General features: G+C 53.4%; 2 protein-coding genes and 2 long non-coding RNA genes across 4 annotated transcripts; 3 read left to right on the forward strand and 1 right to left on the reverse strand.

Moving 5' to 3' along the window:
• Window positions 1-5,818: 5,818 nt before the first annotated feature.
• Window positions 5,819-17,058, forward strand: LOC109245715 (14-3-3 protein beta/alpha-2-like; the record flags this gene model as incomplete). Its single annotated transcript, XM_053906810.1, is given in 4 exon segments — window positions 5,819-6,200; window positions 6,203-6,567; window positions 10,602-10,669; window positions 16,623-17,058. Coding segments are annotated over 4 exon segments (1,251 nt in total), but the record flags the coding sequence as incomplete, so codon positions are not given.
• Window positions 17,059-28,433: 11,375 nt separating this feature from the next.
• Window positions 28,434-208,819, reverse strand: ANKRD11 (ankyrin repeat domain containing 11). Its single transcript, XM_053906811.1, is given in 20 exon segments — window positions 28,434-28,754; window positions 28,965-29,016; window positions 30,317-30,393; window positions 32,091-32,234; window positions 32,319-32,353; window positions 32,356-32,416; window positions 33,783-33,967; window positions 33,970-34,039; window positions 34,041-34,103; window positions 34,105-35,028; window positions 35,030-35,352; window positions 35,355-40,289; window positions 40,575-40,722; window positions 42,906-43,048; window positions 44,215-44,418; window positions 44,519-44,689; window positions 54,332-54,470; window positions 60,365-60,509; window positions 138,223-138,304; window positions 208,688-208,819. Coding segments are annotated over 18 exon segments (7,947 nt in total). The 5' UTR covers window positions 60,452-60,509; window positions 138,223-138,304; window positions 208,688-208,819; the 3' UTR covers window positions 28,434-28,568.
• Window positions 208,820-209,139: 320 nt separating this feature from the next.
• LOC109245529 (uncharacterized) lies at window positions 209,140-216,903 on the forward strand. The gene is made up of 3 exons (XR_002070936.2): window positions 209,140-209,814; window positions 215,637-215,705; window positions 215,976-216,903. It is a non-coding gene; the product is annotated as an uncharacterized LOC109245529 (long non-coding RNA).
• A 29-nt stretch (window positions 216,904-216,932) lies between these two features.
• Window positions 216,933-218,738, forward strand: LOC128778203 (uncharacterized). The gene is made up of 2 exons (XR_008423609.1): window positions 216,933-217,373; window positions 218,240-218,738. It is a non-coding gene; the product is annotated as an uncharacterized LOC128778203 (long non-coding RNA).
• Window positions 218,739-219,638: the final 900 nt, after the last annotated feature.

Here is a 219,638-nt window from a genome sequence, read left to right on the forward strand (position 1 = left end):
GCGTGACCGGAGGGGGTGATATCGCGCAGAGGCGTGGTAGGGGCGTGGTCAGGGCGTGGTCGGCGGGGCGTCTTCACGCAGGGGCGTGGGGGGGTGGTCTGGCGGGCAGGTGTCCTCGTGCGAGGGCGCGGCCGGGGCGGGGCTGGCCGTCCGGGCCACTCAGGTGCAAGCCACAGGTGAGGGGCGGGGTTGCGGTGATCCTGGGTGCTGCGGGTCAGGCAAGGCCCCGCTGGGAGTTGGAGGGTCCTGGCGGGTTTGTGCAGCAAGAGCCTGAGTCCGGGCGCGCGCGGGCATTTAGGAGTTTCGCTGGCATCGTGCGTGGGCGCGCCTGGGAACCCCGCCCCGTCGCCCTGGCGGAGTCTTCCTCCCCACAACCGAGGTAAGTCGCGTTTGCCTTCAGCGTTTTTGCTCTGGAGAGAAGTACAGTAGGTCCTACAGATTACACCTGAGTTTCCGAACTAGTTTCTCTGACTCTGAGCTGGGACTCTGGACCTGACTTGTGTGTTGTAATGGCAAGTTTTTGCACATCAGAATGTCCTGGCTTAAAAACGTTCTTCCTGTGGGGGCATCTGGGTGGTTGGGACAGGTCATGATCCCAGGGTCATGGGGTCAAGCCTGTCTTCCGGCTCCACACTGGGCATGGAGCCTGCTTGGGGTTCTCTCCTTTTGCCCCTCCCCCTGCTTGCACTCCTCTTTCTCGGTAAAAAAAAAAAAAAAAAAAAAAAAAAAAAAAAAGTTCCTACTGAGCTGAAGTTCACGTAATATAAAGCTATGTGTTGGGGGGGGGGGGTACCATTCTTTGTTGAGTTTAAAAAAATTTTTTTGATGTTTATTTCTTTTTGAGAGAGAGAGCACACACAGGGGAGGGGGCAGAGAGGGAGGGAGACACAGAATCTGAAGCAGGCTCCAGGCTCTGAGCTGTCAGTACAGGGCCCGATGTGGGGCTCGAACCCACAGACCCCAAGCTTCACGACCTGAGCGGAAGTTTGACACTTAACAGACAGAGCCATGCAGGCGCCCCTCTGTTGAGCTCTAAAATATTTCCCTAGTGGACCCATTGCATCCCCATCAAGCAGTGGCCCTCCCTGGCGCTGTGCGCCCCGCCCTGCACCAGACGGCTCCGCCCACGTGAGGGGGGGCTCCTCTCCTGTGCTCCAGGCGGCCCCGCCCCTACCCCCCCTACGCTTGGTGTCCCCTCCCCTACGCGGGGCCCTGCCCCCGCGCCTGGTGGCCTCGCCCCGACCTTGTGCGCCCCGCCCTGCACTGTGTGGCCTCGGCCCCGCGCCGGTGTCCGCGCCCCCAGCGCTGTGCTCCCCTCCCGGCCATGTGAGGCCCGGTCCCTGAACCTGGCGGCCCCACCCCTGCGCTGCGCTGTGAGGTCCCGCCCACGCGTCCGGAGGCCCCACCCCCGCGCTGTGCGCCCCGCCCTGCACTCTGGGGCCCCGCCCCGCGCTGTGCGGTCGGGCCCCTGTACCCGACGCTCCGCCCTGCGCTTTGGGGCCGTCGGGGTTCCCTGCTTCTGCTCGGAGTCACGGATTCAGGACTCGCCTGCTCGCGGCCTGTGTGTCAGGACTTTCGTCCTCTGTGTGGCCGGCAACATTCACCTAGCTGTGGCGCCGATTGTTTGTGGTGCATCTGCGGGTGGCCCTTCAGGCTGTTTCCCCTTTCTGCCCGTCATGATCCGCGCTGTGAACCTTTGTGTACACGTCGTCGAGTCCCTGATTTCAGTTCTTTCGGGGACTGACCCAGGAGCGGGATTGCTGGATCGTGTGCTGAGGCCGTGTGTCACTTTGAGGAGCCACCAAACCTTTCTTGCACAGCAGCTGCCCGGTTCACGTTCGCACCACTAACATGGGAGCTCCGGAGTGCCCACATTCTTGTCAACACTGTCCTTGTCTGTCTGGGTTTAAAGACCCATGACAGAGCACTCCCCTCCCCCTGCTAGTGGATGTGACGCAGCTCACTGCGGTTTCGACTTGCGGTTCCCTGGCGGCTGGTGATGTGGGACATCCTTTCCTAGGCTTATCGGCCACATACGTGTCTTTGGAGAAATGATTGTTCGGACTGTTTGCATGTTTTTTGTTTAGGTTGCTTGCCTTTTTGTTCAGTTTTAAGTATTCCTTACATATTCTGGATACTGGGCCTTATCAGATACATAGTTTGCAAATATTTCCTCTCATCCTGCAGGTTGTCTGTTCCCTTTCTCATATTGTCCTTTGATGCAAAAATATTTTAATGTTGGCGAGGTTCAATTTACTTTTTCCTTTATGGTCATCCTTTTGGTGTCATGTAAGAAACTTACTAAATTCAAGATTATGAATATTTGCACCTGTGGTTTTTTTTCCTAAGCATTTTACAATTTCAGTGCTTTGATTTAGGGCTTTCATCCGGTTTGAGTTACTTTTTGCATGTGGTGTTAGATAAGAGTGCATCTAAATTGCTCTGCATGTGGACAGATTGCCCAGCACCGTTTGTGGAAAGACTTGTTCTTTCCCCCACTGAACTGCGTCCGGTGTGGCCAGCTGTGTGGTCAACGTCTGGACTTTTCCGTTTTAGTCTCTTGGTCTGTTTGTCCACATGCCTTACCACACCGTCTTGATAACTGTAGCTTTGTAGTATGTGAAGTGTGAGCCCTCCAACTCTGTTCCTCTTTTTCAGTACATTTTTTAAGATTTTATTTTGAAGTAACCTCTGCACCCAATGTGGGGCTTGAACCCACAATCCCAAGGTCAAGAGTCGCACACTCCACCGACTGAGCCGGCCAACGGGCACCCCCGAGATTGTTTTGACTATTTGGAATCACTGGCAGTTTCATATGAATTTTAGGATCACTTTTTCTAGTTCTGCCGAAAAGACCGTTGGGATATTGGTAGGGATCGCATGGAATCTGTATGACGCTTTGGAGATACTTGGAAATAGTACCATCTTAGCAGTATAAAGTCCCCCAATCCTTGAACACATGTCTTTCCTTCTGTTGAGATCATCTTTAATTTCTTTCAGAAATATGGGCGCCTGGGTGGCTCAGTCGGTTAAGCAGCCGACTTCGGCTCAGGTCATGATCTCATGGTCCATGAGTTCGAGCCCCCCGTCGGGCTCTGTGCTGACAGCTCAGAGCCTGGAGCCTGTTTCCGATTCTGTGTCTCCCTCTCTCTCTGACCCTCCCCCGTTCATGCTCTGTCTCTCTCTGTCTCAAAAATAAATAAACGTTAAAAAAAAAGTTAAAAAAAAAAAGAAATGTTTTGTGGTTTTGGGTATACAAGTCTAATACTTCCTTGATTGAATTTATTCCTGAAGTATTTTATTCTTTTAAGATTTTTTTAAAGTTTATTTAAGCAATCTGGACACCCAGCCCGGGGCTTGAACTCATGACCCCAAGCTCAAGACCCGCATGCTCCATCGACTGGGCCAGCCAGGCACCCCTAGTTTATTCTGTTTAATACTATTGTATGCGAAATTGCAAGTTTCCTTTTCAGATTGTTCATTGCTAATGTGTAAAAATACAAGTGATTTTTAGGATACTGATCTTGTATGTTTGCAACTTTGCTGAATTCGTTTATAACTGCTGATGTTATGTTTGTGGATTTTTAAAAGGGTTTTTACATATAAGATGCCATCTGCAATTAGAGATACTTTTATTTCTTTTTCTGCCTAATGGCTCTAGCTAGGACTTCTAGTGTAGTATTGAATAGAAGTGGAAATGGGCATCCTTGTGCCTGATCTTAGAGGGAGAGCTTTCTGTCTTTCACCACTGATTCTGACACTAGGTTTGGGTTTTCCAAAGTTCCCTTTGTCATTTTGAGATCTATTCTTTCCATTCCTAGTTTAGGTGTTTTTATCATGAAATGAGATGATGTTGAAATTTTCTCTTCCTTCTATTAGTGTGGTGTATTACATTGATTAATTTTTGTATGTTGAATCATCTTTGTATTCCTGGGATAAATCGTACGTCATCATGTGTCTAATAATTTTAATATGCTGCTGGATTATATTTGCTAGTGTTTTCTTGAGGATATTTGCATCTGTATTCGTAAGATACTGGTTTATACTTTTCTTCTTGTGGTATTTTTGGCTTTATTATCAGGGTTATGTTGGAATTATAGAATGAGTTAAGGGGTGTTCCCTACTATTGTCTGGGAGAGTTTGGGATGGATTGGTGTTAATCTTTAATATTTGGTAGAATTTACCCACCAAGCCATCTGGTCCAGGGCTTTCCTTTCTCAGGATGGTGTTGATTATCGACTCAATCTTAGTATAGGGTATGTCTAGATTTTCTATTTATTCTTGGTTTCAGTAACCTCTGCATTTCTAGGAATTTGTCCATGTCACAGGATTTCTATTTTGCTCGCATTTAATTGTTCAGTATTCTCTCATCCTCTTTTATTTCCGTAAAATCCAGTTGTTTTCTTGTTCACTTCTGATTTTAGTAAATTGCGTCTTGTTTTTTCTTAGCCCGTATAAAGAATTGTCCATTTTGGGGGCGCCTGGGTGGCTCAGTCAGTTAAGTGTCCCACCCTTGATTTCAGCTGGGGTCATGATCTCACAGTTTATGAGTTCGGGCCCTGCGTCGGGCTCTACACTGACAGCATGGAGCCTGCTTGGGACGGTCTCCTCTCTGCCCCTCCTCCGTATGCACACGTGTGCGCTCTCTCTCTCTCAAAATAAATAAACTTAAGAAAAAAAAAAGAAATGCCCATTTGGTTGATCTTTCCAAAGAACCAGCTTTTGTTGATTCTGTTTCCACTGTCGTTTCATTTGTCTCTTCTGTTAACCTTAAAAATAAAACTGCCAATTATTTTACCAGCAAGAATGTCTTTATTCTGGAATGGCAGAGAATGGTACTCCGAGACCAGCAAGCCAGATCAAAGCCTTATAGCAGAAGGCAGGAGAGAGGGTGGGGCTGTTGTAAACTAAAAGTCCATTGGAGTAAACTGGAAGCTGGAGGTATAGAGGCTTCGCATTGGCTGAGCTGTGGCCGTCTCCCATTGGCTGGGCTGTGGCCGTCTCCCATTGACTGGGCTGTGGCCGTCTCCCATTGGCTGGGCTGTGGCCGTCTCCCATTGGCTGGGCTCTAGCCGTCTCCCATTGGCTGGGCTGTGGCCGTCTCCCATTGGCTGGGCTGTGGCCGTCTCCCATTGGCTGGGCTGTGGCCGTCTCCCATTGGCTGGGCTGTGGCCGTCTCCCATTGGCTGGGCTCTAGCCGTCTCCCATTGGCTCTGGGGCAGGAGGAAGCCTTCCTTTCCCCTGCTGGGGTAGTAAAGTGGTAGCCGCAAGCGGGATGCTTGCCTTCTGTTGGGTCTGCATTTGAAAGCAGTGCTGGGTGTGAGGCGCCCCCTGCCGGCCGACTCCACTGTAGACAAAGTTTCCTTTTATTCCCACACTCACATCTATTGGCTTCGGGTTTAGTTTGCTCTTTTCTTGTTCCTTAAAGTGTAAAGTTAGGTTATCGATTTGTCTTTTGTGCAGCAGGCACTTATAGCTACAGAGCCCCCCCACACTGCATTTGCTGTATCCTGTAACCTCTTTCTACAGTCTTCAAGTATTTTAAAAATTTCTCTTGTGATTTATTTATTTTTATTTTTTTTTTTTTTTGTCTCCTTGGTTATTTAAGAGTGTGCTCCTTAACACCCACGTGTTTGGAATTTTCCACTTTGCTTCCTGTTCCTGATTTCTAGCTGCATTCCATTGTGGTCAGAGAAGGTTGGTATTATTTCAGTCTTTTTAAACTTAGGGGGTCTTGGAGGAAGAGTGAGCCTGGGAAGGTGGCGGGGGATCCGAGGGGAAGGCGAGCGTTTGACGTCATCGTGCGTGTGGTGCCCCTACTGCAGGGGCTGGTGATTGGAGGAAACCCCTTGGCTGCGGAGCGGCTGTACCCGGTGAGCAGCGAGATCCAGGGACAGAGTCTCAGCCTCGCCGCTGCCGCCCAGAGACTGCTGAGCCCCCGTCGGTCCGTCCGCCGCCACCCACTCCGGACACAGAACATCCAGTCAGGGATAAAAATGAGCTGGTGCAGAAGGCCAAGCTGGCCGAGCAGGCTGAGCGATATGGTGACACGGCAGCCTGCCTGAAGTCTGTAACTGAGCAAGGAGCTGAATTATCCAATGAGGAGAGGAATCCTCTCTCAGTTGCTTATAAAAATGTTGTAGGAGCCCGTAGGTCATCTTGGAGGGTCGTCTCAAGTATTGAGCAAAAGACGGAAGGTGCTGAGAAAAAACACAGATGGCTCGAGAATACAGAGAGAAAATTGAGACCGAGCCAAGAGATATCTGCAATGATGTACTGTCTCTTTTGGAAAAGTTTTTGATCCCCAGTGCTTCACAAGCAGAGAGCAAAGTCTTCTATTTGAAAATGAAAGGAGACCACTGCCGTTACTTGGCTGAGGTTGCTGCTGGTGATGACAAGAAAGGGATGATGGATCAGTCACAACAAGCATGCGAAGAAGCTTTTGAGATCAGCAAAGAGGAAATGCAGCCGACACAGCCTATCAGATTGGGTCTGGCCCTTAACTTCTCTGTGTTCTATTCTGAGATTCTGAACTCCCCGGAGAAAGCCTGCTCTCTTGCAAACACAGTTTTTAAAAAAAAAAAAAAAATTTTTAACGTTTATTTATTTTTGAGACAGAGAGAGACAGAGCATGAACAGGGGAGGGGCAGAGAGAGAGGAAGACACAGAATCCGAAGCGGGCTCCAGGCTCTGAGCCGTGAGCCCAGAGCCTGACGCGGGGCTCGAACTCACCGACCGTGAGATCATGACCTGAGCCGAAGTCGGACGCTTAACCGACAAAGCCACCCAGGCGCCCCGCAGAGACAGTTTTTGATGAAGCCATTGCTGAACTCGATACATTAAGTGAAGAGTCCTACAAAGACAGCACGCTAATAATGCAATTACTGAGAGCCAGCCTGACATCGTGGACATCGGACACCCAAGGAGACGAAGCCGAAGCAGGAGAAGGAGGGGAAAATTAATCGGCCTTCCAGCTTTTGTCTGCCTCATTCTAAAATTTACCCAGTAGATCATTTGTCATCCATGGTGTCCCACAAATAGTTTTTTCTTTACGATTTATGACAGGTTTACGTTACTTCTGTTTGAATTTCTGTATTTCCCATGTGGTTTTTATGTTTAATATTAGGGGAGTAGCGCCAGTTAACATTTAGGGAGTTCTCTGTTTTCATCTTGAGGTGGCCAATATGGGGATGTGGAATTTTTATACTAGTATAAGCCTTTGGCATAGTACTTTGGGTACATCGTGGCTTCACAAGGGCCAGTGTTAAAACTGCATCCATGTCTAAGCAAAGAAAACTGCCGACATATTGGTTTGTCCTGGTGGGGAACAAAAGGGGTAATTGGTTGCAGACACAGGTGTAGTTTTTGTGGGTACTTTAAGGTTTGGAGCCCTTACGGGGCTGTAGTGGAAATGGGCGTCCCGTAGATGTTACATGTCGGACCATGTGCATCTGGCGTACTCATTCTCAAATGTGCACACCTTTGACTACGGTTACAGAAGCGAGCCTTCAGTTGTGACCCAGTTTACTCTGGATGAGTCAGAAACGGTTCACATTCCCTTATTTGTAAAGTTACCTGCTGTTTGCTTTCGTTATTTTTGCTACACTCATCGTATTTGTATTTAAATGTTTTAGGCAACCTAAGAACGAATGTGCAAGTTAAGATGCAGTAAAACGAATTGCTTGATATCCATTCCTTTATGTGTATCAAGCACAGCAGCAAAACAAAAATCCCACGTATTTAACTTTTCTTAGGTTTTTTTTTGTTTGTTTGTTTTTGTTTTTGCTTTTGTGATTTTTTTTTTGATACTTGCCTAACATGCATGTGCTGTAAAAATAGTCAACGGGGAAATAACTTGAGATGATGGCTAGCTTTGTTTAATGTCTTATGAAATTTTCACGAACAATCCAAGCATAATTGTTAAGAACACGTGTATTAAGTTCACATAAGTGGAATAAAAGTTTTATGAATGGACTTTTCAACTACTTTCTCTACAGCTTTTCATGTAAATTAGTCTTTTGGTTCTGAAACTTCTCTAAAGGAGATTGTAGATTTTTGGAAATTTATTCCTTATTCCCTGTTGGCAGCTAATGGGCTTTTACCAAGTTTAAGTACAAAGTTTATGATAACAACAAAATACTACTACTATAACTACCACTGTTCCCAACCACCATGTCCCATATTTCTCCTTGTGGTTTTGTTTTTTTTCCCCAGACGGGAGATTGATCGGGAAAAAAGTACCGTGTTCCATTTAAAATTTTGGTATATGGCATTTTCTAACTTAGGAAGCCACAATGTTCTTGTTCTTGGCCCGTCATGACATTGGGTAGCATTAACTGAGTTTTGTGCTTCCAAATCACTTTTGTTTTTAAGGATTTCTTGATCTTGTGATAGCCTGCCTTCAACTTTGATCTTCATTCTTTCTATTTGTCAGGTGTACGGGATTACCTTTTTTAGCCTTCTGTCTTGTCCCCAACCATTCCTACTTTGGTGGCCGGGTACTTGGACAAAAGGCCGCATGATTTTTCTGGCTCCACTCAATGTCTAAGGACACCTGGCTTCCTTTGCTTGCCTCCCACAAACTATTTCCCTCATCCTATTTACCGCAGCAAATCTCTCCTTAGTTGATGAGATTGTGTTTATCTCCTCGTAAACCCTATCTTTCCTGAACGGTCTGTCATTGTCTGCCTTTAAAATCCTTCCTCTTCCTCTCTTTAAATAACGGTGGGGCTAGTTATACCCAAAGCTGACCCTACGGACTATTTCCTTAGTACCTTGCAGAAAACACCAAACAAAAATACCATTTTAAAAGAGGTGTATTTTTTTTTTCTTTTAGAATGTGAGCTCCTCGAGAGCAGGGACAATGTTTTCTGTACGTTCTATTGTGCCTAGTACACTGTAAATGCTCAATAAATATTGATGATGGGAAAATATTTTAAAAAATAATAGACTTAGGGGGGCTTGTCGTGTGGCCTGACAAGTGATCTGTCCTTGAGAATGTTCCACGTGCACTTGAGAAGAGAGTTTATTCTGCTGTTGTTGGGTGAGACGTTCTACAGATGTCTGCTTAGCCTCTGGGTTCGAGTCTTCTATCCCTAATTTCTGTCTGGCTGCTCAACCTGTTAGGGGACTGGGGACCTAAAACTTCCAGTTATTGTTGTAGAACTGTCTGTTTCTCTGTTTATATGTTTACGGTTGTTATATCTCCTTGACGGACTTTCCTTTTTAAGATTAACTGTAATATCTTTCTTTGACTCGTGTGACAACTTTTTAAAAATTTTTTTTAATGTTTATTTATTTTTGAGAGAGAGAGAGAGACAGAGTGTGAGCCAAGAAGGGGCAGAGAGAGAGAGGGAGACCCGGAGCCCGAAAGCAGGCTCCAGGCTCCGAGCTGTCGGCACAGAGCCCGACGCGGGGCTGGAACCCACGGACCGTGAGATCGTGACCTGAGCCCAAGTCTGGTGCTGAACCGACGGAGCTCCCCAGGCGCCCCTCTTGTGACAACTTTTAAGTTACATTCCACTTTGTCTGATGTTCGTATAAGCGCCCTAGGTTCTTACGGATTTACTTCTGCCTCTTGTTTTCGGTCTTAGGTGTGTTTGGCTAGTTCTCAGCTCCTCCATCGCTGCCTGTCTTTGTATTTTGTTGATTTGAAAACTATACCATTTTAATTCCCTTCTTTCTTTTTCTATGTGTGTTTTCGTTATCCGTTAGTGGTGACCTTAGGGATTACAGTGAACGTGACAACCTGGTCTGAACTCAGAACACACCAGTATGAATAATACCAATTAGTTTCGAAAGTCTACAAACACTTGTCCTATACATCTCTTTGCCTCCTTTGTGTTGTCGTCGTCGCAACTCACATCTGTAGCTTGTGTGCCTGTTAACATCGACTTGTAATGACTTGGTGCATTTGCCTATTAAATGCTATAGGAAACGAGTTAAAACCACACAGAACGTGGTAATGCTGGTTTTTATACTTAGCTGCGCGAGTCCCTTCACCCCGTGCCCGGTGCCGAATCGCACCCCTCCCAAAATCACGTGCCGAAGCCCTAACTGCCAGTGTATTGGGGAGCGTCTGGGATTTGGAAGTGAAACCTGTGGGAAGTGATTCGGTCTGTGGGTAGAGCCCTCGGGATGCGACTGCTGGCCCTGCAAGAAGACACAGGGGAGAGGTGCTTTGCCCCGCACCGTGTGAAGACAGGCGAGGAAGAGGGCCCTCTCCAGACCCGCCGGCCTCTGGAGCTCAGACCTCCCAGCCTCCGGAACCGAGAGAGATACGTGTGGTTTGAGCCCCTGAGAGCGTGGTATTTTGTTACGGCGTCCGGGCCGACTGAGGCGGCGGTGCCCCTCGTTTTCACTCACGACTTGGAGTTCCCGTGCAGCGTCTTTCCGTTTCACCCTGAACGACCCCTGATAGCGCTTCTGTGGAGCAGGTCTGGTGATGAACTATTGCAGCTCTGATTTTGCCGCAAATGTCTTCGTTCTTTCTTCGCCCTCGAAGGGCCCTCTTGCCAGATGCGGGATTCTCGGTCGACGGTCCTCTTCCGACTTGAAAAATGTCCTCCCACCGCTCCCCGGCCTCCGTGGTGTCCGAACAGGAGTCGGCCGTCGCTCTTCCCGAGGGTCTCTTGTACGTGACGCCTCGCTTCTCTCCCACTGCTCTCCGGTGTGTCTTTGGCCATCTGACTCCCGCGTTTGTCGGGCCGGCTTGGAGTTTATCTGGCTGGGAGTTGACCGAGCTTCTTGGACTTGTACGTTCCTCTTTTTACTCAAATTTGGGAGTTTGGGGCCCTTTCTTTAATATTTTTCTGCTCCTTTCTCCCTTCAGGAATTTCTATACCGCATGTCTTGCTGTGTTTTGTGGTCCCAAGAGTCCCTCAGGCTCTGTTCATTTTTCCTCATCCTTTTTTCCTTCTGCCTCTCAGTCTGAATAATTTCTTCTGTCTCCAAGTTTGTGGATTCTTTTTCTGGTCTGCTCAAATCCACTGACCCCCTTCTAGTGAATTTTTCATCTCAGTTATTGTACTTTGTAGTTTCAGAATTTGTTTGGTTCCTTTCTATAATATTTATTAATGTTGCCATTTAACCACACATCGTTTTCCTGATTTAGTTTAGTCCTTTATCCGTGGTTTCCTCCGGTTGACTGTCTGGTGCCGTGTCGGCCCGTCCACAGCCGGTGTTGTGGTAGGACCGGTCCTCGTGGTCCGCACCACGATTGCAAGATGTCTTTCGGCAATAGCCGTCAGGAAACTTTGAAAAAACTAAAAGTTTATCACTTGCAGGACTTGGAAAGGACACAGAACAGCCGGGGGCCCGCACAGCAGGGTTGTGGACAGAGCACATGCTCGGGCCTGCGGTTCCGCTTTTCTTGGGGTTGACGGCAGGGTTTTGTGGGCTCGCTGTTGGCGAATTTCAAACATAAAAGCTAGAATTAAAGTGCAGGAAGAGAAAAACATAAGTGGCTCAAATGGTCAGTTTTCACAATCAACCAAGATCTTTATTTATTTACTTATTTACTTACTTTAAAGTCAGACAGATCTTGATTTTTTTTTTAATGTTTTATTTATTTTTGGGAGAGAGACAAGAGTGCGAGCGGGGGAGGAGCAGAGAGAGGGAGACACAGAATCCGAAGCAGGATCCAGGGTCCGAGCCGTCACGGAGCCTGACGCGAGGATCGGACTTGCGAGCCGCGAGATGGGATCATGACCTGAGCTGAAGTCGGACGTTTCACCGACTGAGCCCCCCGGGTGCCCCCCAGATCAGCCAAGATCTTGACCACAAGGGGACCTCCGTCAGGGGAAGCCGCCTGGTTTCTTACCTAGGGGCGGGGCTGGTAACGTGTTCCAGGTAGCTGGCTTCGCAGTGGACCCCTCGGGATCAAAGCCTCAGCCTGGTACTTGGATTACAAAAAAAACAAAGGAAAAAACCAACCGTCACGGCCTACACTACACTTTTTAAACGCATTGAATACTGGGGCGCCCGGGGGGCTCAGTCGTGAAGCATCCGACCTGGGCTCAGGTCGAGGTTTGTGGGTTGGAGCCCCGCCTCGGGCTCTGTGCCGAGGGCTCGGAGCCCGGAGCTGCTTCGGTTCCGTGTCTCCCTCTCTGTCTGCCCCTCCTCCGCTTGTGCCCTGTCTCTCTCTCCTGTCTCGAAAATAAATAACCGTAAAAAAAATTAAATAAAAACATAGTTAATACAGTTTGCCTGATACCTATGATGCTGCCGACGTGTGTGCTTCCTCGGGGATAGTTTCTGCCAAAAGACGTTCCCCTTATGAATGCGACGAAGTTTCCGGTTTCTTTCCGTTTTATAATTTTTCCTCGAGGAGCGGCTCTTTGGGAACCATGCTGTGGTCACTCTGTGGGTCATTTTTGCGCGGTTTTTAGAGGTTGCCGTATCTCGAGGGCTGGATTCGTTCATTCGTGACTTTGCCGGGTGGTCCCTGCCAAGCGTGTGCTCCTCGTGGCGGGGGAGCCGCTGAGAGTCCTCTTCGCTGTGCAGTCAGCCAGCGACCTGACGATTCCCTTAAACGTGTGGCTCCCAAAACGGGCGGGGGGGGGGGGGGGGGGAGGGGGACCACCACCACCAGAAAACGGATACTATTTCTTTACATCTCCAGAAAGCCACTTCAGCCCACGGAGTGTTAAATCGTGACCACCGTCCCTTTCTCTGGCCCTTTAGTCACAAAAACAGCCGTTAGCAACCAGCACCCCTGTCTTTGGGGATCAGGGCCTCCCTGCACACGCCCGTCTAGCGCCCCCTCCGGGAGCGCGGGCCCCCACGGCAGGGGTGCGAGGTGGCGGGTGCTCGCGTGCAGAGGCTGAGCTGTACCGAAATTGCCTGGACCCTTCATCGAGCCTTGCTGCGGATTGATCATCCGGCCCCCAGAGTTCCCCAAGGGCTCCTCCAGATGGTTTCGCCGGCTCAGCAAGGGGGGGGGGGGGGGGGAGGGCTCCCAGAGCTTCCAGTGTCTTCTCAGGTCTTCCCTACACCCTGTGAGCCAAATTCAGGGGCTTATTTCTTTGAGCGTTCCCGGTTGTTATACATTAGGTTCGATCCCAGAGTTCCGAGAGGCTGATCCTGTTTCTGGCAGCTTCACCATTGCCGCGATGGAGCCGTGGGGTTTTGGAACTTCGACGTCACCATTTGTTTGCGCTGCGATTTCCTTTGAGAAACCCGTTTGCCAAGTGGGCGCAGCACGTTATGTCCGCGCCACGAGTTCGCCGGGACGGCGTTTCTTCCCCGCGCTCGCCAGCACGCACTTTGGCCGGGGCGCGAGCACACTCGTCGTCTCAGCCGTTCGGTTAACGGCGAAGCGGCGGGGCGCCCGGGCTCTCAGTGGAGACTCCAGCCCGGCTCAGGTCACGACCTCCCGGCTCATGAGTTGGAGCCCTTCTTTGGGCTCTGCGCGGACAGCTGCAGAACCCGCCTCGGACCCTGTGTCCCCACACCGTCCGCCCCTCCCCAGTTTGCGCGCACGCTCTCCCTGGAAGAAATAAACGAGCCGACAAACGGGAAGCGGTGGCTCGCGTTCGCTCTCGTCCCCTTGCGCGGCGGTGTGTGTGCCGGGAAGTGGGCTGGGGGCTTGTAGCTTGATCTCCTGTCCGGTAGCAGTTGTCAAAAGGTTGCATCGATTTTTCAGTAGAAATGCAGACCGTTACGCTTCTTGCCTCATAAGCTGGTGACCTTTTATTTTGCTTGCCTTATTCTCAGGGCTGGATTGACCTGTGCGATGCCGAACACAAGGGGCGAGAAAGAGAATCCTTGTCTTAGCCCTGATCTTAAGACAAAACGTTCCGTCTCTCACCATTAAATATGATGTCAGCTGTAGCTTTGCCATAGAGGCTCTTTTTTGGGGCGTGTAAATTCCTTTTTCACTCAAGTTTTCTGGGAGTTTTATGGGTGTTGGGGGGGCGCCCCGCTGGCTCAGTCAGAGAGTGTGGGACTCTTGATCTCGGGGTTGTGGGTGTGGACATTACTTAAATACACGTAAAAAACACGCAGACGGTGGATTTTGTAAAAAGCTTTTTCTGAATCTACGTGGATTGTCGTTTTTTTTAAACTTGGTTAATAGGGTTATCACTTTGTTTTTTACGCTGTTAACGTGGTGAACGACACGGGTTAACTTAGGATGTCAAACCAACCTTGTACTCCTGGAATAAAGCCTACTTTGTAATGATACGTTATCCTTTTAGTGGATTGTTAAATTTGGTTTATGAAAATTTTGTTTAGAATTTTTGTCTTCCTGTTCATCGGGGATACCGGTCTATGGTTGTCTTTGCCTCTTCCTGGGGTATTTGGATACGTAGCATATCCAAATAGGATAACACTGGCCTCGTGGAGTGGGTTGGAAAATATTCTTTCCTTTTCAATTTTTTTGGAAGATTTTCTATAGAGTTTGTATTATATCTTTCTTAAGCGTTTGGTGGAATTCGACAGTGAAACCATCAGGAAGCAGAAGGTTTTTTTAATGGAAATATTTAAAACTACACATCCAGTGTCTAACAGACGGAGAACTATTCAGATTGTATATCGTTTTCATTTAAGTGTAGTTAACACGCAGTGAGGGGCGCCTGGGGGGCTCAGTCGGTTGAGCGGCCGACTTCGGCTCAGGTCACGATCTCACGGTCCGTGAGTTCGGTCCCCGTGTCAGGCTCTGTGCTGAAAGGTGGGAGCCTGGAGCCTCCTTCAGATTCTGTGTCTCCCTCTCTCTCTGCCCCTCCCCTGCTCGTGCTCTCCGTCTCAACAATAAATAAAAACACCAAAAAAAAAGAAAACCACCACGCAGTATTGTTGGCATCAGGTGTGCAATCTAGTGATTCACCAGTTCCTGCCTTGCTCGCTCGCACCCATCATGATACTTGCCCCTCCAGCCTGCATCTGACGCCTCCCCCTGCAACTCCCATCTGGCAGCTACCAGTGTGTTCTCTGTAAGAGTGTGTTTCTTGTCTTTTGTCGTTTGTTCATTTGTTTCTTTTTAAAATTAAAAAATTTTTTTTTAATTTATTTTTGGGAGAAACTTTGTGCACGAGTGGGGGAGGGAGGGAGGGAGGGAGGGAGAGAGAGAGAGAGAGAGAGAGAGAGAGAGAGAGAGAGAGAGAGACCCAAGCAGGCTCCATGCTGTGAACACAGAGCTGGATGCAGGGCTCGAACCCACAAACCGCGAGATCACGACCTGAGCTGAAGTCGGAGGCTCAACTGACTGAGCCACCCAGGGGCCCCAGGATATTCTGAGTTTTTAAACTTTATTCCTTTGAATTTGAAAAATGGATCTGTAAACCCCACATCACGCCTCCCGTGTTAGTGTGGTTTATCTTTTCCGTCTTTTTACTTTCAACCTGCTTGTGTTCTACTTAAAGTGGATTTATTTATTTATTTTTTTAATGTTTGTTTATTTTTGAGAGAGAGAGACAGAGACAGAGACAGAGACATAGAGAGACAGAGACAGAGCATGAGTAGGGGAAGGGCAGAGAGAGGGAGACACAGAATCGGAAGCAGGCTCCAGGCTCCGAGCTGCCAGCACAGAGCCCGACGTGGGATTCGAACCTACAAGCCGTGAGATCATGACCTGAGCCGAAGTCGGACACCTTACCGACTGAGCCCCCCAGGCGCCCCATAAAGTGGATTCTTGTAGGCAGCATAGAGTTGAGTCTTGATTTTCCATCCCGTTTAACAGTTTCTGCTCTGGTTGGGATGTTGGGAACTTTCACACTTGATGCGATTGTGTCCGTCCCCACGCTGTCCGTCCCGTCTCTTTGTTCGTTTTCCCTCTGTTTCTGCTTTGGGCTCGTTTTTATGAATTCACTTTATTTCTCTTGTTGTCATGTTAGCTACACTTCCGTTGCTCTGTGCTCTGCTTTGGGGGTTTTAACATACGGCTAAAAGCAGGTAATGTTAGGATGTTTAAAAAGCCTGCCCTCTAGTGACAGGGTGTCACTTCACATGCACGCACCTTACAGGGGCGCACGGTCGTTTCTGCCGTGCTGCTGTCCCTGTTCTTGTAGGTCTCGTGTCGTGTGTGCTGTCGTGCCCATGATGCATGTTTCCTTTCTAAACGGGCAGTTCTGTTTTAAGCAAAGGTGTGAGATCGGTGTTCTGTGGTTAACCGTGCAGTTCACGTTCTGGAAATCGTTTTTCTACGAAGATGCAGAATTCCGTCTCACACCGTTTCCTTCTGTCTGCAGGACCTCTTGTAATGGATCTCGTGGCCTGCGTTTCCTTGAGATTATTTTTGCTTCCTGTGACATAAATCTTTTCATTTTACGTATGTTTTTCTTCTTTTGTAGGCTGTGTTAAAATACACATACCCTAAAATTCACCATCCTAAACCCTTTTAAGGGGACAGTGTAGTGGTACTGAGTACAGTCAGAATGTTGTCCCCACCACCCGTCCCCGGAGCCCTTTCGCCTCGTAACACGGGACTCCGTACCCGCTCAACAGTGAAGCCCGTTGTCTTTGGCGAAAGGCGGATTCGAGCCCTTGGCCCATTTTTGCATCGAGTTGCGTTTTTGTTGTTGAGTTCTAGGGGTTCCCTATATACCCCGGGTGGTCCTTCACAGAGGCACGATTTGCAGGGGTTTTCTCCCGTCCCGCGGATTGCCTTTTTACCCCGCTGGCAGTGTCCTTTGCGGCACGACATTTACAAATGCTCCTGAAGGTCAGTGCCGCGCGGGGCCGTCGGGAGCCGTGGCTGCCCTGAGACAAAGTGTCAGTTTCTTATTCGACTTCTGCTGCTTGGCGGTGGTGACCTGGTGGCCGCGGCTCATAGCGCAGCTGTCGCGAGGGACGCGGGACATCAGCCCGAGAACTCCACTTCCCGGCCACGGCGTGTGTCTCGCCGAAGTTACCGAGTTGTGGCTAAGCGTGGGAAGTCTAGCTAAAGAAAGTGGTGGTCTGGGGAGACTCGAGGCGTCTCCGGGAGAAGAGGTCTCGGGCGGCCCCGAGGAACCGGTGGAGGTCGGCGCAGGACGGTCTCCCAGCTCCGAGCTGCTGGACGCCGCAGGCACCCCGCCCCGGCGGAAGGACGCGTACGCGCCGCTGAACGCGCCGTGTTAAGGTCAAACCGCACACTCGGCGGGTCAGGGCGGACCCCGGTTTTCACGCCGCTTGGGGGGGGGGGGGGTCACCCTCGGCCAGTGGAAACCAGCTCAGGCCGCGCAAGTTGTGGTGGAAGGGAATCCGTCGTCGGGGTTTGGCGCCCTGGCTCCTGCCGCGTCGTGCTCGGGATTCGCAGGGGTGGGTTTTGACAAAGTTTTACAGGGTTCAGGCCCCTCCCTTCGGGTGCGAAACATGCACGCGTCTCCGTTAGGGGTCGTTGCGACATCAGTTGACGTCTGCTTGTCGGATGGAGCTGAGATTAGAGGGGAAGGGCTTCTCCGCGGTGGCACTGGTTTCTCGTCCCCTTCGCAAGGGCTGGAGCCGCTAGGCTTCTGCGCGGTGCGGCCCACGGACGGCGCCGGGAAGGGCTCTCCTGCAGCGGCCGCCGGTGTCCCTTCCCCCGTCGCTTCGGTGACGCCATTCGGGCCGCAGGGGACAGCCGCCTTTGCTCCGGGTGCTGTCCTTGGATGCGCACGTGTGTCTCTGTCTCTGATCACCCGGACAAGACGCTACGTGCGTCCGACGGGGCGAAGGAGAGAGCAGGTGTGTGCGAGTTCGGCCTCAAGAGACTCGCACCAAGACTCGACCGTTCGCCTTGAACCCGAGCCTCAAGTCAGCCCGAGAAGGGCGCTGAAACAAAAACGGGGTGGTAGCTGCGACGAGAATTAAGGAGAAAGCTCTCCGAACGAGTTGCTACAGAGGCTTGACCTGTTCTGTTTCGGCATCAGAGAATCTTACTGTATGTAACGTGCGTTAAGAAAAGTACGGACAGGATGTGACGGTCCCAAACCCTCACGTGAGGATCCAGTTTTCAGGTCACGTGGTTTGGGGCAAGGTTAAGGGCTAAAGCGCCAAAGCCATCTCTGTACGAACCGTTTCTTGTTCGGGAAGCAGGGCGGAGGATGGCCCTCCTCGCTCCCCAGTCCGTGCGCGGGATTTCATCCCAGCAGCGGCTCTTCTCTGACCAGAGGGAGGCGGGGCCCAGACAGGCTAATTGAGAGACAGTGTGGAACGTCTCAAACGGAACGTAGATCGCGACGCGGGCAGTGACTTCTGGGCGGCGAGCCCCTGTGAGTGCTGTGTTTGTGCCATTCGTTGTCTGGATTTGTACTTCTTTGCCGTCAGATGCTCCGCTTTCCCTCAACAAACATTTCTAATGTCACTTTTGTGCTTTTTCTGATAGAGGATGTTTAAAACTATTGGGCTGCCATAATCTGTGAAATTTCAGTGTTTTTAAATTATTTTCTATAATGTCAATGGGAAAATTCAGCAATAAACCCAATTTATTTATATGCAAAAAAAAAAAAATGTTCACAAGTCCGGTTTGTCCGTCTTCCCTTCTGTTGCCTGTGCCTTTGGCGTCCCGTCCAGAAATCATAACCAAATCCACTGTCGCGAGACTTTTGCCCTCCGTGTTCCTCCAAGTTTTACGGTTTCGGGCCTTACGTGTAGGTCTTTGATCCGCTTGGACTGAGTTTTTGCCTGATGGTGTGAGGGGAGGGTCCAGGTGCGTGCTCTGGGCTGGGGACGCCCAGTTTTCCCAGCACCGCGTGCCGGGAAGACCGACCTCTTCCCCCTTGCACGGTCTGGGCACCCTGGCCGGAAGTCGTTTGGCCACCTGCGTCAGGGTTTGTTCCCGGACTTCCTGTCCCACTGGCCCGCGCGTCTGTCTGTGTGGCCACCGCACACTGCCGTGATCCCCGTACCTTTGGGGTGGTTTTGAAGGCAGGCGGTGTGGGTGCGCCCGCTGTGTTCTTGGCTGTTTGGGTTTCCTGGAGGTTCCGTACGAGTTTTAGGATGGTTTTCCTATTTATGCGAAGAAACTTGTCCTGAGGACATTGATGGAGACGGTACCGAATCTGCAGATCACTTTGGGCAGTGCTGACACTGAACAGCGTTGACCTCGCAGTCCGTGAACGTGGGACGTGTTTCCGTTTACTTGGGTTTAATTTCATTTCTTTCCGCACTGTTTTGTAGTTTTCACTTGTGTGTCTTTCACCTTCTTGATTAAATTCATCCCTCAGCATTTTATTCTTTGTGAAGCTATTGGAGATGAGATTGTTTTTGTAATCTCATTTTCAGACGTTTGTTTCTTTTTCTTTAGTTTTCGGTAGTTCGATTAGGATTTGTTTGGGTTTATTGTCTTTACGATTTGCTTAGCTTCTTGAATCATAGGCTTTTTTCTCTTTGCCTAACTTGGAACATTTTTCAGCCCTTTACTTCCTGAAGTGTTTTTCACCACCCTCCTCTTTCTCTTTTCCTTCTTGGGACTCCAGTGACCTGAATGTCAGACCTTTTGTTGGTGTCCCCCAAACACTGAAGATCTGTTCATGAAAAAAATACATAACGAGTGTTTTTTCACTTTGTAATTCAGATTGAATAAGGCTGCACGGACCTGTCTTCAGGGTTGCTGACTCTTCCCTTTCTGCTCTTGTCCGTGTGGTGAGGGTTTTTTCCTCACTTGATTTTTCGGTTCTAAAATTTCAACTTGGGTTTTCTTTGTCTCTTGTATTTCTTTTATGCAAAGTTCTGTTTTAACGGTCGAGTATTTGCATAAGAACTCCTTTAACGTGTGTGTCAGGTGTTTCCAACATCTATGCCATTTCGGCATCGGCACGTGTGGTTGTGTTTTCCTGCGTGAACTGAAATGTTTGTGCTTTTCATACGCTGAAGAAGTTGTTCTTGTAGCCTGGGCTTAGGGGATCCTGGGTTTTGTTTCCAAACTGTGAGGATGGCGCCTTTTCTTTTGTCAGGCCGCCCACCTGGACGGAGTCAGGCCGAGCTCCGGCCTGCCTCCTGTGGGCCGTGCTTCCAAAGTCCTCGGAGCTGGCAGCCTGTGACCTGGGCGGGCCTGTCCTGTCCCCGCAGTGTGTGGTCTGCTCCTTAGGAACAGCTCCACGGGGCCTGGGCGGGGCCGCGCCCTGGAGCCCAAACACCGCCCCACGCCTCGCCTCACGGGCGACTTTTCTGAGCTTCTCTCTTGGTTCTTTATTTCCGTGCGTCTCTCTCCCCTCCCCCCTCTGAGCCTCTGGGCCAAACGGGCCTCCGGCTACCCCGCTGTGCCACGAACTTGGCTGGACCTGGGCCGTTTGGGGCGAACTCAGGCCGATGCGGGGGACAGTGGAGAAGACGGCCCCGGGAGTTGGCCCCACCCTCTCCGTGTCACAGCTGCTCCGGGCAGAGGACGTTTTCCTTCCCGAGAACATTGCCCCGGTGCCACCCCCAGCTCCGGACCCGCTGCCACCAGTGCTGCTGCAGAATTGCCGGCCCGGAGACGATGAGCCAACGGAGGGAACGAGAATCCGGGGAGCATCGGGGGCTCCCCTTCCCTTCCTAGTTCCCATCCCCGGAACAAAAGGTTTCTCCTTTCCCGTCCCCTCTCTCTGTCGGCTTTCTGGCAAAGGCGAGCTCCGGGCTGGCTCGGCAGGACTCCAGAATCTGGTGTTTTCCGGGCCCCCTCGGGGGGCTCACGACCTTTACCCGCGGCACCTGCTTCCGCCGACTCCAGCGCGTCTGTCGTCCCTCCGTGGGTCCGGCAGAGGCGGAGGAGGGCGTGTTCCGCCTCACTTCGTGGGTGAACCGCACCGCGGGCTGCAGTTGGGCCCCCCCTCCGCTCTGCGCCCCTCGCCGCCTTTGGGCAGCTCCCGAAGCCTCTCCCCACCCCGGGCCCCTCCTGGTTGCCTCGGCCTCAGTGGCTCTACTGAGAAAAGCACTCTGCCTCCGGGGGCGCCCCTCCCCCACTTTCGTTAACTGTGTGGTGTGGGAGCTCAATTTTTTTTCTATTGATTTATCTCAAAGTATTTTTAAATTTCCCTTGTAATTTCTTCTTTGTTTAGGAGCCTGGTGCTTAGTTTCCACATAGTTTTTGAATTTTCCAGATTCCCTGATACTGATTTCTGATTTCATTCTATTGTGGTTGGAGAACATACTTTGTGTTATCTCAGCCATTTAAAATTTTCTGAGGCCTTTTCACGGCCGACATAAGGTCTCTCCCGGAAAAGCCTCCGTCTGCACCTGAGAACAGGTCCTTTGCGGTGACGGCCGGGCCGGTGGACGCCCGGCCGGTTTGCGGCGTTGTGCACAGTCTCCGGGTGGGGCTCCGGGTGCTTGTCGACCCCTCCGGAAGGGCCGGGCCCTGGCGTGTGGCGTCTCCGGCCCGACGGGCTCTGCGGAGCCTCGTGGAGGTAGCACGTAGTCGAGCCATAATTAGGAAGATAAGGCCTGTCACCCTGTCCCTTTTGCCGGGAGAGTCTCATCCATCTGCACTTAAATTACTGGCAAACCTTCCGACATTCTTGCTGTTTTCGGTCACAAATCTGTTTTGTTCCTCAGTTCCTCTGCTGCTACCTTCTTTTTCTAGGCATTTTCTGGTACCCCCATTTACTGTTCATTTTACTGTAATTTTGAGCTATTAAAAAAAAAGGTTGAGGGGCGTCTGGCCGGTTCATCAGTTATGATGAAAACCAGTGGGCTTTTTTATTTCTTCCTGCGGATTCAAGTTACTCTTCGGTGTTTCCTGATCGAGCCTGAAGGATGCTTTTCAGTATTTCTGAAGGGCAGATGGTCTGGCGGTAAATTCTGGCTTTGTTCATCCGGAAATGTCCTAATTTCTCCGTTTCCTGGAAGGGGTCGCTCGCCGCCATCGTCGTCTTTGAGCAGTTTGGGCCGTGTTCCCTCCTGCGTCTCAAAGGGCATCTCTTGCCACTTTCGAGATTTTCTTCTTTTCTGTAGCTTTCGACAGTTAGATGATGACGCGTCCACGTGTGGATCTCTTGGGTTTACTCTGCTTGGAGTTCGTTGAGCTTCTTGGATACAGGTTACTGTTTTTTGTCAGATTTGAGGAATCTGGGCCATCGTTTCTTCGGATATGCCTTCTGCCCGTTTCTGCTCTTCTGGGAGCTCCCAGTGCACACGGACGCACCCGAGAGCACCCAGCAGGTCTCTGAGACTCTGTTCAGTTTTTGTTTTTTCACTCTTTTTCTTGCAGTTATGCCAGCTAAACCAGCCTGGGGCACCTGGCCGGCTCAGGTGGTAGGGCATGTAACTCTTGATCTTGGGGTCGTGAGTTCGAGCCCCACTTTGGATGCAGATAGACATATAAATATATAAACAAGACCAACTTACTTCACCTGTCTTCAAGTTTGTGGATCCTTCTCCCGACTCAAATTCAGTTGTGGCGCTTTTCAGCAATTTTCATCTTAAAAAAAATGCTTTATCTGTGTTCTCTATTTTGTGAGTGGCATTCTCTGACTCCTGTCATATTAATTCTTTAGACATGACTTCTCTTCGTTATTTGAACGTGATTTCTCAAAGCTGGATCTTGAGTCTTTGCCAAGGGCACCGGGGTTCCGCAGGAAAGCGGGCGCAACAGCAGGCGGCCGGGTGGAGGGACGGACTCGGGGGAGTGGGGTGCGTGGCTGCGGAGCCTGCCGAGTCCGGGATCTCAGGTGAGGCCGCAGGCTGGACACCGGGGAAGAGCGGGTGCCGCGTTCTGGTCTGAACGCAGTCTGCTGGAGAGTTCCCTCCTCCCTGGGGGACGCTTGCCGCCAAGGCCTCTGGCTGATTGCTCGAGCCTCGTCCGCTTTACGGACGGCCATCTGCTTCACTCAGATTCTGGCCGTTTCCACCCACCTTCTTTCTCGCAGAAGCGTTTGCAATCGATAACATTTGACTGCATTCTGGCATCGTGGCCTATCCGGTGGACGCGGACAATTACCCATCTTTCTCCCTCTGTCTCTCTTTCCTTCCGTGACCCCCCGGACGCATACGTTGGAACACTTGATCGCCTCCAACAGGTCTCCGAGACGCTGTCCATTTTCCTTCATTCTTTTTTTCCCCCCGTTCCTCAATTTGATAATCGCAACTGACTTACCTTCAGGTCCTTTTCTGTTCACTCAGATTCCATTCCTGCACTTTCAACTGCAGAGTTCCCAGTTTCTTGCCTTTAAAAAAATTGTTTTAACACTTATTATTATTTTTTTTTTTAATTTTTTTTTTCAACGTTTTTTTATTTATTTTTGGGACAGAGAGAGACAGAGCATGAACGGGGGAGGGGCAGAGAGAGAGGGAGACACAGAATCGGAAACAGGCTCCAGGCTCCGAGCCATCAGCCCAGAGCCCGACGCGGGGCTCGAACTCACGGACCGCGAGATCGTGACCTGGCTGAAGTCGGACGCTTAACCGACTGCGCCACCCAGGCGCCCCATTAACACTTATTTTTAAAGAGAGAGAGAGAGAGAGACAGAGCATGAGTGGGGGAGGGGCACAGAGAGACACACACACACACACACACACACACACAGAATCCGAAGCAGATTCCAGGCTCCGAGCTGTCAGCACAGAGCCCGACGCGGGGCTCGAACTCACAAACCGTGAGATCATGACCTGAGCCGAAGTCGGACGCTCAACCGACTGAGCCACCCAGGCGCCCCGAAAGTAGATATTTTAAATAACATAACATGGTGACTCTGGAAATCGGTTCCCCAGATTTATTTTACTTTGTCTGTTGGCTGCAGCTTCTGCTTCCTGCTCGGTGACTTTCCTGGACTGGTGCTGTGGAGTCTAAGTTCTGGGTCGCGTGAGGGCAGTGCTGTCTCTGTGCTGTGAGCTTGCTGCTAAGCTAGTGATGGGACAGAAAGTTCCTTAAAAGCCTTGATCCAGCAAGTCTCCCCCACGCTTCCCCAAAGGTTCTTCTGTCGGGTTGGGGCTCACTTCCGGTGAGGTTAGGGCTCACTTCCCGTCGGCCTCCGCTTCCTGCCTCCACAGGCTTCAAGTTTAGCCAAAAGTGAGAAAATTGGACGTTCTAAGTTCTTTCCTGAGCCTGTGCCCAGACCCGCACGTGCACGTGGCCTTCTAGACCCTTAGGAAGATGGCCCAGCGTCGGTCAGCGTACCGTGGACATCTCATTCCCCAGACCTTGCTTTTCGAGTTTGTGGCCGGGCTCGTTTGCTGTCCCCGGTGTCATCATCTCAGGCGGCTGTCGTTGATGGCTTTTGCCAGAACCTGTGGGAAAAGGGCCTTTTCCCACTGGGTGAATTTTGAGTCTGGTCACACAGCGAGCTCCAGGAATGGGGCTTTTCCGGGGAGCTGCCGGACAAGTCCAGTGGTGACAGTGTCCTGGAGACGGGAGGACACCTGAGGAGACCCACACTCAGCCCGAGCCCTCTGATCCTGCCGGGTTGCCGGTTTTCAAGACTAACGTGGAGCTGGACCGAGAATGGAAGCAAGGGGATGGAAATGACACACGGCTTGCTGCAGAGATTTAGCTGTTTTTCCGGAATAATCACTCCTTGGATTGTAACAAGCCCCGGATAATCTCCAGGGTTCTGACCCTGTTGATTGTTGATTTGGAGCCTCCCCCGGCCCCGCTCCCGTGTTCTTACTGTTGTTCCAGGGGTTTTTGAGGGTCTGTCTTTGCTGTTCTAGAAGCCCTGCCTTGTTTTCCATCGGATGAGTGAATTCGCCCTCTTTCATCTTTTTCATTTGTCTGAGATTCTGACCTGTGATCGATCGGGACTCCTTTGCATTTGTCATGTGCCCTTTCTCATTCTGGGGGGATTTCGACTGGAAGGTAAAGGCTCAGATCGCCATTTTAACTTGGTATCTGGCACCCCGTTTTCTAAAGTATGTTCTGGAGTATCATCCTGGCTTCCTGGGGGAAATGCAGACATGTCTTTCTTTAAGAATTTGCTTAATGGTGAAACGGAACAAAAGACGCACGGAACGCATTCACTGCGCGGTGAGCGGTCACAGAGCCTCCCCGTTCAGTGCCGAGGTCAGGAAACGGCGTCTCGCGGCGGCCCCGCAACCGTCGCGTCCCGGGGGCTCTGCGCGGTGGCCCACGCCGGCCGCTCACACGGCAGCTCCGCCTTCCTGTCCTGGTGAAGTTCAGACGAGCAGAGCCATGCCGTTCCAAGGGCTCCGCGGCTGGATTTCGTCCGCCTGCGCTGCTGTACGTAAGCGGCCCTCGGGGGTGGCCTCGCCCCGTGCCCTGAACGTTTGGCGATGCGCAGACGCGGCGGTGGTCGGCACTCCGAGGGGGCGCTGCCGGCCTTAGTAGGCGGAGGGCCGCGCGTGCTAGCTGAGCGCCCCACAACGCGGAGGAAAACGGTCACGAGACTCCTAGGGCCACAGGTCAGCAGTACCAGAGGCCGAGAAGCACTGCCTTATGTGTGGGCAATCCACTCTTTTTTTTTTTTTTTTTTTAAATCTTTATTTATTTTTGAAAGACAGCGTGTGAGCAGGGGAGGAGCAGAGAGAGGGAGACACAGAATCCCAAGCAGCTCCAGGCTCGGAGCTGGCAGCACAAGAGCCCGACGCGGGGCTCGAACCCATGAGTGTGAGACCATGACCGGAGCGGAAGCTGGACGCTCACCTGGCAACCCCGCCCCCCCCCCCCCCCCCCCCCCCCCCCCGTACGTTTGGTCTTCAGTGATGCTGTTCCTGCCCATATGCGTCGGTTTCTCTTGGTTGTGTGACCAGAAGTGGGTTGTTGGGTCTGGAAGAGGCAGTAGCCGGCCGGCTGAGGCCGGTGCCTGTGTCGCGAAGCCCCCGCCATAAGGAAGACAGCGTTCGGGGCGGCGTTCGTCCCTCTTCCGTCTGTCCCGGAAGGAAAAGGAGCCGGCTGCTGGGGGCCCCGTGCCCGCGTGGGCCGGGGAGCCCTCTCTTCCTGTCGAGCTCAGCCTCAGGCGTCCAGTCAGCATGCGAGCCCCGAGCCCGTGGAGATCCTGTGACACCTCCGGCCATCTCAGGATGGGCCTGGACACTGCAGCGTCACCCCGGTCAGGTGGGGCAGCCCCCCCACCGGGTTCCTGTGCTTCCAGAATGTCCTCCTCAGCTGCCTCCTGGGGGGGAGGAGGGAGGCTGCTCATGGCTTTTCATGAAAACCCCTCACCTGCTTTCCGGGTCGGGTCGCAGGCTCTGCTGTCGCCATCTTGTGCGGGTCCGAGAAACGCGGTGTCCTCCACGCAGCCCCTCTCAGCCAGGGACAACCCTGGCCCTCGCTCCCGGGACAGAAGGGCCGTGTGCCCCGAGCAGGCGTGCTGGCCCCCGCTGGCCCGCAGCACTGGGCCCCCATCCAGTGCTGCCACCTGAGTCAGGTTCTGAGAGGCTCTGAGGGGCAGAGGAGCGACCGGCCTCTACGGAGGCTCAGAGCTCCAGGGTGGTGGGCGCTGTGACCGGTGGGGAAGTCACCCATCCGTGTCCGAGCCCGGGCCAAGCGCTGCCTTCTTCCGCCAGAGCCGGACCCTCTTGAGGGGCCCCCGATACCCACACCTGCAGCCACAGTCCTCGGGGACAGTCGGCAGGGGGCCCCGGGTGCAGTGCTGGACTCGTGGGGGTTCTGCCAACACCGCACGGACGACTCCTGCCCGACACAGGTGGACGCTGGGAGCAAACCACGGCCAGCCTCCGTCCTTAGAATTTACTTACGAACGTTCTCCTGGGCACTGAGGGTCTCCCCTGTGCTCACCCCCCCCCCCCCCCCCCCCCCCCCGCGCTCGCAGCCCGGAAAGGCGCACAGGGGTCGGGTGCCTCTGCGGCAGGATGGGGACGGGGCGGCGCCCGGGGAGACACTGGGCCAGCATCGCGCCGGACCCGCCGGAGCCCGCAGGGCCACCGCGAAGACCCCCCCACCGCACGGCTCGGAGGCCGGGGGCCGAGCCGTCCAACCCCCCCCTACGCGTGGCCCGTGCACGCTCCCTCGCCCCCCACGCACGCGCACGGCCGGCAGGTCGGGGCCTGAAGCTGCCGACCCCGAGACTCTTGCGCGGGGAGCGCCGGGCTGCGGGACGCGCGGCTGCGGCCCCGGCTCTGAGACCGGAAAACTGATTCGTGTCCGGGACGGCGGTGCGGCTCTGCCCTCCCCGATCCCCAGGCCAGCACACGACGGGGGGGACCGGGAGTCCCGTGGAGGGAGAGGGCGACCTCCCCCAGCCCCCCTCCGCCCACGCGTGGACTGGGCGAGGGCCGGCCCCACCCCCCAGCCCCCCCCAGCCCCGGCACCCGCAGGCCTGCGGAGCTGGGCGCCTTGCTCCCCGCCAGGCGTTCCTCCGTGGCCTCGGGTACAGGAGGCGGAGGGGAGGCCACGTGATGTGCCCCAGGGCGTGCGCGAGGAGGTGCACCCCGCACCTCCACACCCACGTGTCCACAGCACCCTGCGTGCGGGGGGGGGGGGGGGGGGGGGGGGCGGGGGGGGGAGGGCCGGGCGTCCGGTGCGGCGAGGGCAGCCTCAGGAAGGAGCCACTATTGGGAGTCCCTTGTGCAGAAGGTGGCCCTAGGCCCAGCCGGGTCCCAATCCCCGAGCATCTCCTCCCAGAGGGGCGTGGGGCGGGGCGCACACCTCCCACTCGCTGTCCTCCGAGCTGGTTCTGGCAGCACGGGGGTCCCAGTGGTCGGGACGCTTGCACAGCTGCAGCGTCGCCGGGGAACCTGCCAGCCCCGGGGGGTAAGGGGGGTGGCCCTCATCTGTCCCCAAGCCCAGGTCTGGCTGCCCCGGGGACAGGACATGAATGGCTCAGGGATCCCTGTCCCCGCTGTGAGCTGTGCAGCTTGGTGGGGGGTGGGGCTTGGGGGACCCCAGTAAAGACCGGAAAAGGGAAAAATTAGTTTCAAAAAAAAAAAAAAAAAAAAAAGGTAGTAAATGGGAAGCAACGTAGTTGAAGACACTCGTGGTGTTCCAGTGGGGCGGCCCCCCGTCGGTCCCGCATGTCGGCCCCTCCTGGAGAGGGCCTGTCGTGTACAAAGAGCATTTAATTAATTTATTGCATTTAATTAATTTATTTATTTCTTTACACATAACTGAAGTGATGTTACAGTACATAAGTTATTTACAACTGTGCAGTAATGTGTTGCAAAATAAATTATCTAGAAGGCAGCAAAAGTACATTGTGAATGTGTATAAAACTGTACAGCGTTTACGGGTACACTTTTTATATGATTATTGGCTCTGTAGTGTTTCAAGTTATGTTCTCAGAAAGAGAAACAAAATGCCCAAGATTAAAGGAAAAAATATACAAACCACGTGGATTTGACTCCATTAAAAACACAACCCGAGAGTCCCGGCTCTGTGTCCCTCCGCAGCGGGCGGGCAGCCCTGCGCGCGGCCACAGTATCCCCGCCCGTCCGAAGCCCGTCCCCCGCCCTCCGACCCGGAGGTCACTGTCCGTGAGGGGTGGCCGCCTTAATTTTCTTTCTTTTAGTTGATCAGAATGGAACAGGAAATCGTAAAAAATACATCCGTTCTGCAGCTCCTGAAATGCCCGTGCAGCCGCCCGGAAAGCAGACCCCGAGGCCGCCGTCTCCTCGTGCTCCCGCGGCAGCTCCCGGGGGGAGGGGCCAAGTGCGGGGTCTCTCCCTGGACGTCCCCGCCCGAGGGACAAGGTCTCCCCGCGCTGCCTGGACTCGGCAGCGGCGCCGGGCGGACGCGTGCGGCCCTCGCCTGTGTCCCGTGTGGGCCGTCCCGCGGGGCGTCAGGCCGGCAGAAGCACGAAGTCGTCGTTGACGTCGACCATGGGCACGTAGAAGGAGGGCACCTCGTGCACACACAGCGCCTTGTGCCCGGCGGGGTCCAGCTCCTGGGCCTTCAGCTGCCACTCCATCCGCTGCACGGCGTTCAGGGCCGCGGCCTCGTGCTGCTGCCGCATCAGGAGACACGTCTGCGGGAAACGCGACAGGTGAGGGGCGCCGAGGCGAGACCTCGGTCCCGCGCCTTCGCCCCACGCCCTGCCCCGGGAGTCGTGAGGCCCAGCGCCCCGCCCCCCACCCCGGGCGTTGCAGCGGAATCTCGACAGTGTCACTCTGCCCTCGTTTACGGCTGGTGACCCGTCACCTAGGCCGGGAGCGTTTGGTATTTGTGGGCACCGAACCCCGGCAGCAGGTCCTCGCGGGCAGTGCCGTAGCGGCTCCGTATCGGGGGCGCTGGGGGGCAAAGGTGAGGGCGGACACGGGGACTCGGACAGGATCGCCGTGGGGGGGGGGGGGGGGGGGGGGGGGGGGACGGACGCAGCACACACGGACAGAGAAGTGGGCGTGAGCAGTCTGACGTCACAGCGCGTCTCGCTTGCTCAGATGCGCGCAAGCGCATGTACCGCGGGGAATCGCCGTCTCTAATTCGCCTTAAAGTAACTGCGAGTGTGTGGAGGGGCGCGGGGAGGGGGGACAGGAGCTCTAAATGCTCCGTCTTTGGTCTTCGGGAAAGACACCACCCCCACGCTGCACCGGGGCCACGTCTCCGAGCCCGGGTGGACTCGACCTGCTGGGCTCATTGTTCTATCCACCTGGCCTCTCACTGGTTTCATGAGTTCTCTGTACATCCGGGGCGTGGGGCTCGTGTGGCGTTTCTATCGCCCAACACTGATCTTAATGTCGTCACCACTCCCGTCTGCTCTAGGAAAGCCTCCCCCGTGCAGCCTGCGCGCCCGGCTGGCGGGACTTGGTGCGGCAGCAGCATCCTGGGGCTTCCCCGGGACCTGCCCGAGACCGTGGACGCCAAGCGGGCTCCTCTCTGCTCTGGGCTCTGGCTACCCCACGCCAGCACCTTCCCAGGTGCGGGCGCTGCCGTGGCACCGCGGTCACGGGTCAGTGAGGGAGGGGACGCAGGTTAAGGCCGGCCTCCGGGAAACGCGGCCCTCCTTTCCAAGAGCGGGCTCCCCGGGGCCGGGAGGATGGAGAGCTCCGGACCCCTTCCCCCAGCCCCCTAGAGCTCTAGGGAGGCCGGCGGGTGTGCCCCCCCTCCCCAGGCCCCGCCTCCTGGAGCTGCCCAGGGGTGGTGCCCCACTGTGCCGCCGAGTCTGTTGGCTCTCGGGGGCGACCCTGTGGACGGCCCTAGCGCCTGCACGTGGGGATTTGCTTCTTACTTGCTAATCTTTCTCTAGCTCCCACCCATGCTCTCTGGCTGCTGCACTGGTCAGCACGTCCAGAGCAGTGGTGATGGGTGTGTGCTGTGACCTTTGAGGAGGGCTCAAGGTGGGGTCCCACAGAGGTCTGACCGCCAGCTGGTGACAGGAGCTGCTCCCCGCACACCTGGACAGGAGGGAAGACACTCTAAGGAGGCAACATGGGGGGCGGGGAGACCTCAGCTCCCTGAAGGCATCAGCCGGGCTCACGGGGTCTGACACTGCCACTTGCAAACGGGGGATCCGGCAGCAGCTGCCCCCTCCCCCGCCCCCCGCTGCCGCCCGGGCGGGGGAGGGCACAGGGTCCTCACCTTCATGCGTACTTGTCGTCCACGTCCTGGAGCCACGAGATGAACTGGCGTGCATTGAACCGGTCGCGCACGGACTTGTTCTCGTCGCCCTGAGGGGAGAGGCGCGGACGCTGGATGGGGAAGAGTCAAGAGGAGCCCACGGTCCGTGTCACCCCCCTGCCGCCCCTCTGCGAGGAGCTTGGCTGGCGTGTCTCCAGGAGGCCACTGAGTGTGGGGAGGGGGGGGGTGCGGGGATGTGTGCTTGGGCACAAACAAACGGGCGCCCTCAGTCCCCCGGACCCCTACCGCGTTCCCTGGGAGTCACGGGGACGCGCACGGTGAGGCTGGCAGGGCTATGCCTTCGTCTCTTCGGTCTGTAATTCTCTCTGAAGAGACCCGAGGTGCCTTGGCCGGGGGGCGGGGCGCCAACCCCACGTCCCTGTCCTCACGCACGGTAGCCCCGCGCCCACAGACGGGCTCACGAACAGTAAAGCCTCAGGACGGAGGGTGGTGGTCTCACCGCCCCCGCGGCCTGGGGGTCCCGGGAGGCCGTCACACGTCACGGCGTCTGTGGTGCGGCCTCGGGAAGCGAGCGCAGGCCCCACCGCAGAACGCTCGGCAGGGCGGAGGCCTTCACTGTCCTCAGGCTCAGAAGCAGCCCAGGAAGCCCTCCAGCCCCTTGGGTTCTTTTTCAGAGGTCGCAGAGCCCCCGCGGTGATCGCTGAGGCCCTCAGCCCTTTGGCTTGTAGACTCTCTTTCTGCTCTAGACCAATCTTGTTTTTATACGTACTATGTTCAGTTGGGAAAGTTAAAAAACATTTTTTTACTTTTATGTAGGCTCCATGCCCAATGCAGGGGCTCAAACTCTTGACCCCAGGCACCCCTAGTGGGGAAAGTTTTTTAAGATCAATTCTTCTTTTTTTATTTTTAAAAATTTTATTTTTTAAATTTACAATCAATTCTAAAGACTGCATGTAAGTGAATGCAAAGCACTTGATGTGCAAACAAAGAGTCTTAAAAACCACGGAACCACTGCTGTCCTCCACGCGGCCAGCCTGAGAACGCTGCCCAGAGCCCCAGGGGCCCGTGCAGCGCGTGAGCCTGGGGTGCAGCAGGCACGCACGCTGGCCAGGGGACAGGAGAGGCCCGAGGAGACCGCAGTGTTTTTGCACAGGCCCAAAATGACACGTTTCAGGGTTGTTTTTAAAAAGTCTCGGAGGGCGCTGGGAAGAGAACAAATTGGGGAGCAAACCCGTGTCGGTTCTGACCCCAGGCCTGGGTGCACGGGGGGTGGGCAGCGGGGGTGAAGAGGGACCCCACAGGTCCAATGCCGGGAGCGGCCAGCAGGTGAGGCCAGGCAGGAAGTCTGTTCCAGCAGGACCCCAGGGCCCGCAGGACCCTCCCCTCGCCGTGGGCCCTGCTCTGCCCCCATCTGCCGCAGGACAGCTTCCCGGTGGGGCCACCACAGAGCAAGTCGCCTGGATACTACTCGTCTCTTATTTAAATTTTCCTCTAAAACAAGTATAACTCTCAGTGAGCGGAGAGACTAGCGTCCACGAGGACCCTGGAGCGGGGCATCTCTCGACACGGCCAGGGTGCTTGCTGCTTGCTGCGTGTCCCGCCGTGTGGTCGCCGCCACCCTCCCCGGCCCTGGTGCGGACTGGGGAACTGAACCAGGCCGGGCTACCTGCGGGAATTCGGCCCTTTCCCGCTCGCTGCCCACAGTGCAGCCGAATCCCAGGAGGCCCAGCTCCTCTCGGGAAGCTGGAGACGGGAGAGCGAGTGCCGGGCCCGGACGGTCACCCACCTGACTCTCCAGAGGCATGTTGTAGACCTCGGAGTCCAGCAGCATGGTGCAGGCGCTGAACGGCACCGCCTGGTTCGCGATGGTTCTCGCTGCCCGGCAGTGAACCCGCAGGATCTCCTGCTCGCAGGAGACTATGAGCTTTTCCTGAGGAGAGCAGCCAGATGAGCAGGACTCACCCGGACAGACGCCCGGCGCCCGCCACCCCCTCGTGCCGCTGGCCCCTCTTACCCGCTCGATGCTGTGCTGCAGCCGCAGCTTCCCCTCACGGCCTCCTGCTGCTTGAACAGCTCCTTCAGGGGCTCCGCCAGGGAGGGAGGGGGCGCGATCTGCAATCACGGGGGTGGGGGCGGGGTGGTTGGTGAGTGCTGTGAACTTGCACCAGGAACACCAACCCACTTGAAGGACTGAGCCCTGAGACGCACCCTCTTGGCTGGCGAGAAGTCCAGGAATGCCCTGACCTCTGCCCGCCCGCCCCTAATGGCCTGGGTGCTTTATGGTGTGGGGACCACGGGAAGGGAAACAGCTTTTTTTTCTAGAACGAAAGGCGGGAATCCCAGTGGAAAATAAGAAGTTACACAAACCACAGCGACCCCTACTGTTTTCTCTATTTTCCGAACTTTCCAGGAACGTCATGGTGCTCTGTTTTGAAAACCAAATTTAAACAAAAGGGGCAACCAACACGTCACTGAACAGAAATCTCAGGCCAGATTTTCCGAACTAGTGACCCAGAGAGACCCAGCACCTGATGCTTCCAGGCCAGACGTCCTGCTGGGCTCAAAGCTGTCTGTCCCCCCATCGCCCTGCCCCATCCAAAGTGCCGGAAGACTGGGCTGTCCAGGGAGGGTGGTGGCCCGGGCAGCCGTTGCCCCCAAGGGCCTCGCCTTTTGAACCTGACGCTCAGAGCCACCTATCGCTATTCAGAAGACACCCGGTGAAGAAAGGGACAGCTCAGATGCCACCTTCCAGAACACACAGATCCAGTGTGACTCTGGGGGGGGGGGGGGCTGCTCTGAGGTGGGCCCTGTGGGCTGCAGGCCTGTTCTGGGCCTGATGGTAACGCAACGGAAGTCCTGGCTCCCCTCCAAGCGGGTGGGAGGGTCCGAGATGAAGCAAGTCACCTGCGCCTGGGCTGAACAGGTGCTGAGGGGCCCAGGGCGGTGGCTGTGCTGCAGGGGGGCTGTTCCTGGGCAGGGGTGGTGGCAGGAGCCCACCCCGAGGAAGAGGGTACAACGGGAGAAGTGGGGATGCAGACGGCTGGAAGGTGGGGTGTGTAGATGGCGGGGTCTGCACAGACACGGGGTCCCTGGGCTCCCAATGCCCACAGTGGGGTGGGGAAGCCGCCAGGGTGCCTGCTGCTCAGGGCTGCACGGTGACGACAGTGAGGCCTGGCCTCCGGTTGGCAACCTGGGGCCACTGGGAACACCGAGTGTTACCGGGGGGTGTTAAAAGGGCCGAGCGGAGACCCTCACTGGCAGAGGCAGGCACCGAGCGGCCCCCAGGGCAGCCCCAGCTGGAGGTCTGCAGGGCGTAGCTACAGCAGACAGACCAGCTGGGTGACCGTCGACCCAGCGGACCGAGCGCACGGGCACACGTGTGGTTGGCCAGTCAAGGCCCCGCATGAGGAGCGCACGCGGACGCGGGACGGACGACAGAGCCCCGCCAGCGGGTCTCCCGCCCGCCTCCGGTACTCACCACGGGGATGTGCAGCTTGCTGAGCGGCTTGCCGTCCAGGAGGTAGGAGCCCGTGTAGGTGACGTACTCGGCGTAGCACTGGGGCGCCTGCGGCGTGATGTAGCAGAGAATCTTGCGCTTCTCCTCGATCTTCTTCCTGATCTGCAGGTACTCGAAGTAGGGGTTGGACCTGTCGCTGTGGTACGCTCGATGTCATCCAGCTTGATGGCGTCCACGATGGCGGCCAGCGTCTGCTGGATCACCTCCCGCGTCTGCTGCGGTGGACGTGTTCATCTGCTGCTGCAGCTGCTGGCTGGAGCGCTGGAAGCGGCGCTTGCGCGGGGTGCTGGGCCTGGGGGTCGTCCTCCTCGCAGCAGCGGCCCTTGGCGCGGGGGGGCGGGGCGGGGGCGGGCTCCTTGTCGGCGGGCGGCGAGCTCTGCTTGCTCTGGTTGGCCAGCATCTGAGCCCGGTTCCTCGTCATGCGCTGGGGGATCTCCTCCACCTTGGGCGCCTTCGGGGCTTCGACCGCGGGTTTGGGTTCTGGTTCCGAAGCTTCGGGCTGGATGCCGCCCACAGGTCCCTCGGGGCCGGCCCCGTCGAGCGGGCCGGCCCCGTCCTCCACGTGTGCCTGTGCCGGCCATCCGCGGCGGCGGCGGGCAACGACAGCGGCGTCGGGGGTGCCGTGGGACGCGGCCGGGGGGTCCCGGCCCTCGGCCTCCTCGTCTCCGCTCCCTGCTGGATGCCGCTCCGGGGCTGGCGGTGCGGGCCCCAGGCTGGAGTCCGAGTCCTCGGGGGGGACCGTCCCCTCTGACGTGACCCCTGCCTCTACCGCGGTCTCCAACATCACATCCGGCTCGGGCTCCTCGGGGGGCTCCGGCTCGGGCTCGGCGGGGAGCCGGGGAGCCGCCTGGTCGGGAGGCAGTGCGGGCTGTTCCTCGGCAGCCGCTGCAGGGACATCCCCGCCATTCGGGACTACGGGGGGCCCCGCGGGGGTGTTTTCCGGAGGGCCAAGGGGAGTCTCTTCTACTGGTTCCGTTTCGACATCAGAAACGTCTTTAGCCTGAAGAGGAAGCTCCGGCAGAGAGAAGGGCCCCAGGTCTAAGTCGTCCTCGGAGTTGGGGAAGCCATCAGGCCAGGGCACCGCTTCCACCTGGCCGAGGGCCGACAGGTCGTGCCCATTTTCCAGGAAGTTATTCTCCATGGGCGCCAGAGCCTCCACCTGAGTCACGGTGGCCAAACACGCAGGCTCGGGGGCCGCGTCGGGGGGGCGCGTCAGGGAGCGGTTTGCAGTTGGTGAAAAAGGGCTCCAGCCTGGACGGAGGGGCAAAGGGGGCCGGTTCTTCTGGGGCGGGCACAGCGGCCGGGACCGTGTCCACCACGTCGCCTTTGGCGCCCTCGAGTCCAGGCTCGGTGGCCGACAGAGGGTAGGAGTCAGGGGAGCCTGGGTAAGGGGGCTCTGGGGCGCCGAAGGGCCCCGGGGCAGCGGGGTGGAGGGCCTCGGTGGGGCAGAAGTGCTGCGGGGACTCCGGGAGGCGCTGTGGGGACTTAAGCAGGAGGTCCGGCCCCACAGGCCAGCTGACAGGGTTCTCGGGGCGCCCCCAATCAGGCTGCAGGACAGGGCCTGCTCCGAGGCAGCTGGGTGCGCCCACTCGACGGGGTCCTCCGTGATGACCGTGCTGAAGGGGCCCTCGTCCAGCGGCTCCAGGTAGCTGGGCTCCGGGGGGATGATGGCGGCAGTGGCCTGCTGGTCCTCCGTGGCATCCAGGGGGATGCCCAAGTCAGGCGGAAGGGCCCCCTCCATGGACGGGGCCAACAGCTCATCTCTGTGCGAAGGGGGGGACTTCGCTTGTAAACCAGAGAAAGCACCCTCTGGGGAGGGGGTGACATTGACCACGGCCGCAGGCGGGCAGTGCAGAGCGTCCGCTTTGGGGGAGGGGATGCCATAGTCTGGGGAGTAGTACCCCGGGGACAAGCAGGCGAACTTCTCGGCAGGACCCGGGGGCACGGGGGCCTTGTCCTCCAGGCGCTGCCCTGGCGAGCCGTAACTGGACGCGGTGGGGACGCTCTGCTGTCTGAACAGCTTGTCCCCAGTGCTGAATTCTTCCTCGGGGGTCCTCCGGATATCGACAGACACCGAACGGTACAGGCTCGTGCACAGCGGCCTCGTAGGCGTCTGGCTCGTGGTTTCCGAAATCCCACTCGCTGCCACAGAGAACCTGTCGAAGAAAGAGGGGGAGCAGGCGCTGGCGGACGTGCTGGAGACGGGCTGGGGGTCAGCGCAGTCGAAAATGAGGTCGGAGTAGTCGTCCGCGCTGCAGGACGGGGTCCTGGGCGTGTGCATGGCCTCCTCGTAGCTGGGGCACGACACCACGGACGCGGGCGTGGGGACCCCGGTGGGCCGGCCCTGGTCCGGCCTCGGGGAGGCGGGCAGCGCCTCTTTGGCGTGCGGCCCCGCCAGCCAGTCCCTGGCGTCCCCGGCCGGCCCCGGGGGGGGCTTGCCGTCGGCGGCCGGCGGGGCCAGAGCGGGCTCCTTGGGCCTCTTGTCCTTCGGGGCGGGGTCCGGCACCAGCGGCCTCCGTGCGGGCCCGTCCAGGCCCTTCTTGCGCACGTCCTCAGCGGGCTTCGCCCTGTCCTTGAGCTTCGGGTCTCCGGACCGGTGCCTCATCTTCTCCATCTGCTTCATCCTCTCCTTGTGCCGCTTGTGCCGCTCCTCGACCTCCAGGTCCTTCTGGGACAGCATGCGCTCGAAGCTGGTCATCATCAGGTCGCCGTCGCCCAGAAGCTTCTCTCTGGGCCGGGCATCTCTCTTGCCCTGGTCTCTGGCTGCCGGCGGCTTATCGTTGCCGTTGCCGACCTTCACCGAGTCACCCTTTTCCTTCTCGGGGTTTTCCTTGAATTTCTCCTTCGGTTTGGTCTCGCTGAGCTTCAGGCTCTCGTCCCGGGACTTGTCTCTGAGTGCGTTTGGAGGGTTGTCCTTGTCTCTGGCCGCGGGCTTCTGCTCGTCCTTGTGGTGCCGCGGGGGCCCGTCGCCGTGCCTGTCCCTGTGCTTCTCCCGCTCGTCCCGCCACCTCTCGCGGTGCCTCTCCCGCCGCCTCTTGTCCTTGAGGGCACCGGCGGCACCACAGCCATAAGGCTTCAGCTCCTTCTCCGCTTTCTTGGAAGGCTCTCTCTCGGAATCGTTTTTATCTTTCTTTTCAGCGGCGAACAACTCAATGGTTTTATCTAGCTCGTCCTCTACGTCCGCTTTGGCGCCGTAAGGGATCCCGTAAGCGTCGGCGTCCGAGAAGTCCTTGTCGTACTGGCCGGGGTCCTTCCTGCTGCCTGTGTCCTTGTAATCGTCGCTCTTGTCTCTCTTCTCACACTTGTCTTTCCGGACTCTCTCCCGATCGTGGCTTTTCTTGGACGAGGACGAAGAGTGTCTGTGCCTTTCTCTCTCCTTGACCTTCTCCTCCGGGGGCTCCGTGAAGGACACCTCTAGGAGGGCGCTCAGGCCGGGCTCCTGCCCGCGGTCGGTGAAGCTGTCCGAGGACACCTCGCTGGCCTTGTCGTTGGAGTCCTCCCGGTACGCGTGCAGGGCTTCCTCCTCCAGCCTCTCCAGCAGGCTCTTCTCCGCCTCGGTGCTCCTCGACACCTTCCTGTCCCGGCAGTGCTCCCGGTCCGGCCTCTCGCGGTGCCTGCTCCTGGCCTTGTCCTCTGCGGAGGGCTTCCGCTCCAGCTTCTCGGGAGGCTTCTGCTTGTTCTTCTTTTCCTGGGTGGGGTCGGCCGAGGTGCGGTCCTTCCTGTCCTTGTACTTGTCCGCACCCTCTTTGTCCTTCTTGTCCTTGTGCTTCTCCAGGACCTTCTCTTTCTTGTCTTTCGCCCCTTCCGCGGCTCCCTTCTCCTTTTTCTTTTCTCGGAGCTCTCGATCTTTCTGCTTCTCTGAGTGCTGCCGGTCGGCAGAGTGCTTCCGGTGCCGGTCGGTGTCCTGGGGGCCGTCCGCCCGCGGCGCGTCCCCGGCGTCCCCGAGTCGGAGCCCGCTGGCCGCGAACTCGTCCTTCTCGTCCTCGCTTTCGTCTGTGAATATGTCGGCGATGTACCAGCTCTTCTCTTTACCCTTCTTCTCGTCTTTTTTTTCAGGGAAGTCCTCGGAGAGAAGTCCAGGGAAATTCTTCTCCCTCTTTTCTTTCACCTGGTCAAGAGACGCCTTTCTCTCCTTGTCCTTATGCTTCTCCTTGGGATCCTTCTTCTCTTTAAAGCATTTATCAAACTCCTTGTCCTTCTGACATTTCTCAAGGACAGACTTTTCGCTTTTCTCTCTGTCACCGGACTTATCTTTGTATTTCTCTAATTTCCCCCTTTCCTTCTTCTCCTTGTCTCTTGCCGCATGGAGCCTCTCCCAGGGCTCGGGGCCCTTCCCAAAGTCACAGTCGGGCCTGTCCTTGAAGCTGGCCTCGCCAGCCAGCTCCTTCGGCTCCTCCCGGTGGGCCTCCTCGGGCTTGGGCCTGCCATCCTTCCGCTCCTTGGCGGCCTCGAGGGGGTCCTTCCTGTCCCGCCCGCCCTCGGCGGACTCCCTCCGCTTTTTGTCCTTGTCGGGAAGGCAGCCGGGGATGCCCTTATGCTTGTCTGCCTGCTCCTTCCTCCTCTCAGAGCTCTTGTCCAGACAGTCTCTGTCCTTCTTCCGGAAGAAGGCGTCCCTGTCGCTGCGCCTGTCCCCGTAGTCCCGCTTCTCACGGCCCTTGCTCTCCCGCTTCTTTTCCTTGCTGTCCTCCTTCACGGTCTCCAGGATCAGTCTGGCCACGGGGTCACTTTTAACATCCCTGTAGTCTGTCACTGGAGAATCCCAACTGTCGTCCCCTTTGAAATCAAAGGACGAATCGGACAAGTCCGAGAACCACCGGTCCTGCTGGTCGTCGGAAAGGCTGAATTTGGTGTCTTCGTTCTCCAGAAACTGACTCTTGTTACAATACTCATCGAAAGCGGAAGAGTCTTCCCTGTAGACCTTTTCTTTTTTCAGTTTTTCTTTTTCTTCTTTGAAAGCCTTCTCCTTCTCCTTTGGAATCCTGTCCTCCTTACAGTCGTTCTTCTTCTCTAGCTTGGCGGGCCTGTCTTTGGACTTTTTCTTTCTTTCCTCTTTGTGGAGCCTCAGTCGTTCCTCTTTGGGAGACTTCTCCTTCCCTAGTTTCTCTCTTTCTGCTTTACTCCCACGGTCCTTCTCTTCTCGGAAAGACCTGCTCACCTCTTTGATTCTCTTCAGGGCCTTCTCGTCTTTGGAAACCTTGACCACCTCCTCCTTGAAGAGCCACTCCCTGTCTTCCGGCTTCAGCTTGCCGAGCCGCTCTTCCTTCCTGAAGTGGTCCCGGTCGTGCTTCAAGGCCTTCAGCTTGCCCTCGCTGGGAACGTCGCCGTCCAGAAGTATGGCCTTCTCCGGCCGCTGCTTGGAGTCCTCATACTCGTAGGCGAAACTTTTCAGCTTGAGTTCCTGACCGACGGAGCACAGCCCTTTCTCCTTGTTTTTGTGTTTGTGTTTTGTTTTGTGTTTCTTGACGACCTTGCCCTCCTTGTCCAGCTTGGGAACGGCGCCGTCCACGCTGGCGTGGAAAGAGTTCTTCTTCTCCGACAGCGTGCTCTGCAGGCCGCCCCGCTTCCTGTGCTCCTGCTTCTTCCTCACGGGCTTCAGCGACTCCACGCTGGAGCCCTCGGAGGAGCAGTCAGACTCGCTCGTCAGTCTCGTCCTTGTGGAGTCTGATAAAGAGCTGACCTCCGACCAGGCGGGAGAAGAGATGCTCTTCCAATTGTCTGTCCGCCAGTGCCTGGCGTGCTGGTCCGCGTGGCCGGGGTTATGCTTCTGGGCGGCAGAGCTCCCGTGAGACGAGGTGGAGGAGGCGGACAGAGAGCTGAACAGGGACGGGTCCTTCAGCACCAGCGGGGACTCCTTGAGGCAGCCAGAGCTCCCCACCGAGTCCCCGTCGTCCTCCCCGCTCTCCGAGGACTCGCTCTCCGACTCGGAGGAGCAGAACTTGTCATTCCTCTTCCCAAACCGCACTTCCTTGCCTTTTGTCTCCTTCTTTCGCTTCTTTTTCACTTTATTTTTCTCTTTCTGCTGCTTGGAATTGGAAGGTTCCCGCGTTTTGTTACCGGGCAGTATCGTGTGTGCCGAGAGCCTCAGCTTCTCTCCTGTCCCCACAGTGACACCAACGTCCTCCTCGTCTGACGTGTCTGACAGGATGCGATGAGCCGCTTTCTTTGGTGCAATCGTGTTATTTTTAGTGTAACTTTTCACTTCCATTTTGGGTATAGAAATAAAACTATTTGATTTAGTTTCTTTTCTGTAATCCTTTTTCAGTAAGTGTTTGTCGTCCACTGGAGGGACTCTGTCCTGCTCGTCGTCCTCGTCAAACTCGTACTCATCCTTGACGGGGGTCACAGTTTTCTGGGGCTCTGGATTCTTAGCCTTGTGCTTCAGGCCTTTTTCAAATTCAGAGTCTGTGTTATTGCCGTCAACTGAACTAGAAGGTGCGAACGATGGGGCGTCTTCCTCCTCTGAGCTCTCTGCTGGGAACAGGGGGGAAGAGGTCAGAGGCAGAGTCACAGCGACCCTACTGAACATGCACGGGGACGGCGCTCTGCAGACGAGGCAGAGGGGGGAAGGGGAGGAGAGACAGCTCTTCGCCTGATTTAGATAAATCGGAGGCCGGCCACGGGCAGGAGGAAATGAGAGAGAGATTTGCGTGAGGGCAGGGCCGGAGGACGAGGGAACCCTGGGGGTGGGGTCCCGGCCGTCCAGAAGCTCCCCCACCCCAGCCGGCACACGCGGTGCGGCTCCCGGCCACTGACCGGTCGAGCTCTCCTCGCTGGACGTGTAGGTCCCCTTGCCCAACAGGAGATTCACCATGGTCGGGGAGTTGGCCACCTTCAGCGGCGTCTCGCCTTTTCTGTTGCTTTGCTGAGGGTTCCCGCCATACCGCAACAACAGCTTCACCACCTACGAAACAGCAACCGGCAGGTCAGGGGCTTTCTGAGAAGCACGCGACGCGCCCCCGTGCCGGTACAACTGCAGCCGCTTCCTAGAGTCCTGTGCTCGACCAGACAACAGCCCCCCCCACCGCCACCGCACGGCCCCCGGGGGGGTCTCCGGGCCCCCCACCCCAGCCGAGCACGCCGCCACACGGAGGAGGTCTGCGCTCCCATGCAGAGTCCTCCCCATCGGTGGTGGGCCGACCACGGCCCCATGATCTCCCGCCAGCGATGAGCCGCCATCCGGCAGGGCCCGCGGGGTGTGGAAAGAAGGGCTCTGGAGGTCTGGTGGGGAGCGGGGACTGACAGAACAGAGGAAACAAAGAGCGAGCTTCTTCCAAGTAGGTTTATTTTGTGTTCTCGTTTCTTTTAGAAAAGAAGATTGCCTCTTCCGTGCTTTGACACAGTAAGGCGGGGGGGGGGGGGGGGGGTCCTGTGAATGACAGACACAGTCCAGGTGACCCCGCAGCAGCTCTGCTCAACTGTCTACAGCCGGCAAGTGTGCTTCGCACACCCGGGGCGGCCGACTCACTGCCCTCAAGTGCAGGTTCAGTGCTGTCTCGGCCCCAGTTTGGACACTGGAGTGTTAAAACAATCTTTAACCAGGAACACCCCGTCGCTCACACGCCTTTCCCGCTTAGGACGCCGCGGCCTCCCCCGACCAGGACCCCCGCTTCCCGGGCACGGGTTTCCCACGGCTGCTCTAGCGAATCACCAGCCCCTCCGTCTCGCCAAGTCTGCAACGGGTCTCGCTGACCCTACAGATGTGTGGTGTTGGCTCCTTCCTTTCCGTGTGCGTGGGGTCCCTTGCAGTGGTGGGACTGGCCCCGTGTCCCTGCCGTCTGCCTGCTGAGGGCTGTCCCAACTGCTGGAAGCCACCATGTCCCTCGGCCCCTTCTGCCAAGGCTGGCAACGCGGGCGAGTCGCCCTCACGGTCTCCTCCCTCCTGGGGAAGGGTTTCTGCTACACGGACCCCAGAGGGCACTGGGCCCGTGGGGATAATCCAGAGTCACCACTGCATGATCTTTTGCTTACTCCCATCCGTGAAGTCCCCTTACCACGTGAGGTCACATATTCACAGTCCCAGGAGCTGGACGGGGGGATCTCTCCGGGGGCCGCTACCCTGCACCCCTCCCCGTATTTCCACAGTCTGTTCCGTAAGGTAGTTTTACAAGGATAATCACAGAAGTACAGAGATTCAGAGGACGACCCCGTCCCTCCCCAGTCTGTCGGCTGCCAACATAGCGCCAGACTCACGTCATCGATCCCTCCCCGTCCCCCACCGTGGGTACTCTAGCGGGTCCCAGGCATTTCATAAACTTTTCTAGCATTTCTCTAAAAGGACCCTTAAAAAACCAAAATAACCAAGATGCCTTTATCTAACCCAAGGAGCTAACCAAGAGCCCTGACATCAAGTACACAATCTGTGTCTGGACTCGTCCGGTCACCGTGGGCATCTTCTCATTCACAGCCCTCCCCCGACCGTGTGACTCATCATCCTTCAACCGCTCGCCACTCGCCGGGTGCTGCTAGTTCCCTGGCACCTGCCCAAGGCGACGGGGCAGAGCAGCTACAGGAGAGCGTCAGAGGTGCGTTCCGGTCTACAGGCGCTGTCCTCGCCAGGCCCCACTGTGCTTCCCGGGCCTCTTCACGAAGGTCTGGTAACGACCACAGCAAGAGCCTCGCCACCTCTGCGCGTCTCCTGCATCAGACCCAGAGGCAGCCGTTTCCCTAAGGGGGCTGGTCCTCTCGGGGAGGCCGTGCGCTTGGCTACTCGCTGCTCCCAGACTGGTTACGAGAGTCCTCCCGTGTACTGGCTACACCTCTCTGTGCTTCATCAACAGTAAATGCCATAAGGACAAGGACAGCGCCGGCAGCAGCCCATGAATACCCCCCTCCCCCGCTCCCCTCCCCCGCGTGATCATCCAGCTGCTAAAACCTAGACATGCCCGCATGACCTGAGCAGGGCCCCGTCACATGGAGCAAGAGGTCACCCAGGTGCTGACCCAGGATGAGCAGGTGGGCTGGTCAGAGAGGACGGCTCGGGCGGGGGGGGCAAACGTGCAGGACGGTAGGGACAGGGAGCGACAGGATGACATCCAAGGCGGCCAGCAGGCCCAGCGGGGGACGTGGGTGCGGGGAGGCACCCACCTTGTAGTGCCCGTTGTTCGCAGCATCGTGCAGGGGGGTGTCGTCGTCTAGGCCCTTGGTGTTCACCTCTGCCCCCGCGGCCAGCAGCTGCTTGGCGACGTCGTAGTAGCCCCGGTTACACGCCTCGTGCAGCGCTGTCCAGCCTGGAAACAGACACTTAGGACCTATGTTATTTAATCCTCAAGAACGCCACTCCTGTCCCGAGGCAGCGCCCTGCACGGAAGGGCTACGGTCCCGGGAAGCCCTGAGTGTCCTTTGCTGGGGCGCCCCGTCTGCCCCACGACGTGCAGCTCGCTAACCCCCCAGGTTCACCCTCTGCGGGCACAACCTGGGGTAGGGGACTCGTCGGGGGTGGGAGCCTCAATCCAGCGTATCTGGCAACACACGTGGAGGGTACAGGGAGAGCGGCCGAGGGGGCTGCGGGCAGCGTGGCAGGGGCTGTGACCACAGCTGCAGGTTTCGAAACGTGCCCTCTGGGCAGCACGTGGCTGAGGCCACGCGGGGAGGCCTCCTCTGGCGGCCGTCTCCACTAGAGCCTCGACAGGCCACCCGCAAATGTCAGTGTGCAAACGGGGCCACCCTGTGGACACAAATTCCAGGGCTTTGGCAAATCTCGCCTTAGGAAAATCGTATTTTCAGAGAAGGTGCTACATTAGGTTTGGGTCAGAAACCCCATCAACTAGGGCAGTGGACGCAGTCTAGACAGGTTCGTCACGGAGACCGCTTTGCTGGTCTCACGTTCCACGCGCTCTCGGAACAAACGGCTGTGGAACGTGCCGATGCTGAGGCACAGAGCAAGCGTCCTGTTCACACCCGGCAATACTCCACCGTGACCGCACGGCCCTCAAAGCAGATAAAGCTTGGCTGTCTCGGGCCGGGGGAGGAACACCTGCTTCCGGCTTAAATGAAAGGGCCCTCTCGGAGACATTTCTTCCCTGGGGGGTGCGGTCCCCAGGCTGCCGGGCACCGAGGCAGGGCCGCCTCTCCCTGAACGTGCCAGGGGCGTGACTCCTCTTCCACGGAACTGGGGTCTACACAACACAGCAGAGTGGCATCTAAAAATTCCCCCAATTCTCTTAAAGATGATAAAAAATAAGAAAACGATCTTATTTTGAAATACTTTCCGAAACATCAGTACCTCTTCCTCAGCAGCAACAGCACATCACCCTGGTCTAAGCGCGAGGTCTGCCCGCTACCCCCAACTCCTGTGCGCAACCGCCCCCCCCTCCGCCCGCCCCCGGCTCCACCCCTGGACCCCAGGCGGGGCGCCTTCGGGGCACGCGGGGTGAGGGCGCCCGCGAGCGCTCACCTGCAAAGTCCTTGACGTTGACGTCCGCGCCCTCGCCGATGAGCTCCTTGATGCGCCGGGCGTCCCCGCGGATGGCCGCGCGGTGCAGGCGGGTCTCTCCGCGCTCGTTCCGCTTGTTCACTTTGTCTTTGGTTTTCGAGGCGGAGTTCGGCGTCCCCTTCTGACACACTGTCGACTGGGAGGGGTGCTTTGGTGTCGTGTCTACTGCAGGCCAAGGAGAGGACAGGCAGGGCGTCACCGGGCGTGTCCCGGCGACAGAAGCCGCCGGGCCCTGGGCCGCTTCCTCGAGGCACCGGGGGCTCACCTGGGCTGTTGGCGGACTCCTCGGCGGTCATCTGCATGAGGAGAGCCACCTGCTGGCGCTCGGAGAGGGGGTAGCCGGCTCGGATCCCAGACAGCCCCATGCCAAACAGCAGCCCGGCCTTCCGGGTGACGGGCTCCTTCTTAATCCTCTTGCGCTCAGGACCCTGCTTCTCTGTGAGGCAGTGGAGGAGACAGGGGGACATTTCATGCCACGCGGTCCTCAGGACCCGCGGCCTTGCCTGGCGTCGCGGAGCCCCCCGCCTCCCAGCTCACAGGGAAAGGGCGAGAACAGGGGTGGCAGCACCGAGCCGCCCGGTCGTCACCTCCGGCGGTAACAGAGACAACTCCAACACCTCGTCATCAGCCAATGAGGCCTGCCCCGCCTCGGGCCCCACCGCCGCACGCCAGGCGGTGGGACGGCCCCTCACTGGGGCCCTGGCTCACGCGGGACAGGTCTCCGTCCATTAAGTGCACGTGTCCACACTCCGGCTCCTCCTTCCCCGTCCCGCCTCCAAACAGTGCAGATATAAATGGCAAACACAGTTCAGAAATACATAAACAGGTCAAGGCCGACTTGTCAGTACTGTACCTTTCTTCTTGCTTCTAGGGACCTCCATTTCATGCCATGGCCCTTCGAGGAGCGAACCAGCCTTGCAGTACCACGACATGGACTGAGCTGGAGGCATCTAAAGGCATCAACACAGAGCACTAACCAGACACGATGGAACAGCTCAGCCGTTCCGTCTCCGCCTCCTCGGAGCGCACACCTCCTCCACTGGTCTGACCCCTTACGGAGCTCCCTGCCGACCCTGAGCACAGACACACCGCGTGGCTTCTCCGGGAAGAGGCGGGAGGAAGGGACAGAAGACACCCCCCAGGCTCCGTGAACCAGGAGCCGAAGCTCACTGTCCTCCTTCGCCCCCGTGCCCCTCCTGCCGGGGATTTAGGGATCCACCAGGCGCCCGGAGCCCTCCCCACGCTGCCCCCGTGCGTGCTGGGTGGGGCCCGGGTGTGGGGGCCGGGCTGGCTAGGGGGTGTTCTAGGTCACAGGGTGCAAACTGCAGCCAGGGAAGGAGGGTCACCATGGGAGACTTGGGGTCCTGAAACTCTCCTCGGGGGAGGGGGGCCCCCTGCTCTCCACTCCACGCGTCAGAGAGGACCTCCTCCGGGCCCTCGGCCGGCTCGCTGGCTCTGGTTTGCCCTGGGGAGGTGGGTGCTGTCTGGGAGACACGGACCGGACAGGCTCCCGTGCGCCCCGCCTGCCCGACTCCAGGACAACATCCCCAGCCCACAGATGCGTCGTTTTCCATTTTCTCAAGAAGAGTTTTCCGTGAGCTACTTCCTTAGAAAGTACTGCGATCGGCCCTTTCAGAAACCACACTGTGACTCACTGCGACACAGGCTGCCCAGGCACCCCGGCCACGATGGTTCTCTAACCAACCCGTGAGGCCCGGGCTCGAGAAAGGAAGAAAGCTCCAGAAGGCTCCTCATCTGTGACCAAGGACCCCAGCTTATCCACCCTGTCCCCTGTTCTGCCTACAAGCCGGCAGGTGCAGGGGTGAGGCTGGCAGCCTCCCCGGAGCCTCTACACAGGGCGAGGAGCCACACATAGCAGCAGCCCTGCCCGGTGGCCCCACAAGGTCCCGAGAAGTTAAGCCACACTTTCGCAGTCACTCGGGGCCATCCCACCCAACCCGAGCTTTCTGGAACACACTCCCCGAATCAGGGCATCGGGTTTAAAAGTTCTCACACGGCCGAGTGCTCCACTAACCCCCCCCCCCCCCCTTCTCTATGGTGACCGCTCTGCCCTGCGCACAAACGATGACAGAAACAAGGCCCACGCCCCCAGGACACACGAGCCGACCTCCTGCTCAATGACACGGACACAGATGCCCCACCAGCTTGGTGTCTCCAACACGGGGCCCTGGTGTCAGGACAGCAGCAGGAAGGCACGTGCACACCGCCCTGCTCCGCAATCAGGACCCGATTTCCATCCAGTCTCCTAGGAACCACCGCTTGGTCTCCACCCACGGAGCCTCCAGCCTCTGAGGGCCCCTGCGCCTCCCTGGAGGCGGCGGAGAGAGGAAGTCAGCCGGAGGAGGGAGACAGCAGAGCTCAGAGAAACACGTGCCACACGAGGATTCCTGCTCATGGGGACATCTGCAAATTACACTAAGTAACTTCAGAGGACAAGGCCGGTGGCCCAGCTCTGCTCTCTGGGGCAGGCCTAGGGAGGTGCAAGGCTGGGTGTGGGCAGCGCGTCCTCAGAACAGACCCCACAGGACCCTGAGGTGCCAGAGGGACCGGCACAAGGGCACTGCAGTCACTGTCTTCAAGTGACAACACAGGCAGCAGACTCCCTAGCGGTCGGGGGTGGGGGTGGGGGTGGGGGTGGGGGGGTGACGGGGGTCCCAAGAGACACCCTTCCTGGGAGTGGCAGCCGAACACCTCCACAGCCTTGCGCCCAAAGGGCTTTCTGCGGCAACAGAGCGTCCCCCGCCGCGGAGCAGGACGTGACGGCACCACACCAGGCCCGCGGTCTCAGGAAGAGACTCAGTGCGTGTAGCGAGGCCCTAGGCCCCGCCGCACCGGGCCTCCCTCCCCTCTGTGGCCAAGAGCCCGGCTGAGGCTGGACGATGCTCAGGGAAGCGGAAGGTACTGACTCCCTCCTGGTGGGAGGGGCCTCGCACAGCCCACCTCCCCACACGGGTCTCGGGGGCGTTAATGGGAGGACGTCTTCCGAGTCTCACCACAGGAAAAAGCCCCCAAATAGAATCCCATCTTCTAAGACACCCTTCTCTCCACCAGCCCCCACACCTCCCGGTACCCAGAGGGCCTGAGTCCAGCCAGGCGGCGTGTGGCCTCGGGTGCGGGGGACCCAGGGCAGCTCGGACTTCTGGCCAGAGGAGCCAAGTGACACGCGGTCAGCGTCACCTGCCCCTCTTCCCAGCCGCTGCTGTGCCTGTGATGGGGTGTCCACAACAGGGCGGTGGGGGTGGGGGGGAGGCTGCCCAGCCTACCTTTGCACCCCCAGCCCCAGCTGGGGGGGGTGCGCCCACTCGCCAGAAGAGGAGCTATGACCCAGAGCAACCTCTCAGGACAACCCGAGAGCCTCTCTGGCATCCTGCTGGTTTTTGTTTCTAATATCCAACCAGAAGCAAAGGAGGACTCCACGAACTCCCAGCGGCCCGTGCCAGGCTGCAGAGCAGAGCGAACCTGGCAGGTCGAGGTGGCCCTCCAGGCCTACCTGTGGAGCCTCCCTGCAGTGACCTGCAGGCAGGGACCGGCCACTGGCCTGCAGCCTGGACACGCCTCTGGGGGCTCCGAGGGCTCTGCAGAGGCCCAGGAAGGAGGCCCGCCACCATCGTCCTCACGGTGGCGGAGCTGGAGCGGCTCTCAAGGCTGGGGCCTTCCCCCCGCCCTCCCGGCCCCGTCCGGTCAGCCCAGCTGTGGTCCTGGTGGGAGATGATGGTTTCACCCGAGCCCGGACAGTTCCCCCGCGTCGCTGTCAGGAAAACAGCTGATGTGACGCCACCTGGGATTTGTATGGTGCCAGCTTGCTGCGGTCTGTGCCGTCGGTGCCCCACCGCGTCACCCCTTCCCGGGCGCAGCCACCCAGACGGGAGACGCAGGTCCCCACTCTCCGCAGCCCATCCCACCAACCCGGGCCTTCTGGAACACGCTCCCTCCACACACCACCGCAGCTGGTGGGCTAGAGTGCGGCCTTCCCGGGGGAGCGGGGGCTAAAGACACCATGGTTCTCAGACTCCACTTCCTGCCACTGCGTTTCCCTCCCCAGCAGAACGTGGATGTCACCGCAGTTAATCTGGCAGCAAGGAGGCAGGTGTGCCAGCGAGACGGCTTTCCTCACGGAGCCGGGCAGGAGTGCCACCTGCCTCTGCCATCCGGCCGGCACATGCTGACGCGCACGCCCACCTGTGTCCTGCCCACGGCACAGTGCGCCCCGAGGCCCAAGGACCCCGTCTCACAAAGGCCCAAGTCTGCTTTCTCGTCCACATCCTGAACCTCTCGCGTTTCCTCCTCCTCTTTCCATACCTCAGTGCAGGCAATCTCCTTGCTTACGACTATCCAAGCCACCAATTCTTTCTTCTGTAGCATCTAATGAGCTACATGATCTGCCCATTGGATTTTTAATTCCACTGGCAATTTTCATTTCCCTGTATTCCGTTTTGTATTTTTAAAAACCTACGTGGTGTTTTCTGGCAGCGCCTTGTTCCTTGCTCACGTGTTCAATTTCTCCTCTGTTGCACCGTACTGACCCGTGCTTTGTATCCAGTCATCCCCACGCAAGGTCCCCGGGGCTGGTTCTGTCTCAGGATGGCAGTGTCTTCCGCGTGGTACGTGGTTCTGACCCGGCACTAGTGTTTGGCTGAACGCTGGGGCCGGGACACTGCACGGAAGCCCATGTCTCTGGAGAGGGCTGGCTTTTGCTCTGGCCTGGGACTGGATGGGGCTCGTTTCCGGGGACAGCTCTGCAAGCCCCTTGCCCCGTCTGGACGCCAGCCGGAGGAGACGGAGGGCTTTGGCTCAGGGATGGTGCCTTCCAGCCTGAGGTGTCCCTGATGTGGCTTTCAGGGGCCTGTCCGCTGTGGCCCCGAGGGGCCTGAGGCCGGCAGCTGACTCCCATTGTCCTCAGCCCCCAGGGCCCTGGAGCGCTCACAACCAGTCCTTCGTTCGGTCATCACTCACCACCTCTGACTTCTGGGCTGTTCCAGAAGAGGGCTTTTCAGGGGACAAAGTCCAGCACACTGGTCCAAAGGGAAACCTCCAACTCCTACACCCCACCATGAAACCATACGACGTCAACACTTCTTGGACCCCACTCCACAGGAGGGCATCCGGTGGGGCGCTCGTGGGATCGCAGAGCTCCCGGAGATACCAGGAGGAGCTCAGGCAACGCCGACGGCAGGCAGGGTGCTGGCGTACCGGGGGCACCCGGCACCCATACCAACACGGGGCCCGATCCCAAAGTTAAGAGGCTTTTGGAAGAACCACTTCTGCCAGGGCAGCGTGCACGCTGGAGACGACCCACATCAGGCAGGGAGCCGCAAGGGGGCTTGTCTCTGTCCAGCCTCACACTCAGGTTCTCCAAGTGCTGCAAGACCAGGACTCGAGGGTCCCCCCCGCCCCCCTCCCCCCCAGTCTGCGTGGGGCACTTGAGTTGTGTCTGGCTTTTCCCTCCATTTTCCTGGTTTGTATCCACTTCTTCCTCTCCTTTAAAGACAGTTACCACCACCGATCACTTAAGACAGAGGGGATCTTCAGCGAGCCCCTGACTTCTCTGGTCTTGGTATTCTCTGTCCCAAAAGAGAAGGGCTGGGGTCCATCTCCGATGTCTGCCTTCTGCGGTGCAGGTGGGGCTCTCCCAGGTCATGGGCTGGGTGGCCTCTAGTCAAGGGGGACCACAGTCCTCATTCCAAGGACGCTGGGAAATTCAGTGAGGGCTGTCACAGCCGTGAGGCGGCGGCCAGGGTATGAGAAAGCGATGCCGGCATAAACACCCCACCACACGACTTGACAAACACTGACCCCTTTTCATGGCACCAAAGCATGGTGAGGACTTTTAAAAATAAAGCGAAATAAACCCTAATCCAAACCCGCACCAACGTACGAACCGTGCCATCAACCCTGCCAGCCCCGGGCCGGTCTGCACAAGCCTCTGGCCACCCGTCAGCCCCTGCCCCAGACCCTGGGAGCACCACCGGGCAGAGTAGCCACACTGCAGCCCAGGCTCCCCCTAGTAGGGCTCTGGAAGCTGCAGCCAGCTCCCCTGGACTGCACTCCACGCTTTATCAGTCATGGTCCTAGGACTCCTCCCTGTGAGTCACAGAACCCAGGGTGGTCGTGAGGGTCTGGCCCTGCAGACTCCCACCTATTCTGCAAAAGGGGAACATCAGGAATTTTAAGTATAAAGAGCCTTCCTTGGCCAGTCCACACTCCCCCCCGTACAGGAAGAAACTGTCCAAGTTTAGGGAGGAAAAACAATGCAGAAAAGGTGTCCCTGTGGGTGGCACATGTCCTCTCCAGCCAGAGGCTCCCCCGCAGCTCCCCCCACCACCACAGGCAGCGCCTGGAGAGCCAGGGAGTGCGCAGAGAAGCCCTTCACGGTCACGTACATGCCGCCTCCAGCGCGCAGCAGTGGAGCCAGAGTCCTTCCCCAGACAGGGACAGTCCCAGAGGAGAAGTCACAACAGCCACCCCTTCCGATCTTACGGAACCAGGGTGACCGTGATTTCAGTAAATACGGGAGTGTCCCCAGACCCCTAACACGGAGCGCACGAGTAGGTTACATGTCAGCACTGCTGAATAAACCTCCAGATACTGGACACAAGAGTGTTTTTCTCAAAATAAAACAAACCTTAATTTCTCATTGCTACAAAGAAACGTTCAGGTACTGAGAACAGGCAGTTCCCGATGCTTCTGATGGGGCGGTGCTCTGAAGGGCGGGGCGGGTGGTGGTGGGGCCCGTGTGGCCTCTGGGGACGGGCAGGGCCCACCTGGGTGGCTTCGGGAAGGAAGTGGCTTCGAGAAGGAAGTAGCGGGGCTTACGTCCACACTAAAGGACGGAAAACTGCAACACAGCAGTGGGCTCATGCAGAAGCCTGAAGAGGGTGGGTGGGCACGGAAACGAGCCTAAACATTTGCTTACAGATTTAAGCTGAGGAGAAATTTAATCATACACAAAGTAGACAGATTAGTATACTTTGAAGCAAGCGCACACATCGTAGAATTTCATCACCAACACCGCCAAGTGGAGACTGGGCAGCGGGCCTCAGGCGACCTGCCCGGGAGAGGCCCCCCTGTGAGGCCTCCGCCTCCTGTTCGGCGGGGAGGGGGCGGGCTGCCTTCCCCAGCAGCCACGGGAGGAGCCGTCTCCGAGCTTCTTTTTTCCTAGAAGACGTCAGGCTGCTTTGGGCAAGCATCCGCGGCCCGTCCCTCCTGCGCCCAGACAGACCTGGCTCCGGAAGGACGAGCTGTCCGGGGTGCCTTGTGGGCAGCTAAAGTGACCGACCACCTGCGGCGGTCTGGCTTGGATGCAGAGTGTGTCCAGCTTTCACCACAGACGAGCCGTATTGCTCTTGGCAGGCCGCCCCCAGGCCTGACTGAGCACTGCGGAGGCCCCTCACGGGGGTCGAGGAACCAGGACAATGCTCTCCGGTGGCTCGGTGGTCCCTAGGAGGGGGCTCATCAGCCTCTTCTTCCCACCTGGGGGGCACAGCTGAGGAAGCTATTTGTCCCTCAGGGCCCCGAGTTCTGGAGCCTTCCGCGGCTCTCCCCTCCCGGTGAGTGCAGGGCCGCATCTTCCCAGCAGAGGGCGCCGGAGGGACACAGCAGGAGCAGGGGGCTGGGCAGGGTGGGGGGGGATACAGGGAACCTCGAGCAGACCCCGCCTGGCCCCGAGGGGACTGGAGTCCCCCAGTCTCGGTCACTCGGCACCCACAGTTCACTCCTTCAGTCTTTCCCCGCGTGGCTTCTGCCTCCTGACTCGGTGGGGGAGGCACAGCCCAGCGGCCGGGAGCCACGTGGCCAGAGGTGTGCAGCTCTCAGAGTCTGCACCCGGCTCAGGCACTCCGCGCAGCAGAGGTGCAGACGGGACCGAGGCCTCCAGGGCCAGCCGGGGGCCCCACAGCCCGCTTCCCAGTCCTGTGTGTGACGCACACAGATTCGAGTTCGAAATTTCAGGCTCCCGATTCAAGTCCTGCACGACACGCGCAGAAGAATCCTCTCACTGGACAATCTAGCTGTGGTATCTTAACAAAGCAGATGTAGACGATGTAAAACCAGCCCCCAAAACGATAATAACAGGAGGGCAAATACCGTATTTCATATGTATTTAGATTTTTGTAACATAGTCCTTGGCCGGGAAATTCTATTTTTTAAATGTTCTTCGCTTTTTTTCTACCCGACGGTGACTCCTTCCCTGCCTTCACCTGGACCCACAACTCACACAGAAACAACGGGCGCACTCCCTGCGCGCCCCGAGAGTCTCCCGGACGCCCCAGAGGACCCAGGTGGGTTCAGGCGAACCCACCCGGCAGCCTCTTGCTGAAACACTAGCCGGCAACGGACGAATCCAGAAGGCCGGCCGGAAGCACACGAGCCCAAGAAGCCAGCGTAAGATGAAGCGGCAACTGCCAAGAAGTCCTCCCCAGCAGAGCAGAGCCGACAGCCCGAGAGCGGCTGCCTACCCAGGCGCACGCGCAGCTCAGACAGCAGGTTCTCTCAGGGAGCAGCTCTTAACAGCGGTTCCCTAACTCACAGCAAGGCTGCTGGGGCATTTACAGGAACATCCCAGAAGCCAGACACCAGCCTCACACCCCCACCATCCACACAGCTAACGACCAAATAGCAACCCCAGGCCCCCCACGACTAAGACTGGTGTCGGCACCAAAAACAGGAGGGAGGACATCCAGGCTGCACTAACTGCCCTCATTTCCTCTGGGCCTAAAGCCTGACCCACAGAAACGTCTGTGAGCCCAGGGCACCCACATGCATCCGCGGGCCTCTCCCTGTCCCCACTGTGCCAGCTCAGCCACAGGAGCCGTGGGCCACGTCGGACCCTCGTGAAGGACCCCTGGGGGGCTCACAACCTTCCTCAATATCCTAGCCGGCAAAACCAAGCCCACTCCTCTGGCTTTTACATGACTGGACATATGCTCAGGGAGCTCCTACACAGGGGGAAGCGGGGGAGGGACCTGTGACCTCGTGGATAAAAGCCATGGCACAAACACACATTTCCAGGCCGTTCCCTCTGCCGTTTCTCCCCATTTTCTAGCCTGCTTATCTTGTCTCAGGACCTGCCCACTTTCCCGCTACCTGACGTGGACCCCCACATGCAGGTAGCCCCATCCACACCCATTTCTGGCAGGGGCCTCTGTTCCTTGCCCTCTGGTTGAATTCACCGCAGGTTCGATGGCCCTCTGGGTGCTGTGTGGCCCTTTTCGCCCGTGCCCGCGAATGGTTCACATGTCTACAGAGCAGTCAGATGACCGGCAGGCTGGGCAGGCCCCTGAGCACGGAGGTCAAGAGGAAGAGGGAGCTTGGGCTGGCAGGAGAAAGCATGGGCCCCAAGAGCTGCTCAAGAAGGCACTGACTTTCAAGTGTGTGTGCCCAGTGTTATTAGCCCCCCACGCACACACACATACAGAGACAGAAGTGCACGCTGCGTGCAGACTCACGTTCACGTACACACACACGCACATTTGCACAGCCCTGCCCTGCACCCCAGGCCCCGCCACACCCGCGGGAAAACTGCACTGACTCTGGCTCCCTCTCAGTGTTCCCTCTGGCTTCTATTTCAAACAACTGGGTTTAATTTGTGCGCTTCTGTAGCCCTAAGGGAAAACACACTTATTCTCCAACACAGGACTTTCAGGGGACTGGACAGAGCTAGGGGGGCCCGGGGACCTCAGGGCAGAGGAGCCCCACGCTCACGGTCACAGCTGGGCACATACCAGGAGCCTGCCTGGGGGAGTGTTCCTGCCTGGCACTCCTGGGGGGGGTTCCCTGCGTGTGAGCCTTTCCTGTCCGCACCGAGTCAGCCCGAACATCAACAACAGAGAAGATGTCCTTGCAGCTCGCTCTGGACCCCACCCAGGCCTCTAGCACAACTCCTCAGAGAGTCCTGGTGCAAAGCCGAGGGGTGCAGAGAGGCTGGGGGGCCCCTGTCCCGGCGGCCCACCCCAGGCAGGGACCAGTGTCAGGAGACGCCTGAGGGAGGGAGGCCAGGACACTTTCTGTGGAGAAGAGTCAGGCGGGGGTGGTCAGCAGGGAGGGAGGGCAGCGCCTGTACCTGTGTCCGAGTCCTTCTGCTCTCCATTGGCCCCCACAGTGAAGGGCAGCTTCCGCTTGGTTGCTCGCTCCCTCACCTCCTTGCCTCCATCGCTGCGGTCCAGCTTCGGGGTCTTGGTCAGAGAAACTTTATCTTTATCCTAGAAAAGAAAGCGACGCTTTCAGAAGACGTCATTCCCAGATCAATTGTCAGAGTCCTCACATCTACTAAGAGTTCAGTTCACGTGCCCAGTAAAGCAAATCTCGTGTGTGGACAATCGGCAGCACCTCCCGCCCGCCGGGCCCACACAAGCACGGCTTCCTGCACCTTCCTCTGGCCCCAGGCAGCCCCGCTGGTCGTCCTGAAGCCGGACCATTCTCAGCAAGACACCAGAGAGACACAAGTTGCCTCCAGTGCGGCTTTCCCAGGGAGGGATTAAACAAGGAGGAAAAGAGCCGGCCGTGAACAGGCAGTGCTGGCAGGTAGAGAGTCCTGTCTTCCACTCTGAGCTCCTCTGCCCGCAGGGCCTCCCCCAGGTGCTGCGCTCCTCCTTTCCCGGAAGGGGCCTGCCCGGGACACCAGGGGGTGGCTCTCGGGGACAGATCCTGCGGGCCAAAGCCCTGCGGCGGTTGTGGGGGAGAAGGGGGGAGACGTGCTGCCATCACCTCCTTCCTATTCTAGTCTCGGGGTGGCTTTGCTGCGGGGTGAGGATCACGAAGCCCGCATCCCAGCGCCGTCCTGACCAGCGGACCGGGCCGACACGGGCGAGTCAGCGCCGAACCTGCCCCGGGGCCGCCATCCGCAGAGTGACAGCACCCACTCAGGATGAGCAGGTCCCGTGTGGAAGCGGAAGGTGCCTAGGGCCCCAGAGGGCAGGGGTGGGGCAGCCCGATCCCAAAGTGCAGGTGGCGGTGGGGTGGGTGGTGATGGACCCGGCACCGAGCGGAGGCAGGAGCCCCCCCCACCCCACCCCCCCGGCCCCCCGCCGGCTGCAGTAGCTGACGGCCCTGGACCCCCCAGAGCCCTGGCTGCCGACACCGTCCTGGGTGGGGACAGCTCGGTGGGGTCCTCCACAATTCTAACGAACACGCTGGCTCCGTGCGGTTGTGGCACGGCATCACCCCCGGCCTCCCGGCCCCGTCCACAGTACAGCAAGAGGCTCCGAGGGGCACGCAGAGGGCTGACGTGGGCGGGACATGCAGAGCTGGCTCCCTTCCTCGCCGGGAAGCTGGTTCCCTGCAATTTTCCCCGGGGAAGCTGTTAGCAAACGTGGTCCAGCCACAGCCACGCGCCCATGCCACCCCCACAGCAGCAGGGGTCCTTGGGGCTGCTCCCGGGAGGGGCCACCTGCCAGGACTGAGCACAGCCACGGTCCCTACGGCCCACACTCCTGACAGCCCTCCGGCTTCAGCAGCTGGCATCTACCAACCACGGCAGTCAACGGGAGACCCTCAAATGAGCAGGGACACTGCTGCTGGAACACACTGCCAGCTTCGAGGGCACGTGGAGTGCAGAGAGGGGCCCAGGGCAGGGAAGAGGAAGGGATCCTGGGAGACGGGGTTGCACAGACATGCCCCTCATGACCTGCACACTGCCACCCCTAGCCCTGACCGAAGAACACCCACCAGCAAAACCCCCGAACTGTGTAAACACTTTCCCACCAAGAACACTCCTGGTGAGTCTGACCTACGGGTATATAAAAGAGATAATATAAATAATAGCAATCACAAAGCATTCAGGAATGCAAGAAATTTCGAAAATCAGCGTAACGTGGGGCACCTGGGTGGCTCAGTCGGTCATCAGACTCTTGATTTCGGCTCAGGTCATGATCCCAGGGTCATGAGATTGAGCCTGTGTTAGGCTCCACGCTGACACCAAGGGACCTGCGTGGGATTATTCTCTGTCTCCCCCTCTTTCCCTCGGCCCCCGCCCTGCTCGCCACACATGCACACTCACTCATGCGCTCTCAAAATAAACAAACTTAAAAACAAATCAATGTAAATAAAGTTAAGAAAATCATATGACCACCCCAACAGTTGCAAAAAAGCCTGTGATAAAATTCAACACTGATCCCGACAAGAGCTCTCGGCACACAGGCGCAAGGTCCCCAACACCTGACGGCCGACAAGGGGGTGTCTCTTCTAGGAGGAAGGGGCAAGGATCACCACAGCTACTGCAGAACGTAACAACTGTTTCTAAATGAGCAAAAAATCTGAATGTGCGCTTTGCAAAGGAAACTATCCACGTACCTAACTCACATTTGGGAAGATGTTCTGCATTAGGATAATGCAAACTAAAACCAGGAGGAGATACCAATGCCCCGATCAGAGCAGCTAACAGGAGGGGCTGAGTCTGGCTTCAGGTCAGGTCAAGATCTCACGGTTCGGGGGTTCAAGCCTCATGTTGGGCTCTGTGCTGACAGCTGGGGGCCTTCCTGGGACTCTCTCTCCCCCTCTCCCTCTGCCCCTCCCCCGCTCATGCTTGCTCTAGCTCTCAGAATAAAGAAAAGTTAAACAATAAAATGAGAAGCTGGCTGCATCAAACGCTATCAAGAACCCGGCAGAGCTGTTGCTGGCGGGAAATCCAAACAACGTCAAGGCAAAGAGGCCCTGTGCTCACGAGCAGCACTCCTGCTCAAAACAATAGAAACGAAACCTCACAACCGCCCCTCAAAGGGCAAATGGATAAACCAAGTCCAGCCCAGCCACGAACGGAAAGTTCCAGTGTCAGAAAGGCACCAGCACACACAGCCTCGCGGAGCGGCTCCAGGGAGCAGACGGGACCCCTGTGCTCAGTCGCCGAATCCAGACACAATCTCCTCCGGAATCAGATTTGGCTCAATCCTGTCCCCGCCACTTTCCCTCAGCAAAAACAACGTATTAGTCTTAATATGTCATGAGTATATGCGTGAAAATCAAGCCATTCAAATTAATAGGTGAATTAGGAGCTGCTAGATGCAGAAAAGTAGCTGGTTTTTATGGACAAGCAACAGTTGGAAAATAACGTTAAAATATCACTTAGGTTACTATCAAAAGACATCAAATACACAGGACAATCTAACAAAAGATGTTTAAGTCCTTCACACAATTGGAACACATTTCTGAAGAAAATAAAGACTTCTAAAAATGGAGGAACACCCGTGTTGGTGGGTCAGAAAATGCAAAAACTGTTCATGTGGCAATTCTCTCCGGACCCATCTTTGCGTTCAAAGTGATCCTGTCAAAATACCAGCAGGCTTTCTTTGGAAATCAACCGGCTTATTCCAGAACGTATATGGAAATGCAAAGGGTCAAAATTAGCAAAGACGATTCTGGAGAACAACAAAGTCTGGCACACTGAACTGCAGACAACCAGACTAAAATTCTAGCAGTCGCTCGAGGGGGTCGTGGACCAAGGGCCAAAGGTTCAGAAGGAAGAGCAGAGGACAAAGGCGGGGGAGGGTCGCTTTCCAGTAAGTGACGGTGACCATGTGAACACCCACAGGGAAGGAAATGAACACTGGGCCCCCACCTTAGGTGGCAAACGCTGGCCCCACATGAATCACAGACTGAAGGGACAGGAGAGTACCCTCACAGAGAGGGACACGGATGAACCAGCAAGGTCCCCCCCACTCCCCCTCGGGTGACTAGAGGAGAGCCAAACCAGCTGTGTGACAGGGACAGGGGCCGGCCTCAACTTCCCCAGCGTCTGGGGCGCAGAACTGGGGCGATCACTTGACAAACTGCCAAACCGGTCTACCAGCGTGCACGCGCTCGCGCCATCACCTGCCGCGCCCCCGCGGGAGCGGCCCGAGTGCTCCTGGGTGGCAGAACGCGTCCGGAAGTGGCTGGACATTTGTCCATGGCAACCGCACAGCAAGCCAGGGAGGGGCTGCTACGGGGAAGGCCCTCTAAGTCGGACGTAATAGTGACCAGCTCGTCCCTCTTACAAGCCCCCCCGGGGGGAGACTCCCCCATGGTGACACACGTTGGGGACCTCCCAGGACGGTGATAGTGCTGCATATTCTGATCCGGATGGGGATTCAGCCCAGGTTTTGGAAGTGAACTAGAAGACATGACCTCTATTTCACCAGAAGCGCTGACAGTCCTTGGGTCCCAACTCCTCACCTCACTGGCCGTGCAGGGAGACCAAACACGTGCCACATAACCAGAGAGGGTCAGGGGCTCACCCCTGAGACGCGCAGCGGCTCTGACAAGACTCTCGGGGCACACGTGGCTTCAGAAGCTTGCTGAGCAGCTGGGCTGCGGCAGGGAGCTCACTCGAGTTTGCTGGGCTTCCCTCGCTAGCATGACGGGGATCGCCACAGGAGCTAAGAAAATGTTTACCTTGGCTGGCACAGGGGCAAAAAAAAGTACAAAGCTACCTTACTTCAGAAAATAACAAAGCCAAACTCACACATCTCCTGTGGCAAATGCGTAGGGGCTGCCCCTGCGGACCACAGCGGGCCCCTATGGCCCAGTGAGCGTTCTCCCGTAAAAGAAAGCGACTCGCACCGGCCTGGAGCAAGCCCTGTGTTAGAAGGCAGCCGGGAGGGCACAAGGCCCACAGAGCCGCCCCTTCAAGACAGGTGCCGAGCTCTGGACACCTTTTCTGGCGCCACCTTGGTTGGCGAGTCCTTCTGGGCAGGCCGTGCACACGGAGAACCGGGCCGGTGGACACAGCAGTCTGGAGCCCCTGCTGCCCACCCACGTGGAGGAGCCAGCCGGGGTGGGGCTGCGCGGGGCCTCTCCCTTGTCCTGTGACCATGCAATCCACACGCAGACCCGGGGACCATGACCACCAAGGACAACCTGGCCACTCGGGGTGAAAGTGTCCCAGAGTGGGAGTTACCAAGCTCCCCCGGGCACATCTGTCCCCACGGGCTCCAGCTCCTCGCGGGCACGCCCATCACGAGCTGCTCCCGGACCCTCCACAGGCCCCCCAGGCACGCACACCTCTCCTATGCAAGCCCGAGCCACGCGCAAGCCTCGGCCTGCCCACAGCTCCATGCCGTGGCTCCCACCCATTACTGCACTGGGTGCTGGGGGACAGGACAAGTGGGAGAGAATGTGCAGCCACAAATGCCCAGACGCCAGGGCCTCGGAGTCCCGGCCACCCTGACGAGCACCGAAGCCGACGTTCACGACCCGATCCACATTGCACCTGAACCAAATGGGCCGCACGGCTCTGCTTACTCTGTCCTCACGTGGAAGACATACCCCACCCAACCAGGCACCACCGGAGACGTCTTGGCAGGTGCACCGACGAGAGAATCTCCGTTCATACCCAAGTGCTGAGACAGACGGGGCAGGGAGGCAGCTCAGAAGACCAGCGCCGGGGACGAGAGTCACGCAGGCCACCGTGCAGATGGCCTGTCACGTGGGCATCGAGGGAGACAGGGACACGTCAAGACCGAAGGTGGCGATGAGGGCAGTGCCGCGCCATGGGCGAGGCAGCACGGCCCTTACCTCACCTGCAACAGCACAGCCACGGGTGTCCCTGCTGCAGACGTGCTCGCGGTCACAAACAGAGCACCCGGCAGGGCCTGCACCTGCTTCCTTCTGTCCGACTCCAAGTCCACACTCACAAGTGGCACCCCAGGCTGCGGGACAGGGGTACCTGGAGCCCAGAGTTGACAGCACTCTTCTAAGACAGGGGAATTTAGAGTTATACTGCCTTTTCCTATTCACATGCAGAATGAGCCAAATTGGAAGTCAAAGCACATACCCCACAGAGTTTCTGCTCAGGAAAAGGCAAAGACGGCTGAACGACAGACTTGGTTTCAACGAAGCCATGACAGGCATCTGTGTCCCCGAGAGCCAGAAACAGGCCAAAATGACATCACCTCCACTACGAGACACACGTCTCGGTTACGTGTACAGAAACATCAAATTTAAAGCTTAACTTCGGTCCCCGAGTCGTGAGCACATCCTTAAGATCAAGGTCCTCTTTGGCAAGAGCAGATGGTCTCTGTCTCACCACGGCCACAGAGGGAACGGGGACGGACGGACAGCCAGAGCAGGCAAGTGTCCAGCACTGGGGAGCCAGCAAGGAGGAGGGCAGCTCAGGCATTACCTTTTTCCCCGTTTGTTTCTCCACCATGTCGTTGCTGAGGGAAAAGTCTTCGTGCTGTGGTGTTCTAGAACACCCGCCCTTGGGCATCGTTCTTCTCCCCTCACCCGATCTTCATTTATACCGCCATCGCTTCGTCATCAACCGTCTGCTCCAAAAGAGAGAACACAGAGGGTCAATCAGGGTCAATGCAGACAAGGCCCAGCCAATCTCAAGTCCGTGCCCCAGAACGGACCGAATGTCACGTGCTGCTCTCATGGGCTGTGCTCCACGCGGGGACAGGTGCCCAGGAGGGGACCTCAGGACTGACTGCCCAGGGAGTGGAGGTATACTCCATGATGCAGAGCTTGGCCCTGTTCTTCTGGGGGCCCTTCACCTGCCCCCCGGGCAAGATCACATCCCAGGTGCACCCTCTAAGCCATGGCTTTGACCCCACTCACACTCTAGGAGAGCAGCCCCCTTCCCGCACAGCCCCAGACAGAAGGTTGGGACAAGAATCCTTTCACTTTCCAGAAAGCACCACACGGACCTCAATTCTCCAAATTCTCCCAAATAAAATGAGCAGAAAGCAGCCATGTGATGCCTCTGAGGGGGTTCTCACGGTTCCCCAGATGTCCAGAAGGCTTTGATGCCCAGATCTGTGCCCAACGAGCCAGACCCCGCCCAAGGGCCTGAGGCCCAGCCCCTGCACTTCCCAGGACACACACTGTGTTGTTTATCATACTTTTTATTTTCTGTATTTTGACGTTTTGACCTGTTCAAAAACACAACACAACACAACACAACCTTGCTATCTAGGGAGAGACTGTCCCCCCCGCCTTCCCCCGAGCTGGCCTTTTCTTAGAGACAGCAAACCTCTCCTACACAAACCTATGAGCCACCCCCTTATCAAGCACAAGCAGGCCAGCCCACCAGGCAACTGGAGACCAGTGCACAGCCCACAGCCTGATTCAGATTAGCCAGTCCTAAGCTGTCCACCGTGTCTGCCTGCTTTCCCTGCAGAAAGCCCAGCAAAGGCTCTGGCAAAGACCTTGTCCTGGCTCCTATCGAACGCCTCCTGGCCATCCTGTTCCCTGGTGGCCTTGTGTGGGCTCCCTCTGGGACCTGAGAGTACAATCAACTTCCTTTCAGTGTCTGCCCGTGGCTGTGTGACCTGACCGTACCAGGGCCCCTTCCATCCCTTCTGGACCTTCTGTCTGCTCCCTGCATACACGCTGTCTTCCTCTTTATACTTTTTACATTTTCATCATCAGAGTTAGAAAACATTTTGTTATTTTTTTAAGTTTATTTTGAGAGAGACAGAGACAGCGTGAGCAGGGGAGGGGTAGAGAGAGAGAGTCCCAAGCAGACTGTGGACTGCCAGTGCAGAGCCCCATGGAAGGCGGGGGGTGTTGAACCCACGACACTGTGAGGTCATGACCTGAGCCACCCAGGCGCTCTTTAATCTCCTCTTTTTTTCTCAGTGACACACCTCTGTGCTTTGCCATTTTGGATGAGTATTTTTTGTAATAGCTGGCCTGCAATCAATGGCCTTGACCATGTAACAAGTGTGGCTTCCGAAGTGCCATCTGTGACCAGCAGCTCCACTCCCTGGTTCCTCCTGCTCCCCGTGTGCTGAAAACTAACCTGCCATTCACCACGTCTTCTGGTTCCCCACTTAACTCATCAAATTTCACAAAGTATCCTCTTGGTACTTAACTGACCTAAGAAGACATCTAAATTGATTCGGGGCAGAGGGACAAGGCTGACCACCTTGACTCATTTCCCGACACTTACTCCCCCAGCAGGCAAAGCAGAGGCTGAAAGGGGGCTTCCATCCACACGCTCCAGCGGTTGGGGCCAAAAACGGCACTTTCCCTCTCCTCTGCTTGAAACTGTGAATTCGACATTCCTCTCCAATTTTCCACTACAAAACCAGAACATCTCGGCCTAGATGAGGAGTAACCTCTCAGAGCCGGACGCCGAGACTGCTGCTGGGACTCATCGGCAATGTTGCAGTAGAAATTTAAAGATTACACAGAATATGCATTTTTATAAGTTCCTGCCTGCCTGCTCTCATGATGGGAAACCGAGCACAGTCGTCCCAGGGTGTCCAACCCTCCTGCTCTTGGGTGTGAAACACGAGTCCATGGCGATCACGTGGGAAACACCCGGGCCAGCAAGTGGCCACAGCACAGACCCCACGATGTCTGAACCCTGGTCTCTCAGGCCACTTCATTCTTTAAACGAGTGACTTCACTCTGTGTCCCCGCACTGGCTTGGCTCAGCAGTCTCTATTCAAAGCAGAGTTTTGAGACCCCTGCCCGAAAGGCCTGCCTCCCCTCCTCCCACTCGCCCTCCCTGGGAAGGACAGCATGACAGCCACAGAGCAGCAGGGAGGGAACACCGTACAGTTCCACGACAGCTGCCCCACAACCCACAAAGCCTAATTATCTTTCCAAACAGCCCCAGAAGCCACAAGGCAAGAGGAAGGAGTGAAGTTTGTTGTAAGCAGGCGCATCCAGGCTCTCAGGTCCTTGTGCGTCCTGAGAGCCCTGGGGTGCTGTTCTAGCTGGGCCAGTTCTGAGGCAGATGCCCAGCATCGCCGGGAAAGAGCTCTTCCCGGGACTGGACAGAGATGGTATCTGAAGTACAGGCTGAGCCAATGTCACCTGAAGGCCTTCCACGGAGGCCCTCAAAGGCACACCCGCGGCGGCTCGAAAGTACCGTGCAAGCTATTAAGTACCACGCCAAGGCTGCCTGTCACGGTTCGCGCAGTCAGTACTAACACGAGAACACCGAGGCCCTGGGTGCACGTCACTGGGTCCAATTCCTCTGACCCAGGCTCCCCTGCCACAGGCAGCTGTCCTCGTTCCCAGGAGGCACTTGCCGGTATTTTCTGCAAACCTTTTAAATGAAACATCTAGTTATCTTATTAGCAAAAATGGCTTTCTTCTGGAGTAACAGAGAATGGCAACCAGGACGAACAGGCCAGGGCAAAACCACAGGCAACTCGAGGGAATGAAGCAGAGGCGGCTCTTTTATAGCAGAAGGCGGGAGGGAGGGTGGGGCTGTTGTAAACTAAAAGTCCACTGGAGTAAACTGGGAGCTGGAGGTATAGAGGCTTCGCATTGGCTGGGCTGTGGCCGTCTCCCATTGGCTGGGCTGTGACTTGTCTCCATTGGCTGACCTGTGACACTCTTCCATTGGCTGAACTGTGAGTTGTGACAGTCCCTCATTGGCTGGACTGTTACTGGGGGAGGAGGAAACCTCCCGACCTCCGGGTGGGTAGTAAAACAGTAAAGTGGAATCTGCCTGCAAGTTGGGTCTGTAAGTGACAACCGGTGCTGGGCGCGAGAGCTCCCCCAGATTGCCTCCCAACTCCATTGTAAATAAAATTTCCCTTTACTAATTTTCACATCTCATTTTGCGAGCATCCAGCTAATTCCATGCAATCTGTCGCAGAGTGACTGTGGGCCCAAACCCCATCACGGCGGCCCAAGGGACATTTCGTGCCAGCCCCTGGCCAAGTGCACAGTGTCCTGTGCCCAGCAGTGGGCCTTTGTCCTGAAGGCCGCTGTTCTCAGGGCACCACCCCACATCTGGGAACCCCCCCGCCCCGCACCTGGCGGGTTAGGAGTGTCATCCCCGATACTGTGTCTTCTTTTCCGTAAGACGTTGTGCACGACGACAGCCAAGACCACCTCGGCCACCTCACCGCCGTGGTTACAACCACCTCAATATTCAGAACTCGTCAGAAGCGTGAGGACCAGCATGATGGCCAGTTTCCTCAGGGCCTGGGAGCCCAGCACACTAGACTCATTTCTTTAAGGAGCGTCACGGGTTCACAAGGGTTGTCAGCTCCAGGGCTCAGATTTGCCACCGACACATTCCAGCTTATTTTCTGGGAGAGCTGGATGCACTGGGTCAACCGTCCTGTCTTGTGCCTCACGGGACCCGCCTGGAACCTGGAGAGCCAAGGGGACCCGAGTCCTCCCTGGTGTTTCAGTGACAAGCTAGCTGCGATCGTCTCAAACGCAGTCTTCTTCCATCTACCTGGTCATCCCAACCCTCCCGTAGGCTGTCTGGTCTCCGTGCCATCCCACAGCCCTGTGACCAGTCCGCCTCTCCCTTGGCTTCAGGAAATGGCCACGCCAGCAAAGGGAAGGATGCAGACACGGTGAGACCACAGCAAGTCTCATCAGCACCACGACCTCTCCTAAGCCAGGCAGTGCCACACGTCAGAAGCTCAGCTCGCCGCTTCTTCCATGGATCCTCTCTGAGGGTAGAGGCCGCCTCAATGCCACAGGCCTCCCTGCTCACTGCTGGGCATTCACTGCTCAACCCAAGAAGAGGCTGGGACCCCCCCCTCCCCACACAGCCATCACAGTGGGGGCAATCTTTGTGGCTGGGGGGGGGGGGCCCTCCCTTCTAACAAGTTACAAGGCTACCTGAACCTGGGCTCTGGGGCTTTCTAACCAAATAACCCAATGAATGGCCGTCAAGTCTCAGACCCCGGAGGCAATCTGGCCATCCCTACTCAGACACGCCGTAACTGCCAGTGTCAGAAGATGCCTGGTCCTCCTCAGAACCAGGCATCCCACAGCACTCTGGGACACACACGGACTGGACACTTGGCACCCGAGCAGCAGTACGTCGGGAAACGTGTGCAGAGCAGCGGGAATGTGGGGTGAAGGGAGCACGGCTCCCTGCACAGGATGAGCTGCAGATGCAGGCATTTCCCACACCCCCAACTGAAAAGCAGCTAGCTGCTCTGGCTTCGCAGGCTGTTGGGGGGCACGGAGACCACTCAGGAAAGCACTCAAGAGCTTCTGGAGCTGGGCGAGTCTTCTGAGAGACCCCGGCCCGCTCCCCGAAACAAAGGCACCGTGCCCACACCGCTGGCTCCAGGAATTTGCCAGTGATCTCGCGGCCATGTGTCAGAGCTCAAACAGAACATCCGCAGCCAGCTCCCTACCCAGGGGCACACGCAGGCTGGCAGAGGCCATTCGTCCCTGCACCTGTCCATGTCGCACTCGTGGCACACGGCCCACGGCGGCTCCACCTGCTGTCCCACCGGCAGGGTCTCTTTGCTGCTTGCCCCGGGACCCTGCACTGTGGGCTTGGAGACACAGTCCGTTCAAGAGAGGTGGCAGGGCAGACATGACAAGAGCCCCGTACACAAGGGCGGCGAGGGGGCGTACGCCTTCCCCAAGGTGCGCCCACCATTCAACACGCACACACGGGGCCGTCTCAGTGGACACCTCCATGCACTCTGCCGCCCCTTCTCAGAGCAGGATCTACCACAATCTGTCTACGTGGGCAGGAGCCACGACACACGTGACAGAGGCTCCCGCCGAGCCTGGGCCTGACACGGGGGACGTAGCAGGCACGGCGGCAATGCCTGCAGCTTAGCAAAAATCCAAGCATTCACCCCGATCTCCTCTTTCCGAGGGACAAGCTGACAGCTAGCAACTGAAGGAAACCGGAAGACATGTTTACCGGCTTTGTGTGGACTGGGGCCGGAACGTGAGGGGACAGGCCACAGCCCATGAAAGTGGGCACAGGGCCCGTGGGCCCCACGTCCGCCAGACGGGCCAGAGCGGCTCTTGTGGGGCAAGGGCAGCGGCGCAGACACAGGCGACACACGGCAGCAGCCAGGGCAGGCCCGCCGGCACCTACCTGAGCGACCTCGGGAAGGAGCGACGCGGCCAGGGCAGGTGCCCAAGGCGCGCGCGCTCACCCACGGGAGGGGGTTCGGAGAGCTCTGCTCGGAGACGCACCGCAGAGCGGCAGATGGCCTCCGGGCGATCCTGGCTTTAGGAGAAGACGGAAGTTCGAGGAGAGAGAATGGAAGACCCAAGAGGGATCCAAAGGCTGAGTTCTGGAGAACCAATACAAAAAGCCCACCGCCACACAAAGGCAAAGACAGTGCCAAGAAGTAGGAGAACGAACGGCCTAGGACAGGGCTCTTCAAACAGGAGGCGTGTGACCGAGGGCTGCCCGCACCGACTGGACTGGACTTCGCCGAGTCCCCAGACGCGCGCCCACGGGGACGGGGGCTGGGGGGCAGAGCCAAGGCCGCCGGCGAAGGAGCGGGACAGGGACAGGCTAGGTCAGAACTGTGCCTGGCAGCAATGGAGACACAGTCCAGAGACTCAAACGCCCAATTCGGCTGCACTGTCCCCAGGGTAGGAGCACAGTGAAGCCAGCTTCGAGCACACAGAAAAGCCAAGCTAACCGCCCCTCTACCTTTCTGAGAAGAGGGCAGGAGGTCACACGGGTCACAAACCACAGCCCTAGGCCAAAGCCAGCCCTCTCCCTGCTCAGGTAAAAACTGAGAGCTAACAACGGGTTTCAGGGGCGCCTGGGGGGCTCAGTCAGTTGAACGTCCACCTGACTCTTGATCTCGGCTCATGTCATGGTCTCGTGGTCATGAGATCGAGCCCTGTGTTGGGCTCTGTGCTGACAGGATGCATTCTCTCTCCCAAAATAAATAAACAACAATACCAACAACAACAACAACAGAATGGGTCTCATATATTTTTTTTAATTAAAAAAATTTTTTTAACGTTTATTTTTTTTGAGAGAGAAAGACGGAGACAGAGTGTGAGCAGGGAAGGGGCAGAGAGAGGGAGACACAGAATCTGAAGCAGGCTCCAGCTGAGCTGTCAGCACAGAGCCCAACGCGGGGCTCAAACCCACAAATCATGCGATCATGACCCGATGCGAAGTCAGACGCCCAGTTGACTGAGCCACCCAGAGGCCCCATAATTTTTTTTTTTTTTTAAGATTTTATTTTGAAGTAATCTCCTCACCCAATTTGGGGCTCGAACTCACAACCCCAAGATCAAGACTGACACGCTCCACTGACGGACTCAGGTGCCCCGAGTTTCATATTTTAAACCTTCGGAGACAAAGAAATTCAAATTTGTGACATATGAAAATCGCATGGAATTAGCACGTCCACGTCCATAAATCAAGTTTTATGGGACCACGGCCGCACCCAGGATGCGGTCCTGCCCCCCCCCCCCGTCCGGTGGCCATGCTGTCTGCAGCCCCTGAGGGAGCCTGCGAGGCCAACACTGCCTTTCCCTTGGAGCTGGCGGGGGTGGGGTGCTGCCGCGCCCCAGGAGGAGGCGAGGTCCTCACACAACCGCAGTGCAACAGCCACAACTGTCCTTGAGAACGAAACCACAATCGACAACCTTAGTGACAAGACGCCAGCGGGCCTGGGGTGCGGCCAGGCAGAGCCTCTGGGAGGGGCCGCCCATCCGAGGGCTTGCCTGCCATTTCATGGGACACAGGCTTCGCCAGAAAGACTCTCAGACAAACAAAAAAGATAATACTTCTTATTATCAAGAACTGGGTATCTGGCAGTTATCTTCTCAAAAATCAACCACCTGGAATTATCACTTCAAGGAGAATGAACAGTAGTTGATTTGAGTTTCCAAGCGAAACCTGAGCTTAGGAAAACTGGTATTCACGTCCATGAGCCCAATCCCAGTGTTTAAAGACATTTTAATGAGATTGGTGGTGACTAAAAGGTTACTTTTTAGGAGCGCTTGAGGGGGCCCCGTCGGTGAAGCGTCTGACTTAGGCTCAGGTCACGATCTCGCGCGGTTCATGGGTTCCAGCCCCGCGTCGGGCTCTGTGCTGACGGCTCGGAGCCTGGAGCCTGCTTCGGATTCTGCGTCTCCCTCTCCCTCTCTCTGCCCCTCCCCTGCTTGGCTCAGTCTTTCTCTCTCAAAAATAAACAAACATTTAAAAAAACCCAAGAAAAAAATTTTAAGGTTACTCGTTAAACAATGCGTAAGGAGACACGTCAACATTAGGGAGATCTGCACAGCTGAATGAATCAACATTTTCCAAACAATCAATATGGTATATTACAGAATCCCACGAGGGAAGACCCAGTAACAGAACGCAGCCATCATTCAGCAGTGCCAACAACAACCAGGAGGCTTTCCAGATCCTGTGACAAGGTCCCCAGATCGTCCCTTCTCATATGGCCTGTCTGTGAGAGGGTGGATTATTTTCATATTTAAAAAAAATAGCAGGTAGAGAAAACAAATGCCACTATTTTCACCAAATTTTTGTTGATTTTGTTTGTACAACGGTTACTTTTCAGGGAAAATTTGTATGTGCTACTTTATTATTTTTAAGTGAGTTAACAATTTTAAATTTTCCTCAGTGATGCTTTCTTTTGCTTTTTGTTTTTTTCTTAATGTTTATTTTTGAGAGAGAGACAGAGACACAGAACACAAGCAGGGGAGGGACAGAGAGAGAGGGGGAGAAGCAGAATCCGAAGCAGGCTCCAGGCTTCGAGCCGTCAGCACAGAGCCCGATGCGGGGCTGGCACCCACAAACGGCGAGATCGTGACCGAGCCGAAGTTGGAAGCTTTACCGACAGATCCCCGCCCCCCCCCCCAGGCGCCCCTCAGTTATACTTTTATTTATTTATTTTTTTAATTTTTTTTTTTTAACGTTTATTTATTTTTGAGACAGAGAGAGACAGAGCATGAACGGGGGAGGAGCAGAGAGAGAGGGAGACACAGAATCGGAAGCAGGCTCCAGACTCTGGGCCATCAGCCCAGAGCCCGACGCAGGGCTTGAACTCGCGGACCATGAGATCGTGACCTGAGCCGAAGTCGGACGCTCAACCGACTGAGCCACCCAGGCGCCCCTCAGTTATACTTTTAAACACAACACGTTAATACAATTTGAGAGCTATAACCCACATGACAAAGCTGTTCGGGTCCTCACTAATCCTAAGCGTTGTAAGGGAATCGGCCCAGCAAGTCTGAGAGCCTCTGCAGAATCTCAAGAGCAGAGGACGCTCTGCAGACAACAGACCTGCCCCAGGAGGGAAACCCAAACCACGAGGGACTGACATGTAGCCACAGAACAACTACTGAGCAGAAGCCCAAACTGTTCCTAAGAAAGTAAGTGGAAAAGGTCTCTAAAAAAAGAAAGACAGAACTCATGCAAAATGTCTTTAAAAACAGAAGGAAAGAACCTCAGATTACATAAATACATATTAATAAACAAAAATAAAGTCAAAGCCAAAAAGCTGGAGAGACAGTGTCAAAGTAGCATCGTGTGGACAAAAGTGTTGGCCAACAAGGCAGAGCTCTGTCCCCTCAGCAGACGCGGACTTATGACCACGGAGGCACCAGAAGGCAGGACAGGAGTGAAAGTCAGCTCTGTCCACCAGTGGCAAGGGACAGCAGGACATCTGCACAGAAAAATGTGACGATTCCCAACTTACACCATGCACAGAGATCACTTCTAGACAGGCGATAGGTCCAAGTGTCAAAGGCACAGCCAGGAAGCTGCCGGGCAGAGGCACAGAAGAATCCCATCACAGCTGCTTCCAGGAAAAGAAAGATCTTAAAACCAGAAGCATCAACCATGAAGGTAAGGTCTGAAAATTCTGACACTTTAAAAACTCCTACAAATCACTAACAAAAACGCAAACCATCCGGTACGAAAATGGACACGAGGGGCACCTGGGTGGTTCGGTCGATTAAGTGTCTGATTCCTGATTTCGTCTCAGGTCACGATCTCACGGTTCATGGGATCGAGCCCCACCTTGGGCTCTGCACTGACAGGGCGGAGCCTGCTTGGGATTCTCATTCTCTCTCTTTCTCTCTCTCTCCCTCCCTGCCCCGACTGCATGCTCTCTCTAAAAATAAATTAATTTGTAAAAAATGGACACGAGACTTAAGACACTTCACAAAAGAGGAAATCCAAAAGCCCAGGAAGTAGATGAGAAACTGATCAGCTGCTTCGGCAATCCAGAAATTCTGAACAATCAGAATACGGCATCGAGCGGCAGTGAAGACGTAAAGCAAAGGAAACGAACGGTTCCCTTCTGGTGGGCACGTGAACCACGTGACTGCAGTGAGCCCGGGCACACACGAAGCAAGTGGACACGTGCCACAGCCACGTGCATCAGAGGCCACGCTGGCGTGGAACACGACACAGCAGCGACAACGTACAAATGACCCGGACGAGTCTCACAGATGATGCTGGGAAACATCCCACTGTGTGTTCACCTAAGTGTCTCACAACAGCAGCCTGCAGGGCTCAGGGACACGACGCAGCCCACGTACGAAGACCACTCAGAACTGAGGACGTGGTCCCCCTGCACTGAGGGGCTCGGGGGAGTTTCCCCACGTGCGCTTTCTGTGGCGAGTGAACTGCCCGTTTTCACTTTGTGGACGTTGGGTGGCACGCTATACTTCGCAGTAAGCAGAAGTTTAAAAAGCTGGCTGTGTTTAAGACGCGGTGTGAGTGCCACCCAGGCCGGACTTTAGACAGAAGGCTGGTGCCCTGACCTCGTTGCAGGGCCACCTCCTTCCCGTGGCCCTGGCCCCCAGGGAGGGCAGTGGAGTCGCACGGAGGGCCGGGGGTGGCACCTCAAAGCTTCCCAGCTTGTGGAAGGCACAGAGCACAGAGCGGAGAGCAGGGCGGAAACGAACCCTTGACACACCGCAGGTGCACGCATCTCCAGGGTGGGAGGAGGAGACGGACTGAGAAAAGAGGAGGCAAAACACCGTCTTCCACAGAAGGGCTAAGACACAGACTGACCATGATGGAAGAGGAGACTGACGTGGGCACGACAACCACGGAGCAAATAACGGCAGCGGGGAGGAGGTCCGAGACATCCCCTGAGGCTGATCTGTGTGGACTGAAAGTGACGGAGGTGACCAAGGGAGAAGAGACACAAATGGAGAGAACGAGGAGGGGGAGGACCGGGCGCACTCGCACATCTCTGCTGGGGGCGCACACGAGGGTGCGCTCTCCGGGATGGGACTGGGCTCGCCCTGCAGCGACAAGCACACATCGCCCGACAAGCCAGACATCCCACAGGCAAGGCCAGCCAACGGTGGCCGGGGAGATTCATGGCAGGGAGGGCAGGTCCCGGAACACGGAGCCCACCTGCCAGGAGCCTATCTCTACCCGAGCGGGACAGAAGGGGGAAGGTCTATGACTCTGAGGTGACTTCCACAGTCCTGTCAGGTGGGGACAGCTGTGTTTGTGTTAATAATAGATGCAGAATATGCGAGGCTGGCTCAAACTGTGAAAATCCCCCAAATCAACAGACTAAAGCAGAAAACCATACAATCATTACTACTAATACAGAAAAAGTGTTTTGTTTTGTTTTTTAGCTTATCGTTATTTTGAAAGAGAGAGAGAGAGAGAGAGAGAGAGCGCACATGCGAGCGCAGGAGAGGGGCAGAGAGAGAGAATCCCAAGCAGGCTCCACACTGTCAGCACAGAGCTTGATGCAGGGCTCGAACTCAAGAACCGTGAGATCATGACCTGAGCAGAAATCAAAAGTCAGACACTTAACCAACTGAGCCCCCCAGGTGCCCCTACAGAAAAAGTATCTAACACAATTCAGTGCTCCTGAGAAAACCTCTCAGCACAGGAAGAGACAGGGAAAGACCTTCAATGTGAAAGCAAGCACCCACAACAGCTCCCAGCTACCATCATTCGTGTGAAAAATGGAATGCTTGCTCCCCGAAATCAGGAACAAGGCAAGGATGTCCCCGCCTGCCCACCCACCCACCGCTGCTTTTCGACATCATACTGGAAGTAAGAGCCAGTGCAGTAAGGCAAGAAAAAGAAATTAAAAACATACAAATTGGAAAAGAAGAAATAAAACGTTCTGCTTGACGATGACACGATTGTCTATCTAGAAAACTGCAAGGAATCTCCAAAAATCCCTAGAAATAATGAGTTCAGCAAAGTTGCAGAACACCAGATCAACACACAGATATCCTGTACTCAGCTGATGCTTGAACACAGATTTCTTCACAAGTAAATACAGTACATTGCTATACACACATCCTATCTTCTTTCTGACTTTCTTAATAACACTTTCTCCACCTTACTTCATTGTAGGAATAGATAATATGTGTAACGTGCAAAGCAGGTGTTCGTCCCCTGGTCATGTTGCTGGGAAGGCTTCAGGTGGACAGTCAGCTAAGTCGTCAAGCTCTGAGGGAGTCGGGAGCTGCACGCGGGTGTTGGTGTCCACGACACCCACACTGTTCGAGAGTGAGCTGTACTTCCCACAAAGCAGCAACGAGTATGCAGAAACACAACACCACCCAAAATTGCTCCAAATAAAAATGAGATACTTAGGTGTAAGTCTAAAAAAGAAAAACTAGAAAAACCTGTGAAATTGTTAAGGGAAAAAAAACACAGGAGAAAATCTCTGAGACCTAGGGCTAGGCAGAAAGTTCTTGCTTTTATTTTTTTAAGATTTTACTTTTTTAGGTAATCTCTACACCCAACATGGAGCTCAGACCTACAAGTTCGAGATCAAGCGTCCCACGCCCAGTCAGCCGAGCCAGCCGTGCACCCTGAGGCAAAATGTTTTTAGACAGGACCCCAAAAGCGCCCGTCCACAGAAGGAAAATGAAAAACTGTACAATATTAAAGCCTCGGTTCCCAGGTGAAAGATAAGCCGCCAATGTGTGAATCACCAACGAGCTTATTAATAAACCACAATACAAACAGCAGTAAGCAGCAAACAATCCAACTGGAAAACGGACAAAGGACAGAAGACGCATTTGGCCACAGAAGAGCCTGGAATGCCGCACGGTGGCTTTGCAGCCGTGCAGATGGAGGTCACCTACCAGGGTGTTTCCAGAACATTCTTCAGAAAACGACATGACACAGAAGCGTGAATATCAGGGGTCATCACACACACATACCATCTCATGAAGGACGTTGCTCTGTAAACACGTGCCTGGGGTGTGTGGAGGGCAGGGACACACGCTGTTTTTCTCACAACAGGAAGCTGTCAGGACATTTCAGAAACACTGGCCCAGCTGGTTAAGAACCCTGGGTCTGTGGTCAGATACGTCTAAATTTCTCAACCTATAAAATAAAGAAATAAAACCTCCTATTAAGAGCCTAGGACCACGTCTGACTGGCCCAGCGCTCACTCAATGCTCCTCAACGAGCCGCCTCTCAGGCTGGGGGCGGAGGAGGCCCAGGTGTGCTGCTAATGCTGTCCCCAGAGCTGGGGTGCGCACCTCCACCCCTCTCCGACGCCTCACTCCTCCCTTGTCACTGCCTCGCCGCCCCCGACAGTGAGGTCCCGGCTCTTCCGACCACAGGCTGGCAGAGAGCCACAACAGGTGCAGGGTGATGGCAAGACACCAGCCGGGCCAGGCGCTAAGCAGGCCATGGGGTCCTCAGAGAGGTGGCCAGGCGGGCTGGCTGGGACCTGGCCCAGGACCTGGCCCGGGAACTAGGAGTGTGGGCGCAGGCTCGGCCCACAGTCCACGGCAGGTGGATGTGACCCAGGCGCCCGTCTAGACGCACACCCCAAGCGACATGGTTGCAGAGGCCACCAAAGCCACATCCGACTGTCAACGCACACTGACGTGTACAAACCCTGCGAACAGCCCAGATGTCCCCCAATAGAGAACAGATGGACCATGGGAGTGCCAAGATGCTTAGCGCACCGTGGATGAGGTTCCTGGAGGCTGCAAGTCAGTATGGAAATTATGCGGGGAGGGGACAACCGTCCTCACTTGGGGGGGGGGGGGTCGCACAGGCACACACAGAGGACAGGCACCGTCTCCAGCACCGCTGTTGGCACGGGCAGCCTCTGAGCCTCTGCCGGCCCTGGGCTCCGACGACTTGGGCTCCCCCTCGAGGCCCTGCCCCCAAGTCCTTCCCCGCCCCCCGCCACACCACCTCCCAGAGGCAGAGCAGCAGTGACATGGCCTTGGCTCGCAGCCCGCCTGGAAGTCCCCTCGCACACGGGCCCGTCTGCAGGCCCAAGTCCCCTGTTGTGACACGTCTGATTTCTCATCTCACCAAAGGGCGTTCCCGAGTCTCCCTGGGCCTCCGCTCCAGGGAGGAGCTGCCGTGCTCCTGCACTGCTGTGAACACAGCCATGGGGGGGGGGGGGGGGGGCTTCCGGCTTCCACCTGCCCGATGACACTCTCAGGTAGATCTTTATCAGAATTGCTAAATCACGTGATGGCTCACAGCACAGGAAACCCAACGCGATAAACACACAGAACAGCACGCAGCACACGCCCCTCCGGGCCCCCTTGTGGAAGACGCCAGCCCCCGCCTCTGTAACGCTGGTGGGACCTGGAACACTCCCGAGACGAGGGGACCCTCGGAGAACGGGCAGGGAAGCCAGCCGCTGGAGCAGGTCCCTCCAGGAGGCACGCAGTCTCGGCCTCCAGCCACTCCGCAAGGCTCTCGGCACGGCCACGCCACCCCCAGGACTCTGCCTACACGGCCGGCAGGTTTCACGGAAACCTCGAGAGACAAAAAGGGACTCGGGAGAGAAAGGGACTCTTCCCGTGGGAACCGAGCGCGAACACAGTGGCCTCTGGGGGTGAAGATGCCGTCTGCTCGCGTGAGGCATCACCAGGAGGACACGCAACGAAGTATCACCCAGGGTTCGTCTGCCAATTCTTCTCTTACAGATTTTAAGTCATCTCTACAGCCAACGGGGGGCGCGGACTCGCGATCCCAAGATCAAGAGTCGGACGCTCCACTGACTGAGCCAGCCGGGAGCCCCCAGGATTCTCGGATTCTGCTGCACGAGACAGCCCGTCCCAGGCAACCCCAACAACAGAGGTAACGCGTGTCTCCTCCCTCAGCCTCAGCTGGGGGTGCAGACAGACACTGGCAGCTGTGAGCAGTGGGCATTCTGGGAACCCTGGGACTCCGAGCAGCGTCGGGTCTCACAGCCCCGTGCCCCCTGACGTGCCATCCCGTCCACGTCACCACCCCCCCATTTTCAAGCCCACACTCCTACACCAGACCGCGGCAGAGACGGGCAGGCAGTCGTCCACACGACCCTGCCAAGTGGTCTTCAGAAAGGCTGCCGCGAGCACGTCCTCACCAGGAGCACGCGGGGTGCCCGGTCCCCACCCTTGCCAATACCATTTAAAAAAACAAGAAGGGGGCGCCTGGGTGGCTCAGTTGGTCGAGTGTCTGACTTCGGCTCAAGTCATGATCTCGCGTTTTGTGAGTTCAAGCCCCGCGTCAGGCTCTGGGCCGACAGCTCGGAGCCTGGAACCTGCTTCGGATTCTGTGTCTCCCTCTCTCTCTGCCCCTCTCCTGCTCATGCTCTGTCTCTCTCTCTAAGATGAATAAACATTTTTTAAAAAAATATTTTTTTAATAAAAAAACAAAAAGATGGTGAACATCAGCCTACTGGGCTCGTGCTGGCACCCGTGGCTGCCTGCCCGTGAGCGTCCCTTCCCACGTGACCACCTGTGCCCTCAGTCGCTCATCCGCTCTGCATGTACTGACCGCACTGCCCGTGTGCAGGCCTGGGGACTGCAGCCAGCACGTGCTTCTCCATCACAGAGGGTCTCAGGAAGACAGCTGGCTCACAGCGCGCCTAGCAGGGTGGCTTAGTCAGGAGAGGGCGACCCGGGACACAAGGAACAGAACGCTGGCCACACAGGTGAACACGAATCCTTGGAGCTGACGGAATGGCCTTGCCGTCGTCCCCGTGACCTCGGCCCAGCGGCGTAAGCCTGGACGCGTGCCAGACCCTGCCCGGGGACTGGGCGTGCGGGGCGCACCTGCTGAGCGCGGAGTCCTGCCTTCCGAAGCTCACGCGGCACACGCTGAACACAGCCATCGGAGTGACCTCAAGGCACAACGGTGTCACCACAGGACGCCGAGGCCCGGCTGGCTGCCAGGGCACACCACGCGGGTGACGCCCTCACTGCACCCCTGCAATGACAAGCTTCTCCCCCGCAGCCCTTCGTGTCCATCTGTCCATGCCGAGCGCCACAGAAGCCACTCACCCTGTCCACGTGCTGTGGCCTTCCCTCAGTGCCACATGGTGACGTTCCCCAGGACGAAACCCGAACCGGGACGGCCATCTGCTGACGGAGGGCACTGACCGGGGCTGACTCACTTGCTACCAGACCGCAGCCTCAGTCTGAAAAGGACCCGCTGGGTCAGAAATTCTGTATCTGTGATGCTCCGGTTTTCCAAAGCAGGAGATCTGCTGCGGAAAAAAAGGCTACAAAAACCCCTATCGTCCCTGCTTTCCTACATCAGATAATTGGCCAGGTTAAACAGTAACTTCCCTCCTTTAACTGCAAGGACCGCCAAGTGGATGCTTGGAGCAAAACAAGCCTAATTAGTAACAACTGAACCTTCCAGAAATAAACCCATAAAGAAGCCACCTCCTTTCCCCTCGAAGTCGCTGACAGCCGGTCTCCCCAGACTCGGGAACATACAACAGGAAGGCACGCAGCGTCCACTGGCTTCCGGGGTCTCTGCTCTGACCTGGACCAGAAGGACGCTCTGCGGGAGCAGAGAACCGAACCGACTCCGTGTGAAGGCCTGTGCACGGTGGCCGACAGCAGGCACGGCCGCTCCTTGTTCCCGCGGCCGGAAGAGGACGCCCCCGAGCTCGCCTCTGCGGAGCCAGGAGATGCGGGCTCCCTCGGCCGAAACTTGGGCCCACATCCAGGGCGCAGAGTGGAGACAGGGCAGGGACCGTGGCGCGCGGTGTGCCCGGCTCCCCCCGCGTTCCTTCGGGAGCGCTGCCTGCGCGCGGCCGGGCCCCCGGGCCTTTGCTGGGGCTCTGGTGCCTTCGGCCCGGATGTGGGGAGTGCACCTCCAGGGGCGGCCTGACGGGCCAAAAATCTCGGTTGCTCCACGACACCTCCCCCGGCACTTAACAAAACCAAATAAAAAGCTATGGGTGAGAGGCACCAGGCTTGCTCAGTGGGTAGAATGTGCGGCTCTTAACCTCAGGGTCATGAGTTCAAGCTCCATGTCAGGCGTAGAGCCTACTTAAAGAATAAATAAAACTCGGGGCGCCTGGGTGGCTCAGTCGGTTGAGCGTCTGACTCTCAGCTTCAGCTCAGATCATGATCTCATATTTCGGGAGTTCGAGCCCCACATCGGGCTCTAAGCTGACAGCACGGAGCCTGCTTGGGTTTCTCTCTCCCTCTCTCTCTGCCCTTCCCCCTCCCCCGCTTGTGCTGTCTCTGTCTCTCTCAAAATAAGTAAATAAACTTAAAAAAAAATTAAAAATAAATAATAAAATAAATAAAAACATTGGGGCGGGGCGGGGCGGGGCGGGGCGGGTGGGGGGTAGCTTCTGGATGTGACAGCAAACTGCCCAGAGAAATAAAGTGGTTTTTTCCCTTATTAAATAAAGGGCATTAGCTGAGAGGCTATGTTTAAAGTACATTTACCCAAATGTCCTACTTTCTGTAGAAGGGAACAGACCGGCTACACGCCTGAGAGCCCGTCTGCAAACAAGACAAACAGCCATCACAAGGTGAACGGATAGGGAGGCGCGGGGACCACCCCACGGGAGACGACGCGGCGATAAGGGTGAACTGACGCGTGCCCCACCGGGGACGGTGTACATGGAGCGCGTGCGGAGGGAACGCACCCAGACAGAGGCGAGGGACACACGCAGGCCACGTACAGTGGAATCCTGTGTAGACGGAGGCCCAGAAGAGGCAACCCCAGGCCCCAGCAACGGAAACTCAACACCAAGGGGGCACTGGCTGCATCGGGGCCCGTGGCACTTACGGGGCAACGGGGCCGCACAGGGCACACGCTCACACTCATGCCTGTACCTACTCACGTCTGCATCACATCTACATTTAAAAGGAGAAAAAAGTGGGGTGCCTGGGTGGCGATTTCAGCTCAGGTCACGATCACACAGTTCCTGAGTTCAAGCCCTGCATCGGGCTCTGTGCTGACAGCATGGAGCCTGCTTGGGATTCTCGTGCGCGCGCGCGCGCGCGCTCTCTCTCTCTCTCCCTGTCTCTTTCCCTAACCCACGCCCTCCCCACAGCGTGCATGCCCTCCCCCTTCTCTCTCTTAAAATAAACTTTGAAAAAAAAGAGAGAGAGAGAAAAGAAAAAATGTACACTTAGCTCAAGAAAGCATCAGTAGTGTGGTGAGTTACAGTGTCCATCCCAAAAAATATATCCATGCAGAACTTATAAATGTGACCTTACTTAAAAAAGGGTCTGTGCACATGTAACTAAAGACTCGAGAGGAGACCGTGCTGTCTTGTGTGGTCAGACCCTAAACCCAACAACCAGTCCCTAGAAGAGAAGGGAGAGGGACATTAGGGAAGGGGGCCACGTGAAGAAGGGGTGCCAGGGAGGCCAGGGCGGGCTCTGCCTGGAAGTCTGTGGGCGACGCGGCCCTGCCAGCCCCTCCATTCAGGTGTCACAGGCGTATGTGCCTGTGAAGAGCCCCAGGGGACTAACGCAACATCTGTGCATGATAAACGGCCCGTCCCCCGTGTTCCCAGGCCCTGGTGGCCCGGCCCGGCCGACATGGGACGCGGCACATACTGCGGGCCAGCAGACACTGCACTTAGCTTCCTGTCCTACTCAGGGGGACCCTCAGACCACCGGGGCTGAGGCGCCACCCCAGCTTCTGGGACGGCCGCCACCCAGCGGAGGGGACTCGGCTTTGGATCCCTGGCTGCTTCCCTTCCCTGTGTCTACGACTCTGAACGGGATTCTTCCATGGCAAGGAGTGTTCACCACAGAAAGTGGGGTTTCTTTATTAAAAACTAACAAAGAGAGTCTGCTGAGCCCAAAGCATGCGGCTGGTGGCCACTTGCTGTGCGCCCACAGGGGAAGGAAGGCTGGGGGAGACCCAGTCACGGCTCACACGCGAGGACGCTCATGCTCCGTGTCCAGACAGTCCTCCCTCCAGAGGCGAGCAAGCCCGGGAGCTGGCCACACGTGGGAACGGGTCTACAAGGACCTAGATGGCCTCCTTGAGGCCGCCTCTTAGGGTGCAAAGTCTGAAAAAGTGACTATCTGACCGTGTGAGAAAAAGCCTGCCAGCCCCGTGCTGGACGAAGGCACCACGCAGGACCCAGTCAAGGGCAGGGGACAGCCGTAGTTACGAAGAGAATACCAGTTTCCACAAAATAACTCTCAGACCTACTGAAATAGAAAGGTACAGAGGAAAGGCCGGAAGAGAAACACAGGTTACAAAATCGGATGCCCACAGGGGTGGTGAAAACAGAACATGTAACATAAAAGAGAACTTCCCCATGAATCGAGAACCCAGAAACTATTGACACTGGCCATCTGAGTAGGAGGGCTACATTTTCCAGCGTTTTGCCTGTCCGTATTTTCTAATTTTCTACCATGCACACATACTGCTTCTAAAATCTGACCACAGAAAAAGACAGATTGAATTTAATAATAAATACCTTAATTAATAATATCTTATCCAAGTCAGATTTTTTTATCTTACCAATCGTTTTACCTTCGTGATCTGGACAAAGCCCTATGAGTTTTGTCACAGGACGTAAATGTCAAGGATGAAAGGCTGGAAACCCATATAGTGGGAAGGAGGGGAGCCTGGAGCCCACAGCTATGCAGACACGCCCTCCAGCGCCGCCTGCCCGGAGTTCCCGTAGTCCACAAGCGTAATAAAGGGGAAGTTTTGCTGTTAGGTAATAAAAACCATCTAATACAACAGCCTCGGACACTGGCAATCCCTCCTGGACGCAAACAAAGGAGTAGGACGTGGCCAAGCCGGCTTTAAGGCTTGCATCCACCGATTCAAAGCACAAAACAAAACAGAACAAAACAAAGCAAAACAAAAGCCGTGCCCTGGGTGAGGTGGCCAGCACAGCACACAGAGGTCAAGCCACAGCCCAAGTCCACAGTCCTACTCTGCACCCCATGTGAGCTGCATTTATAGAAGGCACAAGGTGAAGACAATTACTTTTCAAACGATCCCAGGAATTTGGAGCACCCCTAAATCTGTTCAAGAGGAGTTACTGTATGTCACGATTTCCTCATTAGAAATCTTTTCTATCCTCATCATTTTATAATAAAGTAACAATAGCTATGATTTTCACTGAAATGTTTCAAGTATACGTAAAAGTATGAGAAACGATGCAACAAACACTTATGTATTCACCATCTGTTCACTTTGCCATATTTGCTTTGGAATTTTTTTCTTCTTAGAGAGAGAGTGAGGGAGGGGGAGAGGGAGGGGAGAGGGGTGAGGGGTGAGGAGGGAGGGAGGGAGAGAGAGACAGGGAGAGGAAGGGGGGGTGAGAGGGAGAGAGACAGAGAGACAGAGAGACAGAGAGAGGGAGGGAGAGAGAATGAATCCCAAGCAGGCTCCACACTGTCAGTGCAGAGCCTGACTTGGGGCTCGATCCCACGAACTGTGAGATCACGACCTAAGCCAAAATCAAGAGTCAGACACTCAACCGACTGAGCCACCCAGGTGCCCCAGATTTTTTCTTTTTTTTTTTTTAATGTTTATGTTTTGAGAGAGGGAGAGAGAGAAAGAGCATCAGCGGGGGAGGGTCAGACAGAGGGAGACACAGAATCTGAAGCAGGCTCCAGGCTCCGAGCTGTCAGCACAGAGACCAACACAGAGCGTGAACTCACAAAGCGTGAGATCGTGACCTGAGCTGAAGTCGGACACTCAACGGACTGAGCCACCCAGGCGCCCCTGAAGATTTTGGGTTCTGATGCTAATCTGATTTTGGTGCTCATCATTTGCGTCTATGTCTTTATACTTACCTTACATGTAAACGTGTAAACACAGTATGTGATATTTTTACAGGAAACACTGCACAGACCCTCATGCCCCATCCCCTCCCGAGTATGCTTGTGCCATCTGTCTGCGCTCCTGTCGCACGCACACAACTACGCTCCTCGCTGGGGGCGTCAGGCCCCTCTGGGAAACACGGGTCTCTGCTGACTGGTGCTGGGGTGTCTCCCTGCTCCTCGTGCTACAAACACCCCACAGTGAGCACTGTCAGCGCGGCTCTTTCCGCAGCTAAGAGTCCCTTTAAAATTTACAGCCAGAAACGGAGTTACAAGAAACTGAGTGTAAATGCTTTTAAAAATCTGATCGAACTTCACACTACACAGCCATTCACAAACATGCCCTCTTCTGTGCTGTAAACTCATCACGAAATTTGGCTGGGAAAGGGGAAGGGTGCTGTGCACATAACAGACTCCTGAGGACCAAGGTCAGGTTCTACAAAAAGTCAACAATCAGTGCTCAAACAGTCAGGTGGGAGTCTGAGACTCGCCCTGGGCAAAGCAGCACACAGCCAAAGGACAGGAGTTGAAAGCCCCACGGCCCGGATAGTTCCGAAACCCAGAAATCACATGAGCAAAGTGCGATTCTTGAGTGTTCCTCAGGAAAGAGCTACAGCTTTTGCCCAATTCTTAGAGAGTCCAGGACCCAAAAAAGGTTTTGACGGTTGTTTCTTCTTTCTACACAACGCGGCACGTGTGAACGCCCAAACAAAGCACCGGAGGGACACTTTACTTTCCAAATCCAACTTCCAAATCAACTAAAAACTCACTAACAAACCCAGAGGAACGCAATTATAGTATAAATGACCAGACTTCTTTCTTATTTTTATTTTTTTAACATTTATTTATTTTTGAGAGAGAGAGAGAGAGAGAGACAGAGCACGAGCAGGGGAGGGGCAGAGAGGGAGACACAGAATCTGAAGCAGCTCCAGGCTCCGAGCTGTCAGCACAGAGCCCGACACCAGGCTCGAACTCAGAAGCATGAGATCACGACCTGAGCCGAAGTCGGCAGCTCAACCCACTGAGCCCCTCAGGCTCTTTAACCCAGAAAAAAACCAGATCATAACCGAAGTCATGACTCACACTGTTCATATGCAATACTGTAAAATTTTTAAAAACTGAGATTTCCACTGAGAAAAATTCCAAAGCCCAAGTTCACAGTCCTGTGTCAAGGGGAAGAAGGATGTGAAACCACCTGCGGATCTGAAGGTTGGCTGTGCTGTGGAATGCAGACAAGACCGGAAAACAAGGCTGTCCTGTCTCTCTCCACAGTGAACACGTCTCGGGACTCCTCTGTGTAAGTCAGCAGGTAGAGTGATCACCCACTCAAGCTAAAAGGGCACAGACAACATACAGCGGACAGGGCGGCCTACCAACTTCGCGGGCACGCCAGCAAGGCTCTTGTGTGCACAGACCCCACCAAGCGTCCCCACCTTCCGGAAAGACTGTGTGGGTGAGACCGAGGCACGTCACCTTAGCAACAGCTCCAAACATACGTGCACCCAACACCGGCTGCTTTCTGAAAGCTGTAAACAGAGGACAGTGGCATCAAAGTTCCAGATTAAGGCAAGGACCATCCACCCCCTGCCCTCTCTACCCTCCCCCAGCCTTACATCCCACTGAGAACACTGAGTGATTCTGCATGTGCAAAGGTGCTTTTAATCCCCAAGGATGTGGAACACTGCATAATTACGTACCCACCGGAGGCACCTTCGTGCACAGACACACAGTGGCCACGGGACGGCAGTCTGTGGCAAAGGACACAGCTTTGGGCCCGGAGCAGCTATAGCCCTGGCAGGGATTTCTGGGCCTGGCTGACCCAGGTCGCTGGAGGGCCTCCTCCCCACAGGCCGAAGGTTCCAAGGTTCTTGTGACAAAGCAGGAAGTCACAACAAAACAGGAGAAAGGTGCGGCAGGCCTCCAGCCTCGGGAAATCAGGGAGAGTTTCCTGGTAAAGTCCAAGGTATGGGCCTCTGAACCCATTTCCATCTTTGGAAAACACAGTCCGTTTCCTCTTAGGGGAAGAAAACTTCGTACTCCCCGGAGATCTGAAGACTGTGGAACTCAACCATTTGGTCTAGGGTAAACCGCGGCATAAACAGGTGTGCCCGGGACCAGGCCTGAAGACGGCCCGGCGGGAGTGACACGCCAAGAGCGAGGCGGGGCCGGACGCGGGAGAAACTGGCTTGGTTTCAAGCCAACTTGGTTCCGAACATAAATTTCCACCATCTCCGTCCGTCTTCCTCCAGCTTCTGACGTGCTGGGGAATGATCTGCTTTCTCCTTATTCCCTTCCTACCATATTCTTCAAGCAGCAGACAGAAAACGAGGCGAATAAATCCACACGCACGGACTGACATCTTTAAGAGAAAAAAACAAACCTGGTATTTCACGCCGCGAACCCTGCTGTGGGCCGTACAGATACGCTTCTCCGTACAGCCGCCGCTGAAGCTCAACTCTCAATATCCCACGGAAACGCAACTGCGCGATCAAACGGAGATGTGAGGGTGTCCTGAGAATAATCCCTCTTCTGTCCACTGAGGACTGAAGACAGGTCCACGCCTTTCTGCACAGGCACTGACCCCCACGCGGCAAGGGGGTGGAAGAAAGGAAGGAGGTGAAGGCAGGGAGGGCCTGCATCACGTGTCCCGAGAAAGGCGCCACGGGTGTGCTCTAGGACGCTGACCTCAGGACGCAGACACCGTGTGAGACTGCGCACTCATGTTCGTGGGCAGCTAAGTGCATTTTGCTGAAGCAACGTCCAAGTTCCTAAGCGGACAGAAACCAACACCCATGAACTCCAACACTGTTTTACAGGCCCGGCTATTAAAATGCATCTGTGGCAAATTCTTTCAAAGTAAAAACAACTCAGATTTGTCTTTCTAGGTGACCGTGCCCCTGTGTGTAGGCTGGGGGGAGGGGGGAGGGGGGGAGACCCTGGCAGTGGAGGGACACCCGTGAGAAAACGCCAAGAAGCCGGCCAGCTGCGGCCCGAGGAAGAGTACTGCAGGAGCCTATGTGGTCCCCTCCCAGAGAAAACGGACAGAGAAGCTCGTTCCCGAAGATTCGCCGTTCTGCCTCTTGGAGAGCTCCTCGACCTCTGGGAAAGGAGCCCCGTGCTGCGAAGCGTCTCCCCACTCCTCCTCGGCCTCTCTGCCGGCTTCCCTGTCCAACGTGCTTCGTGCTCCTCTGCTGGCTGCTGGCAACAGGAGGCTGCGTCCCGTGTTCCAAAGACCGGGGCGAGCTGGCGGCACGGAGGGAACGGAGGCCCTGGACGCTGCCGGCCGGGGAGAGCGCAGGCGCCACACCATCCACTGCTCGGCGGCTCGAGGCCGCCTGTCTCAGCCTCCTTGCCTGTCCGCCGGAAGGCTGGGGAGCACGGATGAGTGCTCCCCACTCTGGCAGCTGTACCGGGTGACGGTGCCCCCCTTCAATCCGTGTCTGGGATTTAACGATCCGTTTCAAATCACATCTGCACAGCACTTTACTTTCAAACGTTATTTTATTTAGAGCCCCTAAGTAGTTTCAGTTGAACACATGGCATTATTTCCACTTTACAAACAAGACAGGAGCTGAGGCGATCTGAGACACACTGCCACGGGGAGTGCCCGGCAGGCAGGACCCCCGGCTGGGGACCCTCCCTCGGGGCCACAGGCCGGCTGGGGGTGAACGAGCTCCCAGGGAAAGACGGACAGATCTCATCCCCTTGGGGACAAAAAAAAAATCATTCCGTCTTTCACAATTAGCCATGAATCAAGGAGTCTCACCTTCCACTGTGTACAAGCTGCCTCGGTCCTGAAGAAAACCCTGGGTGCTTCTCGGCAAACAGGCCTACGGAGGCTCAACGAGACCTAAGGACAAGCAGGGCCAGGCCGGCCTGCTCGCCTGGGGAAGCTGGCAGGCGCCGCCACACAGGAAGAGTTCCCAAGTGTCAGGGTTAAAAATGAGGACAGGAAAGATGACTTTGGGAGCAGCATCCCTCATCAGTAACAAATGAAAAGACAACGATGGACGAGGTACGAAGTTGAACAACTTCAGAATTTTTGTCTTCACCTTGAAGTAAACACCAAATTGCATTTTCTCTGGTTTTGCTATAAGACTTCTCGTGGAAAATACCACTGAAAAGAGACAGTGAGAACAAGTGAAAGTCAGAGGAAAAACCACACACACACACACACACACACACACACACACGCACACACGCACACACACGCGCACACACACGCACACACACACACACCCCATAATCCAAGCTAGAGTGACCAGGAACATGAAGCCTGGCCCGGGCAGCCTGCCAGGTGACCACACACACTGACAAGCTACTTGAAGCGAACACAGGTGTCAGCACCAGGGCATAGAACCCTGTCAAGGTGACCACGAAACGAAGGTGTATAATGGCCACATTTGTGGAGGAGGAAAAAATGAATAGGAAAAAAATCCAAAGACAAAAAAAAAAAAGAGAGAGAGAGAGAAACACAAGTGAAAACAAATAGAAAGCCCAGTACAGTATGACACATGTTCACGGAGTCTGAAAGTAAGAGGGCGAAGAAATCCAGTTAGGAGACAAAGTCCATCAGATGGGAACAGAAAGCTGAGAATCAGCGAAGGAAATCTAACACAAAAATCTGGAAAGATTCCAAGAGGAGAGAAGAGATGAACTACGCAAATACTGAGCAGGGCAGAGGCTGCTGCCTTAGCACGGGCACAGGCTTGGGGCCAACGCACAGCCCAGGAGGCTAAGTCACGGAAACACGGCCAGAGGCCCCTTTCACAAGGAGAGGGTTCCAAACCTGTGCTCACGTGAAAAGCCTCCCTGGAAAGAGCAGGAGCTGACAGGGAAAATGGAGCTGGCACTACCAGAGGACAGGAGACGACCCCCCACCAAAAGTCGGAGTACACAAGATTCGTACACAGCAGTGAGCACACACGACACGTTCCGCCAACTCCCATCAAGGACACAACAGACGGTCATGAGCACTGACCAGGTGCAGACCTACAGAGCTCGTCGAAACCCTCTGAAAGGATCACTTCTTGCCCCTCAGTGCAACTTACGACATGGGAAGGCAGGACCAGGAAACACCTTAACTCTGAGAATTAAGAAATGTGCTTCTAAGGACAAGGACCAAGGACAAACTCAGAGGAGTGGTTATTAAAAATCTTCAAAACAAGGAACGACATAACGCTACACAGTAAATTGGGAAATCCAGGTAAAGTAGCTCTCAGAGGAAAATATACTTATTTCCAGAAGGCATCCCCAAAGAGGTTTTAAAAATCAGAATAGGGGCGCCTGGCTGGCTCAGTTAGTTGAACGTCCAACTTTGGCTCAGGTCAAGATCTCGCAGTTCACGAGTTCAAGCCCCACGTCGGGCTCTGTGCTGACAGCTCGGAGCCTGGAGCCGGCTTCGGATTCTGTGTCTCCTCCTCTCTGCCCCTCTCCTGCTCACACTTGCTCTCTCTTTCTCTCTCAAAAAATAAATCAACGTTAAAAAAAATTCTTTTTATATCACAATGGGCAGGAGGGCACCTGGATGGCTCAGTTGGTTAAGCGTCCAACTTCGACTCGGGTCATGATCTCACGGTTTGGAAGTTCGAGCCCCACGTCGGGCTCTGAGCTGACAGCACACAGAGCCTGCCTGGGATTCTCTTTCTCCCTCTCTCTCTCTGCTTCACCCCCACCCCGCTTGTGCTCTCCCCCCCCCCTCTCAAAATAAATAAATATAAAAAAAAAAAAATCAGAATATACCCAGAGCACCTGGGTGGCTCAGTCGGTTGGTTAAGTGTCTGAATCTTGATCTCCGTGTCATGAGTTTGAGCCCCCCAGTGGGCTCTGCACTGGGCGTGGAGGCTACTTAAAAAAAAAAAAAAAAATCAGAATATATCCAAAAACCTAAAAGGAAAATATGATGAGGAACACAAAATAAAACACATAATAGAGACTGAACAAAGATGGATTTTTATTTTATTTTATTTTTTTTTAATTTTTTTTTCAACGTTTTTTTATTTTTATTTTTGGGACAGAGAGAGACAGAGCATGAACAGGGGAGGGGCAGAGAGAGAGGGAGACACAGAATCGGAAACAGGCTCCAGGCTCCGAGCCATCAGCCCAGAGCCTGACGCGGGGCTCGAACTCACGGACCGCGAGATCGTGACCTGGCTGAAGTCGGACGCTTAACCGACTGCGCCACCCAGGCACCCCTGATGGATTTTTATTTTAATGATCCATAAAATAGCCGAGCTGAAGTAGACAGGACAAGCTAAATGGTGGAATAGGACAGTAATAAGGCGAGTCAGAAAGGAAGGACTCTCTGGTCAGCGGGAGGGAAAGCAGAGGGTGCAAAGAAGTGGCTGGCCTACCGGAGGTGACCGTGGGCCACACTCGGGCCAGACCCTGGCTGGGGCAAAACGATGGACCCACAGAAAGCCTCTCCACACCGGAGTATCAGAGGGGATAGGAAAGTGACAGGATTTTATCAAACTAATAAATATACAGCATACATTCAGGCGAATGAGGATCCACAGACACGCAGACACCCGACGGGCAAGGCGGACTAAGATTTACTGCAGGAATCGGGTTCCAGGGCTCTGAGGGCAGGTGGGGCGCGGCTCGCTCAAGGTCTCTCGGCAGGCGGAACCCAGCCGCTCACACCCGCCGGGCCGACTGCGGTCTGTAAACACACGGGCAGATCCCCTCACGGGGACACCTACGCCAGAGTTTGAGGAGCAGCACGGCCGCCTACCCCAGGCGACCCAGCACACACACGTACACACTCGTGCACGGAAACGCCGCAGAGAGAGGTTTCTGGGCGGCGGAAATGTCATGTTTTAGGTTCTACCTCTGGCCGCGTTTCCTACTTTTCCAAAATGTGGAGTACCGCTTCAACAATAAGGGTTATTTTTAAAAAGAGAAAACGGGTGACCGTGAACACGCCCACCGTATCACTGCTATTAGGAGAAGAGTATTCAGTGATTCACCTGCAAGCATGAGGCCAGTCAGCTGCAGGTACCTCCTAAGAGGTCTGTTGCCAGACTGAGCAAGTGCCCTTGCATTTGCAGAGTTTTATCATAAATGGGTATGAGATTTTGTCAAATGCTTTTTTTTTTGTTTTTTTTGCGGGGTGGGGCAATCTTTAGAGATAATCTCATGGGTTTTCTCTTTTATTATGTCAATATGGTATATTACATTGATTTTTGAATGTTAAACCTAATCTGAATTCTGAGATAAATCCACTTGTCATGAAGTAGGACTACCCTTTTGTGTTGCTAAATTTGCTACAAAGTAAGGACTTTTACAGCCACATTTGTGTGGACGTGGGCCTACACCTTCTCGTCCCGTCCCCTCTCTCTGACTGTGCACACCCTCCCGTGCTGTGGAGGACCTGAGTATAACTGGCATCACTTTCCTTCTTTAATGGATGGTATAAATCAACAGTGAGGCCACGTGGGGCTAGAGGTTTCTACGTGTCAAGAACTACAATTAAATATTCAATTTCTTTAATAGATACAGGGCTACTCAGGTGATCTATTTCTTCTTGAGTGAGCTTAGGTAATTTGTGTCTTGTAAGGAATTCATTCATTTCATCTAAATTGTCAAATTTATTGACATGAAGTTAATAAAATTCCTTTATCCCTTTAATGGCTATAGGATCATAGTGATAGTCCCTCTCTCATACCTGCGCCTGAAAAATTTATGTCTTTTTTTCCCCTGATTTGTTTGGCTAAAGGTCGATCAGTTTTATTTATCTTTTCAAAGAACCAACTTTGGAGTTCATTAATTTTTCTCTATTGCTTTTTTAAAAACTATCATTTTGATAGATGAAATAAGCAGAAGACATTCCACTCCCATTCATGTGAAAAAGTGAGCACACGAAGACAGAAAGACTTCGTCAACCTAATAAAGGCAATCTACTGAAACTCAGGAGGTGAGGACTTCACAGTGAAAGATGAAGCCTTCCCTCTCAGACTGAACAAGGCAAGAAAGCCCACTCTCAACACTTCTGTCCAGCATGCAGGACCCGGACGGTGCAGTAAGACAAGAAAGAAACGGGTATACAGAATGGGAAAAGGAAATGTGTCTTTACTCACATTGGCATAAACATCTATGTAGAGCGTTCTACAAAATCTATTTTTTAAAAAACTACAAGTAACGTTTGGCAAAGTTCCAAGACATGTCCCTATTTTAAAATATGAATTGTATTTCAGGACACCTGGGTGGCTCAGTCGGTTAAGCGTCCGACTTTGGCTCGGGTCAGGATCTCGTGGTTTGTGAGTTCAAGCCCCGAACCTGGCTCTGTGCTGACAGCTCTCAGAGCCCGAAGCCTGCCTGGGATTCTGTGTCTCCCTGTCCCTCTGCCCCTCCCCTGCTCATGCTGTCTCTCAAAAATGAATAAATGTTTTTAAAAAAATTGAAATATCAATTGTATTTCTATGCATCACCAACACACAAGAGGACACCGAAATTGAAAAAACAATACATTCAGGTGCTGGCTCAGTCGGTTGGGCATCCGACGCTTGATTTTGGCTCAGGTCATGATCTCACAGTTGTGGGACTGAGCCTCATGTTGGGCTCTGCGCTGAGCCAGGGGCCTGCTTGGGATTCTCTCTCTCTCTGCCCCTCCCCTACTCACGCTTGTTCACGCGCGCGCTCTCTCTCAAAATAAATAAACTTCGAAGGAAAAAACACAATGCACTGAGTAAAGTGCCAAATTGCTGAATCACTATACTGTATACATAAAAGTAGTATAACACTGTAATTAAAAAAATGAAGTCACAACAGCACCCCCAAAATGAATTACTTAGGGATGAAATGTGTGCAAGGCCTCCCTAAATAAACATAAGATTCCCTGCTAACATGTCAGTTCTCTCCAAATTAATTTACAGATTCAACACCATCTCAAATTCCCATCTCCTTTTTGTAGTACCTGACGAGCAGATTCTGAAGTATACCATGCAAATGAAGGCCAACATGGGCAGCCGTACCCTACGGTTCCAGATTTCCTACGGGGCTACAGTAATCAAGACAGCGTGACATTGACACGCAGACCGATGCAATAGAACAGAGTCCAGAAACAGACTCTCGCATATACACACTTCTCAATAAAAGTAAAGCAACTGAGCGGGAAATGGGAAACCATAATCTCGTCAGCAGGTGGAGCTGGAATAACTTGAATACCCCCACGCAGAAGCCGCAGGGCGAGGAGGCTTCAACCTTGCCTTACACGAAAATGATCTCAAAACGGATTAGAAAACTGAATCCAAGAACCAGAACTACATAACTTCTAGAAAATGTAAGAGAAAACTTTTGTGACGTTAGGTTAGACAAAAAGTGGAAAGCAGCTAAGAAAAAACACCTGTTGGACTTCACTAAAAACTTGTGCTCTTCAAAGACACTGAATTAAATGAAAAGTCAAGCCACAAACTGGGAGAAAGTATTTGCACAAGAAAAATCTGGTGATGCACTTGTGTCTGAAATATATAAAGAACGCTAAGTAACATTTTATTAAATAGCCAAAAATAAATAAATATGCATGGATACTTCACCAAACAAGATATACAGATGATTCCCCCCCCCCCACCCCGCCCCACAAAACCAGAAAAATAACCTGCAACATTTGTCATTAGGGAAGGGAAAGAAGTCCACAACGGACACCACTAGAAGTCCACTTAGAACGGCCAGATTACAGACACTAACCACACGAGGGACAGTGAGGAAACACAGCCAATGGACTCTGATTCACCCTCGGTGGGATCAAGGTATTTCGTGTACAGTCACTTTGAAACAGTTTGGCAGGTTCCTAAAAAACTAAACGTTTCCCTGCCATGTGATCCAGAAATCCCAGTCCCAAGTATTTGCCAGAGAGAAAGTAAAGCGTAGAGCCACGTACAGTGCTTTGTATGTAATTATTCATAGCAGCTTTTTTGTAATAGCTAAAAATTGGAAACTGTGCAAATGTCTATCAACTACCGATTAGACAAACCTGTGACATATGCATCCAACGGCAGAGTGTGCTAAGTGAAAGAAACCATTCATATTAAATTGTAGAAAAAGAAAGCCTACAACGACAAGGTCCGGCAGTGGTGTCCTGGGTCCAGGGACCCAGGAAGGTGTTGGCTACAAACAGGCACTTCCCAGGGCGATGGAGAAGTTCTACGTCACGGCTGTGGCGGCGGGAACGGGACTCACTGGTGTTAAAACCTACCACGCTCTACACTTTGCGTATGAAACCGCCGCATATCGTAACACTTAAGTTATGTCTCCGTAAAGCTCCCAGAAAGAGGGGCTGGGGAGGTAAGGGCGACAAGGAGGGCCATCTCTTTAAGAGGACTTCTGCCATAACGGGAGCAAAGAAATGGGGTGGCAGGTGGTGGTAAAAGGGAGATTGGGGGTTTTTTGTAAAGAAGGGGGAAGGACAGCAAGTCTGCACGCTGATGAGGGGGCACCTCACACTCACCCCTCCAAAAGCAAGTCTGGGGGAGAGGAGTCGGGAAGGGAGGTACTTGTGCCCTGTGGGGCAGCGGCTGCGGCAGGAGCAGGCAAAGGGCAACTCCAGTGCGTGCCGGGCGCACGGACGGCCAATGGGCCATGCGCACGGCTTCTCTAGAAGGATTTGTCAGCGCGGTTCCCGTGGCCGTGTCAGCTGGGCCGGAGGCTGACCAGCGCAGAGCTGGGAAGGGGCCACCTGCTCGCGACCAAGTGAACCAGCTGATCCTCGTTTGCATGCAGACGCAGTCCCCGCTCACACAAGGTCACGCCCGACTTTCTAATGAAGCGTCTGATAGACTCTCTTTAATGTGTCTCTAAGTTGAACCGTGGACATCTGGGTTCTCTGTTTTTGCTATAAACAATATTCCATGGACATCCTTATTCTTGTTACGTGTCCATAGGTACACGTGCCCCTGAGCACCACATGGTATGGGATTCCATGACAGGAAATGTCCAGAAAAGGCAAAGCCATAGGGACAGAAAGTAGGTGGGTGGCCTGCTCAGGGTGGGGAGGGGGCGAGCAGTGCTGGCCACAGGCCACGGGCTTCCTTCCGAGGGGACGAAAGCACCGGGAAGCGGAGTGTGAGTGGGGTGTGGTGTTATCTGCGAACCCACGGAAGACCCTCCACGGGGCTACTGTGCAGTATGCAAGGGGGATTTCAACAAGGCTGACACCTGCTTCCAACAGCCTGGACCTGGTGCCCGAGGGACGGACTGTGGTTGGAAGGACCGGGCGTCACGATGGGGGGGGGGGGGGGGGGGGGGCGGCACGTGCCGCACCCAAGCCAGGGTCGAAGCCAGGTGTCCAGACCCAGCGAAGGTCTTTTCCACCTCTTGACGGCAGGCAGCACACCTCGGCGTGGCCCCGGAGAAACGTGCTCGTTCTGTGGTCAGTGGGCACGGGGACACCTCCTGGGCACAGAGGGGGCACGTCAAGGAAGCTTCTGCACTCTCAGGCCGCTTGGCAAACGCCACTCCAGGAGCAGCCGCACCTCCCTCCTGTGCAGCCCCCACGTCCTCGGGAGGCCCGTGGCCGCCTCTCGCCCAGTCGCGCCCAGGCTTCGGCAGAAAAGCGTCCTGGGGCCCTGGTCAACGGGGCTTCCACCTGCTCGTGAGAACGTCTGTCGCCGGCCTGCACGTGGCGCTGTCCTCACGGCCACGGCGCCTCCAGCACCACCTCTGCCACCGTCCCTTCCGCTCAGTGGCACGTTTCGGCAAAGGGGACCATTACACCAATACTGTTTTTAAAGTCACATATTTGAGGAAAGGGGTATACATTTTAAAGATCTAAATATTAACTGTACAGGGTCGATTTTGTTCATCCTAACGTGGATGTAAAATTATAACACAAGGCAAAGGCTGTCAGGAAAAGTCATCACAAATGAACACTGTCCAGGCAACTGGATGGACCCAGTCGCGTATTTATGTAATGTCCCATTTCCAAGAAGCAGACCCCCAGACACGACACTACAGCCCTCAGCACGGGGACACCAAACACGAGACCAGCCACTGAGGGGGAGGCAGGGACTACCCGCGCCTGGGGCAGCAGGCCGTGTGGGGCAGAGCTGGGGCGGGGAAGCCGCGCGCCGGCCCAGCGGCACCCCTGCCAGGGGCCCGGCCGTCCGCTCGGCCAGCAGCGTCACTTTAGCGCACGGGGCAGGGCAGGGGGCGTTGGAAGCACTGTGGCTCCTTCCGAGGCACAAGTCTTCACAAAGTGGTCCTACATGTGAGAAACGCTGCATTAGGAAAAAAACTGTCCTCGGGGCACCGGGGGGGCTCAGCCGGTTAAGCGTCTACCTTCGGCTCAGGTCGTGATCTCACGGTTTGGGAGCTGGAGCCCCGTGCCAGGCTCTCTGCCGTCACCGCAAAGCCTGCTTGAGATCGTCTGCCCACACCCCCGCTGCCCGCCCCTCCCCCTCCCTCCCTCTCTCAAAAATAAACTTAAAATATTTTAAAAAAGAAAGAAAGAAGAAAACGGTCCTTGTTGAAGCACAGTATCTCACCCTGCAACTCGAAAAGCCTCCTCTTCCTCCCCACTCTCGATCTGAGAAAGGATGCTCCGAGACCATCAATATTCTCCCCAAGTACAATCTCGGGGAGCAGTGCCGTGTGAAGCTGGCCAGTCACCTGCACCGGCGACCCCACGGCAGGCAAAACGTGGGGACCCTCACGAGGCCAGGAGATGTCAAGGTGTGCCGAGCGGTCCCCTGCTCCTCCCAGACGGGCCCCGGCGAGGCTGCGGCCACCAGACGCGGTTCCCTGTGGACGCTGTATCGTCAAAGTGTGCGGAGGATGCCGTGCTGCTCTGCAATGTCCTGTGCTGAAAAAGAGTCCCCCCCCCCCCAGCAAAAGAAAGAGTCCCCAGAGGCGGAGGGGGGCAGGGGCAGACCCTCCAAGCCCAAGGAGGGGCTCATGGTGACGTGCCAGACACGCGTGAGGATCTAAGGAACTATTGGAACAACAGGTAAGTTTTTACCCAAAAAAACATCGGAAAAGGTCGAGATGTTGCCAAGTCTTCCCACAAAGACAGTCGCGGGTCTCAGGAGGGGAAGGGGCAGGGGACCCTCGCCCCTGTGCCACCACCCCCCGGCCCCCAGATGTCCCTGTAAGGGCCGAAGACACGGGAGCCATCATCCCAGACGAACTTCTCATCAGCCAGGCTGTTTTGCTTAAAAGATCCAATCAGGGTTAACAAGAATTCTGTGAAAAATGTCAAATTATCACCCGTGGTGAGCTTCGCCTCAGTACAAGCTCTGTGTGCTGCTTCTGAAAGCTTTCTTTTCCAGCTACGACAATAAATTCAGAACCAGACCCACTAATCACAAGTGTTATACGTAACAAGATGTTTTAAAAACAGAAGTTTTATTCCACTGATACACAAAGTAAGAACCCAAGATGCTTCGCTGTTCCTTTACCTTGGAGAGGGCAGACATACAGTGAGGGGGGGCAGCAGGTTCCTGAACACCTGGTGCCTGGTGGGAGGGCACCTATTTACAGGCAGCAGCCCTCCTGCAGAGCTTCTGGGGGGTGGGTGGGAACCAGGAAGTAACCCCATGAAACGAGTAAAGAGAAAACATCTTCCCGCTGGGGAGATGGGGGCTCGGGACTGGAAGTGAACAGAACCCAGAGGAAAACCCAGGGCCTCTCCCTGGAATGCCTCCCCAAGCGCTGGGAACCGAAGAGCTGGAAGGCCTGGTGAGCAGGGCAGGTGCACAGAAGAAAGAGGAGAAACGCACCCGATGGCCTTGGCCCAGAGCCACGCTCACTCGGGAGGGCCGCCTCACGTCGCACCCGTGGGAGAAGAGAGCGGACAACTGCGACGGCATTCTGAAAACTTCACCACCAACCGCCACTTTTTCCGACAAAGGACAGTATTTCTATTCTCAAATTTATAATCCCTATCTTTTTGAAAATGCAACATTTATAGATTGCAAACAATGAACGGTCTGTTCTGGATTTTTAAAAGTTCTTTATTACTGATTCTCGACAGTCCAAAGGAGACCTCTTTTGTCAAGGGAGTAAAGGGGAAAGTTCCCTTTGTGACAGGTGTCTTTCTCTGTCATCACTGAATGAGGGACGCTGGACAGCAGCTGGCCGTGCCACGCGGCCGGATGCACACACCACTGGCTCCGACAGCAGCTCTTTCAGAAGGTTCTAGTCCAATTCTATGGACCCCCTGAAAGGATGGAGCTCCTCCCCCAGGAGACTCGGGGCTGGTGGGGTCGGCTCCTGGCCAACCCCAACTGTCATGGGGATCGGCAGGCTGCTCCCTCAGGACAACAGATTCCACTGCTGACAGTTCAACATCCACGTTTGACACCTTCTATTCTAGAAACATATTGCAAGATAACCCAAGGGCAGAGATGGGAGTGAGGACGAGGATGTGGGAATAACGACGGGGGCGGGTGGTGGGCCGAAGGTGACGGGAGTGGTGCTGCAACGAGCCTACGTGCACGCGCCTCCGGAGGGCAGGGGTGGGTGCCGGGATGGACAGTCTTTATGTCTACCCAGGACTCCTCTCCGACCAACAGCGCTGCTGGCGAAGGCAGCGCCATGCTATGAAGGAAGAGAGAGAAACCGCTGACCACGTGTCCTGACTGGCTGGCATCTCGGGGGGCACCGAGCAGCAGGCCAGGCAGGGTGAGGACAGACACGAGTCCCGTGAAGGGCCGGCAGGAACGTAAAGTGGTGCGGCTGCCACCGAAACATCACGGCGGATCCTCAACAAAGTGAGTATGAAACTATGCCAGTAGGTCCAGTAATCCCCCTTCTGGGAACACACCCCAAAGAAATGAAAGCAGGGTCTCAAAGAGATGTCTGCACCCGCACAGTCACATCAGCGTTCCTCACGACAGCCAAGACATGGAAGCAACCCAACCATCCATCCACAGATGAATGGATAAAGATGCTGTGTTTACACACAATGGAGTGTTATTCAGCCTGCAAAGGAAAGGATATCCTGACACCTGCTTTAACAAGGATGAAACTTACGGACATCATGCTCAGTGGCATAAGCCAGATAGAGACAAATACTGTGTGATTCCACTTATTTTTTTAGTATTTATTTCTGAGAGAGCGCACGTGTGTGCATGTGCTCACAAGCAGGGGAGGCAGAGAGAATTTCAAGCAGACTCTGCGCTGAGCGTGGAACCTGACATGGGGCTCGAACTCACCAAACCGTGAGATCATGACCTGAGCCAAAATCAAGAGTCAGACACTCAACCGACTGAGCCCCCCAGGCGCCCCTGTGTGATTCCACTTCTAAGAGGCCTCTAGAGGAATCAGATCCGTACAGACAAGACAGAGATGGGGTGACAACAGGCCATCCATGATTGAGGCCATCACAGCCCATCCCGATCGGGCCTCCTTCCCCCGACAGGATAACCCCCTCCTGGCCTGGCCTCCCCTCGGCCCGATCAGAGCAGGAGAAGCGCCCACACCAGGGCCCTGGGGCCCCAGGCTCCCAGCAAGACAAGAGGGGGCTGTGCCCGTCACACAGTAAACCAGGGGACCTTGCTGCTGGAGAGGAGCAATGGCCGGCCGCTGTGCTCAGCCCCTCCCGGACCGCCCTTCCCTAGAGTGCCCAAAGCAATGCTCGGGAGCAGAGTGGTTTCTGCCTGGGTGTGGGGGTCTAGGAGGGGAGCTTCTGGACCAGGGGCCGCAGGTGAGCAGGTCAGAGGGCAGAACATGGAGCATGCAAGCCAAGCAGAGTTCAAGGCGGGGGGTGGGGGGGGTGGGGGGGGTGGGGACAGACTTGGGAGAGGCACTGCCACCCTCCACTCCTGCAGGCCTGCTGCCAGGACACCTCTCCAGGCGGCCCCAGAAGCCCGCAATGGGGGCCGGAGCGCGGGCTGCTCCGTTCAGGGAACACCTTTCCTTTCTCTTGGCCTTTCTTGTAAACAACACTGGGATCAAAGTGATAAAGGATGAAGTCCTTCAAAACACAAACCAGGTGCCATCACCGCACTCACTTTCTGAAACCTGTCCTTAAAAACTGTTCTGCGAGCATGACCTTTTCCTGTAATGAAACCACTTCTCACTATCACGGGGCCTCCCGGGACTCCTCCACGCCACACGCTGCGGGTTCCACGTCCCCGCCCCAAGCACCACCAGCAGCGTCCACGTGTACAGCCTGAGGACCCAGAAAGACTGGCTCCCTCACTGGTTTTAACAATGGAGAAACTAGGGGCGCCTGGGTGGTGGCTCTGTCGGTTAAGAGTCTGACTTCAGCTCAGGTCACGATCTCAAGGTCCACGAGTTCGAGCCCCGTGTCGGGCTCTGTGCTGACAGCTCAAGAGCCTGGAGCCTGCTTCAGATCTGTGTCTCCCTGTCTCTGCTCCTCCCCTGCTTGTGCTCTGTCTCTCTCACTCTCAAAAAATTAGTAAATGTTTAAAAAAAAAAAAAAAAAAAAGACAGACAATGGAGAAACTGAGACCACAGATGCAACTTTTAACACAATGTTATGGTCAAAGGTGTGGCCATTTCCAAGGCCAGGGCTGCAGCGTGTGCCCTTACGGCCCTGACCTTCATGAGCAGTGCAGACAGGGAGCCGCTAGGCGAGCCCTGCCCCGTGCAGCCCACGGCAGGTGCACACCCCTAGCAGGACCGAGTGTCTACATGTGTGAGTGCGCACAGCTCAGCGACAGGGCCAAGAGCAACGCAGACGATGTCTTTGCTACTGGAACCCAATGTGCACAGCAGGTTACTCATCACAGATGGGAACGACCCCCGCACGGCCTTCCCCCTTCATGGTTACACGGGCCTTACTCACAGGTTCTGTTCAAAGTGGGTTCAAAAAAAAAAAGAATACACACAAAACCAAAACTTTTGAGCTAAGATTTTGCCATCTGGCCATCAGGAAATCTACATATATATTCTGCAAAGGAAGGAGCCAGGCGGTTCCAGAGGTTTCCTTGCTGGGAGGCCAGCCCCAGTGACTCTGAGCTGGCTCTGTAAACAATGCACACTCGTCCAGCACGCATCCTGGCATCCGGAAAGAAAACTCGTGTCTTGGAGATTACATATACTCCCAGGCCAGAGAGGGTGAAATGGAGAGTAGGCCACTGGCCGAGGGCCATGTCTTCCACCACCTTCACCAAGGCTTCGACGGCCCTGACCCAGGGCGCCTCCTGCAGCCAACCACAGAGAGGGTTCCACAGCCACCAGCGTGCCGTCCTGGGCCGGGATGGCCCTGGTGGCAGACAGCAGAAGGCCACGTGATAGTCACAGGACATCATTAACCTTGTGCCAGTAACCCTCACGTATCTCACTTCAAGACTCAGTTTCAGGGGTGTCTGGGTGTCTCAGTCAGTTGAGCATCTGACTCTTCATCTCGGCTCAGGTCATGATCTCAGGTTTCTGGGTTCAAACTTCACGTCGGGCTCTGCACTGACAGCATGGGACCTGCTTCGGAATCTCTCTCTCTGCCCCCCCTCTGCTTGTGCTCTCTCTCAAAATAAATAAAATTTTTAAAAAAAGAGTCAGTTTCAGCTTTAGTGTTTTGTTTTTTGGCTTAAGATTCTGGAACGTTACTCATTGCCATTTTAATGTCTGTTAGTAAAAGACACCTAGTTCAGTAAAGACCCAGATGCCATCAACTGCACCTTGTGACAGAGGGTTCAAATAGGAAACAGGAGACTGGTGGCTTCAGCCCTGCCCACTCGGCCCAAGTGAAGCCACAGGCGGAAGTGATGTCACTCTGCTGGACCGTCACCAGTCGGCCCACGAAGGAGAAGGGCATCGACACCATCAGGCCCAAGTCCTTTGCCCGGAGCCCGTTTCTGCTACATCTACGTTACCAGTTACTTACTGAGCAAAGCTGTCCTCTGCTTCAAAACATTCCAGAGACTTTAGCCAATCACTGCCAATGTCCTCATCTAAAGGATGGCTCCGGGAAACAATGTCAAAAGCAAGACCACAGACATACCCCCTTGTCCTCCACACACGACGGGTGTCCCCACAAACCAACGCCCGATGCAGACGGCTCAAGAATCCTGTTTTATTTTTAGGGAAGACCAAATCAGATCCCCACGGAAGCCACTTTCCATACACTCCAACTGCTGCAACCACACAGTGAGAGGGTGACTCCTGGGACCCAGCAGAGTCCCTGGGCTGTGCCTGGCAGCAGCCATGGGCCTCTCGTTCAGCTCCTGCCTCTCTGCGGAGGTCTGGCTGTCTCGGCTGTTCTGGCTAATCCTGTGCTCTGAGCCTTGGCTGCTGGCCACAGCAGTTATTAATGGCACTTGAGATTCTTCCACACCTGCCTCTCTGCCTTCTCCACACGGAACCTGCAGCTGGAATCTGACTCCCGGACTCACTGCACCTGCAGCTGGAATCTGACTCTCGGACACACGGCACCTGCAGCTGGAATCTGATTCCCTATGTGGCACCTTCACCTTCCTCCTCTAGAAGCAGCGTGAGATGCCCAAGTGACACAGAAGGGAAGAGACAGCGGCACTCACCAGACTCTATGTAAGAGCTACAAAACCCAAAAACAACAAATGTCACAGATACCAAAATTAGCATCACATATTTTAAGTTTGTTTGCTTATTTTGAGAGACACAGAGCAAGCCGGGGGCGGGGGGGCGGGTGGAGAGACAGAATCCCAAGCAGGCTCTGTGCTGGCAGCACAGGGCCTGATGTGGGGCTCGAACTCACCAACCGTGAAATCATGACCTAAGCCACAAACAAGAGTCAGACGCTCAACCGACTGAACCAGCCGGGCGCCCCAGCCTGCATATATTTAATCGTTTGGTAACATATTTGTAATGAATGGTATTTAAGTTATATGTGATAATATTAATTGCAGGATTGTATATCTTATATTCTAAAATATTTAAAGATTCAAGGCCCACAGACCTATTTTCGTTACGTGCAATAACCAGTACTGGTTATTCAAGATCAGCGTGCCCCTCTGAGTATGTTGCAAGCACAGCAAGAAAGTCAGGAGATGGGACGCTGGGGACAACACCGCTCGAGACGAAATCGACCACACAGGGCCTAGACTACGCCCACCACTGACATTTGACAACCTCCTCCTTGCAGGTAGCTCCGTGTTCGCAGGGGTGGGGTGAGGGGGCGACCAGGACAGAAGAGCAAAACGATCAGTGCCTACAAGAAAGACCTAAGGAGGGGGGTGCCTGGGTGGCTCAGCTGGTTGAGTGTCCAACTTCGGCTCAGGTCGTGATGTCACAGTTCGTGGGTTCGAGCCCCGCATCAGGCTCTGTGCTGACCGCTGGCTCAGAGCCTGGAGCCTGCTTCGGATTCTGTGTCTCCTTCTCTCTCTGCCCCTCCCCCACTCACGCTTTGTCTCGCTCTGTTTCTCAAAAATAAATAAATGTAAAAAAAAAAAAAAAAAAAAAAAGAAAAGAAAGAAAGAAAGACCTAAGGAGTAAAACGCCCAGGTCATCCTGGCTCGAAAGCTCTCAGCTGTAAAGGGAGCCACAATCCGAGGGGCCTCCCCAGAGCTGTGAGGGGCTCCAGTGGCGGCAGGCCCTGCCCGTCCTACACTAGCCTCCGCAATGTCCCTGGGGAGACCTCCTGTCCCAATCCTCAGCTGTCCCCTCGGGGCTTCACTCTTCTTCCACAGGGACTGGAACCCTGCTCCCGACACAGCTGGAGAGTCCTCTCAGCCACCCAACATCAGATCTCCCGACGGAAGCCCCGCGGCATCTCCACTCGCCCTCTTCCAGGAAGCCTGCACGGGTGGCAGGGAACAGGGGCACTCAGGGATGCAGGCCTCGCCACAGCTGCTGTATGAGGCGCTGGGAGGGAGCCACGGGAGCCACGTCCACCTGCACTTCTCTGGGCCATCAGCAGAGCCTCGGGGCAGTGAGCCGGCTGTGCAGGCCCAGCGACCACAGGCCCTCCTGCGACTCTGAAATCAGGGCTTTCTACGTCGTGTTCACGCTCCACAGGGGCACCGTGGAAACCCGGACACGTGAGGTGTCCTGTGGTCACAGTACAATGTGACTCCGTCCACACGGTGTCGGCCAGTCACACGGTGTCGGCCAGTAAGCACCACCACAGGAAGGCTCAGCCAGGCAGCACCAAGGGCAATGTCGCCCTGCACCTTAGAATCGAACCTGAAAGGGCCAGTTACGAAACGAAGTGCACAACAGCAAAGCCCAAACAACACGTAAACGTAACACAAATGAAAGCTGTTACTGGTATTTATGAAAAACACACGGTATTCCCAAACTAAAGAATCCTGGTCAGAAATCCTCAGATTTTCATGGCATTTTTTTCGTTCACTCTCTAACCCGAAGCATTCTCTAAATGTACCCTGTGACTGAATGGCACACACAAATTTGCTATCTATGCTTAAATGCCAGGCAAGGATTAGGATTTAGTCTGGCAAAGTTTTAAAATATCTAAAGGAAACAACTTAGATAGTTACAGTTCGCTACCTACAATTTAGGAAAATCAACCCAAATTTCCTTCTCATTCTGTCAAATTCAGGTGCGATCTCTGTACCAAGCCCAGCTCACGGCTCACACACGACGCACACAGGACACACCCCTCCCGCGTGCACCGTGTGGACCAGATAATGAGCCACAAGACCCCCGGCTCATCCCATCGTGCAGGAAGCCTCCTTCCCTGGTACCTCACGGGACACTCCTGAGTACAGCACTTCCAGCAGAGTTGTGCGTGTTTCTAACCTCCCCTCCTCCCCTCTGCCCTTCTGCCCTAACACGGCGCTGAACGTAAAGGAAGAACCTGGGAGTCCGCAGAGCCCCCACATGGACACGGGCCCCTCCAGGCTCCCCGCAGGGAAGGAGGCACCGTATCACACCGCCTCCCTGCCACACTCAAAATGCTGGGCATGAACACAGCCCCCAGGAAAATATAACCAAACACTGAGTACTTGTGAAATCCCTCAGCATGAACCAAAGTGAAAAACACCACGTTAATTTTCAAATTTTAGCACTGAAATGACATCCTAAGGCTTTTCCCAAACTTTGTGGAGGATGCCATGAAACCTCTTTCAATAAATAACAAGTCTGAAAGCCAAGATAATCAAGATTTAGTAAAAGTGACATGAACCTCCCCCCCTCACCATATACCCCCTTCCTCACTATATACACTGTCTGCAGTCCTAAGAAAGAGACTGTTAATTCTTTTTTAACAGCCCCAACCAGGAATGACAATTTTGTTGGCTGACTGAAGAGCTGAACTCTTAAAGTAGTTGAAAGATCAGGTACAAAGGGGAGCTCCAGAGTGGACCAGTGATTTTTGGAGAAAATATCTGTAAACTGAATTCCAGAAACCCCGGTTCCTACTTGACAATAACACATCCTCGTTAACCTTGTGACCTTCACAGACGTATGCTTAATTACGTAGAAGCATACCAAATAACTAAATATAAACGCAAAGTGTTTTTATAATACGTAAACACATAGATAATGTTACATATATTCTCCAGTATCACTTACTTAATAACATTTCCATCTTAATTCGGCAGGTTCGGGGGCGCCTGGGTGGCTTTGTCGGTTAAGCGTCCGACTTCGGCTCAGGTCATGATCTCACGGTCCGTGAGTTCGAGCCCCGCGTCGGGCTCTGTGCTGACCGCTCAGAACCTGCAGCCTGTTTCAGATTCTGTGTCTCCCTCTCTCTCTGCCCCTCCCCTGTTCATGCTCTGTCTCTCTCTGTCTCAAAAATAAATAAACGTTAAAAAAAAAAAAATTTAACTCGGCAGGTTCGTGAAAGACCTGTGTTGAGTCCCAATGTTGGAGCCATGAAGCTCAGTTACTTACAAGAAAAATGCAAAACACAGAATATGTAAATACGCTTTGATCCAGAAGAGTCAGAACATCCATGTGGCCCCAGGGTGGGCTGAGCCTCACGGGCAGGTGAGGGGTGGAGGGGGGCTATCTCGACCATGCTGGGGGACAATGTGCAGGGGACTCGAGCCCCTCATCGGCCCAGAGCCTGCTTGGGATTTTCTGTCTCTCTCTCTCTCCCTTCCTCTGAAAATAACTGAATAAATAGACTTTTCTTAGAAAGTGGCTACAAGGCTTTCTGAAGCTTGCTTTCAAAAGCAACCCCCACACCCCTGTCCCCTACACCTAGAAGCAGGCAGGTGGGATCGCTGGAGGAAGGACCGTGCCCACAGGGACACGCAAGGATGGTGCTCAGAAGGAGACGTGCTCAACAGAAGTCATCTTTCGTGACAAACTGGCCTCCCTGACCCACCCCTCCTCCCCGCATCTGTCACGCGGCTGCTGGAATCCGCTCCAGGCATGGCTGTCAGAGGCATTTGAGGAGACGGCACCCGCCAGGGCTGGCTGTGCAGAGCCCGCCGGCCCGGGGTCCAGGAGGGCGGCCCCAGGAGAGGGCCAGACAGCAACTCCTTCGCAGGCTCTGCTGCTGGGAACAGCTCTTGAAGAACCTGAGAACCACCCTCGACAATCTGGTCGCACAAATACCGCCTGAGGTCTGCCAGCAGCCGGCCGGTGGCCCAACCAGGGCACAGCCCTGATCCCTCACTGTGGCCGTCCCCTGCCTCTCTCTGTCCCTCCATCCGGAGACTGCCTCTCTGCGCCGTGTCGACAAGGAGGAGCAGGGACGGTGAGACCACACAGGCCTGTGTGTGCTCACATGCCCCGTGTCAGCAACTCACCCAGCTCGGAGTGCCCGAGCGTGTGGGCTTGATGTCGTCATGGCATGCAGCAATGCCCCATGGGTCCCTGGCTCTGACCCCTGCAGACTTCACCACCCACCCCCCAGCTTCCCTCAAGGCCAAACCTGAAGCTACTTCCGAAGCACCCCCCCCTCCCCGCCCCGGACTCCCTACAAATGCACAGCTGCCCACGGCAACCTGCAGTGGCCCGGGGTGCCCTTCAGCCCTGCTCCTCTGCCCTGGCCCCTCCCCAGCCTGGTAAGTCTGCCTGCCTCTCGGGCCTACGGCAGGCAGCGCTGCAGTGTGCCCGTGGCCCCGGGCCGGGGGCCACAGCCATCGTCCTCACCACGTCCAGTGAGCACTGCCTCTGTGTGTGCTGCTGCCTCTCCCAAAGGCGGGGGCCCTGCCCTGACGTGGGCAGGCACCCCCTTTTCAAGTCCCAAGGTAAGTGCTTGGGAAAGGGGGTCATACTTAGAAACGCCTCCTGGATACACACACCGAATTCTGGGTTAAAACCAGTTACGTCTGAGGAAAACAACATTACAACGGTAATTCAAAGCGACACATCCCTCTTAAACTATCTCTTTGTTTTACGAAATACCGAAGCCAGCACATCTGCCACGTTTTTATCTTCGCGACACTCGTCCGCCACTACTACGTGTCTTCAGGCTCCGACGATAAGCGCCTGGTGTATATGTCTGCTCTGTAAGAAACTGGCCGTGCAGCAAAACCGCTCTCTTCATCTGAGGAGGCTGCATTCACCTGGTTTCTGGTTTTGTTCACAAACGGTAAGTTTTTTCTTTTGTTGTTTTAAAGTTTTATTTATTTGTTCTTGAGAGAGAGGCAGAGAGAGGGAGAGGGAGAGAGAGAGAATCCCAAGCAGGCCCTGCACTGTCAGCACCTCGCACTCACACACCGTGAGATCACGATCTGAGCTGAAAGTAAGAGTCGGACTCTCAACCGACTGAGCAACCCAGGCGCCCCACTGACGGCAAGTTCTAAACCCAACCGGCTTCCAACCACTTTCTCCAAACGCATCTTTTTAAGGCTTTTCTGTGCAGCGTTTTCTCTCGCCGTCAAATTAACTTCTTGCTCTAAAAGAAAATACAGGACAACGAAAGACTGCAGAACAAGGGGTGGGGGCAGGATGTCGTCGAGATGCAGGCACGAGACTGGAGAGGAAGGGGGAGGCCACGAGGACCAGCTCGGACCTCATCACAACCCAGCTCGACCCTGGCACCGTGTCCTGGGCAAGGACGGCGCGCCACGTCAAAGCCACGGCACCCTGACCTCAACAACAGGTTCTTCCAGAAGACACGAAAAGTTCTCCAAAGGCTCGGATCTAACCAAAAAGCAGGGCCGCAACCTCACTGTTGGCTTACAGCCGAGAGAAACAAAAGCCCGTCACACAAAAACTTGTACGTGAACGTTCGTCCGGCACTGTTCAGAGCCACCAAGAGGAGCAAACGATGGCGATGTCCGTCAAGTGATGATGACAAAATGAGGCGCTTCCGCACGAGGATCCAGGATCCAGCCATGAAGAGGAATGATGTGCCCACACACGTTACGACACACACGAACCCTTGAGACGCGGTGCTCAGTGGAAGGCCCCACGTTGTGTGATGTGGTTCCATGAAACGTCCAGGACGGGCAGAGCCCCAGCCACAGAGAGCAGGCTAGTCATGGCGGCAGGCCACCGGGTTCCTGCTGAGGAGCCGCGCCGAACACAGGCAGACACACCTGTGACCACACCACACCCAAGGACGCGCAGAGTGGGACAGCAGGAGCAAGGTCCGAGGACGGACGGCTCCAGAGCTGACACCCCATCCTGGCTGTGACACTGCTCGCTGTTTTGCAAAACGTCACCACTGGAAAAACTAGGCAAACTGTGTGTGAGCCTACAGTGGCCTCAAGAAAGCCAACAAAGAGAAACCAGGGGGAGCCGACCTAGGCCCACCCCCACCGCCAGCTGAGGGCTTGTCCCCTCGGCAGGGCCCGGGCACAGCCCGTGCTCGCGTGACCACAAAGCAAACCTTTTCTAGATGCAGGTCCAGGAGCAGCAGGGAAAGAGATGGGCTGCCCCAGTCAGATGTGGTGGGGAGGGCCTGGAGGGGCAGGGGGGCTGCAGTCAGCACAACCAGCTTCTAGCACTACAGCAGGCGAGGTTCCTCTCAGGCTCCGAGGACACCGATTTCAGAGGCAGCCACATGCGACCGGGGTGTGGAGCCCATGTGGAGAAGTCTCTGGAAGGGGCTCCCGGCCACGACCCGGGGAGCGGTGCCGAGTACCCACACGGCCTGCCAGCACCTCTCCAGGACCACCCTTGTCAGGACCCTGGGGCCCAGCCACACCCTCAGCCCCGTACAGGTTCTGCAAGCAGTGACCCTGAACCCTCCCACCCCATCGCGTCAGGCAAAATGGTCAAAGGCTCCTACAGTCCGACCCAGGAACCACGGAGCCAACTCCCCCAACTAAGAGGGGGCAGTGTCTGCCTTGAGCACGGCTCCCGCTGCTGGTGCAAACGAGGCGACCGAAGCCCGCGGTCCACCCAGCTGAGGATGGCAGTGGTGTCCACTGACCCGTGCTCACCCGACCTCACTTCCTTCCCCCACGAGTCCCAGATGCAGAAGTGAGGCGTCACCAAGGAGACCATCATCCTGCGTTAAGATTTCCATGACTCCGGTTAGAGAGAGCTGAGCACGGCCGCGATGCCCCTGCACCTGCAAGGCTTGCAGATCCGCACGCACACCGAAGGACCGGGTGAGAACCCTCTGCTGCCCACTGACCCTGAGCCCCGTGGCTGCACAGCTCAGCTCCATGCTTCAGCGTCCCTGAATATGTTTGGCAATGACACCATCAGTCGCCCCATCTCCTGACAAATGAGAATTAAAAACCACCACAGGCCTGTGTTCTTTTCTGACATACGGGGAAGGAGACAGACTGGCTTTCGTTTCTCTCCCGTCAACTCAAGAAAGGCCCAAGTCACAAAGAGGACGGCCTGAACACCAACACTCAGCAGAGTAGCTATTCCCAAGAAACAAACCAACACGGCCAATTTCGCGGTCTGGTGCGGTTTTAACTGCGCCCCCCCTCACCCCCCACAACAGCCTGAGACATGGCGGTTCCAGGCAGCCAAGAGCGAGCACACGCGTTCCCTTTACGTCGGCACACGAGCCCAACAGTCTACCCAGCACGGCTTCTCAGGGGCAGGAGAGGAGGAGGGCAGCGCAGGCTGGAGATCTGCACCCCACCCCCAAGAAGGGGCTCTCCCAGGTGACCAGGGTGACACACATCCGCCAGAGCCATGCCAGCTAGCAGCACCCAAAGATGGCCACACTGAGGAGGAGGGCAGGCGCACCTGGTCCCCTCCAGGCCTCTGCCCACGGTGGGCGTGTCCTGATGCTCAGCCGCACAGAAACCAGAGAACCACGTGGAAGGCAGGTGCACTGACCAGGGAAGGCCACGTATGTAACAGGCAGAATGTGAATCCATGAAAACAGCAGCCTCCTATGGTCCGGCACATTACGCAACACCAAAGACAGTTCATCAAGAACCGCTTCTTAAGCAGCCCTACTGGACTCTGAAGTGGGAACCAGAGGAGCAATGGATTCCAGAACACAACAGTACGAGGGAAGGTCTGCACTGAACCCGGTGGTCCCCCCACTGATTGCTGCCTCAAACCAAAGAAACACGAAGAGACCACCAAGGACGGCCCCTGACTCTCACATAAACAAAGGGTTTTAAACACTCGATTCTGTGAAAAATGACCACTAGAGTTTACACCCTAAGGAGGAAAAGAAAAAGCAAGCACGTAACAAGATGGACCGTAACACTCCAGGTCTACGAGAAAAGCCACACGGTGCCATCCTCCATGGACAGGGTGAGGGAACCACCCACAACCCCACAGCACCACCACCACGTTCTCCTCCATCAAGAGGGCGGGGGCAGGGGGGAGCTGCCTACAAGAGGGGTTTGCAGGAAGCCCAAGCAACAGGCCCATCCAAAGGGAGCCCCTGGTCTGGAGCGAGGTGGTCAGCAGGCCTTCAAGGGACAGTCAAGAGTGCCAGCGGCTCGAACCAAGCACTGATAAGAGAACAAAGGCCAAGATTCTTAAAGGTCTTTAACCAGGAGAGATTCTGCCAAGGAATGTGCAAGTATAAAGCATGATGTCTGAGATTTACATTAAAATATTAAAGTTTAAAAACTTTAAAAAAAAACAAAGACACAAATAAGCAGGGGAAGGAAACAGATGTAACCGGACTGGCAAAATGTTGGTGGCTATTGAAACTGGGTAGGTATACAAGGGCACTATTCTCTCAGATTCTGTGAATGTTTAGAAATATCCCTAACAGAAAGGTAAATAAAAATGTTAACTTTTGTGTGAAGTCAGAGAGCTGCCATGTCTCGGTGGCTCACTGAAACTCACTCCCTGGCAATACACCGCCCCCCTCTCGGCCACAGCTGTCCACCAGCCCCCCACGTGTGTTCCCCACTCACCCAGTTTCACAGCTCCTTCACAGAAGCGCTGCTGTGCACACGCTCACACGTGCACGCACGCACGCAGCGGAGGAAGGCTAGAGGGACCACAGCCGATGTCCTCATGACAAGAAATGGACATTCAGGTCACCGTCATTCTGTCTCTCCCCCTTACTACTAGCGTGAGGAGCTCTCCTCCAGGTTCAGACCACTGGATGGGAGAAGAGATGCGCTGCTGGCCAGTAAGAGGAAACGCCTTCGCGAGTCCTCCAGTCTCACCCAAAAGGGTTATGTCACTTTCCCAAGATCCTAAGCCAAGCTAATGGCTGAACTGGAACAAAAAAGCCTTATTTCCAAAACCATACCAAAATAAATGGTGTAGCTACGGGGTGAAAGGCAGTACCTCTGTCCTACCGACACTGGACCCTGGCCTCACGGCGGCCTCACGGCGGCCTCACGGCACCGTGCTGCAGGCCGTGCTGAGATGGAGAGTGCCTGCCATAGCGCATTCTGGTCCCTAAAAACGGAGGCACACCAGGGACACCTGTACATACCGTCAAGTACCATGACCAAGGCCAGAGCAGTGTCCCTCCTCCCTGTGCTGTGCTCCCCCCACAGGCCTCCCAGTGCCTGACTCGGGTCCCGACACCAGAGGTCGAGGCAAAGGTGCAGAGAGCAGTGCAGGGCTCCCTGTCAACAGGAGGAAGATGGTCTGCAGGTATGGGAAGATCACCTTGGGAGCTGGGGGCCCGGGCACCCCCACCACCCGATGCCCTCCCAGCTACACAGGATGGCTGCTCTGGCCTCACCCAGCAGGGCAGTGCATTCCGGGTGCCGATGGCACGAAGAGCACAGCATCAAGGTGTCTCCTACAGCCGTGGCCAAGCCCAGGCACGCATCTGGGTGCACTAATGCTGCTGCTCCCCGGGAGGGGCTGGCCCACAGAAAGGACACTCGGCGCACGTGTTCATCTGTGCCCACTAACACTCTTTAAAAAGCTAGCCCGAAAAGGTACGAGGCTGGGACATGCCCAGAAAGCGCTTCGGACTGGTTCCTGGGTGGTGGGGACAGCCCCTCGCCCGCCCCACGCCACACACGCGGCAGGTCCGGGAGCAGTCTGCAGCCGGCAGGGCCCGGAAGGCAGCGGGCGGGCGTCTCCGCAAACAAGGTGCACTTGGGCTCTTTTATCTCATTATCGCAAACCCAAGAATTTCTGAGATAGACCGTCTACCAGCTTCTAAGTGGAATGAAAAATTTATAAGATAATTAAAAAAAAAAAAAAGGAAGCTCAAATCAAGTGTAAACCACCAACAGGTCTCAATACACCTTGAAACCTGGACGTGGGGCTAAGAGACTGGAGGCGCAGCCTGCGTGAACCAGCCACGCGTGTGCCCCCGACCAGGTCAGGGCTTCCGGCGGCAGCTCTGGCAGTGTGCTCGGCACCCACATGCTGCCAAGGGCGCCCCGAACTCTCGGGACCCTGCTCCGCCCCTGCCCTCACGAACACCAGCCCTTCGAGGGGCGGTACGTGCGGCCCCAAATACGGAAGATCACATATGCTCACCGTCAACGAGCTCGGGCCGAGGGTGGAGGACAAACCGGACGACTGCCCGTTCATGTTCTAATTACGTCCGAATAATTTCCCGAGGAATATAATTTTCATCAAAAATCTTGAAGATGCAAAAAAAAATTTTAGAACGAGCCTGCTACAGAGCCCTACCATCTCACAGTTTCCAGCCCTCGTAGCCCTCGTCTCTCAAACCACACACCCTCGTCTTTATTCACCAGACATTCTATTTTCTCCGTCTCCAAACTGCTCAGGCTTCAATTCAGGTCCAAATATAAATGAGCATGTATCAAACGCCTCCTTTCTACCAAGAAAGCCACTGTGAAAGATGTTATTTCTGGCATCCCAGCTGCAAAGTGACGATGCATTTTTAACTCCTTCTCTCCTAAGTTGTAGGGTGCCGGGGGCCGGCAGGTACCTGGCTGGCAAGCTACCCCAGAGCACACGTGGCCGCACCTGCATCCCTGGGGGCCCCGCACGCCCTGCAGACCTACTTGAGGACACCACCGAACCAAGGGAGCTGCCCCGGGCAGCGAACAGTCAACATTTTTGCCGTAAGGCCAAACGAGTCTTTGCTTAAAGACAAAAATCAATAGGACACAGGTTCATTTGCAGAGAATCTAGAGAGAAGTGCAGGGGAACCTGACAGAGCTGCTGAACTGACAGCCACAGGCTCTCCTATCAGTTTGCTTTCTGCAGGGAGGTGGAGGGAGGAGGAAGAGCATGCTGGAGAGAGCTGGTGGCCAATATATAAACAAGGCTTCACACGGGGCGCCTGGGGGACTCGGTCGGTTGAGCGGCCGACTTCGGCTCAGGTCATGAGCTCACGGTCCGTGAGTTCGACCCCGCGTCGGGCTCTGTGCTGACAGCTCGGAGCCTGGAGCCCGCTTCGGATTCTGTGCCTTCCTCTCTCTCTCTCTCTCTCTCTGCCCCTCCCCTGCTCACGCTCTGTCTCTCTCCCTCTCTCTCAAAACTAAACATAAAAAAAATTTTTTAATAAAAATAAACAAGGCGTCACTGACACGACTGGCACCAGGCACCAGGGTTTAAAGGAGAAATCGTGCAGCTCTGGCCTCAACGACCCAGCAAGTCAGTCCTTGGGTCAGGGACACAGTGACAAGTGGAGACAGTAAGGAGAACAGGCAGAAGGCACTTCCCGGCACGTGCTCCAGAGGAAAGCTCGCTGCACAGACGCACCAGCCCCGGTTCCTACAGGCCCAGCGCCCAGGCCCTGAGCAGACAGTAAATAATCGATCCCTAGCGTGAGTGCAGGGGTGGGCAAAAAGAAGAGACGGCAAGAAGGAAGACAGTAGAAACTCCCAAACGCCCACACCCGTCAGTCCGGGCACGCTGTCTGAAGGAGCGACAGCTTTCTCACTGTAAAAACCCCAACCCTACATCGTAACAGAAAGCCATATTATGACGAGAATTCTAGTTTACACGACGGGCTGTGTGGCTGTCTAGTGACGCGAACAAGCAGCCTGCATGGGACGACACGCCTCCCAGCACTAACGGGAAGACACGGCAAGTCCTGCGCAGAGGTCAAAAGGCAGGAGACGGTCACAGTGGCAAGAGTCACCCGAACCCCCCGCTTCAGGGAGACGGTGGACCCTCCACACACTGTATCCTACCCCTCCCTGCAAGAGGGGCGTCACCGGGAGCAGCAGGCGACAGTGGCACAACGCCACGTTGGATCCCTCTCCACGTGCCCACACCTTGACAGCTGGTTCCAGTGAACACGAGTCCTCAGCTGGCCCGAGAAGCAGAGCCTCGGGACTCTTCCGGAAGAAACCCTTACAGGCGGAGGAGAAAGCTTCACCTGAACCCACACGCACTACCCTGGGCCGCCAAGTTCCCGTGAACCAGGATCTGGCTCCTGAATGTAGCCAGCTGGACTCAGGGTTTGAAGCACAATGAGGAGCCCCGAAGAACAGCCCAGATGTGGGCCCACGACACAGTGGCGTTCTTCCATCCAACCCAGACAGAAACCCCCCCCCCCCCCAAAACAGGCTTGTTAGGAAATGCAGACCTTCAGAATTCTCGAGACCCGAGGCCCTTCAGTTAGTCAAATTCAGGCTGGAGGACATGTGGGGCGTGTGTGTGGGTGTGTTTTCACCAAACCCACTCACCTTGTCATCAAGTGTTTAGGGAACATTCTCCGCCCCGTGAGCAGATGTGACGGGGGCAGGAGAAAGCCAGATGGACCTGTGAGGGCCATGGGTCGTTCATCTGGTGACAGCCACTCAAGCTCTCTGGGCCATGGCTCGGCTGTGGCCCTCAGACCACATGTGTTCCATTTCCTCCCGGGGCGCCTGAGAAACTTCAAGGACGTGTGCTCTGGTGGAACTAATGAGGCCTGGGGAAGGCAAGGGGAAGCAGGGAGGGGCCAGGCTTTGGTGCTGACCCACCTGCTCCCTCCTTGCCCTGGGGTCCTCCAAGCCGTCAGAAGCGTCCTTGGGGGGGGGGGGCACCTGCAGGGGAGCAGAACTCAGTCACTTCGGCTACTGCTCCACCTGGAGCCCGCACCTCACACCCAGCAGGAAGTACAATGACTAAAGCCACTCACGCAGCCGCCGATGCCGTGGCAATCCCTCTCTCTCGTCTGGATTTTCAACTTCCACACCACGGCCAGTTATTAAAACCAGTTACGAGAAGTTACCCGATGTAAAACGCTCATCACTCAGGCCTGACTCATACTCCCGAGCAACCCCCAGCTCAGTCTAGACACCTGGCTCAAGGCGTTTGGAGAAAGAAGAGGAAATCAAGTGTGATCTCTCTTTTTAAACAACTATTTAAACGTGAAAACAGCAGTACGTTTTTACTGTACAAAAATTCAGATAATGCTGACACACTGAAGAAAAACTGAGGACAAATCCCCAGTACCCAAGTCTCCAGTGAAACACTGGTGTGTATCTTCTGGCCAAAACCGAGATGACACTGAATCTGCTGCTTAGGGGACTCAGGTTTCTGAACCAGTGCTCCCCACCTCTCCACTGACGTTTACAAGCCTTAGGCGTGAGCACACTGAAACACGCCTCCTGGCCCAGATCTGCTGTGCCTAGGGGCACACTACTTGATAACACTGCAAGGACCTGTAAGCCTGACCTGGCTCCCCACTGCTCAGTTTCGAGGAGAAAAGCAAGAATTAGAGGACTTGTCTGTCTCAAGGTACCCAGAGCGAGCACCCCTGGCTTCCAGAGCAGAGCACGGGCAGGATCCACACGATCACCCCAGGAGGACGACCCTGGAAAAGGCTCAGACATCAGCACTCCTTTACGGACTCCCCGCTGGGCAGCTCCTGGCTGGAGGGGCTGGGCGGAGCGGGGGAGGGGGCCACAAGTTTCCCCCAGCTCAGACCAGCCCCTCCCCCGGTGCTGCTGGCTCTCGACCCGAGAGCGACCGAGAGCGGATCAAAAAGTGGGACCAGCGGCCTCCCACCACCTGGAAATACGTACCTACGACGTAAGGCAGAAAAGATGCTGTGGTGCTGGTTACCATGAGAGACAGATACGGGGAGCAAGGTCATCTAGAATACAAACAGGGAGGAACCACAAAAGGAAACAATTATTTCGCGGATACAAGTTGCAAGACAACGGAAAGCCACCAAGAGAGATGCAATTTAAGATCCCGAAGGAAATCCAAACGCTTCTTCCTGGCTGCGACTCCCCAGCTCCTCTAGAGAGGCATCGACAGCCCCTGTACACACGCGGGGGATGCCTGCTATGTACCGTGTGCCTGCAATGAGAGGGCAGCGAGGTCGCCCCGGAACAAGGCTGCACCGGGAACAACCAGAGCCTGGCGGCCAAAGTCAAGTTGAGGCCCCAACGGTGGTGACGATGGCACTGCGGATTCAAGATGCAGCCACTGGATGGTCACTCAGATGAAAGCAAAGGACCGGAACCAGGTTATAAGGGCACCAAATGGGCACATGTGCGGATCCCCCAGACCTGGAGAGCTGCCTCCAGGCCCGGCCCCACCCCCACCTTCCTTTCCCGTTAGTGTGCATGCACCCCGGCAGGAAGGTGACCATATCTCACACCCGCTAGCACCGTGCGGGAACTTCCCATGCTGCGTGTCTGTCAACCCCAGCTCCCAAAGAAGGAGGCACTCCAGCGAAAGCAAATGTCGAGACCGAGTATCCAAATGGTCCCCTGTCCGTCCCAAATCCAACTCAGGGAAGAATGATCTCCAAGGCTTCCCTGAAGAGCCCAGGCTTGTCTCACACCCCCCCCTCAAGCCCTGAGTCCTGGAGCACGGGGAAGGGACCGGCAGTGCTGCTCCAGCCACGACCAGGGAGAGCCTGCCGCGAGGTGCCCGGAGCTACCCACGCACGGCCTTCCAGAGTTCCCGGGTGGAGGGATACGCAGGCACACCTCGGGAAGAAGGCCAACTTGTCTGGGGACATGTTCTCCCCTCACTCGCTCTGAGGCTGGTGAATCGTCAGTCACCCGAGGTGTCTCCAAACACGGCTGAGATCCGTAACACAACACCTATCTCCACACGCCAGTACGGAAAACCAGTGACAAAAACTGGACTCCAGAGATCAGGGGCAGAACGGTCAGAGCGGTGCCTCTGACCAGATTCAATACGGGGGGCTGGCACAGAGAGGGGTGACTGGGGTGGGTGGAGGGTCAGAGGAGGATGAAAATATTCACCGTGGAAAGGGACAGGGTAGGTCTTACAAGGTTTCGTCACCAGAAACCTGTCGCTCCGTGAGGTGATGGATGCCGGGTGAACTCGCTGTGGGGTCATCTGACAACAGACGTCGAATCGCCACCCTGCACACCGTGAATGTCTGCAGTGATACACGTCAACTGTATCTCAATGACACTGGAGGGAAACATCATAAAAACTTTAAAAGGAGGAAGGGAGAGGAAATGACGTTTTGCGTCCTCTCCCCTCACTCAGGTGGCCCCTGGCCCAACACTTTGCAGCAGCCTACATGTACTAACCGCAGAAATCGTGGCTCACATTCAGCAGCCAGAACCGTGGAGGGCGGGGAGCCCTGCCCCGGCAGGTGTGGGCCTGGGGGGGTGAGGGACACGTCAACAGGTGGCTTTCCATGGCAGTCTGTATGAGAGAAGGGAGAGCTGCCAGATCATAGTAACAGTCAAAAAGGGAACTCGAGACTCTTTCCCTGAGGTCTTTACAAAACGATAAAACACCCACCCGTTCGCTTCCTCAAGCAGCAGGGTGGGCATACCACCTCCGGGAAGAGTGTGCCCTCAAGAGCCCTAGATGTGATAAAGCACCCACTTCACTGGAAGTCAGGCTGCGGAGTTGCTGGCCGGCAGCACGAGAGGAAGGACAAGAGCGGAGGCAAGGTCAAAGTACTTCCAATTCCAATTTCCTTCAGAAACGCAATTTATTCCCAACTATTAAACAAACCAAACAGGTATTTAGTGGCATTTGTAACTTACCATCTTCATTCTTGATTTTTTCATGGTTATCTATTTTGAGAGACAACGTGTGTGCAAAAGCAGGAGGAGAGCGGGGGGGGGCGGGAATCCCCAGCAGGCTCCACGCTATCAGCACAGAGCCTGGTGTGGGGCTCAATCCCACGAACTGGGAGCTCATGACCCGAGCCAAGACCAAGAGCTGGACGCTTAACCGACTGAGCCCCTCAGGCGCCCCTCTCTCCATTATTTTCTACCCAGTCCACCGAGTTATTTGAGAAAACACTAACTGTTTTGTAGGCCACCTTACAAACAACACTTTCCTGATGTTGTTCTGCTGTAACTTTTCTGAAAACAAATTTCAAGAGAAGGTTCCAAAACGTCCCATTTTCCACGGCTAAGGAAAGGTCCCCAGTGGTTTACAACAGGAACGTGTGAATGGACAACTTGCTCGCACACAAGGACGGAGACCTTTCTGGTCCGCCCCACGGGCCACAACCAAACAGAGGCCATTCCACTCAGGAGGCTCTTGGCCTCTGGCCATAAAGCGACCACCTACCCGACCAACTTCCCCCCAACTGAGAAAACTGCAAGTCAGCAGCCGCCATCTCTGCTCCTCCCTCTCTGGACAGAGGGGAGGCATGAGAAGAGCCCAGAGAAGCCGAGTGTCCCAGGGCTGGCCCACGAGCTGCTCTTTGCGGCCTCCTCAGCCCCACTGAGTGAGAATGGAGAAGCCAGAGGCACCATTCAACAGTAAGTATGATCAAAGGACTGCATTCTCCTTCTTCGCTCACTTTCGAAGACTTCAGAAATATAAATTCATTTTAGAACAGCCCATCAGCCACGGCCTTTGGAAGAAAACAATCCTATTCGGCACTATTCTTCATTTTTGGTAACAGAAAGCCCCGTGCTGGCAGGGAGGTGGCCATGTGAAGAACCCACAGAAGATAAGGCGCCCCCGGGGAACCGAGAAGCTGGTGCCGCAGCTGGAGGCTAAGGTTAGGCTGCCCTCCAGGAGACCCTCTCTCCATCCAATCGCCCAGGGGTTTGTATAGGAAGGACTATGCCCCAGACACAAACTGGGGACAGCCAACTGTCTCCAGCACTTTCATTCATTCTCATTATTGCCCAGGCCACGAACTACCCCAGGGTCTCCAAACCTCTACAACAGACCTCAGAGGGTCAAACCTGAGTATTTTAGCGAATCTCATTAAAGCAGAGAAGGAAGTCTAAGCCCTCCCAACTGGCTTTAAAAAGTTAAGGAACATGGGGGGGGGGGGGGGGGGGGCTCCTGGGGGTTCAGTCGGTTAAGTGTCCGACACGGTTTGAGCTCAGGTCATGATCTCACGGTTCGTAGGTTCGAGCCCCACGTTGGGTTCTGCTCTGACAGCACAGAGACCACTTGGGATTCTCTCTCTCTCTTCCTCTCTGTCCCTCCCCTGCTCATGGTCTTTCTCTCCTTCTCTCAAAATAAATAAACTTAAAAAAAAAAAAAAAAAGTTATGGAACACAATGTCAACCAAGTCATGGAAAATCACTGGCTTGGTCATATTTGCCTGTGAAAGAAACAAAGGGGCGCCAGGGTTTCCTTACTCCTCAGATTTTCATTTTTCTAAGTAAAGCCCTTACTGATTAAAACACACTGGACTTCAGATGAACAATTTATCTACTTTTAATGTGGGCCAAAAAATAATCCCCGCTGCAAGGTTTTCTATTAACGTAGTGACCAAATGTTAACAACGGATTCCTGCAGAGAACCCCACTTTCAAAAGCCAGGTGGCTAAGAGCCACGAGGCATATACCACTGCTTACACAGGCGATCCCGGAGAACCTGCCCGAGCTTGTCCCTGGCACCCTCGCCCTCCACACGAGGCTCCCATCCCTCAGACCTGAGACGTGGGAGCGGCACGGCCCCCAGCACCAGGACGGCCCGCGAGGCCTCGCCGCCCACAAGGCACCCTGTCCTCGGCCGCGGGCTGCCCCCGGAGGACACGGCACAGCTCTGGGGCGGGGGGGGGGGCCCGGCCTTCCCTTCCCTGGGAGGGTCGCTACAAGCACGGGGCACTCAGAGCTGCCGCGCTCACCGCTCATGCCTGCCTGCCGGGGAACCTGCGGGACCCAAGTAACGACAGGAGGGCAAGTCCTGATCTAGCGACGTCACCTCTCGCCTCGTGGCAGGGGGAAAGAGCAGATAGTTTCACGAGTCACCAACGTTTTCACTTAAGAAAATACGGCCCGACCAGCACGGATTACAGCAAGCCAGAACAGAAACCACAGGGTCATTTTCAGATGACACAATGACTTCTTTTAAACAGCGAGTTCCTAAAATGGAAGCCCGAGGTGAGGACCCCGTTCCATCACTGGCCAGGCTGCAGGCAAGGGGACGTCTGCTCACAGTCGTGTGCCCCAGACGCCGGAATCACCCCTAGGACGCCCCAGGTCAACAGGCAGGAAGGGCTGCGTGACGCGTCCACACAGCACCTTCCTTGCAGAGCCTCCCGGCACCCGCACGGTCCACGCCCGGGGCCCTCCACGTCGTCCTGGAGGGCAAAGAAGCCGCAGAAGGCCGCGTGAAGCGCCAACGGACAGCCTTCCAGACGGGTGGAGGCGTGCGACGCGCACACAGGGCGTGTGGGAAGCGCGGCCCCACAGGCTGACCCAGAAGGGCGGGGAGAGACGGGCCAGGCCGACCGGCCGGCGCAGTCGGGCAGCGAGGCCCAAGCGAGGAAAGGCGCACACCATTTCTGGGACGCGACACCAAGTTAAGAAAACCCCAGCAAGTCTGCTGAGTAATGCAGGTGGAATGTAAACACGGGGACAAGGGGCAGGAGGCCGCTGCTGGCTACCACGAGCCGCCTCCTGCGGGGAGGGGGGGGGTGGGGGCTTTCGGGGTTCACCCAGTGCAGCTGTGAGTTTGAGGCACTTCTATTAAGACTGTACTCAGCTTGTGGACCACTGCTGTGAACAGCCAGTTGGGGGAACAAAGACTGCACTCACCTACTGGGTCCTTTAAAAAAAAATTATTTTGAACTAATTTAAACTTATTAAAAAAGTGCAGAGTTCCTGTATACCTTTCAGTGGGCTTCCCCTGATGTTACCATCACACGTAATCACAGTAAAATTATCCCCAACTCCAAAGACCCACAGACACCACGCTACTAAAAAAGCACAGACCTGACTCCAACGTGACCATCCCACTCTGGTCCAGGCTCCACGCTGTTCTCAGGGTCGGGCTCCCCGGTTCCCCCGGCTGAGTTACTTTTTAATGCTATAAAATGAAACAATACTTTGTAAAATCACATGAAACAGAGCGAAAGCAGTCTCAGCTTTGCCTGCAGGTCTGCCAAATGAGCAGAGTTTACAAGAAATCCTCAAGAGGATTAAAAAGCCAGAACGCTACGTGTGCGCGTCAGCGGGAAACGTTCAGATCCGAGAAGACACAGTTTGAAGGAAACCGTCCAGAGGCCTGTAGAAGCCCCCTGCGGTCTTGGGCGAGCAGGAATCAGCTCACCACCAGCAGGCGAGGAACCACTTACAGGCGAGAAGCAGGGCCTGCTGGGCTCCGATGGCCAGAGAGCAGCAGAGGCCCGGGGGTGGGGGTGGGGTGGGGGTGGCCGTCTAGCCCAAACCTGAGCAAGGCCCCGGCCTGCCTCACAGATCCTAAAGGCAAGCCCTGTAAGGAGCAAACTGTTTCCAAGAACTAACTGGATCCTAGAACAAAGCTCAGGAAGATTTTCAGGAATACGAGACTGCGTAACAAGCACCCAAGGAGGCAAAACTGGACGCCTGGCCTCCAGATACTCCTAGACACAGAAGCTGGAACAACGGCACAAAACATATACGAGTATGTGCCGACATAAAGAAACAAAGATGTGCCAGAAGACACACGCCTTCCCCGCAAGATGCCCCCCTCTGCCTGCACAGGCGCAGGGCTCCAGGCTTGCTCTGGAGGAAGGGGACAGAAGGGGGCCAGGACTGCACGGGGCAGGAACCTGGCAGTCGCCCCCGTGGCCAGGCGGCTGAGGCTAGCACCCACAGGCCACGGTGACAGCATGCACTCTCAGACCGGATACGAGGAGAGGGCACGCCCCTCTCTGGTCCTCTCTCTCCAAAACCAAAACCCCCATCTACGAAGAAAGCATCAGACAAACCCAAAGACAGGACGTCCTACAGAACACTGGCTGGAGCTCCTCCAAACCGTCAAGGTCACAATGACCAAAAGAGACTGAGAAACGGTCCCGGCCCAGAGGAAACCAAGCTTAGCGAGGACACAGGACGATTCAGTGTGCTGGGTGAGGCTCGGGCCAGAGAAGGGACGTCAGGGAGGAACGGAGGAAATGGGAATCAAGACTGCAGGTGGGGTGAGCAGCAAGGCACTGATGCTGGCTGCTGTTTTAAGGAACGTGCCGTGACTGCCGTGACGTGACTCGCTAGCTACCAGGGGAAGCTGGGAGAGAGGTTTACAGGAATTCTCTATTATGTTTACAACTTTTCCAGAAGTCTGAAAGTCTTCCAAAATAAAAGGTGTGTCCAAAAAATACCCCCAGGCATTTTAAGAAATACAACACATGCCCCCAGGCATAATAAAGAAAACACAACACAAAGTAAGAAAAACCAATCAAGCGAAACCAGCCCAGAGCTGACAGAGAGGGCCAAAGTAGCAGACGCAGACATTAATCCGTTACTGCACATCTGGGCTCCCAGACTTCAAAAGGCAGCTAGAGGGGCGCCTGGTGGCTCAGGCGGTTACGTGTCTGACTCTTGATTTCGGCTCAGAGCGTGATCTCATGGTTCGTGGGATCGACCCCCCCCGTGGGGGTGGGGGGCTCTCCACACTGTCAGGGAGGAGCCTGCTTAGGATTCTCTCCCCTGTCATCCCCCTCCTCCGCTGGCAATCCCTCAAAATAAAGTTTAAAAACAAACAAACAAACTTAACTAGAGTCACGCGAGGTGGCAGGAGCCTCCAGAGGTGAAGACTGCCTGTGGGAGAGGAGAGACACCAGGGGAGACCACGGGTGGCAGAGGACACTGCGCACAGAGCAGGGGTGACGCGGAGAGAGAGCAGAGCAGGGCCAGCAAGCGGGCCCCTCAAGCACCTCAGCAGCCGGGCGCCCGCAGCGCCACGGAGGCGAGGGACCTGCAGAAAGAAAGCACAGAGAGTTCAGGTTCTGGTGGAAACCGTCAAACTCAGAGGTCCCAGGCCCTCAGTGCACCCCAAGCAAAGACACGACAACGATGCCATGTCCCGGCGCGCCACGGGACACCAAAGAGGTGCCCAATCTGAAAGCGGGGAGAAGAGCCGGGACGGCGGCGGGCCCTTGTGGGGTTGAGGCGAGCACGAGGTCGGGCAGCATCTGTGAGAACCCAGAAGAAGGTATCCATCACCCGTGGGTTCCTCTCCCACTGAAAACTGTTCAGAAACACAGGTGGCGGTGACAGTGACACAAGTCTGGGAGTTCACAAATACCATTCACGGTGCGCTCCCAACGAGTGAGCTGTGAGGTCGGCGTGCTCTGTCGATAAGGGGGTTACGCACACACACGCGCGTGCACACACAGACACACACAAGATGTGGAAATAAAGACTTTTCCAGGGGCGCCTGGGTGGCTCAGTCAGTAAAGAGTCTGACTTTAGCTCAGGTCATGGTCTTGGGGTTCGTGGGTTCAAGCCCCGCGTCGGGCTCTGTGCCAACAGCTCGGAGCCTGGAGCCTGCTTTGGATTCTGTGTCTCCCTCTCTCTCTGCCCCTCCCCTGCTCACATGCTGTCTGTCTGTCTCTCTCTCAAAAATAAACAAACATTAAATTAAAGGGGCGCCTGGGTGGTTCAGTCGGTTAAGCGGCCGACTTCGGCTCTGGTCATGATCTCACAGTCCGTGAGTTCGAGCCCTGCATTGGGCTCTGTGCTGACAGCTCAGAGCCTGGAGCCTGTTTCAGATTCTGTGTCTCCCTCTCTCTGACCCTCATGCTCTGTCTGTTCATGCTCTGTCTCTCTCTGTCTCAAAAATAAATAAACGTTAAAAAAATTTTTTTTAATGAATAAAAAAAAAAAAAAGAGTTTTCCAGATATACAGAAGCTTCAAGAACCTACAAGAAGCAGAACAGCGCTACAAGAAATGTTGGTGGGGTCCCTCAGCTGGAAGGAGGACACTGGGTGGAAACAGGAGTCTTCATGAAAAGTGGGGCACCAGAAATGGCAACGACACAGCCAACACCTCAGACTTCCTTTCGTAGGTGGTCTCTTGTTTAAACAAAACAACAGCAATCTAGTATGGAGTTTGTTACTATAGCAAAGCAAAGTGTAAGAAAACAGTTGCAAAAAGACTGGGTGAGGAGACATGGAAAGGTACCATTGTCAGGTTCTTATGCTACGTAAGTGGTACTGGACAGCAGGCTGAAGCCCAGTCATGTCAATAATCACAGTAAGTGTCAGTGGTCTAAACCCCCATTAAACGGGAAAGGCTGCCAGTTGGATGTCTTTAAAAGGCAAAGCCAACTCCGACAAGGTGGCCTACAAGAAACCCTCTTTAAACATAGAGACAGACTGGGGGGCCCCGGGGACTCAGTCAGTTAAGCGTCGGACCCTTGATCTCAGCTCAGGTCATGATCTCAGTTTGTGGGTTCGAGCCCCGTGTCCGGCTCTGCACTCAGAGTGTGGAGCCGGCTTGGGATTCTCTCTCTCCCTCTCTCTTTCTGCTCCTCCTCTGCTCATTCTCTGTCTCTCAAAGTAAATAAACTTTTTTTTTAATGTTTATTATTTGTTTTTGAGAGAGAAAGAGAGCATGAACAGGGGAGGGGCAGAGAGAGGGAGACACAGAATCCAAAGCAGGCTCCAGGCTCCGAGGTGTCAGCACAGAGCCCGACGCGGGGCTCGAACTCACAAACCACGAGATCACGACCCAAGCTGCAGTCGGACGCTTAACCGACTGAGCCACCCAGGTGTCCAGTAAATAAACTTTTAAAAATAAATAAGGACAAATTGTTTAATCTGAAAAAAATGGAAAAGGATGCATGCTAATCCTAGTCAAAAGAGAGAACAGGCAGTTCAGTATCAAACAGAGTAGACAGCAGAGCCAAGAGTATCACCAGAGGTAAGGTCACCTCGTAGTGAGAAAGCGGCAGAGTCATCAAGGCTGTCTGACAGCCTCAAATGCACGAGCCGCTAACAACTGAGCTTCAAGATAACTGAAGGAGAAACTGATGGGGCTGCAGAGAGAAATACACAAAACTGCCAACCTCGCCACAGAGCTCAACACCCTTTTCTAAGTGACTGATGGGACGAGTACACAGAGCGTCTGTAAGGAGGGGGGACTGCCCCCCCCGAAGGACAGTAATGAGACTCGTGACCTGGACAGTGGGTTTAGGGTAGATTTCCCCCCTTTTCATGTTTTATTGTATTTTCTACAATAGGTGGAAAAGGGAAATAAGAAAAACCATGTTTGTTTCTTTTCTGAGAACTTCACAATGGACCTCTTGGCCCATTTTCTAAACAAAAGGACAGCATGGGGCACAGGCTGAGGTGCCCAGGTCCCAACTGAGGAACGTTTGCTGAGGATCGGCCTGCAGGCTGCCGTGACTGCACCGCAGAACCTGGCTGCACAGGCTGGTCTCTACTCTGGCAGGGGACAGCCATCAGAAGTGACCCAACACCATCACCAAGCTTGTCGTCATAGACAGCCCCGTGCCCAGGGCCTACCTGTGCTGCTGAATGCCGAACTCCTGGACCAGAACACTCCCTCAAGGGTGCTTTTTTCTGAACACGAAGTTGGCGGGGGGGTGGGGGGGGACACGACCCACTGGAAACAGATTTTAGCCAATTCTGTTACCTAAGCAAGAAAACACTTTTGAGAGTGAACCTGTGTCTGACCTCCCCTGACTATTCGAAAACCTGTGTCTGACCTCCCCTGACTATTTGAAAACCTGTGTCTGACCTCCTAGCATCTGAAATAAATGAGTGGCCCTCTGTCATGTCATTTAGCAAAGGCATTTGGATACCAATTTACTCCTTCCTCATGGACCTCAGATGTGACAGAGCTTGAGTTTGATAAAACCAAGTGAACAAGATGCTTCAGCGTCAACTCTGAGGAACGACTAGACAATTATCTCAAAGCAACTATGGGCATGAGCCCATACCCATTCCAAAAGCACTTCCTCCGCGACCCTGTACCTGCTCCAGCCCCCCCGCCCCACTCCAGCAAGAATCAGGGGGCGGGGTCAGGGGGAGAGCGGGCAAGGGTGTAGCTTAATCCATACAGGAAAAGCTGGGAAAAACTAAAAACTGTTCATGGTGACACATAAATGTGTCAAGTGAATGAGCAAAGGGGCGTCCAAGGGTGTGACGGAGCCCTGTCCAGAGCTGCGTGGCTCGGGTCTGAATTCACTCAGCTCTGCTACAGCCAAGGAGAAGCCTGGGGACACCGTTCGGGTTCACTTGTTCTGTCCTTGTGTAGCCCATCCCTCTCGCCCCCACCCCCGGAAGGAAGTCAACTTTACAGGAGGTGGGGTGGCACGGCCCACAAAGAAGAAAGGCCTGTTTCGAGTTGAAACAAACAAAAACAACTACGAAATAGGGTTTCAAACTAAAGCCTCACCACAGATATTTGGAAATTAAACGTGACTCTTGGATTCTTCGGAGTGGGCTTCAGTCTGAAAGACACCTTTGCTCTTGCTTCTTGAGACTATTTGAAAACCCTAAAATTGCATAGGGAAAAATAACACGAAGACTGTATGAGCTACACTTATTACGAGGTTTACACGTGTAATAATGTGCAGATTAGAACACAGGCATCTCATTTCCCAAAATAGGAAATGACCTAGAATCCTGACACGTTATCTGTTCAAAGAATCTATGATGGCAGGAGAAATTACTTCTATACCTTTCTTTTAATTTCTTAAAGAAAAACATCAAATCTGCTTGCTGAGATTATTACGTTATGCTAGGGTGAGTCTGCTGGTTTGTTCTGTCATAAACCAATCCCGCTTCATTTTCCTGCCCCTGCTCCCTGTGTGCACACGCGTCCACACACGCACCTGCACACATCCGGTCCCGAATGGTCTCACAAACCCTGGACACCCCTTGCCAGGGCCCCTTTTCCCACAGGCGTCTCAACTCCATAGCTCCCAAACCACAGCTTCTCCAACCATCTCCTCCTTTCTGTGTCTCCTGTCTCCAAGGGACGCCACTGTCCTTCTGTGACCATACCTCAGGATCTGCTTGCCCTCCTTCCAAGCCCACATTCTGGGAGGCCCTCCCTCAGGCCCTCGGTCCCCGAGCAGCCATGGAGTCAGAGACTCGTGCCTGCCTCCCGGGCTCCCTGACCCACAGCCCTCTTGTAACATATGCTCCTGTCCAGCCCCCTTCAGGACGCCTCCTGGTCCGGCACTCGGCGAGCACTCTGGGTGACACATTCCACACCTGGAGACCTGGCCAGCTTTTACACGGCATCTCGCGCTACCAGAGGCTACATATTTACTCAACAGGAGGAAATACGTCAACGAGAAGTTCCATTTTTATGTGTACAAAAAAACTGATGCCTAAGAGGAATCACAAAGAAAGTTCTCTAAACAGAGACGCATTTAATTCTGAGGGCTACAAATAAGAAAAGCGCAAACTCCGTTTGTCAAAAAGGGAAGTGGGTCCTGACCCACAGCTCTGATTGTGCATCTCCGACAAGGCTGGCAACTCCCAGGGACGCTGCTCCGCGGCCCCTTTCACCATGTCCCGACGCGCAGCACGCTCCCGCCAGGCGCTCGGCAGCCTTGCGCAGAATCCAGCACGGAGAGGAGGGGCTCAAGGGTCCTTGCAGGACAGCAGGCCCCCTGGTCCACCCCACGACGCGGCCACATTCTAAGACTACAACCCCACCCGGGCTTCCGGGTCAAGGAAAACAGAGGGCCCCAACCCCGCCAAACCCGCCACACCGCTCTCAACCACCAACGAACTCTTGCCAACACAAAAATGCCTCTGACAGAAAAAGTCTTTTCCTATATGGAAAAACCCGAAAAAGATCGTTTCCTATATGGAAATCATATTTTGAAGATATGTACAGGATTTGACATCACAGTTCAGAATAATTGGCCTAAAAAGTCAAAAATAGGAAGTTATTGAGGTACTGACTAAAAGGTCCAGGGTCCTTCTTCCCAATTAAGGCAGATCAGCTCCAGCATCGATGGAAAGTCTGATTCACGGCCTCATCGCAGCCAGTTCAGAGACAGGAGTTTTTAGAGAGACCGATATAAGTGGAGTACACAGAACTTCCTAACTTTAACAATTTCTCTTACTGGCAATACGTAATGATGTATTTTAAGTTATTGCAATCCACGTCATCTTTAAATATCCGCAAGATTTGGAAAAACATAGACAAATTTTTTAATCCAGTGGCCAGGTTGACCTAAAAGACAAGACTAAAGTGAGCGGAGGGAAAGCACATGACTTAAGGAACCCAAGAGAATCCGTCTAGGACAGCAGGTGCGGGTCGGCTCCGGCTCCGAGGAGGGAAGAGCCACGCAAGGGGCCTGCGGGAGCCCCGGGGAAGGGCAGTGCACAGGCGCAGCCCGCGCCGGCCAAAGGCACAGTCAGAGAGGCAGGGAAAAGAGCTCTGTGAGAGCCACACACAAGTCACGGATGTGTGCCGGGCCCATGGGCGCGTGCCCAAAGACAGATGATCTGCACGGCCTCATTTCAAGGGGGCAGAGTTTTACGTTTCCACGAGGGCTCCAGGAGGGGCTCACCACCCAGGGTCCACAGAGTCAGGAGCCCTCTGAAAATGTAGGCTAACGCATGTACTGTGGGGAGAAAATACACGACCAGACCCTCCTAAGCCTGTAAGTGTTCAGTGATAGACAAACACAGGCAGACGTGGCTTGTTGAGCTGTATTTTCCCACAGAGACCAAACAAACAGCTTCAGACAGCTGTTTCCAAGGTGTGGTTTGAGGACCCTACAGATCCCCTGCAGCCCTTTCAAAATGTCTCCCAGGAGAACGCTGCATTTTTAGCTGGGGTAATATTTGCACTGATGATGCAAAGTTGACGGTCTAAATTTCGCTGAAGAACCTCCAGGATAAAGCAATACTTATTAATTTCAGTAGATCCCAAGTCTCTATGCTTCTGGTTTTTATATCCTACGCGACAGAGAAGTATGCAGGAAGCACTTCTGTATACCAAGCAGGTGTCTCCAGCACAAACACTTTTCCAGGGCACATGGGTTTTATGTGTAAGAGTGACTGACATGCAAACTCCAGCTATCCTGCTGTGGCATCTGGCAACTCATGTCTGGAAAATAACAAAACAAGCCTGCCATTACAAGGAAAGCACCTAATTTACTGCCAGTGCAAAACTTATGCACGGTCAAATGTTCGAATTTTGGCGCCCCCCTCCCCGCGCCCCCCCCCCACCCCCCACCCATGCGCAGACAGCTTCTGACAGCTTTCAGGCTCATCTGAGGAGGGGGCGGCTGCAGAAACGAGAGGGACTCTCGGACATGATGAGAGGCAGGACATCAGCATCCGGAAGATCGAAGTTAACTCAGCACAAACCCAAACTCACACCACCAACGCACACGGCTGCAGAACCGAACGCGAGGGAAGACGCAGTCACAAGGCTGGACAGACCAGGGGGCTCCAAGGAGCAGCGGCCCCCCGGCCCCCCACCCCTGGCCAAGGGGAGCTCCACGGGACTGGTGACCTTCAGCACGCAGACAGCCGTCTGTGGAGTGTGGGTGTCGTTTCAAAGAACATCTCCAAAATTAAGCCAAAAATGATTCCAGTACTCTTCCCTCTTCCAACTACACATTTTCTTTGCTTACTTTAACCAACTTTTTATTTCGGAAAATGTAGTTGTTTTAGCAAAACCGTGTTATACAGTGGGTTTGTTATCCGTGCTTTTAAGTACAATTAGTAAGCAAATGTTTTATTAACAGACATACTTATTATACATACAGACAAGAGTTTTTTGGACTTCTCTGTGTTTACAACATAAAGGGTTTCTGAGCCGCACAGCATGAGGACAGAGCCCAGGAACAAAAGGAGCGTGGCGATGCCACCACCCAGGCCCCGCCTCCATCACACAGCCTGCCAGGGCCCGGGAACACTGTCCCCTGGATGAGACGAGAGAAAAGGTGTACGCATACAAAATCTGAGTGTTTAAAAGAAACGCTGGCTTCCAGACTCCTTGGGGGGGCTCCAGATGGCCTTGTTCCACAGGCACCACGGAGGTGTGCCTGACCCCACCCGCTGGACCTTTCTGCACCCGTGCTCCTGCAGAGACAGGAAATGCAGCCACCTCTGACTGAGGTGTGTGGAGACCAGAGAGCGTGCCCTGCGGGCTACAGGTCAGGCACACAAGGAGCCAGCCTAGGGGCCTCTGGCTGAGGCACGTCTCTGACTTCGTCCTTTTTGCTCAGCAAGAAAGAGACACCATTTTAAATTTCACAGCGTCCTTTTGTGAGCCCGACCCCAGTAACATCCTCTGAGTGTCAAGATGAAAATGATCCAGAATCCTGTAACGCAGGTGTCTCCGAATTTACAGACGAGGAAACGAAGGTCGACGTGGGAGCGGCGAGGAGGAGTGAGCTGACTGAGTCCAAGTCGCCCAGGCTGGTTACCAGCACCAGGCCAGCCCTCCTTGCAGTGATGTGCACTCTGCCAGCCAGGCAGGAAGGCAAGGAGGCCTGAGCGGCAATCCTGGTGCTGAGTCAGGATACAGAGCCTACTCCCAAAACCGACCAGAAAGGACCACAAGGCATTCTATGTGGTGACCAAGTGAATACAATTAAAATTGTTTACGGAGAATCTGGTGACATCTTGAAACAGGTAAAACCCCCAGTGAACCCCAAGTGTTCTACACCGGGGTGGAGAATCGCGAGTCTAGTCTGCGGGAGAGAAGCTAAGTGCCGTGGACGTGGGCACACTGCAGGACAGACTCAAGTGCGCTTCCTAAGGGGTCCCGGCAAGGGCCTTGCACGTCTGTGGACCAGGAGGTGGCCCGCAGGGGCTCCAGGGAGACCACAGCCTGGGGCTGCCCTCCCTGGGAGGGTCTCCTGAGGCGGACACCTCTTCAGACTGCTGGGCAGACACCTGAGCAGGACGTGCGGAGAAATGCAGGAGGGGCAGGAGAAACTCGGCCCCTGCTCACCCCAAATCCCACTCCTGCCCCAGTCCCTGTCCCACCCCCAAGCCCCCCCCCCCCCCCCGCCCCAAGCAACAACCTCAAGTTACGTTTGGTCTGTTTTAAATTCACGACAACCTGGAGCACGTAGGTCTGGCCAACTGTGAAGGGCCCGAGCGCAGGCTCTCTGGACGCGGGGACACTCCGGGTGGGGGGTGCGAGGCAGGCTGGAGGCGCAAACCAGAGACCCCGTGGCGTCACCTGTCGGCTGTGGAGAGTGCACCGACTGGGTCACCCGGACGAGCTGGACGGTGGGAAACCGCAGCGATGCTTTTCCAGTAACGCGCACAGCAATCCTTGGAGCTCCACGGTGTGAGAGGTAAAACGCTTGCCGCGAAGCCCTCGCTGCCAGGAAGACTCCCCCTGCCCCGTGCCCGACAGGCTCACTCTCTCTGCTCTCGACAGACTGTCGAATACCCAACACGTGCCAACCCGCACCAGGCACAGGGACGCTTTCAAACAATCACCGCGTGGCCCTGTCACTTGCCAGTCTCAGGGTGACCCTACGAGAACTCAGAACCGGTCTGTCCCAACCAACTGGCCTCACTTCCTGGACGGTCTGTGCTGCCCGGGGGGAGACGCCTCGATAGAAGCCAAAATCCCCCAGGTTTACAGGTAAACTGAACAACATTTCAGTTCCAGTTCAACATCTGTGGAACTTAACGAGCGTTCAGCCAGGATTAGGCAGCTGATAGTGGCTTAAAAAGTACTTCTCCATCAAAATGACGTGGTTTGTTCAACTTATTCTCTGTCCTCATCGTTGACATGGATTAATCTTTTTTTTTCTTGATGATCTGAGATTGTAAAAGTTCTCCAGCTCTGGCTTAACAAAATTTTGCAGATCCAAAGGAAAAAAGGAAAACAAGTGCTTCCCCAAACAACAGTGTCAAGCACCCACACACAGACGCCCACAGCCTGCAGGGAGGGTGGAGAGTGCGCGCTGCAGGGCACACGAAGGGGCAGGGAGGGGCAGGGCTGTGCGGGGACGCAGCACCAGGGGCCAGACCCACGACAGGACCGGAAGCGAGGAGCAGCCGGCCTGGCCTCACTGGGGGGCAGCACGGCTCGCTGGGAACAGTCACCTGAGGAAAAGAGTCCTCTAGGAAGTCAGTCGTCGGCACAGGCCTATGGGCCGGCGGTGCCCCAGCCTTGGGAACACAGACGCCCCAGGCACCTGTGAGCCTGCACAGCACAGGCCCCAGGAAGGGAGCCAAAGGGAGAACACCTGGTCCCGTGTGAGGCTCCTCGGATGTCACGGGACACGGGGCACACCGTCGCACGCAGTCCCTCTAAGGCCCTTCGGGAACGAAGCATCAGGTTAAAGGGTCGGAGGCAAACAGCAGGCCACGCTCTGTCCTGAGGCCGATGCAGCCCTGCCCCCGAGAGGACCCCCGAGCGGGAGGCGCTCCGAGCATCCCCAAGTCCACACCCCCCCAGCACGGGGTTTCGGGAGCGCCGAGGCCGAGGCCGGAGGCTGTGCTCCCCGGTCCCGACCCCACAGGGCTGTTCTGACAGCCCAGGTGGAGACAGTGCCACGTCAAGGCACTGCTGGGCCCTGGCCGGCACTCCCTTCTCTGGAGCAGGCAACGTGCGCTCCTTGGCAGGACCACCGGAAATGCGGCGTGTCGTTTTAAAAGAACCGAACGTCGGACTTGTGGAAAGCAGCATCTAATGGTTTCTCCTCTCCAGGAGGCACCTGGGCCACGGTCAAGGGCAGGAGCTTCCCGGCACACCGCCGGCCACAGCCCGGTGACACCTGGGCAAAGCGGGAGAGAAAACCTAACAAAATTTCTCTCCTTTAGCGTTTCCTCACAGTCATGGTCTTTTTTAAGATTTTACTTTCAGTCATCTCTACGCCCAATGTGGGACTCGAACTCACAACCCCCAGATGAAGAGCTGCACACTCATCCAACTGAGCCAGCCAGGCGCCCTGTCCCCACAGTTCTTTCTAAATGAATCCCAGAGCAGCTCTTCCCCCAGAATCTGTGCCCTCAAATAATTTTCAGCAGCTTATAATAGATGCCCTACTTAGGTAATAAAGAGAAAATACACTGTGGTGCACATTTGCAAAACAGCTAGTGATAGAGCAGTGACTTCCCTACCACACTTCCTGGGGACAGAGCCGATTACGTTCAAGGCAAGGTGTGTGCCTGGGGCTCCTTATCAGGAAAGGCGCTACTGGGTATCCTCGGGACCCACCCAGACACCCCAGGCACTTGGGGCGCTATGCCCTCCTGTGCCCCCCCCAGCCCTCCCCCAGACTAGATGAATCATGGTGAATCTCAACTGGTCTCCAGCAAAACTTCAACCAGACAATCACCAAGGTCCTGAATCCAGTGATGCACTTTGTTTTCTGTTTCTTAATTACAAACACACAGCAAGGGGTTAGTGCAATGAGTCAGAAGTCCACTTACTCTGGACTAGCACATATAGAACAGCCTCCAGGAAGACCCATTTTACACCCACACTATGACCACAGCACTGTCCCCAGGCCTCACACAAAGGCAGGGGCACACGCTTATTAACAAGGGACAGGACCACCTCCCTGGCACTCCCTGCAGTGGGGAAAAAGAACCCAGTTACAAACCACCCAGAGTGCTCTTGGACTTACAGGCAATCCTGGAGGAGAAACAGAAGTTCACAGCCCCCAGAAGGACGTGAGCTGTGGATAAAGGACACTGTGGTGAGGGAGACAGACGCATCCCTGCTGCTCAGGACCTCAGGGGACAGAAAGGGCAAGGACAGCGCGCAGTGGGACAGCAGACTTGGAGCAGGCAAAATGCAGCACGCGCCTGCACAGAACGATCAGGAGAAAGACTTCCTTCAACAAGACGGGCCTAAGCGTCTCCCCTGAGCTCACCAAGCACAACTGAGGACACGACACAGAGCCGTGCCCCCCGCCAGGCTGTGCCCCACTGGGGTGTGCCGGTTCCAAAACAAAGATGCTCCGGGAGGCAGCGGCAGACAGCAAAGAGAGGAGAGGTGAGGGGCGCGGAGAGAGCGGACGGGGAGAGGACGGGCAGGGAGAAACTCAGAGAGCCCAGCAGGACTGACCACTGCCACGTGCCTCTCCCGCTGGCCCGGCCCCCCTCCCTGCCCCTGGGCCACTGACAGCACAGAAGGAGCAGAGAAATTCACGGCTTTGTTCACAGGCTAACATTCCATCTTCATTTAACTTATTAAAAAAAAAAAAAAAAAAAAAAAAAAAAGAGCCAGACTGATGGGTCACGGACGAGGATCTCATGAACAGTGTGGGGGAAACCATGGTTGTCCCCCGGCAGCTACAGACACACACGGTGGTGCTACTCCCCGTCAAGTCGACCCCAGACACCAACAGCAAGGACTCCCAGACAAACGTGCATGCGTGTGACCACGGCCCCAGCTGGCAGGGCTCTGAGGGTGTGGTTCCGGTTCAAAAGTATTGGGTACACGCAGTCAGCAAACCAACACTGGGTGAGCTGCCGGCCAGGAAACCTCACACTGGCATCGGCCACCGCAGGCCTGTACGAGGTTCTCCACGGACGAGGCCACGGCCCTCAGGACGCGGCTGCACTGGGTAAATGCCAGGGGCAAGCCTTCCAAGTCTACTTGTCTCAGGCTGCCAGGTGAATGGAGACAAGGGGAAAAGGCATGCAAAGCACCACCCAGGCTGGTAAGTGGCCTGACCAGGCAGAAAAGGCCAGACCCAGCAGACAGGTCCCTGGACAACAGAGAAGGAAAAGGATGACAGGCAGGAGGCCCTTAGAAATGGGCCTCACCCTGGACCCAGGTTTCACGGATTCTGCTCCCGGGCCTTGTTCTGGACCTGGCCCGTTTTCAGTGCATCACTTCCGCCCAGGACCAAAGGCTTGAGAGCATCAGGTGCTGGGGATGAGACTTCACCCTCCACCCCCCCACGCACAGACGTTAAATACGAGCAAACGTACCCGTGGCACAACCATGGGACAAATTTAAAAGAGGGTTCCCAGGAAAGCCAGCTGCTGCAGAAAACCCATACGGCCTACTCCCTTCCTGGACACGCCAGCACCTTGACCCTTCCCACCAGCTTACTCCTATCTTCCCTGAAGTCAAACGCTAACACAACTATCTCTTGCGTTCGCGTAGGGACCCGAGACTCGAACGCTCACTCTGCCACCGATCAGCTACGGCACCTCGAAAACCCTACTGTTCAACATCTTTGAGGCCTAGAATCTTAGGGAAAAAATGTGGAGGGGCACCTGGGTGGTTCAGTCGGTTGAGAGTCTGACTTCAGCTCAGGTCACAGTCTCACGGCTCGTGGGTTCGAGCCCCACATCAGGCTCTGTGCTGACAGATAAATAAATTAAAAAAAAAAAATTTTTTTTAATGTGGAAAATGCTACCTATTTTCTCGGGAAAACCCAAGAAAAGTAGGGGGGAAAGAGGACGTAAAGTGAGGTAACTGGGAGATGCGAGTCAGCAGGTGCTCTGGAGTGAGATTCCTCTACAGGTGGGGGACACAGAAGCCCAACCCTGGCCTCTGGTGAGGTGGTTCCCAGGGAAGACTGAACAGAAACCCCAAAGAACAGCAGACCTGGGTGAAGGGCGCCAGAGAGCCAGCCCACAGAACAGGGCCAGGCAACAGGGGACTCAGAGGAAAGGGCTTCAAACACAAAGGGATTTTTTTAATGTGAGCCGACACACCTGATCATAGCTTTTCCTACAAAAACCAGTCAAAATAGAGTTTCTCTAGCTACACCGCCCCAGGCTCACCTACAAACCTCTGTCTGCCCCAGACACGTCTGTGGCCACGGAACTCAGGCCCAAAGACTGGCTCCGTGATCCCAGGCTGAAGACCAGCCAGCGGGCTGCAGCGCCCCATTCACAAGCGTGCTCGGGGGCCCACTGTGTCTCCGTCCCTTCCCCACGAGCTGTGGCCGGTATTCCCGCGGGTCCCCTGTAAGTCGCTCTGCCCACGAAAGTGCAAAAGCACATTAGAAAACGGGCGCCGACGGTGTCGGGGGAGGTGAGCCAGACTGCAAACTTTTGAAAAGAACGAAAATGGCTTTTTATGTGAATGGAAGTTTTAATTATAACACTGAAGTTTAAAACACGGTGTTTCCAGGCCAGGATACCCTGGAGCTCCACAGGGTTTCTTCAATCAAATGTGGTCACACCTCAACGGGCGTCTCCATCTCCTTCGCACTTCTCAACGCTCCGTGCTGCTCTGCTACAGGGCCGAGGTCAGCACAAAACAGGCACCGGACCGGTCACCTGAGCACCACCTGACACTCTTGTGGGATCACCTGCCTCCAAGGCAGCATCTTGTCAGCCACTAGGATGCAGGGTTTAACTCTGGTTCCCACTAACAAAAAATGAACCAGAACAAACTGTAAAGAGGCTGACTGCATCCAGGAGATGAAGAAAACGGACAGAGGAGAAGACTCAGGAGAAGCAGCGGCGGGAGCGACTCGGCCAGGCCCACAGAGCAGGTGCAGGACGCCTGCCCAGCTGGGGCGGCCACCAGGCGAGCGTATCCCGCCCCGCCCCCCGCCGGCCCCCAGAGGCCCGGAGCTGCAGGATAACGCTGTCTTCACCCACCGCCCCCCAAAATTACCCTTCTGCCTTTCCGCCCTCCAAAAATACCCAGGGTTCACACCGATGCTGCTCCCTTCTGGTGTTCAGAGATGGACAAGGGACCCAGGGTTTATTTTTTCCAAGAAACAAAACCATCCGTTAGCAAAAGGTGACAAAGTCAAAAGCTTTAAAAGGCAAGTGTCATTTCATTTCCCAAGAACCTTTCCTCGTTTCCCTTACTTCTTTCCCTCCTTCCCTATTCTTGCCCAAGCAGAATGTCCTCCAAGCCCACAGGAGCTTCCACCCAGGTCCAAGGCGGGGAAATCCAAGCTTCGACTGAAGGGGGAGGGGACACAGAGCTACAAAAGAGAACACGGAGCAGCCAGCGTCAAGGAAGAAAGCGCATGCGTACGCACAGTGCACCCGTGTCTGGAAGCAGAGCCTTCCACGCCGGGTCACACGGCGAGCAGAGCCCTGGCAGCCGCCCACTGCCAAAGTCAACACGCTCTGCCCGCCCGGCCTCCACACTCGGCTGCCTTCGAGCCAGGTGCCCAGGAGGGGGACCTGCCTGGCCCGAGGCTCAGGACTCCGTGCTGGCACTTGCCCCGCAGTGGCAAGCACGGTCATGTGGGGACGGCAAAAGTTTCTGGGGAAAAGTGCATGGACACACTGTTAATTTTTATATTAACCAAAAAACATGCATTTAATGAATTCTAATTCTAATGACATCTAATTTACGTAGCTGAAGGGAGCCTAGTCAAAGAGTATTCTCTAGAACTAAATACACAATAAAAATTGATCACACTAAAAAATTCAGGAAATTATACTGGCACAATTAATTAGCTAAACATATCTCCAAGCAAAGTGTGCTCTGTTACCTATTTTTAAACCCTAGCAAAACCTCTTTGTTAAAAACTCAAATGAATCAGCATCAGGACCTACAAGTTCCTTACAAGCTGCAAATCCAACCCAGCACTGCTCACGGTCCGTGGCGGCACGTAGAGCTCACGGGCAACCACTTGTGCTGCGACCATGAACCGCACCTAACGGCCAAGGCAAATCGGGCTGGCGGTCAGGTCAGAAGAACTTCCACTCCTACCACACAAACTCACGAGAGCCTCTCTCTGTTTCAATACCGGATGGCATCGTACTCTGGGTCCGGAGGGCGCCCTCCAAGCTTGCTGCTCGGGTGGGGTCCCTGGTGTCGCCAGTGCACGGACAGCCGGCACGGGGGCACCCGGTTCTACCATCAGCAAGACTGCTGGTCCCTGTGCTTGGAGGACACAGGCCACGTGCAGCCATGCACACCTCTCCACACTGAGTACCACCTACAGGGACACCCAGCTCAGCGTCACATCCAGGGAACCTGAAACTACGCCCTGCAAGTTCAGTGTTTCAGCAAGTCACAAAGCGACCATTGTTTTCTATTCAGAGGTGTTCAAACTAACAGTATAAACCATTAAAATCTACACCTCTGTTCATGGAAACACTACCTGTGGGGCACCTGGGTGGCTCAGTGAACGCACTGAGCATCAGACTTCGGCTCAGGTCATGGTCTCGTGGTTCGTGAGTTCGAGCCCCACGCTGGGCTGGCTGCTATCAGCCCAGAGCCCACTTTGGATCCTCTGTCCCCCTCTCTCTCCCCTCCCCCACTTGTGCTCTTCCAAAAATAAATAAATATTTTTTAAAAAAACACTTGTTTTATTATTATAACATGCTACTTTCAGAAATTATTTTGTTTTTGGAAACATAATTCCGAACTCCTGTTTCGCAGCAAGCAGGAGTGTAACACTTACACACGCTGCCAGGGGTCAGGGCCGGGACACAAGTCTGACTCACGTGCACACACTCTCCCCTACCCCTGGTGAAGTGGGAGCCGCTATGAGCCCTGCTCTGGAGAGGCAGGGACCCTCTACCAAGAAAGATGTTAGCAAAGCAAGAATCACACCAGCTGTCAGCTGAAACTAGCTTTATGCTAAACAAAGGTTTAAAAACTTATCTGATTATTTTAAAGCTTACATTTTCATAGAGTTTTATTCCCATTTACAGGGCCACTTAATCTCAGAGGAAATCTTTAAGATGGGTGTCACCATTACCGCTTCTCAGGGGAGGAGCCCAAGGACGGAACGCAGAAAGCCAAGTCACAGAGCAGCCCGGCACATACAGGCTGTCGTCTCAGACCCTGTACCGGAGTCATGCTTGAAACGACTCAGGGCGGGACCAGCCCAGAACCATCCAAACTGGGCGCCTAAATGATGCTCAGACAGAGACGAGAGCACAGGATTAAATACTCTGGGATTTAGCAAGCCCACCTCTTCTCCTACCTGACCTAAATGGCTCATATTCGACCTTAGGGGGTCAAAATGAAAATTAATTACTGATGTGAATAACCGTGAAAAACTACTAGAGAGCCTGTAATCATTCTGTTTTTCAGATTCTGCCTTTTGATTCCAGGAATGGTCACGGAGGGCAGACCTCAGCAAGCGGCACACTGCTATGGGCCTGGCCCTGCTGCCACACACAGCGGGGCCACTCCCCAAGAGGTGGCCCGGCCTCCCTGCAGCCACAACACGCCTCACATTAACAGGAACCTTTATCTTTATTCAATCCAAACACTAGTCTTTTCTTTAAACAGTCCTTTGTTAAAAGATTATTACAATCAATATTACCTGAGTATTTATGGTTCACGGAAGTAATAAATGGCATGAGACACCCTGGGTTATTCTTGTGATATGGTCAAAAAAGTCAATCCTTCCTATGTTGAAAACCTTCTAAATGTTAACACATCTATTAACTCCACACCCCTGGGCCAGCCCAAGAATTTGCCGGCAAAGAGTTGCTAGTAACTTGTTTTCTTTTAAACAGGAAATACATTATTTTGAATCACCAAAGACTTACTAAAAGCCTAATTTAAGTGACGTTTCCTTTTTCCTCGTTATAAATTAAGACCAACATTACAGTTTTCAAACAAACACAGAGCTCAGCCTCCCGGTGTGAGTGGGTTCGGTTCTCCCTCTGCCTCACCTTTTCCTTCTCTCCTGGACCTAGTCTCTCCGTGGCTGCCCCACTGCCTATGACGAACACACACACACACACCACCACCACCACCACCCCCACCCCCACCCCCCCCCCCAGGGAAACTACCCTGGGGAGCCCCCCACAGGGTGTTACAAAGCACCCCACCGCCCCACCTGATCAGCAACGCCTCCACTGGCCACACTGGCTTCTTTCTAAGCATTAACCATCCTGCAGATTAAGGGAGGACAATTCTAGGCCTACTCTCAGGGGCATCCAAGATTCCCGTGCCGTCAAACCTTATCGCCATTTCCAAGGAAATACTTTGGTCAAGTCAAAGGGACAGGCCAGGAAGCTTCCACGAGGCCTGATTCAGTGATGGCTGAGATAAAGGACACTCCACACCAAAGACGCAGAAGGAAAGGTCTCTTTCATGTCTGCTAGGAACAACAATGCAAAATGGGTTAACACATCTTTGGATGGTTCGCTTTAAGACACTAATGCCTGGCGTAGGTATGAGACACGAAAATCGACCGAGAGTTTTCTTTTCAATCTTCAGCAGTCTACACTCCAGAGGAAATAAATGCCTTCCAGCGCAACAATCTCCCCAAGGTGGGGAGGGGACTCTGTCCTGGAGCAATAGACGCCACACCGGACCTGAACCTGGGGTCTTCGGGGGTAAAGTTGCCCCTCCTCTCAAAACCCTTGACAGTGGTTCCCAGAAGGAAGCAGCAAGTAAGCAGGGCAACCTGGCCAAAGATCCCATTCCTTACCCACCAACCACAAGAGCTGGCCTCGAACTTCCAGGGATACCGCCAGTAGCTGCCCAAACACACAGGACACCAGACCTGAGCACAGCCAGGCCCCCACTGCTTCCCCCAGAGGTGGGAACAATCCTCAGACTCAAAAAGCTCTTCTTCATGCCAGGTGTTCATGCAATGTGCACAGAGCACAAAACAAAGTAGTCAGTACAGGGTCCCGATGGTCTCCAGACCCCTTGAGCACAGAGCACTTTAGATAAAGAGGTTGAGCAGGGGCCCCTGGGCGGCCCAGTCCGGTGAGCGTCACTCTTGATTTTTGGCTTCGGTCATGACCCCAGGGTCGTGGGATCGAGCCCCATGTCAGGCTCCAAGCTCAGTGTGGAGCCTGCCTGAGATTCTCTCCCTCTTTCCCTCCCACCCTCCTCCCTTTTCCCCTGCTCACACTCTCTACCAGTCAATCAATCAATCAATTAATCAATCAATGAAAATAAAGAGGCTGAACAGAAATAAACCCCCTTCGCGGGCCAGTCTACCAGCCTGGGCTCCACAGAACCGTGTCACTGGGATACCAGAGTGCCGGTTATCAGCCCACAGTTCACCACCACTTCTCGGAGACACCCTCATCTGAGTGAGGTCCAGGACAAGCCCCACAACACCCGGCCAGCACTATCAAGCCCGAGAAGGCCCACGTGGAAGTCCAGCATGATTTTCATGCCCCTTCTTACAAAGCAAAGAAAATAGCAAACTGATGAATAGCAGTGCAATAAAATATTTACCGATTCCATAGCTGAAAGCTGACGCTGACGAAGACTGTATCTGAAATCCAAGGGGGCGCGTCCCCGATCGGCGCTGTGTGTTCTGAAACGAGAGAGCAACATCAGCTTATTATACGTCTCTACCTCAGGTCTCTGTCTCATCTCAGTCTCTCCATGAGGGGCAACCACGTACTTCCCTGCCGGCTTCCTTCATGTCACGGAACTAAGCACAAGAGGGTTTGAAACGTGTGTCTGGCTGGTGTGGGCTACAAAGGGAGAACGGGCCCAGGAAAGATGCTCGCGCTTGATGATTTGCGTCAGGACACCATCCAAATGGGAACCTCTGTTCTCAGTAATGCTTCCTGGAAAGCAGTGCCCGGAGAGGCCAGGTTCAGGAAAGAACCCTCAGTGGCCTACGGGTCTCCTTGGAGATGGGGCTTCAGGACTGGGACCTCGAAGGGACCATTCAGAGACTTTTCTCTTTACGTGGAATTTGACGGAAATCTCGCAATTACTAAGGCTTTGTCAAAGTTCTGCATTTTGCATCTTCTAGGGACATCCTGTTGCGGGCAGAAGAAAACGCAAATTCTCCCTCTGGCTCACAGAGCCCCGATGACCAGCCTCCCACAGCACCTGCTGCCCCCCACCCCGTGTTCAGCCTCCACCTGGAGGCCTGAACCTTAACAAATAAATCAAGTGGCCGCTGGGGCCTTGTCAGTAAGAAAAGGAGAGATTACGGCACAGTATCACGAAGAAACCTGGCTGAATAAAACTGTATCATCTCCTAGGAGGGCTCTGAGACCTTCAAGAATAAACCAAGACAGGGGCGCCTGGGTGGCGCAGTCGGTTAAGCGTCCGACTTCAGCCAGGTCGCGATCTCGCGGTCCGTGAGTTCGAGCCCCGCGTCAGGCTCTGGGCTGATGGCTCGGAGCCTGGAGCCTGTTTCCAATTCTGTGTCTCCCTCTCTCTCTGCCCCTCCCCCGTTCATGCTCTGTCTCTCTCTGTCCCAAAAATAAAAAAATAAAAAAAATAAAAAAAAAACGTTGAAAAGAATAAACCAAGACAGTAACAAGAAAAAACACCACTAACTCACAACCCTTTTTCCACAACCCCATCAGAACATCACACTCTCTTCTGTCTCCAAACACATCGAAAGTATGGAGTCACTAAGGGACTCACACTGGTGGACAAGAGGCAGGAGAAGGCTCTGTCTCAGACACGGCATTCACATGAAGCAGGATCCCAAGTTCCACCCTCAGAGTGCTGAAGATCTCTGGTGTCTTGGCCAGTGCTTACAGCTGGGTGTGTTTGCAAACACAGAGCGAGGGTTTTCTGTCCCTGTATTCCTGCACAGGGCTTCTCGAAGCTGGCACGACCTCAAGCACTGATAAACACAAGCAAGGAAAAGCAAATCCCAGTACACCACACAGCTTGGTTTTATTGAAAAGCAACAAGTATGTGATTAAGCTTTTCAATTTTCTTTAAAGACAGTTACGGGGGCGTCTGGGTGGCTCAGTCGGTCGAGCATCCGACTTCAGCTCAGATCATGATCTCACAGTTCCTGAGTTCAAGCCCCATGTCGGGCTCTGTGATGACAGCTCAGAGCCTGGAGCCTGCTTCGGATTCTGTGTGTGTCTCTCTCTGATCCTCCCCTGCTTATGCTCGCACGCTCTCTCTCTCTCTCAAAAATAAAATAAACGTTAAAAAAAAAAAGTTACAGAACAACACAGAATGCATGATGAATACCTACACCAGGAATACAGCAAATAATAACATCTACCATTACAGTTTTGAAGAAAATTGAGGTAGTCTTAATCCAAGGCTTCTCAAACTCAGCAGCACTGGCATTCAAGGCTAGGTCACCCTCTGCGTCCTGGGCACTGGAGGAAGGTGCTGACTAGCAGTCCTGACCTGGAGCCCACCAGATGCCAGCAGCACCCCCCAGGCTGTGACCACCGGAACGTCTGGGGACACTGTCACAAACCCCCCTGAAGGGCAGAGAACCAGGGCTGTACATCCACCTGCGATTTGACAAAACAGGAAACCAAATCAGGTTTAGTTGTCTGTGGTCATGCAGGGAATTCAAAGCAAGTTGCAAAGAGCACCCAGGTCTCCTAAATCCTCGTCTAAAAGTCTTATCAGTCTAAGGGAAAATGCTTTAGGAATTAACCCAATTATGTCTGGAAGACAATGCAAATTAAGAGCCTCCAAAACATTTATGCCTTTTGGCAGAGAAACCCCATTTCTGAGGAGTGCACACCGAAGAAACATTCTGATACGGAAACGGCTTCATGTAGCATACATGTTCACATCAAAACCCCTGCGGCCACGACAATCAGGCTCCGTTGTCAAACAGAACTGCACCGGACCGCACCGTTATTGCAGGCTTACAGCTACAGGGGTTCACAGGGCACGTTCCCCCCCCCCCCCCCCGCCCCAGAAGTAAAGAGATCGGTGAGGACAGAGCACAGGCGAAGACCGCGGAGACGTGAAAAGCCAGTGTCCGACACAGCTGGTGGGCGACTGGGAGGGGCTGAAGAAGCACTCCACAGACAGGGCAGGGGCCCACCCCTGTCTGAGGGCAAGGCCGTCACAACGCACGGCCTCGCGGAGAATCCACCGAAAGCAACAGGGAAATGTTCCTGCCGAGACTGGCAGGATGCACGAGGCAAGAATCACAAGTGCCGAAGTCTGATGTGTGCCGTCTGTGCGAGAAAAACGACACAGATTCTTTACTTTTTATTCATTTATCATGAGAGAGAGCGTGAGCGAGGGAGGGGCGGTGAGAGAGACAGAGACAGACTCCCAAGCAGGCTCCACGCCGCTCAGTGTGCAGCCCGACTCCGGGCTGGATACCCAGGACCGTGAGGCCGTGACGTGAGCTGAAATCAAGAGTCAGACTCTACATCGGCTGAGCCACGCGGTGCCCTGAAAATGAGTTTTTAAAATAAACAGATGCATAGCCATAAAGAAAATCAAAAAAGGGGGGCGCCTGGGTGGCGCAGTCGGTTAAGCGTCCGACTTCAGCCAGGTCACGATCTCGCGGTCCGTGAGTTCGAGCCCCGCGTCAGGCTCTGGGCCGATGGCTCGGAGCCTGGAGCCTGGAGCCTGTTTCCGATTCTGTGTCTCCCTCTCTCTCTGCCCCTCCCCCGTTCATGCTCTGTCTCTCTCTGTCCCAAAAATAAAAATTAAAAAAAAAAAAAAAAAAAAAAGAAAATCAAAAAAGGGAAACTCTGTAGACCAAACACTGGGTAATTCCAGAAAGTCAGGAGAATCAAAGCATGAAATCAAAGCAGAGAAAGTGACTGGGAGCGCACTGTGAGAACGGGGGGGGGGGGGGGGGGGGGCGCATGGCGGGGGAGGGCACAATCACAGGAAGTGTACAAGACCACATTGTACAAAACCAGCTGGCTTGGGGAACCTGGGTGGCTCAGTCAGTTGAATGTCCGACTTTGGCTCAGGTCATGATCTCGCGGTCTGTGAGTTCGAGCCCCGTGTCGGGCGCTATGCTGACAGCTCAGAGCCTGGAGCCTGCTTTGGATTCAGTGTCTCCCTCTCTCTCTGCCCCTCCCCTGCTCGCTTGCGCTCTCTCTCTCTCTCTCTCTCTGTCAAAAATAAATAAACACTAAAAAAATTTTTTTAAAAAAACAAAAACAAAACCAGCCGGCTCTTCCCAGGCAGGACCAACCCAGACTCCACCAACCACCACCCCACGCTGCCTTTCAAGAGGTTCCCCAGCACCCCGACTCCCTGCTCACCCTCAATATGGTACGTCACCACGAGGAACAGTCTTTTAGACATCACGCACACACACACATCTTGAAATCCTGATTAATGAGGACGTAAAAACAACTTTTCTGAGGGTCTAAGTCAGGAAATAGTACCAGTTATCTCCAGCTCTTAGCAAACTCATCGAATTCCAAATCAGCGTCACGCTCTAAGGGCAAAACTCAAAAGAAACACGAATATGCTGGTATCTGCCCATCTCTGGAGTGCAATGCTGACCTCACCATTTTATGACAGGGTCACGGGCAGTGGAAACACGAAGATAACAGCAAAGGGGGCGGTGACTGTTCCACCTCATTGGTGTGAAGAGGCTCCAGCAAAATGATGGCTCATTTACTTGCGATCTCCCACAACGCTTACCCGGCTCTACTCCTAGAAAGCGAACAACCTGAGGACAGACCACGGGACACCGTGTACCAGCCTATCTTCCGTTACACAGGAACTCAGAGTCAGGAACGGCTCCCCTCGTTCTAGGCAAGTGCTCTCTACTCCCGCCCCTGGAGCCCACGGAAGACAGGCAAGCCTTGCAGTGACAGACCTTAACAGAAGCCACATACCAAGCACATCAGGGACACAGACAGGAAGCACGAACCCACCCTCCACCAGGCACCACAGCAAAAGCCTGAACTGAACGGGGCCGTCCAGCTAGAAGATTCGCCTTGAAAAAGGAACATAAAACCCAAAGAATATACAAAAAAAAAAAAAAAAAAAAAAAAAAGCACAACGCAGCAAAGCTACCGGATACAAGATCAGTGTACAAAAATCTGTTGCGTTTCTATACTGTGGCAAGAACAAAATCTGAAAGGGAAATGAAGAAAACACGGTTTACAACAGCATCAGAAAAAATACTTAGGGACAAATTTACCCAAAGAGATCAAAGACTTGCACACTGAAAACTCTGCCTTAAGAAACCAAAGACGACCTATGTGCGTGGACTCCCGTGTTCGTGGCCTGCAGGAACTAAGACGTCAGCACGCCATGAAGACCTCGACAGAGTCGCGTGCGGTTATAAAATGCTTTCCTCCGGGGGGGGGGCGGGGGGAGCTCAGTCAGTCAAGCCTCGTGGTTTCGGCTCAGGTCACGATCTCACAGTTCGTGGGTTTGAGCCCCTGTATCGATCGGGCTCTGTGCTGACAGCAAGGAGCCTGCTTGGGATTTTCTCTCTCCCTCTCTCTCTACCCCTCCCCCACTCACTCTCTCAAAAATAAATAAATATTTTTTAAAAACGTTTTCCTTTAAACATCCTATCTAGTGCAACTTACAGAACTATAAAAGTTTTCCAGGTTTTTCTTTTCCTAAAAGGGTAATTTTTTTTTTTTAAATACTAGAGAGAAACTCCTCAGACTATCAACCTCTAAAACAAGTGGATTAAGATTTGAGAATCCCTAAACCTCTTTAGTCCTAAAAGTTTAAGATCCTTCAATATACAACATAACATTGTTTCCTTTACAAACACACCCCCAGGGGCACCTGGGTGGCTCAGTCCAAGGTCCAACTTCAGCTCAGGTCATGATCTCACAGTCCGTAGGTTCAAGCCCCGCACTGGGCTCTGTGCTGACAGCTCAGAGTCTGGAGCCTGCTTCGGATTCTGTGTCTCCCTCTCTCTGCTCCTCCCCTGCTCTCACTATGTCTGTCTCTGTCTGTCTGTCTCTCTCTCTCAAAAATAAACAAACTTTAAAAAACAAAACAAAACACCCCCAAAGGGGGTCAGGGGAGTAGAAGACTCTTGATCTCGGGGCTATGAGTTTGAGCCCCAAGTCGGGTGGGTGTAGAGATTACTTAAGAATAAAATCTTTAGAAAGAAAAACACGCTCTTTTCCTTCAGTGTATTCTTTTCATGGAGAACATGAACCCACTGCAAGACTTTGTACGGCTGGACTCCTAGGACGCGCGGCACGACACAACCTAAGGGGTGGGGAGGGAGCTGGGGGAGGCGCAGGGCTGTGAGGACCCAGCTGGCACCCACGGAGCGGAGGCAAGCGGAGGCAGGCGTGCTCAGCTCCGATGCCCCATGTGTCGCCGACCGTACCGTGTTGTGTAATGAGGCCAAAGCTCAGGAAGCATCTGTGGAAGGAGCAACTGCGATCGGGCGCTCTGCACTGCAGCCCCAACCCCAGCCCTGCGGGGTGAGTCCGCTGTCCTGAGGCCCAGCCCATGGAATGAGAGGAACACTGCCAGAACCAATTAAACTGCTTTCTTAAGAAAAACAAAGGGGAGTTTATTCTTTACATGGTATCTTTTCCAATTTACTTTTAAGTTTATTATGAAAGAGAGAGACAAGACAGCACGAGTGGGGGAGGGGCAGGAAGAAAAGAGAGAGAGAGAATCCCAAGTGGGGGCTTGAACTCATGAATCTTGAGATCAGGACCTGGGCGGAAACCAAGAGTCGGATGCTCAACTGACTGAGCCACCCAGGCGCCTCTCTTTTCCATGTCTATCTGGACTTTTTTTTTACTTTTTAATTTTTTTCAGTTTATTTATTTATTGGGCGGGGAGGGGGGGGGGGGGACACTCCAAGTAGGCTCCATGCCTTCAGCGCAGAGCCTGATGCCGACTCACAAACTGTGAGATCATGAGCTGAGCAGAGATCGAGTCCGACGCTCAACCGACTGAGCCCCCCAGGAGCCCCATCCACAAATCTTAATGTTAGTTTGTGCTGGCTGGACCCCTCCCCTTCTACTTTCTGTCCCATCACGAAGGCAGCCGCACACCTGGCGGGAGAATGAGAAGTGGCGAGCCAGCCAGTCGTCCAAGCCCCATCCGAGGCTTTTGGCAAAGCCTCCCCGGCCAGCAGAGTCCACATGCAACTCTGTCCTCCCATTAACACAATGTCTAAACCCAGGAACTCCCACTTGGGTCTGCTTCTTGGTTAGGAATCATTTAGAGGATTCTGGAGTAGCCAAGGTGAAGTGCAAAAGACAAGTAAAAGCAAGCTGGCCCGAGTGCCTGCGACCTGACACCCAGGTGCACTCACGTCCCTTCTGTAGGAGGTCTGACACGCAGGATGGTGGCCCCAGCGTGTCCCTACCACTAACCTGTGCCTCGTCCTCCCAACACTTCACTCACCTCGTGACAACCCTACCGGAACAGGACCGTTCCATTTCTCTGATGAGAAACCAGGTTCTAAAAGGCTGACTCATTTGCCTCAAAATCAGGAGCAAACTCAGGCAATCACACACACCACACCCGCCCCCACCCCCCCACCGCCCCCCATGCACACAAGGCTCCTGGAGAGCATTTCAAGTCCACAACCGAGACAAAGCCCTCCCGCGCCTCCGACGTGCCACAGTACTGGTGCGGACAAGGAGGGAGCTCAGGCCGCAAGCATCCAGGGCAGGCCCGCTTCTCCCTCCCTCTACGCCAGGAGTGGAGCTGCCGCCCTCTGCGCCCAACCGCCCCCACCCCTTCTCGAACCACTTGGGTTTCTCTCCCCAACTCTACTAACACTTTGCTTCACAAGCCAGACTTCCTCCTCCACTTGCTCCCTAAATGTGGCTCCCCGCCTCTCTCTGGACGATCTTATCTGCCTCTGTGGCTTTGATAACCACGCCGTCAAGTCCCTTCCGCGTCTCCAACTCAGAGTTCCCCAGCGAACTGTCCGAGTCCAGCCACGTCACAGCCGCAGCCACCGGCACACTGCAGTGCACACGTGGGCCCCCGAGGCGGCTGTGACTGCTGCGTTTCCTGCCCCAGGTCCGGGTACCCGTGTGTAGACACTCGTCCAGATTAGAAACCTGTTGTCCCCTTGTCTCTGGTGTCCAAACGTCACCTGACAAGTGCTGTCAGTTCCAGCTTCTCAGCACAGTCCTCCCCGCTGGCCTAGCTCCCAGCTCAGCGGACGTCCGGATTTCTTCACTTACGCTATCAAGACAGCATCTGTGTCTCTACTCTGACCAACTCACCCCACACTGACAACTGAACTTGGCAGGTCTGAATCGCCCCTCACGCCTATGGGAGTCACCGCACCAGCAAGTATAGTATGTCAGTGTTCAAATTTCAAACCCAGAGAAACATTTTACATCACGACACACACACACACACGCACGCGCGGGGCTGCGTCAGTTAGGCGTCCGACTGGATCTCGGCTCAGGTCATGATCTCACAGTTCATGGGTCTGAGCACCACATCCAGCTCTGTGCTCACAGCTATGGAGCCTGCTTGGGATTCTCGGTCTCCCTCTTCCCCACCCCTCCCACCACCACCCCCCATTCTTTATCTTTCTCTGTCTCAAAATAAATAAACATTAAAAAAAGAAGAAGAAGAAGACACACGTACACACAAAGACACAACTGCAGGGAGCTGTCCCGCACAGCGCCCGGGAGTCTCCCACTCGAGCCTAGGCCGGCTGCCGTGTCGCTTCGTTTTGAAAGCGGGTGCCTCCCACCCAGCTGACTTCACAGGCCGTCAGCTTTCCTAGAGTGGACAGGCACCGTTCTCTACTTTCCTCTCGTGCTGCCGTCCTTGGGAGACCTTCCCCCAGGGCCGCCCCCCCCCCCCCCCCCACACTGCAGGGCAACCACTGAGCTAACCTCGCAAGGCCCTGCACAGCCCAACACCATACCCAGGGTCGCACGGGTACACCAACACTGAGACCCAGCGCGCAGGAAGCCCTCCACCGGGAGCCTCAGAGCACAAACCTGCCGGCGTACTGGCCAGCCTGGAAACAAGCTCCTCACGCAGAAGCGCGGTCCCAACAAGCCTCCAGCCTCTGCCTCTGAGAAGCTGTGCGCTTTGCAGGCAGCTCATACTCATTCTTCGATCCGGATGAAAACTCACCTCAAATACATGTAGTTTGGGACAAAACCGATTAGAAATTAAGAATACAGAAAGAAGGCTTGCCCCGCAGAACATTTCACTAGAAGCCCCAGCTGAGTGGCCAGGCCTGGTCACCTCCTAACCCTCAGGCGATTCATCTGGACACAGCTGGCTCCTCAGAGTTTTCTGATTCTGCATCACCTACAAATTAGTACATTTCTTTACGTAAAGTGTCCAATTTCTCCTTCAGGTTACTGCTTCCTGACAGTGCAAAAACCCCTCTACGTGCCAAGTTACAGACCACTTTTCTCCTCCACCTTACTACCACCTACGAAGCTTTCAAGATGTATTATTACCAAATGGAAAAGAAGCATCATGGGCGCCTTGGTGGCTTAGTGTGTTAAGCGTCCAACTCCTGGTTTCAGCTCAGGTCAAGATCTCACGGTTAGTGACTTCGAGCCCCGCGTCGGGCTCGGTGCTGACAGCTCGGAGCCTGGAGCCCGCTTTGGATTCTGTGTCTCCCTCTCTCTCTGCCCCTCCCCTGCTCGTTCGTGTTCTCTCTCGAAAATAAACATTAAATATATATATATATCGCTCACTAGTCCGAAGATTAAACTCTTTGAACTCTCAAGTTCAAAGATCTCCCTCAAGGAGCAGCGAGGGAGAGAGACAGGGATGAAGGGAGAAGGAGGGCGCCCAGCCCACAAGGACTGCATAGAAACCAGTCACACTTGGAAAAGAGCCAGAGAGATGTTTGGGATCAGCACAGGGCAGTCACGCTCACTGGCTGTTGTCTGTAACCACAGCGCCTGAGGGGAGACACCCACACAGGACGCTGGCCTCCAAATGCAGAAGCTTCCAGGAATTTAAGACCCCCCACTGTCCTGTCCCACGCACTAGATGGAAACAGGGCCCGAAATGCAAACAGGCATTGAAGGCAAAGGGGATGCCTGCTGAGTCTCAAAGACTTAAATCACCTGTGACTGATCTCCTACGTATTTCTACCCCAAAAGATGCCTCTGCGAGTCTGTCGCTGGGGGTAAGGGTGGTAAACTGTTAGTTTTGTGAAATGCCTCCCCAGCAAATCTAATAATAATCCCCGATCTAGTCCCACTGTCCCATCCAAACCCCCAATTATGCAACTGTGGAAACAATCGCCAGAAAGCAGCGTTCCTCAAACTTGAGAATTCTCGTTACCCTTCCCTCCAGAAGAAGTTTAAGAGGCCTCATTTGAGGAACAGGCCAGAGAAATGAGAAGATCCCACCCAAGTGCCAGGAGCAGCGGGCCGGCCGCGGGCTCGTGTTACGACATGAAGGGCCCAGGCTGCTGGTCTACGGACTGTGCCGCCCTCCACACCCCACGACAGAGGTCTCCTGGGTCCAAATCTGCTCTGACGGACAGGATCAAACCGCTACTTATTAAAGGCTGGAACGCGGATGGGCAAAACCACTCACGCAGCCACACCACACGTGACATCAGAGAAGGAGACTCCATAATCTTCTGGATTCTAGCGATCTAATGGGTGAGGAGCCACCTACTGCTAGGGCCTGGGGTTTGGGGGGGGGGGGTGGTGCCCCCACCTGAAGATCGCACAAATGTGCAAGAACGAAGGGACTGCAGGGCCAGTGCAGGTGCACGTCGGGTATGTCCATCAGCGTGCTGACTCCCCTTCAAGACAGGACATCTGCTCGGAGCGCAGCATCCGCCTACCAGTCCGCCACCGCCATGCCTTCACAAACCGGCACGCTTTCAATTTCCTCAGTTCAAGGAGTAATATGTCTGTCTCACTTCCATTTCTGCATTTAATTCCATAGGCTAGCAATGCCCTTCATGGACAGAGCTCCTCCAATGTCCAGAAGGACAAATGTATTCTAGTAACGTAGCTGAACCGGTGCAATGACGCATTTTGCTGCCAAGCAGAGAAGACACCGACGCATCCACGCGTGTCTGCCCACCGAACTGACAGGAGACACCCCAAGCAAAGGAGGCGATTCTCCCCCTTGACAAGTGGAGTAAAACTTCCCTCTATTAAAACCTGAAAATTCAAGTTAATTCCTGGTAGAAAATCAACAGGAACCTCAAATAATGGCTGCCCTGGCCGTTAAGAGAGAACAAAGCAGGATGGCCATTCAGCAAGAGTAAAACGAAAGCAGCTGAAAAGGAGGAACTAGAATTTGGATCCAAATGCGTGAGCATCAGGGCAACCAAAGCCTCCTTTCCGGATTTACCATCAGAATATTCCTTTAAGAGGACTTCCTTCACAATTAAAATAAGTAATTATTTTCAACACTGCCAATTAAGTGCAAGATGCAACCAGAAAGCTTTGACCACATATCTGTTTCAACTAAATTACTATAATTATCTTAAGTAATTAGCAAATTGTCAATTGAGACATCCCGAAATAAGGGTCAAAAAACGGTACTTTTTTTTAAAGGTTTATCCATCTTTGAGAGAGAGAGAGCACGCAAGCAGGGAAGGGGCAAAGAGAGAAGGGGACAGAGGATCCAAACTGGGCTCCACACTGACAGCACAGAGCCCGACACAGGGCTCGACCTCACGAACCGTGAGATCATGACCTGAGCCAAAGTCTGACGATCGACCAACTGAGCCACCAGGTGCCCCAAAATGGTGCTCCTCAAAAAGAAGTTACGTTTAGCTCTTAGGTGGACTAACTTCCTAACTCTAACTGAACAAAATTCTGAATTCAATGTGCATTTACCAACCGTATCTTAAAAGTGATGGGGGAGGGAACTGGAAAGTGGGGGAAGCTCAAAGTGGTTTCATTTAAACCAAAGACGGCAGGGCACCTGGGGGGCTCAGTTGGGTAAGCGTCCGACTTCGGCTCAGGTCACGATCTCACAGTTCATGGGTTCAAGCCCCGCATCGGGCTCTGTGCTGACAGCTCAGAGCCTGGAGCCTGCTTCGGATTCGGTGTCTCCCTCTCTCTGCTCCTCCCCTGCTTGTGCTCTATCTCTCAAAAATAAATAAACATTAAAAAAAAATTTTTTTTAAACCAAAGATGTTAACAGTCAATATATGAGCACTCGTCCCCAATCTCCTAAAAGGTGACGTGCAAAAAAGGAACAGTGTAAACAAAACTCTTATCTCCTCAAATCTAACCATTTTTAAAACAGTGACATAAACTATGTTTAATTCCTTGAGGAGAAGCCCATAATTAAAGACATAGGACACACACACACACACACACCTTAGGGCAAATCTTGTTTCTAAACTAAGAACTGTCCACTTATAAAGTGCAGGGGGGACAGGACACAGCTCTCATCCCATGAGTTAAAGATGGTGCTTATGTACCCTACAACACAGAATAAAAATGAAAGGCTGTAAAAAAATCTTTCAATTACACACCAAAAAATGGAACACATGTGCCTTAACACCTGATTCCTTCCCTCTGACATTTGCGAAAACCAGCAGGGCCACAGCGGCTGTCACCGCCTCCTGCAGCGCCCCTGCTCTGCACTGTCCAATCCGCCTACACCTCCTCCTCCCGCGCCTGGTGCCCACTAACCTCCCACAGCCACTGTCACCTCTGAACCAACAGCCCTCCAAATCTTAGATCTCAAGCCTGGCACCTCTCATGAGACCTCACTCCTGTGACACACCTTCACAGGGGCGCATCTAGCTGGCATGCGAAACTCGCACGCTCAGACCCGGGCCTCGCCCGCCCCCTGTCCGGGCCACACTTCCACACGTCCCGTGTGCTCACTTCCCTCCTGTGTCCTCTGTGCCCTCCTGCAACCAGCCACCACGGGGCACAGTCATGCTGTGGCCAGGGTTATTTTCCCGAAGATCAACGTACTGCCAGCTAAGACTAGAGACCACAGCGCAGGTCAGGATTATGACCGTGCCACTGTTTGCTGGCAGTGGCCCTGGCAGTGACCTGCATACGTTCTAACAGCCTGTTTTCTCACCTGCAGAAAGAGAAGTTCCTGGATACAAAGTACGAAATGAACACAAGGGAGTCAACCGCATTTCTAGGCACCAGCAAGCCCCAGCTGCAACACGGGACGGAGACAGGTGAGCGCCACGCGCCAGAGCCCCAAGAGCGCAGGCACACCGGAAGCCCCCATTCACGACAGGCAGCACTGCAGGTGAGCCGGCGGAGAACGGTCACGCAGGGAGGAGGCCTGGTCGACTCCCATGCACGTGAGAACGATGGAGGGGCGTCTCCGTGCCCCACACCGTACGTGGACACTAATCTGGGAAAAAGATTAAAGACAAAAAGTACACAATTTCCAAAAGGCACAGGAAGCTATCTTTACGTCCCTGGGAGAGGGATGAACTGCTTCACCAAGATACAACGGGTCACGAAGCACCATCCGGAAGAAATGTCCTGCAGAAGCTGGCACAGTCCCTGCAAGGGGACTCGTGCTCCAGTCACCTCAGAGGTAAACACAACAGAACGCTGGCCTCGTCACGCGTCGACTGACCCTCCCTCTGCAGCGGGCCACGCTGCCTGACGCGCCCACCGGAGACCTCTTTCAAACCTGGGTCGAACCTCTCAAACCCCGCCGCTCTATCAGCAAAGTTCATCTAACGCGCCAAACCCTGTCGTCATTCGCACCACCTTCCCGGCAGCTTCGCCACGACCGCGTTCGATCCCAGGAAGCCACCTTCTCTGCTCCTGCGTTAGAAGCAACTCCTCCTCTGTTCAAGTTTTCTCATGAGACTGCACAATTTAGCCCCATCCTCGACCCCCCTTCTAATCCCAGCCCTCGTGTTTCCTGTCATCTGCAGTGACTTCCTCCACTAAAGTCTTGGACCCCTCAGAATCCTCCATGAAAACAGTAATCTCACTGCCCATTCCCATCAGAGCTCTTGGGGTGACCAGGTACACTGTCAATGAGCTTTAATATTTTGAAAATAATCTTTCTTTTCCTGAGCAGCAGGTCTCAACAGGGGCTTAGACTACTCAGGAAAGCATCTTGTGAGCAGACGTGCTGTCACCCAGGCTTTGCTGCTGCACTTAGAGGGCACAATCAGTACGGGCCGAGGCCTCAGGGAGTGGTCGGTGAGGCTGGCTTCCACACCCGGCCCCTGACAAGAGCGTCGGCCGGCGGTGAGGCTGGGAAGCCAGGCACTGACCACCCCTCTCCAGCTACCACAGTCCCAGACGGCAGAAGGCTACTTCGTCTACACTGAAAACCTGGCGTTTTCTGCAGCCAGACGCGTTCATTGGCGGTCTCAGCCAGATCTTCCAGATCATTTGCTCCAACTCCCATCCCGGCACATCGCCTCTCCATCGCTGTGCACTTCTACACTGTGGAGACGGCCTCTCTCCTTAGGCCTCGTGAACCACTCTCCGCCACTGGCTGGAAACTTTCCTTCTCAGCTTCCTCACCTGTCTCGGCCTTCACAGAACTAAAGAGTCAGGGCCTGGCTCCCGGGAATATTGGGAGCTGGCTGGTGCCAGCTTCTCTCCGGACCACTAAAACTGTCCCCATACCAACAACAAGGCTATTGTGCTTTCTTATCATTCGTGTGCTCGCGGGAGGAGCACTTCTCACTCCTTCAGGAGCTTTTCCTTTGTGTTCACAGCTCAGCTAATGTTCGGTGCGAGAGGCCTCGGTCCGGCCTATCTCAGCTTCTGAATGCCTTCCTTACTCACTAAGCTTGGTCACTTCCAGCTTTTTACTCAAAGTGAGGCTCTTCCTTTCACTCACACGGACAGACCATCACAGGTAGTGGCTGGGCTAATTTCAGTAGCGTGGTGTCTCGGGAAACAGGGGGAGGCCTGAGGACAGGCGGAGAGACAGGGGACTGGCAGGGCGGTGGAGCAGTCAGAACACACAGCAGGTATCAGCAGCTAAGCTCGCTGTGCTCCACAGGCACGGTCTCTGGCACCCCGGAACAACCACAACGGTAACATCAGAGACACCGATCGCACCAAAGATCACCGCAACAGCACCAGCAAATCACGAGAACGCTAGAAGTACCGCAGGAATTACCGAAATGGGACCCAGAGACAAAGAGAGCAAATGCTGCTAGAACGACAGCACTGGTAGACCTGCTCCCCGCACGGCTGCCAACATCCCCAATCGGCAAAAAGACACCGCGTCTGCAACGTGCAATAGAACAAAGTATCCTGTAGACGAGACTTTGAAAGCCAGCAACACCAAGCGAACGCTTTCACTTCTAGAGACAGAAAACCAAATGTGCCCTAAACACTGCAACAAAGGGAAAAACAGGTAACAAAGTCCCGCACCGAAACAGGGATTTAGGCATGAGGGTAAGGAATTCCATCTAAAGGGCCCCTGGGTGGCTCAGTCGGTGGAGCCTCCGACTTCGGCTCGGGTCGTGATCTCACGGTTCATGAGTTCGAGCCCCCTGTCGGGCTCTGTGCTGCCGGCTCGGAGCCCGGAGCCGGTTTCAGATTCTGTGTCTCCCTGTCTCTCTGCCCGTCCCCTGCTCGTGCTCTGTCTCTCTCTGCCTCAAAAATAAATAAAAACATCAAAAAAGTTTTTCTTTAAAAAAGAAAGTCCACCTATAGTGCAATGTGATACTGAAGACACACTGGAAACTACAGGCAAGAGCCCCAGCACCCAGGGCTGTGACTATGAGCACACAAACAACAACGCAGAGCTGGTTCTCTTCCGAACGTGCACAGCTCACACGCATCTCTGTACACCGCAGACCCCTGTAGACCGCTTGCACTCTAAGTGATCACACGGACCGGACCTGGCCGGAAGCTAAATGCTCACAAACGGACCTCAGTTAGGGTCTAGACGGGACGGCCAGTCTCCACAAGGAAAGGCACCGCCGCCCACTCCACGCACAGCTTTCTGGACCCACTACCACATCCGATGGCGCTTCGCTTCTCCTGGGCCTGGGAGCCGAACCGCCATGTGCCGTTTTGCCTCACGGTCCACGCCTTTACTCTCCCGAGGGGCCCGCCTACCAGCGGGAGGCGCACAGGGAACAGGACGTGTCGTGACAGAGGTCCAAAAACACAGCCCCCCTCCCTTCTAGCGCCGTGTCCCACACCACTGTCCCCACCTCTTTTTCCTCTTCGTTCTTCAAGGGGACGATAGAATGATTCACACCAACAGGCTTCCTCCAAAGAATTCAGGGTGCAGTTGCTGAACAAGGAACATCTTACCCAGGAAGAGAGAACCACCAGACAATGCTGAGCACAAACTAAGGGCCAAAACAGTCTGACCCAGCCCCATGGGCAAAGCCCCTGAGAGGCTGCAGAAACCGTCCCAGTCTCAACCAGCAGGGCCAGGACGAGGGGACACCCGCCTCCGGGAGCTAAGAGTTGCACCCAGCACCTGGGCCAGTCTTGCCAGAGCGGAAGAGGACTCCGTGTAACCCAGTAACAGGCACATCTGTGACTGTGTCACAGTATGTGCAGTGTGGGATCTCGGTGTGCCTGTGTGTGTGTTGAAGCAAAAGGAAAAGCGTTTATTCTAGATCGTAGTTTTAAAAACAATTAAGGGGCTCCTGGGTGGCTCAAGTGGCTAAGCGTCCGACTCTGGCTCTGATCATGATCTCACAGTTCACGATTTCAAGCCCACATCGGGCTCTGTGACGATTAACAGTGCACAGCCTGCGTCACACCCTCCGTTTCCCTCTCTGCTCCTCCCGTGCTTGTTCTCTCTCTCTCCCTCTCTCTCTCTCTCTCAAAAATAAATAAACATTGGGGCACCTGGGTGACTCAGTCAGTTGAGCGTCCGACTTCGGCTCAGGTCATGATCTCACAGCTCTTGAGTTCGAGCCCCATGTCGGGCTCTGTGCCGACAGCTCAAAGCCTGGAGCCTGCTTCGGATTCCGTGTCTCCCTCTCTCTCTGTCCTTCCCCCGTCCATGCACTTACACACACACTCTCTCTCTCTCTCTCTCGCTCTCTCAAATAAAAATAAACATCTAAAAGTTTTTAAAAATAAATTAACATTGGGGCGCCTGGGTGGCGCAGTCGGTTAAGCGTCCGACTTCAGCCAGGTCACGATCTCACGGTCCGTGAGTTCGAGCCCCGCGTCAGGCTCTGGGCTGATGGCTCGGAGCCTGGAGCCTGTTTCCGATTCTGTGTCTCCCTCTCTCTCTGCCCCTCCCCCGTTCATGCTCTGTCTCTCTCTGTCCCAAAAATAAATAAACGTTGGGAAAAAATAAATAAATAAATAAATAAATGAACATTAAAATTTTTTTTTTTTTCAAATGAGCTTCCCATACTGTACATGTGCTAAAATTCTCTGGGGGGATGTCCTAAATGAACTTTCATTCTAAACAAACTAAAGACATTCTCAAAACAGGCTATATTACACAGACTTTTCTTTAAAAAAAAAAACAAACCTACAAATCCAAGGTCAGAATACATCCTAACATCTAATGATAAATGCAGTCATAAAGAAATCAATTTAAAAAACAAAAAAACCTGTTTCGAAGATGTGCAAACCTGAATCGAAAAAATTAACCCTGCCCTGCAATTTAAGCATAGGCCTCCCGCAGCAACCTTTGCAACCTAGTGTTGCCACAGTGACTCCATGGCACCAGCCATGTACAGCACCTCACGGAAAGTTGCTTTCCCAGGTCCTCCTTGTAAAAAGCTTTCCTCAAATCATCCAAGATCTGAGCCCCATGATGTGTCTGCCGGCAGATTTCAAAACAATCTATTGTAGTTAAACAACTACAAATTGAAACTCTAAAAGGGGCACCTGGGTGGTTCAGTGGGTTAAGCATCCGACTTTAGCTCAGGTCATGATCTCACAGTTTATCAGTTCAAGCCCCATGTCAGGCTCCGTGCTGGCAGCTCAGTCTGGAGCCTGCTCTGGATTCTGCCCCTCCCCCTCTTGCACGCGACACGCACGCTCTCTCTCTCTCTCTCTCTCAAAAATAAATAAACAGGGGCGCCTGGGTGTCTCCGTCAGTTAAGCGTCCACTTGGGCTCAGGTCACGATCTCATGGTTTGTGGGTTAGGGCCCTGAGTCAGGCTCTGTGCTGACAGCTCGGAGCCTGGAGCCTGCTTCAGATTCTGTGCCCCCCTCTCTCTCTGCCCCAACCCACTCACATTCTGTCTCTATCCCTCTCAAAAATAAATAAACATTAAAAAAAATTTTTTTAATTTAACATAAATAAGAACATTTTAATCAAAGTCTAAAAGTTAAAAATCCTCGCACTAGAAGCAAAATCAAGATCAGCTATGACCAAAATTCTAGAAAAAAAATTTTTTTTTAACATTTATTTATTCTTGAGAGACAGAGAGTGAGCGGAGGAGGGGCAGAGAGAGAGGGAGACACTGAATAGGAAGCAGGCTCCCGGCTCCCAGAGCCCGATGCAGGACCCGAACTCATGGACCGTGGGATCATGACCTGAGCTGAAGTGGGACCCTTAACCGACTGAGCCACCCAGGTGCCCCCCCCCAAAAACATGCTTTTTAAAAGTAAGAAGCGTTAACTCACCAACGTGGGAAGAGTCAGACAGGTGTGCCCGTGGCGTGACAGTGAGTGCCCAGGACAAGGGTTCAGGAATCACTGAGCATAGGACCGAACCAGCAACAACAGGCGTGGAGAGCAAGAAAGCCCTGCAGAGGCGGGGTGAGCCACCCACAGGCGGTGGTGCCTTGGAACACACACCAGGCACATCTACACTCTCCGCCCTAGGGAATAACAGTATTCTGCACGGTCTTCTAAACGGTTACAGCATAATTAAAGGGACAGCAGGGTGGCTCAGCCGGTTAAGCGTCCGACTCTTGGTTTCGGCTCAGGTCATGATCTTACAGTTCGTGAGTTCAAGCCCCGTGTCAGCCTCTGCACTGACAGTGCAGAGACTGCTTAGGATTCTCTCTCTCCCTCTCTCTGCCCCTCCCCTGCTCGCTCGCTCTCTCTCTCTCTCTCAAAATAAATAAATAAACATGTTTTAAAAAAATAAATCAAAATTAAAACCTATGTTTTGGGATGTGATGGAGTAGTACCTACCTAAAGCACAAAGAAGCAGCTCTATTTCAGAAAGCTGCTTATTAACAAGAGATTAAAACTCTTCCTTTGTAAAGAGTTTTGCTCAAAAGTGATCCCGAGTAAAGAAAACTCTCTAACCTTCTCCCTAGAAACAGCTTATCCAGACACACTGGTTTTGTCTGTCTCCCAACTCCTCCAGGTTTTAGGCCAAATCAATTTTTTACTTCGCTGGCCTGTGTCATTCAAGAGTGGTTTTACAAATCTAAGATTCACTTCTTTTTTTTTTTAAACTTTTAAGTCAGCCTTATGACCAATGTGGGGCTCGAACTCATGACTATGAGACCAGGCGTCGCACGTGCTTCTGTCTGAGCCGGCCAGACGCCTCTAAGACTCACTTTCGAGAGAAGTGCGCAAGGGGCTCACGGAGGACATATGTACAAAGGGCACGTCGTCAGGGTTGGCTCCCTGCACACCCCTGCTTCCAGCAGCTTCCCCAGGCCCTGTGCCCCGCTCCCACCTCCAGCCCCCTGCACAGCCGCTGCGCTCCTGGCCGGCCTCCAGCAGGCCTCTGGCACCCCTTCCAAGGGGCTGCCACGGTCACTACCACTGTTACGAAGCACTTCACCGCAACATCCAGTCTCTCTGCCTCTTTCATAACAAAGACAAATACGAATTTTTCCTCCAGCCAGGAAATATGTCAAACATTTAGTATTCCAAATTAGACTTGATCTTAGTCAGCAAAGAGAACACATACCTGTACTCCAGGGCATCAGGGGCCCTGCAGGCAGGGAGGAGGTGGGAAACACACAGAGCGCTCCAATTCCCAACACAAACATCCCGCCCCCAGCACCGCCCTGTACTAAGAGTGTCAACACACGCGTGCAGAAGGACACCAGCCACACACGGAAAATTCTTTAAGCAACACCCTCCCCACCCAGAGGCCACCAAGCCTGTTGAGCCCTTTCAACCAGGTTCTGCAAGCAAGAGACATCAATTTATTAGGGACGGTACTTACGAGGAACAGCCCTTTCCACACATAAAGACACACAAATGAGATGGATTAGATGAGGGCAAAAAGCAGTGGTCTGTTACCAAGACAGGTTAAGAAACACGTTTGCACACGTGTTGAGGGATGGACCGAGAACCCAAACGGGTGCAGAGTGAACCCACTTGGAGAACAGAGGTCTGTCCCTGAAGGAGAGCGGGAGCAGAATCGTGCACATGTGTCACCAGTGTGTGAGGACAAAGTGCCCTGTCCAGCTGGACGGGACAAAGCGCGAGCGGTAAACCTGAGGGTCAGGTACACGGTTTTAGGAGAACATTCAAACCTACTGAGGGTGGGACAGAAGCTGATGGAAACTTCAAATCTTTCATCAGTAATAACATGGGGGGGGGGGGGGGGCCTGCGTGGCTCAGTGAGTTAAGCGTCCGACTCTTGGTTTCAGCTCAGGTCATGATCTCACGATTTGTGAGTTCAAGTCCCACGCTGAGCTCCATGCTGCTGTCAGCGTGGAGCCTGCCTGGGTTTCTCTCTCTCCACCCCCTCAAAAATAAATACATCAACAGTAAGATAATAACAATAACACAGAGACGTTTTACCAAGGAAAAGTAGTTGAATGATTTTTATACTCCCGCCTAAAATAACAAGACTCAAAACAGATAGCTGTTGGTGTGCAATTTTTAAAATTACAAGCGGAATAAACAACACACTATACTGAAAGCCTCCACATCAAAAAGACACGAGCAGAAGAATTTATCAATAAGAAGGTAAGTTTTCATGCCCAGAGAATGCTCCAGTTACGGTTTCCCCTGAATTGTAACCCAGAATAGATGGAACACTGCTCACCCGAGTTTCATGGGCTTGTGCATCAAAGACCTTTGCTGAGCAAAGCAGCTTCTAAACCTTTCTGAAAGGTTCTGTCTTCTGAGGACCTACTTTGGGGAGGGGTGCAGGGAGGTACCTGCTGTCACAATCAGTAGCTTCACCGACCACTTCCCCAAAACCCGTCCGTCCCTGCATGCACGGAAAATCCGGTCCCCAAGACCCGCCCGTCCCTGCATGCATGGAAAATCCGATTCAACCAAGAACACTAGAAGAGCCAACTGGTGATCATCGCGCTTTTAGCCACTGCCTCTACTCCCAAAAGCAGGAAAAATAAAATGATGCCAGTGGATCTGAAATTATTACGGACCACTTCGGGATTTCTTAGTATGCAAGGTTACTTTTAAAATTCTTACAAACAATCAATTATGAAGAATCAACTGAAAGACCCTACTCTTTCGCTAGTGTCTCCATGAAGTGCATCACCGACTGGCCTCAGGGAGCCTAGAGGAGGGGTCTGCAGAAGGGAAGGAACCCACAGGGGACAACGCCCCAGGGCTGGCAGGGGCACACACAGTACCACGACCCTGCTGGACCCTGAGCCACTCAGCTCACGCGGCACCTACCGTGCAAAAAGCACCTAGTCCTGCTGGCCTCCAAGGCCAGGGCCAGGCACGGGTACAGGGGCACAGGCTTACTGCACCCCGTATCTCCCCAGAGCAGGCCCAGCTTGGTGGGGGCAACTGTTCACGGCCGATGCCTTCCCAGACCCTACCTGTGTGGCTTGTTTGTAAAAGGAAAACGAGCTGTGTGGACGTGGCATGAATCGAGCCCTGCAGAGGGAGGGAGCAAAGTGGACAGCCCCACCCCATGCTGGGCACTTGTGGAGAGCCTGAACACTCCGGCCTCAGGGGGTCGTCACAGCACCTCCACGGGACAGATTCCACCACTCGACACGCACCTCCCTCAAGGAGACCCGGGCCGTGCGAGTGCCAGGCTCACGGTTCCTTGTCACAACAACAGAAGGACAGTCAAACCTGCAGACGCGTGAGACTCAGAAAAGTACAAACTGAGGCGACCATCTCCCAGGACGTACCTCCTCTGACCCAGGGCGACAAGAGCCTCTTTGGTAGAACACATGGCCATGCAAGGACCCAACAGGACGGGAAGTGGGAAAAGGCACCGCACAGATGCTGCCACGGACACCACGTGGTGTCCCCAGGGGAAGCTGCCGGCAGAGGAGAGGAGGCTCCAGAAGACGGCAAGATTGTAGCTGCCAATGACCGGCAAACGTGGGCAGCCCCTCTGGGCTCCAGGGAAGCTGGGGGACCATCTCCATGCAGCCCCAGGTGCCGCCTTCATGGGTACCAGGAGGAGCCTCGGACCCTAAACCCCAAACCCTGCCTGGACCCGAGCCCTCCCCTAGCCCCTCCACACCTCCAGGCTGTTGTAGCTGCTGGGGACAACAGAGCCCTCACAGCCCCACTGGCGACTCCCTGCCTTCCTCTGATATCCCAACAGGCTCTTTAGTGACATCAGGGAAGAGGTTTATTTTTTTTAATTATTTTTTAAAAGATTAAAATAAAAGAGATTTGAAAAAACCTAGCCTAGCATGTATGTTCTTTAACATGCAAACAGCAAAGAGAATATGAAGTTTTGTTTGATTCTTAACAGGATCCACTTAAAACCACCGCCTGAGGGAACAACGTCTTACAATTTTATTTTATTTTATTTTAAATGTTTATTTGAGAGAGAAAAAGAGTGTGCGTGTGTGTGCACGAGCAGGGGAGGGACAGAGAATCCCAAGCAGGCCCCATGCTGTCAGCTCAGAGCCCAATGTGGGGCTGAACCTCACCAACCACGAGATTATGACCTCAATCGAAGTCAGACGCTTAGCTGACTGAGTCACCCGGGTGCCCCTCTTTTACAATTTTATAGTAATTTTAAAACAACCTCTTTCCAACTGCATTTCATACAAGATGTAAGAAATCCATGATCGGCTCCTAGTTGGGTATGTTCTCAAAGAATGGGACAGAGAGGTGAGGGGAGTGGGCGAAGGATCCCAGGCTGCCCTGAAGTTCCCTGGGGACTGTGTCCCCCTGCCTCGTTCCCAGACCGGGAGGCGGGCTCCAACAGCGTTAGTACAGCACATGTTCCCATTTAGGAAACGTCTACCACACGAGCTCTGAAGAGACTCCTACTCTGCGAGTGTTGAGAACAAGGAGAAAGCTTACAGTGTGAACAGAGGCGAGGTTCTGGGGCGCCTGGGGGCTCAGTCGACTGAGCGTCCAAGTCGGGCTCTGAGCTGACAGCACGGAACCTGCCTGGGATTCTCTTTCTCTCCCTCTCTCTGCCCCTCCCCCACTCTCTCTCTCCCTCAAAATAAATAAATAAATTTGAAAGGAAAGAGCTTTCAGGTGAAGTCCTGCTGACAGGCCCCAGTGCCTACAGCAGAAGAACGTCCCAAAGCATGGCCCGGGTAAGCCACTCCCAGCACTTGGTGCCCTGCCCCCAAGGCACCCCCTGAGCACCGGCCCACACTCACACACACCGTCCCCTTCTCCCTCCTCCTCCACGCCAGAGGCCAGAGGCCGGAGGCCGCTGCCCACGCCCCCTGCTTTCCTGTGACCAGCTCCACCCCGCACGCACCTGTCAGATGCCCCCCACGCCCCCGCAGCAGTCCCAGCCAACCTGCCAGCCATGGCCCTCTCACCCAACTGCCCGTTCTGCACCTGTGGACGGGATGGCGGCAGCCTTTCCCTTCTGGACTGGGTCCTAGTTAAGGCTTCAGCAGAGCACAGGAGGACCCAACACAAGGCCCAGCCGGCAGTCCAGGCCCCACCGACAAGGGACGCTACAAGGGTCACCCTCCTTCTCCCCCAGCTCGGCCTGCGCTGTCCTCACATGAGCTATCCAGACACAAACCTCCCTGCTCAACCCCAGCGACCTCCCCACCTCCGCCCCCCGCCCCCCCCCACCCCCGCCGTGCCCACTGCCACCAAACATCTCCCATCCTCCTGAGGGTCCTCCCCACACTTCACTGAGACAGCGTCCCTGGGCGGCCCCTCCCCCGCAACCCCACCAACTCCCTGGTCTTTGCTCCCAGGAGATCCCCTGCGTGTCGCCGGCTGAGCCAGCATCCCTGAAGGCCAGCGGTGGTGCCAGAGAAACTGCTGCAGAAGGATCATGGCATGAACAAAGCTGGGGGGCTCCGTGCAGCCTCCTCTCCCTCCTCCTGAACGAGCAGCTGGCAGGCCCTCAGACCCCTCGACCGCTCACCCCACACGCTTCCCGGACTGCAGGCGCCGGATTCTTCCCGCCCGAGGACAACCCTCCCAACAAGGCCCTTCACCTCCTGCCCACTGGGACAGCCTCCCAAGCGGTCTCCGCCAGGCTTTCCTTTCTGTATCTCGTACTACGGACACGTCGTACGTCTTCACTCGTAAAACATCCTGTTACACACCAGCCAGTGCGTATGACGAGAATTATTCTGCCATCACTGTCAGTCCTCTCTACATCCTCAGTGCCCCACCGAGGCACCCAGCCCCACCTGGGTGGGCACCCGCCACCTCCTGAACTTTCACCCACAAGGCCCTCGTCCCCGACCCTGTCCCCAACCCTGCCCGACCCTCAGCTGCCCTGCATGCTTAGGCTCCTCTACAGTTCTAACCACATGGTCAACTCCTAACCCGCGCCACAGAACCCAGGCCGGGAGTCCGGCTCCTCAGAAAGCAAGGGGACTGCCCCGGGGCAGTTCTGAGTCCTGTGAAAGCCGGTCACGTGAGCCGGCCACGTCTCTCATCGTCTCTCATCTATTCGGGAGGAAGCGGCCCCCGTTTCCTCTGGTCTTTGGAGGCAGTCCCGCCCGTGACAAAGCACAGCAAAGCTTCATCTACTAATGGGTTTCATCCTTCCCGAGGCTCCGTGAAGCACCCAGTCGTTGCTGTGCAACAAATATGGAACTGCCCTCGCTCGGCCAGAGCCGGCGTGCGTCTCGTCGGCAGGGAGTGGGCCCTGCACACACAAGCGCTTTCCCTTTCCTGGGGGAATCTCGGCGTGACTTTCCCAAAGACGTTCCAATATCAACTGCTTTCATGATTTTTAGTACCAACAATACACAACTCAACTAAGCTGACAACAGTGTGAACGACGATGACCAGGTCCCCCCAAGGGCCGGGAGTTCCAGCTCGTCAGGACTGTTGCCTGTGTCCATCCGACATCCCATTTCAGAGTCGTAAAATAATAGCTTTTGGGATCCATGGGACAGACACAATACCTGGTTCATAAGAACTGTTTTCTCAAACACAGCAAAGTCTCCCCAAGGGCAGGATCTTACTTCTCCACTGGCATCCTAGCCCAGGCCCCGGAACAAGCTAGGTGTTCAATAAATAGTCACTGAAAAAATAAAGCAAAACAGAATCTCGAGAGGTGCAAAGTCCCTTCAAGGTCATGCGGGCCAGGAGTTCTCACACTTTTCTGAACACAATCCACAGTGAGACACACAATTCACACCCTGACCAGGATACACCACACACGAGCAAAACGAAAATGTTCAGAGAGAGTATATATTGCACATGTGCCACACCAGTGTTTTCTATTCTGTGTCCTTAAAGGAACTGCCAAGACCCACTCCTCTGTGCTATCCGCTACCCTACCCAGCCAATGACTGCCCAGTTCACCCATCTAGGTACCATATTCCTAAGTGTTTGCCACAAGCATGCACTCACTTCCCAGACCGTCATTTAGCTGGTATTTTCTTTAAATAGAATAACATTCTTATCCCGTTGAAATGAAAATAAAAACTCCCTTTCCTAAGAGCACTATAATGAAAACAGAGCCCCAAAATGCACCATTGCCCGGCCCTCAAAGCCCTTGCTGCAGCCGTACTAGGAAGCAAACGCTGTGAGCCCCTCCAGGTGAGTCCCTGAGCCCCACCCACCTCCCAACCCTGCCAGAGCTCAGGGCAAGTTCCAGGGCTGCAGAGAGGAATGGGGGTCAGCCAATCCCTCAGTAGGACAGGAACGAGCCTCTGCGCCCATTCAAATCACCATCATCACACACGCTCACAAGTGCAACACTCAGCTCAACAGCAGTCTGGGAGTGTGAGTCCCACACTGGGCTCTGCGCTGTCGGGTCCTCTGTCCCCCTCTCTCTCTGCCCCTTCCCCGCTGGTTCTCTCTTTCTGAAAGTAAGCTCTTAGTAAACAAAGTAAAATTTAAATAGAAAGGACAAGTACAATTAATACAAATGCAGTGTTCAAGAAAACACTCTCCATGATCTGTCAGAATTCACGCTGTGGGTTCCAAATCCTGCCAAGGTATTCAAAGTCTTGGCCTAAACAAACCTAATGCAGCATCTGAACACCCATTTCTGTTATCTTACAAAAACAAAAAAGTCTTAGTGTCGTATCACTAAAACTCTCAAGCCACAAACTGAAATTTAAAATACGAGCCTGGGGCACGTGGGTGGCTCGGTCAGTTATGCATCCGACTTCGGCTCAGGTCATGATCTCACAGTTTGTGGGTTCAAGCCCCGCACCGGGCTCTGTGCTGACAGCTCAAAGCCTGGAGCCTGCTTTGAATTCCGTGTCTCCTCTCTCTCTGCCCCTCCGCCCCTCACACTGTCTCTCAAAATTAATAAACGTTAAGTAAATAAACAAAAATATAAACAAAATAGAAGCCTGATGCATAAATACAAAAAGACCTTTCGTGTACCATTCATGTCTGCCTTATTAAAAGCAGGCACTAACCCACACGCATTTAACGTTTACGGGCAAAGATAAAGGCCAAGGCAGGCAGGGCAGGCCTTGCAGTCCCAGAAAAAACGTGCACCAGCGCTATCCCGGACACCAGCACCCACTGAGAGGGCTTGTCACCCCCATCTCTGGCTTGCTGAGTACAGCAGAACTCACTGCCTGGCCTGAGGCCCTAACGTGCCGTGGGCTCACGCACCACTTGCCCACACCCTTTCCTGCAGTCCTTGTTAGCAGCTACGAACCGTTTTATGAGCTAGCTTGTTACATTCTTCGCTATTCCAAATCAGCAAAGGAAAGAGAAAACCCAAGAACAGAAACACAGTAGTGGAGAGAAGTCAGCTATAATAGGCCAGTGTAAACAAGGTTGGTGCTTCAAACACAATTAGACACACACACACCTGGCACGCTTACATCCCTGTAAAGGGCGTGTATACCTTTCGCAGCGCTGCATGTCTCCTGAACAAGGTCAGTCACAAACTGCAACAAGGAGCAGATGACATGCTCCAAGCGGCACGGACAGGGTGGAGCCACACCGGGGGGTACAGCCCTCCTGGCTCCTAGTCCGGCCTCCTTCCACCACAGGTGCGCCCCCCCACACGACTCCTGCCATCTGACAAGGGAGCACGTCTTTACTGCATGATTAGTAAAGGGCATTCTTTTCCCTGACCTTGTCACAGAGGTCTAATTATTTCTGTGTGGAGCATCTGACTTCAAGATTTGTAAACACTGGGGGAGCCTGGGGGCTCAACTGTTTAAGCTTCCAAAGTCGGCTCAGGTCTCTCGGTTCGCGAGTTTGAGGCACCCTCTCCCCACCCCCCCCACCCCCACCCCCCCCACATCAGGCTCTGTGCTGACAGCTCAGAGCCTGGAGCCTGTTTCGGATTCTGTGTCTCCCTCTCTCTCTGTTTCTCCTGGCTCACGCTCTGTCTCTCTCTCAAAAATAAAATAAAAACATTAAAAAAAAACCCCGCATCGATCACCTTTAAAATAAAAAAAGATTTATAAACACTTATGCATTTGTCAAATGTGTCCTATTTCCCTCCATGTTACAGGGAAAGTGAAACGGCTGGAAATACAATGGAACAATTCTGACTGTGCCCTCGGTTTCCCCTCGACCCCATGCCCAGATTGTCTGTCACGTGACTACTGCAGATCCCTCACTGAGCACCCAGCCCACACAGCTATCTCAGTTACCCAGCAGTCCTGAAAATTCTGGGAGCCAGTTTCTACTTAAAGGACATGCCATAAAATTTTTAGTCATCAAAATTGAAATATCTAAGAAATTCCGCCACCACCATGTTGTTACGTATCCCTTTTCAAACTTAATTATAAACGTAGTGGGGCCAGGAGCAGGTCACAGTGTTTGTCAAACCCATTTTTTAGCTCCAGGAAACACTTTTTTTTTTTCATTATCGGTTCTACATAATTTACCTCGAATTCACTGATTACCAGTAAGACAGAACCATCTTCTTGTACTAAAAAAAAAAAAAAAAAAAAAATCACAAACCATTCTAACCTGTGCTCCATGTGTCTTCCAAGGAAAACCAGCATGGGCTCCAAGAAGGGACGCCTGGCAGCGTTAAATAACCTGAAGGCAGTGCACACACCTCGAAAGCTCTACTCTGGGGGCAGGCAGAGTCAGTGAAGTTACCCAGAAAGGCAACCTATGCGTTTTTACAGAAATTCAGTAGAGACAGAGGGCGACCAAGTTCATTCACCACTTAATCTTCCTCCCGAACCTCCTTTGTATCTCAGACACAAAAGTCATCAGAAGGAGAAAAACTATCTGAACTACCCCAGGATAACATTCTGCCCTCAAAGAAGCCCAAGACAATTTCAAACCATGTCTCAATTCTATAGCATACAACCAATTGTCCCCAAACCAACCCAACAGTGCATTAATGCAAAAGGGCCAAACAATATTACATAGCAGAAATAAATCAAAATAAATCAGATAGTGGGGTGCCCAGCTGGCTCAGTCAGTGGAGCATGCAACTCCTGATCTCGGGGTTGTGAGTTGGGGGTAGAGATTACTTATAAATAAGATCTTTTAAAAGTAAATAAGAAAGTAATACATGATGTCAGTCACAGAAGTGGAAGCTGACTTATGCAAGGTCCTCACTATTGGTAATACTGTGAATGTCCACTTGAGATCAAACACCAGAGGAAGGAAAAATAAAGCCCACAGGTCAGAAGCACAAAGTCCTGAAGTCATGGGGGGTGGACTGATGATCCTTGGAGGTTCAGGGTGAATCCAGGCTAACTCTCAGTTAGCTTTTCACCTGAAGCTTCCTTGTAAACATGTGTCAGCAATGCATTCCCGCAGGCAGCAAACGCAACAGCACCCACAGCGTGGGAGAACGCCACTGCTGTCACTGTCCATGGTGTGTGTGCCTCAGGAAGTGGTAAGTGGGGGTGGGAGGAGAGAGGGTGAGGGGAGACCGCTGGAAGTACCCAAGTCCTGGTCTATAAGCCCGGCCCACAAGCAAGGGTCACTCCACTAGTAATGAACACTGTTGCCCCCATTTACTGGAGACCCGACCCCAGAGGCTCCAACACTGGGGCTCTGGGCAAGAGTGACAGCAGAGGGGAGCCCATCTGTAGGTGAGGAGAAAGTAATCCTGAGCAGAGGAGGCACTGTGCAGTTAGGGGGGAAGACAGGTGCATGCTAGAATCCCTGACTTTAAAAGCATGTATCTTGGGGCACCTGGATGGCTCAATTAAGCATCCGGCTCTCCATTTCAGTTCAAGTCATGATCTCAGAGTTTCTGAGTTCGAGCCCCAGGTCAAGCTCTGCACTGACAGCATGAGGCCTACTTGGGATTCTCTCCCTCTCTCTCTGTCCCTCCCCTGCTCTCATCCACTCTCTGTCTCTCAAAATAAATAAGTAAACATTAAAAAGAAAAAAAAAAGTATGACCTTGTTCTCAGTGATATCCTGGGAAACTTCTGTGTTCTTTCCTCAGATCCCAACGGAATGCCTGGCAGTTCAAGAGGGGGAGAAGAGAAGGGCACAAGAGAGTAACAGTGGGAGCAGAGAACCAAGGTCCACAGCGCTGACTGGGGAAAGACCACAACTAAACAGTATACACTGTTTCCTCTCACATTTAAAAAACGTGGCTCAGTCAGTTAAGCATCTGACTAGATTTCAGCTCAGGTCATGATCTTACAATTTGTGACTTTGAGCCCCGCGTCAGGCTCAGTGCTGACAGCACAGAGCCTGCTTGGGATCCTCTCTCTCTCTCTCTCTCTCTCTCTCTCTCTGCCCCTCCCCAGTTCATGCATGCACACACATGCTCTCAAAATAAACTTTTTTAAAACATTACATTTTAAAATATATACACTTATTTTCATACACATCAGAAAGGCACTGCAGATTCTGTAAGATACAACCACCAACCGCAGTGCAGCTCTACGGAGTGGGTAAATATAGGGTTGCCAGTTTCTGCTGTGAAGACCTGAATGTTGCTCAGAATATTGTGCTTTTATAACTTTTGTAAAAAAGGACACAAAAACTTAAGACTGGAGACAGAACGTAAGAACCAGACTAAGTAAAGCTGACTAGAAAGATAACTATGCAGTCTGCCAGGACCATACCCACATCTAAGGGTCTAGAAGTACTTAGTTCTTCCAGTTAAATCTAACCCTGATCCATGTTTAAAATTCTCAAGTTTTAAGTGCTAAACTCCTCATTTTCATATTTATTGCTGATGAGTGCTTACTTATGAGCCTACAAAACTCAAATCCTTTCTCATGGTTACAGTTCCCAGACCATCTAAAACCTACCATTTACAAATGTACTCATAAATTCCTAATTTCTCTGAATCGTCAGGATACCCTTAATATCAGCCATCGACATCACTGGTGGAAACATAAACTACCATGACCTCTAATCCTGGTTTTGACACAAAGTACAACAGGCTCACACTTACCACTTTACCAATTATCTATGGCTACTCTCGTGGTTCATTGGCAAAGCTGGGTCCTTGCAACAGAGACCTATGTATGGCCCACAAAGTCCAAAGTATTTACCACCTGGCCCTTTATAGACAAAGTCTGCCAACCCCTTGACCTGTGCTCAGAGCCCAGGGTTTTACTCAACCGAAGATAAAGCGTTCACATGCTAGATAAGCAGGTAAGATTGCTGCTTTTAAAGATTTTTAAGGGCTTTTATTTTAAAAGTTAATTATCTGAATGACTTAGTCGGTTGAGCGTCTGACTCTTGATGATGGCTCAGTTTGTGATCCCACGGTCATGGCTCCACACTAAGCATGGAGCCAGCTTAAGATTCTCTCTCTCTCTCTCTCTCTCTCTCTCTCTCTCTCTCTCTCTCTCTGTCCCTCTTGTCGCCTTGCATGCACTCTCTCTCTAAAATAAAAAAGAGGAGGGGCACCTGGGTGGCTCAGTAGGTTGAGCATCTGACTCTTGATTTTGGCTCAGGTCATGGCCTCACAGGAGTGTCAGGCTCCATGCTGACAGTTAAGGAATCTGCTTGGGATTCTCTCTCTCTCTCTCTCTCTCTCTCTCTCTCTCTCTCTCTCTCTCTCCTCTCTCTCTCTCTGCCTTTCCCCCACTCACTCTCTTTCAAAAAAAAAATTTAATAAATAATAAATAAATGATAAAATCTTAAAAAAAAAAAATCCTGGGGCGCCTGGGTGGCTCAATCGGTTAAGTGTCCAACTTCAGCTCAGGTCGTGATCTCAGTTTTAGGACGGAGCTCCGCATCTGACTCTGCTGACCGCTCGGAGCCTGGAGCCTGCTTCAGATTCTGTGTCTCCCTCTCTCTGCCCCTCCCCTGCTCACACACTCTCTCTCTCTCAAAAATAAACATTAAAAAATATTTTTTTAATAAAAAAAAAATCCTGAAGCAGCAATCCCTCACAGAGCATTTATTTCCCTATTAGTTTCCTCAAAACTTCTAAAATGAATTTATAGGGTCACCTGGGTGGCTCAGTTGGTTAAGCATCGGACTTTGGCTCAGGTCCTTATCTCACGGTTCGTGGGCTTGAGCCCCACGTAGAGCTCTGGGCTGACAGCTCGGAGCCTGGGGCTGCTTTGAATTCTGTGTCTCCCCCTCTATCTCTGCCCCTCCCCCACTCATGCTCTGTCTCTCTCTCTCTCTCTCTCTCTCTCTCTCTCTCAAAAATAAAGAAACATGAAAAAAATTTTTAATTAAAAAATTAAAAACATAAACAGAATCTATAGCTAAGTTAAAGCACTAATTAGCATAATTTCCCTCCCTTTATGCTACGAGCCAAACTGCCCTTCCTGTGAACAAGAACTGCCTGCTGCCATGGTGTCACCTAGGACAAAGTGTTAGTAACCAGCTTACTGGCGCTGGTCCTGGGCACTTCAAAGGGGATGGCTAGCAGGAGGCAAGAGAGATGTTTCTTAACTAAAACTACACAGCATCCTTTCATGAGCACGAACACACACGGGCAGACAGAACAGCACGACGAGAAGATGTCAGCACAGGAGATACAGCTACCAACAAACAGACTTGTCCCCCAGCTCTATGGTTACGTACCTGCCCAAAGGCGGGGAGACAGCGCAGGTGAGCGATCAGAGTGGGGCTCTGGAGCCAGCTAGCCCGGGGGATTGCCAGCCCAATTTTTCAGGCAATGCCAGCGTTGTCACTCATGACCTGTGTGACCTGGGCAGGTGGCTGGGCCTCTCTGTGCCTCGACGTACCCTCCTCTGCAACAGGGAGAAGAGCGGCACCAGCGCCTTGGGGGCACCGAGGTCAAGTGAATTACTGTGGTCTGGCACACAGAACGGCACCCGGCAAGAGGCCCCGTAACTGTGCTGCGGCACCGGGACTCACGGGGGAGGGGCTTATGAAGGGCCCGGAGGTGGACACCACGGGGGAGGAGCAGAGTCCACCAGGAGCGGCAGAGCCCTGAAGAGCTGCTTTCAAGTAACTGAACGTGCAAAGTCCTGCGAAGTCCTGCCCTCCTGGAGGGGTCACGACCCCTGCAGGCCTGCAGATAAGGCCGAGAATAGACAGAGAAGAGCGGTGAGGCCAGCATTTAGCCCAGCATCGACTTTGTTCTAGATCAAACTGTTCTAGATCACCTACACACGTAAGAGCCTGGCTCGCAGTTTGCAAATCCTCCACCTGACCCAATGGGTAAGGGAACCTTTAAGAATGGGCAAGTTCTTAGAGCAACCGTGCTGCACCCAGTTAAGGAGGTAATTTTTTAATAAGCCCTCCTCTTACATCACTGGCCAATTTTCTTCTTCATAAACTGCAAATTGGAGCTTTTTATTTTTTTATTTTTATTTTTTTTTAACATGTATTTATCTTTGAGAGAGAGAGACCGAACATGAGCAGGGGAGAGAGATCGTGAGATCATGACCGTGAGATCATGACCTGAGCCGAAGTTGGACGCTGAACCGACTGAGCCACCCAAGTGCCCCTAAATCTGAGCTTTTTAAATGCAGCCTCCACAGACAAGTCCTCAAACTCTAAGTTCTTCAGCAGTGACAACGTCACAGACACCTCTGAATTGGTTCCACGTGAGGCACTGTGGCAGGGCACATCTCCGCAGCAAGACAAAGTCATGAAGACACGCACAGGTCTCAAAACATCACAGCAGGGGAAGATACCACCCAAAGGGACAGAACAGAGAACTCCAGGCCTCTATCCCTCCAAAACCGGCAACGAACAAGCAGTCAAAGTGGTCACAAGTATGAAGTACAGGATGCAAGGAAAAGCTCCCGTCTGAGGGAACAACAGCACTTAACGAGGAAGCTACTGGATCTCCCCAGGAGGTCACTGTGCCGATGGGCCTGCTCGCCAGCCCCCCACCCCCAGCCCACCCCCTTGAAGACAGCTGCCCACACCCATCAGGCGGGACGCTGGGACCAGGGGGCGCGGTATTCTCAAAGAACCGTGCATGTGCTCCTGACCTATATGCTCAGGAAGCAAAATGATCCAACTACTGTGAGGGCCTGGTAATTCTTCACCAAGTTAAACACAGAACGGCCACATGACCCAGCCATCCCACTGCTAGGCATACGCCCAAAAGGTGTTCAAACAGACCTTTGCACACATGCGCTCCCAGCAGCACTGGTCACGAAGGCAGAAGGGTGAAAACAGCCCGCATGCCCATCCACAGGTGGGTGGCAGAATGTATCCATCCATATGGTGGAGTGTGGTGTTTTTTTTGTTTTTTTTTTTAATTTCTTTAGTTTATTTAGAGAGAGAGAGAGAGAGGGAGAGAGAGAGAGGGTGGGAGGGAGGGAGGGAGGGAGGGTAGGGACGCAGGCGAGGGGCAGAGAGAGAGGCACAGAGAGAACCCCAGGCAGGCTCCGCATTGTCGGCTCAGAGCCCGATGTGGGGCTTGAACTCATGAACTGTGAGATCATGACCTGACTCGAAACCAAGAGTCAGACGCTTAACCGACTGAGCCCCCTCAGGCGCCCCTGGAGTATTTTTCACACATGAAAAGTTCCAACATATGCTACGACATGGCTGAGCCCTGAAGACGTCCTACCAAGTTAAAGAAGCCAGACGCAAAAACCCAATCTTGTGGGGCGCTGTCAGCAGAGCACACGACTCCTAATCTCAGGGTCATGAGTTCAAACCCCACACTGGGCACAAAGATTACTTAAAAGGGGCAGGGGAAAAAAATCTAGTATGATTCATTTATATGAAATGTCCAGAACAGGCAAATCTACACAGAGCCAAAGGAGACTGCACGCCTGGCAGGGCGTCTGAGGGAGGGAGAGGGGGCAGGAGCAGTGGCTGCTTAACGGGACAGAGTTTCTTTCCGAGGGTGGAAGTCTTCTTAAACCAGGTAGTGACGGGCGCAGAGCACTGTGAGCACTGCATTTCTTGTACTAATTTTTCCTCCATTTAAAAAAAATATCACGCTGTGGGAGTGACAGGAGACTCCAAATACTGCATGATTCCATGTATGCAAAATTCGGAAACAGGCAAAACACACCCGTGCCCAAGGAAAACCGGTGTCCGCTCAGGGTGAGGCTACAGCTGGGAGAGGGGGTTACAGGCTACAAAAGAACTTTCTGAGATAAAGGAACTGTTCTAGATCAAAACTTGCTGTCGGTTACATGGGGTTAACACGACTATCAAAAGTCATTTAATTGCAGGTTTCAGAACGGGCAATTGTATTGTCTGAAGTATTCCTGTAGAAATGTCACCAACACATTCCCAAGTACATCAGTGATTATCATAAGAAACACGCAAACAAAACAAACAAACAAACAAAGGAAACACACAAACAGGGAGCTGGATGGACCAGGAGAAATGACACACAGAGGTTAACATGGGGTCAAGTCCAAGGACAGAGGCCATGGGTCTCCTAGAGCGAGCGTCTGTCGATGCAGTTGGCCTTGGGCTCTCAGGGTGACACCGCTGCAGAGAAGTGACCACAGTGATGCTAAACAGTGCTCTAGCTTACTTTACAGTTCCAGTGGACGGCTAAACATGACCCTGGCGCATGCAGACGTGTTCCATTAATCACCTCCAAAGCTGCTACAAAGAAGCTGCTTCGCTTAACAACATCGCAACAAAACTTGACTTAAATTCCCCCCAAACGAAAAAACCCTGACTTATTTCTTATTTACGTGTATCTCTTACATCCTAAAACTGCTTCCAATCCATCCAGTGCCGCCAGCCCTCAGCCATTTCCCCTTCGCGGTCTCCAGAGTTTCTCTACCCCGGCCGCGAAAGAAGAAGCGTCTTGAGATGAAAACCACCATCATAAAGGTTGAAGAGAGACCGTCCGTCCTCTCTCTGGAGTCGTCCCCTACTTGCGAGGAGGACCAAAGTGCTGGCAGCCCCGACAAATCCAGGCAGAATCTCCATCCACACTCCAGCCACATTCTTCATCACCATCCAATCCTAGGTTTCAAATGCCAGTGTCACTGAAGACTGCTCTGGGTTAATCAGCAAAAACCAATTTTATTAAGTTTCGACAAAGGACTACAGGTCATTTGAATCCTACGACAAAACCACAGAGGGCATGAAGCACACCTGCTGGAGGGCACAGTGTGAGGCCCTCGGGGAGAAAGCCCGTGTCTCAAGTGCAATTTGCTACAGAAAACCAAGTTGTATTGAACACGTGACACACCACAGTCACTCAAGTAAATAAACGTCAGTATTTGTGATCAATTATAAACTGCGCTTTCAGGATAAAATACTGAAGTTCTAGAAAGTCCTGGCTTTGCCCAAGGTGGATTAAAAGGAACTGGACCTCTACTCCCCTTAAACCTGGACAGAAAGGAGGAAACAATGGTTTTCGAGACACTGGACGTCAAGCGATGAGGAAAGCGACCCCGAGAGATGGAAAATAGGTGAAGTGAGCTCACACCTGCTCGGCTTCCTGCTTGGGGAGAGCTTCCAGGCCACGGCGTGGGCAGCGCAAACCCAGAAGAGTGGCCTCCCCGCCTGGAGAGGAAGACGCCATGCTCCCAGCAGCCCAAAGCAGCCGGACTTGGCCGCGAGGCCACAGAGGAAGAAGCGCACAAGCAGGTGTGAGGTCGGCTACGGAGCGCACGCAGCACCGGACCCGACAAAGGATGAAATGAACTAACAGAAGCAGACTGCTTCAGGGGGCCCGAAAACATCCACGCCAGAGCCCGAGATGTTTGCAGTGATACAAAATATCCAACCACGAGTAGGATACAATGACCAGTGTCTGCAACGCCATCAAACATCGCCCAGCTCTGCAGAGAAGCAGGAGAACCTGAGCAGAAGCGAGACCCAGCAGCCAGAAGCGACACAGAGAAGACGAGTGAGAGTTAGGACACAGGAGACACGTGAAGATCTGAAAAGGGCCCAGATCACACTTCTTGAAATTAACACCACAAGGAATGAGGTAAAAAAAAAAAATTGATACAAGGGGCACCTGTACGGGTGGCGCAGTCGGTTTACGCTTCCAACTTTGGCTCAGGGCTTGATCTTACACTTTGAGGGCTTGAGCCTCAGGTGGGGCTCCACACGAACAGTGCAGAGCCTGCCTGGGATTCTCTCTCTCCCTCTCTGCCCTTCGCCCACCTCTTTCTCTCTCTAAAATAAGTAAATAAACTTAAAAAAATTTTTTTGAGACAAAAATAGCTGACATTTTAGACATTACAGAAGAAAAGAGTAGTGAGCATGGAAACACAGCAACAGAAATTATCCAAAATAAGACACAGAGAGGGGCGCCTAGGTGGCTCAGTCGGTTAAGCTTCCAACTTCCACTCAGGTCATGATTGTGAGTTCAAGCCCCAAATCAGGCTCTGTGCTGACAGCGCAGAGCCTGCTTGGGATTCTCTCTCTTTCTTTCTCTCTCTTTCTTTCTCTCTCTCTCTCTCTCTCTCTCTCTCTCTCTCTCTCTCTCCCCCCCCTCCTCCTCCTCCTCCCCCTGCCCCTCCTCTACGTGTGCACACGTGCACACACATGCGCTGTCTCTCAAAATAAACAAACTTTAAAAAATAAAATGGTCAAAGGACTTGAGCAGACATTTCTCCAAAGAAAGTACACAAATGAACCATAAACACATGAAAAGATGCCTGACGTCGGTAGTCATTAGGAAGATGCAAATCAAAACAATGAGATACCAATCCACACTCATTAGGATGGCTACTATCAAACAGTCAACCAATCCAATCAATCAACCAAGAGCCGGTGTTGGCAGGGATGTGGAGAAAGTGGACCCTGCGCATTGCTGGCAGGAATGTAAGCTAGTGTAGTCGCTGTGGGAAACACTACACACTATGACGCTCCTCAAAAAGTGAAACAGAATTTTACCACTTGATCCAGCCACTCTACCTCTTTGTACACACACAGAAGTAGTCAAAGGAGGGACTTGAACATTTATTTGCACACTCGTGTTCACAGCAGCACTACTCACAATAACTGAAAAGTGGACACAACTTAAGTGTTCGTACGATAACGTGTCCAAATGATGAATTTCTTTTTTTTTTTAATTTTTTTAACGTTTTTATTTATTTTTGAGACAGAGAGAGACAGAGCATGAATGGGGGAGGGACAGAGAGAGAGGGAGACACAGAATCGGAAGCAGGCTCCAGGCTCTGAGCCATCAGCCCAGAGCCTGACGCGGGGCTCGAACTCACAGACTGTGAGATCGTGACCTGAGCCGAAGTCGGACGCTCAACCGACTGAGCCACCCAGGCGCCCCCCAAATGATGAATTTCAAATAAACCAAATGTGGTCTATACAGACAAGGCAACGTCACTCATCCTTAAAGAGGAAGGATGCTCCAACACCTGCTACAACATGGGTGAACCTTAAAGACATTATGCTGGGTGAGATAAGCCAGACAGAAAAGGACAAAATATTGTAGGATTCTACTTATATGTGAGGGACTAGAATAGTCAAATCCACAGACAGAAGACAGAATGGATGCAGGAGCGAGGGGAGGGAAACGCGGAGTCAGAGTTTAACGGGGAAAGAGTTTCGGTGTGGGAGGGAGGGTGATGAAACAGCTCTGGACACGGACGGTGCTGATGGCTGCACGGGATGTGACTACAACGCCACGAGACCGTACACTTAAAAATGGCCACAACGGCGTATCTTATGTTAGATATATTTTACCACAATAGAAAGAAAACTCAGGTTTGCAAGAATCCCGTTTTAAGGCGGGTTTAGCAGACAGGGAAAATTTCATACAGCCATTTCTTTACCATCCTATTTCAGCTGCCTAACTTTTCTCCAAACTTTTTCTCGTCATCTAGGAAAAGAAGGCTAAATGTCTCCTCGAACACTAATTAGCAGGGTCAGTTCTATTAAAATATTCCCTTTTAAAAACTCAGTTCTCTCTAAAAATCAGTAGCTTTACTACTAATTCAGCCTGTCCAACACTTTCCAGACTAAACCACCGTGCTCTCCCCGCTCAGCACCTGTGTGTGAGGCTCTGCACAGCACCCGCCACCGCGATCTCCACCTCTGTGCACCCTTAGCGGACGGTCTGGCGTCTGTCACAAGCTTCAGTTTACAAGCAGCCTTGTTAGCGCCAGCTCAGCCGTCCCAAATACTTCACGTCGCTTTTATTCCAGAGCAAAGCGTTGAGTTCACATTTAATTCAAAATTAACGCCTGAGTCTAGCACGTGTGCACGACTGTTAACAAGGGACAACAGCTTTCTTTCCTCACCCCTTCTGGACAAGTCTGTGCACGTGTGAGGGAGGGGCCTCCTGTCCAGGACGCAATTACGCTCACAGAACATCAATGCTGCCAGATCGCAGTGCTGATCACTATACCCTTTTCGTCCAAATGTTCTTAAAGTGACATTTTGGAAAGAATACAGCCACATAAGAGCACCGGAAAACAGGATGATACACGCCAGGTCAGGTGGACAGATAACCCAAGTCTAGAATCACCGCCGAACAAACTACGCAGAAGGAAGGAGCAAAGTCAAAATTTCAGCAAAGTGAAAGAACCCTTCAAAGACCAGAGAGGGTACAGCAAACAGAGGCCAGAAGGCACAATCCGGCCCAACGCCAGTTTTCAGACAGTCCACAACCCACAAATGGTTTTACATTTGTATCTGATTCAAAAAACGCATTTTGTGACCACAAAAATTACATGAGATTCAAATTTCAGTGTCAGTAAATAAAGTTTTATTTGAACACAGCAGGTGTATTTGTTTATATGTGGTCTGTGGTCCTTTCATGAATTGAGAAGGTGGTCCACAAATGTAAAATATTTACTATCTGACCCCTGACTGAAAACCTTTAAACACAAATTTAAAAAGACAAGTCTAAGGGCACCTGGGTGGCTCAGTGGGTTAAGCACCTGACTCCTGATTTCAATTCAGGTCACCATCTCACAGTTTGTGGGTTCGAGCCCTTCATCAGGCTCCGTGCTCACAGCATGGAACCTGCTTGGGACTCTCTGTCTCCCCGTCTCTCCACCCCCTCCCATGCTAGTGCTCTCTCTCTCTCTGAAAATAAATAAATAAAAATTTTAAAAATAATAAAAATAAAAAGACAAGTCTGCATATTGAAAGAGCTACTGAATAATGAGCAGTATGAAAATGTCAAATCCAAACCCTAATAGTCATGAAATTTCAGACCCCCTCAGATACACAGAAAATCAGGTCGTCTGGGGGGGCTCAGCCAGTTAAGCGTCCGACTCTTGATTTCAGCTCAGCTCCTGATCTCACAGTTTCGTGAGTTGGAGCCCCGCATGGGCTCCGCACTGACAGCAAGGAGTCTGCTTGGGATTCTCTCTGTCCCTCCCCCTCTGCCCCTCCCTCTCTCTCTCTCTCAAAATAAATAAATAAACTTTAAGGGGAAAAAAACCACTCCTGTAAATTTCCCATAAAATCCTAAAAGATTACCTACAAAGGTTTACGAATCAGATTGGCGACAGACTTCTCTCAACAGCAGATGCTCTGTGTCAGAGAACAAAGATCGGCGAAGTTTTAATATCAAGAACAAGACAGCGACTGTGTCCCTCTGCGGAGCCCTAGTTCCTGCCCATACACCTCAGCGGAAAGCTCGAGCCCAGAACAGCTGGGCCAGCAGGTGGCTGACCATCGCCCCTCCCCCACGAGTCCACAGCAAGACAAAGGAAAACCCTCTACAGAGCATCTGGCAACAAGCACATGTTTCTTGTTTACTCCCAAGATTCCCCATCTCCAGAAAGAAGCCTACTCAGCTGCACAGTCACCAGTGACACTTTCAAAAATGTCAGCATGCTGACAACAGGGACAAGAATGAGGTTATATCAGCATAAACTCAACACCGTGTCCAGAAAAAGATGCTGGCAAGACATGCGCCTCTAGCCGTAAGGCAGATACCTCATGCTAATGTATGAAGAACACGTAAATGCCCCTTTCTGTAACTAGCCCAAGTCTGCTGACAGTTCAATTCTCCGAAAAAGAAATTATTCTCCCATTTATCTTAAAATCTGAAAGCCTTACTTCTTAACCTCCTCGCTAAGCTTCACTCTGGTCATCAGTAAAATAGAAATCATCCTGCTGACCACACAAAACCATGCGGGGGGGCGGGGGGGGGGGGAAATGCATACAATTAAGTACCTGGTAAACATTAACATTACTGTTGATTAAAAACTAAACAAATTTGGGAAGAAAATCACACCGACATTGGGGGGCGGGGGGGGGAAGTTACCTGCTCTCCAAGCTTAGGGGCCACAACAAGTCCTCAGTTAACATCTTGATACTGATAAATTCAGCATCAAAAGGCAGGGACCAGACTGGAGGCACCAGCGCCCACACTTACACAAAGCCATAAACAGTGCGTGCTCACATCCGCTGTGCACACACAGATACATAATCGAGCACAGCATCACGGGATAACAGTGCGTGTTTATACACATCAGGCAGACCTGTGTTCCCTGCTACCATGGTCTTTAACACTTCACAACACTGTTACCAGGAAACCTAGCAAAGATCTGCTAATTCGGTCCCGTTCACCTGAAAAGGAAAACCAAAGCGGAGAAATGCACATTTGTTAGGATAATTCGAGCAAAACTAAGAGGATCTGGGTGTCTGCTCCTGAGGCGGCTGTGCACCACCGGAGACAGAACGTCCACACCCGCACTGGCCCACTGGCCGCACTGGGACTCTGAAGCACCAACCTGCCAACGGGTGCGTGGTGGGATCCAGCTCACTCCCCTTCCGTCCAGGCTGGCCTCGGGACTCGTGGCCAGAAGCATGAGGCAGAAGTGACGCTCTGCAGGTCTTACGGCCCCTACTCTCGTCCTTCCACGGTTCTTAGGAACACAGCAGCTTCCACTGCATGGGGAACCCAAGCCCCGCCGCTGGACGATGGCAGGCACACGGCTGATCACCCACCCACCAGCCAGCCGTCTAGACAGCTAAGTGGCTTTGAACCCTGGAAGACAAGACCGGCTTAACATCTGAGAAAGAACCAACGCTCTTCACATATTTACAAACCAAAAAAGCAAAACCATACAATCAACTAAGTACATGCAAAAAGCTTTGGATATAATCCAACATCCATTCCTGAGAAAAACTCTGCAAACGTGGAATAAAAGGGAACTTCTCCACCGGATGAAGCGCATCTCTGAAAACCCTACCCTGCCATTACAGGTAATGGTGAGAAGCTAGCACTCCCCTCCCACAGTAACAAGTGAGCCTCAGACTGAGCCTCGGACGCAGGTCTAGTCTCCCCACATCTGTCCAACACTGTGCTGGAAATTCCAGTCAGGGCAGTCAGATCAAAAGAAAAGAAGGGGCGCGTGGCTGGCTCGGTCGGTGGAGCACGTGACTTTTAATCTCAGGGTCGTGAGTTCAAGCCCCATGGCGGGCGTGGAGCCTACTTAAAATAAAAATGAAAGGTATCCAGATTAGAAAGAAGAAGAAAGACAGACTTCATTTGTGAACCACAACATCATCTCTATAGAAAAAACCAACAGGGTCTATTAGAAAGCCACTAGCAGTGGCACGCCTGGGTGGCTCAGGCAGTTCAGCATGTGACTCTTGATTTCGGCTCAGGTCATGATCTCACGGTTCGTGAGTCTGAGCCCTACGTTGGGCTCTCTGCTGTCAGCACAGAGCCCGCTTCAGATCCTCTCTCTCTCTTAAAAATAAAGATCAAAACAAAACAAAAAAAAAGCCACTGGAACTAGTGAGTTTACTGTGGTTGTAGGATACAAAATCATTTTTCTTAAATTGACACCTGTACTAGTGCCAAAATAATCAGAAAAAAAGTTTAAATGCCATTTACAACAATGTCACAGTGTGAAATACCTTACGGATAAATGTAACAAAAGACGTGCACGAAGATTCCAACACTAAACACGGACAGAAGCACTGTTGGGGGGACTGCAGCCCACTGACTTCAACGGGAAGATGTGTTGTGTTCACGGGGCAAAGTCTCAACCGCACCAGACCAGCTCTCTGCAACTCAGCCAGGCAAGGCCATCCCCCTCCAGGTCCCGGCAGGCTCACCTCTACAGCCGCCCAGCCACTAAGCTGTAACCTGGAGCTAATTAACCCTCTGTGTCAGCTACACTTCAATTAAAAAAAGAAAACCCCCAGCAGGCTTTTTTGTGTATTTTGACATATTGATTGTAATATTCGTACGGAAATGTGAAAGACCTAAAATAACCGAACAACTTTGAAAAAAAAGAAAACACAAGCTTGAGGACTGATATTCCCAGACTTCAAGGCTTATTATAAAGCTACCAACATGGTGACACCATGCCACGACAAGGACAGAAATCGATGGGGCAGAAGAGAGCGTCCAGAAACAGATCCACCTGCATACAGACAGCTGATTTTTGACAAAGACACAAAAGGCAAAGGAGAAAGAAATGATTCCATTTATATAAATGCTAAAAACTTCTGGAAATTTTATAAATAAATTATAGAAAACACAAAGTATTCTACAGCTACAGAAAGTAGATTGGGGGCAAGATAGGGCAGGGTGGGAGGGAGGGATTATGAAGGGTTCCCAAGAAACTTTCTAGGATGATAAATATATTATTATCTCCACTGTGGTACATAAATATGCCAAAATTTACCAAATTGTATACTTTAAGAAGTAGTTTATTGTATGACTGTACCTGAATAAAGCTAGTAAAAAAACAAAAACAAACAAACAGTAGTTACCAAGCATCAAATGTCACCCTTGGCAAAGCAAACCAGGAGGAAAAAAATAAAATTATTATTTAGGGCTATATGCAGTCACTGTGCTAGCTGCTTTAACAGTCATTAGCACATTTATTGTTTTTTTTATTTGTTTGGGGTGGGGGGGGAGATGGCACACACGCACAGAGCAGGGGCATAGAGAAGGGGTGGGGGGAGAGAGAGGGAGAGGGAGGGAATCCCAAGCAGGCTCCGGACTCGGGGCTCAAACTCACCAAACCGTGAAATCATGACCTGAGCCAAAATCAAGAGTCAGAGGCTTAAATGACTGAGCCCCCCAGGCACCTGGTCGTTAGCGCATTTAATCAGGAAAAAAAAAAAAAGCAGCCCAGAGAGGCAGATATAATTCCACTTCTTACAAGAAAAGCAAGAGGGGCATTTGGCTGGCTCAGTTGGTGGAGCAGGAGACATTTTTTTTTTTTTTTTTAGTGTTTGTTTATTTTTGAGAGAGAGAGAGAGAGAGAGAGAGAGACAGAGTGTGAGCAGGGGAGGGGCAGAGAGAGAGGGAGACACAGAATCCGAAGCCGGCTCCAGGCTCCGAGCCGTCAGCACAGAGCCCGACGCGGGGCTCGAACCCACGAACCCCAAGACCATGACCTGAGCCAAAGTCGGACGCTCCACTGACTGAGCCACCCAGGTGCCCCTCTGAGCATGGGATTAGAGCAGGCCAAGGAAAACCCCGGGCTCAGCTCCACAAGGACCACAAGAGCAAACACACTGCCCGACAGCCCTGAGGAGCCCAACAGGAAGAGCGCGCTCTACCAGAGGCTGGCCTGTGAGAAAGGTTCAGGCCGCCGTGGAGATGTTTAAGGTACAAGCAACTGCCCAACCCGGGCCCCAGTTCACACGCAGCGCCACACAGAACAGAAGGACAAGGACAAGGACAACCGTCGGCAGTGTACCGTAAGCACTTACGCCCTAACCATCGGGCCCTGTCCCCGAGCACAGGGCAGCTGGCCACCAGCACCGGGCAACGTAGCTTCACCCAGCGCAACAATGCACGTTTTATCCTGATTTTTTAAAAACTGTATTTACTCTCTGCCAAAGGGTACGTGAGCAGTAAACCAAACGTGATTAGCACCGCTTCCCACTTAGCAGGCATAAGGCATCACAAGTCAACACACAAGCCTCTGTGAGAGCAGAGGCCCACCTGCCCCCATGCGAGGCCTCCTCCAGTCTGACATCCAGGTGACTTCTTGTAAAGGCGCTCCCAACGGAGAAGGAGCCCCTCAGGATCACGGACAGAAACATCAAATGGCACCATGTTTCAGGGTTCTAAGTCCAAGAGGACATGGGCCATCCGTATTCTGAGGCTGAAATTGCAGACAAGCACTCCCAGGGCACAGAGCAACAGCTAAAAGGAAGCACGAACGGGAGACAAGCAAGGACGTGGCCTTGACTCTCCAAGTTCCAAATACGGACACCACCTATGCTTTTATTTCTGCACAAAAAAGGAGAGGGAACCCACCTCTCTAAGTTAGGTGCAGAGTTGGGGAGAGCCAGGCAATGACTATGAGAACGAACTTCAGACTCACACAACAAACCCAGCTGTGAAAATAAATAGATTTACTGACACTGAAAGCAAATGAAAAGCAAGAGGGTCAAGGCTGCCAGAGCCCAGGACTCACAAACACACCGCTTCCCTCTCAGTTCCCTCTTGAAGGCTTGCTGTGCGGTGATGCTGTTTCGCGAGGGGCCTGCCCACCAGGAGTGTGCCAAGGCCCGTGCCTGGTGTCTGCAGGCAGGGAAGACACCTAAGGAAGACTGTAACACAAAACCCTAAGTTATTACCAGAGAGTGGGGCAGAGGGCACCAGTCTTGCCAAGTGGGGGCAGAAGTCACACACGAGGAGGAAGCTAAGCCAGGAGACCAAGAAGGCTGCCTTGGAAGCTGAGGCCGGAAGGGTGAGCGTGCACTGCCGGGAAAAGCGGGGAGCAGAGAATTCCAGGCAGAAGCCACACCATTTAGGGGCGCCTGGGTGGCTCTGCTGGTTGAATGTCCAACTCTGGATTTCAATTCAGGTCATGATATCACAGTTCATGAGATCGAGCCCTGTGCCAGCTCTGGGCTGACAGTGCACAGCCTGCTTGGGATTCTCTCTCTCCCTCCTCCCCTGTTGGGTCGCCCTCTCTCTCTCTAAATAAACTTAAAAGGAAAAAGAGAGACAGAGACAGAGACAAGTGGCCAATGCTGTCCAAAAGGCCTCTGAGCATGCTCCCCACCAAGGGTCCCACACACTCCACAGAGCCCAGGCTGGAGCAGCAGGACATCGGCGTGGCTAGAGCAAACTGACAGCCTGGACTTACTCCTAACCCTAACCCACTGTCACCCCCGCTGCCTGGAGAAAGACAAGGGGCAGTTTGGTTCACTTGGCTCGGAGCCTGGCATTCCACGGGCCCTGCCCAGCTGGCTCACTGACCACACCCATCATCTGCTCTTTACCACAAACCTGCCCGACAGGAGACACAGGGAAAATGTCAGCAGGTAGCAGGGCAAGCATCCAGTTCAATCCAAACTCTCTTTTCACCCAACCTGTGGCCATCAGTCTCGGTCCTACTCTCACCAGTGCAAGTGGGCCCGACAGCACAGAGAACAGAACAAGCAATCGGGGGAGAGCGTGCCAAAACAGATGCCACCCCAGACCGGCACGCCAGAATCTAGGGACTGAGAGCTCTAGAAAGCACCCCGTCCCTTGGGGCGCCTGGGTGGCTCAGTCGGTTAAGTGTCCGACTTCGGCTCAGGTCATGATCTCGCGGTTCATGAGTTCAAGCCCCGTGTCAGGCTCTGTGCTGATGGCTCAGAGCCTGGAGCCTGTTTCGGATTCTGTGTCTCCCTCTCTCTCTGACCCTCCCCCGTTCATGCTCTGTCTCTCTCTGTCTCAAAAATAAATAAACGTTAAGAAAAATTAAAAAAATAAAGTTGATATATTAAAAAGCACCCCGTCCCAATGGCACCCCAGATGGCCCACAGACCCTAAGAAGACCCCGCCTCTGAGGGGAGTCACTTCACCAGAGTGGAGAGTGGGTGGGACCCGTGACTTGCTTCTACCCAATGGAATATGGCAAAGGGTAGAGGATGTCTCTTCCTTGGTCAGGGGGGCAGTGTGGCAGAGCCAAGCGTGTCGGCACCTCCATAATACCTCCTGTTACGCAAGACCCCATCTTAGGCTGGAGCCCAAGACTCGCTACCTGTGAGAGGCTACCTGTCAGGGCAAGTAACTGCGGGGACCTCCCGGGACCAAGAGTGGGGACCTCCAGGTGGCGGCACAAAACAGGGACTTTACAACTGCAAGGAAATAAATTCTTCTGATGACCTCAGACCACTCCCCGCCCCCCGCCTCCAGCTTCCACGGAGGCCACAATTCCACCTGACATCTGGACTGTGACCAAGTGGGACCATGAACGGAGGACCCTGCTAAGGCATGCCTGGACTCCTGAGCTACAGAAACCGCCAGGTAATACCTGTGTATCGCTTTAAGCCACAACCCCCTGTGGTCACCTGTCCCGCGGCAGTAGGCACAGAACCCACCCGCACTACTCCACACGGCCTCCTTACCTACACAAATGACAGCTGGATACAGGCCTCTCAGCCGTGCATTTCAGGAGAACGTCTTCAGAACTTTAAGTCTCCGTTACAACATACGATTCAAACAAACTATGCCAACCGTGCTGAGACCAAGTTCTTCCTCACAGACCTTGTAGCTTCCAAGAGCCACTGTACTGCAAGGTTTTCCTAGTAAGTTAACAGAACGCTGCTCTCTGGGGTGGAATCTGCCACCTAAGGACAGTCCTAAGGACGACGCACAACAGATGAAAATCCACAGTTCACACACAAAAAATCTCGTTTAAAATCGAACTTAAATCTTCAAATTGAAGGCACTGATCGCCTTCCTCCCTGCTCGGCAGGGTGCAGGGCCCTCCCTGCCCTCTCTTCCTGCCCTCGGCTGCAGAGACACGAGGGTCTCAATTGGGGGCTGGCTGCGGGGACTTGCACAGCTCAGGCCAAATTTTGGCATGTCTTAGTTAACAGCGATTCTCAACAAACCCTCCTGCCTGTGTCCTGAGAGAGGATCTTACAGGACAGGCGGAGAGGCTGGGAGACAGACGCACACACAGGAAGGAAACCCAGGACCACTCAGCCAAAAAACAAAAGCCCCCAGCACTTAAGCTGGAGGGAAAGAAAATCACACTGTTCTAACCATCCAGATCCCAAAACCTCTGTGACCAAACAGGGTGAGAGAAGAGGACAATTCGGGGCCCTCCCTCCCGATTCCCGATTCCCGCTGCAGCGGGTGAACAGGAAGGGTAACCCAGCACTTGATTAGCACTCACTACCACACCTTACTGTTTCCATAGCAACCAGAAAGACACTGTACAGCAACCAGCTTTACATGAAAATCATTCTCCATTACAATGAAATGCTACAGTCAGGAGAAGCATTTTGATAAAGAACTAGATAAACAGTGACAATAATGCTAACTAGTCACCATCCACACAACCAACCAATTATTCTAAAATAATTTTATACTGTCCGCACCAGAAGTCTCAAAGCTATTTTATGAGTACTAAAACTGCTCTCAATGAAGTACACCAGGTCCTCCGCTTTTGCATCCGGGAGCAGGGTCAAAAGCTACCACAAAAGCAGTTACAATCAAAATCAAAAGTACAACCAAATCAAAGTTCTCACCTTTGTTCTAACATCTACATCAAGCAAGAAATGCCCTCCAAAGCCTGAAAAGGTATAAGGGACATAAAGACCGCTGAGCAAAACAATGATGGAAAGATAGAAACACAGATTCTGAGAAGAAAACAATTCTAGCCAATACTCTCTCACAGCAAGACACAAAATCACAAAGCCAACTCAGGTCCTGTCAACCTGCTGTCAAAAAAGGGAATCAAATTCACAAGACCTTGAGGCCCCAGGGCCAGCTCAGTCAGTGGAGCGTGCAACTCTTGACCCCGGGGCCTTGAGTTCAAGCCCTACATGGGGTGTGTAGAGATGACTTAAAGAAAATCTTGGGGCGCCTGGGTGGCTCAGTCGGTTGAGCGTCCAACTTCGGCTCAGGTCATGATCTCATCGTTCATGAGTTTCTGCCCCACGTCGGGCTCTGTGCTGACGGCTCGGAGCCTGGAGCCTGCTTCGGATTCTGTGTCTCCCTCTCTCTCTGACCCTCCCCTGCTCATGCTCTGCCTCTCTCTCTGTCAAAAATAAGTAAACATTAAAAATAAATAAATAAAATCTTCACAAAAAAATTCAAAAGACCTTTTCTTCAACACCTGGAGAGCTAATTCTTGCTTGTCGCGATTCTTAATAACCCAGCCACACCCAGGAGGTAGAATCAGAACTCTGAATTGCAAGACGGTTAACGTTAACATTTCGTGTTACTCTCTGTTCTGAGCTTGTTTAAAGAACAGTAAAGCGACTTGCTTTGTAATGATATAATTATTATTTACATGTCAACATGAGGAAGAAATACAAACAAAGCTGGCCAAACCAGGAGAGGCGTCTGGACCATGAGGGCCCACACCTGCCTCGGACGGACCAGGCAAGCAGGCAGATCCGGACTCGGCGGGGCGGGGCTCTCCCACCAGCAGCTGTGGATGGGGAGCCCTCCAGCTGCAGGGACTGGGCAGCCCAGGAAGACTCTTCTCCCTGTTCGCACACAGGGCGGGGTGGGTCCTTGTTCCCCATAGTGCCACCGTGACCGCTGCCACTCCATGCACAAACAGAAGACGACAAAGGAGTCACCATCCACCACCTTCTTCCTGGACTTGGTATTCCTTCCCCAAATCCATTTGTGCTTCTGGAGACCAATCTCTGCCTTCAGAGAAGACAGTCCAAGAGAGACTTTCCCCTTCTTCCAGAACCAGATACGACCTTCAGCCGAGAACCATCCCCTGGCTTTGCAGGTGACTTGAACCTCCCAAGCTGACATGGTTACATGATCCTTGCGGTCCACAAGGGCTTTCACCATCATACAGACACGCAAACGCACTACAATCATGGCAAATATGAATAACATTAACTGTTTACCCATTAATTTTTTCAGCTTTTCCTAGACAGAAATAGAGAAATCTCTGTAAAATATACCCACCAAACACCGGTCCCTCAATGTATGAAACCTTTCCATCCATTCAGAAAGGATGACTGGTTTGACGTTCTCTCAAAAGTCAGAATTTTGCCCCAAGGTCACTTGGAAACACGTAGAACACGAAGCAGTTAAATGGTCTTTAAAAATAAATTGGAAGCATTCATACATCATTGGTGAACATGAGCCAGCACCATCTCAACTGAAAGCAATCTAGAAAACCAAAACAGAATTTTTTAAGTTTACTTATTTATCTGGAGAGAGAGCATGTGCCTACATGGCTTGCGCCAGTGGAGGAGAGGCAGAGAGAGCCCCAAGAGGGGCTCCCAAGCAGGCTCCTCAGGCTCAGCATGGAGCCGGACATGGGGCTCGAACTCTCGAACCACGAGATCGTGACCTGAGCCAAAATCCAGAGTTGGATGCCCACCCGACTGGTTCACCAAGGCGCCCCTAACATCGAAATTTTAAATACCCATAACCCGTGACCTAGCAATTCTAGGAACGCAGCCACTAGATATGACTTACACACACATACAAAGATGTTCCTCTGTCACAGTAAGACGCGGGGAACAAGGACACGCCGCCAGTAACAGGCAGGTTAAAGAAGCTGTGGCACACCCGCATCATGACGATGAGGGACAACCAAGCAGCTCCATACGTGTGAGTACGGAGTCGACCCCCAGAGGAAGTGCACAAGAGCGAGCCTCTGCCTCCAGCACCTGCACCAAGCACTGCACACGCTCAGCAGCGTGCACGCGCAAGGACCACCCCGCGGGGACACCCAAGGCGTGAAGCACTGGAAGGTCGAGGACCAGGGGCCAGACTTCCCGTGCCGGCCGACACAAAGAGAATCACAATCTGCAACGCGAAAAGTGAGCATAAAGACAAAAGCAGAATAAGACCAAATTGCGTGAATATAAGAAAATATAAAATTGTAGCTCTCACGACAGAATCCACCTGCATCACCATGCGGTCTTAACAACCCTAAGTACAGGGACTTCCGTTTTGTCCTATTTCACCTGAAAATTCTAGCCAACCTCTGTCAAATGTCAAGATTTTACTCTTTGTATTACTTATATATTCTCTATCATAAAAGTGGGCAAGACCTAAGCCATCTAACACACAAACATCTCTGTCTTTCATTCCTTTTTCCTTTTAAAGTTTTTATTTTGAGAAACAGAGCATGAGCAGGGGAGGGGCAGAGAGAGAGGGAGACACAGACTCCCAAGCAGGCTCCAGGCTCCCAGCCCTCAGCACAGAGCCCGACGCGGGGCCGGAACCCACAAATGCGAGATCGCGATCTCGCTACCTGAGCCGAAGTCAGCCGCTGAACCGACCGAGCCTCCCCAGGAGCCCCCGTCTTTCATTCTTCACTCCTGTTTACTACCCGCACTGGAAACCGACACTGGAGCACACCCCACCCTCCTCCCCACACCTCGTCCTCTCCTCACTTCCCTAGGAACCTGGCCCTCTCAGAGGCATCAGAAGAACCGGGGCGTAGACCAGACATGGCCCTGACTTCACAGTCTCTCTGCAGACCCTTCCTCCTCTACAGGAGGACACACAACACACACTCACATATGTGCACAGACTGGCACCCAAGAGCCGACTGGCGATCGGTAATGCGTGGAGCTCTTCAAGCTCAGAGCTAATCAAGGGTAAAACAGGAAAAATGTGCAGAAGTCTACTCCATGAGCATCTATTAATGAAGACAAGCAGCTTAAGAAACAATGAGAACAAGGTTCTTTGGTCTCGTCCATCATTAAAAGGACACGGTTTAAGCATGCTAAATTTACCTCACCAAATGGTGCGGCAGGAAGTACTTCTCCCACTTTTGCGTGGGCACGTGAAACGGGGAAAAGATACGAACTAGCACAGGTACACGTGCCGGCCCCACACAGACTCAAAGGCTCACGCTTCCTCTCCGTCTGCATATCACTGGAGCAAAGTTATCGCCAACAAAACCACAAAATCATTACCATGCAGAAGCAAAGTATCAGGGCACCTGGGTGGCTCAGCTGGTTGAGCATCTGACCCTAGATTTCAGCTCAGGTCACGATCCCAGGGTCGTGGGATCAAGCCCCACATCGGGCTCTGCACTCAGCATGGAACCTAAGATTCTCTCTCCCCTCTCCCTCTGCCACCCACCCCAGCTTGCATTCTCTCTGAAAACAAAAGGAAAGGAAAGGAAAGGAAAGGAAAGGAAAGGAAAGGAAAGGAAAGGAAAGGAAAGGAAAGGAAAGGAAAGGAAAGGATAGAATTCAGATTAATCATCTGATATCTAGTTCATATGTAAATGTACAAATGTCCCCATTTAAAAAAAAAAAATTTTAGAGAGTGAGAATGCATGCACAAAGGGGAGGGGGACAGAGGGAGAGAGAATCCCAAACACGCTCCAAACTGTCAGTGCAGAGCCCAATACGGGGCTCAAACCCACGAACCACGAGAAGCCAAGAGTTGGACACTTAAACAACTGAGCTACCCAGGCGCCCCTCCAAACATTTTTTAAAAGCCATTGTGTTCCCTCCCTCCAAACCAGGATCCAGGATCCAAGCAAGGCTTCCTCATTGCACATGGTCATTAATACAGACTCGGGTGAAACATAAGGTAAGAACATCTGATAGATGACACTATGAATCAGGAGTGACGAGCAGTTACATCACATGGTTAAGGTAGGGACCACCAGGTCTTCCCACTTACAAAGAAACACATCAGGGGCGCCTTCTTGCCTCAGTAGGTAGAGCACACAACTCTTGATCTCAGGGTTGTGAGTTCAAGTCCCACGTTGGGCATGAAGCCCACTTTAAAAAGAAAAACACACACATGACCCTTTGCAACCAAGAAGTAATCTATGGAGTGATCCTTCATCACGATATGAATACTTTGAACCAATAATTTTGCCTATGTAGGTAAAAAGCGTTTAATCTAACTTTAATCAAGCCTTTCAACCGAACTTCCAATTTACAGGAAACACAGGACAAGGAACAAGTTAAAGCACATAAGCAGGAAAAAGCCAGACGACTCAAGAATGCATTCCCCTCTACAGATGACTGGTCTGGACTCACGAAGAAAAAACAAAGCAAGGAGGGTTATTTGACATTAAATGACCAAAGACAAGCACATGAATGGGATGAACACACGTGTAGGTTCGACCTAGCATTATCGACCTAACGGGCTGTACTATCTAAAATGGTTTCTTAGGCGTAACGTGATGCTGCAGAATGCAGGGTGCAGTCACTGTACAGAGACGTCCATGAGGTAGAAGGGTCATGAGGTCTACATCTCACTTTCGATTTTCAGGCAACAGGACACATGGCAAATGTTAACAAAGGTTTAATCCAGATGGCAGTACACGGGTGATCGCTGTACTCTCCCTGCTTCTCCGTATTTCTGAAAAGTTTCATATTAAAAAGTTGGGGTGGGGGGGGAACACTGACTCGCTGCCCAAGTTTAGTAGACTAAAAGGTGCTTACAAAATCAATTAATCAAAGTACTCCAGGAGCACCTGGGTGGCTCAGTCGGTTAAGCATCCGACTCTTGCTTTCAGCTCATGGGTTGATGAGTTCGGGCCCCAGGTCAGGCTCTGCACTGACAGAGCGGAGCCTGCTTGGGATTCTCTCTTCCTCTCTCTCTCTCTCTCTGTCAGAATAAATACAAACAAAACAGAGTACTCCATAAACTAAGCATTAAGACGACAGAAAATTATTGTCTATTATGTTAAGTGTGACAAAGGTAATGCGACTGCGTAAGACACAGGCCTAAATGAAGTTTAAATAAAGTGTACGGTAAAGTGCTAATTGTTAAATCTGAGTGATACGCATAGGATGTTCATTTTACCACTCTACTTTTCTGTATTTCATAATAAAAAGTAAAACGAACGCTCCTCTGAAAAATGTGTTACTGGTGCAGCTGCTGTGGAAAACACGTTGGCAGTTCCTCAAAAAGTTAAACGTAGAATCACCATGTGATGCAGCAGCTCCACTTCTGGGTATATGCCCAAAAGAACGGAAAGCAGGAACTCGGACAGACATATGCACACCAATGTCCACGGCAGCATTATTCACAATGGCTAAGACACGGAAACAACCCAAGTATCCATCAACAGAGAAACAAAACTGGCGGGACGCCTGAGTGGCTCAGTCAGTTAAAGTGGCCGCCTTAGGTTCAGGTCACGATCTCTCAGTTCGTGGGTTTGAGCCCCGCGTCAGGCTCTGTGCCGACAGCTTGAAGCCTGGAACCTGCTTTAGATTCTGTGTCTCGTTCTCTCTGCTGCTCCCCTGCTTGCGCTCTCTCTCTCAAAAATAAATAAACATTAAAAAACAAAGAAAAAGAAAACTGGTATGTACATACAATGGAATATTATTCAGCCTTAAAAAGGAAGGAAATTCTGCTCACAACAGGATGAACCTTGAAAACATTATGCTAAGTGAAATAAGCCAGACACAAGTGTACAAATACTTATGATTCCACTTAAAGGAAGCACCTAGAGTCATCAAGTTGACAGAAAGTAGATGGTGGTTAACAGGAACTGGGGGAGGGATAAATGCGGAGTTACTATTTAATGGGGACAGACTTTCCGTTTGGAGTGATAAAAACGTACTGGAAACAGTGGTGATGATTACACAACACTGTGAATGTCCCTAATGCCACTGAATTAGACACTTGTAAGATAAAAGGGTAAATGTTGTTATTTATAATCACAATAAAAAATACAAAATAAAGATGGGGAGTTTATGAATATACAGATCAAGGTCACAACCCCCAACTCTACACCAGAGAGAGCTCTGGCTAAAAACGAACAAGTACAGATAACCTCACTTTTTTGAAAGTTTGAGTTAGGCCACTTGACTTTTATGAAAGACCTATACTGGTACCAGCTTTCACTAACCGAAAGAAATCCAAAGAGCATTTTTGCTTTTGCAAAACAAGAATTTCAGGGGCACCTGGGTGGCTCAGTTGGCTGAGCGTCCGACTCCTTGCTTCGGCTCAAGTCATGATCTCACGGTTCACGGGACTGAGCCCCGAGTGGGGCTCTGTGCAGACAGTGCTGAGCCTGCTTGGGATTCTCTCTCTCCCTCTTGCTCTGCCCCTCCCCTCCCTCAAAAATAAATCAACTTAAAAGAACTGTTTTTACAAAAACAGAATTCAGGGGCCCCACCCAGCTCCTTCCCCAGGAACTACATTCAGAATCCTAGCATCAAGGGGCACCTGGGTGGCTCAGCTGGTTGAGCATCCAACTCTTTGTTTCAGCTCAGGTCATGATCTCACAGGTCCTGAGTTTGGGCCCCGCGTCCAGCTCTGCACTGGCAGCCTGGAGCCTGCTTGGTATTCTCCCTACCCCTCCTCCATTTGCGCTGTCTCTGTCTCTCTCAAAATACAGAAATAAAGCTTAAAAAAAAAAGGGGGGGTGGCGCTTGGGTGGCTCAGTCGTCTAAGCGTCTGACTTCGCCTCAGGTCACGATCTTGTGGTTTCAGAGTTCAAGCCTCCCTACAGGCTCTGTGCTGACAGCTCAGAGCCTGGAGCCTGCTTCTGATTCTGCGTCTCCCTCGCTCTCTGCCCCTCCCCCCCACTCATGCTCTGTCTCTCAAAAATGAATAAACGTTAAAAAAAATTGTTAAAAAAAAAAAAAGAAGAATCTCTTCATCAAGCCTCCAGAGCTTTGAACTGGATCTTTAAGCTTCTGTCCTTTACCTCGATTTATTTTGTGTGACCATTAGCAGGAGGTGTCCTGAGATAGGAGAAAAGCCTAACAGACGTTTTTTGACTCTGGGAACACTCAAAATTTTTCCCATACAAATCAATGGTAACTGCTTCCTTGCTTTACATCATTTCAGCTTAGAAGAAAGCTTCTTAGGAGCGATCTACTTTCGGACAGGAGGAGAAACTTGTAAAAGGCAAAGATCAACCCTGTGATGCAGGAACTTTCTAAACTATTCCCTGAAAACCTGGCTAAGTATTGCAGTATTTAAGATGAGGATCACCCTTTTCTTTTCTTTCCTCTTCTTCTTTTTTTTTTTTTTTTTTTTTAATGTTTCCTCATTTTTGAGAGAGCGGGAGAGGGGCAGAGAGAGGGGGACAGAGGATCCGAAGTGGGATCTGCGCTGACAGCAGCGAGCCAGGATGCGGGGCTCAGACTCACGAACCCTCACGAACTGTGGGATCGTGACCTGAGCTGAAGTCGGACGCTCAACAGACTGGGCCCCCCAGGTGCCCTGACGAACACCATCTTCCTAACCAGCTTACTTCAACCACATCTTTAATGAAGATACCTCTTCATTAAACTGACTCACCTGATACAAAGTGCTTAGCTACGAGCAAGCTCTATCAAAATCTTGATAACGAGGACCCAGAACCCTACGTCAAAGCCATTACCCTTTTTCCTCAACACACTGGACGTAAGCTGACCTCACTGGACGCTAGAGCCGCAGAGAAGTTACAGGCAGAACACAGCCGGGGCGTGTTTTCTTCCTTTCTTCAAGTTTTCAGAGCACTGCTGATTGCACACCTTTGGATATGATTTAATTGTGCTTCATGAAAAAGGGCTCACCGTAAAATACTTTCAGAATTATTAAACACGACTGACACATTTTTAAATGTTAACCATTCGACCTCACATTTGTTTCTGGGTATTCTTCTATATCCAGCTTATTACGGCTTCAAAAGAAAAACAAAAGAAATGTTTTTAATGGTTTAACGTGCGGAGTGCTTAATAAATTGGTCCTGAGGCTTACTTTTTCAGAAACAGTTCCCAACTAGTCTCCACCAGGACACAAAGGACAAGTGCTCGGCCAGCCTGGACCCAGACTGTGGGGAGCAGCACGCACACCCTCGGGGCTGGCAGGCTCAGGCCCAGAAACTCCCCCACGACTCGAGGGCCGTGCTAGGACTGCCAGACTGCACGCGGGAACCATCACCCTGACAGACGGTCCGACTGCAACAACGACAGAAGGAAAGACGACAAGCAGAGGATAAGTAAAGGCAAATCGTTGGGGTCTACCGTTCTTTTGAAATCTCTCAAATCTATACAAAAATAAGAGATCCTATTCCTCACGTCAGCAGCAGTATGTAAACCCCACCCTACACCAGTAACCAACCTGATGTCCCCCGTCCCTCCAGAGAACATTCTCCCCTCACCCCTCAAGTCAACACACAGGGTCCCAAAGAGCCAGCGCTCGGGCCTCACAGCGTCCCCCACAAGCCACCTGGAGGTCCTTCTCACGACAGCCTGGCACCCTTGCTGTACTCAACACACAGCAGCAGCGGGAGGCTCCTTCCTGGGACTGTGTCCTGTGCTCAGACCTGATGGCTGGTGGAGAGCAGTCCTCCGGCGCATTCCTGGCACAACCACCAGCAATCAGCAGCTTCTTCCTAGGAATTTTTCGTTAGGACTTCTCATAAACAAGTCTCCATGCTTAATGAAAACCCTTATTCCCATAACTCTCACATCAAAGAACCACACCTCAACAAAATGAAACCTTGATCATTCCCAAGTTTTCCACAACGAGGTGGTATGGAAAACTAAACGTGCCTGAACTGAGCCCCCCTCCGGCGACCCACGGGCCTCACACGAAATGACCCACGCCAGGTAAACATCCCACCTCTGCTAACTCTACGGACAATGTGCCACCCTGCTGCCACAGTCCCTATGAGTTTTGGGTGTCAGGAAACTGACCTGGGAGAGGGTAGTGTCACCAGAAGAACATTAATTACCAGGCAGGTTTGCCTCCTCTATGAAACAGATGTGACTCGATACAGAAAAGATCTCATTACTCAGAAACGACCTTTCATAAAACTGAGGACTATTTAAAGCAGCCTGAAAAACTACTTCCCTAGACTAACCAGCACGTGACACTCACTCCTGTTATCAGTTCGGTTTATTAGACTATGTGTAAGTGCTAACCTTTCACATCTTTCCAAGCAAAGTCGCCCTACAGACGCACACTCCGGCCACAATGACTGGGCAGACAGGAGCAGCGGTCAGAGCCGGTGAGCCATGTGGACTTCAGAGCACTCCCAGCTGCCACAAAAATCCCGTGGCCTCGCCCTGTTCAAGAGGTTTTTAAATGGCACTCCTAGCACTAAGTGAACACCAGCGAGATCTTGCCATGATCTCTGTTTTTTCCAGTTTTACTGGCAAATAATGGACACACATCCCTGTGTAAGTTTAAGGGGAACAACAGGCCAGCCTCATCTATCGTTCCTGTGTAATGATTTACACACCAGGTTCAGCTAACATCATCTTCCCACACAGACACAACAGAAAGGAAAATGAGAACAAAACCGTTTTCTCCTTGTGTTGAGAACTCTCAGGACTTACTCTTAACGACCAACCGTCCCGTGTGTCACACAGCGCCAGGAGCTCGGCACGCCCCTAGCCCCCTAGCGCTTACTCATCTGATAACTGGAAGTCTGGACCTTTTCACCACCACCTCCAAGTTCCCCCTCCCCCCACCAAGTCTGATCTCCTTTTCCGAGTTCGGCTTTTGTTTTGTTTTGTTTGGATTCCATAGAGTATTTATCTTTCTCTGCCTGACTTATTTCACTGAGCGCAATGCCTTCAAGGTCCATCGTGTTGCCACCCACGGAGGATTGCCTCCCTTTTTAACGACTGAATAGTATTCCATCGGACCACAACTTTTTTATCCATCGCCTGTCAGCGGGACATTTAGGTTGTTTTCTCAGCTACCGTAAATAATGCTGCAATGAATGTAGGGTGCGGACACCTTCTCAAGTGAGCATCTGCATTTCCTGTGGATACATTCCTAGAATTGGTTGCTGGATCATAGGGTAGTTCTATTTTTGCTTTTTGAGCATCCTCCATACTGTTTTCCATAATGGCCGCACCACTTTGCATTCCCACCAGCAGCGCTCAAGGGCTCCCTTTCCCCCACAGCCACGCCAGTATGTGTTATCTTTTGTGCTTTTTACCATGGCCGTTTCAACAGGTGTGAGGTGACAGCTCGTTATGGTTTTGATTTGCATCTGCCTGATGCCTAGTGATGCTGGGCATCTTTTCATGTATCCGCCGGCCTTTTGTACATCTCCTTTGGAGAAATGTCCACTCAGGTTCTTGGCCCATTTCTTAATTGCATTATTCGGGTTTTTGTTTCTTGGGGGGTTTTTGCTATTCAGTTATATGAGTTTTTTATATATTTTGCATATTAACCCCGTATCAGATATATGGTTTACAAATATCTTCTCCCTGTTCGTAAGCAGTCCTTCCATTTTGTTGATTGTTCCCTTTGCTACCATGAACCTCTTTGTTAAGGAAAGCTCCACGCGACAAGAAGAGAAAACCCAAGTGATAACATGATGTTAACAACAGAACATTAGTGTAAACTCACTAACATCTGGAACAAACTTGACTTTCACGTTTTACGATCCAAAGAGTAACTTTTACTGCTTAATTAAATCGCAACATTTGAGAAACAGGCCCATATGGGAATAAAAACTTAAAACCACTGCCTCAGTTATACAACGCTCTGCCCACCTGAAATCACAGCCCTCCAAAGTATTCCCGGACAAACAAACATAACAACCCAACCTAGTGAGGGTGAGGAAAGGCCACGACTGCTGAGGGACTCTGCAGGAGTCCTCCAACCCCCCCCCCCCTGCTGTGACTGGCAGCCGGCATCACTGGAGTCAGGGGCACCCGTAATTTACAAAATCCAGACTGCGTTGTTCTGCAGCTCTACATGCAGTCTGCAAATCAAGAAAGGATGACTGGCAGGGCAGCTGGGTGGCTCAGCGGGTTAGGTGTCCTCCTCTTGGTTTCGGCTCAGATCATGAGCCCTCGGTTCGCGAGTTCAAGCCCCACGTGGGGCTCTGTGCTGACAGCGCAGAGCCTACTTGGGATTCTCACTCTCTCTCTCTCTCTCTCTCTCTCTCTCTCTCTCTCTGTCTCTCCCCCCTCCCATGCACACGCGTGCTCTCTCAAAATAAACAAACTTAAAAAACAATTTTATTTATTTTTTTATTTTTGTACCAAGAAAGGAGAAGGGGCAAGAAAGGCAGAGACCTACAGAACTAACCATGGAACCAGAGGCTGGATTAGCTCTGTGACAGTATAACAGCTATAAAAATTTTTCTCCCTCAAAGAAACAGCAGCTGTCAACCAGTGGAAGGAAAAATGTGTAATGTTATAGAGGGGCTGGTAACAAGGAGATTTAGCCGAAGTGTGGAGAGTGTAAGTAAAAGTAAACAGAAAGGGGGCGCCTGGGTGGCTCAGTCCGTTGGGCGTCCGCCTTCAGCTCAGCTCATGATGTCACGGTTCGTGGGTTCGAGCCCCACATAGGGCTCTGTGCTGACAGCTCAGAGCCTGGAGCCTGCTTCGGATTCTGGGTCTCCCTCTCTCTCTGCCCCTCCCCTGTTCATGCTCTGTCTCTCTCTGTCTCAAAAATAAATAAACATTAAAAAAAAAAATTTTTTTTTAAATAAAAAAAAAGTAAGCAGAAAGAAGTTAGCACACCACACACGAGTAGTCCATCCGTGGCCGAGGCAACTCCCTTTAAGAGCACCCTGTCCCGGGCACCTGCAATGGTCAGGCTGTCCGAAACACGTATTTGCGCTCTACCCTGATTTCTGCAATGCGATGAAACTACATTCAACTTAGAGTCCAGCCAACAGAGACAGCCACACAACAGAAAACTGCCTACGCCAGACGCCCAGAGTCTCACTACTGCCCAACCACAGACAGACACAAGGACAAAGCCCCTCTGCCCCAGCACATGGTAACAGTGCTGTGACGGAGCAGGAAAAAGCCTACATTGTACTGACTTAAAGCAAATCAGGAATACTCTCACCTAGGTAATATGCTTGGCACACGTTCCAAGTGTTACATGTTTGTTACATGGAGTACACTTCCTGACTGGTATCGTCCCTCTTCTCGAGCCACAAGCCTGTTTTCTAAGTCATTAACTTTTAAGATTGACCTTTCACGCAAACACCGATCAGGTATCTGTTGATACATGCACTGACATATTTAAAATGTAAAACAAACACAAGTCATAAGTCTAACGAAGTACGGGGGTGTCTGGCTGGCCCTGTCAGTAGAGTCAGAGTGTATGTACCCTGATCTCAGGGTTGGGAGTTCAAGCCCATGCTGGGTGTAGAGATTACTTTGGGCAAAATAATAAGACAGCAAATCCTTCTGCATTGCCTGCACTCGCAGGTTATTTCTCCAGCCCCCCAAATCTCCAGCCCTCCTATATGAACCCAAAACTACTATCCTTGGCCTGCAGCTCACACGGTCTCAACCAGACTGCCCCTGTCTTGGACATGAGGTCTGGCCTCCTGGCCTCTGCCCGTCAGACTGCACCATGACAGCAGGGGCGTCTCCACCCCCTGGGCCCCAGCCCCCCTCCTGTCTCTCTTCCACGGCCTCCCACACCCCATCTCTGCCACACCTCCTCACCTGCCACCACCTCTCGCCAGACTGCCCCTCACTTGTCTGCCCCATTCCATCCACTGAGTCAACTCAACTCCCATTTTCCAGCATTGTGTATAAATACGTGTTAGTCAGCACCACTTGGCCTGGACGACTCGCTCACGCAGCGCACCCGAACCCCCTCCCCATTTCAAGGTCCTCTAGATGCTTCAGGAAGGTCTTAGCCCACGCTGCCCTCCTCCGATGACAGGGCCACCTCACCCCGCCCCCCGTCTGGGGCGCTCCCCAAGCTCTGCCAGGCCTTCGGCCAGGCTTTGTCACAAGCCCCCCACTCCTCACTTTTCTGGGATGGGCCTTGCTGCCACTCACTTGAATTCAAGTTATGCTCCTACGACAAATTTTACACCCCCCATCATCCATTTCCAACTAGCTGTTTTACATTTTTACCTGGAAAACGGTGCACCTACTTTCTACAGCAGTGTTGCTGGTGTGAGCTTTCCTAAACCTGATGATTTGCCCAGAAATGGAGGGCGGTGGTCAAAGTACGAACTGGAAGACACAAGGCTGACCCTGCATTCACCTGCCTCCAAGAGCGGCAGCCAACTCCCCGTTTCTCCGCTCCTCCTCGAGTTCAGGCCCAGGAGCGCTGCAAAGCCTCCCCCCGTGCCACTCTGACCTCCATCTGGCCGTCCACCACCTCACCCTGGGACACACCAGGGGCAGCGCCCTGCACCCTCCTCGGCAAACCCGGTCTTACACAATTTGAGCCCAGTCCGTTTTCCCAGCTTTATCTGCCGCGGTTTGTTTCCAAGGGCTGCGTGTTCAAACAGGTCTAGCTGGCAAGTCCCACATTACAGCCTATCTCCCAGTCCTTCCCACAGTCTTTGACAGCCTCACCCTGCGTTCTGCACCCCGATATCTCACCGATTCTTTTCAGTTTTTTTTAATGTTTATCTGCGAGAGACAGAGCGCAAGCAGGGGAGAGGCAGAGAGACAGGGAGACAGAGAATCCGAAGCAGGCTCCAGGCTCCAAGCTGTCAGCACAGAGCCCGACGTGGGGCTCCAACGCACACATGGCGAGACTATGACCTGAGCCAAAGTTGGAAGTTTAACAGATTGAGCCCCCCCAGGTACCCCTTTCACGGATTCTTAAATAACACTTCCTCCGTGACATCTCCCAGACTTCAGAGCCAGAAATGCTTTCTCTCCTCTCAACTCCTATTCTCATGTCACAGCACCCCCCCCCCCAACCTCTCTTCCTTCCCAACCTCAGGGTGGGGCCATGTCTCAGTCCCTCTGTGCACCCACAACACAGCCTGGCCCAAGGAGCAGTGAGTAAGAGTGACTAAACCAATATAACGTGGGAAAAGCAAAGCGTGTCTAGTCTGACGAGTCCCCTGCATAAGACAAGTAATTCATTCCAGTTGCAAAAAAAATTTAAGACTGCTCTCCTACTATAAGGCAGCCTGCATTTAGAAAAGCAGAGAAACCCAGAAGTCAGTGGTACAGAGTTCTGTAACTGTGCCAAATGGGTGAATGGTTACAAAGACATAAAAACAAACCCTGTACTCTTCAAAATCGCCAAAGTCATGGGCACCTTGGTGGCTCAGTCGGTTGAGCATCCTTGGTAGGGGCTCAGGTCATGATCTCACGGTTTGTGAGATTGAGCCCCATGTCAGACTCCACACTGACAGCACGCAGCCTGCTTGGGATTCTCTCTCCCTCTCTCTCTGCCCCTCCTCCACTCATTCTCATTCTCTCCCTCTCTCTGTCTCTCTCAAATAAACAAACTTTAAAACCTGTCAAGGTCATAAAAAACAAGAGCCGAGAAACTGCTACAGACAGAAGAGACTAAAGAAACAGTAACTAAATGTCATGTGGGACCCTGAAACACTAAAAGGACCCCAGTGGAAACATGGGTGAAGTCTGAATGAAGTCTGGGGTTCAATCGAGAGTAACATACCAATGTTGATCTCACAGCTTTCACAACCTTAGCAGTGTTATGGGAAATGTTACCATTCAAGAACCTGGCCTAGTACTACTGTGTGTCCTACTTCTGTATATCTAAAATTATTCCAAAATAAAAGTTTATTTTTTTTTTAATTTTTTTTTTTCTCAACGTTTTTTATTTATTTTTGGGACAGAGAGAGACAGAGCATGAACGGGGGAGGGGCAGAGAGAGAGAGGGAGACACAGAATTGGAAACAGGCTCCAGGCTCCGAGCCATCAGCCCAGAGCCCGACGCGGGGCTCGAACTCACGGACCGCGAGATCGTGACCTGGCTGAAGTCGGACGCTTAACCAACTGCGCCACCCAGGCGCCCCAAAAGTTTATTTTAAAAAACAAAAAAAAAAAAAAGCCAGACCTCATCCAGGACAAGTATTTCTACCACATTCACTAACTCCCCATCAATGCCAGACTACACTGGCTGGCTGATGGCTGAGTCTTCCCAGAGCCAAGATGGTTCTGGTGAACTGAGGCAAAGCACCGGAGCCAGCTCTATGACCTGATCCAACCCCACGTGATGACCGCATCCATGGAACCCTAGCATAGCCAGCAAAACACTGCTCCCAAAGAGTCCCTATTCTAATCCCCGGAACTTGTGGGTATTTGAGGACACACGGCAAAGGGGAATTACGTTTGCAGGTGGAATTAAGGTCTAATCAGCAGACAGGGTGCCTAGGCGAGATTATCCAGGTGGGCCCAATATAATCACAAGGGTCCTCAAAAGTGGACGAGTGAGACAGAACAGAGTAGAAAGGAGATGTGACATTGGAAAGTCAGAGAGATGCAAAACTACTGGCTTCAAAGATGGAGAAGAGGGGGGCACCCGGGGGCTCAGGCTGTTGAGCGTCCGACTAGGGCTCAGGTCATGATCTCACAGCTCTCAAGTTCAAGCCCTGCATCAGGCTCACTGCTCCCCATGCAGTGCACAGTTAGAATCCTCTGTCCCCCTCCTCTCTCTGCCCCTTTCCCACTGGCACTCTCTCAAAAATAAATAAGACATTTTTTTTAAATTTTATAAAAGCCCTTAAAAAAAAAGAAAGAAAAAAGGTGGAGAAAGGAGCCACAGGCCCAGGAATGTGAAGAGCCAGTAAGAGACGAAGAGGCAAGGAAACAGTGTCCCCCGGAGCCCTCAGCAGGAACTGGCCCTGCCAACACCTGGATTTTCCCCCTTGAGATTCGCGTCAGGCTCCTAGTCTACAGGACTGTACAATAACACATCTACGTGGTTTTAAACCTCCAAGTCTGTGCTAATTTGTTACAGCAGCTATAGAAAAGTAAGTGACACGACCGAAATACAAAAACACAAGCGCTCCTCCCAAGTGGGAGTGCAGCACGTGTTTCCCTCACCCCCCCCCCCACGTCCTGTGTCACCATCGTGTCACCATCGAACGTAACTCACCCTTCCTCATCGTCTGTTCCTCAGCCCCCTTGGGCCAACACATTTGGGGGCGTCAAAGAAAACTATCAAGGAAAGGAAAGGAGGAGACTATAGGTTAGATTCCAGGACAAAGATGTTCTTCCCAACTTGCTAACCCCTCACTGCGCCTTTAGCCTTCAAACAGCCTTTTGCAGAAAATGAGAGTTATTGCTTCAACACAGTCCTCTTTAAAACGTCACTCATCTGGGGGCGCCTGGCTGGCGCAATGGGTGGAGCACGCAGCTCTCAACCTCAGGCTCGTAAGCTCTAGCTCCACGTTGGGTGTGGAGGCTGCTTTAAAAAATTAAGATAAATGAAAATAAATAAAACGTCCATCATCTGATGAGAACCCACTTTTAGAAGAATTAGATCTAATCGCTTCTCTGAAAAGAAATAAAGCTCCCGTGTAAATTTCACTAAGGCTGCATCTGCAGAAAATTAAACCATGAGCAAAAGCACAGATCACTTTTCCAAGCTTCATACATAAAGACAAAGAACACAATTCAAAGATTACCTCTTAAGTGTTAAGGAAAAATTTTCCTACAAGAAAATGCTTTGAGTTTTAGCGTATTTAATATAGTAATCTCGAAACTAAAATACTTCAAATTTCAGGTGGACTGTTCTCAACGTAATCCAAACACATCAGGAGCAAATCATCTACGTCTGGAAAGGAAAAGAGTCACAAAGTCTAAACACGCCTTGAAACCGGAGCCCCAGGAAGGGCTGGGGCATTAAACTAAGGACCCTGTCAGTTTCAGACCCCAAAACCTGGGCTTTCTTTTCTATCATCCACAAGGTCAGAGTTTTTCTTTTTAAGTGTTCTGCACATCCTTGAAGTAGCCAGGCATTTTTGTAATTAAAAAAAAAAAAAAATTCCTTCAAGAGTGCTGCTTTGGGGTTTTTTGTTGTTGTTGTTCTTTATTTTTACTTCCTGTTTTACAGGATGTAAAACCACACTTTAGAAACATGGTGCGTGCTAGCAAGGCTTTATCTCTCAAGAGTAATAAGGTTCTTCACTGCTTCCCTCACCTTCTGTATTTTAGACACATTTATACGGTACACCTGCAATGATTTCAAGTTTACATCATCACACAGAATTAAGTTAAAATCTTATTTTGCTAGATATGAATGCAGTGGAACACAAAGCAATCATAACTTAAGCCAAAACCTTACGCAAACTTCTCATTATTTAGAAAGTCATTATTCCAGGACATTAGCATCCTGGCTCTGGAGCTTGCCATTACAAGGAGTGGGGCACTTTCTATTAATGCCCTGAGAAAAGAACTCTATTTGCTACATTTTAGATGAAAACTAACCTCTGATATCACATTTATTAAGCACTCACAAGTTAAATTTCAATTTCACCATTCTAAAAGGTAACATTTTACAGTTAAACAATTGGAAGGGAGGGGGATTTTATGAAATTTTACTTAACCTTGACAAAAATTGTGATCTAGGTGATCAAAAATGTTTTACGTTGAGAAAAGGCCAACACTTTTATAAAGTGAACTGGTGCACACTGGTTTCTTTACAAGTGGAAAACGAGTGCCTACAGATTTTGAGGCTAATAAATAATTCACTGCACAGATGCCAAGGGCAGAGCTGGCAACTTGGGTCCTGCCCTCAGCCAGCCAGGAAGGACACGGTAACTCCCACAGCGGCCTCGGCCTAGGCTGGGGGGGGGGGGGGGGGGGGGGCGGGGGTGGCGGGCAGCCTCCACCGGCAACAGAACTGTCAGTCCTTCCAGCCCTTGGAAACCTCAGCTGTACTAATGGGACAGACCTCTTTTATTTTCACAATGCAAACCCACTCAACCCTTTAGTCACAGATCAGCTTCAAAACTGTGGGATTTCTTAAGTTTTAGAATGGTGTCCCTAGATGCTTTCAACCACAACCAATTCCCCTCACCCCTTACTTACCTAAAAAGTTAAAACCACACAAATTAAGCACACTCTTATCCAAACCAAAAATTCAAGTCTCTGTCACCCAAATTATAGCCATAATTAGTCTCTTCAAAAATCAATCTTTTTGCCAATTACGTAACAGGTTCATTTTTTTTTTTAAATCAGAAAACATAAGTGGTAAAAAAAAATAACATACAGTTCCATTTTGGTGTATTTCCCTCCAAAGAGATTACTTTTTTGGTCATCAAAATGCTAAAACTGGGGTAGGAAGGACATTAAGGCGCCAACTCCATTCTGGAGAATTTATATTTAAACAGAAGCTTTAGTCTCAAAGCTCAGGAGCATTTTTATTACAACAGCTTAGGAGTCAAAAAAAAAAAAAAAAAAGGTAAGATAAAATGCTAAAACCTTCCAGGTACTCCACTGCCATACTAAACCACTGCTTACGTTACAAGGGGCCAGAAGGTGCTCAAAGTTCTAAACTAAACACAGCAGGAAACTACACTCAGCAGGCTTTCACCTTTGCCCCGAAAGCGGCAATCTCACTAAAACCGCTTCCAGGAGGCATTTTCCTTCCCACAAAGACAACCTTTCCGTTGATTATTGTCCTTAGGTGTTGTTCTGTGCCGATCTTAAATGTCATATCCCATACCTTTGTCTAAATTGTGAAGAAAATTTGTAATGAAAACAAATGGAAAAATGGCTGAAATCACAAAGCATCATTCCTAGTCAAATAAATGAAAGTTCCTCATCCCAAGTTTCTCCTTTCAAAGTCATTCAAATACTGTATTTTCATATAGAGTCTTTAAACAATTCAACAAGTCTTTCTTGAGCTACTTCTAGAACAAGTGTCATGCCCTAGGAGCAATCACGGAGACCAACCCTATTGTCACTAAGCATGCAGTCCTTCTTTTCACAGGGCAGATGTAATCCAACCCCTGCGTATTCCATCAATTCTGCTAAGTCCTTTTGTATTTATTTATTAACGTCTTCGAGAGAGGCAGTAAAGCAGGGGAGAAGGGGGGAGGCGGGGGGGGGGGGTGGGAGAGGGAGAGAGAGAAACTTAAACAGGCTCCACGCTTAGCACAGAGCACAGCGCAGGGCTCGATCCCACAACCCTGGGATCATGACCTGGGCTGAAATCAAGAGCTGGAAGCTCAACCAACTAAGCCGCCCAGGCCCCCAACTGTGTTTATGTGGCTCTAACAAGGTGGGGTGGCATATTCCTTGGGAGTGAATATCTGACTAAGACCCAGAGGCTGGAGGGAGTCATCCTGTAGCTCTGGACGAGCAAAGATTTGCAAGGGAGGCAACAATGTGCACTCAGCAGGGCCCTGTTCCAGACGGAGGACCAGCATGTGTCGAGGCCATGAGAGAATACGGCACGTGTCCCGATCCAGGAAATGGAAGCCAATGTAGCCAAAGCATCCGGAGTTAAGAGGGAGAGTGATGGGGGATCACATGGGGGGCTTCGGGGAAGAGGTCACGCAATTAGGGTTAGATTGTTAATAACCACTTGGGACCTTACCATAAAAATAACATTTGTAGTTCTACTGTACCATAAAACACTATTTACAGACAGTTTTGAGTGTGGAGGGAGAGAAACAGAGAGTTAAGCACAGAAGAATAACAAAAACCAACAAGGAAACACATAGCTTGGTCTGACTTAGCTTAAAAGATACCACGAATAAGACCCATCAAACAGAAAAAAGAGCCACCTCGGAATAGAAACACCTTGATCAGAATTAACAACCTAGTTGTTAAAGTGGATCATTTCCTAAGCCTTTTAGGCTTTCTATGCTGATTATCTCTAACTGCCTGAGTTCCAGGAGCTGAGGACTGACCCCTTCTTTCCTACAGCTGTAAAATAAAACTGGAAAAGTTGAATAGCACAAAAAAATCCATTTGAAATACAACTAAGAGAACACATACTGGGGCACCCGGGTGGCTCAGTCGATTAAGCGTCTGACTTCGGCTCAGGTCACGATCTCACGGTTCATGGGTTCAAGCCCCCCCTCGTCAGGCTCTGTGCCGCCAGCTCGGAGCCTGGAGCCCGCTTTGGATCCTGTGTTCTCCCTCTCTCTCTGCCCCTCCCCCGCTCATGCTCAATCTCTCCCTCAAAAGTAAACAAACAAAAAAATTAAGAAAACGCAGAGTAAAAAATGTCAAGACAATGACTTTTAGTCATTGGGGTTCATTTAATTTCTTCAGGAGGCTCTCATCAAATGGGCCATGCACCGACCCAACGGCAGTGACACAGTGCACAGTCAGCATTCTGCCCTTTAACTAGCAGATATCCTATTAGAGAAAGCTCACCCACCACGCTTACCATGTGAGGGATGAAGGGCCTTACGCGGGGCAGTGGACGGATCAAAACACTTATTTTGGCAACAAATGCAGATTATGCTCTGAACCAGCATTTACTGACACTCTCTAATTATGTTATTTCATTGATAATGGGCTCATTGCCCATATGCAAAATAACTGTGCTACACTGGATAAAACATAACCTTACTGTATCAAATGTACTTAAAAACCCAAGGCACACACAGCTTCTAGAAAAATACTCTCAAATACAAACAGCAGAGCTCAGCTCTGTCCGTGGAAAGTTCTGCTTGTCACCGTATCAACACTGTAATTACAGAGAACATGACAGCCTCCAGTCGTAAGCAGCCCATCTGGTTTAGAGAGATGAACGGCGGTGCCGTGTGATTAGCGTGGCTGGTCTGCAGCGGGTCTAGAACATCTGACAGGCCCCAGCGAGGAAGACAGCTGACACAAAGTTAGAACTGCAAATGAGGAACTTGAGACGATGTGACACCTTTCAAAACAAACTTCTGGTAAATTCTATGTATATTTTGCCACAACTTAAAAAAATATTGAGGAGAAAAACCTCTGAAACTTTCAAAGTTGGATCAAGTTTAGCAATATCTTGAGGGAGCTTTTTAACTAAGTCAGGAGGCACGCACAAAGGACACAGAAAAATGTCAAAGCTACTTGGTCTTTGTCTCCTCCCAGCCCATTCAGGAGGGCCAGCCTATCGACCGACCGACCGGGATCCAGCTCGGAGCACCAACCACACAGAGGACAGCAGCTGAATGGAGGGCGGGGGAGGCAACTCCGAGATAAGGATCCGATTCAAGGGTCACAATCAAAGTTGAGCAAGATGTTTTTCCTTTTTTCTTTTTTTAACTGCACTTTCAAAGGAATATCAGAAGACTTGTGCAATCAGTCTCCAAAGACACAACACAGAGCAGGTCTTCCGGGACAACATTTCGGATGAGAAATCAAGGTCCCCAAATGAACGGAACACACGTCTGGGGGTCTCTGATTTGCAACTATTCAAGCTATGCCATTGACCGGGTTTGCAGGAACCAAAATAGCAACTGTTTCAACTGCACTGTTTCCACCAGCAATATCCTGTTACACAGCTTTGCTGAGCGCCGCTCCTCACTCCGCCACAGGCACCAAAATATTCTAAGGTTTGCAACTCAACAACTGTGCGCACTTTCACTCCTTAGCTTAAAAGGAATGTTGAGCATACTGCTCAAATCACTTCAAAAACTGCCACCTTACAAGAAAGCCTGAAATGCGATTTTTCCACCGGAAAATCTGCAAAACCATCCTGTTCTTGCAAAGGGATAGAAAACTTCCTATAACCTGTAGAAACCAGGAAACCTAGGCATGCCGCATCTCAACTGCGGGAGAGAAAATGGTTTTCAAAGCACAGGGCCAGCTTAGGCCAGCTTAATCTTTCAAAGCCTCTTCCAAAAACCCTTGGACGCCGAGATACAGGCTAGCTTTCCAAAAGAACAGCAGAAGCAGTAAAACCTTGATGAGGCACCAGGAAAAGAGCAGACCTCAAGAAAAACGAAGAGTTCTTCACCCCCATCCACAAACGGCAAAGATACAAAATTTAACAGCACAATCCCTCTTTGAGAGAAGACTGAATCCATGTGGCATGGCCAGCCACACACACACACACACGCTCACTCACATACACACGCTCGCTCACTCACACACACTCACACACACACACACACACTCTCACTCACTCACTCGCAGCTACCGCCCTGCCAGGGGATGATGAAATGAGGAACGGAAATTAACATTTCAGGCAACGTCTCACATTGTTCCTTGAGGCCAAGGACTGCTGTTGCAGCCGCCACCGCCACCGCTTCCCTCCCACCCGCCCCCCAGTCCCGCCTACCCTCCCCCCAGACGACACCCCCGCGCCGCTGCCCCGCATTCCTGCCCCTCCGCGGGCCTACGCGCGCCTCCTGCACCCCCGGCGCCCCCACTCTCCCTTCACGACTCCCGTCCGCCCGCCCCCTCCGGCTCGGAGCCCGAGAACCGCCTGCTCCCATTTCAAAACAGTGATAATAATAGGGACGCTGGGAATAACAACTACAACCGACACTGCGAACGCACCCCTCCCTCGGGTCAGAGGTCGGCGCACCCGCTCCCCAGGTGCCCGGGGCCCCCGTCGGCCCCTCACGGCCGCCCCGAGCCCTCCCAAGTCCCCCAGGCGCACTCTCAACCCCTCACGGCTGCCCAGCCCCCCCCCCCCGCCCCCCGCCAGGCCCACCTGGAGCCCCCGTCGGCCCCGCGCGGCTGCCCAGAGCCCCCGCAGGCCCCTCACGGCTGTCTGGGCCCCCAGGCCCACCCAGAGCCGCCGTCAGTTCCTTCACGGCTGCCCCTGGCCCCGCAGGCCCACCCAGAACCCCACCCGGAGCCCCTCACGGCGGCCCCGGGGCCTCCAGGCCCACCCGGAGCCCCTCACGGCTGCCCGGGCCTCCCAGGCCCACCCGCAGCCCCGCGTCGGCCCTCCGCGGCTGCCCGGGCGCCCCCCCCCCGCTTCCGGCCCCCCCAGGGGCCCCCCGTCAGCCCCTCACGGCTGCTCGGGCCCCCCGGAGCCCCAAGTCGGCCCCTCAGGCCCCCCGGCGCCTGCCGCGCTGCTCCGCCAAGAGAGGAGGCCTGCAGGCCTCGAGGCGGCCCCACGCCCGGGCGCCCGCCCCGACCCCCGGCCCGGCCCGCGGCGGCTCTCACCGGCTCCCGGCTGCACGGCTCCGCGGGGCTCAGCGGCGGCGCGCGGGCGAGGCCATGCAGCCCCAGCCCGTCTCCCGGCCCGAGCGGGAAGGCGGCGGCGGCGGCGGCGGGCTCCGAGCGCCGGCGAAGCGGCGAGGCCGGCGGGAGGCGAGCCCGCCCCTCGGGCGCGGCCAGGCTCGGGCGGCGCCGCGGCGGCGCGGGCGCTCACTGAGGGGACTTCGGGCCGCGCGCTCGGCGGCGGCGCCTCCCCGCCTGGGGCCCTCGCTCCATCGCGCTCCGGCTCGGCGGCCTCTGGCTCCCGGACCCGGCGGCGGCTGCGGCGGGCGCCGGCCGCATGAGACGCCGCCGCCCATTGGCCCGCCGTATCCGCCTCCGCCATTGGCCCGCTGCGGCCGGGCACAGGACTGCGCACGTCACGGCGTCGGGGAGGAAGTGCGCCGGCGGGGGTGAAGGGGCGGCAGCGAGAGGGACAGCTTCGGTGACAGGCCTGGGGCGGGACCAGAGGACGTTCCGGGACGGATTGGTCCAAGTCGTGCGTCCGGGCGCACGGCACGTTGGGAAGCGAGCAGCTGGATTGGCTGCTTGCCTCGCAGAGGGGGCGGGCCTTTTGTTCCCGGACGCGACGATTGGTCTTTCCAAATGCCGGAAGCGACGAGGGGAACGGTCGAAAGCCGGCATCCAGCGTCCACGGAGCGGGGAGATGAGGTATCGGCGGCGCTGGGCCTCAGCCCGGCAGCCTCGGCCCCTGGTCCGAGTCCCCCCGCCCGCGCGGCTTGAGGAGACCAGGCGGCGCGCGCTGGTGCGGGCGGACCGCGGCCGTCGCGCCCCTGCCCTGTGGTTAAGTGGAGGCGCGCGCGGTGCTCCGCGTGCGGCGGGTGCAGGCAGCGCGGGAAGCAAGGACCGCGCCCGCCTCGCAGGGCCACCGGGAGGACTGCGCGAGGAGTGTGCGCGGCCCTTGGCCGGGGCTCGGCACGTAGGAAACTGGAAGCGGTGGTCCCTCCGCAGCGGCTGCCTTCCAGGCTCCGATTTCCCCGCTCCCAGCCAGTAACTTCCCTGGGTGAGCGGGGCGCCGTGGGCTGTCGAGCACCCTCGGGATGATGACCCAGGGGCCCGGTGGACACCTCATTGTAAGGATTCCCTGGGAACACTGATAAAATTGGGACTCCGGCCCCCACGCCCACTTGCGTAAATCTAGATGGAGGGAAGGAGGAATTAGGATTTTCTATGTTGGTCTCTGATGATACTCATCCTTGGAAAATTTTCAAAATCACTGACCTTAGCCAATCCAATACTCTCTAGAGGGAGTTTGCCTTGGAAATAGTCTGACAAGATAAAAGCAAAGAATTTTAACAGAAACAGAACTTGTAAGTAAAAACTACAGTAGAGAAAATAAATGCAGAGTAAAGTGAAAGAAGCCATTTAGTGCATTTATTCACAGAGGTTTATTGCCATGGGCCAAACACTGTATCAAGCCCTGGAAAGTCGACGGGAACAGAGCAGGTGGAGTCTCTACCAGCTGGGATTTAGCGTCAGGCGGGGAAAACGTGTTTATCAAACAGCCACACAATATGCACTTTGAGAAAGATGTACAAGGAGTTATGAAAGAATATTGAGTGAAAACCAGGTCTAGTCTGGGGGAGCGGCTTGCAAAAGATTTCTATAAGGTGCTACACTCGAACTGCTGCTGTCAGAAGTCTGAGGAAGAGGTGAGTAGATGGGAGAATATTCTAGGTCTGCTGTCCAATAGGATAGCTTCTAGCCACATAGGACTGTTAAGTCCTGGAGATGTGAGTCCAAACTGACATGTACTGTGAATATAAAATACACACCAGATTTCAGACTTAGCATGAAGAAGAAAAGAATGTAAAATATCTCAAAAAAATGTTTTTTATTACACATGGAAGTGATAGTACTTTGGATAATGGCATTAAATAAAATATAGCTTGAAACTGATTTTATCCTTTTTTTTTTCCCTAATCATTGCTACCAGGAAATTTTGTTTTTATTACTAAGAAATGTTACTTTGTATAAGCAGGCTCCACACCCAACATGGGCCTCGAACTCTCGACCCGGAGATCAAGAGTTGGATGCTCTACCAACTGAGCCAGCCAGGCACCCCAACTGCTAGGAAATTTTGAATGCCATCCTGGCTGCATTCAGTTTCGTGGGCAAAGGAGCAAGCTAACTGGTGCCCTTAAGTTGGAGAGGGTTGCGGTGGCCCAAGGGGCCATATTCACATATTTAAGGCTTTTAAGTGCCCGCTGTGTTTTCAGCACTGTTGTAAGACCTCCGTGAAATACAGGGCAATGGGGGCAGAGGAGGCATGCTGTTTAATATAGTTAGTAGGTGAAGAACTCAGATAAGATCATCTTTGAAGAGGACCCCGGGGGTGAAGCAAGGCGTGATTTGGAGAAAATCACCCCAGATGGGGCAGGAAGGAGCCCCACAAGCACAGAATAAAGCCCAGGCAAACAAGATGAGGAAGATCGCTGAGCAAGGGCCCCACTCGGAGTTGGGAAATCACCCGAAGCCACTGCAGGGTCGCAGGACCACGAGCCGTGGCCTGACCTACTGTTGAAGGATCACGCGAGACGATGAGAGCACAGAGAAGGTGGGGCGAGGCAGCAGTGCCATTGTGCCCGCGAGTCTGGGATGTGTTTCGAAGACAGAGTTGGCAGGACTTGTGGGTTGTAAGAAGGGTCTGGGCTGAAGTCAGCACCGGATGGCAGGGCTCCAGGGGGGATAGAGCTTTGGGCTGAAAAACTGGGAGTTTACTTTTATACAGTTAAGTGCAAGATGCTTAGGTCTCCATGTGGGTGATGGGTTGGGGGGGGGGGGGGCAACCACAGAAAGCAGAGAGGTAGCTAGGCACAGGTGAGGCCTCGCAGGCACACAAATGATTTTTTTTTTTTAAGTTTATTTTTGAGAGAGAGAGGGAGACAGCATGAGCGGGGCAGAGGTAGAGAGAGGGAGACACAGGAACAGAAGCAGTCTCCAGGTCCCAGCTGTCAGCGCAGAGCCCGATTTGGGGCTCAAACTCACAAACCCAGAGATCGTGACCTGAGCCAAAGTCGGATGCTTAACTGACTGAGCCCCCCAGGTGCCCTGGCACACGAATGATTTTTTTAGCCTGCAAGCAGCACCTGCCAGTGAAGGGCTTTAATCAGGAAGCACAGGGACAGAGTCCTGTTCTAAAACACCGCTTTTGAAACAGTGTGAAGGTTGAGACCATGATGAGAGGCCAGGTGGGAAGCTGTTGCAATAGTTCCAGAGAAAAGAGAAACAGGAAGGGGGGTGGCGAAGCGGTGAGGACGGCAGAGTAGGAGAGCAGGGGCCAGGTGGAGATAGCATCGCTGAGGCTGGGGGGCTTGACGGGGGCTACCAAAGAGCCAGCATTGCCACACCTTCCATTTTTTCCATGGAAACCAGAAACCAAATTTTTATAGGACAGTTCAGTAAAAACAATTTGCCAAACATGTGGGCCAAACAAAACAAATTAGATCTACAAATTCCTCCTCTGGATCCCCACAGGCTAGTTCTCCGCAGGGTAGTATCCTCCCCACAGGCTTTCCTGGCAAGCCTGTTTGCTTTAATGCAGTTACCTGGACCCACCGGGAGATTCAGGTTCAAGAAACCAAGATCCTGCCCAAAGCATTTATGTTGCAGTATGTCTCTGTTCCCCAGGAGCCAAAAGAAGAAATTATTGATTAAACATAAGCCAAATGTGGCTTCGGAAAAATCCAGTGCCCTGGTGATGCTTGACGCCCTCCCAGAGAAGAAATGATGTGACCTTTTACTCCTAAGCCAAGCTGCTTGAAGTGACTCTCCACCCTCTGCAGGACACCACCTGCCCCCCCCCCCCCACGTGGACCTGGAGAGTGATGGTGCCTGGGTGAGGCTCTTCTCACCCTTGCAAAACTGCCGGAGGCTGCTGCTGAAAGGGAGGCGGCCCAGCCACCTTGCTTTCTGTCTGCTTCCTCTTCTACACAAGTGGCAGAAGTGGCCAGAGCAGGCCCACATTCTGATCCCTTCCCTTCTGCCTGTTACCCCAAGGCCAAGCCAGCCCCGCCTCAGCCCTGTGGTCAACCCCAGCTCTCCAGCATTCTTCACATTAGAATTTGGAACCACAACGAATTATCACATGCTTTGCTCCCACTGTAGCTCGTGACGCACGGCCCTCCCAAACCTCAGAGGAAGGACTAACTGCTGTGTGCGGCCAGAGTCAGATGTTCCTGGGACCCCTGGCCCCAGGACCACCGAGGCCACCCCGTCATTTTTAAAACTTTGGACCCAGTATCTTTTCTGTAGCCTACCGGTTTTTATGTCATTTTAAAATCGATATGAAGTATTCTTCTCTTCAATTTCTCACAAATCCAACTAGAAAGGTTGAGAGTAAAAATAAATCTTCCTAAGACTTCTTTTCCTAGTGAGGGTGTCATAATATTGCATAATGTGTTTTATGTAATGAACGTCAGCTTGCAGAAAGCACGGAGCTTACTCAGCTGGGAGATGAATTGTGTACTCATTCAACAAATGCGTGGGTGCCTGCCGTGTGCTGGACAGCATTACAGCAGAGGCAGAACACAAATCTCTCAAACACTTTCATGGCCCAGACGGGGATTGAAAGACGGTCTTGTGGCTCTGCAGCTGGCATAGAACATTCCAGAAGCTTGGGTGGGTGGCCATGGTCAGGAAGTGATGTGACACCCATCTGCAGCCCAGAGACTCTGGGGTTTGTGAAGGAGCCATGGAGGCTTTGTCCTATTCAATCCCTGGAAACCAGCCCCTGCGGTACAGCTGAGCCCTACTGGTAAGGTGGTTGGGACGCCAGCCCTGGGGGGACCACAGTGCTCAGTGTCCGGAATGGTCCACTCACATCCTTTCGCTAATGCTGAATTCAGGGATGATTTAGTAACAAATTCCCCAAACTGTCCCTGGGTACTTCAAGATATCTTTAGCTGAAGAGGAACTCACAAAAGATAATCTTGAATCTAATCTGAGTCCCCTTTTTATTTTTTTAGTAATCTCTACACCCAACGTGGAGCTCGAACTCATGACCCTGAGATCAAGAATTACATGCTCTTCTGACTGAGCCAGCCAGGCACCCTCAAGTTCCCTTTTTTTTTTTTTTTCAACTTTTTTTTTTTTTTTTTTTTTTTAATTTATTTTTGGGACAGAGAGAGACAGAGCATGAACGGGGGAGGGGCAGAGAGAGAGGGAGACACAGAATCGGAAACAGGCTCCAGGCTCCGAGCCATCAGCCCAGAGCCTGACGCGGGGCTCGAACTCACGGACCGCGAGATCGTGACCTGGCTGAAGTCGGACGCTTAACCGACTGCGCCACCCAGGCGCCCCTCAAGTTCCCTTTTTAAGTGCATAAAATTCACATATCTTTGATAAAGAATAACCCTAATGACATTGGAATTGCCATGATTGAGACCAGGGGTTCACCAACTGTGGTTCAGGGACCCCTGGAGGCCACCCAAGACCTTTCTGGGGGTCAGCAAAAGTCTGGCAGTTTGGAGGGCATGGCTGCAGGCTGTCAGCAAAGGCAGCTATTCTCAAGAAGGCAATCCAGGGGCGCCTGGGTGGCTCAGTCGGTTAAGCGTCCGACTTCGGCTCAGGTCGTGATCTCACGGTCCGTGAGTTCAAGCCCCGCGTCAGGCTCTGTGCTGACTGCCCAGAGCCTGGAGCCTGTTTCGGATTCTGTGTCTCCCTCTCTCTCTGACCTTCCCCCGTTCATGCTCTGTCTCTCTCTGTCTCAAAAATAAATAAACGTTAAAAAAAAAAAAAATTTAAAAGAAGGCAATCCAGAGCCCTGGGGTCTGGAAGATTGAGTTGAATGTCACCAGACTGGAAGGTGTACCAGTTAACAAGGGAAGGAGGGAGAGAGGAGTGGTCCCACTGAGTCTGGGGAGAGGGTGAAAGGCTGTGTGCCAAGATAGAGAAGCACCAGGCCTCAGCAGTTTGGAGCTAGCAGATGGCCGCTGGAGCTGTCCTGCATCACGTACGTACCTGCCTGGTGGTGAGAAGCAGAAACCTTTGGAGATGAGCTTGCTGGAGGGGACGTCCAGGCCCAGGCGGCAGAAGCCCGGAGGATGTCAGTCACTCAGCACTTTCCTGGAGCAGGCAGCCTGGGAATGCTCACCCCTCCCTGCTTCACCAGCCTGCTCAGAGACGGAGACTGCGCTTTATGGGTACACGTATCTTTCAAAACAATTATACGGCACTGGGGACAGCAGAGATGCTCAGTATTAAAGGAATTAGTCAATGTTGTGCCCGAAACCCAGCTTTACTTTGCAACTTTAAAAAGTATTCAGAAAATAAAAGGACAGAAATGCTACCAAAAAAGAAAGAAAAGAAATGCTACAGGGCTGCTGCTGTGCTTCAGTGTTGAATACTGTGTCCCCTTCCAGTGACCCTGTGGGTGGCACCCACACTGTCCAGCAAGGCTGGCTTCTTGGCACCTACTAACCGCAGAGCTCCCAGGCGAATGTTTGAGTCCCTCCTTTCTGCCTGGAGACAGGTTACGCCCACAGTCTATGGGCTCTGGGTCACTTTGTTTATTCTGCTCGAGAAACTGTAACCTTGGGGCACCTGGGGGGCTTGGTTAAGCATCCGGCTCTTGGCTTTGGCTCAGGTCATGATCTCACAGGTTGTGGGTTCAAGCCCCACATTGTGCTCTGTGCTGACAGCATAGAGCCTGCTTGGAATTCTCTCTCTTCCTCTCTCTCTTTGCCCCTACCCTGCTCACTCACTCTCTCTCAAAATAGATAAATAAACTTTTAAAAAGGATATTTTAAAAATAATAATAATAGTAGAAATAATAGAGTCCCTTTCTCTGTGAAGTCGGCCCCGGCCACCCCATCTCACGCTTTGTCTCTGTGACCACTTACAATCTCACAGACCGTGTGCTTTGCTGACGTGGCTGACTTTTGTTTCTCACTAGAACAGAAGCTCAGTGAGGACAAGCATCTGTCCGCTGCTGTGTCCCTAGCGCCTAGGTCGTGGCCACAAAGTACCTGTTAAGGGAAATTTCATTTTATCCCAAAAAATCTATTTTTTTCTCCAGGTTCTTTCATTTTCTGCGACTACTTTGAGGGCCTCTCACCAATCCCCCAAAAGTCACCACCTGCCCCTTTCGCCCTCCCTCCCCTTCCCCATCTTTCCTTTAGAACCAGTAACAGCTCTGGGGAAGGGGGGGGGGGCTCTTTCCCCTACCCCTCTGTATCTCTCCTCCTTTCTTTTGACCTGGTTTTGTCCCTTCTCTTTTTGTTCTGCTTTACAGAACACGCGGGAATGAGCCAGCAGTCTCTGAGAACCGGGCGTTAGAAGGTCTCAGTGAATAAAGGCAAGGTTTTCCTTAGCGGGAGGCACACAAGGGAGGGACGTCTGGCAACACTGGTCTGTCGCTGTGTCTCTCCGTTACACTGCGGCTGTCCGAGTTCAGTGTGTCTCACAGCAACTTCTACGGAAGTAGGTCCACCGTTGATTTGCTGAAAAGCCATGATGGCCATAGACCTCTAGGATCTAGCACCAGCAAGCTGGTGAACACTCGGTGCCTTAATGGAAGGGCACAGAGACCTAGGACCGTCCTTGTTCAGGGGAAGAGCATGCTCTGTCCAACCCCGCGAAAAGGAGTCGCTCGGCTGCCCGCTGCTGACTGTGGGTCAGGGAGCGGAGGCACAGCGGACCTGGTCACTGGCTACATCCTAGACCAGCAAGCAGAGGACCCTGTTGGCTACAGGGCACATTCAACTGCAAGCGGTCTGGGGGACCATGTACAAAAAGTGAATGCCTTCTTCCTTCAAATGTCTTCTCATTCCCCGAAACAAGTGACCCCTGGGGCCAGGGAGATAGCAAGCTAGTGACTGCCAGGAATAGCTATAAACCAGACATCCCGACATGGTCCCTCTCTGCTGGTAGCTGAACCCAGATGAGACTTCTGAGCCCACACTGGGGGGTTATGGAGGGAGGGACCCCGGGCCTCTGGCCAGTGACGACTCCCCAGCAGCTAGTGAACCTGGACAGACAAACCCCAACTTGGACCAACAACACCCCAGAAACCCAACATAAACTTGCATCTAAAGAAGCGGGGCGGCTCGTGATGAGGAGACGAGGCGGGGGGGGGGGTCCCACCCGCAGTGACTGGATCTAGGGGCGCAAACCAGGTTGCCCCACGCCTCACCTGCAGCCTTTGCTCCTTTACACGTGGGCCTCCTTCTCTCCAACCACGGTCGGCTTTCTCCACAGGGTGGGAAAGAGGGGAGCGGCCTGCTCGGTCCATCCTCTCCATGACCCCAAAGGCAGTCCCTTCATCTTCAAACAGGAGCTCTAAGGAAGGACGCCATTGGCTGACTTTGCATTCCTGAACCAATCATCGCACGGATTAGTGCAGCCCTAGGAAGGGCTGGGGTCGCGTGACCCAGGGGATCAGGATCCGAGGGGTGGATGTTGCCGAACAGACGTGAACAACAGACACCTTCTGTAACCATCACTGTGGTCAGCGGGCTCTCAGGAGACCCTCGATGACGCCCGCCCCCTGGAATTCACACCCTGGGGCCGTCCCTGCCTCACGCTCCACGTGGTGAAGAGCTCAGGTCTCCTGCCAACAGCCAGGTGAGGGCGCCCCCCTGGAGAGCCACCCTCCAGCACCCGGAAAGCTTCACCTGGACCGCACCCTTGGGTAAGAGCCAAAACTACTTTCTCAACCACACCCGGACGCCCAATCCTCAGAAAACCGTGTGACACGATGAACATTGTTCTAACTTGCCAAGCGTCAGGCTGGTTTGTTCCACAGCAATGGACGGCCGATCGAAGCAACACAGCAAGCTAAGTTAATAGATTCAGTAAGTGCTGTCCAGAGCTATGAGGGGTAGGGTACGCACAGAGGGCGTGGACCCTGCCCTCTCCAGGTGTCCCCCGAGACACCGGTCCAGAATCTCACACCCAGCAGTCTAGTGAAACACAGAGCATACGTGGCTCTTTAGTCACACACAAATTTCTATACAGGTTGTTTGCGAGTAGAAATGGGCTTTTTATCCCTTTAAGAACAAAATCTGTGATTACAAAATCTCATACATCTGGTGACTAAAACCCAGCTAACGAGCGATATGAGAAGAAATCACTTCCTAAGAAAGAGCTTTAGTTCAGAAACAAAACCTCCCAAAATTCAAAGAAATGAACGAGTTTATTCAAATGCTCCACAAGGAAGTATATCTTATAGAAGACGTCCTAATATTGGCCAAATACCTCGTTGTAGAACAGGGCACTCAGAGCTCTGTGACTCAGCCTTGGCAGCAGGAGCTCAGCAGAGTGACTCTGGGAGCAGTGCTTGCACCGTGCAACTGTCCCAGGGCCTCAGAGGCCAGGGCAAGTGTGGAAGCACCTGTTCTAAGAAAAGAGAAACAGCTTACTTTACTTGCTGCCAAGCTGCCCAATTTAGGAAGAAGCAAATAATTGCTCTGAAAGGAAGCCTAGATATTAAACCCAAAAACGGCCCAAAAGATCAATTTCTGTCTTGACTGCTAACATGTCATTCCTGTTTTACAGACAGGGAGGACAGATGGGGAGCAGCTTGCCTGAAGCAGGAACTTGAGAGCCCAGGACCCCCACCAGCCAAGGAACAGCTGCAGGGGTGGGAGCAGCAGAGGTCCTCTCTGCTCCCTCCTTCCACACCCCCCACCAAGGGTCGCCTGGCTCACAAACACACCTGGTGTCGGAGTGGCAATGCAGGAATCTAGGACATGGGACTGCAACCCGTTCACCGTGAGGTTGCCTCCGCCAGTTAAGGGAAGCCGCGTCCTGATGGACACTGAGTGCACAGAGCCGAGGAAGGACAGTTGAGTAAACAGAGGTTAAGAGGTACAGACAGGGGGCACCTGGGAGCTCAGTCGGTTGAGCATCCGAGTCTCAGGTCATGGTCTCATGGTTCGTGGGTTTGAACCCCACGAGCCTGCTTGAGATTTTGTCTCCCTTTCTCTCTCGGCCCCTCCCCTGCTTGCTTTCTCAAAAATAAATGAATAAACATTTTGAATAAATGAATCGATAATCTCTTCTTCCAGAATCTCATTTGCTATGACATCCCAGGAATAACTCCCAGATACGAATGACTTCCGGCTTCATGAGCTGTTTTCACGTACTTTTATTGTATTTTATCTTTATGACGAGACTGTGGGAAACCCAAGGCTGCTATTAGCCTCACTCTGTAGATAATTATTATCCCCATTTTAATGATGAGAAAATTGAGGCTCTGAGAAGGTAGTAACTTGCTCAACGTCACAGGATGAGGACAGAAGCCAGTGTTGTTTCCACAGAGGTTGGCCCCTTGCCACTACCCAGTATTGCTTCCCACTGACTTGTCAGTCAACAGAGTCAGACCACAATAACAATTTCTCTTCAAGCAGTATTAGCGGGATCCTAGCTTATACTCTTCCTAAACACATTCCTAAACACATACACATCCTAAACACATGTTAGAGGCTTTGGGTGATGAGGGAACAGGGATGGGAGGGGGGCTTGGTCGCTTCCTGTCAGGGCACAGTGCACAGCTTTGATAGGGTGCAAGAAACCACTCTCTCGGAAGTTCGGTTCCGGTCACAGGACTGGTCTGGGCAGAGTGAGGGCAGGACGCAGTGAGCCGGAAGGCAGAAAGTGGGTGGGACAATTTAACCAGCAAAGAAAAAAACAGTGGAGGGAAGGCTGGGGAGGAAGGATTGACGGTGAAATACCAGGGTAGGAGGACATAAAAAACAAAAGGAAAGGCAGTTAGTTCAGTTGTGTGAATCACAGGCAGCCCTGGGCCGAGGGGCTGCTCCCTCCATGAACCAGCCACGAATAAGAATCTCTACAGAGGCACCAGTTGCTGGGGAGCTGAGCACCCATAATCTGGACACTGAATTTTAAAAATGTCCCCAAAGGTGCCTGGAAGGGCCAATCGGTTAAACGTCTG

The sequence above is a fragment of the Panthera pardus genome, unplaced genomic scaffold, assembly GCF_024362965.1.
Source record: "Panthera pardus isolate Hobbes unplaced genomic scaffold, ASM2436296v1 HiC_scaffold_19, whole genome shotgun sequence".
NCBI classification, from domain to species: Eukaryota; Metazoa; Chordata; class Mammalia; order Carnivora; family Felidae; genus Panthera; species Panthera pardus.